This window comes from Taudactylus pleione, unplaced genomic scaffold (assembly GCF_031769625.1).
Source record: "Taudactylus pleione unplaced genomic scaffold, aTauple2 ptg001075l, whole genome shotgun sequence".
Lineage (NCBI taxonomy): Eukaryota > Metazoa > Chordata > Amphibia > Anura > Myobatrachidae > Taudactylus > Taudactylus pleione.
In genome coordinates, this window is record NW_028285476.1 from 776,322 (window position 1) to 1,064,679 (window position 288,358).

The following is a 288,358-nucleotide window of genomic DNA, read 5'->3' on the forward strand; positions in this document are numbered from 1 at the left end:
AATTCAAAATATCAATTTGCCAGATTACATAATTTAAATTAGACAAAGGAGAGAGAATAAATGTTTGCGAGATGCTCCCTGCTTTGTAGAAGGGCGCATAGCCTTATTTTCCATGTAAAAGACTTGATTTTTGGGGGAGATCAGATCGAGTAATTTTAATCTAATGGGTTGTATTTTGGATCTCTCAGTGAAACTTCTGCAGAAAAGCGCTTTCTAGGTGGACTTTGAAACAATGTAATAATAACCTTCAAACACATAAAAGTGACACATATAATAACGGAAATCCTAATGTTCCTCACTCTCAATGTTAATTGCAGATATAAATAAGGCTAAACTGAATAGTAGTCTAGAAAAAGAACAGAAGAGAGCACTGTCCTATTGTGTTACTATTAGGCTGTGATGTTTCTTTTTACCACCTTGTGCATTTCGGAATCGGTATAATATAGCGCCAGACCCATACCCGACGGTTGGAATCCCAACAGCGGCATCCCGGCAGAGGAGGAAATCCTGATCGTCCAAGGTAAGTATTCTCTATCCTACTTCTAACCACTAACCCTAATCCTCCCTTAGGGGTGCCTAACCCTAACATTCTCCCGCAGTGCCTAACCCTAATCCCCCCTCTAAGTGCCTAAACCTAACCCCCCCTTCCCCGCCGCCTAAACCTAAGTCCCCCAGGGGTTTGCCTAACCCTAAGTCCCCCCCGGGGTGCCTAATGCTAACCCCCCCTTCCACTAGTCTAAACCTAACCTCCCAGGAGGGTGCCTAGCCCTAAGTCCCCCCCCCGGGAACCCTAAACCTAGCCCTAACCCACCACCCCGTGGCTATCCGCACTCGGCATCCCTTCGATCGGGATGCCAGGCGTCAGGCTCCCAGCGTATGTGTAATAACAGGCGTCGGCATATCGACGCCTGTCTTTAGACCCTTGCCGGGATATGACAGTCGGGAAGCCGGCTGTCGGGATTAGGTCCGCCGGCTTCCCGACTGCATACCGTGCATTTCATGTGTATCACAAACCTGCAGAGCTAGGTCCAGGTGTATTTTTCAGGTGTAGCTCCATAGACCTGAATGTGGGAGTGCGCCTTGAAATGAGGTCGGCAGACAATGATTATCTATGCATAACAATCTATGTGAACACACAAGACTTGTTTGTTCACATAAACTACTATATGTAAATAATATTTATATTTACTATTTATATGACACAAACGGTACAAGTGTATGCAATACAGAGGAACAGAATATCATAATGTCGACACCACAATGTCAACAGTTATGATGTCGACAATGACTCGACAGACAATATGTCGACATCCTCAGAATGCCTACATGTTCACAATGTTTACATCTGAAATACCGACATGTGAAATCCTGACATTCTCAGAATGCCGACATTAGGGTTCAGTTGTGGGAGGGGAGGACAGGGTCAGGCACTAGGGGAGATTTGGCTCAGGCACCAGGGGAGGACAGGGTCAGGCACTAGGGGAGATTTGCTTGGCTAACCATTAGGAATATCGTGTTGTAGTTTCTATAGAAACAAGACAAGAAACAATGTTTATCAGTGGTCCTGCTCCAGAAGGTAACTGACCCTCTAATAGAGCAACAATATTCAACAAAGTGCAGTCTGGAACATGACACCTAGAGGAGGGGGCCTCCAGGCAGTGAGGCCCACTGGGGATTTCCCCTGTACCCCTGTGGTCCAGTCCAACCCTGTGTAAGGAATATGATAATTCTGCCTGATCACATAAATACAGAAAGCTAAAGCAATATATTTAGTATGTTTACTAATATGTATAATCCAGAAAAAGAAAAATGATCTAAATACAATTACAGTGGTAAATGGGAAGTAAATAGTGACGTTAAATCTTACATATCAGCCTTTGAGGATTGGGAGCTGCTATAATGATCTCTCTTATGGTGGGTGGTCCAATCCTCCTAGGCAAGGCTTAGCATGACAAGTATCAAATTAGTCAATATCAGTCAATATCAGTCATAACAACCCCCATCTAACACTAATTATTGCTGAGTCCAAGCAGCACACTGCTAAGATTGGAATCGGTATGTAATGCCGGCAGCTGTTTAGCCATTGCAACAAATATCAACATTGGCAGCTCAACAGGTCAAAATCCAGACTGCAGCAGGTAAGTACTCTAACCCTCTCCCTACCCTAACCCTCCCATTGTAGTGCCTAACCCTAACCTCTCCCTCTAGTGCCTAACCCCCCTCCCCGCACCCTAATCCTAAACCCCACCCGGCGGTGCCTAACCCTAACCCCCCCTTTCCCTACCCTAAACCTCCCGTGGGGGTGCCTAACCCTAAGTCCCCCCGGGGTTCCTAAAGCTAACCCCCCCCCCCCCACACGGCTACACGGTAAAACATCCGGTTTACCTTCATTCGGTATGCCGGATGACGGGATTTAGTAGTGGGGCTAATGATAGGCATGGGGATTTCGACGCCTATCTTTAGTCCCACGTTGGGATATCGGCGGGCGGGATAGTGCCGCCGGAATCCTGAACACATCCCTCTAAGATCTCCAGGTGAGAGTTCCCACATATGCCAATGATATATATATATATATATATATATATATCCTTAGAATAAATAAATGTACTGACATGTCAATAAGTTAGGCTTTTACTTTTCAAGCAGCATCCGTACTGCATGTCGCCCATTCTATAGGTTTAACTTAAGCACGCCTCCTTTCTTAGTAACGGACAATGAGAAAGAGGGTGGACCGAACAGTTACAATTAAATTGAGTGCACTTCTTACCTGTAGTGATGCCTTACTGGCTGGGAGGTGGCGCTAGACTGAAAGTCCAGTGTCACATTACCAGTCTAACACAAGCAAGGAAGAGCAACAGCGCTATTTGTTTCCGCTACTGTCTACCGCCCACCCCTCCCAAAAATAGCGAGGGTGACACAGCACACAAGGTGGTGTGGATTTCTAAAGGATTGGGTGATGAAGCCTTCAAATGGGCATGTGCTCACATTACTGGAACTCACATGGAAAGACTGGCTGCATCACTGATCGTACCCAAAAAGAGAAAGTCATGTTTATTTATAGCCCTGGTGGATCGGAACTGAGAAAGATGCAGTTTTAGGCACATAGGGCCTGATTCAGCGGTGTACACAATTGCAACTTCGAACGAAGTTCGACCGATTGTTGAGCACTGCACACGTCAGCCATCGCAGAGTGAGTGACAGGCCATGAGCATTTGGAGGTGGTGATGGGGGAGTGGTTGGAGAAACGCAGGTGTGTCTGTCCTTTTGAACACCATTGCATGGGCGTGCATAAATTAGCCACTACGACTGCATACGCAGCTTGAGTACTCACTGCGTGCGACTTGCAATTTTTGCGACTGGTCTGACCTGCTGTAATTGTGCGTAACGGGCCAATGTGCTTAGATGGTACCGATGTATGCGTAGGACTGCGAGGTATTACGGATGTGAGAAGGCAGTAGTGGGCATCTCTATGCTGGCTGAGCGGTGGCATACATTAGAATACATTAGCATATTTTCGCAGTTTCATTGCGTGCGATTACGCAGCTGCAATCACAATTGCGATCCATGCTCTATCAGGCCCATAATCCACATGTTCATGACATCGGACATCGGAACTCCACTAAATGCAAGCAACGCAGTATGACATGGGATATTTAGCAACTAGGTTCTGCAAACCTTTCACTTTTCTTTGGGAGGGGTGGGGGTGGTTAATTGGGGTGGATTGTTTGTGTACAGCAAAAGGGAATAATAAAACGCAGAATATGCTAAATTAATTTTGGGCTATGTTTAATTTTATTTAAATGTAAGTCAACAAAAATCCATTAACAGCTTTATTACTGTTTTCTGTACAATTACTAGATCAGACCAATGTCCAAAATTTGACAATGTGTCTATTTCACATTAAATAACATTGTAATCTATTGGTATATACAAGTGAAGATTGGGGTATAGATTAACTAAGCTTCCAAAAATGAAAAGTGAAGATTTTTCCCATATGGAATCGGTATGATTTACCGGTTGGAATCCCGACACCAGCATCCCGGCAGCAGTGGAAATCCCGATCGTCCTCAGGTAAGTACTAGCTAACCTAATTCTACCCCCTAATCCTCCCTTAGGGGTGCCTAACCCTAACCTAACCCCCAGTATCTAACCCTAATCCCCCCTCTAAGTGCCTAAACCTAACCCCCCCTTCCCCGCTTGCCTAAACCTAAGTCCCCCGGGGGGGGGTGCCTAACCCTAACCTCCCCCCCGGGGGTGCCTAACCCTAACCCCCCCTTCCCCTAGCCTAACCCTAAATCCACCCCCCGGGAGCCGTAAACCTAACCTCCCCCCGCGCGGCTATCTGCGCTCGGCGCCCGGCGTCTCTTCGATCGGCATGCCGGGCGTCGGTCTCCCGGCGTATGTCTAATGACAAGCATCGGCATACCGACGCCTGTCTTTAGACCCTTGCCAGGATATGACAGTCGGGAAGCCGGCTGTTGGGATTAGGTCCGCCGGCTTCCCGACTGCATACCTCCCATACAACCAATCAGATTCTAGCTATCATTTTAGAATGTAACAGATAAATAATAGCTTGAATCCAGGGGTATATTTAGAAAGGGTGCCCGGTGTGCGGTGCACATGGGCCCCTGGGTACAGGAAGGATCCACACCGCACACCTGTCAAAGCCAAATAATTGGCTGAGACATAATCTGTTTAAAATTAAATCTGCATGATGCCATTTTGCGAATGACCGCCTAGCGCCATTTTAGTGAATCTCACACATTATAAGTACATACGGCGAAAGTCCTCACCATATAAATAAAGACAGTTACTAAAATATATAGGGGTGTGCACCGGCCACTTTTCGTGTTTTGTGTTTTGGATTTGGATCTGGATCTTTCTTCGTGTTTTGGATCTGGATTGGTTTTGCCAAAACCACCCTTCCGTGTTTTGGGTTCTGGGTTTTGTGTTTTGGATCTGTATTTTTTTAAAAAAAAAGCATATAAACAGCTAAAATCACAGAATTTGTAGGTTTTTCTGCTTCTATGCTATTATTAACCTCAATAACCTTAATTTCCACTCATTTCCAGTCTATTCTGAACACCTCACACCTCACAATAGTGTTTTTATGTCCAAAAGGTTGCACCGAGGTAGCTGGATGACTATGCTAAGCGACACGAGTGGGCGGCACAAACACGTGACCCATCTAGGCGTGATACTGCAGTGGCAGACAGGATGGCAGTTTGAAAAACTAGGCCCCAAACTGTACATAATGCAAAGAAAAAAAAGAGGTGCAAGATGGAATTGTCCTTTGGCCCTCCCACGCACCCTTATGTTGTATAAACAGGACATGCACACTTTAACAAACCAATCATTTCAGTGCCAGGGTCTGCCACACAACTGTGGCTGAAATGATTGGTTCATTTGGGCCCCCACAAAACAAGCTGGCAATTAATGTGTCCCTGCACAAACTGGCTCTACGGAGGCAAGATGTCATCCTCATCCTCCTCATCCACCGATTCCTCACCCTCTTCAGTGTGTACATCCTCATCCTCACAAAGTATTAACTCGTCCCCACTTGAATCCACCACCACAGGTCCCTCTGTACGTTCTGGAGGCTGGTCTCCCTGGAAGAGCTGATAATTCATTTTGATGAACATCATCTTCTCCACATTCTGTGGAAGCAACCTCCTACACCTTTCGCTGACAAGGTTCCCGGCTGCACTAAACACTCTCTCGGAGTACACACTGGAGGGGGGGCAACTCAGGTAAAATAGAGCCAGTTTGTACAGGGGCCTCCAAATTGACTCTTTTTCCTGCCAGTACAGGTATGGACTGTCTGACATGCCTACTTGGATGCTGTCACCGATGTGTAATCCTCCACCATTCTGTCAATGGTGACAGTATCATATGCAGTGACAGTAGACATGTCAGAAATTGTTGCAAGGTCCTTCAGTCCGGACCAGATGTCCAAACTTGGTCCTGCCTGCCCTGAATCACCACCAGCGGGTTGCTTAGGATACCTAAGTTTTTTCCTGGTAGCCCCAGTTGCGGGAGAAAATGAAGAAGGAGATGTTGACGTGTCACGTTCCGCTTCAGCTGACAGTGTGTTCACCAGCAGGTCTTTGCACCTCTGCAGGCTTGTGTCGGCCGGAAAGAGAGACACCACATAGGCTTTAAACCTAGGAACGAGCACGGTGGCCAAAATGTAGTGGTCTGATTTCAACAGATTGACCACCCTGGAATCCTGGCAAAGCGAATGAAGGGCTTCATCCACAAGTCCCACATGCCGAGCGGAATCGCTCCGTCTTAGCTCCTCCTTCACTTTCTCCAGCTGCTTCTGCAAAAGCCTGATGAGGGGAATGACCTGACTCAAGCTGGCAGTGTCTGAACTGACTTCACGTGTGGCAAGTTCGAAGGGCTGGAGAACCTTGCACAACACGGAAATCATTCTCCACTGCGCTTGAGTCAGGTGCATACCCCCTCCTTTGCCTATGTCATAGGTGGATGTATAGGCTTGAATGGCCTTTTGCTGCTCCTCCATCCTCTGAAGCATATAGAGGGTTGAGTTCCACCGCGTCACAACCTCTTGCTTCAGGTGATGGCGGGGCAGGTTCAAGAGTGTTTGCTGGTGCTCCAGTCTTCGGCACGCAGTCGCTGAATGGCGAAAGTGGCCTGAAATTTTTCGGCCACCCAAAGCGTCTCCTGCACGCCCCTGTCGCTTTTCAGAAAATTCTGCACCACCAAGTTTATTGTGTGAGCAAAACATGGGATGTGCTGGAATTTGTCCAGATGTAATGCCCGCACAATATTAGTGGTGTTGTCAGATATCACAAATCCCCAGGAGAGTCTAAGTGGGGTAAGCCACTGGGCGATGATTTCCCTCAGTTTCTCTAAGAGGTTGTCGGCGGTGTGCCTCTTGCTGAAACCGGTGATACACAGCGTAGCCTGCCTTGGAACGAGCTAGCGTTTCTGAGATGCTGCGACTGGTGACGCTGCTGCTGTTGCTGCGTAAGGTGATACATCTACCCAGTGGGCTGTCACAGTCATATAGTCCTTAGTCTGCCCTGTTCCACTTGTCCACATGTCCGTGGTTAAGTGGACATTGGGTACAACGGCATTTTTCAGGACACTGAGGACACTTTTTCTGACGTTTCTGTACAGTCTCGGTATCGCCTGCCTAGTGAAGTGGAATCTAGACGGGATTTGGAACCGGGGACACACTACCTCCAGCAATTGTCTAAATCCCACTGCACTAATGGCGGATACCGGACGCACGTCTAACAACCAAAACATAGCAGTCAAGGCTTCAGTTATACGTTTTGCTTCAGGATGACTGCTGTCGTACTTCATCCTCCTCGCTAAGGACTGTTGGAGGGTCAATTGTTTAGTAAAAGTAGTGGTGTTCCTACTTCCTCTCTGGGATGATGAACGACTCCCAGCAGCAGCAACAGCAGCAGGAGGCATAGCAATGCAGGATCCTCCGGAGGAATCCGGGATAGGAGAGTCAGTCATGCCAGTGACATGGCCTGCAGGACTACTTCCGATCCTGACTAAGGAGGAAATTGATGAGGAGGGAGTTGACGGTGTGGTTTGCAGGCGCTTGGATACAACAGGACAACGGGATTTAGGTGTCCCTGGACTGCTTACGGTCTTAGCCAAAGTTTCTGAACTTGACAGTAACTTATTATGAACGCGCTGCAGGTGCCGTATAAGGGAGGATGTTCCTAGGTGGTTAACGTCCCTACCCCTACTTATTCCACCTTTACATAAGGTACATATGGCAAGACAGTTGTTGTCCGGATTTGGATAGAAATATTGCCAGACCAAAGAGGTGGAATGTTTGGTCTTCTGCCCAGGCATGACCGTGATGGGCTTTTTCATCCCACGGACAACAACTGTCTCCCCCGGAGCCTGATTTAAACAAACCACATCACCATCAGAATCCTCCTCGCCAACTTCCTCCTCAGCGCCAGCTACACCAGTATCCTCATCCTGTTGTACTTCAACAGTGACATCTTCAATTTGCATATCAGCAAGTGGACTGTGGGTGCTCCTTTCAGCACTTGCAGGGGACGTGCAAATGGTGGAAAGAGCCACCTCTTCCCGTCCAGTGCTGGGAAGGTCAGGCATCGCAACCACCACCACACTTTGACTCTCCTTGGGGATTTGTGATATCTTCTTAGAAAGCACAGTTCTTCGCTGTGCTTTTGCCAGCTTAACTGTTTTGATTTTTTTAGTGGGAGGAGGGCTTCCATCGTCATGTGAAGCTGAACCACTAGTCATGAACATACTAGGGATCGACCTTAGCCGTTCCTTGCCACTCCGTGTCGTAAATGGCATATTGGCAAGTTTACGTTTCTCTTCAGCTGATTTAAATGTTTTTTTCAAGGTCATTTTCATGAACTTTGTCATTTGGGATTGTATGTGCCCTCTATTATGACATTGGGCATCGGCCTTGGCAGACGACGTTGATGGCATGTTATCGTCTATGTCATGACTAGCGGCAGCAGCTTCAGCACTAGGAGGAAGTGGTTCTTGATCTTTCTCTATTTTATTTTTATCGGAGAAAGTTTGGTCCTCCATTTATGTTATATCGATTTGATATATACGTGCGGCTAAACACAGAAAATATTTCTTTATTTTTGCTGGAGAGTAGTGCACTTTGTGGGTTACACCAGCCTTTAAGAAATGAGCCAGCCGGCTCTTTACTTATGGACACAGGCGCACGCTTGGCGCTGCTCCTTTGTTGATGCACATGCAGCTACTGCGCACACAATTCACAAATACAGAAAATATATATTTTTTTGGTTTGGACTGGAGTTTACTTTGGGGGTTACAGCACCCTTTAACGGTCAAGCCAGCCGGCCCTTTACTTATGACACAGGCGCACGCTTGGCACTACTTTGTTGATGCACGTGCGGCTACTGCGCACACAATTCACAAACACACAAAAAATATTATTTTTTTGGTTTGAACTGGAGTGTACTTTGGGGGTTACAGCACCCTTTAACGGTCAAGCCAGCCGGCCCTTTACTTATGACACAGGCGCACGCTTGGCACTACTTTGTTGATGCACGTGCGGCTACTGCGCACACAATTCACAAACACAGAAAATATATATTTTTTGGTTTGGACTGGAGTGTACTTTGGGGGTTACAGCACCCTTTAACGGTCAAGCCAGCCGGCCCTTTACTTATGACACAGGCGCACGCTTGGCACTACTTTGTTGATGCACGTGCGGCTACTGCGCACACAATTCACAAACACAGAAAATATATATTTTTTTGGTTTGGACTGGAGTGTACTTTGGGGGTTACAGCACCCTTTAACGGTCAAGCCAGCCGGCCCTTTACTTATGACACAGGCGCACGCTTGGCACTACTTTGTTGATGCACGTGCGGCTACTGCACACACAATTCACAAACACACAAAAAATATTATTTTTTAGCACTTGGGAGGAGCACCCCTGATGGACAGAGCACCCCCTGGACAACACTACAGCACCCCTTTAGGACTGGGACACTGCACAGGACTTTGGAGTGGACACAGCCCCTATGGAGAACTGACTGCACAACACAGTCCAGCCAGCCCCTATGGACTTTGAAGTAGTGGACACAGCCCCTATTAACAACAGCAGCACAGCACAACACAGCCAGCCCCATGGACTTTGAAGTAGTGGACAACAGCAGCACAGCGCAGCACAGCACAGCACAACACTACTCTGCACTACACTACACTACACAGCCCAGCCAGCCCTAACTCCCACCCTCCCTCTTCACTGTCCACAGCCGAGTGAGAAAATGGTGCCGACGCGGGTACCTTATATAGATTCCAAAACCCGCGAGACTCGGAAGGCGGGATGATGACGTTTTGCCTCGATTTCATATCCGAGTCAGGTGGGAAAAGTCGAGCCTGACTCGGATCTGCCTCGGATCGGGGGGGCTCGGGGGGGTTCGGATTTCAGAAATCCGAACCCGCTCACCCCTAAAAATATATAATATGATCAACCCTGCAAAACACGATCCACGGTGTACTCCACAAACACATAGTCGCACAATGCTAACTAGCGGCTTTTCTCAATACCCCAATACTTACACACTGCACATTTACATAAAAAGGTTCCCCAGCATTAAGGTTAATATTTAAGGTTTCATTCATTATCAGTAATGTTGTGAAATACATGTTATTTGATATCTAAGGTTTAGTGCATGATAAGTAGACCGTGTTTTGGTGTCATTCTAAACCACTGTGTCTTTGCAGTTTTCCGGTTCCATCGGTGAAGAAATCGCAACATGTGTCTGCAAATTATGGATCATAGAGAGTTAGGCATTAAAATGTATCCTGTAATGAAGCCAGTCTAATTTGTTATGCAGCTGGAAAATGGACACAAAGCTGTTGGAGGCTGGAATGTGACCATACGAATTGACCTATGAACTGTACTGTAACAGAAGAACCATGAATTAGAACCAATGGAATCATGCCAACCTGTTCTATTGTATTGCCTATCTCTGTAAGAGTATATATGCAGACTCTCTGAAACTAGATGCCAGTCATCTTGCTTTGCTGCTGACGGAGGTTTCATCTTTGATGCTGGTACCTGGATCCAGAGCGCATGTGTATGTAACGACTGTACCTTGTGACTGTATAATTTGTTTGCACTGATTGTAATTTAGATCACAGCGTGTAACGGCAGACATGGAGAGAGGAGTGGGCCCCAGACAGGGAGTGCACACGGGCCCCCTCCTCGCTTAGTACACCTCTGCTTGAATCTGTTTGGCTGCAACTTGCAACAGCACCTCCCCATTTCTATTTGAGAAGATTTAACAAATCTACCCCAAATGTCACTTGCTTCTTGTACACAATAGAGCTTCCCTTTAGTAAAATATATTTATTTTATGTTCATATAAGAAAAAGACAGCCACTAATAGAAAACTAAAATCCATTTTCCATTCCCTTAGCATTATGAATACATAATATATAAGGTCTGACATAATTCTTGGTTCCAAATATCTGTGATGCTATTGCACATGGGTACAAACACTAAAAGTTATTGTCAGGGATTATAGGATTTGTATAGTAGATAGTGATACTTGTTTGGTGGATTAGAATGACAGAATAAATAGGTGTACTCTGTCTTTAAGAACATGAGCCTAGGGACTATAGCAAACTCTGGAAATAACAAGGGGTCGAGAAATACGTCCTTCGAAAGCCAGCAATCAAGAGTTAGAGAGGTAGTCCAGTGGCGTCACAAGGGGGTGCGGGCCGCACCCGGGTGTCACCCGCCGAGGGGTGACACCAAAGTGCCGACTGCCCCTCGGTGACAGGAGCACTCAGGTCCTGACACAGTGAGGGAGTCAGCACTGCAAATACACTCATCCCTGGGGGCAGTCTGCATCTCCGGGACCCCCCAAAAAGACTAAAACAGGGGGTTCAGTCCGCTTGGCCACACGCCCTACCTGCGAGGTCATGCCCCCTTGCCGCGAGGCCATGCCCTCTTTTTTACCGGCAAGTGACAAAGCCGCGCGCATTACTCTACTGACCGCACCAGATGTCACCCAGTGGTGGGACGCCACTGAGATAGTCATTCAAAAGCCATGGGTCAAAGCATTGGATAGCAGCCAGGAAGACATAGGATTCAGAATACTGGTTCAGAGACAAAGCTCAATAATTTGGCAATATTCTATTCACAGAAAAGCTGCGTAATAATTTGCCAATGTTTTTTTCACAGGAAAGCTGCTTACAGTATATAGGACTATACCTGTTAGTCTCGGGAGCTCTCAACTTATTAATAGCAGCAGCTATCAATCCTGACAGATAGCAATACAGATTAAATTAAAAAGATGCAGCAGGTTAACTGGGTCTGTGCCTCGCTGTGCAGAGGCTGCACTTCTGTACACCAGAATTTGAAGTCTGAAACCATCCATTTTGTCAGGTGACATGAAAAACTTTATGGCAGTGGAGCAGCCGCAACATATCAGAAAAGAGGCATTATTTCAACACTATTGTGAGTCTCTAAGGTCATATTAAAACTCGCAAAGCAGGGTGATTCATGGACTTTGGAAACAAAGGACCTAAGCAAAATTATGGTAGGGTGGATGTTGGGGGGCAAATATAAGGGGTTGCTATTTAGGAAATTTCAGGGTGACCATCATTGTGTTTTATTCCCACATTTTTGGGTGTGGTGGCAATTATGAATAATGGGGCTGCAATCCGATTATGAATGATACTATTTTTATTAAAATTTTCAGTTCTAATTCCATTTTTGTAATTCTTTTTCTTTTTTTCAAGAAAATTAGAAGACTTTTTAGAGTGAGTTGAGGATCAGATGGATGCCCGCTGCCACGACTATTATGTCTAGTTATATGATAGATTACCTCTGGAGTTATCAATTTATTAATGGATACAAGTAAAGACTAAACTGAACCTTTAATGTAATCTCATAACTAAGCTACCTAGGAACTACCCAGCAGTGAATGTGGAGGTGCCTGGTTGCTCCTGTATCTTCAGACACTGTGCTCCAATGGTCTGGCCAATCAGTTCCAGCCTACTTATTGGACTCTTGGTTTCTCACTGACACAAAGTTCCATTAATAACTTTCCTTAAGGCCCCCATACATCAGCAATTGATTACAGCAATTGTGCAATTTGCAATCTATTGTATATAAAAATCTTTCCCTTTTCAATCGATTGTGGCAATTCAGCAATCTGCACTCGATTGAAAAAGGGAAAGATTTTTATACACAATCGATTGCAAATTGCACGATTGCTGCAATCATTTACTGATGTATGGGGGCCTTTATAATAACAGGGTGGGCTACAATGTAGAAAGGCAATGAGCAGTAATACAACAGTTAAGGTTTCTATTTCAGTGAAAAATACAAAAAACATTTGCATTTTTTTGCATTTCATGCATACTTATGTTTATATAGCTTAGAGAGTTTTCAAGTATTTCTTTGTGGTGAGTTATTATTTATAAATGTACAGGTGTAATGGACTCAAGTTACGTTGATGTCATGTCAATATCTTAAGTCATGGCATAGTTTTCTGTGCACCTAGAAAAGACAGGCACAAAATGGCTCCAGCGAACACAAAATGGCTGCCTATATATGTGTGTGGACTAAGAAATCAATCTGCATATTAAGTTTCACCTGGTTTACTTATTCTTACATAATTGTTGGCCAAACTGCCACCTAGCCACATACAGGTTATTTCAGGCTATTGTAGCTAATAATTTCTAGAACAATAACCATTTTGTATTCCTTCACCATAGACCGTTATCCAGGCTCTACAAGTGTAGGTCCATTAGAGTCAATCCAACAGGTGCAGTTCCTGAGAGGCAAATGTTAAATATTACCGGTCACGTTATAAAGTGTTGTTTAGAGGTAATTATATCCATATCACACACAGTAAATAATAAATGTACTTTCCCTAACATTTTATTCATGTTCATTTTTAATATGGCAAACTTAGAAGTCATTTAATCTCTCAGCAAATTGAGCCGGTAGGGGGTTCTCTACATAGTGGATCGCAAGTTATTAATTCCAGTCAGCCCTGCTTGTACAATTAGTCACTGTTTGCAGCTGGAAATGTTTTATTAATTTTCCTCAGTTTTCTCAGTTTAAATTAAACAGTATGAAATGGTGTGTTTTTTTCCCCCTCAAACACATTTCCTTCCCAAAAAAATACATGCTTCTGGCTATGTCAATTTTCCTTCTTGATTAAAGTACCAGCGGGCAATTAATAACTTAATGCATTTTAAAGTACTTTTTTTTGGAGAAGTAATTTGAATAGTCAGACCTGTACACTGAAATTGATTGTGGAAGAAGATTTAAAGCACACTCCTGTAAATCACAGAACCATACAGAAAGAAGAAAAAAAACAGTTAAATAGGAAGAGACTGTGTTTGTTGGACTGTAGAGCATACCGTCTTGGCAAATAAACTAGAACTTATCTTTTGCCTCTGAGGACAGTTGCAATGTGGAAGAGCAGACACAGTAATGTCTTTATAGACAGGTCTGTTCCATCAAATGTATAGGAGCTTAAAATGGCTTATCTCTAAATAGTAATCCTGGGACAAGATGGCCTCTCTCTGCATTACAAAAGAAGCTCACTAATCAAGAATGAAATTTGTTGGAGTGTGTTAAGTTGTAGAGAAAGGTTGAATATCTGAATTCTGCAATTTATGCAATGTTTTTTTCTAGATGGCAGACATTTACAAAAAACAAGTGCTGGAAAAGTAATGTAGCCAGTACAGAAGGTTTTAAAGTCTGAGGTATGGGAACTTCTTTTCCTGTGAGTCTGTTTGTCTTGAAAAAAGTTGGCACAATATATGTAAATAAATAGTAGTAATGTGGTTCTTCAAAAATACCTATTTTACTGTAAATGTGATTCATATGGTATGTTATAGTACTGTTTTACATACTTCTATGCAGAGGACCAGTTAGACTTGTCAGCTACAAACTTTACAAGACAAGTTACAATTGTGAGATTGCTGTACGTCCCTTGGAGGGGGGTTCATCAAGGGTTAGTTGACAACTTTTGCCCTGAGGAGCTAGCAAACGCAAGTGGGCAAGTGTTTATTTATTTTTTACCAGCGCACAAAAATGTGAGTAACGGAAGCCATGTGAGCGTGAATTGTCTAATGTGGGTTTGGTATTGTACAGCCAATATATTTGAAAAATTGTTGTGCCAAAGCAGGTACAGATCTAGAACTTTATTATTTTATGGTTGGGGGAAAGCAGCTTAATGGAGTATACCTCCATTCCCAATATATATTGGTGTACAATTAAAAACAGACACCTCCTGTTTGGGGTGACTCAATTAATGACTTACCCTTCCTGACAACCCTTGCAGTTTGTAGGCATGCTGTATAGGGCATGTGCAGCCTCCTGCCAGGGCAAGTTTTGGACCATGTGGAGCCCTGGGGAAAAAAAAATTTTGGGAGCAGAGGGGGTAGGTAGGACCAGTAATATTTATAATTCAGTTTTCATGAAACATCCAACCTGGAATGGTTCACGCAAGAATGATATGGAGTAGATAAATACATAGGACCATTGGAGGCTCCAGAGGTGGGGCTATAGCACAATCCAGAATTCAAGTAATGGAACCACACCAACTGCCACTGAGTCCCGGCCAGAGATGTTTGTCAGTGTTTGGGGTGGCAGTTGTGCGGCTGCCCTATTTAAAATTTTGGACTGCACTGCAGCCCCACATCTGAAGCCGCCACTGCATAGGACTATAATCAATAATGAAAATGTGGTCCTCAAGTGTGCCCTTGGAGCTCAGTAGATTACCACAACAGAATATATAGATAAGGAATAGAAGGAGGCCTAGAAAAGAATCTTAAGTTGTTCCAAAACAAAGTGAGAAACACTATATAGAAAGGCAAGAAGGACACAGGCACCAGTGATGTGCGGTGAGGTGAGGCAGAGCCTTTCCTGTCATACTTAGGTATACTCCAGAGTTTTGACTATAAAAATTATGAGAAAAATGTAAAGAAAAATTATAAATATCTTCTTTGTATTATTATAATCATAGTCAAAACTCTGGAGTAAAAAGTGTATGGCAGGTGAGGCACTGCCTCCGTCTGCTTTTTCCACACATCCCTGATCAAAACACACCAAATTTCCAGCACTATAGACTGCTGCACCTTTGTATAATGCCCACATTAACCCTCGGGTGTATATATGTATGTGTAAATCTGATTCTGATACTAGCCAGTGCCTCCCCAGCCATTTACCTCACAGCACAAGCAGACACAGAGACGTCCAGGTGGAAAGCTTTAGGAGGAGAGGACGTTTACTGTAACTGTGAGGAAACCTGACAAACTTTCAGCCTTATAAGGACATTTCTATATTAGTTCCTCCAGTTTTAGGATGAAGAGGTCCACAATGTGGATGTTAAACTAGGGATGGGATACGATCATTCCTATGAGGCTATACACATTTCCACCTTTGGTTTAACTGCTCAAAGCTTGCCATACTTCAGTCCCAGGAGAAAAGCAATGGAGACACTGCATGATGGTGAATGCTGCTGCCCTTTCCAGATTATCCCGGGACTGATAAAACCCTGCAGCAGTTATCCCAGAAGATGAACGGCCTCTTACAGTCCACATAAAGTACAACTATGCTCAAACAAGTAAAGCACTTATTGTAAAAGGCATTTATTCATAAAGCATTTTTTTGTGTGTTTACATCAGTAGGCCCCATTTACTGATATCATAATTCGGTGAAACATTTGCAATAAGCTATAGCAACCAATCCGTTACATGAATTCATTATCTGTGTTTCCCTAGACATATAAAAGCTAACTGATGATTAGTTGTGATTCAGTGCAAATGCAACGTTATTAAATGAGGATGTGACTAAAGACGTGGGATGATCTTTTAAAGATATATAGCAACAAGCAGTAAGCAACTATAGAATTTTTTTTTTGTATTTTATTTAAACCATAGCGAAAATACAGTTATATATAATATACAACAAATGAAACTATTTAAACCTCTTATTTTAATAAAACATAAAGTTTACATATATAAAAAGGTCACGATTTGTCCAGTCCATCCAAAGGAGTAAGAGTCAAAGCATTTCCTTACTAAGATTTTTTTGTCACAAAGAGTGAGAATTTGCAAACAAGGTTTTCATGCTTAGGAGATGTTGCTGGGATTCTACATCATGACACTGAGCTAATATATCTTGACAGCCCTAATGTAGATATTGAAGCGACTGGCTTGTCCCAGGAGAAGCCAGCGGCCAGTGGTGTGGGCCGAGTATCACTGTCTGTTTCACACATCTAAGAGTGCGGTGTGTACACCAACTAGGCACCTCAATTCACTTAGTGCAAGATGAAATGGCAGCTGCATCGGCTAGATAAAACATGGAGTAATAGGATTAATGCTGACTATGACTGTGTAACAAAAAGGTCATTTTAACAAATGTCATTCCTTGGGGAAGCAGTAAAACAGAAGGTGCATTTCATTTGCATTTGTTATGAAACATTTTTTTTTTATCAAATATTTATTGTATTGCTTTTGATTATTTTATTAGATATTGTTCTGTTTTTAATGCACTTATAAATTTCATTTATTTATGCTTGTGTTTTCTGCTCATAAAGTGGACTAAAGAGACGGGAGTAAAGTTTCTGGGAGAGTGCATCCAGAACCGGAGACTATCTCATTGGGAGTTTCACTGGGCAGCTTTATTGACAATGCAGGCTGGCGGTTTACAAGAGGTATCCATGGTAACTGCACTATCGCTAAAGTACAAATAAACAAAAAAACATTTATGAAAAATGTATAAAAAAAAAGAAATCAATAAAAATACATTACAGAAAAAATGATAACATTTGAATTGTTTTTAAATACATTTCTACAACAAACACCATAAAATGAAAAAAAAAAAAATTCCTATTTTGCATGAATTAGTTCCAAACACAGGGCCTTATTCCAAGATGGACGGAATTGCAGAGCCGCCGACAAGCGCGTGTGCAATTCTGCCCATCTAAAATTCAGATGCAGCAGGAGGTGCCTGTAGGAAACAGACACCTTCTTGCTACATCTGCGATCCCAGCACTGCGATCAAGGTTGCAACCTGAGATCACCATCGCAACTGATGGTCTCGATGATTGTTCCTTTGGACAAGCTGCTGAAGCTTGCTGCAGCCTGGACGGGTCCTGGCAGTTGGGGGGGTCTGCGAAAGCGATTGCAGGAAGTGTTCTGCACATGTGCAGACCCTAAACCATCGGTGACGGTTAGCATACATCTCCGAATTGTTCTGAATTATGTAGACAGATACTGTCCCACTGCTAATTGTGTGTAGTTTATATTAAGGTATCCATTGCACTAAACTAAACACACATGAACTAAACAAATAAAAGATCTACAGTAGTATACCTATAAAAATTAGGGAAAGCAATACAGACTGCATACTGCCTGTGTCAAAATGCAAACAAACAACAGTCATCCTTCAATATATATTACCAATGAGAGGAGCTTGAAGAATTGAACTGGAAGATAAGACATTGAGTGATCTTGGTTTTATTAATCAGCTCCGTTTTAAAATCACTGGCATCCTCCTAATTAACATATTAATGAGGACACACAGACTATTTTACTATGTAGGCACTCATCCAGAATACTTTCAAGGCCTAATTGCTTGACACTATGATGTGCCGTACAACTGTTACTTTTGGACATGTTACAATATGAGTTAATTGCTGAATTTTCCAATATTCAAAAGGACTTTTAGGTTATTCACGCTACTTCATAGAACTCTATTTGATGTAAAGAAGTGTATAATAAAGTGGCACAATTGGTTACTACTGTATGGCATTGCTTCCTACCAAACTCCATATAATGACATGTACATTATATATATATATAGAGACAGAGAGAGAGAGAGAGAGAGAGAGAGAGAGAGAGAGAGAGAAAGAGAGAGAGAGTGTGTGAGTGAGATAGAAATATATATATTCATACTTGCCAACTCTCCCTCATTGTCAGGGAGACTCCCAGAAATAGGAGCAATCTCCCTGACTCCCTGAAGAGTCTACCAATCTCCCTGATTGCACCTTACCCTCATTATGTAGCTGTTTGTCAATAAAAAAATGAAAACAGAGATATATACATTCAAATTGGATCATTAGTATAATATCCCTGCATTGGTTATAAGGCACAATGATCCCAATGGTTACATGTACATTCTGAAAAGTATCAGTGTGATTTCATCAACAAATAGATCTTACTAACTGGTTTGGGGCTCATTTACCTTTGGATGTAAATCAGATATAGCAGTACATGCCCACTTTATCGCATGTTCATAGGTGTTGTTTTCACAATCTCCCTGAAATGCTTTTTCAAAAGTAGGCAAGTATGTATGTATAATTGTATATATGTTTTGCTAAATTAGTATTAATCCAAAATGTATAAAGTACAGTACCAACAATTTAAAAACTAGGGGCTGAGGTTGGATCTGCACAATGGGGAACAATTATGGTTATTTGTTTTAAATATTTAAATATTTTCCTTAGAGGCCGGGGGAGCCAGTGCATTTTCACATGATTAGTGGAGAGGGGTAAGTAAGGATGAGCAGTTGGTGAGTAAGCTTGGCAGCGCCATTCATTATTTAGTCTGTGAAGGAGAAGACTAACCAACCCAGAACTGCAGTAGTCAATCTGAGATATAACAAGTGCATTAACTTGGTAGATAAGTGTATTAGAAAGGGTTGTCTTATACTGTTTTTCCACTGGCCAAAATACCCAGGTTATTCCCGTGTCAACCCGGGTAGTGGCTCAGTGGAAAGTCTCCTAGGAAAAAATCCCGGGTCAATTCCTGGGTATCGAGCAGGGTTTTTAGCAGGTAAAACCCTTGTCAAGCTAGGTGTAAACGGGTTACCTGGGTCTTCTGACCCGAAACCTGTTTTCAGTATGAGATTGGGTGGTGTTCGGAAGCTGTCTGTGTGACAGCTGTCACTGGAGAGGGAGAGATTACAGCCTTCCCATATGGTCCGGACCGTTCCGGTTTTTACCCCATCCCCGCTTCATACAGAGAGACTGTAATCTCTCCCTGTCCATCTCCCCAGTGTCACAGCCACCCGAATGGACAACCCCCGACAAGGACCCCCTCCCCTGGTCTCCTGTCCGCTCCGGTTTGGCGTTCAGGGGAGAGCTGGAGTTTCCGGTGCCTAGTGATTACATCATCTCCAAGTGCCTGCACTGCACCCATGTGCAGTGTGAACGGTGTCGTCCCAGGATATTCCCGGATCGGCGCTCCAGTGGAAATGGGGTAAATCCCGGGTCTGACCCGGATTGGCACTGTACTCCAAATCCCGGGTCAGACACAGGATTTTGGTGGAAAAGGGGTATTATGTGAACATGGTCAGGAACTGTAGATGAAGATGGAGGGAGATAACAGAGTCAGGTATAATACACCGACAACGTGCATGGGAAGTAGGTGTGATGCACACTATACTTGGATACTCCCTCAGGAAACAACAGAATTTTGAGGACTCCTCCTGGGAGAGTAGACCATCATCCTGGAACCTGTGCAACTCCCTATTTAAGTGTACAGGGCTGTGATATAATCATGGCACCGATCCACTGTAAAGTGAAGCTACAAATGATGGCATTTTGTAGTGTGTGTGTGTGGGGGACAGGTTGGGCACCCTGAACTAGCTCATTGGACATCCCCTTTGGGAAACTACTGCCTCTCTACCTCGCAAAGTAATCAACGGACTGACTAACTAGATAGCACCCATCTGAACTGTTATGCTGGGCAGGTGCCGATGTACCAGGGATTTTCATCTTCATTTGTGTTTGTCTTTTACACATTTTTGAGAGAGAGAGAGAGCGAGACAAGAACAGGGACATAGTGGTAAAGCTATGAGCCTATGCACACTGTGTATTTAAGTACAATGCACCACTTTATAATAAATCTATTTGTGTATTAGTTTGGGATTCACTTTTCTGCCTAAATCCCAGCCTTTTCCGAATCTTCTCTCCAATCTCTGTGTGGTAAGCAGAAAAAGTTATATTTGCATGATGTGAAATGGTCGGGAAACCAGGAAAACCCAGGATAACATGAGCGGAAAGAGTGAATCATTTTGAGTAGTTAACTGTAAAGAGCCGGTACAGGTCCAGAAGGTTTAATAAGGAGTCATTTACCTTTTGGTGTGATGGATTGCAGGTCACTAAGACAAGTAATATGGTGAGAGTGACCATTTAGAATAGGGGTGATTAGAGCATATTGTGAGGAGCATGGAAATATGTCAATAATAGTAGAGAATAAATCACAAGGAACAAGGGTTAGGCAGACAGGTGGCTAAGTGGGAGCTAGAGAATAATTGGGGGAGTTCCTGAAGTGTAAGGGGGTAACCAAGTAGAAAGAAGTGAGGGAGGGATGTAAGAAAATTGATGTGGTGCTGGGAGGAAATCTCTCTTCTTAATCTTATTTCTTACTATGTTATAAGCGGCATACTGTAGATTTCCAGCTCTCATGCACTAAGCCTTGGAGAGTGAATAAATGGAGAGAGAAAAAGTACCATCCAATCAGCTCCCAAATGTCATTTTTCAAACACAGCCTGTAAACTGACAATTAGGAGCTGATTGGTTGGTACTTTATCACTCAACATTTTATCACTCTCCAAGGCTACCTGCATCTCCCCCTGCAGGGGGCTTTGCACTCATAAAAGACGTTTGACCAAAACTCTTTCATACTTTTGTCTGTTAAATGATTTTTTGCCCTTTTCTGCAACATTTCTGATCACATTTCATGGTATTCAGAATCTTATGTAATGTCCTTATCATATTGTTATGTACATTTGGAAATAACTTACTGTGAGCTTTTCTGGTTTAATACAGCGCCTTGAGCAGTAGTAAGTTAATTATCTCTCCTTTTGGTGTTATAAATGGCTGTTCAATGACACTGTCAGTAAGTGGAATGATCCAAATTACTTTAATTATGGAGTAATTGCACAAAGTGATGGTAATTAAATCTTGATCAGTTTAAGTAAGTGAGAGAATTAATTGCTCCAACTTAGAATGCAGAACACAACAGTTTAGTTCTTATCGGTGATATAATGCAGACAGTTAATGAGTTTTCTGTGTTGCTGTCACCTTAGAGGAAGGTAGGACAGAGAGCATGCTGGGAGAAGATTGCTTTTATAACAGGATGACATCAGACAAATCCTTTGTGTGCATTTAGCTGACTTAATTGTTGCAAACTTATCGCATTTGTGTGTATGAATATAAAATTACAGTTAACATGGATCACCAAGTACATTTTATAACATAGTCGCTCAGCCACTTCTGTTCCATCTTAAAGCAGAGTTCCCAAGATCTTAAAGAGAATGGAGACCCCTGGAGGAAACACAGTGGTCATAGCGATTGACTGGTAGATTGGGTAGGGTGTATCTGACGGCCGTGCGAGTATGGCCAGGTATGCTGTACACCTGCTGGCCAATGTTAATAAATAGTATGATCTCTAATAATAATAATGTAGCAGTGATGCACCAAACAGCTAATTGTAGGACACAATGTTGTGTTACATGTTATTTTATTTTTACAGATTGGGTAACAAGTGATAATGTGCTACATGATTGTCTTTCATTATAAAATACTATAGTATTATATATACAGGGTTGGATATGGGATGCCGGTGCTCGGGATCACGACAGGGTAACAATCCCAACAGAAGGAGGTAAGTATACCCTAACCCCTACCTCTTACCCTAACCCTGACTCCCATGCCGCCTAAACCTAACCCTCCCCCCTAGTGCCTAACCCTAAACTTCCCCCTATGGCCTAACCCCTAAAACTAACCATCCCCCTAACCCCAAAACTTACTGTTGGGATGTCGGCGCCGAGATTCTGACTTTTGTTGGGATTCCGGCACGGCATCCCGAATTATAACTACATCCCACATATACAGTATATGGTAAAACTGTTTACAGTAAGCCTACTGGAGGCAATTTACTGTATATAGTCCAAAAGTGGGTGAGATGTGGGTGTTTATGTTCCCTGTATGTCTTATATAAACCCAAAGTAGTTGAATGTGTCTGTGTTTGGAGAAAATTTCAATCTCAGGTGCAGTATATACTGTATACTCACATTCTATATACAGTATACATATTTTTAATGCTTTAGTAGGTACTATAGACTATTGCGACCTTCTGAAAGCATAAATAATGTGAACGAAAAGCTACATAATTCAAATTCTGAAGAAATGCCCGATACAAGCACAAATTAGTGATCAGTAGTGACTGAACTGCTGAATTCAAAAGTATTTTCTGGGTGGACTGAATCATTTATCAAATTAACCTGCAAGAGGTTCACTTATCCCTAATGGCAGGGCTCAGGTTCATGTAACAAATCATATGAGCCCATAACATTTCTTAAGCTGGCCATACACGCTACAATTATCGGGGTGATCCGCCTGATATCGGCGGATCGCCCTGATAATTGTAGCGTGTGGGGGGGGCGACCGAGGGTTAAATATTGCTCGGTCGGGCATGCCGGATTGTCCAGCATGCCCGTCCGATGCGATATTTCCCGGTAAACTGTCGGCCGCATTGGGCAATGTATGCCCAGCCGCGGCCGACAGACAGACATTTCCTGTGTTCCTTCCTACGGAAGGAACAGGGAAATGTCTCCTCCCCCGAGGGCGGAGCGCGGATGTCTGCCAAATACACTGTGAGAGAAATCTCACAGTGTATGCCGGCGACATCTGCGGCTGGCAGCCGAGCAGTGTATGTCCAGCATTAGTGTTAGTCCTCTGCTGATTTTGAAAATATTTTTATACATAAAAAAAAGAAAGCCAGGGAACCAAGCTGGACCAGTTGTAAGCTGGGCTAAATACATTTCTTTATTTAAGCATAATTAAAGATATTTATCATTGGAAGTGATGTCACCCACAGTCAGAAAGTCCGAAAACTTGAGCTGTTGAGAAACCTTGAGCTGTAAAGTAAGAAACCTCTAGATGTTTAGTTTAGTTTTACTATAATACTGGAGTGCAGGGGCAGAACTATGGCAGACAATGGGGGCACCTGCCACCGGGCGCCAGCCCTGAAGCTGCACCTCCTCCATTGCCCACAATATATTCACCCCACCTACGGCTGTAAATATGTACCCGCAGTGAACTGTCATTGTGGCCCAATACATGACACCTCTTCCCGGCACCTGAGAAGCTACCATAACCATATACTAGTGGAGGGCAGGGCCATAGGGAGGGCGGTGCGACTGGTGCCTCCCCACAGGGAGGAATTCTCTAGTGGCACCGGCCACAAACTGCCTGGCTCTGGAGGTCTGCCAGAAGAGACCTCCGGCAGTGCTGCGCGGCGCACCAGCAAAACCGACGAAGATCCCCGCCCTCCACCCACTTCCCAGATGAAAAGGTAAACGCTCAGGGGGAGGAGGAGGGCGGGGGGAGCAAGAGGGGGCGGGGGCAGTGAGAGTGGCGGCAGTGCAACACAGGGCGCACTGTCGTCCTGATACGGCGCTGGTGGAGGGCTCCACGTTAGACCATCAGCTGTCGCTTCCATCTATCTATAGCATGTCCCTGCTCATTGATGTAGCCAGGGGCGCCGAGAGGGGGGGGAGCAGGTACAAATTACCCGGGCCCAGGCTTGCTGGAGGGGCCCGGCGGGGGCCCTGGTCTGGCACCGCCCCCCCCCCTCCCTCCTACATCACAGCAGCCCAGCACACGCTGCTGTGTGCTGGGCTGCAGTGGGAGAATGCTCGCAGCAGCTGAAGCCGTCTCCTATGCCTATGGGGGGAGCGATCATGCTGATCGTGACCCCCATTGGCTGTGCGCCAGGCTGAGGGGCTCACAGTGCCCCCCTCCCAGTGAAGCAGTGCTGCTAAAATGTTTTTTTTTCCTAAGGGGACGTGGTCACGCCTCCCCTGATTAGGCCACGCCCCCTGTCACCTGGGCCCGCCGCGGCTCTTGGCGGCCCTGGATGTAGCTGCTCCTTAGCAGCTTCTCATACCAGTGTGACTCTGACCCCCCCCAACCCACAACTCCCCGTCCCACTTCCTGGTGACAGCTATAGCCGCGGACCTGTGCGGCAAGGCCCGAGCAAAAGCGTGGCTGCAGATCTTCCAGGAGCTGGATGTCAACAAGAATGCACCAGACCGAGCTGCAGGTAAGAGGGCATAGGAGGCAGGGAACTAGGGCACCAGCGACTGAGTCTGGGGGCAGATCTTTGCGGGAGCAACTTCCCAGCATGTCAGGCAGTCGGCAGTAGACTTGGCATTTTGTGATTTGTAGTTCCACTACAGAAGCAGTCTTTCAGTATCTTGACTCAAACTCAGTACTCAAAGCCCCCACACCAGATGGTTTTCCCCTCTATCTGGGGTATCAGGAGGGATCCCCACCCCACATCAGGTGGTTTTCGCCTCCATCAATAGGACTCAGAGCCTTATGCTAATTGCACTATACAGGTCACTATCTTAACTGTAACTAACGCATAGCTGTATATATACCCGAATAAGGGTGTTTTTGGGGGATATCCTGCAAATTTACTGTAGTAAATAGGTCTAATAGAAACAAATTCACATATTCTATATTACTGTTTTTGTGCGTATAGATAGTTTAGGCCATCATCACATGGGATGCATCACTGGCACTAGGTGGGAACTTCTCACCCAGAAATTTTGGGCCTGTATTAAACTGGTTGATCAAAGGCAGGAATTTGCATCAAAGTAATAAAGTAACAACCGCACCTGGAGAGGGCCAGACATAATGTGACACAATCCATACATTTTCATATTGCAGCTTCTTGTATCGAGACAGACTGTGAGGGAAGGGGGGTGGCTACTGCATCTGAAACATCTAGGTTGCACCTTACCCCGTCCCTACATTCACTCATTGCTGCACACATCACTTCTTTATCACTCCTATGCTATGAAGAGCAGCAGTGATTAGAACATACATAAGATGCTTGGTTGCTGACCAACCTCACTTGTGTGCCATCATAGAGCACCAAGATGTTGTCAGTCTTATGGAATGTGAAAAGACAATTATACTGCACTGAAGTACCTTTGTTGGGACATTAATTAACCACATATAAGTAAATGAGTTTTTATTTTAGCAATAAATAAAACAAAGCAAATATAAAATTAAAAAGCATAACAATGTTACAATATTCTAAAGGACATTCTCATTAGTACAAAAATACAAATACTTCTTTGAACAAATTGACTGAAAAAAAAAAGGAGCTGATCAGGCTCCTCTAGTAAATAGTTAAAGTGCAGATAGTGGTCTCAGGGCCTGATTCAGACTCGCTCACTAGATGCGTATGCAAATTCAGCAAGGCAGGTGATCGCACGGCAAGGCATTAGCACGCCCACTATGTCTTGGTGTGCGATCGCTCTGTGTATGCAGATGCCCACCAGCCTGTCTTAAGACGCCCACTTGCGCACTTCATCTCCAGGAAGTGTATGAAACCATCGGTAACATCGAGTACCATCAGATGCATACGCAGCGCTTGTGGTTGGCCATACCCTACCGCAAGCACTGCGAGCGCTTCAGTGTAAAATTCAACCAAGTGACGTGTACAATGACGCTGCCTGTTAATTATGCTGATCCACTCCCCCGTTTGTAGCGGCTTCTCCTGTCACTCATTCTTCTGGGCTGTCTATGCGCGGCGAGCAAACGCTTCCCGATCGCTCGCACTAGTTTGTGTACACCCACTGCGATGCACATGCATGCGCACAATACGAAATTCGGCATCCTGCGTGCGAATGCTTCCTAGCGAGTGGGTCTGAATCGAGCACTCAGTGCAAAAACAAATATTCAGCTGGAGTATTCTCAGTAAGCTGAAAGGACACACTGTTGTTAATTGTCCTGATTCCAGACTTTACTTTTGTTAGATACAAAATAGCTAGCATTTGTTGCAAATTATATGGAAAAAATAGTTCACTTGGGTTCTCTTCAACATGTGCACATGATATATAGATCTTTCAAATCAGCTCTGTTATATTTAGTATGAGATAGATGTATAGTCCGTCTCAATCGGCCCGCAAATCCGTTGCTAAATGTAACCAGCACACTGTATAATAATCTCATTTGTTAAAGGGCACCTGGTTACATCGTGATACAGTCAAAATGCAGATGGATGGGAAGCCATCTGACTAAGTCCCGGCATCTAAATACCAACGCGGGACTAAAGACTGGCATCGAAATCCTGAGATTTAGGGAGGGGGGGGTTAGGTTTAGGCACCTCCAGGGGGAGGTTAGGGTTAGGCACCACTGGGGGAAGGTTAGGGTTAGGCACCACTAAGGGAGGGATGGGGGGGGGAGAGGGGAGTGTTAGGGTACTTACCAGCCCCAGTCGGGATCTTCAGCGTTCAGGCTTGCAGTGCCGGGATTTAGTCAGATGGCTTTCCGGCCATCGGCACTTCATACCCAACCCATTACAGCACCTTAGTTCTTTCTCTGTATAGGACAGTATTTACACGATTGCAGTCCAGTGTCCAGTGGTCTCTATCACCGGCAGCTCTGAGTAGTGTAAGTCAAGCTGTCCAGACACAGCAACAGCATGACTGTTTGTGCAGTGTAATGTCGCGGCCATGCCGTCTCCGGTCCCTGTAGCTGTATAAGAATTTTAGCAGGCACGTCATGAACATCAGCGTGTAATTTGTAGCGGGTGGATGGAAAGGTGGAATCCCCAGTGACCTGTAGGAGAGCAGCTCCTCAGTCTTGTGGAATGTAGCAGATCTATCGCACACAGATATACAAGTGTCACATATGAAATTAATCAGTGCAGTCTCGTGAAGCTGGGTCATAATTTATTGCAACTAAGACACATTTTCAGGCAATAAGATGCTAAAAAGATGTTCAGAGCAAGCCGAGTTGCACGGGACCTAGCACGCTAAGATGGGCTGTTTGGCGCGCTGCAGCAATAGTGTATGAGGACGCACATGTATGTGGCATTTATGGTATCGCCAGACTAGAGGATATTTGTTCCCTGCCCCTTAAAGCTGCTTGCAAAAATCCACGAGTCTGAGGTGAGATTCGGCCACAAGGGGGGCATATTCAGCTGTTGTTACTGTCATTTCTATGACCCCCTCGCTGTTAATTGAATTGACCCATAAATGTTCATTTTTGGAGATCTGCTCAGTAGTTTGTATAATAAAGTCCCATAATTAAACAAGTACAGCCGATAGATTACTTCACAGAAAGGGTAGTGGATAAGAGAAATAGCCTCCCATCATAGGTGGTCGGGGCTAAGACAGTTGGGCACTCTATATATGCTTGGGATAGGCATGAGGATATCTCTACAAAGATTAAGGATCAAATTGGGTTACATCACACCATTAGTCTCCGACATACAAAATGCAGTGCATCGTGGGTCAGTGGAGAGGGGGCGGAGCTAAAAGGATGCGATTTGCATAATTTCAGCACCACCCCCTCCGTACGGACCTGCAATTCCCAGTATTATCTCCCCATCCTGCCCACTTCACTAGGAGGTAGGAGGGATGCAGAAGATTTAGCCACTTTATCAGTGGTGCGGGGGGCTACCCGAAAAAAATAGGATGCTCCAGCAACTTTTGGAAGAGTTGGTAAGTATGGTACAATCAGACTAACTGCAGCTCATTATTTGTAAAAGAGAAATTGCTAAATTGGAAACTTGGGCACTTTTTGATTAGTCACGAAGTTCCAGCTAATAATGAGAAAATCTTATACCCTATGCGGTTATGCTATGCAAATTATATCTTGAGGTTTTAGTGTAGTAAATAAAGCAAGTATATAAGGCAGAGAATAGAAGAACTGTAATGTTATTCATAACTTGCAACTGCCCATCCAGTGCTTGTATATAGTCTGGTCCACACCCCCTGACTATTGTACACAGCTCTCTGCCGCTTGTTGGAGAGGGTCATACTCTGGGAGGACAGGAACAATGTGAGTGCTCATCCGTTCCTAGGCACAAAGGCTCCTGTAATACAAGTCATATTGTGGCTCCTTGTTAAACATTGCATTCCTTTTTAGCAAAGAAAGTGTTGGAACTTAAGAACTAAGGGGTCTATATACTAAGCCTTGGACGAGGAGATAAAGTGAACTGAGATAAAGTACCAACCAACCAGCTCCTAACTGCCATGTTACAGGCTGTATTTGAAAAATAACAGTTAGGAGCTGAGTGGTTGGGACTTTATCACCATTCACTTTATCTCCATCCAAGGCTTAGTAAATAGACCCATGAGGTACCATGGACCACCAGAACCATTCATTTCAATCCTTTTACTATACTTTGGGTCTGATTTAGTGTTGCTTGCAAGTCAGCCAGAGATGCGGCAGCATTCAGTTCTCAAATATAAATGCAGATCTTCCCCCGTACTTAGAGTTGGCCAAATCTATGCGACTGCACCGCTCCTATACATATGCTTGTGAAAGTAGCTGCAATCACCATCAGCACGCATATACGCCAGCCCTACACACGGTGCAAGAGGTGCGTCTGAAATTAAATGAATCTCTGTGTACGCTCCACTCTGAATAGCTCACAATGGGCCTGATTCAAAGTTGTACACTAATGTCATTGCAACTATGAATTTGTACGCAGCTGCTATGCGAAAATATACAAATCTCGCAGCCACCAGGAGATGTATTGAGACGCCACCTGCAAGCATCTGCAAAATATATTGCAGTATCTGTGTACAAAGATGCAGCATCGGCCTCAGATCATTTGATTGTTGCAGTCCTGAGTGAGTCTATAGTCCCGCAGATTGACTGTGGGAATTGAGACGCCGGAGTCATATTCCTTGTGTATGGGATCGCAGTCGCAGGGTATGACATGCCCCCAAAATGATTGCAACACGCCTGCTCCGTTACCTCCGCCAAAAGCTTCCTAACTGCCAATCACACGGCAAGTAAGAAGTTACTGCGAGCGACTACAGGAATGTACCTTAATGCGACCTATATGTATGCACGGTTTACTGATAATCGCTCAATTCCGTAAACATGGGAATAGCGCAGGGGAAGTTTAAAAGAGGGGGATGAGGAGATGGCCTGTTTGCAACCTTGGTGCGGGCCCCCTCATCTCCGGAGACTTCCTGGAGACTTCTCTATTGTTCCTGGAGACTTCTTTATAGCTCATGAGCAGATCTTGGTGAAAATGGCGCAGCGGCTATTTACCCGGTGATTTCTGTCTGCGGCGTCAGCTGACTTGGGACTTCAGTGAGGTAAGTATAATATAATATGGGTACAGGGAGTGTGGTGTGCACCCCCCTGGATCCAGGCGCCTGTGTGCATCGTACACCCTGCACGCATTATAGATACACCAATGGAATAGAGTACAGCTCTGAATCAGGCTCAATTTCCTCTATGCGCCCACAGGACCCTAATCTTATGTGTGAACGCCCAGTTACCGCCCAATCAGCCACAAGTAAATATGTGGATGAGATGCTTAGAATTCCGAACTGCCCGTTGTTTCTCATAGTTGTCAAAGCTCAAGTACGCAGCATGCGCAGTGTGAAAAACAGAAAGATCTATCTGTAACACCAACTTGTGTGCAACTCTGTAACTCGGGCCTTTATTCTCATTATATGTACATTAGGCATATGTGTGATGAAAATGTTCACAAACTAATGTGATATCCACAGGGGCGTATTAATTCCTGAGGGGAGTCCATGTGCTGCGGACCCCCTCATCTAAGCAACGAGCTGCAGGCATCTTACTTTGCTCCGGCAAGCGGGTCCTCCTCTTCCGCGGAGCCATCTTCCCATGCGCACTAGAGAGCAAAGGCTCTGGCACGGTGCCATCTACCCAACGATGTCACTGAGAAGATGGCACCACGGAGGAGGAGGGAACCACTTGCTGTAGCAAAATAAGTATACTGTACTTAGGATGCTGGGCGTGTGGTGCGGGCCCCCCCTGAACCCAGGGGCCCATGTGCACCCTACAACCAGCACCTTTTATAAGTACGCCTATGGGTATCAATGACATTTTGTGTTTGGCTCCATGTTGCATTCCTTTTACATTTGGAAACCCTTATCTGAAATTCAGCACCTGCTCTAATGGTTTCTTTTGATAACCTGGCAGCGGCCCAGTTGCTGACCCCATTCTCACTATGTAACAAACTCTTAGCAAAATCTTCCCATAACATCTCAGCTCAGTTCCGTTCAAGACTACATTTGCATATATAGAGCTTATCCGTTATCATGCTCGCTCTCTCCCTCTCTCTCTCTCGCTCTGCTACTAGAGTGCAATAAATATTAGTCCATTTTAAGAGATTAAGTTCTGCTAAACTAAAACAGATTCAGTAGGCTCGTAACCCCTCTGATTTAACAACAAAAAGCTCACTTCGACCTGCAATGTGCTAATACACAGCCAGAAGGTCCCTTATCCTTTCCAATGTTAGGAGAAAAATCGCAGAATGGATTATATCTGTATTAATCTGACATTAGTATTAAAAGTAGTATTTAATGCATTATTCTCCATTAAGGGGACATTAGGTTGCAGAGCTTTTTTTAATAGTGAAGCATATGTTAAGTTTGCCTCTAGTACAAATGTAACAAAAATAAAATCTGTGTAGATAAAGAGATGGCAGATTACTGATGGCACCACTTTTTTTCATATTACATGTCGGAGTGAAGCTTTGACGGATATATGTGAACTGATTAGAAGGACGAGAGATTAAAGAAATGGACTGGGACAAGTGACAAACAGGCTTCACGATGACACTTTGATCTGATGGAGCACTGTAATGCATCTGTCACATCTGTGCAGCTAAAGGCGCAGCTTTGATATTTTAAAATAAGTATTATTTTATCCCTAATAGGCTAATTAATTGAATGAGGATATAACACCGTAGTTCCCGTGTAAAAAAACTATGATGTATATTTTATTACTCTTAGGGGCCCATTTATCAACAAATTTTATCATTTCCATAAGTACAGTACTAGAAGTGTCAAAACTCTTGTCCTTAGGGAAATGCACATCTGTTTTTATAAATAACTAAAATAAAAAAGGATCTAATTTGGGGCACACTGGGCTCAGGAGTCATTGATATCAGTCACAGTATTTTATCTCAAGGTCCTATTCTTAATTGTTCCAAATGGGATGCAGTCAGGAAGCCGACGGTCGAAATGCCGACCGCCAGCTTCCTGACTGTCTAATCCTGGCAGGGGTCTAATGATAGGCGTTGAAATCCCGACGCCTATCATTACCCTATGCCGGGAGCCCGATGCCCGGCATACCGTACGAAAGTAAGCCGGGTGGCGGGCGCGAACAGCCTCGCGGGGGGAGGAAGGTTGGGTTAAGGGTTTCCAGGAAGGACATAGGGTTAGGCCCCCCCGGGGGGGTTAGAGTTAGGCTAGGAGAAGGGGGGGATTAGGGTTAGGCACCCCGGGGGGGGGGTTAGGGTTAGGCATCCCCCCCTGCGAGACAGGTTTACGCTGCAGGAACGGGGGGGTTAGGTTTAGGCACCTGGGGGGGGGTTAGGGTTAGGCACTAGGGGGGAGGTTAGGGTTAGGCACCCCTAAGGGAGGGTTAGGGGGTAGGGTTAGTATTACTTACCAAATTCCCGTCAGGATCTTCACCCCTGCCGGGCTACCGGCGTCGGGTAATACATACTGATTCCTTTTAAATTTGCACTGTTTTTCCAATGTCTTAGACAGGTCCTTGGAGCTGTCCTATCCCCAGTGCCAGGGGAAAACTAATATTTAGTCATTAACGGTGAATGCCCAGAAGTGTAAGTTGGCCATTGATTCCTTAAGATTTTGTTTCGCAGGGGTTTGATTTCAGTGCATTACATAGCATGTTCCTCTAAAATGGCTACACTCCATGAAAGATGGTAAAGCTAGGTAAATTAGATGGTACATGGCTCTCCCGCAGCTGTTTTGTTTTAATTCATCAGTTGAACACATATTTAGTATCTCAGTATCTCAGATGTGGCTTGGAGAGCTGGGCTCTGGCCATGTGTGTTAGGGGCCTCAAACTTAGTTAACAGAGAAGGAATGTTAGTAAGGATTAATTATAGTGTCTACACGCAGGGGGTATAGAGCTCAGGACTATACCTGTGAGAGGCTCCTGGGTTATAACTCAGATTCCTTCCCTCCCTGAGCACAGGTAGGTCTGTTTGTTTTTGTCATGCTATAGTAATTAGGTTCCTATCTAAATTCCTATGTGGAAACCTGTGCATTGCTTATGAAGGAAAAGCAAGCATAGAAAATGTGTAACAAATGTGTAGTAAAGCAACATAATAATTAATGACATCAGAAAATCTTAATAAAACTGTTTATTTCGTTATATACCAGCTGCCACAGAAATGATGTGTATGGCTCTGTCACAGTAGTGGCATTAGCACATCAGAGTCAATAAAATGGTGACACTGGTCTTAGCTTCACCGCTGTACCGTAGCTTACATAGAGATGAAATGCTCTATAAGGCAAATGAGGAATTACATGTGGATTACCTCCTGTTAATGGTAGCACAATAGTCATTTCTCATTGGGCATTATAACATAGATTACAGACAATCCGCAATACAATTGGTTTAGTTCCTGTGAAACAAAGCGAGGAGTGGCCACTGCTGTGTCTGGCAGCGGTAAAGAAACCACGAGGTTGCCTCCAATTTTTACCATATCCGGGATAGGACTTCCGTTTTTAACATGGATTTAAATAAAGTTGTTTGAAGTTTTTAAATATAAAAGAAGGACCTAATACAAATACCAGCAACCTTGAAAAAGTGCGTCAGCATGAAACGTGTTAGTCAGCGTCAAGCGGGAACCGGAAGTTCGGAAACGCCGGACCAGAAGTGTACGCCTGAGTGCAAGGAGACCAGCCGAGAGGAGAAGTTTGAACATCGGAAGGTAGGAGTTAGGGACAGTTATAGCTAGCTCCCAACAGATGTCCATCTCCATCAGGCATAGAATTGGAATCCTGCATAAACAAGCACACAGGAACCGGATATATTCTATCAAAGGACTATAAACATTGAGTCTTGTTTTTATTTATTTTATGGCATTGCATTTCATTATTTATATACATTTAAACTTTTTTTACATACACATTTTAGTTTAATAGCACTCTGTTTATCATTTTAGATTTGTCCGACTGTTACGGAGCTGCTCCATTGTACATAAGCGCAGTGATTTTACTATATTTTTGGCCCCAGAGATAGCAAAGGTTTCTCTAATGAAGTGCCCCAACTACAGAAGACCTGGCTCTTGGGCAAAGCCACTAGATATCTAGCATGTCAGTTAGCATGCTACAATCCCATAAACTGTCCAGGGGGAAACTGAATCGGAGTTACAGGACCTGAGATTTCACATATTCCTGCAATTGTTATACACTTACATCAATAAAACATTCCTTCTAAATTAATCACTTCAAAATGCTGGGAACAAAAACTGATTGAATATACACTGGGGTAATTAATGTGATGTAAAGGTTGGGTGGAAGTGGGGTTTATATGGGATTAGTAAATAAATTAAAAGCAAAAAATTAGATTGATTGGATATTTTATTTATGCGCAAATGCAAAACTTGACAAGTCATTGGTGCAAAAGAGTAGGAAGTTCTGCTCGGCATCAGACAAAATATCTGTCTGAGAACAGCCACCCGTAGAGTATGCTCTGCCAATGGTACATAATGACAAATCCAAGTGACTTCCAATTCTTGTATTACTCTCTAGTCGTATAATGCTGACTTATTTCACAACGTTATTCCATCAGGCGGATAAAGTCAGCATATAATAACTATCTGTTGCCCGTAGCTTCGCCCACAATAAAATCGCTTCTGCCAACATTTTTTTATTTGAGGTGTTCTAGTTGTATTGCTTTGCATAGGGGACCTGGTGTGGTAGTAGCTCACGTGACCAGCAGCGCTATACAGACTGGTGGCAGCAGTGCCTTTAAATGTCACTGTGTACCCTGTGCACAGACTGCTATGTAGCCTATCTTATTCAAGTGAATGTGGGCCCAAAGCATCTCCCCCCACCCCCACCCCTTACCGGCCGCGCGCATGGTGCCACACCTATCTCTAACATTGATGATGTCAATAAATTTTGTTTTTGTTATTGCTCAGCTTTAACTTGACAGATCGAGATGAAACAAAGTGCAGATTATTTCTAGGAGTTTAATGGAACATACAGACACATTGTTCTTATAATATTAGTATTGATATAACAACATAAAAAATGGTGTTAACTAGATGATGTGTATGATGCAAAAGACACTGCTGTGTAATGCAGAGGACCAGAATCATATACCTGTATATCAGGGCCGGACTGGGACTAAAAAGAGTCCCTGGCATTTCAAGCGCACACAGGCCCACCTCGCGTTAGCATCTGGCTCCAGGCAAAGACTCCTCCCCTTATTATTCATTACCCCTCCCACCTCTTAGTCTATGCTCATACAAATATAATTAATATTAGAACATACAAGCAGTGGCGTAACAAGGGTATTTAGAGCCCAGGGCAAGTTTAAAAATGGAGACCCCCCCCCCTATGTTTCTAATTGAACATTGTTATTTTTTACTAACAAGATAACACTATTTAAATGAAAGAACTTCTTTGATATTCTTGATCAAATCACTACCATTGCCAACAGCAATGATCAGAAATTGCATGATAATAAGCGTCACTATTTTAAAATATATTTCTAAAAGAGACATTTCTCAATATATTTCTCTGCAATCCATTATTGCAAAAGTTAACATATAACTGCTTTATTTATAACTGAGGGCCTGATTTAAAGGTGGGCGCTAATTCATGTTTGGCTGCGTTTTCTTTTAGATTCGATGCTGCGGAAATGTGCAAATGCTAGTCTCAGCCTTGTGAGTGCCAGACAGTGCAAGCCCTGAGACGCCCACTTTCATTGTCTGTGGACAGTGCAAGCCCTGAGACGTCCACTTTCATTGTCTGTGGACAGTGCAAACCCTGAGACACCCACTTTCAATGTCTGTGGACAGAGCAAGCCCTGAGACATCCACTTTCAATGTCTGTGGACAGTGCAAGCCCTGAGACATCCACTTTCATTGTCTGTGGACAGTGCAAGCCCTGAGACATCCACTTTCATTGTCTGTGGACAGTGCAAGCCCTGCGACACCCATTTTCATTGTCTGTGGACAGTGCAAGCCCTGAGACACCCACTTTCATTGTCTGTGGACAGTGCAAGCCCTGAGACGTCCACTTTCATTGTCTGTGGACAGTGCAAACCCTGAGACATCCACTTTCATTGTCTGTGGACAGTGCAAGCCCTGAGATGTCCACTTTCATTGTCTGTGGACAGTGTAAGCCCTGAGACGTCCACTTTCATTGTCTGTGGACAGTGCAAGCCCTGAGACACCCATTTTCATTGTCTGTGGACAGTGCAAGCCCTGAGACGTCCACTTTCATTGTCTGTGGACAGTGCAAACCCTGAGACATCCACTTTCATTGTCTGTGGACAGTGCAAGTTATGAGATGTCCACTTTCATTGTTTGTGGACAGTGCAAGCCCCGAGACACCCATTTTCATTGTCTGTGGACAGTGCAAGCTCTGAGACACCCACTTTCATTGTCTGTGGACAGGGCAAGCTTGAGACACCCACTTTCATTGTCTGTGGACAGTGCAAATCCGCCAGTGTACTCAAACACTCCACCATCAGCGCACCATCATGATGACCATAAACACTTACAAAGCCCTACTCTTTCTAATCATGGCCTCCTTGGCTGCGGCTCTGCATTTGAGATCGCAGCCGCATTCACTAACACACCTGTGACACTCCCATAACATGCCCATGAGACAGTCTTTTATTGCATTCACTTAAGGCCACCTTCCAGTCACATCCCAGGACCGCACCATACGCAACATAGGTCTATGTGTACACTCAGTGGTATGCATGCGTTGTAGGGGTTTTCTCTGACTTTTTGTGCATGCGCAGTAGCAAACAATCGCTCAACTGCGCAAACATGGACATTGCGTCCCCCTCTGAATCAGGCCCTGAGTGAAGTTGATTTTCAGCATTAAAGGCCTGATTCAGCAAGGATCACTATTACGATCGCAGCTGCGATTACGCCAACAGTTCCACTGCGATAGTATGCTAATTCATTGCGGTCGCTATGCTTCCGCTGCACAACATAGGGATGCCCACTTTACCTTACACACATCCGTAATGTTTACCTAGACTGCTAAAACATCGGTACAATCGAGTACCATCGCAGCCCCACGCACACCTGCACAAGCTCTGACCTTACTCAGAAATTGCTAACTTCAGTGCATGCTATCAGGCCTCAGGCTGCGTACGGCATCACAGTGTGGATAATTTATGCACGCCCATGCAACGGCGTTGAAACACACTGGCACCCCTGCATTTTACCGCCCCCCCCAGTCACTACTCCCAAACGGCACTATCTATATACTCTACGATGGGTCTGTGTAGTCACTGCAAGTGAAGTCCCGGTTGCAGTGACCGATTCGGTCACGCGCACAGCGATGTATACGCATGCGCAGTTCACAACAATCAGCTGATTGCATTCATATTACCAACTGCGATCCTTGCTGAATCAGACCCTGAATTAGAGCATGACTTCTGCTACATGTTATTATGTACCCTAAATAAGTTCAATTTAAATAATCGAACTCTTTGCCCACCAAATATAGGGGATTATGTAAAAGGTCCCAAGATGAAGAAAGAACATAATTTTGGCTAATTTGCTGCTAAATTTAACAAAAGAACCAGTTATAAGGCTGGTTTTACTGAACTCTCACCGGTTCTTTCATCTCTGACCTATTACATAACCACCATAGTAATTTTATTAATCCTATTTTTTTTTTTTTTAGTGTCTAATGCATCTGCCTCTTCTGCCTAATCACTCCGCTACATAGATTGCAGGGACAAACAAGCTGCAGCTGGCAGATAGATACTAAGTGCTGCTCCCCTTCATTATTATTTGGAATGTCAATAAATAAATACAGTGACAAATGTTGTGTAAAGGGAAACTTCAAACTACCAAACAGACTTAGGGACAGCTGTAAATTTCAGATATTATCACAAAAGTATAAGGCTCATCAGGACATGCTCAAGTCGCATTGCAAATGTTATACCATATTATCTATACATCTATTCTTCCCTGTACCATACCCACTAGCCATCCATCTCTTCTTCTTCTCTGTACCATACCCACTTGCTATCCATCTCTTCTTCTTCTCTGTACCATACCCACTTGCTATCCATCTCTTCTTCTCTGTACCATACCCACTAGCTATCCATCTCTTCTCCTCTGTACCATACCCACTAGCTATACATCTCTTCTTCCCTGTACCATGCCCACTAGCTATACATATCTTCTTCTTTGTACCATACCCACTAGCTATATATCTCTTCTTCCCTGTACCATACCCACTAGCTATACATCTCTTCTTCCCTGTACCATACCCACTAGCTATACATCTCTTCTTCCCTGTACCATACCCACTAGTTATACATCTCTTCTTCCCTGTACCATACCCACTAGCTATACATCTCTTCTTCTCTGTACCATACCCACTAGCTATCCATCTCTTCTTCTCTGTACCATACCCACTAGATATACATCTCTTCTTCTCTGTACCATACCCACTAGCTGTACATCTCTTCTTCCCTGTACCATGCCCACTAGCTATACATCTCTTCTTCTCTGTACCATACCCACTAGCTATACATCTCTTCTTCTCTGTACCATACCCACTAGCTATACATCTCTTCTTCCCTGTACCATGCCCACTAGCTATACATCTCTTCTTCTCTGTACCATACCCACTAGCTATACATCTCTTCTTTGTACCATGCCCACTAGCTATACATCTCTTCTTCTTTGTACCATAGCCACTAACTATACATCTCTTCAACCCTGTACCATACCCACTAGCTATACATCTCTTCTTCTCTGTACCATACCCACTAGCTAAACATCTCTTCTTCTCTTTACCATACCCACTAGCTTTACATCTCTTCTTCCCTGTACCATACCCACTAGCTATACATCTCTTCTTCTCTGTACCATACCCACTAGCTATACATCCCTTCTTCTCTGTACCATACCCACTAGCTATACATCTCTTCTTCCCTGTACCATACCCACTAGCTATACATCTCTTCTTCTCTGTACCATACCCACTAGCTATACATCTCTTCATCCCTGTACCATGCCCACTAGTTATACATCTCTTCATCCCTGTACCATACCCACTAGCTATACATCTCTTCTTCCCTGTATCATGCCCACTAGCTATACATCTCTTCTTCTTTGTATCGTGCCCACCAGCTATACATCGCTTGTTCCCTGTACCATGTCCACTAGCTATACATTGCTTGTTCCCTGTACCATGCCCACTAGCTATACATTGCTTGTTCCCTGTACCATGTCCACTAATATACATTGCTTGTTCCCTGTACCATGCCCACTAGCTATACATTGCTTGTTCCCTGTACCATGTTCACTACCTATACATTGCTTGTTCCCTGTACCATGTTCACTAGCTATACATTGCTTGTTCCCTGTACCATGCTAGCTATTTCAACGAGGACAGTAAAGAAATAACAAATGTTGATGAGTAGGATTAGAATGATGAAACATCAGAACCATCTGGATGAGCCCTCAATGGTTGAATAAATGCATACTTGGAACCTCACCATCAATGGAAACACATCGAACATGGGAACAAACCATCAGTGGTTCTGATGTTTAATCATTCGATTTCTTACCCTAGTCTGAGGTAGAAATATTTAAGTCTGAAGTAGAAATATTTAGCATATAGGACTCACCATAAGAGACCTAACTGCAGTGCAGAGAACGTGACATAGGGGAACTGTACATACATTGTTTTCTCTCTATAAAATAAACACAGATCAACAATATTTCTTAAATATGGCTTCATATATAATAGCAAGTCTATATTAAATATTTTATTTGCACCCCTTGTATCGCATGTGCCCCCTTCAGCTGTATGTGCTCCTAACACTTGATGAGGCCCTTAGTTTTATTTTATTTTTTTAAACTGCGGACAAAACCCCAATATAAGATCACACCCCCCAAAAAGTAAAATTAAAATTAAAATATTAAATCTAATGCTCTTTGAAAATGAGCGTTGTTTCCCTTTATACATGTGATTAAACATGCATTTTGTATCCTTGCTGAGAAATGCCATGGTTATTGAATAATTTAATGTTTAAATAGTTCTGACATTATATTGTTCCTTTTTTCTCTTCTCTTTGATCAGTGGTACATTTTGCATAACAATCAATTTTAATGTATGGAATGTGTAAAGCTTAGCTCTCTCTCTTATATTGGCAAAGTTAAAGGATCTAAACGTATTTAAATGAATTAGTTACGTAACTGTGGTTGAAAAACCTCTCTTCCCCCCACATGGTAAATTTGTTCTTTTTTTGTATTATTCTTATCAATAAAGAAGCAAAAATAAAGTTTAACTAAAGCTTAGAGCTAATTGAACAGTATTTTCTCAGTCAGAATTGGTTCTGGTACATTGTTTTTATTTATTTACAATAACTGTGCTCATTCAAGTTTGTAATGACACTGCTACGGGTGAACAGAATTTGCTTTAAGTATTACTACCCAAATAAAGTCTCACAGGAGTAAATATGCGAAAAAGCATATTAAAAAAGCACTTCACTAATGACTAGGATTATAAAACTCAGTTTCTTTATGTTGTCAACCATATTGCTCATGAATTTATAGTTCATTTCTCTTTTTTTCTCTTAGACGAACACATTAAAATATGTGTGCTCATTATACAAATTTCCATCCAAATTTAAATGAATGTTAATTAAAAAAAATGTCTATTACAAAGCCGTGAACCCTTTAAAAGAAAAGGAAATACATTGTTTGACTGAAAATAAAAACAATTTCACAAGTATTTTAATATTTTACAGTTGCATAGGGAGAATCGTCCAGTGAATGAATAGTTATGGGTATTCTATTAATTAAGGGGATGGTAAACGTAGAAGATACAACAGAGAACAATGTTCAGACATGTACAATAATTAGTATACTTTTAAAATTTATTTTTGGTTTAAAGATTTTAGTAATAGTTAGAATTTTACAACCAAAAAACAGGAGAGGTGCAGAAATTACCAGTGGATGAATGCAGAAAGGGCCTGATTCAGCATGGGTCTCAAGGCTGCTTTCGATGTTTGCATTCTGCGTGTGCACGAACTAGCTGCTGCGATCGGGTAAGGGTTCGCAGTGAGTATGCAGACCCTTCCGATATCAAGTGACAGGAAGTGCTGTTTGTGGGTGGTGACGGGGGGGTGGTCGGGTGAACGCAGGCGTGCCTGTGCGTTGGGACGCCGTTACAGGGGCGTGCATAATTAAGCCCCTGCGACGGCTTACGCAGTTTGAGCAGTAGACACTGACAGGAAATTTAGCAGTTTCTGAGTGAAGTCATGGTCAACCACAACTGTGTATATGGGTCCGATGTTACTTAATGTTACCGATGTTTTCGCATACTTACGAAGGCATTGCGGATGTAAGTAAAGGGAAGTTGGCGGCTTGATCATATGGTGGGCGGCTTTGTATAGTGTTGCGATCGCATTGCCATTGCATTCAATTGAATAAATTTGCAGCGGCCAGGTGTGTGCGAACGCAGCCTTGCAATCCGTGCTGAATCAGGCCCAAAGCCAGCAAATGAACAGACAAGTCCAGAGAATTAATAATAATATGACTTACATTAATAAAACATAATCAACTGATCTAATCTAAGATTGGTGCTTTAAACCAGAAAATGTTCATTCACTGGCTGATTCACCCTAGCATCATATAGTTAAATGTAATGTAGCATGAAAAATGAATTTTAATTGTGCCTAGTACAGGGCAAAGTACCTTGGCATATCTACAATGAGTGCACGGAGTGTGTGCACATGGGCTCCTAGGTCTGAAAGGGCCCCACAGCGCACACCCTGCAGCCAAATTAATTACACTTACTTCTACCAGAGTCCCGCATCGGCTGGACTGGTGCAGCAGAAATCACCATTTTGACCGATATTTGCACATGCGCAGTAGAGAGGTCACTGGGAACATGCACGGGCGTCCTGTTCCCAGAGACCTGTGCATGTGCAGAAGACTTTAGCACAAATCCAGACTCTACTGTGCTGCCAGAGAGGAGGGGGCCTGCTGGAAGCCTGCCCCCAGGTACTCTCCTCTCTTAAACTGCCCCTGGTAAAGTATATGTAATACATTATAGCGAGACATTGGAGGGGATCTAGTCAGGAAGCCAACGGTCTAAATGCCGACTGCCGGCTTCCCGACTGTCTGATCCCGGCAAAGTACTAATGACAGGTGTCGAAATCCCGACTCCTGTCATTAGATCTACGCCGGGAGACCAACGCCCGGCATACCAAACAAGGGTAAGTCGGGCGCCGGACGCGGACAGCCACAGGGGGGGTTAGGTTTTAGGACTCCCGGGGGGACTTAGGGTTAGGCACCCTTACGGGAGGGTTAGGTTTAGGCTAGGGGAAGGGGGGGTTAGGTTTAGGCACCACCAGGGGGAAGGTTAGGGTTATGCACCCCCTGGGAGACTTAGGTTTAGGCTGCGGGGACGGGGGGTTAGGTTTAGGCACTTGGTTGGAGGTTAGGGTTAGGCACCCCTAAGGAAGGTTTAGGGTTAGGGGGGAAAATAGGGTTAGTATACTTTCCTTATTAGCGATCAGGATCTTCACCTCTGCCGGGCTTCTGCTGTCGGGATTTGAACCGCCGGCCATGCGGCTGACGGTATTACCTACTACACCCCATTGGAGATATGGACCTACTGTGCCATTAATAATTTGTGCTTGAATTCCTGGAGACCTCAGTTTTTACCATATACATCCACAAGAGATTGAAGGGGGTATTGCGCAATTTGCCTTTACACTTTCCCAGTTCAAAGTGAAGTTATCATTAGAATTATGCATGATTTAGACACTTGGGGCTAGACTTGTCATAGCTGGCAATGATCAGTGGCTTTGACCAATGGAATTAAAGCAGCAACAAAAAATATGCTGGTTTATCTGGTTTATTAAGTTTTTGGTTATGTTTGAAGTTTGTCAAGGCCATGGAGTTTTACATTCTGTCCACCAAGTAGGCCGTGGAGTCTCTGATTTTGATAAGCAAGTTCGCTCAGGATGTCTTCCAATGCCTAAAACTGCACTGATCTGAAGGCACAGGCTGATATGTACCAGTGGGGGACAGGAAGAGCTCCAACAGAACAGTGAGATGGAGGATCAACTGTCACACTGCACCTGCACTGACAGTTTCTAATTTCCTCCAAGCACATTTTCATATGCCATGGTCTCCAATGTTGGCCTGAAAGATTTCTGCTTGGCAATTATTTCTGCAAGATTGTACAGAATGTCTTCCGGTGCCTAAAACTGCACTGATCTGATGGCACAGGCTGATATGTACTAGTGATGTTTGGTGAGGTCAATGGCTGGGGAGGCACACATGAAGATGTATCTGAGTGCTGGGAACCTATATCACCTCCTACTCACTGTAACTCTCCCCTCACCACACTAAGCTTCAGTGTCCATTGATTCTCTTACCTGCATCACCGTGTCTTCTCTTGCTGCTGAGCTCCGATCTCTAAACACTGCAGTGCAGTTGCTAGTCACATGACACATCCAAGATGTCTAGCAGTGCTCAAGACATGCCCCCCATACTCAGAGGCATTCCTCTATAAGCTCTCTCTGTGCAGCTTACTGCCCATGGTGTGGCCCAACCCCCAGCTCTGCAAGCAGTGTCTGACTATACAGAAGTGAGGCTGAGCTGTTGCTGCCTCATCTCTCATCTCACTGCAATCCCAGGGAGCCTCAAAAAGCTAATTAGTGCTAACTATAAAAATTATTACAATAAACAAAGATGATATCTATAAGTCATAAATGTCTTCTTTATATTATTCTAGTTATTTTTATATCAAATGTCAGGAGTATGACAGGGGAGGCTCTGCCTTCCCTGCCTACCCTGACTGCACATCCCTGATATGTACCAGTTGGGGGCACACAGAGCTCCAACGGAACAACAATGAATCTGAGGATCAACTGTCTCACTGCACCTGCACTGAAAGTTACTAATTTCCTCCAAGGACATTTTCATATGCCATGGTCTCCAATGTTGGTCTGCAGAATATTCTGCTCACCATTGATTTCTCTTCTGCAGTGATTTTCGTTCTGCAGAGATATCTGAAACTGCAGTGATTTGGGGGTCTATTTACTAAGCCTCCACTTACCATGGAGAAAATGCTACCCCTGCTTTGCCAGGTTACACTGCGAAGCAAGAGGTGGCTACCATGATTGTTACGAAGACAGCTCATGACGAAGTGGGTTATTGGAAAGTAACCCTCTCAGCGGTGAGAAAACAGACACATAACGCTTTCTTTAAGGCTGACAGCGCATGTGTGAATTCTATCTACCAATCAAATGGGCCACAATGTAATTGGTGATCAGAATACAGTAGGAGCACGTGACCCGTCATTGCCCCGAGATCACAGAGGAATCCCATGCACAGCTTCTTCACAACTTTTTTTCAAGAACAAAGAACAACTTTATTGAACACAAACAACAACGCAGAGAAGGACGCAGCAACACAATATAAAGAGCAAGATATCGGCAGCAATATGAGGCAATGACGACGCTGGAGAAAACATCAGGCAGTAAATACACAAACACTTTAGTAACTACTGAAACACTTAGCGCACCCATAGTAGTCAATGACAGTGCTAAACAAAAATAGAAATTAATGCAGGCAACCAAACAGCAGTAAAAATCCTTTAATACATATTGAAGAGCGATATGTTCAAGGAGTTACATTGCTTTTTAGGTTTTTGCCCTTTTCTCCTTTTAGTAGATAGACCCTTTGGGAAGCTATACTGATCTCTGTCCTGTAAGTCACTCTGTTCTTCATAAACCCCATTCTAAACATCAGAGAATATACCTGCCTGCACTGTCATTTACTCCAAAAATGTACTCCAAAATTGCACTGTTATTTTCTCAAGAAATGACATAGTAAACAAAATCAATGAGACAATATTGCAGAAACTGCCAGGTGAATTTATCAATTATAGATCAATTGACATTGTCACTGAAGCAGACCAAGCTGTGCAGTGGCGGGCTGGGCCGGGGGGCAGGGTGCCATATGCCCCCCGAGCCGGTAGACTTTTGCCTCAGTGAGGGCCGGTATCACTAGTGCACAGGCATGACTGACGGCCGGGTGACAGGCAGAAAGTGCTCTCAGTCGCTCCGACTATAGCAGCATCAGAGTGGCTGGGTAGCATTCTCTGCCTGTTACCGGGCTGTCTGTCACCGTATGTAGCTTGTGGCTGCACACTGAGCAGCACTCCTTCCGAGGCCGCTCCGCTGCAGGGGCTGTGCACCTACCTCTCTGTGTCCTCTGTCCCTTCCCCGGGCTCCTTCCTCTCCCCGGCTAAGTCTCCGCCCCCTCTCCAGGAGGCCCCGCCCCCTCTATTAGCCCTTCTGACTATATTAATCTATCTCCTCCTGTCCCTGCTGAAGACCCCGCCCCCTCACCCCGAGTCCGCCCTTTCTTTAGTCTATCGCAGGGACCAGAGACAGAGCAGCCTTCCAGGCAGGTAAGTGCCAGTGGAGGACTACATGTTTACATGACATTTGAGAGGGAAGGGGGGGGGGGGGGTTGGAATTCTTATGCAATGGGAAGCTGTAGTGATTTTTATCTTTGGGGGGATGGGGTGTTTTAATACTGTCGGTGCTGGGGGTGATGTAATAATGTGTGTGAATGTGGGGGGGGTATTATTATTGTGTGTGAGGGCTACTGTATACTCAGAATACCTGTGTTATATGTGGGTCACTGATGATTTCTGCATAATCTGGTGATTACTGTGTTATCTGGCAGCCATTACAACGCTCCCTGATCAGGTGGTCACTGAGAACGTCCCTGCATTATATGGCAGTCACTGCGACGCTCCCTGATCTGATGGTCCTTGCGAACCTCTCTGCATTATATGGCAGTCACTGCGACACTCCCTGATCTGATGGTCCCCGCGAACCTCTCTGCATTATATGGCAGTCACTGCGATGCTCCCTAATCTGGCTGTCACTGCAAACCTCTCTACATTATTTAAAGCACACCCTCACCTAATTAGGCTATTATAATGTGTCTTTTCTCCATTGCAATGCGCTGGTGGAGAAATCGGGCCACTTACTTGTGTCTGCCCCCCAGGCCAAAAGTTGCCAGCCAGCCCCTGAAGCTGTGCATTATCCAACTGAATTTCTAAATTGTTAAGAACAGCATAACGGTGGGTTTCGTTCTGATCGAAATGAAATAGTAAACACGTGTGACCAATATGACTGAGTACAAATGAACACACTATATTTACAAGTAACAAACAAACAATAAACAAACAGCATACAAAGTATACAGTATACTCAACTTTTGTCTATGTATTCAGATGACACCGGTAAATCATCATCTCCAACATAAGATGTACTTCATCTTCTTCCTAACATGGGGTATGGTACCAGGGAGCCCTCATTTCTTCAACGCCTGATTCAGTCAATATACATTGGCAACACCCTACTGCAGTCTCAGGTATACCACGAGCCAAGAACCTTTGTGTACCTCTGATTTATATACCCTAGTCTTGGGTGTTGGCTATCCGGATATTAAGCCCATATTAATTACATACAGTGCTAGGTATCAAGCACTCATTGGTCCAGCATAGTATTGACCAAACTTATCTCTCTTGCACATGCTCTGTAAGGACTAAGATATACTCAAGGAGATACAGTAATGACGTATCCTAGTATCTCTGGAGATGAACTCTTTCAAAGCTCCTTTGTGTGTAGAGTATGGACATCACTAAGTTACCCATAATGCTTAGCATCTCTACACAGCTTATGATGGTCATCTCATTGGAATGTAGCTGCTACTGATAAGACATGTAAGGCATGAATAGCTCATTATACTTCTAGTTGCAGAAATGGCAGGTAGAGCTAGGCCCCTCAAATTATGGCTTATTTGACCCCAAAAGGTTATATCTAACCATTATGTCCATAGACTGCAACTATAGTACAATCTCTTTTTGCAAACCTCAAAGAGGCCTAGCAAGGGGTATATGTGTTTGTAACTTATATGGCTATGTAGAAATTAACTATTTAATCCACTGATTACAGGAACCATCAGGGAAGCCTCTGCACAAATTATTTTTGAAGGTAGGTGCTTAGAAACCTGGATGCTCCAAAGCTATGCAATGGTAGAAGACTTTGAATAAAAACGCTCTAGGCACATGTAATTGAAGCCACTATCTTAGCTGGATGTGGTACTGGAGAGGATGTGTTAATTCCTCACATCCCACTCATACCAACAGACATGTCATTTGAATTCAAGTGATTGCAATTTCCAATGCAGTTCTCCTTTGCAATGACCATCAATAAGGTCAATCTTTTAAGGTAGCAGGTGATGTGTTTTAATACTGTCTGTGGTGGAAGTGGTGTATTAATGTTGTTTGTATGTGTGTGGGGTATAATAATATTGTGTGTGTATGTGTGTGTTTGTGGTGTAATATCTTTGTTAAATGTGGGCCGTGGCGTAACTAGGGCAGGGCCGCCAGGGCTCGTGCCCTGGTCGCTGTGGGACAGGTGGCGCGCGTGGCGGGGACTCTCATTGGCTGCTGTTCCCACTGCCAGAGCCAGGCTGGAGCTCACTCATGAGCTCCGCCTTCCAGCTCCTGCAGTGGGTGATGGGAGAGACGTCATGACGTCTCTCCCACAGTACCGAGCAGGAGGACGGAAGAGTAGACAGCGACTGGTGCGGCAGGAGCGGGTATTCAGGTACGTTAGTGAGTGTTTTGTGTCTGTCTGTATGTTATGCACTACTGGCCGGGAGCACTATGGAAGGCACTGTTTAAGAGGCACAGCATAGGGGGATCACTACTGGGGGTACTGTATGAGGCACTACTGGGGGCCTTTATAAGGGAAACCACTACTGGGGGAAATGTATAAGGAGTACAGCACAGGGTGGATCACTTCTGGGGGCACTGTATAAGGGGCACTACTGGGGTCCTGTATAAGGGGGACCACTACTGGGGCCTGCATAAGGGGGACCACTGCTGGGGGTATTGTATAAGGGGCACTACTGGGGGCCTGTATAAGAGGGACCACTACTGGGGGCACTGCATACTGGGGGTACTGTATAAGGGGCACTACTGGGGGCCTGCATAAGGGGGACCACTACTGGTGGCACTGCATAGGGGGTGACTGTATAAGGGGCAGAATATAAGGGTGCACTGATGGGGGCACTATTACATGGACCACTGCTACTGGGGACATTGCATAAGGGGCGCTACTATAGTGGGCATTGCAAGAGAGGCACTACTACTTGAGGCATTAAGGTGTATATGTAATGGAAAGGAATGTTCCCAGAGTGACGAGAAAGGGGTGTGCAATGTTGACACACCCCATTTTTCAGTGTACACGCCCCTTTTGTGGCATGTGACCACGTCCAGTTTTCAGCACGCTCGTCTGTGTTGGGGGCACATGGGGGGGCTCCATTTTTTAGTTTGCCCTGGGCTCCATATACCCTAGTTACACTACTGAATGTGGCCCACTGTTTATGGTCTCTGCATTATATGGAGGTCATTGTATTGCTTTCTGCATTATATGGGGGTCACTGCAACATTATGCATTATATGGTGGGTACTGCAATGCTCTCTATATTATATGTTGGGCACTGAAACACACCCTGCACTATATGGTGGGCACTGATGGTCACTGTGTTATATGATGGGTGCTGTAAAGCTCTCTGCATTATATGGTGGTCACTGCCACATTCTCTGCATTATGTGGTGGTCACTGTGATGTTCTCTGCATTATATGGTGATCACTAAAATGCTTTCTGTATTGTCTGGTGGTCACTAAAATGCTTTCTGTGTTGTCTGGCAGTAGCTAAAATACTCTCTGTATTGTCTGGCAGTCACTAAAATGCTTTCAATATTGTCTGGTGGTCACTAAAATACTCAGTAATGTCTGGTGGTCACTAAAATGCTCTCCTATTGTCTGGCAGTCATTAAAATGCTCTCTGTATTGTCTGGTGGTCACTATAATGTTTTCTGTGTTGTCTGGTGGTTACTAAAATGCTCTCCTATTGTCTGGTTGTCACTAAAATGGTTTCTGTATTGTCTGGTGGTCACTATAATGTTCTCTGTATAGTCTGGTGGTTACTAAAATGCTCTCCTATTGTCTTGCAGTCACTAAAATGCTGTCTGTATTGTCTGGTGGTCACTAAACTGCTTTCTTTATTGTCTGGCAGTCACTAAAATGCTCTCTGTATTGCCTGGCAGTCACTGAAATGCTTTCTGTATTGTCCGGTGGTCACTAAAATGCTCTCCTATTGTCTGGCAGTCACTAAAATGCTCTCTGTATTGTCTAGTGGTCACTATAATATTCTCTGTGTTGTCTGGTGGTTACTAAAATGCTCTCCTATTGTCTGACAGTCACTAAAATGCTCTCTGTATTATCTGGTGGTCACTATAATGTTCTCTGTATAGTCTTATGGTTACTAAAATGCTCTCCTATTGTCTTGCAGTCACTAAAATGCTTTCTGTATTGTCTCACTAAAATGCTATCCTATTGTCTGGCAGACACTAAAATGTTCTCTGTATTGTCTGGCAGTCATAGAGATCTCATATTGGAGCGATTTGTACACTACTGTGTGGGCATCATTTTCTGAGATATCACTCTGTGCATAAGTCAAATTAGCAGTCCCCCAATGGGGGAACGTGAGCTGTAATAGGTTAGCGGGTAATGGGCTGTAACTGGATGGGGAGTACTGAGTCACATAATGCAACTTATTTTAGGGATGTCAAGGGCATGTTGTTTGTTTTATGAAGTTGAAAAGTCAGCATGAGGGGGTGACAACATCTGTCTTGCCTCCAGGCGACTAGGATAAAGTTACACTACTGGTCATACCAGTTCGCTGCCACAGTAACACACACGCTCTAGGATGATGTCACCTGCCGACTCCCTATTTAGGGCAATTAGCCAGAAGCCACAACACTTTGTTATTGCTGCAGCCCCAGGTGTTCCATTGCCTTGTTTCCTACGTCTTGTTCTGGAGTCTCCTGTGTAGTTTGCCAAATACTGCCTGGATATTTGACCTGCCTGTTGATTTCACTTCAACTATGTGTTGCTACTTTAGTCTAACTGCTTGTGTATTCTACCTGTTATTGGATTATCCTTTTGCTGTGCCACGTTTCCATACAGATTCTGTCTTGTCTGTGCTCTGACCCACTAAGGAGTTTCCTCTGGACTATACTCTGCAAACAGTAGTTCCACTTGTGCCTCTTTGAATTCCGCTAAACTCCATACATCTACTCCGCAGTTCTCAGCAGTGCCACCTGCTGCCAGCCCTCAGAGTCCACTTCCATATCACAAAGACAAAGGTACACTTACTTTACTTGTAACAGCTTTCATTAGATCACATTAGTTAACATGTTTACACTAAACTATTCAACTAAATTGCTGCGTTGTTGAAACTTCCTTGTTATATATTTTGACTCCTGAATGAAAGAGTGTAGGCATTCCTGCAGTATAGGGTGGGGGTCTGAGACAACAGGGCCCACTGGGGATTACCCTAGCACCCCGCTGGGCCAGTCCCTGGTAACAGACATAGGGCCTGATTATGTACCAATGCCGATATTTACACAGTTGAGCCTTTATCGGTCAACATCGCAGTCGCACTGCGCACGCATCAAGGTACTTATTTGATGGTGCTCGCAGTGAGGATTTACTCACAAAGTGATTGACACTTTCAAGGACAGTTTGAGGGCGGTTACAGGAAGTAGCGGTAATGTCATGAGCTTTTTGGGCCGTGTATCTGCCTACATCTGTGATCTCGTACACAGAAAATATGGCGCCAGCGTCTCAGTTTCCCCGGCCTTTCTGCGCGACTATAGGGCTACTCATATGGTCAATCATCAAAGGATCTGCGATTGCCGCTGTGTAACTATGCAGTTGCTTGGATCTCCAAAGCCGTCGGTGGGTGTCTCAATACATTTCCAGGCGGCTACAACATTAGCATATTTTCGCACAGCAACTGCATACAGGATCGCAGCTGCTATTACATTAGTGTCCACTTCTGAATCAGGCCCATAGTTTTATGTACAGAAGGACAAAGAGTTTGTGACTGCCTCAATTTGCTATTATATGTTTAGTCTAATGATGCTACAAATTGGATCAGGTCATTTCATTGCCTGTAGACTACACCCTCACCTAAGTTGTTGCATTGTGAAAGGATTATTAAAACTAGCTGGGATACCCGGCGTTGCCCGGGTTGAAGACATGAACCCTCAAGTATATCTGCAGCCTTTATTTGTGTACATTGTCCTCACCTATAACCCCATTCCATTGATTCTTAAAAGGACCCCACTGTTTGCTAAGGCAGCCGTGTGGCTGCTATGGTGCCTGAGCTGCCTCTGTGGCCCGCAGCTTCCCCTGCACCCAGTCACGCACACAAGGTGGGCTCGTCCAGTCAGGGCCGCCGAGGGGGCCCCGGGTGTCAGCAATGTTGATTTGGTGCTGGCCTGCAGGCAGACATGGAGCGACAGTGCCGCCGGTCGCGCAGCAATCAGAGCTTGCGGACTGGCAGCCAATTAGCAATGGCAGCTCCTGATTGGCTGATGACCAGTGCCAGATTCAAATTGCGCCAGCGCTGTCTGTCCATGTCTGCTGCTGGATGCCGATGTGCCAGCTGTAATTGGCTGGCAGCCAGGCACCAAATCCACATCTGCTGGCAGCTGATGGCACACATGGGGAGGCAAGAGGCTGCTGGAGGGGCATAATGTATAAAGGGCATTACTGTGTGGCATAATATTATAAGAGGCATTACTGTGTGGCATAATGTATAAGGGACACTACTATTGTGTGGAATAATCTGTAAAGCCCATTACTGTGTGGTGTAATGTGTATTGGACATTACTATGTAGTGTATGAAGCATTTCTGTGTGGCATCATGCCATTATGCATGGCATAATGGGTACTACTGTGTGGCATAACATGAATGGGCAAATGTATGGGGTTTTTTTTACCTCTGGGTGCGGCTTTTTCAGATCTTGCTATTTGGCCCACAAAGTTCTAGTTACACCTTGCATGCAAACACAGAGGGCTGATATATATGGTCACTTTAAAAAGGACTAACTCTGGATTTAAAATGAACTTGCATGAGCCATAAAGTTTGACACTTGCTCAGACTGTGAGCTTAAAATTATACTTTTGTAGCTTTCACACAGGTTTTTGACAGACTGCCAATTTCCACTTGATCTAGTCCCGGAACCTATGTAATTTAAGTGTCCCCATTTTTAGGGATTGTGTGACAGTGTATGGTTCTGACAAAGTTCAAACCTAGGCCAAAACCTAATCCTGGTCAAACTACACCACCCTGCCAAATTTGGTGGAGCTAGGTCCAAAACTCTGGCTGCGCATAAAGGACAGACAGACCGACATGCTTTCTTGCTCATTACATAGATAAGACTGATAGGAAGGCTTTAGGAGTATACAAGTGAATCATGGGTGCGAGACAAAAGCAATGGTCAATGGGGTCAATCCTATTAGGTGTGAATTGCGAGTAGCGAGTTTGTCTCTTGAAACTCGCACACTTCGCAGTGAAGCAGGGTCCCGATAATTCTCCAATCCAATTAAAAATGTCTATGCACACTACACAGCCCTGACAAAGCCCGCACTAATTTCAGCGGGTGAAACGCGTTGGAAACACCTTCTACAATCTGGAACTGCCGGATGGACCCCAGTAACCACCATACCGGCAGTGAGGTACAGTGTACACTCACCATCAGAGCGCCGCAAGCAGCAGCCGCCGCCACTTTCCAGGCAGGGGCAGCACCACGCACAGAGACCCGGCACACAGATGGTACAATGAGGCCTCCTTCACATCACGGCACACGTTTGTGCCACGCCAGCAGCAAACTACCAAACGGCACTACAGGATGAGGTAGCGGATGCATGCACCCATGTACAGACACTTGCAATACTGAACCATATGCAGCATCTAGTAGCCACATCTGTTAGTTTGGGTAGGTAAGGGAAAGGCCCCATTTCAGGCAGCAGACGGTTTATGCATACCGCTGGGACCACCTGGAAATAAATTGTAGTCCGTAGTAAGCACAATTTGTATGCAATAATTAGATTTTGTATTCTACAGATAAACAATGTGATAACAAAATTAAAGAAGAACCCCATTTTTAAAGGCAAAATCATTTTAAATCTTGTGGAACTAAACGTTGGAACATCAGCACTTTTGGCAACCCAGAGGCTAATACATTTACCCATGAGGTCAATTTGCTGTGATTTTCTTGTACCACGCGTGTGCTATATGTGATGTTCACCGGCCATCTCCCGATATCCATAATGGCCAGAAAACATGTTTAATAATTAATGTATGAAATATTAACTAAAATTCATGTTACAGAAATAAATATGCTAACTGTTTGGGACTTTTATATACTGTATATCTAATTGATATTTAGCTTTAGCTGCACAGAAGTAACCACAATGATTTAGAATGGTCAGGCTGTAACCTCCCCCGTTATACCACTAGAGTATGCTATAGTGTCACCAATCTGCCCTGCTTTCTTTGTATAATTAACTTCTGGGTAAGAATCCTAATCCTGGGCTCAAAAAGATCAAAGAATTTAAGGCTCCAAATATTTAAAGAAAATGCATTTAATCTGGTTCTAGACACAAGCCATTGTATTTAAAATATAATAGTGCATGTTTCAATTAACCTGGCGCAGCCCTCCATAGCAAGAGTACAATATAAGTGATAAGGATGTCAAAAGTTACTCAATAGCTTGTTTAATGTAATTACAAGGCATTGGTTTGCTCATTCTCGTATGCATACTAATACGACAACATTCTTCAGTTTTACTGCAGGTTTATTATAACGTCTCCAGATATCATTTAAATGTGAAAATTGTGTTTATCTGTAATTAGTTTTGAAGTCATCACACTTCTGGTTAACGATAATTAGCAGTTATTTATGGATGGATATTTAAATGACCCATTCATATGAGAGTATCAATGATCCATGGGTCACCTCTGTAATACCTGTTCACCACTAACAAGCTCTCCACGTCTTTATTTCTATTATAATATACTCTCTAATTTGGAACACATTATATTGACTGACTCTGTGACATTATTAGCAGCTAAACATCCAGATAAAGGCAAAGTTATTCAATGGCAGGAGTCATTTATTACTTGATTCATGAATGCTAGGGACAAAAAAAACATGCAAATGGAATCGGTATGATTCACCAGCGGCCGCATGGCAGCGGCAGCTCAACAGAGGAGGAAATCCTGATCGTCCCCAGGTAAGTATAAACTAACCTAATTTTACCCCCTAACCCTCCTATAGGGTGCCTAACCCTAACCTCCCCCCTGTGCCTAACCCTAATCCCCCCTCTAAGTGCCTAAACCTAACTCCCCCTTCCCCGCCGCCTAATCATAAGTCCTCCAGGGGGTGCCTAACCCTAACCTCCTCCCGGGAGTGCCTAACCCTAACCCTCCCTTCCCCTAGCCTAACCCTAACCTCCCAAGGGGGTGCCTAATCCTAATTCCCCCCCACCCCGGGAGCCCTAAACCTAACCCTCTCCCCCCGCGGCTGTCCGCGCCCGACATCCCTTTGATCGGGATGCCGGGCGCCGGTCTCCCGGCATCGGTAAAGGGTTAAATGACAGGTGAGGGTTAAATGACAGGCATCTAGATCTAGACGCCTGTCATTTAACCCTCCCAGGGATTAAGTAGTCTAGAAGGCGGCGGTCCGGATTCCGTCCGCCGGCTTCATAAACGTATACCCATGCACGGGCGTCCATAAATTATCCACTGCGATGCCCTATGCAGCCTGAGGCCTCATAGTGTGCAATGAAGTTAGCAATTTCTGAGTAAGTGTGCATGAGGCTGCGATGATACTCGATTGTACCGATGTTTTCTCAGTCTTGCTAAACATTACGGATGTGTGTAAGGTAAAGTTGGCGTCCTTATGTAGTGCTGCGGCAGCATAGCGATCGCAATGGATTAGCATAGTATCGCAGTTGAACTGTGTGCGTAATCGCAAGTGAGATCGCAATAGCGATCTTTGCTGAATCAGGCCCATAGAGCAGTCACAGACAGACATAGCTCTGAGAATGGGCGTCACTGATTGATGTACACTACAGGCATAATCATGATTCATGCATATCCTCAACAGGGTTGCTGACCAAGGCAAATCATAGATCTCTTATTTCATTATCCAAAAAGTTCCAAAGACCAGAAAGAAAATGAGTCAATATTTAGTGTTTTCATACATGCAGATATGAACACAAAATGCCTCACATGTAAATACATTGTGTGGTGCACTGCTAAACAACTGAATGGTATTTAACTTTTTCAGGTTAGTCAACATCATCTTAACCAGACAATGGTGCGCATATAATAGAATACAAATTTGTTCAGATTTTTTACCGATTGTGCAGCAAGATTTAAAGCAGTCATTTTTTTTCAAGGTAAAACCAAGCTGGTTTTGAGTTTAAAATATTGCCATGTAAATTCTCACGAAAAAAAAAACCCTTTCCGAAAAATGGACAAATTTGTATCCTATTACATTCCCCCATGCATTTAATATTGATTGCATCCAGTTACAGTAGTGTGTACTGCAAAGATGGTGATTACTGTATGGATTTCATTATTTTCAACCCAAAATCCCTGTTTTAGCCACTTTTGTCCTATTAACCAATTGCTGAGTTTTCCTATTTTATTAAGTTGCCCGTTTGCTTAAACAGAAACATAAATAGATCTCTTTGTAGGGGTGTACAATAGTTGGGATGGAGTGCATTTTTAGGAGCCTTGTATGCACCTAGGACATCAAATACGTTGAGTTTCCCGAAACAGGGGATGTCGGCGCTTAGAATACCGGGCCGGAATCCCGACACCTGTCAGAATCCCGGCACCGATATCCTGACCGCTGGCATCCCGAAGGTAAGTAGTGGGGTTGGGGGGGAGGGTTAGTGTGAGGCACTAGGGGGAGGGTTAGGCACTAGGGGGGAGGTTTAGGGTGCGGGGAGGTTATATTTAGGCACGGGGGGGAGGTTAGGCTCAGACACCAGAGAGGGAGCGTTAAGGTTAAGGTAGGGACAGGGGGAGGGTTAGGATACCTACCAACAGGTGTTGGTATCCTAACGCTGTTGGGATGCCGGCGTCTGGATTTTGACCGCTGGGATCCCGAGTGTCGGTATCCCGTACCCATCCCGTCTTAACCTATACTATACAAATACTGTATGCTGTATATGGTAACATTTGGATAGGTAATAATTTCAAAAACATTAAAAATATACTATTAGCTTGAGAATTGGTCATGTGTTGCTGGGGCTTGCAGAGTCATATATCTGCATTTAGAGCACCGGTTATACTCATCAATACCACATCCCCTGCAGATACAATTATTAGCAACAATGCAGGCATGTGGGCTGATAAACACAGACATGAAAAGAAATGGGCTTCCATAGGTTTTAAAAAGAAAACACCTCTTTAATAGAAGTCTAGTAAGTCAATAAAATAAATCTCATTGTGTTTCATAGACAGTAAAACAGTTACAAGAAACTATGCCCACTAAATCTGATCACTTAGATACATTAGTTTGAATTCTATAAATATATGCACTGAAGAATTAATATCTGTATATGAATCTAGTTAGGAAGCATGGACGTATATTAACAAGTACAAGACAAAAAAAAAGAAACAAAAGTATAAGTAAACTCAATCACTGTACGGTAATTAACACTGCAACGTCTAATTAGGAAACGTATGAACACAAACATGAGGCCATTAAGGCACAATTAGCACAAAGCTCTGTTGTCTTTCCCCCCCCCCCTAATCTACATATTCCCAAATTGTGGGCATTAATGAGCAGGGTGCAGAAGCTGCATTTGAATATAGAGGGGTTTTTTTTGTTTTATAGAGAATTTTTTTTTTTTTAACTTATGTACCATCTGGTTCCTAATGTTGTTTTAGTCTCTACAAAAGGACAATTCTTTCAAATCTAAACTGAGGAGGTGACACAAAGATATACAGTTGAAACAGCAGGACTTCTAGGTAGAAGACAAATGATTCAACCCCTCCCCCACATAGCTTATCCCACCCCCTACTTACCCAAGTGTTGCAACCTTATAAGTGAGGATATGGCAAACAAAGCTGGCTAGTATAGATGCTTATTGAGCCTTTCCCGGGAAGCAAGATTACCTCCTCAGCAGTGTACCTGCTTCCAGCTGTTCCTGATATGAAAGTCACAAGTACTTTTTATGCTACAATTTAGAATTCCTGGATATAGGATCTCTCAGTGAACTTAACTATGAGCACTTTAGAAAGTGCCATGCTGTGTGTGTGGTATTCTTTGTCCCAAATAAACACTAATAAAGTTATCTAAGAAACTTTCTGCAGAGTCTTGTATGAAATGACATAGTTCAGAGACGACGCCATAAATAGTATTATAATAATGAGGAGAATTTGTGAATTAAAATAAATCTAACTCATCTAACATTTATAAAGCCTCTGATGGGAAGAGGAATACTAATAGGAATTTACAAACACTTCTTTCTTTGGTTTCACAATTTATTGATTACAAATCTATGTAAAGAAGTATAATTTTATCTCCATAAAAACGATAATCGTTCATCGTTTGACTCAGAAAGTGAACGATTTTTTAAAACTGATTAATAGCCTTGCAATTAAAATAACTAGCTTTATAGGTCGTAGATAATTAATTATCCCATAACAAAATATAATATGTGCACGCGCATACAGCAAGGCATATATTCTGCTGATGTGTGTAATTAATAGCTATGATGCATGGAATGTGATTGTTTTACAGTGCACATATGGGGACCAGTGCCATACATTGCCACAGGACTGGCAGAGCCAATTGCGCCAGCAAGTTCAGAGCGACATAGAGAAATCCCAAGACTGTCCCAATAGGAAACATTTACTCTGATACTGAGCCACAGTCTAGAAATAATCATAATAATCAAATATGATTTTAGCACAGCACTCGATTTAATGAACATGTAACCCAGCTGTGAATTTCCCTATGATGTTAAGCTGCATACACACACAACGATTTTGTTACCAACGATTTTATGAACGATTTTCTGTCAGATTTTTTTTAAGTGTAATGAACGATTTTTTTTTAACTACAAACGATTTTTGCATATTCCCTTAGTGAAAATCGTTGAGTTGACAAGTCTGACTGAACTACAAACGTGAACGCGCATGAACGATAATCGTTCATCGTTTGACTCAGAAAGTGAACGATTTTTTCAAACGATTATTGTTAAATTATATCGTTTAACGATAATCATTCAAAAATCATTGTGTGTGTATGCAGTTTAAGACAGCACGCCACATGCATAATATATCTATATGAATCATGGTGGTAGAAGTCAGCATGTTACCCCTTCAATCATACAGGTTTCTCTGTGTATGAATGAAAGTAGGAAAGGAGGGGGGGTGGTTGCTTCTGTAGGAGATGGTTTGCAAAGGGTGGATATTTCATTGCAGTAAGGCCCTGATTCAAAGCCGGACGCTCTGACAGAGTGCTCGCTCTGAATCAGGGCCGTCCTTCTTCATTTGTAGAGCGGCCCCCTGGCCGCTCGTATAGCTGTGGGTGACCACCCACAGCTATAGCGAGTGGCCAGGAAGATGGTCGCGATGGTCAAGACCATCTGGCTTGCGACGAGACCCTTGTGGTAGAGTCTCGTTGCCGCAAGCCCTGGAGTGCTTTTGGCTCTATCAGAGCCGAAAGCGCTCCCACTGACATCACAAGTGTACCAACCCATGGGAACGCCTCCATCTGGCCAGCCATGCGCCCGGCATGCCCACCAAAGGGGGCGTGCTGTCACTCACCATCGATACCAGGCCCCTTTGTAGCGAGACCCATAGCGACGGCTTGCCCGTCGCTAACTGGGTCTCGCGCATGCGCACGACGGAGCCGGGTCCATCGTGCGCATGCGCACTGGGCCAACATCGACCCACTTACGAGCGCTCGGCGCTCGCGAGCTGGTCTGAATTAGTCCCTAAGTTTGCAATGGAGGGTTATTTCTCTGCAATGGTTATTTAGCAATAGGTGGTTTGGAATGGGGTGGACTTCTAGGCTATTAGTGTTTTGCAATGGGGGATACTTTTCGACAATAGGTGTTTTGCAGTGGCGAGGCATATCTATAATACGTAGTTTGAATTGAGGGAAATTTATTGGTAATTTGTGGTTTGCAATGGTGGAAACTTCTCTGCAATATGTGGATTACTGGGGGGGTAGTGACATCTTGGCAAGGGGCCTGATTAATAGTTGTACAGTATTACACAGCCGCTGCGTCTTTGTATGCAGCGGCTGCACAATACTGCACAGCTAATATGCTAAGAAGGAGTCTAAGGACAAAGGATGCCTCCTAAGTGCTGCATCTGATTACCATCGCAACCATCGGTCGCAGCCATCGGCCATCTGAGTAAGCTTACTCAGCCTGGCAACCGGAACTGCTCAGCCGGGGCCAGGAAATCAGCATCGGAATACGCAGGCCCTCACCTCGGCCTTTGTTTTGTAAAACGGACCAAGTCGAAGCCCCCTCCCCACCCCCAAATGGCTGCTGCATGTCAGTCAGTACTGACATCCTGCACATGCACTGATCATTAAACATCGGAGTTGTACGCAAACCATCAGGTTGTGTACAACTCTGAATCAGGCCCTATATATGTGGTTTGCAGGTATGGCGATGCAATACGTGGATGACAATTACTAAATATCCATGTGCAATATAAGCTGCCTGGTGGTGGAGACCTATTTGCATTATCTTATGTGCTGTATTTCTATTACAGGGGTTCCAAAATGGTGGATCATGGCCCACAGCATATTTTCCAGTGGTCCATAGAGACTACCCAATTCTTCCCCCTCCACCTCTCTGCTCTGCTTGCTCACCTCCTCTTTGCTCTGCCCGCTCCCTCCAACTCTGCTCTACCACCATCCCACAACCTCTCTGCTCGCACCCATGGCCTATCCCTTCTGAATCAGACTTCCGCCCATGCTGAACTGCAGTGACAGTTCTCTAGTGCCTTTGCATCTTCACAACAGCTGCAATCTTCTTGGCCATAAGGTAATTAACTGAAGCCAAAGGTAAGTGCCTGGGCAACATATGGCCTCGCAGTGCAGCATAGACTGGTATAAGACATGACATAGTCAGGGCCGAAACTAAGGGTGTGTAACCAGTGCCGCCGCACAGAGTGCAGAGCTCTGTGGGTGTCACCGTTTCCACCTCACGGCCCTTGTTTCTGGCCTACATCAGGGGGGGTCGCACGTGCCCTGGACGCTGTTTCAGATCCAGCATGGGGGGGGGGGGTACTCCGCTGTCCACATAAGTGTGGTTCAGTGTAGTGTACAAAAAGTCCATCGTGATCTACCGGTTGACCACGGACACGCGACCGGTCGATCACGGTGGACGTCCGTAAGCAGCCAGCAGCAGCCAATAAGAGTTCGACAGATTCTTATTGGCTGCTGCAACCTGGGCCAGCACCAGGCTGAGAGGCGCTGCCGCTGCCTACTCCATTTTTCGGGTGCCCGCTGAGATTTTGCTACCAGCGGGCACCCAACAGCTCCTTCCTTGCAGCCAGGGGCTGGAGCTCTCTCCTGAGCTCCGCCTTCCGGCCCCCAGTGATTAAGGGAGAGAAGTCATGATATCTCTCCCATAGTGCAGAGCGGGAGGAGCAGTAGGATGGCGGCGGGCGCAGGGATTAAGGTAAGTATAGTGTTGTGTGTGTTGTCTTTTATGTGTAACGGGCACTATTACTGGGGGCACTGTATAAGGGGTACTACATAATGGACACTACTACTGGGGACAATGCATAATGGGCACTACTAATTAGGGCACTATATAAGGGGAACTGCATAATGGGTACTACTACTGGGGGTACTACTACTGGGGACACTGCATAAGGGGCACTACTATAGGGTGCCTTGCATATGGGGCACTTCTACAATGGGCATTTCATAAGGGAAACTTCTACTAGGGGCACTGCATAAGGGGCATTACTACTGGTGGCATTGCATAAGGGGCATTACTACTGGGGGGCATTAAGGTGCATATGAAATGGAAAAGAATGCTCTCAGAGTAATGAGAAACGGTGTCGTGTCCTGTTGACACACCCCCATTTTTCAGTGACCATGCCAATTGTGGCATGTGGCCCATTTTTTTGGTACACACTTGGGGGGACACGCCATTTTTCATCGTGCCCTGGGCGCCAAAGACCCTAGTTATGGCACTGCCTACATCACAAAAGAAAGACTGAAAGATCTTAATATGTATAGTTTGGAGCTGGGGGACATGATAGAAACTTTCAAATATATGAAGTACTAGAACATGAGGACATGCACTGAGACTGGAGGGAGGTAGGTTCAAAGCAAATCTGAGGAAAAATTACTTCACGGAAAGGGCAGTAGATAAGTGGAATAGCCTCCCATCAGAGGTGGCAGAGGCTAAGACAGTAGAGCAATTTAAACATGCTTGGGTTAGGCACAAGAATATCCTTACAAAGAACTTAGGATCACAAAGGGGTTGAGGTTACCAAAAGGTACAAAAGGCTGACTAGATGGGCTAAGTGGTTCTTATCTGCCATCAAATTCTATATTTCTATGTGCTAGCAGTGGTTAGTTATACTGTATTATTGTGAGGTAATAGGGAGGTGGATATTCAACTGTTCTATTTTTTTATTTTTTATTTAGTAAATGTCGCCAATGTTTCACAAAATTATTCAAATGAGAAATATTGTTCCATTACAGTCTTTTAAATGTAACTAATGTGTGGTTGCTACTGACATTTTTATTTATATTTTCCAAAAGAATGCTCAGCTATGATCCCCACTAGGCTATAATATTCCAGACCAAAAGCCAGCCGGGCTACATGGCAAAATAGTTGGGAACCCCTGTACTATTCCATACATCAGTGATGGCAGCCTGATATTTCTAGGGCTGCACCTGTAATCTTCAAATGATACAAAGAAAAAAGAGCCATCTATCTGTAATAAAGAGAATGCTTGTATAAGTGGCAACAAAAATAGACAACTCTGCAGCATAAGGATGCACACGGTCAGTGCGGCAATTAGGCGTACCTAGGCGGTTTCCTAGAACGTGCCTAAAAACCCAGTGAATTACATAATGTCACTCCAGAGTTTTTAATGCCCCCACACAAACCACCAGCCGCTTAAACAAAGGAGAATCTTCAGGCAGGCTCTAATCTGTGACGCTGTTGGCGGCTGTTCCTCTATGTCATTGTCAAACTGGGAGTGTAGTGCTTCCATATCTAGTCGCAGCTGAAGAGGTTGCCCTCCCCATCCACCAAGGTAAGTGTGGCCGCTACTTCTAAGGGAAGACTGGAGGGGCACCACCAAGGTTTTCACTGGCTCTGCTGGTACATGGCAGGCACTACCTACAAATTCTTTACATTAGCTTAATGACTCAGCTCTTACCCACGATGGAAGGAGGGAAACCATGTAGTGCAGACAGCACGACTCTGCCCCAGCCATCTCAGGTGTGCTGCTGGCACTGTGTGCCTCATTCAGAGGTACAAATCCTGTTTCATATTCTGAGAAAATATACAAATGCCGCAGCCCCCAGGATTTGTACAGAGACGCCCACTGGCAGCGTTTCTGATGCATTGCTTGTGTAATCACACCATTGATCTTTTGCGCAACCCTATGGTTGCTCAGCATGTCCATCAGACCGCCAGAGCCATTGTAACACATACAGATGAAACGATCATGATAAGCCTGACCCGCCACCCCTCCATTACCTGCCACAAGCTCTCACTGACTGTCAATCACTCTGCATCCAAATCCTCACTGCGACTGCCGTTGGTAATCCATCGGGATGTATGTGCAGTGCAAAAATAATCGCTCAACCCTGCAAACAACGACATTGAATTCACCTCTGAATCAGGCCCTGTGTCACGAAGAGGTGGTCACGCCTTATGGCATCTACATGATCAATTTATATATTTTCACCAAAACAAAAAAATATATATGCTTTGTACAGTGTCAGTAGACATATTGATTGTTGCCAACTGTAGACATATGCCTTTAGTGAAGATGATCCATAAACTCTGCCCAGACTGCAAATAGTGTCTCTTTTTATGTTTACTTCTTTAAAAAATCCCTAGTAGTAGTATAACATTTAATCAAATAGTTTCATGGATACACAAGGCCACTTCATCAGAAGAATGTATCAAAAACCTATTGTAAAATAAATATAAGGATTGGAGGAATTTGGTCTGGGTACTTGAGTCTGTCTGGAGTCTGGGTACTTAATCACTTCCAGAGTACAAAGACAGTGTAATCTTCTGGTCTTAACTGAAACACCAATGAAGACAGAGATATCATACTGGTGTTTGCCTGCAGTAATTCGAGTCTATGGATCTACCACAGTGCCTCCCTAGTGTTGGAGCATGTTTGGTGTATAACCTTGGATATCAGGAACAGCCAATCAGCCAAAACATTAAAATCACCTGCATAATAATGTGTAGGTCCACCTTGTGCCCACAAAGCAGCTCTGATCCATCGAGACATGGACCTCTGAAGGTGTCCTTTGGTATCTGGCACCAAGACGTTAGCAACAGATCCTTTAAGTCCTGTAAGTTGCGAGGTGGAGCCTCCATGGCTAAGAATTGTTTTTCCAGCACATCCTATAGATACTCAAGCAGATTGTGATCTGGGGAATTTAGAGGCCAAGTCAACACCTTGAATTGTTTGTCATGTTCCTCAGACCCAATGTTTCCCAGCAGTACATTGCCCAGAGTATAACGTTGACTCCGCCGGTTTGTCTTCTTCCCCCAATGCAGAGGTTTTCAACCACTGTGCCGCGGGCAGTTTTGAAGTGTGCCGCAGAGCTGCCAGTCACATTAAAGAAGTGCGAACCGGGCAGCGCTGCTGCTGAGCTCCTCTGGGAGGCTCAGGCACGCTTGGACTGTGACCTGTCTAAATGCGGCGGCGTGACATCACAGGTCACGCACGCCGTGTTGCCTGGCCTGCACGCCTGCCCCAACAGAGACTCAACTAGCCCTTGCCTCCCGCCCGTGGCCTGCCAGTCACCCAGCCAGCCCTTCTCTGCCACCAGCCGGTGGCCAGCCAGTGCTTCCCTCCCACTGGCAGCTAGTTACCCAGCCAGCCATTCTCTTGCACCAGCCGGCGGCCAGCCAGTGCTTCCCTCCCGCTGGTAGCCAGTCACCCAGCCAGCCCTTCTCTCCCACCCGTCCGCGGCCAGCCACGCCTTCCCTCCCATCCGTGGCCAGTCACCAAGCCAGCCCACGGCCAGACAGCCACTGTAGACAGCTCTGCACTGTGGGAAGCCACAGCCGATGACTGATAGGTAGGCAGTATGATTTAATTTTGGGGGAAGCAATGTGTTGTTTTTTTTGTCTCTGTGGGGGCAATGTTATTTTTATTCTATGGGGGCCAACTGTTATTTTTTTTCTATGGGGGCCAATGTTATTTTTTTTCTGTGGGGGCCAATGTAGTGTGTTTTATTCCTGCGGAGGCCAATGAATATGTTTTTTTTATGTGGGAGCCAATATGTATGTGCTTTTATGGGTCGTGCACGCTGCATCGCCGGATGGTGTGCCTTGGCACTTAAAAAATTTTACGTAGTGTGCCTCGAGTTGAAAAAGGTTGTAAATCACTGCCCTAATGCATCCTGATGCCATCTCTTCCTCAAGTAAATGAAGCATAAGCATCAGGCCATCCACATGATTTAAAAGAAAAACGTAATTCATCAGACCAGGCCACCTGCTTCCATTGCTCCATGGTCCAGTCCTGACACTCATGTGCCCATTGTAGAAACGGGGCAGGGGTTAGCATGGACACTCTGACCGGTCTGTGACTATGCAGCAAGCTGCTATGCACTGTGTGTTCTGACACCTTTCTTTCACAGCCAGCATTAACTTTTTCATCAATGTGTGCTACAGTAACTCTTCTGTGGGATAGGACCAGACAGGCTAGCCTTTGCTCCCTCTTCGAGTTTAGGACGCCCACAACCCTGTCGCCGGTTCACTGTTTGTCCTTCCTTAGACCACTTTTGGTAGGTACACTACTAACCACTGCACACCGGAAACACCCCACAAGACCTGCCGTTTTGAAGATGCTCTGATCCAGTCGTCTAGCTATCACAATTTGGCACTTGTCAAAGTCGCTGAGATCCTTACACTTGTTAATTTTTCCTGCTTGCAACACATCAACTTCAAGAACTGATCGTTCACTTGCTACCTATATCCCACCCCTTAACAAGTGCCATTGTACCGAGATAATCAATGTTATTCACTTCATCTGTCAGTGGTTTTCATGTTATGGCTTATCATGTATTTTTTTTTTATACATGCTATTTTAAATAAACGCTCAGTGGGCACTTTATCAGATACACCTGTAGTCCTGCTGGTTAATGCAATACCTAATCAGACACTAATGTGGCAGCACCTCAATGTATACAATAATGCAGACATGGTTAAGAGGTTCAGTTGTCGTGCAGACCAAACACTACAATGGGGAAGAAAGTAATCTTAGTGAATTTGAATTTTGGACGATTCTTGTTACCAGAGCACCATTGTGATGCAGTGGAATGGTGCATCCACTGAATAAAGCCGACAAATCTGGTACAATTGTGTTATGCTATCATGACAACATGGACTGGAATCTCTAAGGAATTGTTACAAACCTTGTTGAAGCCTTGCCATTAAGAATGTAGGCTCTTCTCAGGGCAAATGGGGAAAGAAAGATGAGTATAAGATGGTCACTGAGGGTATATTTTTCATCATAGGGGTTAAAAGAAAAAAACAATTGGAAAAACAAATACTTTACACACATTTGGTAGAAATAGGAAAAAGTTACAGTATATCTTATGGGATAAATTTAATGTGTAAAACTCGAAATCTTTTTACATTTCTGATGATTTTTTGTAAAGCCCCAAAAAGAAGAAGATATTTACTCAACTAAGGGCCTGATTTAGAGTTGTACGGTATTGCACAGTAGCAGGTAAGCGGCAATGCAATACGGTACAATATGCTTCTGCCGCAGGATGCGTCTGAGGGGAAAAAACGCCTTCTGTTGGCATCACAGATCTGAGTGCTGCGTCTTATGACGCATCATCGGATCATCTGCGAGACCTTCGCCCATCTGAGTAACCCTAAGTTTACTCAGATTGGCCCTCGCAGCTCCGTAGCTGAGGCCATGAAGTCTGCGTCGGAAGAAAACGGGGGGGACATGCCCTCGTTTTCAGGAACGGAGGCTGGCACCTATCCCACCCTGTCCCCAAACAGCAGCAGCCTGTCAATCAGGCTGCGGCTCAAGGGGCACTGCGTGCGAGGGTGCAGGACCCATTCTGAATGGGTCCTGCACATGTACAGGCGTCCAACCAACTAAGTTGTACGCAACCCATCAGATTTGAGTACAACTCTAGAAGAAAGACAGATAAAGTAAACTTCACTTGGGTGGAGAGAAACAAATAAACAAGCAAATTATTTCTGATGGCAATGATACAGCCCCAACTCCTGAAAATGTGCCTGGCCTACAGAATGGGCACTTCAGCCCAAACCTCTGGTTGCCTAAATGTAGCCAGCTATGTTGTGTGCTTAACCAAAACCCATCTCACTAGGTGCTAGTGAAATAACTAAAGTGAGATGCAAAGACATGGCTATGCCTTACTTGTCTACTATTTATACCGAGATCCAAGTAAATACCCCTTTTCCACCAAAATTCCGGGTCTGACCCGGAGTTGGAACAGAGTTCCTATCCGGATCAGAACCGGAATTTAGCCGGCGCCGACTCGACATATTCCCGAGTCAGCGCCTCTCACACCGGAGTCGGGTCTGCCTAGACCCGGCTTTCCCGGCGTGAAAGTGGACGCTTGGAGATGACATCATCTCCAAGCGCCACTTAAGCCGGACCAATCGGCCGGCTAGCAGCGCACTCCAGGTCATCGTGACCCGGAGTGCGCTGTTCTCACAGCAGGGTTTCACGGGCTACACCTGTGTTAAACCCTATTTACCTGGGTTGGATTGCCGGGTCATTTGACCCGGCGATCCAACCCTCTACCTTTTTACACCAGGGAGCTGCCCGGGTTAACCCTGCAATAACCCGGGTTTTAGCTCCGGTGTAAAAGGGGTATTAGAGATGCGGCAGAGTGCTGATGCAATATGCCACAATCTATGCCATGATGGCGTGATTTGCTTCAAATCGCGACAGCAAGCCCTCGTTCACTTCATTGGGAAGTGAACGGTATCCGGGATGGTGGTCTACAGACATTAAGGGAGTGGAGCTTTTTTAATTATTCACTAATTTGACCCTGATCTATTCCCAATGTGTGCCCTGTCCACAGATATAAATACATTATGTAAATGTAGGAAGCACCTGTGCAAAGGAAATTCTGTAGCTCAGCAACCAATCAGATTAAGTCTTTTTTTCTTGTACAGTGTAGAAATGAAAACAGCCATCTGATTTGTTGCTATGGGATTCAATGCTCTTTTGCAAACTTACCATCAATTTTCAAAAGTGTTATCGAAATTCTGTCTCTGTATATTTAATTAGAATTTAGAACCAAGGTGTATTACTTTTGAATCTTCTCCACATTTTATAATACATAATGACCCCGCTTGAACATGCTATACATGTTTATAGTTGTATACACACCTGTGTTCTGTTACAATCAGGTGACAAATGGTCTTAATCATTACAAATAAATACAAATTACAGTGTCTACATTACTAGTTTGAAAGCTGCTAATTAGGTGGAGAAATTGATTTTACAATAGGATGTAGGGCCTGTTCCTCCGGGAAATCCCAGTCTGTTTTCTGTAGCTAGAAATAACATTCCTTAGGGAAGCAATATTGCAGTAATAAGCATAGGCAGGAAGTCAACATCAAACCACACCTGAGGCAAAGAGACAGGTACAGTGAATTCATTTCCAGCCACAAAAGTGACTAATGCAATAAATTAATTAAAGGAAACATTATGTGAGTAGTTGTACAAAAATATTCTATAATGTTTAAGAGTTTATAACACAAAGAGGACATTTCTATACGGAATGGGTATGAAATACCCATTCCCGTCAGCGGCAGCCCGACAGGAGCAGAGTGCGACGCAGCGGAAGCCCAACAGCGTTGGAAATCCCGATCGTGGATAGGTAAGTATCCACTAACCTAACCTAATCCCCCTAACCCTCCTTAGGAGTGCCTAACCCTAACTTCCCCCCCAAGTGCCTAACCCTAATCCCCCCTCTAAGTGCCTAACCCTAACCACCCCCTTCCCCGCTACCTAAACCTAAGTCCCCCGGGGGGGTACCTAACCCTAAGTCCCCCCCGGGAGCCCTAAACCTAACCCTCCCCCCCGTGGCTGTCCACTCGCAGCGCTTGGCATCACTACGATCGTGATGTCGGGCGCCGGTCTCCCGGCGTCAGGGAAATGCGTGCGTCTACATCTAAGCGCCCGGCATTTCACCCTTGCCGGGATAAGACAGTCGGGAAGCCGACTGTCGGTATATAGGCAGTCGGCTTCCCGATTGCTTCCCTTTCTATTAGGGGTGTGCACCGGCCACTTTTCGCGTTTTGTGTTTTGGTTTTGGATCTGGATCTTTCTTCGGGTTTTGGATCTGGATTGGTTTTGCCAAAACCACCCTTCCGTGTTTTGGGTTCTGGGTTTTGTGTTTTGGATCTGGATTTTTTCTTAAAAAATAAAAAAAAACGCTAAAATCACATAAAATGGGCCTTTTTTTGTTCCTACGCTATTAATAACCCCAATAACATTAATTTCCACTCATTTCCACTCTATTCTTAACACCTCACAATATTGTTTTTAGGGCAAAAGGTTGCACCGAGGTAGCTGGATGACTATGCTAAGCGACACAAGTGGGCGGCACAAACACGTGGCCCATCTAGGAGTGGCACTGCAGTGGCAGACAGGAAGCCAATCAGCGTTATGGTGCCCATTTGCATGTAGCACGAACCCGGGAGATCCGTGCTACATGCATCTGTGTGATTGGCACAGAGCAATGACAGGTCCGTGAGACCCGTCTGTGCTGCTGTGGTAAAAAAAAAAAAAAAAACCTGTGTAAAAAAAGAAAAAAATGGCGTGCACCCCCCCCAAAAAAGAGCAACCAGCCCCGGGCATTAGTAACCCAGTGCTGGGTGTGCTTAAATACAGGGGACAAACGACGTAGGGGTCCCCTGTACTTAAGCACAACCAGCACCGGGCTAGTCAGAACTAGCGCTGGTTGCCAAAATAAGGGGGACAAACGACGTAGGGGTCCCCCGTATTCTGCGCAACCAGCTCTGGGCTCTGATCCGGTCCTGGTTCTGGAAATACAGGGGAAAAAAATTAGTAGGGTTCCCCTGTATGTTCCAGAACCAGCACTGGACTTTTTCTAGCGGGGGGCTGATGCCACAGCCAGGGGAGCCCTTTCACCGGGCCCCCCAGCCACAGCATCAGCCCTGACCGCTAGTCAGCCCAGGCCGGGGATCCCTGGAGAGCTGGGGACCCCCCCAATAAAGGGGTCACCCTCTCCAGGGCACCCCAGGCCCAGGCTGATAGCCCGGGGCTATCCCCGCCACCCCTGATGGCGGTGGGTGGCGGGTTGATTGTGTGGTGTGGTGTAAATAAAGAATATCAAACATTATCTTTACAGATAGAACTGCAAGTCCCAGCAAGCCTGCCCCCCATGCTGGTACTTGGAGAACCACAAGTACCAGCATGCAGGGCATTAAGGGCCCACTAGTATCTGTAGTTCACCTGTAAAAAAAACACAGGACACACACACCGTGACAGTATAAGTTTATTAAACATACATACACACACACATGTACACATACTCACCTATGTAACCCTGTAGCATCGGTCCACTTGTCCGGTAAAGTATCCATAGGGGACCTGTGAAAAAAAACATACTCACCATCTCCTATGCGAGGTTCTGTCCTCTTCGTTCCAAAGTAGGCATCCCCGGACTTGGCAAAAAAACAAAACGAAAACGCGATCCACGAACTGCCTCGGGAGAGGGATCCGGGGCAGACAGGGAGATCCGAGCTTGGGCTCGGATCGCCCCGGATCCCCGAAATTCGGGTGGGTTCGGTTCTCAGGGAACCGAACCCGCTCATCCCTACTTTCTATACAACTGGAACGAGCCAAACAGGTTCTTAAAAATTGTTTTTAATGAATGTACATTAACTTTTATATCGTATTCTATTCAAAAGTCTTTTTTTTTTATTCATCTGCAATTATAAAAATTAAGTATTCGACCATTCATCAAGAAGGTAAAGCAGGAGATATCACAGATACAGTATCTCCTACTTACCTTCCTTTTGCGGAATGGCCCGCTGTCCCCATACAATAGTATAGGGACAGAATTCATCAAGCAACTGCGGTAGCATTCGCCATCTTCAGATGGCGAATGTTCCTGTCCCAGGCTCGCAACCCACTCCTTCCCTGTGGGAAGGAGGCCCGGTTGCTAAGAGGGATCCTTTCGGATCTCTCCGTCCGTCTGGACGTCAGGGCTCTTGTGCGCATGCGTGACCTGTAGGTCATGCATGCGCACTCCCGTCACTACTCCGAAAAGGAGCAGTGAAGCCACTTGCGGGGACAGCTGATTTCGCATCAGCTGTCAGGATTCCTCCGCAAGTTAGAATGTTAATCATCGTGGTCCGTTTGGCCCCCGATAATTAACATCTGGAATAGGACCCTTAATCTTCAGAAAGGATAATTTCCATTTTTTTCTTATGTGGAGTCCTGATGCCTTATTCATATAATGTTAAAGTGACAATTTATGGTGCTAATGAAACCAGACCGAGGCAGGGACGTGCAGTCAGGGTAAGGCATACTCTTGAGTTTTGATATAAAAATGATTAGAATAACACAAAGAAGATTTTTATAATTTATAAACATCCTGTTTGTTTACTGTAATCATTTTTATAGTTAACACTCAGCTTTGTGGAACTCCCTGGGACTGCAGGGACACGAGAGATAAGACAGCATCAGCTCAGCCTCACTTCTGTATAGGCAGACACTGCTTGCAGAGCTGGGGACGGGGCCACACCACGGTCAGTAAGCTGCACAGAAAAAGAGCTAATAGAGGCATGCCTCTGAGTATGGGGGGCATACCTTGAGCACTGATAGACACCTTGGATGTGTCATGTGACCAGGAAGTGCACTGCAGTGTTTAGAGATCACAGATTAGTCAGCAGCAGCAAGAGAAAACAGTGATGCAGGTAGGAGAATCAATGGACACTGAAGCTTAGTGTAGTGAGGGGAGAGTTACAGTGAGTAGAGGGTGAGACAGGCTCTCAGCACTCAGACCCATCTCCATGTGTGCCTCCCCAGCCATTGACCTCACTGCATGTCACTGCACCCAGTGGTATATTTACTAAGGTGCTGGTTTTTAGAAGTGGAGATGTTGACCCTAGCAACCAATTCAATTTTAGCTATTGTCTTCTAGAATGTGCTAGATAAATGTTAAGTAGAATCTGATCGGATGCTATGGGCAACATCTCCACTTCTATAAACCAGCACTTTAGTAAATATACCCCCACCCCTACTGATTTCTCTCCTTTAAGAGATGGAATTAGCGCTAAAACATTATGCAGTACAATGGAGGATGATACTAAAGACAATAAAACATTTCCATTCCTCTTTCGTAAAATAGCCTGCACACAAATAATACCTAGGAGCACAGACGTAGCAGAATAGACTGCAACCCTTTATATGCGGATAAAAAGAACATTCTATTATCAGTTACAATTCTTTATCAATACGTTATGGTCTGGAAAATGGTACACTGGCTCTGGTGTAAATGGGGTATAAGTAAGCTAATTAATTGGAAACCTCCAATTGCTTAATTGGTCATTAGGTTGTTGGGGTGTGTGTGTGTGTGTGTGTGTGGGGGGGGGGGGGTGCAGGGGACCCAGAGCAGCTCCCGACCATTTGTTCTAAAATGATGGATTTTAGGAAAAATTGCTCGCGCTCTGTAGGTGCGCAACAAGAAAGCCCCCGGCGCTCAAATTATGAAAAACCCTGGTGTGGGATTTTTTATATTCTCGCACCTAATTGACTACCACCCAAAGTCAGCAAGCCTGGGTAGATGTACTTAGCCTTGGAGAGAGAAAAAGTGGAGACAGATAAAGTACCAACCAATCAGCTCCTAGCTGTAATTTTTCAAACACAGCCTGTAAAGTGACAGGAGATGATTAGTTGGTACTTTTATCTCTCTCCACTTTACCTCTCTCCAAGGATTAGTACATATCCCCTATAATATTAATAAAAATAAGAAATATGGTAAGACCCTACCTTTGTTATCTCTATTTCTACGAAGTCCATAGGGATCCACATGGGGGGTATAGGCTGATGACCTCAGTCGTCGAGCACCTCAATAGTTAAAATTGTTCTCCCAGGATGCACCAGGTCCCTCTCCTATACCCCGCCCCCATGCCAAGGCACCTCTGTTTCGTTACAAGCCAATGGCCAGAGGAGGAGAAGAAAGAACTTCTGGAACACACAAGTATCACATTCTCACAAACAGAAGGAGACGGAAAAACTGGTGACCAGTATATAGCCCATCTGCAGCACAGCTGCGACAGGGTGTCCTGTGGATCCCTATGGACTTCGTAGAAATAGAGATAACAAAGGTAAGGTCTTATATCTCTTATTTTCTACTGCAGGGTCCATAGGGCTCCACAGGAGACCTTGGGGATGTCCCAAAGCAGTCTCCTTAAGGGTGGGGACGCTCCTGTGCAGAGAAGAGAATCCGCCGCCCGAAGGAGGCATCTTGAGAGGCAAAGGTATAGAATGCATAATACCTTAGGAATGTATGGAGAGTAGACCAAGAGGCTGCCTTACACAGCTGAACAGCTGAGGTGTCACGACGAGCTGCCCACAAGGGACCTACAGACCGAGTAGAGTGGGCTTTAACAGAGGACGGAACAGAAAGGCCCTCATGAATGTAAGCCTCTGATATTGCCAGATGAATCCAGCCTGCCAACGTCTGCTTAGTAGCAGGCCATCCTTTCTTTCGGAAACCAAAAAGGACAAACAATGAGTCCGACTTCCGAAATGAGTTGGTACGGTCCACATAGGTCTTTAGGGCCCGTACCACATCGAAGGAGGCCTAACCAGCTTTTTGGCAGCTGAAAGGTCTGGGGAGTTAAAGGCTGGCAATACAATTTCCTCATTAATGTGGAAGCTGGATACCACAGGCAGGAAACCAGGGCGAGTACGAAGAATCAACCTGTCCCTATGAAAAATCAGAAAGGGAAGACAACATGAAAGAGCCCCCAAATCTGAAACCCTTCTGCCCGAAGCAATGGCCATTAGAAATACAGTTTTAATAGTATGCCATTTTAAATCCACAGAGCCCAGTGGTTCAAATGGCGATCCTTGTAGAGCCCTAAGGACCACAGTCAAATCCCACGGAGCCACCGGTGGGATAAAAGGAGGTTGGATGCGAAGCACCCCTCGCATAAAGGTGTGTATATCCGGAAGGATAGCAGTCCTACAGTGAAACAGTACTGACAGGGCAGAAACCTGCACCTGCAGAGAAGCAAGGCGAAGACCATGATCTAAGCCCGCCTGCAGAAATGCTAAAATCTTGGAAAATCCAAATGTGTGAGGATTATAACCTCTGGGGTGATACCATTCAAAGAATGTGTGCTACGCTCTATGATAAATTATCGTCGAAGCAGGTGTCACGTCTGAGACTGAAATAGGAGACGTGGTGGGTCTAGGTTGTGGGAGGAAGCGGAGACGAGGGGCCTGGATATATGTTCTCCTCATCCACAGGTCTTGAGTGTTGGCGAGACCTGGGCAAAGGTGCTGAATCTAACCCACAGGATGGTGTTCGCCAGTGACCCCTCCAATTGGGATTTGGGCTTAGCTGCACCCCGTGAGCAGGTCGCGGTCCTTTGACCAGGTACCCAAGCCCTGCGGGAATAGAGACACAACACCCGTGGCCCAGAGAGGTTATGCCTGGATAGGCACTAAGCAATACCCTAACCGTACAGTAACTATACCTTGACACGTAGATCAAATATCAAGAAGAAATTCAAGTGGAGAGAGACTCACGGTTACTTGAGAAATCACCAGAGATAGAAGGCACACAGGTAGGGATGGTGTACACTGCTGCACGGATATTCACCAGAGACGGGAGGCATACAGGTAGAGATGGTATATACTGCTGCACGGATATTCACCAGAGACGGGAGGCACACAGGTAGAGATGGTATACACTGCTGCACAGATATTCACCAGAGACGGGAGGCACACAGGTAGAAATGGTAACACTGCTGCTGTAAGGAAGGTTAGGAACCTGGACCGGAAACTCACTAAGGCACGCTAGGAGACAACCGTTGTTCAGGCAACTTCCTGTAACCTGTGGAACAGTTATATACCCAGGGGAACCTTTTGATAGATGCACAGCGTCAGCTGATCACTCACCTATCCTGGGAAGAAGATACTGTCACATGGGCCGACTGTCATGGCGGCGCCCATGTCCGGAATTGCATTGCCAGACACCAGCCCACCAGGAAGCCACTGCATGTGGGGAGAATGCTCAGCTTCTTCCCCACTGCCGCGCCAGCTGCCCGACCATCCAGGATGACAGGGGAAGCCGGCGGTGCGGTAAGCGGGAGCCATTCCCCAGCTGAGCCCTGACAGCAGGCTTGTGAGCTCTGAGCATGGTGTTTACCACCGAGCTTTAAAAAACCCTGGAACTCAAAAGGGCAGCCTCAAGGGCCATGCCGTCAAAGACAGACAACTCAGGTCCGGGTAGAGGCAAGGACCTTGGAACACCAGGTCCGGATGCTGAGGCAACAGCATCGGGGTGTCTATGGACAGACCCTGAAGATCTGCGTACCAGTGATGTCTGGGCCAAGATCTGCGTACCTCTTTCCTGCTTGAACTTCCGAATCACCCGAGGCAGAAGGGAGAACGGAGGGAACAGGTAAGCAAACTGGAAGGTCCACTTGACCGCCAGAGCGTCTACCAACAGAGCCCCCATGTATCGGGTCCTTGAGCCGTACCTTGGCAACTTGTGGTTGTGCTGAGATGCCATCAGATCTACTTCGGGAAGGACCCATTTGTCCACCAGAAGCTCAAATACTTCCTCGTGAAGTGACCATTCCCCTGGATGTACGTTGTGACGGCTTAGGAAGTCCGCTTCTCAGTTCAGGACTCTCGGGATAAACACCGCCGATATGGTTGGGATATTTTCCTCCGCCCATGTCAGAATGTGGGACATTTCCCTTAGTGCCGCCTGACTTTGAGTGCCTCCTTGGCGGTTTATGTAGGCCACTGTGGTGGCGTTGTCTGACTGAACTTGCACGGGTTTTCCATGAAGTATGAGCCTTGTTTGCTGAAGAGCCCATAGAACCGCCCTGAGTTCCAATATGTTTATTGGAAGCACGGACTCCTCTATTGTCCACCTTCCTTGGAAGAGGTGTGAACCTATCACTGCACCCCAACCCTAGGGACAGGCGTCCGTTGTCAACAGGGCCCACTCCGGGATCCAAAAAGGGCGGCCCTTGGTGAGGTGACCTGTGTGTAGCCACCAAGTCAGAGACAGACGTATCTCTTGAGACAGTACCAATGTCTGGTTTCGTATCCGGCATGGAGATCTGTCCCATCTGGAAAGGATCAGTGTCTGTAGAGGCCGGGAATGAAACTGGCCATACTCCACCATGTCGAATGTCGACACCATGGAGCCCAGTAACTGCATTGCCGAGTGAATCGACACCTGGCGACTGTGTAAGCAGCTGCGAACCCGCTGCTGTAGTGTGGTTATCTTGTCCCTGGTTAAGAAAATCCTCTGTTGTTGAGAATCCAACAACGCCCCAAGATGTAGCATCCTCTGTGAGGGCGTAAGCGAGGACTTCTTCAAGTTGATCAACCAACCGTGGCTTTGTAGTACTGTTATCGTCAGCTGTAGATGCTGAAGAAGCAAATCCGGAGACCTTGCTAACAGCAGCAGGTCGTCCAGGTAGGGTAATAGACGGATCCGCTGCTGCCGCAGTTGGGCCGCCATTACTGCCATAAGTTTTGTGAATTCCCTGGGTGCCGTAGACAGTCCGAACGGCAAGGCCTGAAACTGGAAGTGTTGTTGTAACACTGCGAACCTGATGTACCTCTGGTGAGCTGAGGCTATCGGGACATGTAGGTATGCATCCTGAATGTCCAGAGACACCATAAAATCCCCGGGTTCCATAGCCAGTATAAGCAACCGCAGGGCTTCCATCTTGAACCGAGGCACTCGGAGAAACTTGTTCAGGGACTTCAGGTTTAGGATAGGCCTGTATGTACCATTCGGTTTTGGAACCAAAAAGAGAGTGGAATAATACCCCATTCCCCTCTGGGGAGTAGGTACCGGAACTATATCTCCCTGCAGGAGCATAGATCGTATAACTTTCTGCAGTTCCAATGCCTTTTCCTGATCCCTCTGAAGTCCCGTAGGGAAGAATTGATGAGGAGGTCTGTTCTGGAAGGAAAGGGCGTACCCTTGAGAGATCACTTCCCTTACCCAAGTATCTGTAGTGGTTTGACACCAACACTGGGCGAACTGAAGAAGTCGGCCACCCACCTAGGGGTCTCCCAAGGAGAGGCCCGCCCCATCAGGCTGCAGGTTTAGCGTCGGGCTTGGCAGCTGGGCGCCTGGCACTCCAAGCCTGTTTCTTGGGCTTCGTGGCCTTCTTAGTTCCTGATGGTCTGGGAAAGGATTGAACCTTGGCCTTACTCTGAGAACGGAAAGTCCGAAAGGACTGAGTTCCTGATCCCAACGGCATTGGGGCCGAGGGCAAGCAGGCTGACTTGGCGGCAGCCAAAGTGTCCATGATTTTGTCTAAATCTGGTCCAAATAAGACATGGCCATTAAAGGGTAAACCTTCTAATCCTTTCTTGGACTCAGCATCTACTCTCCAAGATCGCAACCAAAGAGAGCGTCTAGCTGATACTACAGCCGATGAAATGCGAGATGTCAGGAGACTAATGGTGGGTACACACTGGGCGATATTACTGAGCGACTGCATGATTACGACATCGTAATTGTGCAGTCGCTCAGTAATCATGCACAAATCGTGTACATTTATGTCGGAAACGACCAGCAATGCTCACTCCCGCTGGTCGTTTCCGACATTGTCCATCGCCTGAACATGCAGCACAATCTGACGATAACGACAGATTGGCATGTTCAGGAATGATGGACTGTGCCTGCACTGAACGACTGATCGTTCAGTGCAGACACTACAGGGGATCAGGAACGACAGTACGATTACGATGTCGTAATCGTACTGTCTTTCCTGATCGCCTAGTGTGTACGCACCTTTACATCCAAAGCAGCTTCATTCACATATGTAGCTGAGGGCCTGATTCAGAGCCGGACGCTATTTGCGCTCGCTCGTTCAGGAAAAAGGGGCTGGATATTTAAATAGAGCGCTCGCTCTTTGCTGTCTGTTGACGCCTCTATGTCTGAATGAGCGAACGAAACATGCGCTCGCTATTTTTTAAAAAACGTCCCCTGGCCGCTCGCATCCTGCGTCATCTCCGCTATTTATTAGATTAATCGAGTACATCGAAAGGCATATGAACTGCTCGCAGTGCTTGTGGTAGGATTTTCCTACCGCAATCATGCGAGCTGTTCAGGTTACAAGACAACCGTTTTGACCGTTTGGCACGCCTGCGTTCGGATCTCCACTCCCCGTTTTCAAGCACCTTCCCCTGTTACCACCCACAAACGCCTCATCCTGTCACTCAAAATAGCAGGCATTCGCTATTTTGCGAGCACACAATTTCCAACCGCAATGACTCGTTCGCGCATGCGTATTACAACCCATACACATGCGCAGTTGTGCGAACATCGCTCGGAGCGAACGAGCGGCCGCTTACGAGCGGCTCTGAATCAGGCCCTGAGTCTCTGAGGAAAACTACCAGTTCAATTTGTTCACTGGCAGCCTCTACAGGTAAGGATGCCTCCAAGGCATTAGCTCAACGTTCCATGGCCCTGGCCACCCAGCATATAGCCATAGCCGACCTAACGACCCCCCCCCCTCGAGAGGGAATAAATGGACTTTAGGCATACCTCCACTTTTCTGTCCGTAACATCATGATGACATGGACGGCATAGGAAATGTCGCACTTTTGACAAGACGCGTAATATGAGAATCCTCCTGAGGAGGAGTTACCCATTTAGAGAAATACTTTTCCTCAAACGGCTAAGTGGCCTCCAACAGTCTCTGTTGTTGAAATCTCCTGCTTGGAGTTTTCCAGGCTTCCTCCAGGTGCTCAACTAGCTGATCCGACAAAAGAAAAGCTGTCACTGAGCTTTTGACTTCCTTAAAGAAAGCATGCCTGGATTTGGCTGCTGGGGTATCCTCGTCCCCAATATACATTGCCACACGGACTGCACGAATGAGGCCATGTACATAAATTTTGGACTTTGGTTCCGCCTCTTTTTGAGGTGGCTCTGAATCAGATAAGTCCTGAATTTCCACATCATCAGTCGACACGTCATCATGATAGTGGACTAAGATGACAGTACCTCCTTCCCAGCGGTACGCTGGAAGGACTCCCCCTGTAACACCTCCGTCAGGTTTTGCACCGTATTGGAGAAAGTATTAACCCATACAGGTTCAGGTGATGCCTGGTAGGGAGAAGGTTGTAAAGGCATATTATGAGCCACAACCAACTGTCGGGGAATTCCCTGTGACATAGATGGCGTAGCAACCTGCGGAGTGTACCCCAATTGTGGGGCCACTTGAGGTGTAGCAAGCCGACCCATCAGGGTAGTTAGTGCTTTTGCAAAACAAGCCCAGGGTGGCTCTTGAGAAGAGCTGGGCCCAGCAAGTAATCCTGCATTTCTGGTACACAGGGTAGACAATCCTCCCACTATAATCTCTCCCTCCTTTATTCCAGCCAAACATCTGTTGCAGGACTGTGCGAGGGGAATATCAGCTTGTCCAGAATCACTGCCAGACATGATGAATGCATACCTCCCAACATTTGTTGGGAGGGAGACGGGACCTAGGCGCGCGTCCGAAAAGGGGCATGGCATAAACGTAAATGGGGCATGGTCTGATGACATGCCCCCATTTACATCACTAATGGGGCGTGCCAAGCATCTCAGAGATGCTGGGCAGCACCGGGCTTCCCCCCGTACTCCGAATAGATGCTGTAGCTCTGCATACACGCTGTTCTGCAGAGCAGCGTGTATGCTTCCCCCAACTTCCCCCCACCGCGGGACACTGCGGCCCGCGGGCGGGACAGCGGGAGAGTCCCAGAAAAATGGGACTGTCCCGCTAAATGCGGGACAGTTGTGTTGAAGCTGGAATCAGCATAAAAATTAGCGTGTGCGACGCCATCTTGCGAATGGCAGCTAGACTCCATTTTAGAAACAAGAATCTGCAAGACGCCATTTTGCGACCAGCGCCATTTTAAGTTACAACTCACGAGCTAAGTACAGATGGCAATGTTTTTTGATAATCTACCAAAAACAACTAGAAATACAGCCCCTGAGAAAAGTAAATAGAATAGACAATGCACCAGAATACTGTGAGTGTTTTACATGCAAATTGTGAATCCCTGTATGTAGACAAGTATAGTTGTAGCAATTGTAATATAACCCAGACATTGATCTACACAATTGAATTTGTCTGAATCCTAAACAAGTTTTAGTCCCACACCCAGACAGAATGGCCTCGGCTTCACAGCTGGGGGTAACACATTTGCATTGCAGTTTGAAACTGTGAGGAATGAGATCTGTGTGTGTATGTATGTATGTGTGTGTGTGTATATATATATATATACAGCCAGGTGCATAAATATTGGGACATTGACAGAATTTTCATATTTTGGCCTCTATTCACCACCACAATGGCTTTGAAATGAAACAAACAAGATGTGCTTTAACTGCAGACTTTCAGATTTAATTTGAGGGTAATTACATCCAAATCAGGTGAACGGTGTAGGAATTACAACGGTTTCTATATGTGCCTCCCACTTTTTAAGGGGCAAAAAGTAATGAGACTATCAACTCAAAAGCTATTTAATGGACAGGTGTGGACTATTCCCTCATTATTATTATTATTATTATTCCCTCAACAGCGAATGCTGTTTATTAGCCTCATGCGCACGCATCTGCCCCAAGTTAACTAGCGTCTTTCTATCAAACCCCACATACTTACACATTTACATGCAAGGTTCCATAAGCTTTAAAGTATAAGATTCAAGTTTGTTCATTTATTATAATTGCTGTGAAATAAAGGTTATTTAGTAGCTCAGGTTTAATACATGATAAGTATGCCGTGCTTGGTATTATACTGATCTGCACCCTCTCCACAGCTTCCCGGTATCATCGGTGGGGAGATCGCAACATGCACTCGCAACTTATGGGCCGCAGAGACTTCAAGCACCGAAATGTACATTATAAACCAACTGTTAGGATTTGCATGAGGCGGGAAACATAGGCAACCAGCTGTCGGAGGCTGGACTGTGTCTATTTGAATCAACCTGTTAAATCAACCTGTTAAATGCTCTGTAACAGATGCGTCCCCCTTGGGAACCAATGGCATCAGCAACAAGCCTTTCTATTGTGTTGTCTATTTCTGGGGGAGTATAAATATGTGTGCTCTGACCCTGGGTTGCTAGTCTTCTTGCTGATTGCTGATTGACGGAGGTTATCTTGCTGATGCCGGGATCTGGTCCAGAGCGCCTGCATATGTATAACTGTACTTGGGTCTGTATAATTTCTTTGTGCTAAATTGTACTTAGATCATAGCGTTTAACTGACTGTACTTTTACTTGAATAATACTTTGTGCTTCGGAACCACAGGTTCAAGGTCTGGAGTCTTTATTTACTGTATGACTGCGTACGCAAAATAGCGTCAGCCTTAGAGGTTTATAGGAAGGATATTAGAAGGTATAGGCAGGAGTGTATAGAGGTTAGAATCCAGAATCCTTAGTTGGGGGCTCACAGTGAAGTCACTTACCTGTTCACAACATAAAATACGGTTATCGATATCTCACCAAAGGGTGGATAGTGGCCACACGCAGTTTTCCCTGCAACCACTCTATGCTGAGAGATCGCTATCCGTTATCGTGTGAGTCAAGGTATGTTGACAAGAATCCAGGGACATGAAAGGAAAAAGTTTGTTTTCCTTTGTTGATAGTATTTTGCGTTTAAAAGGGGTGTCGCAGTATTGCGCACGCGGCTAAGTCGCATTTTTGCGCGCAATAAAGACGCACTTTTGCGTACGCAGCTAAGGGTAAGTCATACGGTTGTGTAGTAGTCGCATTATTGTGTATGCGACTGGTCGCACAATAGCGTATACGTATTTCCGGTTGTGCTGCCACATGTTTAAACAAAGCCGTTGAGGTTTACATTTTTCAATTGTTGCCAATAACTGAGTTAACGTGTATTTTTCTGCGCAGGAAAAAAGTGTGTAACTGTGTTTGTTTAGGGTGTAACACGGGACCTAAATGTTAAGGGTATCGTAGGACCCTTAAGTGCTAGGCGCAGGAAGGTGGCCTAGTGACTCGGTAGCAGCATACCGTTTTACACAGAGCAGGTGTATGGATTGTTATTTTTGTTAGGGTTCGGCCCCCAACGTGATTATAGCGTTCAGTAATCAATGTGTGTGATCTGTTAGGCTTATTTGAACACTGTAATTGAACTGCATAATCTTGGCTAGATTGTGATTGTGAGCTGGTGGGAGGGTGGACGAAATCAACTGGAACACAAAGGGTACTTTGCTGCCCCCTAGCAGTTGAAACGTAGTCAAAAAGGGATTTTATTGTATGGGAGCATCTTCCTTCCATAGGTGAGTGAAGGCATCTAGAGGTCCTTCATAGGGTTTGGTGGATACACCCTTTTTCAAAGGTGTCCGCAGGTAAGTGAAAGTATCTTGACTGTCTTTCACCAGTTTAAATCTTTATTGAAAAACGTAGGAGTTGTCTCAAGATGGGAGCCACGCAAACAACAGAGATGTACTGCTAATGGAGGCGCCGCTTGGATCGGCCCGTCGTATTATACATACTAAGTACGGTACTTATGCAATAAGGTATTGTGACGTATGGTTTAAAATAACGATGAAGAGTGTTAGACCGTTTCCCAGAATTGGTAGTTTTGATAAAGATGTATTGGATAATGTCCGGGACCACATCAGTCTGATGAGGTCTCGAGGTAAGAAGGTAAAATATTATGAATGTTTAAAATTGTGGCAGCATGAAGGGGATGCGTGGCTTAAAAATGTGCAAGCGACACAAACTAGCATTGCGAGCGCATAGCCAGCAAATACACCAGCGGCGCTGGATTGCAATGCGTGCGAGCCGCAAAATGGCATGCACGTGCGGCAAGGTAGCGTTGCGGCAGATATTGCCAGCAGTTCACGCGCACCACCGCCACCTTATGTGGATGGGGGTGCAAGTACAGTTATAAAAAAAAAAAAAAATGTAACAAGCAATTTGTACCCTCTCTTAAACAACAATAAAGAAAATGTTCATGATGTGGATGATGAGCCTATTGTAATGGAGTGGTGCCGCCATCTCCATCGGTAACAGCAAGGGAAGTGCTAACACCTTCTGCACCCGTAGAGGAAGTTGTTAATACCATACGTAGCAGCAACAGATTAAACCCCCAGCCAGGTAGCAAGGTCAAAGGTAGCAGCGCTGCCGGTCTGCATCCCATTCTGACAATAATTGTTCCGAATAGAAATGCAGATGCGAACGGTGTAGTGCCCACGAGGGAAGTGGTAATGCATTGTCCTTGGACAAGGGCAGAACTAAACTCCATCATAAATGATTTCCACGATCCCAAAAAGGAACTAGCCAAATGTCAAAGATTTTTGAGGAATTTGAGTAGTTCTCATGAGCCAACTAATAAAGATTGGCGAGTGGTGTTAAGGGCCTGTCTACCACGCAATATCGACGTGACAAAATTTATCATGGATTGTGTATTGGATGGTGACGTTCCCTTAACAGACCAAGTAAACCAAGGTAACATTTCCCGCATTGTAACTCAATTGGGTATATATTTTCCAGTAGTAGTTAACTGGAACAAAATTTTCACCATAAAGCAAAAGGAGAGTGAATCTGCAGAAGATTATTGCGACCGGGCTCTGCAGGCTATCACCCAGTACACTGGGTTAGAGAATATTAAAGATAGCATTCACCACAGGGGAATGATTGTCACCATACTCATGGATGGCCTTAAAGAGAACCTAAAAACACCCGGGTTCAGACCTCACAGCCTGGCTGGAGGGGAGTCACAATACATACCCTCATAGAATCTGCCATAGAACATGATAAAAACATCTCAAAGAAGAGAGAGACCCAGAGCGAAAAACTAATGGCTGTCAGTATCCAAGCTCTGGAAGGAATGACGGTAACATCACAGCCAACAGACACACTTGCACCCACACACACACTTTCACCTGAACAGTTATATGCCCTCACTAATCCTACACCACAGCAAACACAGCCTTATCCCACTTATCCTACACAACCACAAGTCCCATACTACCCACAAGCTCCATACCTCCCACAATATCCTTTTCCTCAATATCCTTACCCATACCCACCACCTTCCTCTCCTGCTCAACCCACAGAACAATCCTTCCCACGAAAGTGTTTTAATTGCAACCAGCTAGGACACATAAGTAAGAGCTGCATGGCAAAGAGGATAGGACCCCCAAACCAGGGAGTACCTGGATATCCCCATAAGGGTTATGCACAGAGACTAGCAAATGTCCAACAGGCACCAGCTCCAATTGTGACCGTTAATGCTTTATTGGAGAGTGAGAGCCAACGCTAGGAGTCGGGTCATACTTGTGGTCTGCAAATAGAAAGGTTGACGGTAAGTACTAGGAAAATACTGGTAATGGTAATTGATGTAACTGATACCCAATCTCTGTTCTGCTTTCTTCCCTGTGCCTAACACCCTGACTGTCAGTATTTTTCTTTTCCCACCTAGGGGGAGGTGTACACTACACATGGACACGAGTGACCCATGGGTTCATAGACAACCCCAGTATCTTAACACAGGCCTTATATGACTGTTTACAATCTTTTCAACCTGCCAATGGATCTGTTCTAATGTAAAATGTGGATGATTTATTGTTGTATTTAGGTCATGTTTAAATTATATTAAACTGTTGTGCTTTATCTCTCACACACAGGATACAAGGTCGCTAAGGACAAACGGCAGCCATACTAGGCTAAGGTCAAATACTCGGAATACTGTCCAACCCAGGGGCCCAGGCAATATTTACAGCAGTAGATATTTATAACAGAATTTAAATTGCAGGAATTTGTGTACAAATACAGTATCCTTAGAATATTTGAATATAGGAGGGATACTCATTTCACAAGTAATGTCTTTTATAACCTGTGTAAGGTGATGGGTATTAATATCAAGATCATCCCAGACCATCTGTCTACCTGTCCCCCTTTGAGATACTGTTTAACAGGCAGCCTCATGTGAAAATATGATAATGAGGTTACTGTGCAGTGTCTCATGAAGATGAGTAAGAACAACTGAAATTTAAAATTTTATTTTCCAACATATCTGATGCAAACTGTCATGATGTCAAACCTGGGGAATTTGTTATGATCCAAATTTTTTTTAGCTCAGGTAGTTTGACTGATCGGTGGAAAGGTCCATATCTGACGTTGTTGACAAAGTACCACATCCTCAAAGGGTGGCCGGGGAAGATACGTGGGTCCATTCCACTCACTATAGGGAGGTTAACCAACCGGTGGAGATACAAGGCGGAGACGAGGCCGATAACATGGACCTGTCGATTGCAAGCTTGTGACGGGAGGACTAAAAAGGTGGCAGTGAGAAACCTGAGCTAAAAGAAAACTGTAGATCAGTGTCGCAGCAAGGAATTGTTCTGCTGTGGTCATTTTTGTATTCTTCCAGAGTTTCCGTCATCTTGGTTTGTTTGAGGATACCCAGTTTCTGTGATGGAGGACCGATAGAGGAGATGGGAGCTGATGGCAGTGCTAATGGAGTGGAGCCAGGAGGAGTGCAATGCCAATCAGGGGAGTGTTTGACCAATCTTTGTACTGATATTGTTGAGAGCTATAATTCCGGATACTCTGGGACGATGTGGAGGTTTATCGTCTGAAGATTCCTGTATTTGTGAGCTTTGTGGGTCCTTAGTTGATGAGAACTGTATTCAACGGTGCCAGCCTAAATATAACCCGTACTGGGGTGGATATGCTTTAGAGTATTATCATAGCATGGTAGGCAAAGTGTTAAATCAAACTGATTGCTGGGTGTGTTCACATGTGTCACAGGGACAGCATAACGTAGGGTTGGTACAATTTCCGCTGATATCACGGAAATTTTAGAATTACAAAAAGGGAAAACATTGGATGGAAAATTCCACTCATCCAAACCACCTCATTTCAAACTCTATCAATTCCAAGTAGATAGGTCACTTTTGTGTTTAAACATAACCAACCCCAATAAACCCGGGAGTTGAGAAGTGACGGGGAATAATCAGACGATGACCTTCTCACAGAGAGCTGATAATGAGTCCATAAACCATGATCTGTTACGTTCAATTAAATCTAGTGGGAAACATTTTAGGTACTGGTACACATTGAGTTCCACCAAAGAAATTATTGGTAAGGTACCAGATGGTTATTGTGCAAAAATTAATACAACCAGAGACTTGCATGTGCCAGATGGAAGACCCTGAGATAGGATTGTTTGCAAGGGAAATGTTTTTAATGATAATGATGCATACTATTCCTTATGTTCTCCCCGATAATGTGTATTTTATATGTGGAAGAAAGGCGTATAAGTGGCTCTCCCCGAGTTCCGAAGGTTTGTGTTACCTGGGAAGAGTAGTCCCAGAAGTTATGACCCTCACACATGTTGAAATGCTCGGTATCCATAAAAACACACCATCACCATATCTTCACACGCAGTATGAACACAGAGGCAAACAAAATAAGATACCTGGTGACGTGCATAAAGCCACTCAGTTAATTAGTGAGACAACTGGCTTCCAAGTTTTAGTCGCACTGAATCCCACCAGAATCGCTTGGGGTACATTAAACTTTAGATATATTCAGGAACTTGCTAAATTGATAGATAATATCACCGAGATGTATGATGACTCATTCAGGTATACAGGGAGAGAATTGCAAGCATACAAGAAAGAACTGGTGCAACACAGACTAGTGTTAAATTATTTAACTGCTGTTACTGGAGGGTATTGCGTAACTTTGGCCACCCAATTTGGAGTGGTGTTGCACCTATATCACCAATGATACCAGCGACCCCAATGAGGTGATAGACCGGAAGATGGATGAAATTCTGCAGCTAAAATGGGAGTTTCGTAAGAACCATAACGCTTCAGTGGCTGAAGTAGGGGAGAAAATAGAAGGATGGGTCTCATGGTTGAACCCAGTGAAATGGTTCTCAGGCCTAGGGGAATGGGTCCAGGAAGTGATCGCCAGCATAGGCAAATTCTTGATCCTTATACTGATTGTCATCATAGTAATTGGCCTATGTGTCTGGTATGTTCCTATTGTGTTGAAGTGTGGAAAATTTAAAAATAGAGTAAGAAGAACGAAATTATGATGGTGGTCAGTAATGGCAATATGAATACTGAGGTAAATATAGAACTGCATTACAACCCTGAACTAGGAAATACCATCATCAAATGTATTATATTTAGATGTGCATAGAATGTATTATTGAAATGTTACTTTTGAAACACCTCAGATAATGTAAAGTCTCAATTTCCCTTCAAGACTGCCTTTATAGGACTGGTGCATCCCCACATCTTTCACATGATCTCCCAAGGTCCGCGGTGTGCATATAATGGTAGTTTTATGTCCCCTCCTAGAGATATATTATTGATGGATAAGAACCACCTTGTGCCATCCCCTAATAACATTAAGTAATATACGTATGTATGCCTAAAATTAATTTTAACATCAGGATGTGATAGCATGTTTTTTGCTATCAAAAGGTGGACTGTCGACGCTGGATTAGTGGCTGAGACGGAATCAGCGTAAAAATTAGCGTGCGCGACGCCATCTTGCGAATGGCAGCTAGACTCCATTTTAGAAACAAGAATCTGCACGATGCCATTTTGCGACCAGCGCCATTTTAAGTTACAGCTCATGAGCTAAGTACAGATGGCAATGTTTTTTGATAATCTACCAAAAACAACTAGAAATACAGCCCCTGAGAAAAGTAAATACAATAGACAATGCACCAGAATACTGTGAGTGTTTTACATACAAATTGGGAATCCCTGTATGTAGACAAGTATAGTTGTGGCAATTGTAATATAACCCAGACATTGATCTACACAATTGAATTTGTCTGAATCCTAAACAGGTTTTAGTCCCACACCCAGACAGAATGACCCTGGCTTCACAGCTGGGGGTAACACATTTGCATTGCAGTTTGAAACTGTGAGTGAGGAATGAGATGTGTGTGTGTGTATGTATGTATATATATATATATGTGTGTATGTACATGTATATATATATGTATATGTTAAGTCCATCATAGATGGAATCTCATGCATAAACACCGCACATTATGCACAATTGAGCTGCTAACATGACGCTCAGTAGCGAATGCACAATATCCTGCATGCAATGCTGTTTATTAGCCTCATGCGCACACATCTGCCCCAAGTTAACTAGCGTCTTTCTATCAAACCACACATACTTACACATTACATATGTACATACAAGGTTCCATAAGCTTTAAAGTATAAGATTCAAGTTTGTTCATTTATTATAATTGCTGTGAAATAAAGGTTATTTAGTAGCTCAGGTTTAATACATGATAAGTATGCCGTGCTTGGTATTATACTGATCTGCACCCTCTCCACAGCTTCCCGGTATCGTCGGTGGGGAGATCACAACATGTACTCGCAACTTATGGGCCGCAGAGACTTCAAGCACCGAAATGTACATTATAAAACCAACTGTTAGGATTTGCATGAGGCGGGAAACAGGCAACCAGCTGTCGGAGGCTGGACTGTGTCTATTTGAATCAACCTGTTAAATGCTCTGTAACAGATGCGTCCCCCTTGGGAACCAATGGCATCAGCAACAAGCCTATCTATTGTGTTGTCTATTTCTGGGGGGGTATAAATATGTGTGCTCTGACCCTGGGTTTCTAGTCTTCTTCCAATTGACGGAGGTTATCTTGCTGATGCCGGGATCTGGTCCAGAGCGCCTGCGTAGGTATAACTGTACTTGGGTCTGTATAATTTCTTTGCGCTAAATTGTACTTAGATCATAGCGTGTAACTGACTGTACTTTTACTTGAATAATACTTTGTGCTTTGGAACCACAGGTTCAAGGTCTGGAGTCTTTATTTACTGTATGACTGCGTACGCAAAATAGAGTCATCCTAAAGCTGGCCACACATCTAAAGATTATCTGTCCAACCAGCCAACTAGTTGGTTGGTTGGAATGAAAATCTGGTAAGGTATGAAAGCAAATGACAATGAGCAATTTGCTCCCAAACGCCGGAAAATGGACAAAAACTGTTGTTTGAACAAATTGTTTAGATCAAACATTTAACAAACTTGTCTGACCGACCATTTTCATCTGTTTTCTGGCATTAGGAGCAAATTGCTGATCATCATTTATTTCCATACGTTACCAGATTTTCATTCCAACCAATCAACTAGTTGGCTGGTTGGACAGATTATCTTTAGATGTGTGGCCAGCTTTAGAGGTTTATAGGAAGGATATTAGAAGGTATAGGCAGGAGTGTATAGAGGTTACAATCCAGAATCCTTAAGGTGCCCACACATATAGCGACATTTCGACGAATCGTGACGATGAATCGGGTAAAAAAAGTACAAATCGTGAGTTTATACTCACGAGCATGATGCCGATGCGCGTCCCCGCTCGTCGTACATCGCATGTTCTGATCTGCCGTGCTGCAGGACAGATTAGCCAATCTGGGATACAATGCATTGGCTGCAAGATAGAGCTTTAGTCAGATTGGACACTTTTAACTCCAAATCGTGATCACGACGGCAAGGGAGCTCCCGTGAAAGTTCATGAGGAAATTGGCCATAAAATCGTATCGTGAGGACATCGTTATGTGTGTGGGCACCTTTAGTTGGGAGGTATGTGAATGCATGTGTCAACTCCTCAGCTCAATAACAACTGAACTGTGAAGTAATTTGATCCCTCAGCAGCGCTGTCACCGCAAGGGCTAGTGAGATAGAAGTACAGGGATAGTTAAAATGGCTGACAGAGAAAAGAATACAGTCAGACAGCTCCAGCAACAGACACATACAATGCCAGGAAAAACCTGCACTATACTGTACTATCATCAACTAACTAGACCTTGTGTCTAGTAGGAATAGTGCTACATAAACTGACCTACGTGGAGGAGAGGTATGCAGGGGGAGCCAGGCTCCGCAGCTCCCGGTGAGACCAGCATTTCTAGCACATAAAATGGCCGCTGGAGGACTCACAGGGGGCGTGCCTGAGGGAGGAGAGCTGCCTGCAACCGCCAGACCGCAGTGGAAAGGTGCGCAGAGCAGCGGGGGAGGGGCCGGTTGTGCCTTACAGGGAAGGCCCGCTCCCCTGACATGCTGTTAACCCCAGGGATGCCACAGCATCCACACGCTGTGGCCCCCTTTCCCTGGTGGTCTAGTGTCAGAGCATGCGCTGTGCCTGTTGACACGCGCAGCCCAACCCAGGGACCCCCACCCTGGGAAGTAAATTGGAACTGTGTATCATTGGGCGCCCTCCGCGGACGCCCGCTGCTTACCTGAATGTTCCCTGTGCAGTCAGGCCACAGTTCTTGGCATCTGGGGGCTTTTGCTAGCCAAAACCCCCAGACACCCGCCGCGATCCCTGGCACCGTGCCAGCGTCTCGGTGCCGGCGGGGTGTCGGAGTAGCAGCATAGGCGTCCTCCGGACAGCCTATGCTGACAACTCTTGAAGAAAAAACTATTTTCAGAGGGTGTCCACGCAGCCCCTCTTGAAGTGACTCGACTACGTGCCGAGCACATATGAAACTGAGGTGCCTTGGCATGGAAGCGGGGTATAGGAGAGGGACCTGGTGCATCCTGGGAGCACAATTTTAACTATTGAGGTGCTCGACGAGTGACGTCATCAGCCTATACCCCCAAGGTCTCCTGTGGAGCCCTATGGACCCTGCAGTAGAAAATAAATGTAATACAAAGCTCAGCTATCTTGACATGAAAGAGACTGCAGTATACAAAAGTGTGGGTGATGTGCATAGATGAGCACTGGATACATTCTGGCAGATGTTAGGAATGTGAAATATTGTACTTTAAAACATGCGAGCCAGGCAACAATTCTTAGACATGGGCGCACAAAGTAATTACAAACCAGCCAGCACACTGATTACTGCCCATGGCCCACGTTAAGACCTTACATGTCAGCCTGTGCGCCACTGCTCAGATATTAATCATCAACTCGTGTGCCCACCACTTAGGCCTGACCTGCAACGAGTATGCGTGCTACCCAAGGCTTTACACCACCTCACATGCCACTACAGAAAAGCACATTACACAAGATTGGGTGTCCCTACGAAGGGAAAATGTCACCATCCTGTTCCCCATAAAATGCTTCCCTAGCCCTGTGTACTTGATTCTCAGCATGTTAGCACTTTCAGACATAGCATTGTCAGCCTTTGTTATTATCATTACTATGGACTAAGCCACTGTCACTCCCCTAAAACACCCAGACTGTCATACCAGATTTCTGACAAGACGCATCTGTGACTGCTAAATGCCAGAGCCATTAGCACTAGGAATTTAGCACTGATGCTGCGGAAATGGGGCTGCTGTTAGGAGTCTCCCTATAGTGTAAAGGGGCATGCAGAGAATGGGCACTTCCTCCAGCCACCAGGATGCCTTTCTTTACTTGCCAAGGTATCCGGGATTTGTCCAACCCTGTCTTAGACACCTGCTCAGCAACAAAGTGCCCTTAGAAATCATTTCAAAACTTTTGCTGTGAATAAGTCCTGAACAATGAATTCTATTTGTGAGAAGTTGTCATTATACAGTATATAAAGGAGCATTTTTACAGAGCTTCCATCAGACAACATATTTTACTACTTTCTGCTAAAAGTAGAAACTAGATGTGTACAGACTAAAAACTAAGCCAAAAAAACAACACATTCTAAAAGACACTATTGAAAAGGGTGCTAAGAAGTGCAACAAATGCTGGAAACTGATGTTTTTCCATTTTGTGACTTAATAGGAGCTGTAACACTTTATTGGCAACAGGAAAATTTACATAATTTAGATACAAATCATACGATGTTTATTTACTTGGGGCCTGATCCAGAGATGGATGGATTTGCAGAGCTGCACACAAGCTGCTGAGCAAATCCGTCCATCTCAGATGCAAATGCAGAAGGTATCAGATACCTCCTTGCTGCATTTGCGATCCCAGCACTACGACCGATATCGCAGGCAAACTACAAGTCCCAGCAAGCCCTGTCATACCCAATTTTAATGGTTGCCAGGCAGGGCCGCAGTGGGACTCAAAATAGGTCCTGGCATTTTAAGCAAACAAGCCCACCCATTTAATGGGTTGCCAGGCAGGGAACATTGAGAATGCATGTTCCATGCCTAGAAATCCATTCCCTCCCTCCATAGAGGACACAAGACTTGCTCCATCAGGTGCCGTGACACCATACTTACGGACATTTATGATCTACTCCGCGGGAGATGCCCGGAGAGCAGATACAGCTGGCCACTTTGGGAGGCGGGCCCGGGTTTTAAGGCATTAGGTCCGCTCTGTCACACTGTCATGAATAGTGGGGGCGGGTTGAAGGGGCATGGCTAAATTTGGCCCCACCCCCTCTATACAGAGCCACGATTCACTGCAATCATGCCATGGTTCCTGGCAATTATCTCCCCATCCCCTCAGTGGGCAGCACTAAGTTGTTCCCGGATACCTGTGCATGAGCGGTAAACACTGGCGCTGCCAAAGAGGAGGGGGCCCACACAGAGCCTGCACACGAGCCCCCTCCTCTCTTAGGCGGGCCATACACGGGGCAATTTGAAAACGTACGACACCTCGGTACGTTTTCAAATTCAGCCCGATGCATCGCATGCTGCTGTGAATGGTAAATGATGCATCTTACAAGAGGCTTTGTTTACCTATCTAACAGCATGATGGATCGTAGTATGGTTTTTCCATAAGATCTACGATGCCGATGTACGACGGCGGGGACGCGCATCACAGTCGTACAGCATGCCAAACCACACACGATATGCACGATTGATCAATCTAAATCGTGCACATCGTGTAAAAAATCTTACCGTGTATGGGCCGCATTAAACCTCCTCTGCAGGATGCTGCTGCAGTACTAAAAAAAAAAACACCTGTTTGTGGTGCATAAATAATAAACTTAAATAATTCATGGGGAGGGCGAATGTCAAGGGCGTTCCCTATCTTGGATAGGGATTCACAGATATTTTTAAGCAAACAAGCCCACCCATTTAATGGGTTGCCAGGCAGGGAACATTGAGAATGCATGTTCCATGCCTAGAAATCCATTCCCTCCCTCCATAGAGGACACAAGACTTGCTCCATCAGGTGCCGTGACACCATACTAACGGACATTTATGATCTACTCCGCGGAGATGCCCGGAGAGCAGATACAGCTGGCCACTTTGGGAGGCGGGCCTGGGTTTTAAGGCATTAGGTCCGCTCTGTCACACCGCCATGAATAGTGGGGGCGGGTTGAAGGGGCATGGCTAAATTTGGCCCCACCCCCTCTATACAGAGCCACGATTCACTGCAATCATGCCATGGTTCCTGGCAATTATCTCCCCATCCTGCCCACTTCACTAGGAAGTGGGTGGGATGCAGGAGATCCAGATACTCTTCCAGGGGCGCAGGGGGCTCCCTGAAAATTTGTGAGCCTCCCGCAACTTCCAGGGGAGTACGTAAGTATGCATGACACAATTGACAGGTTAAGCAGGACACTGTTTATAAATACATTGGCTTCGCTCTGACTGGTTAGAAGCAATGTCTTTCTTTTACATCCTGGCTCCAGTGTTAACCAGACATATTACTGCAGCTGTGTTACAAAGCAATGAGGCCTATCCACTAGGCGATATTAATGAGCGATTGTATGTACCTCTGTGGCTGTTCCGCACAGTTCATACTGGCCCACCCTCCTGGAACGGCAGGGAGGCTCCTGAAAATCTGGTGGTGTTTCCGGCCAGCCGGAAAGGTGGGCAAGTCTCCCAGGTTTGAGGCCACCAGCTGCGGGAACGGACGCCCACTTCTCCAGTTAAGTGGGTGGCACAGGAAGCCGATGACACGATTTGCGTTGAATCGCATCATTGTGGCTCTGCCTCCCACTTCACAAAGCCGGTAATCTCAGCATTGCATAGCGGGGGTTGGGGCTGCGATGATGCGATCTCCTCATCACACCCCCAGACCAGCCTACCTCCGCCCACCCAGATTCTCCTACCCCTGTTGAGCCCCACCCCTCAGTGGGCAGCACTAAGTTGTTCCCGGATACCTGTGCATGAGCGGTAAACACTGGCGCTGCCAAAGAGGAGGGGGCCCACACAGAGCCTGCACACGAGCCCCCTCCTCTTTTAGGCGGGCCATACATGGGGCAATTTGAAAACGTACGACACCTCGGTACGTTTTCAAATTCAGCCCGATGCATCGCATGCTGCTGTGAATGGTAAACGATACATCTTACAAGATGCTTCGTTTACCTATCTAACAGCATGATGGATCGCAGTATGGTTTTTCCATAAGATCTACGATGCCGAAGTACGACGGCGGGGACGCGCATCACAGTCGTACAGCATGCCAAACCACACACGATATGCACGATTGATCGATCTAAATCGTGCACATTGTGTAAAAAATCTTACCGTGTATGGGCCGCATTAAACCTCCTCTGCAGGATGCTGCTGCAGTACTAAAAAAAACCACACGTTTGTGGTGCATAAATAATAAACTTAAATAATTCATGGGGAGGGCGAATATTAAGGGCGTTCCCTATCTTGGATAGGGATTCACAGATATTTTTACTCCACAAAATCACATTTTTGCACCAGACCAGATCGGAGCAGGCGATAGAGACTAGTCCTCAGACGCTCAATCACAGCTATTCATTTTATCAATATCTAAAATGTTCAAGCTTAGCCCTCTCATCTAGCTGCAGGTAGAAGTTTGGTCCTCGCAGGACGCTATAGAAGTCGGAAGTATCTGCTAACCACATGGAGAAAAAGACGCTGCAACCCTGGCAACTGGTCACCTGACCGGAAAAGAAAAAGCCGCCCTGCCAGGTCCATATGCAGCATTGGAAAGGTATATTTCTCTACGGAAGGGGATCTAGCTGCTTCCATGCAGCATGTAACAGATCGCAGGCAGTCTCAGTGCGAGATGTAGGTGGGCAATGTATGCTAACCGCTGCCTGCAAGCTAAGGGCGTGCTGAGAGTTGTAGTTCTACCGCTTTACTTTTACAGATTGTTCTCAGTCGTAGACAATGTGTTTGTTTATGCCTTCCTTTTACAGTGACATGAGGAGGGTACCTGAGCTGCCTGCTTCCAGCTGAGTGACTAGGCACAGACCGGTAGTTGACTGCAGCCAGTGCAGTGGGGAAGATGAAGGTGGTGAAATCTGGAAGTACAGCTTTTGATAGACAGGGAGGGTGCTTTGATGGCACCTGCAGCCTGGCAGTGTTCGCCTGCGTGTTTGCAGTGTACATGAAAACCTTACACCCATCAGTCCCTGGAGGGGATTCAGGTACGGTCACCATGCTGGGTATATTAGTAACAGCAGTGTAACAATGCTGTGTATAGCAGAAGCTGTAGCTCATAAATAGCAAAGTAATTTAATGTTTTACCTGCTTGATGTTTTGTATCCCTAAGCAATAGGCTAGTACATGCATATATAATACATACTTTGCACATTCAATAAATTATTATTATTATTATTATCCTTTATTTATATGGCGCCACAAAGGTTCCGCAGCGCCTTACACAGTACATAAATGAGCACACAAGAAAAACAGTTAATAGTAATACAAAACAATGCAGGACAAGGACAAGGTTATAAACTCAGCTGCAAAACACAAGCAGCAGGACATGAGCAACCAGGTGGTAGGTGCCATTGTAGGGAGTTAGGAGTAAATTATACTATAAGTAGGGGGAGGAGAAGCACGTGAGGATGAGGGCCCTGCTCGTGAGAGCTTACATTCTAAAGGGGAAGGGCAGACAGACAGGGGCGACACAGAGGGGTAGATAGTGAAGAAGGAGCATGGAGCAGTGGGTTAGGATATGTGCTGCGGAATGTGTGTGTATAAGACGACCTGATGTTATGTAAAAATTAAGTCCTTCATACATCTATCTCTATGATAGAAAATAGATTGTTTGTGTTATTTACATGAGAGATGTACAAAGTAAAGTAGAAGCATTTTAATTTGTGTGTTACATTTTAGCATCTATATACAGCCTGACAAGAAATGCAGCTATTATGGGACTGTCCCGCCATCCTAATACAGTAGTGACTACTTTAGTTCCAGCTGCTGGGTGCTATGCCATGCTCCTGTGAGTGGGTGCATCTCACATGCTAGACCCACTCACAAATGGGTGCAGCCATACATGATGTGGTCCCACAGGATGTTGCAGTACCCGGGCCCAGAATTTCTCTTGGCAGCCCTGGAGGTGACAGACAGAACGAGGAGGGAATGGGGCTTAGTAGTGGGGTAACAAGACCATGGAGGGAGGTGGTTGAGAGTGGAGGTATAGGAGAAGTGGGGGAAAGAAGCAGAGGGTTGGAAGCAGACTGATGAGAGAAAAAAAGGAAGAACAGCAAGTGGAGGAAACAGGAGGGGGAAGAGAGGGACGGATAAAGTAGAGGATTATGTGGACATAGAATATGGGGGTTGTGTGAAGTAAGGGTGTTCATGCTGTGGACAAGGTAATAATTGAGATGTAAACTGGAGTGGAGGCTGTGAGATATAGAGTCAGTGTGATATAGAGACAGTGTAATGTGGAGGCTGTGTGATGTAGAGACAGTGAGATATAGAGTCAGTGTGGATTAAAGTTGTTAAATGTTCAAAAATACATGTAAAGAACAGTGCTGCTAATGTATGAGTGCAGCTCCAAAAGTGATATATAAAGGAGAGGTATGTGAGTAGTGGGTGCAGGAATTAGTTTATAAACAAATGATTAATGTGGATAGATGTGACACAATTGGAAAAGGCAATACAAAATGAATGTGGACAAATAAATAAATATTTAGTTATACATTCTTTTTTTTTTTTTATCTTAATACATGAGTATCTCGAATACATTTTCAGTGTCCTCTTCTTTCTTTCCTCATTTATCCTGCATATGTCTGTCTACTTGTTTTCTGCCGTCAAATTCTATGTTTCTATGTGAGTGGAAATTTATGAAAATATTGACCAACCTCACAGTAATAATAATAATAATATTAGCTTTTATAGTGTGAGTATAGTATGCATAAAATATTTTTATTTTCAACTACTTCAGTCAGTCCCTGCCCTAGTAGAGTGTCCAATTTCCCTACAATGTGCACAAAATAGCAATTATCTCCTTCCCATCTGCTCTATAACAGATCTACCACTGTTGTGTTGAGCCTAAGTGATTGGGTGTAGAGGCCTTCGCTTTGTATATTTAGCAGGGTTTTCTTTTTTTTTTTTTTTTGCTACCTCTGAGCTGCTGGGGCTTTCCTGAACCAGCCTGCAGTTCCAGAAGTGTGACCAGAGGGTATGGAGGTAATGGTAATAAAAATAGATTTGTAACACTTTTGTCTTTGGTGTACTACAAGTCCCAGCATGGCTGCCAGGGCAAGCTGTCACTTAGAGGACTGCAAGTGCCAGCTTTCCCTGGCACTAGGGCCAGCCAGGACATGTAGTTCAGCAAAGAAAATGTAAAGAAAGCCAAACGTAGCTTAAGAAATAAATACTTTAATAAATAGAGACACCGTTTAGTTATAAAACATCAATTATTGAGTACTTACCCAATCCAAAGGGCCTAGAGTAGTCCAAAGGAAAGTGGTGTACATAAAGGGATTATGGGATATTTTTGATAAAGTGACAAAATCCCTGGATCTGGTGAAAATGGATGTTTTAGAAATTCTCCCTATTTCTGAAGACCAGCAATATGCTATGGTCATCGCTGGGTATCACACGTGCTGCCATTGCATGGCTAGTGGGGAAGCAACTTCATATTTAAGAAGGTTGTCTATCATATGCAATCACCACAGGTTTCCAGGTGCAGTGCTTAGCCTCCACCAATGTGGGACACCTACACTATGGAATTGAAAGTGTAGGGTTATCGCCAACAACAATATCCTTTCTAGTGTCACTGATCTGTGGTTCATATTATAGCAGCCCTCATGTCCTGAGTGCAATCATGTGTGAAGCAAACTTAAGGATGGGAGATATTTGGTTGGTTAGACAATGAAGATGGCTTTGCAATGTGCAGAGGTTTGCTAATTCATTTTATAGGTTAGTATCTCCATTCCTAATCTAGGTGTATCACTCGCTGTTTCTTGATGAAGATATAGCTGTCTCCTTTCAATTACTTCTCTTATCACCTGGTGTATGGAGACCTATAATTAACAGTTATGGAAGGAAGGTGACTTTCTGGAATGAAGACTGGTAAGGTCACTAAAGGGTAACTTGACCAATGAAAAAAGATGTCAGCTAGTGCCGAGAGGTTGGGAAACAGGTGATATTTATCCGGGCCGGCCACCCTCCAACCCCTTCTTACCTGTCAGTGGTAGCAGCTTCTCTCCTCTGCCTACACTAAACTCTCTACCCGCCCGGATCTGCCCCTGTAATGAGGGGCAGCATTGTAGTTTTTTTTCATATTTTTTGTAGGGGGCCAGGACCAGGCCTCCAAAGTTAGGCAACACCCCCTACAGGCTTTCTCCAGCCCTCTTGATTAGCCTGCACTGATCGCTCAACCCCTCCTCCCCCGCCGTATAGGGAGAGTTCTAAGAAATGCAATCGGTGCAATATAACAAGATTAAAACAGACAGTACAAGGGCAAAATTTAAAGTGAGAAATAAAGACAACTAAAGGTGCCTACACACTTGGCGATGTGCTCACGATCCGACAGTGTGTCCGATTTCCCGCTAAACTCTCCCCAGCAGCTCCCCGACAGTCGTGGACACGATCTGGTGTTAAAAACTGTCCAATGTGACAAACGGTCTATCGTGCCTCCTATTTCAGTGCATCCTGACTGAGATTGTCAGATCTGCCCTACAGCACGGCAGATCTGAAGATGCGATGTGCGACCTGCGGGAACATGCATCATGATCGTGAGTGGACACTCACGAATTTGGGCATATTTTACACGATTTGTCATCACGATGTGTCGGAATCGGGCAAATCATGTAAAATATCGCTAAGTGTGTAGGCACCTTAAGTGCAACACTTAATAACAATAGCATTCAATTACCCAATTCCCTTGGAGGGCAGACTAAAAGGATTAAAATTGTACACTGTGATTGGGAGAACACTGAAGACAAGGACATTGCAAAGTGAAAACTTTCAAGATTCTACTGTCTACATGAGTGGGGGGTATAACTGAGAATTAGGGGCATATCCATTTAGCCCTGTAGTCGGCCTGATGACGGCACTTATCAGGGTTTTTTTGTTTTGGGACCTGATGTGTCCCGAAAAATAATCCACTATAAGTGCTGTTTTTTCGCCCAAAAAAGGTGAGAACACATAGGGCCGCTAGCTTATCACGCTCCTATGTGTTAACGGCGAATTATCCTATTATTTAGTCTAAATTAATAGGATAGGGCGTAGCAAAATATCGGCGAAAATCCCAGTTTTTTCCGCCAATCGTGGGGAACAAATAGTGGCCGAACAGTATTCGGGGCTAATTGGATATGGCCCTTAGAAAGAGATGGGAAAGGGCATGAGTTCAGAGTGTGGGTGAGCTGGTAGGCTGGAATGAACAGGTGAGTTTTCAGAGCATGTTTGAAAAGAATGCAGATTGGTGTACTGTAGAGGTTTTTTTAGGGTAGGGGTGTGAATGTCAGTGGAGGGAAGCAGCATGGGAAAAGCTTTGAATGCGGGAGTGGGAGGAAGTAACTAGCGGGCATTCCACGTGACAATTGGAGGAAAAGCAAAGCGATCGAGATGGAGTGTTCACTGAAATGGAGGAGAGGGCGGGGCAAGTGAGTGCTTTGAAAGTGAGCGTGAGGATCTTAAACTGTATTATCTATGGCAGTGGTTCTCAACCCCAGTCCTCAAGTTCTCCCAGCAGGCCATGTTATGTGGATTTCTTTAATCATGCACAGGTGAGTTAATCTATTTTGCTGGGTTAGTAATTATCCCACTTGCTTCCAAAGACAGAGATCCTTAAAACATGACCTGTTTTGAAACTTAAATGTTGAGGTTGAGAACCACTGCTGTAGGAGAAGGGGAGTCAGAAATTGTTGAGATGGGGTTGAGTATGAAATACCGGCACTTGAGTAGCCATCTATCAATAGACCGACAGCGGCATCCCAATGCTGACAATCCCGACAGGCGAACAGTAAGTACTGTAACCCTGCCCTGTTCACCCAATCCTCCTTTCTCCTTCATCCACCAGGGGACACTGGAGACCATAGACAGTGGGGATATAGACGATGCTAATTAGGAGCTGGCACTTTAAATTTTAAGAAGTGTGACTAGCTCCTCCCCCTCTATATCCACCTACAAGCCCAGTCTCTGTTCGTCCCTGAGGGGAGCTGGATATGTATGCACACTCCTCAGGGTTTTGTAATTAGTTAGAAAGCACTTTTGTGCTGAAGTTAGAATACATTGAGGACAGACAGACAGGCAGCTGCTGCACTTCCTGTCTGCAATCATGGGTGCTGCCAGGGGGACGCACGTCGCCTGGGATCCCCAACTGCTGAAACCACCTTCTCCATTACGGGTGGTTCCAAATGCCACAGCTTGCAGTGCACATACCAGCCCCCTTCAGTCACTACCGCCGCTGGCAGCACAGCAGCTTCTGTAAGTATTCCCTGGCTTCCCGAGTAGCGGGGTAGCCAGGTTATTATTAAAACAGGTGGTATAGCAGACAGCAGGCTGCTCCGACTAACGGAGCAGCAAAACGGCAGATAGCTGTGGCTCAACACATAGCTTTATTGTAAGAGGGTATAACAGTTAACCCCTTCCCCGCTGCAGGCCTGGTATTGCTGCTAATTCAGCCAGCCTCATACCCAGGCTCATTATTAACATTGCCACTTACTGCGCTTCTCTGGAGGCTGCTGGCGGCCATTACACGGAGGGACTCTGCCTGGTATGTGTGTGTATGTGTGTGTGTCTGTATATGTGTTTGTGTGTGTATTGCGGACACTTTTTGAAATTTTAATGTTTTTCAACTTCAAATGCTTATATGAATCATTGCACTGCATGAAGTGTAAGAGTTTTTATATCAAATGAAAGGAAATGTAATGCTGAATTCAACACAATAAACAGAGGTCAAATATTTGCATTACAAGGGAAGTTATGCAGTGAAATCAACACTTAGGGTGAATATCCCTGTGTACTTATGATGTTACTGTCCTATCAGTATTTTGTTGGGTATCCTTTATTTTTCAAGACAGCAGCACAGCGATGTGTCATTGAGCCAACCAATATTTGGAGCTCTTCCTTCTTTATTATGTGGTGCCATGAGACAATTATAGCCTCAATTAATTGAAAAACTGATACATCTGAGGCGTCCATCCAATAAAAGACAAACAGAACCACAAATGTTCTATGGGGTTCAGGTCTGGGCTGTTTCCTGGCCATCCCAGCACCTGTATGTCATTCTCCGTGAACCCCTTTTAGCATGTCTGTTGAGTGTGGCAGTGAGCTGAATCCTGCTGGAAAAAAATGGGGCATTATCTGGGACAAGATCCCTGATAGAAGGTAGAAGTTTTGGTTGTAGGATGGTGTCACTTTCTGCTGTTCAGTGTGCCATCTATAACATAAAGGCGGCCTACAGCATCTGCTGTCATACATGCCCAGATCATAACACTTGTAGGATTCTTTGTTGTCGCTTGAATAAAATCTGGATGTACCTCTTCCCCGATGCGACGTCTCACAAATGTTCTCCCATCACTACCAAATATCGATATCTTAGTTTCGTCACTCCATATCACTTATTTCCACTGACCTTCTATCCATGCAATGTGTTCTTTTGCCCACTGTATTCGTTTCTGCTGCTACTTTTTATTCAGCAATGGCTTTTTTCGGGGAATCCTACCTTTTTAGGCCAACCTCCGTTAGTCTTCTCCGTTCCGTTCTTGCACTGACAAAAACACCAGTTGCACTCAGTTTACTGCTAATGGCCACAGATGATATCCATCTGTCCCTGACGCAAATTCGTTTTATTCTCCTATCATCAACTGCTGTTGTGCACTTTTTCCAGCCTTTCCCTTCTTTGTTTTGTATAGATTGTGTTTCCTGATAGCGTAAACAAAACATTCGGACTCCTGATGTCACATTCCCAGCAATTTCTCTCGCAATTGCTGCATACAAAAGACCATTTTCACTTACCACCACAATCCTGGATCACGTTGCTGTGCTGCGGTCTTGAAAAATAAAGGATACACAACGAAATACTGATAGGACAGTAACATCATAACTACACAGGGATTTTCACTTTGTGTTGTTTTCACGGCATAACTTCCCTTGTAATGCAAACATTTGACCTCTGTTTATTGTGTTGAATTCAGCATTACATTTCCTTTCATTAGATATATGAATCATTGCACTGCGTGAAGTGAAACAGTTTTTATAAGCATTCGAAGTTGACAAACATTCAAATTTCAAAAAGTGTCCGCAATTTTGGCCACCTGTGTGTGTGTGTGTGTGTGTGTGTGTGTGTGTGTGTATATGTGTGTTCTCTCTATCTGCTGCTGCAGTGAAACTGGTAGGTTAAACGGAACTGTAAGTACACAGTGGGGTTTAGGCTGGTCAGGAGAGCATTTAAGTATCTGTGATTACTTCCTTCTATGCCTAGCGTTTTCTGGCACTGCTAGGAGCGCTATTAGGGCAGGTGTGGTTCTCTCCTGTCTCTCTGTATATCAGTTTCTTCTGTTGACCTTTTTCATTACACTTTAATGTTGTGTGTGTGGGGTCTGTATGTATCATGAGGCTCTAAGGCGTCTCCTACATACCTGCAAATATTGTGCAGATTAGTTTACACAGGACATCTAACGCGCTATTGTGTAGCGCAGATGGTGTGGCGGTTGGCGTTGCCGCGTCGCAGCACTGGGCTTCATTAACCCACTGCGGCTCTGGCTGTGTGGAGCTTGTGTGTTCTCCCTGTAAAGAGAAAAAAAAAAAATTGTATCCTAAACCATAAACTTCAGGGATGTCAGATTCGCCGTCTTGGATGGCGCAGGTTACACTAACAAAGCAAATGAGCTTTGGGTAATTGGCTGACGGGATAGGAAATAAACTGCCGTTAAGGAGCTTATTCCGTCAACATAATATACAATGAGCAATGGCTTCGCTTTGCTGAGCTGGAGGCTTCTCGGTAATAGGGGGGCTTCCAGGTCGGGGGTTCTAGAAGCATGACGGCCTCGGAATCTAAAAACCAGGGCTATTTCCCGTACCACTGATCAGTGTCAGATACCCTGGTATGCAGGGGTAATTACATTTCCTTTATATATAGGAGACTATATAGAATAAATTTATTTTCTGCAATCCGCCAGGTGTGGCAGATACAGGAGGAGGACACTAGTCCTGCTCCACAGTTTTCTTTCTAAAGAAATAACAGACATGCTATTGCATTTCCAGTTTCAATAAAGTTGGATTATGTTCTGTTGTCAGCTTTGGAACATCCGGATAAACAAATTTCAGATGTCCCGGCGGTTTTTTATCTTTCTCTGTTTTTTGTTAAGCATAGCAGTATATCTTGTGAGAATCCCACTACAGTAGATCATTGGTTTAGCGGCTGTTTAAGATCCTGGGGACATGTCTTTTAAAGACATCGGACAGGAGTTTGAAGTATACTCTCAAGTTCATTTGTACAGCTGCAAGTGTGATACTGCGTCCTGTCATTTGTAATTAATGTACATGAAGGTAAGTGCAGAATCGAAGAAAGCTGTGAAAACATTTCCATTCGTGGATAATGTTATTTTCCTTGCTGTGAATCTAGATGGGGGTAAATCCTCTTATATTCCGTCTGTGGCTCCTCCCCCTAGAAGCTCTTATACAGGACCATCGTTTCGGTCCTTTAGTGCTCTGGGTTGTTCACGGGACCATCAACTCCCCGTGGTTCCAGAGGTCGGGGTAGAGTCGCAATAACTCAACATGAGGTTAAGTCCACTACTGAGACTAGTGCAGGCGGTCCCCAGATTGGAAGCAAGTCTTCAGGACTTCAGAGTAGTATGGACGGAATCTTGTACGGACGTTTGGATCACGGATCTCATCACTGGAGGATACAGCTTGACTTTTTAGTCTCCTCCTCTACCTTGTATTTTTACCACAGGTTTGTCAGTTTCCAACGATAGGAGTATCATTTTACAGCAAACTATACACTAGCTTCTATCCACAAGAGTGATTGTCCAGGTTCCCGGACATCAGACCGGACAAGTTTTTTTTACTCCAGTCTTTTCGTGATTCTGAGGACTTACGGCTCGGTCAGACCAACTCTGAACTTGTAGAATCTCATTATATTCCAAAGGATTTTCAAGTTCAACATAGAGTCCCTTCAATTGGGGATTGCGTGACTAGAGAACGGCGAATCATGGTATCTCTGGATATCAAGGATGACTTTCTTCACATCCCTTTATGGTCGCCTCACCAGGCGTTTCTGAGAATCGTTTTTCAGAACTATCATTTCCACAGAGATCATGGCTATCATGACGACTTTCCTTCAGAAACAGGGGATCACTATTATCCCTTACCTAGACGATCTTCTGCTGAAGGCCCATTACAGGGTCCAATTACTGCAGAACGTCAGTGACTCTCAGCCGTCTCATAGTCAGGGGTGGTTTCTGTATTTTACCAAGTCTCATGCCTTCATCAGGAAAAAGCAACTTCCATTCTGGAGATGGTGAGGACGTTCCTTCGACATCGTCTGGTATGGTGCATGTTTGCCCTCGACTCCTGGATAAGATGGTCAAGGCATTAGAGGCCCTTTCCTTATGGGGGATTTCACTCCAGGATTTTTCAGCTAGTTCTTTTCTCTCAGTGAACAGGATCCTATCTTTTCCTTCACCAACGGGTAAAGTTAAGTCCCAGAACTCTGATACCCCTTCTCTGGTGGTTGAACTCGATTATTCCTACTGAAGGGAAGGAGATTTGGATTGGGTGATGGGACTCTTCTCACCACAGACGCGAGTCTGGGAGGATGTGAAGTGGTGTTTCAGGAACAGCACTTCCAAGGCTGCTGGGTATCACTGGAAGCGAGTCTATTGGTAAATATATTGGAATTGCAGGTAGTTTTCTACGCTATTCGGACAGCAGATCACCTGTTGAGGAGCCATGCAGACTGGGTCCAGACGGGGCCCGGAGAAAGACAGATAAGTGCCGTTCTATGCATTATTGTCAGGAATAGACATACCTACGGGGGCCCCATTATACTTTGACACTCTATTACTCTAGTGTCACACAAGCAAACGTAGAGTTAGAGGACTGTACTTATCACTAGCAGTGCACGGCATCCCATAATCACCTCTTACTGCACAACATACACTGCTGGACTGTGGACTGAGCTTTTTAATATTTATCACTCGGACAGAGCAAAGATAGATATATATATAGATATATATATATATATAATATAATATGTGTGTGTATATGTGATACTTGGTGTAATTAGCTTGGTAGACTAGTGTCAGTGGTGCAGAGTCAGACTCCACACATGGCATTCCAGTAAAACAAATGAACGTGGTGTAGTGTTCACTCTAGCTCCGGCGGCAGGCAGGGCAACCTTGTGCGCGCGCCCAAAAAGGAGGCGTGGTCATGAAAAGGGGGCGTGTCTATAAGTGGTGCTTTACTTCCAGCATAATCAGGAACAAACAGAAAATTGTAAACGCCTAGCCCTTTCTTAGGGCACTAGCTTGCTTCTTGGACCCTCTCTACAGAAGCTGCATGAAAGTCTCTCACAGTCTGAGATTGGTAATCCTTCCTGCCACATGCAGGACTGGACACTGGCCTCCTGCCCTGGTATAGCTTCCTTAGCTTGTTGGCTGCCGCCTCTCACAGTCTGGCCTGCTTCCTTGCAGGTACCATAGCTCAGTCCCAAAGTTTGATAGCCTTCCCTGTATCTCACAGGTCTAGGCTTAGGCCTCCTGGCCCTCACTGGCTCGCTAGCATAGCACAATGAGCTCTGTCTGACTGGTCTGCCTCAGTCCTCCCTGGACTGACTTCACTAGTGTCATATTTTCATTATTGTATATACGTGATCTATTAAACTGTAGTTAATATATGTGGCCAGCACTCATATTTATTCCTTTGTTAGGTTATCACTGGAAGCGAGTCTGCTGATAAACATATTGGAATTGTGGGCAGTTTTCTACGCTATTCAGACAGTAGATCACCTATTGAGGAGCCGTGCAGTCAGGGTCAAGTCGGACAATGCCATGACAGTGGTGTACATTAATCATGGTGGATCCAGATGTCCGGCGATATTAAAAGTCCAATTCTAACCTGGGCAGAAAAGTTTGCAATGGCAATCTTCATTCCAGGTGTAGCAAATTGAGAAACTGAATACCTCAGCCGGTAGGACGTGCATCCAGGGGAATGGGCACTACACTGGCAGGTTTTTTAATCAAGGGTGGGGCCTTCCTCAGGCCGACCTCATGACATCCAGAAAAATCATCAGCTGACTTTCTACTGCTCTAGGACGAGAGACCCGGAGGCAGTGACAGTGGATGCATTGTCAAAACCGTGGCAGTTCGAATTTGTTCCCTCCATTTCCTCTTCTCCCTCAGATTCTACAACACATCAAAAGGAAGAAGGCCAAGGTTCTCTTGGTAGCTCCGGATTGACCTTGCAGATCTTTGGTATTTCATCCTTCAACTTCTGCTGATCGACGATCCGTGGCCTATACCTCTGAGAGAAGTTTTCTTACTGCAGGTTCCTTTAGTCTATCCACACTTAAAACGTCTAAGTTTGATAGCATGGCTCTTAAAAGGGCCATTTTCAGAAGTACAGGAATGCCATCCAGGGTAAGCCCTACAATGCTTAGAGCTAGGAAGGAAGGTACTTCTAAACATTACCACCGTAATTTTAATTTGAAGACTTATGTTTCATGGTGTGAATGTGGAGGGGCCCCTCTTACAAAATTCAACCTAGCCAGATTTTTATTTTTTTTCTGCAAGCAAGTTTCTCGACCGGTCTGCGGTTGGGTTCACTGAAGGTTCAAATTTCAGCTCTGACGGTTTTCTTCCAGAAGAAGTGAGTCTCGAATACCAGAGGTTCAGACTTTTCTGCAGGGTGTGATTCGGTTGCATGCACCCTTTGTTCCTGCTGCGGCTACATGGGATTTGGATCTCGTACTTTATTTCTTACAGTCTCCTCTGTTCGACCTTTTTCAGTTGGTGGAGTTAAAATACCTTTCATGGAAGGTAACACTTCTTCTCACACTGGCATCAGCCAGGAGGGAGTCGAATCTGGCAACTCTATCCTGTCGTCCTCCATACTTGATATTTTATGAGGATAGAGCGGAACTCTGTACAAGCATGGATTTTCTATCAAAACTGGTTTCGGATTACCACATCAACCAACCTATTGTGGTACCGGTTCTTCCACGACACTCTCCTTCATCAGGATCCTTGGATGTTGGGGCTCTTCTTATTTATGTGGTAGGGACTGCAGCCATATGTAAAACAAACTCTATCTGTTTTGTATGATGCTGCTAGTCGTGGTTGGCCAGCTTCCAAACAGTCACTGGTCTTCTGGATTCGTCTGACTAACAGTCAGGCGTATATGGCTTCATCTAGGGAGCCTCCGTTGTCTATTACAGATCCACTCGCTCCGTAGGTTCCTGGTGGGCATCTGCTCGCGGGGTTTTTCCATGGAGTTACTTTGCCGAGCGACTACTTGGTCTGGCCGACATTTCTTTATTCTATATTTATAGATTTGACATGTTTGCATACTCTGCAGTGCAGTATGGCTGGCCTGTTTTGCAGGGTTCTCGTCCATAATAGGAGCTCTGGGATGTCCCCACTGTCTATGGTCTCCAGTGTCCCTAGTGGATGAAGGAGAAAACAGGATTTTGGTACTTCCCGATAAATCCCTTTCTCCGATTCCATAGAGAACACTGGATGCCCACCCTGCGCTGTTCCTTCCTGTCAGGGTTGGGGTCATTTTATGTTATGACTGTTAGACAACTGTTTTGATGTCTCTGGTTGTGTTAATATTTCAACCTTTTCCTAGTTTTTGTGTACTTGCTTCTCCTCCTCCTCTTCTGTTTGCTTTTTCTCAGCTCCCCTCGGGCACAGTTTTCTAAGACTGGGCTTGTAGGGGGAAATAGAGGGGGAGGAGTTAGTCACACTTCTTAAAATTTAAAGTGCCAGCTCCCACTTAGCACCATCTATATCCCCACTGTATATGGTCTGCAGTGTCCCCTATGGAATCGGAGAAAGGGATTTACCAAAATCCTGTTTTCCTGTATCCTAACACTAACCCTCCCTACCCCGCACCATAACACTCCCGGTTAGTGCCCAGCCTAACCCTCCCCCTTACTGCCTAGCCCTAACCTCCCCTGGTGGTGCCTAACCCTAACACCACCCTCCCCCCTCCCACAGCCTAACCCTAACTCCCCCCCCCATTGTGCCTAAACCTAACCCCCCCCCCCACGACTAACTGTTAACGCACCTTGCTATGCTTATGATAGGGATGCCGGCTGTCGGGATTTCGGTGTCTGCATCTCCACTTGTCGGGATTCTGGCACCGGCTTTCTGGCCGCAGTTCGGGAATTCGGCGCCGGGATTTCAGAAGCCGGCTGTAGGTTTATTAATTACATCATGTTGAGATGAGCAGCAGTATGGTTATAGATTTAAGATTAGGGAGGTGGGAAAAAAGACCAGTGTGTAGAAAGTTGCAGTAGTTTGGGCATGAACAAAACAGGAAGGGTCGAATTCTGGAAGTGTTGCTGAGATGTAATTGCTGGGTGAAGAGCGAACATAAATGTGGGGGGGTGGAGGAGTTGAGGATGATACCCAGACAATAGGCATGAGGGACAGGAGAGATGATAATGTTAGAAACTGGAAGCGTGTGGGAAAACAATAAGCTTAGTCTTAGACATGTTGAGTTTAAGGAAGCGCTGGGAGAATTGGGAAAAGTTGGAATGAAGAAATTAGGATATGCGAGAGAGAGTGAAGTAGGTGAGGTCAGGGGACGAGTGGTAGACTTGTATATCATTAGCATAAAAGTGGTCTTATAGACCAGAGGAGCTCACAAAGGAAGTAGGTGTAGAGAGAAAAGAAGGGGGACCAGGGACAGAGCCTGGGGTCACCAACTGGAAGGGCAAGAGTGGTTAAGAGTTGGAGGTAGAGACAGAGAGGGAACAGTTATAAAAGTAGGAAAGCCATGAGAGGGCAGTGTCACTCAGCCCAAGAGGATGTAGTGTTTGATGGAGGAGTTATGGTCAACTGTGTCAAAGGCAGCCAACAGGTACATGAGGTGGAGGAGGAGATTGCAAAAATTACCCTTTTGTTTTAGAGGTAAGGTCATTAGTAATCTTGGTGAGGGCAGTTTCCGTGGAATGTAACCCTTAAGCTGTATTTGCTCCTACCTAAATGGAGGTTCTTTGGTCTAGATATTTGTATGGCACAAACAAACTGTTCCTTTCCCTAAACTAATAATGTTAAAAGGGAAAAAAAAAACTTCTGGAAGAACAAAACTCCATTAAATGATTTCCTGCCTGTTTTGTGCTGTTTGATTTATTTAGAGGGAGCTTTTTATTGTTATTGGGGTAAATGTGCAACTGATTTACTGGGAATAATTGTAGATATAACAACCACTTTCTGCTATTGAAAAATATTATTGTATGTCAATATTCACAGTGTACAATACAGCAAGCCACTTTTGTGTGTTCAGCGGTAATGATTAACATTATGTTTATTTAAATAATGCATAATTACCATGGGTTAGAGAGATGTTACCTGCAAAGAGCCTTGCAGAAAATTGTTGCTAGTGTATTGTTTATGTACATTAAGTCTAGAGTTTCTTCATCCACTTCCCAGGCTGGCTGATAATTACTGCCTGCAGCACTATGCTGTCCTTACTACAAGTTCACCACAAGCTTTGTTTCCTTTTCAACGGATTGCATTGAGGTTATAGTACTGTATTCCTTTTTACAGAAAAGTTAAATGCAAAGTGTAATGTACAAGCTAAAGATTCAATCTGCCGAGATGGCTCCCTGCTCTTCTGAGACCCCACTTGCACCAATCAAATTAAATAGCTACTGTATGTTTGTTATAATTGCTATAATATTATTCTGTGCTCTCTTCTACCCCCTGCTTTCTTTAACATATTGTTTATCAGCCCCCTACCCATCAATGTTACCGGCTGGTGTTATTTTATAAAGAGCAGGTGCTTTGCGTTAAGAAAACTACTACTTAATAGTGGAGAGGGGGATGTGAATAAAACAGAGAATGCCTACTATAAGTATATTGTGTCCTTTATTAATACATTATTTTCATGTCGACCTTTTGACCCTGTCGACCATTTGTGTCTGTCGACCTTCTTACATGTCGACCTTTAGTGTGTCGACCTTTTGTACCTGTCGATCTATTGACTGTCTAACAACTGGGGTTGATCTAGACATTGTCTAACTAATTACTGTCTATCTACAGTCCGGCACCCGTTTGGGTTAGTCAACCACAGTAGAATAAATTGTTATACTAACAATCTCAACACCTCTCAACTAAAATAAACTGCATCCAATCAGACGCTTTCACAAACTTATCTTATAATCTTCACCAATACATGCATCTGTTGCATGTATTGGGCAGGGGTGAAAGTCTCCTCTGCCACAGGGAGGGAATCGAAGAGGAACTCCCAAATGCGTCTAGTTTGGAAATTGGTAGGTTAAGAATTGGCACACTTGGGTACTTATGCAGAGTGTAACAAATGCATGTGTATGGAGCATGTGTGACAGATTTTGGCACTGCTCTGGAACTAAGGGTTTGCAAGTTACAGGTGAGTAGGGGAACATGGTAAGGGTTGTTGAGTTATATCTGGAATTATTTATCTTTGTAGATAGTCTACCCTTTAGCTTTAGTATACCGTAAGGGTATAAAAATAACTTTCAGCAAGTAGTTCCTGTACAGATAGGAGACGGTGATGTGATTGCTGATACAGAAGGTATAGTCATTTCGATAATTGTTATCTGTTAAGGCAGGGCTCGACAAATTTTTGTAAAATCTAGCAGCCTATTTAAAAGATTAGGAGCCAGACCATCGTCCATTACCAAAATATAACAAAAGCTTGTAAAGACCACCACACCTGCCCTTTCAGTGCCCCTCAACCTAGTAGTAAGCCCCTTGTAAAAGTGCCCCCAGTAGTAAGCCCCTTAAATAGTGCCCCCTGTATTAGTGCACCCCTGTAGTAAGCCCCTCTAAGTGTGCCGCGCACACACACACAAATAAACAAAAAAAACCCAATACTTGCCTTGGCCAGGATCCTGCGTCCGCTGCCGTCTGCTGCTCCTCGGAACTATGGAAGAGACGTCATGACGTCTCTCCCATAATGCCTGTGGGGAGAGCTGTACATCGGAGCTCAGAAGTGCCATTGCGGGGAGTCGGGCGTCCGTCGGTAACATTTCAGCGGGCGCCCGGCATGAGCTTCCCTGCGGTGGAGGGAAGGGGCGGGGCTTGGAAATCCCAGTCGCCAGGACTAAAATCTTAGTCGCCATGGCGACCTGGCGCTCGGGTTGTCGAGCCCTGTGTTAAGGGGTCTGTGTAATAAAGCAAATATGGTGGAAGGTGTTGCTCGTTTCCACTATTTCCTCCAGTGCGATTGCAATGCTAACTCACACACGCGCACTGTGGTGCAGGTGTAGTACGCACCATAGGCCTATCTGTGTACGCAGTTGCGATCCGCAATGAATCGGGCTCATAAAGCCCTGTATCTGAATGTGATTGATTTTTATTTTTTTTTCTCGTTCATGGAAATTTGTGCAGGGTTGTTAGCTTTGTGCAACTCTTGTCTGTTACCTACCAGAGTTTGTAGACCTCAACAGGAGGCCCTACAGTATATAAAGTGACTTTGTCAGTGTACCCAAGCTCACAAGCCGCTGTAAGTGCAGTCTCCAGCATCTACTCCAGGAATTACCCAAAGCGGACATCCGTGCAAAGCGACAGAGAATGCAAATATGGAGGAAGGTAGTCTGCTGGTGCAGGCAAGCAGGAGTGCAATTAGCAGGGTTATGCATTGGGTCTCTGCTTCAGACAGTGATGATTCTGGTCCGGAGCACCTGCTCACCTCTTTGCCAAGACCCCCACATGGCATGCTGTTACTAGTGTCTGCATGGTCCTGCCTGGAGGGAAGGCCTGTAACTGGCTGCAGAAATTTAATATTAACAAGTAATAAAGGACGGGCGCTGCTTGAGTCTAGCTGTTCCAAAAAATAGGAGCTGTGGTTTACATAGGAGATAGTCAGTCAGTCAGTCAGTCAGTCAGTCTCCTTAACAAAGATATAAATATAAAACATGGGAAACAGCGCTATGGATACCTGTATACTCTATTAAAATGTAATAATCATGATATAACAGCTTTTAAAAACATATATAAAAAATATAATAGATAAATATGAAAAAATAATTGACCTCAGGTTAGTTGGTGAAAAATTGCACACAAATAAAATTCATATGTCCACAGGTTTTAAGTCAATGTCTAGCTATGCAGACTTGTTACCGGCTTTGTAAGACAGTTGAAAGGAGTTCTTTATTAGCGGGGGGTCCAAGTTGAATTACTTCCCAGCGCAAATGTACAGGCTCCCAGTCCTCGGTCCTCCAAGTCATATGCTGGTAATCTCCAATTTGGACAATAGCAAAGTTAATATGGCGAGGCTTCTCCAGTTACAATCCAGCGTCTGGGTCACAGAATCGAACGCATTTAGCTGCTATGTGGCAGCTTTTTCAATGGTGTCTAACATTCAGAATGGCCTTCATATAGGGGCCTTCATTATTCATAGCCCAATCAGCTGTTCACATCATTAATTGATCCCTGATCATAAGCATAATAATGTACAATAATATACAAATATATATAGGAGGCAAACGATATTCACATATTCCTAAAAATAAGAACCCAAATTTTTTTTATTATATATAAAACTTACTCTTAGAGCATATATACATCTCGAATCCCGATGTATGTGGGCACTTCCGTTAGTTACACTTATTAAATCTTAATGAGTATAATTTATCCATAGCACTGTAACTGGCTGCACTCTGCCTCAGTGGGAGTGTCCAGAATAGCGCTGATTATCAAAGCAGTATGGCGGTCCCTAAAAAACATTCACAAACAGGTGAGAGAGCCTAACTCGTTTCTCGGCCTCAAGTAAACTGGATGTTTACCTTTTGAGGAAACGGCTAGTTTACTTGAGGCTGAGAAACGCGTTAGCTCTCTCACCAGTTACTGCCTGTATTTTAGAACTGTTTATTGGCAACCAGCCCGCAACATTTAGTTGGACTTTTCAATTCCGGAGCACCACACGGTGACATACTGCATGAACAGTATTGACAGCAATACCACTGCAGTCGTGCCATACCCGGAGCTCATTAGAGCGAAATTAATTTTACAGCTATACACCTCTTTCCCGGCCAGGATCAATCTCCTAAGACACAGTATTGTGTTCTCAGCTACACCGCTCAAAAACACCGGCATCGAGTGGGTAAGCTAACAGGATCATTACGGATTCCCCCACAGAGGGGACACGTATAGATATACGGATACTGCAGTAAATATCTTTGTTGCAATAAGAACTCCAGCTCCATTACAATAACACATCTCTTAATGTAGAGACTTCAACTTATATAGTGTTCACTCTACGTCCGGCGGGAGGCAGGGCGCGCCGGACCCATAGATAGGGCACTATTGTGCGCGTGCGCCCGAAAAGGGGCTGTGGCCAATGAAAAGGGGGCGTGTGTGACGCGTTCCCTTTTTGTCACTCCTGGGGGCGTGCCCGGCACTAACGGACATGCCGGGCAGCCCCCAAGCGCTGCGGTCACTGTGAATGGATGCCGGGCACATGCGCCCGGCGTCCATTCACCGGCTGTGATCGCTGTGCCGCCGTTTTGACCACCCACGGGACACAGCGACCCGCGGGTGGAGGCAGAACCCGCAGGCTGTCTCAGCGGGCCGCCGCGCTGGAGGCCAGGGCACGTTCTGCACTTCAGAAATCGGGGAAGGGCGCGGCGCCCCGCTAAAACAGCCTAGCGGGAACACTATTATTTTCTGCGCTGTGGAATTTCCATTCTGTTTGTGGACATTGTAACACAGAAAAAGTATTTATTTATTTATTTATTTATTTATTTTTTCAATTCTTTTATATAGAAAGGAAAAAAAACGAAAACATGGAAAAAAAAAGTTTGATAAACATTACAAATGAGCCATCTTTTTAAATAAGAGAATTAGCAATAGGCATATGGGGGGGGGGGGTGTTGGTGTCAGTAGAGGGGATGGGAGGGTGTTTTTTACAGGACTACCAAGGGAAGCAAGATACTATAGAGAATATCAAATGCTAGACAAGAAGCATTATAAGGAACAAAGAAACGTGCCATTTGGAGAGCAGCAGAGGTGAGGATTCAGTTAGTTAGGGGGGTTTGTCACAGAGGAGTCGGTTTGGGTGGAGCAGACTCAGCCATCACGCATGGATCACATATGGATAGTGAGCGCGGGGAGTAGAGGTAGAGAAGTGCTGTCGTGTGAGAGCCACGGAGCCCAAACCTGAGAAAACATATGACCTCTATCATGAAGATAGTAGGTAATCTTTTCCATTTCCACTATTTGCCGGATTTGTGACTTTAGGGCAGAGAGGGTTAGTGGAAGAGGGTTTTTTCAGTTACGAGCAATCAAACTTCTAGCAGCAACTAAAATGTGGGACAACAATTTAACAGAGCGTTTGCTAAGATCAGGTGGGGGTTAACTTAAAAGGAAGGTCCATGGGTCTTTCGGAATCGGGTTTTCAAAGACCGTGTTCAGAAGAGCATGAAACGAGGTCCAGAAAGGTTCAAGAGTCGGGCAGGTCCACCAGATATGGGTGAGGGTACCTTGGAGGCCACAGTTTCTCCAACAGAGTGATGAAGCAGAAGGGAACATATGGGGGAGCCGTACTGGGGTATAGTTCCAACGGTAGTACAATTTGTAAGAGGTTTCTTTAAGGCGGGTAGAAATAGAGGTTTTAGCAATTGCAAGTCTTATGTCGTTCCAAGCCTCTTCGTTAGGTGGAGGGCCAAGGTCTATCTCCAAGGAGAATTCATGGGGATTATTAGTAGGCAGAGCAGCATCAATGAGAATGCTGTATATTTTGAGAGATCCTCCCTTTAGACATGGGGCAATATTTACAGATTTGTTCAAAACGAGTGAGGTCGCAAAGAAGTGGGGCCTGTGGCAAGGAGCCTAAAAAGTGTCGTATTTGGAAATATTCAAAGGGATTTAGGGATTTGATTGGACATTGCAGTTGTAGGTCTGAGCGAGAAAGCCAGTGAACTAATGAGCTAAAATCAGCAGGAAATATAAGGGACGCTGTTATCCATGACCGTATGCGGGCCGTATGCAAGCCTGGGGGGAAATTGTGATTACACCATATGGGGGTAAGAGGAGATATAGGAGTGGTAATGGCACATTTAAGTGAGTATAAAACCCATATGTGTAAGAGGAATTTAAGTGTTGGAGGAAGGTTAGAGGGAGGAGGACGGTGTTTCTTTTGTAGACCCCATAGGGAAGATAGGTCTGGGGAATTGATATAGCTGGATTCAATATCAAGCCAAGAGGACGTTCCGTGGGGGGAGTAGGAGGAGACCATTTGGCAATAGTGTGAAGCCAAATAGTAGAGCTTAAAATCCGGGAGACCTTTACCCCCCTTGGAAATAGGTTTTTTTTAAGGATGGTCGAAGATAGCCGAGGGGGTTTACCATTCCAAATAAAACGGTTGAAAAATTTTTGAAGGAGGGTAAGGGGAACCGCCACTGGGAGGGTTTAGAAAAGGTAGAGCAATTTAGGGAGAATATTAATTTTCACTGCGATGATTCTGCCCAGCCACGAGAGTATAAGCCGTTTCCAGGAAGTCAGATCCGCTAGTAGTTTCGTAAAAAGCTGGGGAATATATTCCTGATATGAAAGCTCATAACGGGATGTCAGAAAGACACCAAGGTATATGATTTTTCTATGTTGCCATTTAAAGCTGTAGGAGGATTTAAGGGCCTCAGCATCTTGGTGGGGGATATGGAGGAGCATGGCCTCAGATTTAGAAAAATGTATTTTATATACGGAGAGCAGACCAGAACGGTCTAATAAACTGTAAAGGTTGGGTAAAGATATCAGGGGTTGAGTAAGGGTAAGTAAAATGTCTTTGGCAAAAAGGGCGATTTTGGAAGACGAATTCCCAACCTGCACTCCATGAATGTTGGGGTTTTGTCGGACGAGGGAGGCCAGAGGTTCTATCAAGAGGGCGGAGATCAAAAGGGACAGAGGGCAGCCCTGCCTGGTGCCATTTGAGATAAGGAAACGGTTGGAAGGGACACCGTTGATAGAAACCGTAGCAGAGGGAGTGGAATAGACGGCCATGACACCAGTCAGGAAGTCTCCTTACATCCCAAATGATCGTAGGGTTGGGACATAAAGGTCCAGGAGATCCTTTTGAATGCTTTTTCAGCATCGAGAGAAAGAATAACAGCCGGGGACTTCTTAGAATTTATAATATGGATTAAATCTATTGTCCTATGGGTATTGTCCAGAGCTTGACGTCCCGGCACAAAGCCGACCTGATCATAATGGACCAAGGAGGACTTTAAGTCTATTGGCTAAAATTTTAGCATATATTTTATCATTAGGTTGAGGAGGGAGATAGGCCTCTGACTAGCACAATTGTGCGGATTCTTACTCTCTTTAGGCACCACGACTCTGGCTTCTAGCATATCTGTAGGGAAGGAGCCCCCCTGTAGAACATCATTAAAAAGGGATTGCAGTTGGGGAACCAGATGCCCCATACATTTTTTTTTTTATTTATAGTATGCAGCTGTAAAGCCGTCAGGTCCAGGGGACTTACCGGACTTCTGCTGTTTAATGGAAATTATGACTTCCTCCTCCGATATCTCCTCACACAAACCCTGGATCGCCTCATGAGATAACTGAGGAAGGTTGGCAGTAGAAACAAATTCTTGAATTGCTGTCTCAGTGGGTGGGACAGAAGTAGAGTGTGAGGCAGACTGCAGGTTGTACAAGTTACTGTAGAAGCTCTGAAATTCATAACGTATAGCTGCTGGGTCATGAAGAAGGTGATTTTTGGAATTTTTAATCATGAGGATATTTTTATGGGTTCGTTCTGCACAGAGCCTAGATGCCAAAATCTTACCAGCCTTATCTCCCTTTTCATAAAAGGTTTGGCGTAACCATTTTAAGACATTTAGCAGTGTGTTAGGGGAAAAGGACAGCAAGAGAATGTCGAACAGTGTGAAGTTCTTGTTGTAGGGAAAGGCTAGGGTACTGTTTATGTTGTGACTCCAGTTGTTGGAGCCGAATGGAAAGGGAGTTAGTACGAGATAGAAAGTCTTTTTTATTTTATTTTATTTATTTTTAGAGGCCATACTAATCTAATGCCCCCGTAGAACAGCTTTATGAGCCAACCAGAGGGTGGAGGGAGAGGTGTCTGGGAGAGCATTTAATTAAAAGCAATCTGTAAGAAGGGTGTTGAGATAGGTGTTCGCATCTTGAGAATGAAAAATAGTATACTTTAAACGCCATGTCATTGGACTAGGACGTTCAGTGATACAGGAGAGGTCAGCTGAAACAGGAGCATGGTCAGACCAGATCAAAAGATAGACCCTAACATCTAAGTCATAGGGCTAGGTCGTGGCTGAGCAGGATCATGTCTATATGGGAATAAGAGTTGTGCACAGAGGAGAAGAAGGTCCCGAGTGAGGGGCTCTCGAACCCACCAGGAATCATAGAGAAGCTGGGACTTCATGAGATTAAGAAGCGCCTTGGAATTACGGAGATCTGCCTCGTTGGAGTCAGTGGCCCCAGAGGTAGACCTATCCAATGAAGGGTTCAAAACTGCATTAAAATCAGCAGGTACAATAAGGGAGCCCTGTCGTTTACGAGAGAGAAGGGTATCTAGTCTAGTGAAAAAGGCAGGATGGGATTGGTTAGGGGCATATACGTTAACAATAGTACAGAGAGTATGGTCAAGGGTACCCACAAGGATAAGGAAGCAGCCCTCCTTATCTTCATAAGAGTCGATCAAATGTGAGGTGACGGGCACAGAGGATAGCAACGCCTCATTTTTTCTGCCTAGAGTCGCAGGCGTGGTGGGGTAGGCTTTAGAGCGAAGCTCTGGATTGAGATTTCGCAAAAAAATTGTTTCTTGGAGAAATACGAATTCTCCTTTTGTATAAATTTAAAGGTGGTAAAAAGCTTGCTATACTTTTGGGGGCTATTAAGGCCTTTCACATTAAAGGAGAGTACCCTAAGACCCATGCGCATTGGTCGAGAGGAAAGCCAGAAAAGAAAACAATTTAAGATGGGTAGGTAAGCAAAGGCAGCACGTCAGGTATATAGAATGGAGAGGATTGTACTGTTTGAGAAGGAAGGGGAGGTAGGTCGGACAAATGGCACAAGAGTCCAAGGCCATGGGTGCTGACAAAGGGGAGGGGAACTAAGCACTAAGAAAGCACATAGGTCAGCAAATGGGTACAAAACTCTGGAGGGGCGTGGCAAAGGCAAGCTGCATGTCCATAGTAATGTCATAGGGAAAAAGTAGGGCCCTCCCATAAGCCCTAAATTTAGTAAAAATACAATTATAACAAAAATGCAATATTATACAGGTGGAGTATAGGAAGAGAAATAAATGGATAAAAAAATGAAAATAAAAAGGGGAAGGAGAGCACAGAGGGTAGGAGAAGGTGGTTGATCTAAAATTATATAAATAATAATAAAAAACCCCATAAAGAACAATAAACAGCAAATGGCAATGAATCGAGGGTTAAATCATCCCAAACAAGACCTAGTTACAAACTGAGACAGGATCTGCACATATATGGACATATACACACAAACGGTTTAACATAGTCTCGATAAGGCATTAGCGAACAGTCAGGATATGCACAGATATAGATACATACTATTATCATTCTACCGTATCTTTACCAGGGTGTAACTGAATAAACCCCTGTAAATACATGAAAAATAAGCTAAAGGAAGTCCAAAAACAAGTAGTGAGACAACATTATAGATCATACATAGTGGGGGGTATCCTCACAAGTGGAGGGGCCCCACCATGAAACAATAAAAACAGTGCAACTGTAAGCCTTTAGAGGGTCTGAACAGACTTTTTGACATCTTTGAGTTCCTTGAACAAGATAAGGAAGTCTTTACGAGTAATAGGTCCTTTTCCTCTGATTCTGAGTTAGTGGTCAGGAGCCGAATCCAGCGCGACATCATTAGGGTCAGACAAATGCTTAGGTTTTGTGAGATATGGTGTGAGGTCACCTGCAGAAGATTTCTTCCCTCTAGGCATTATCGGAAAAGTGTGTGTGTATGTATATATGTGTGTGTGTGACTGTATATATACACAGTCAGGTCCATAAATATTGGGACATTGATAGAATTTTTAGATTTTGGCCTCTATTCACCACCACAATGGTTTTGAAATGAAACGAACAAGATGTGCTTTAACTGCAGACTTTCAGATTTAATTTGAGGGTAATCGGGTGAACGGTGTAGGAATTACAACAGTTTCAATATGTGCCTCCCACTTTTTAAGGGACCAAAAGTAATGGGACTATCAACTCAAAAGCTATTTCATGGACAGGTGTGAGCTATTCCCTCGTTATTTCATTATCAATTAAGCAGGTAAAAGGTCGAGTTGATTCTAGGTGTGACATTTGCATTTGGAATCAGTTGCTATCAACTCTCAATATGAGATCCAAAGAGCTGTCACTATCAGTGAAGCAAGCCATCATTAGGCTGAAAAATCAAAACAAACCCATCAGAGAGATAGCAAAAACATTAGGTGTGGCCAAATCAACTGTTTGGAACGTTCTTAAAAAGAAAGAACACACCGGAGAGCTCAGCAACACCAAAATACCCGGAAGACCACGGAAAACAACTGGGGTGGATGACAAAAGAATTATTTCCCTGGTGAAGAAAATCCCCTTCACAACAGTTGGCCAAATCAAGAACACTCTCCAGGAGGTAGGTGTATATGTGTCAAAGTCAACAATCAAGAGAAGACTTAACAAGAGTGAATATAGAGGGTTCACCACAAGATGCAAACCATTGGTGAGCCACAAAAACAGGAAGACCAGATTAGAGTTTGCCAAACAACATATAAAAAAGCCATTACAGTTCTGGAACAACATCCTATGGACAGATGAGACAAAGATCAACTTGTACCAGAGTGATGGGAAGAGAAGGAAAGGAACTGCTCATGATCCTCATCAGTGAAGCATGGTGATGGTAGTGTCATGGCGTGGGCATATATGGCTGCCAATGGAACTGGTTCCCTTGTATTTATTGATGATGTGACTGCTGACAAAAGCAGCAGAATGAATTCTGAAGTGTTTTGGCCAATATTATATGCTCATATTCAGTCAAATACTTCAGAACTCATTGGACGGCGCTTCACAGTGCAGATGGACAATGACCCGAAGCATACTGCATAAGCAACCAAGGAGTTTTTTAAGGCTAAAAAGTGGAATGTTATGCAATGGCCAAGTCAATCCCCTGACCTGAATCCGATTGAGCATGCATTTCACTTGATGAAGACAAAACTGAAGGGAAAATGCCCCAAGAACAAGCAGGAACTGAAGACATTTGCAGTAGAGGCCTGGCAGAGCATCACCAGGTATGAAACCCAGCGTCTGGTGATGTCTATGCGTTCCAGACTTCAGGCTGTAATTGCCTGCAAAGGATTTGAAACAAAGTATTAAAAAGTGAAAGTTAGATTTAGGATTGTTTAGTTTGTCCCGTTACTTTTGGCCCCTTAAAAAGTGGGAGGCACATATAGAAACCGTTGTAATTCCTACACCGTTCACCTGATTTGGATGTAATTACCCTCAAATTAAATCTGAAAGTCTGCAGTTAAATCACATCTTGTTTGTTTCATTTCAAAGCCATTGTGGTGGTGAATAGAGGCCAAAATTTGAAAATTCTGTCAATGTCCCAATATTTATGGACCTGACTGTATATATTATAAAAAACTCCACGTGTACTAATTAGGGGTGAGAGGGAGCGAGGTTTCAGTTAGTACATGTTATAGCCGTCAGAGTGGGAATGTAAGCTATATATCGGACTTCAGTAGGCGCCAAAATATGTATGGAAAGGTCCAGAGACTGGGCTGGTGACGAGAGCAGCAGAGAAATAGGGAAAAAGGTCCAGCCGTCCAGAGAGACACTCAGGAAATATAAATGCAGGTGCTGTGCTGGGGTCAGAGACCATTCCAGTGTAGGTTCAGGTAGGACTGACAGGGTGGAGTATACAGGGCAGGGGCACACAGTCAGCACAGGGAGAGGTAATAGAATTGTGGCACCATAAGTTCCAGGAGCAACTGGAGAGGGAGTGTGTATCAGGAACCGCACAAAGGAGCTCCCTAAGAAATTCTGCCATCAGAATTCAGTGGATGTTCCAAAGGCTGCAGGAGGGACTCCTGTTATAATTAAAGTCGCAGGGAAGTCAGGGACCCCAGCCGCCGGTGTTCTGCAGCAGTCCAAGGTGACCAGCACACAAGGGGAGAGGGCAGCAGGATAGACTGGGGCCCAGCAGGAGAGAAGAGGTGCCCGCATGCCTGTACACAATAGAACAGGTCAGCAGCTCATGAGGCAGCCAGCGGCAGAGGCAGAGGATCAGGTCTGGCAGGAGAGAGGTGGCCAGAGCAGACAGCAGAGGGCCCAACGCGTCAGAGTGCAGACGGGGCTCACAAGATGGCGACCTCCTGCGGCTCTGGTCGTGAGTGGGTCAGCGAGGGTGCGGAAGGGCAGGAGTGGAGAGAGGGTCCACCAGGACAGCGGGGCTCAGCTGAAACAGGGTATCCAGAGAGGTAGGTTCCGGAGCTGCAGGAAAAAGCGCCCACTCTGTTTGGCAGCCAGGCCACGCCCCCCAGAAAAAGTATCTTTCATGAACAAGTCATATGCTCCCAGCCTATTTGCATTTTACTCCATTTTTTTCAATGCTTATGCTTTTCTCCTATAATTGCTAATTTTTTTCTTTGCTCTGCTGTTCGTTTTTATGTGCATTTTATATATTGACATTTATACGATTATGAGTACTATATAAGTGGTTTACATCTTAAGATTCATTAAATTAAGGGTTAATATTTACCCTATTTTTACAATTCGATTCTGTATTTCCTATGTCTAATTAGTGCTCCCACATCTGTTTTTTTAGGTATATGTTTTAGGGGCAAGCCATTCCCCTCAGTGGTGAGCTGCTTTTAGATTCATTCATCAGTCACAGTTGTCTGTAGCGCCTAACTTTTGGTTTGTCTTTTCTGTGAATTTTTCTCTTTCGAGGTTGGGATGGGTCTGGGTATTATGGGCATGGGACTGATAAACTTTATTGGCACATGGCTTTAATGGTGGCTGCTAACCTGGGCACAACATAAGGCAGAGCTATAATGTAGGCATAGAACTGTGGATTTCATGTACTACAGGTATTGTTTTATATGTGTTACAGATTGCATTCTTTCCTTTTACTTTACTTACTCATGTAATTTGTTACTTTTACCACCTATTATTTCTACATCAGGGTCCATAGGGTATCCACAGGATACCTTGGGGTATAGGTGATGACGTCAGGCATCGGGCACCATAGAGTTAAGTTTTCAGCCTCCCAGGATGCACTAGGGTCCCCCTCCTATACCCCGCCCCAGAGCCAAGGCATCTGTTTCGTTGGTGCCCGGCTTGGAGTCGGAGCACCTGTTTAGAAGGGGGCTAAGGATAGCCCCTGAAGTATTCTTCAAGGCAGCTGTGGCTGCCCATCTGGAAGTACAGCATGGACAGTCACTACTGACGTCCATGCTGTCTTCCCTACACCCCCCCGCCGGTACCAGAACGCCGGTACTGATCCGGGGATGCTGGTAAGCATCTGGGGTCACAGCTAGCGGTGACCCCAGATGTTTGGGACCATGGCCGGATTGAAGGGGGCAGCAGGTAAGCAGCGGGGTCCCACGGTGGGTCCCCGCTGACACATGGTCCAGAGTACCCAGGCAGGGGGCTCCCTGGGGACTGGCTGCAGAGTGGTGCCAGGTTTCGGACCTGCGCTTCCACTACCCCCCTGGGACAGCGGACCGCAGCTGAGCGGTAGCGCTGCGGCATCCCAGGGGTTAATTGCATGCCAGGGGAGCGCGCCTTCCCTGTACACAGCCAGCGCCTCCCCCGCTCCACACAGCCCTCTCTGCACCTGCCGATTTGCCCTGTGGCAGCGCTCCTCCCCCAGGCCGGCCTCCTCTCTGCTCCTCGGTGGCCATTTTTATGGAAGCATGGTGAACGTTGCTGGAAGCTGCTGATCGGTGGCATCGTGGTCTGGGTCCCCCGGCATACCTCTCCTCCGTTGGAACAGGTCTGTGTATGCAGCGCTGTGTCCTACCAGGCCCTGTGTCTGCGTAGTTGAGGATCAGCGCTGATAGTGCAGGGATTGATTTCTTTGCATTGTATGTGACTGCTGCTAGCGTCTGCTGCCTGTACTTTCACTTTCTACTGTCAGCCATTTCACTCTCCCTGCTCCTCTTCTGCTAAAGCCCTTGCGGTGCGGTGATTGCAGGGTGGTTCTCCCACTATACTAAGAGTATCAGTGAGAGGGGTCACATACTTACCATCATGTCGGAGAGTGATTTTCCTCTCCAGCTTTTGTGTACTACGTGCAAGGTACCTATAGCGGAGGGGGAAGGTAACGCGGAGGGGTGTTTTTTATTGGCGCGACCAATTACTGTCACGGCTCCGGTACAGGAACCGCCCTGGGCCTGTTTCGCCAAAGCGCTTACAACCCTAGTGGGCCAGTTAGCTCCGCAACCTGCATTCTCACAGATGGGATTGTCCCAGCAGTCAGTGGTGTCGTCACCCATGCAGGGTTTCCCGAGACAACTCCACCGTCTCCCTATTTCCCCTCCTCAGGTCTCTCAGGAGCCTGCGTGGGTTAATTCACTAACAAGTTCTGTACAGCATTTGTCGGACATGTTACAAGGCGAGTCTGTGTTGTGGCCTCACAAGCGGCCGGTGGCGTCTCTGTCCTCTCCTTATGAGGATGACGACGTGACGTCTGATGATGGGGAGATTCTGGATCTTTCTGACCAAGAACCTCTCCGTACTAAAGAGTCGGACGCTAAGTCTAAGGTTTATATTCCTGGCCTTATTCGTGCAGTCCGCACAGCTTTAGTTATTGAGGATGATGATCCTCCGGTGTCAAAGTCCAAATATGCCTTTTTCAAGGATATTAAGGGTGACGCCACAGTGTTTCCTCTTTCGGGTCAGTTAGTAGACCATTTAGAGGAGGCATGGAAACATCCTGGTAAACTGTATCAGCCTCAAAGACGTTTAGCGGTGGCTTATCTGTTTGCGGACAATTATTTTTCGAAGTGGGAATCCCCTCCTCAGGTGGATTCTCATGTGACACGCCTAGTCCGAAGTGCCACATTGCCCATGTCCTCCTTGAAGGATGCCACGGACCGTAAGGTGTAAATCTGCCTGAAGTCCATTTATTCCCTCGCGGGGGGGGGGCATCGAGACCGGCTATGGCCGTATGTTGGGTAGCCAGAGCTATGGAGCGCTGGGCGGATAGTTTTGGAGGCGTCTTTGGATTCCGACTGTTCGGCTGAACAGTCCGAGTTGGTAGGCAACCTTCGAGATTCGGCCACTTACATCAATGAAGTGGCCTTGGATATTAGTACCCTCACATCTCGGATTTCTTCGGCAGCTATTGCTGCTCGTCGCATCTTTTGGTTGCGATCCTGGAAGGCGGACGCTGATTCCAAAAAGGGATTGGAAGCTTTGCCCTTTAATGGAGAGGTCCTCTTTGGTCCGGATCTGGACAAAATTGTGGCAACGCTGGCGGCAGCCAAGTCTGCATGTCTCCCGTCTGCTGCCGTCCCTTCCAGTTCAGGTACGTTGTCCTTTCGGCCTTATAGGGCTCAGGGTAGGCCTAAAGCACAGTCCTTCGCTCCGACAGGTTGGCCCCAAGAAATCGGCCAAGCCCAGGAAACAGGCCTGGAGTACCAGACGTCCGACCCCTAAGGCTGATGACAAGCCTGCGGCCTGACGGTCCGGGCCTCCCTTTGGGGGATCCCAAAGTGGGAGGCTGCCTACTGCAGTTCGCCCAGTATTGGTTGGCAACTACGACAGACACTTGGGTTCACTAGGTGGTTTCTCACGGGTATGCCCTCTCCTTTCGGCACAGGCCCCCATCCCGATTCTTCACCACGGGTCTTCCCTTAGACCAGAACAAAGCCATGGAACTGCGGAATGTTTTGCACACTATGCTCCAGGCTGGAGTTATAGTGCCTGTTCCATTCTCCCAGAGGGGCCAGGGTTTCTATTCCAATCTATATTTGGTGCAGAAACCCAATGGGTAGTACTGTCCGATTCTCAACCTCAAGGCACTCAAGTCCTTGCGGGTGCCGCGGTTTCGGATGGAAACCCTACGGTCCATCATTCTGGCGCTGGAACCTGGGGATTACATGGTGTCGTTGGACATACAGGACGCTTACCTGCATGACCCTATTCTTTTGCGTCACCAATAGTTCCTCAGGTTTGCAATCCGCAATGATCACTTTCAGTTCCGGGCGTTACCTTTTGGCCTGGCGACAGCACCACGGGTGTTCACCAAGGTTATAGCGGTCATGGCGGCGTTCCTGCAGCTGCAGGGAGTCCGCATGTTGCCGTACCTAGATGACCTTTTGTTGGTAGCAGGGTCTCCAGAGCTCCTTCTACTCCACTTGGATCTGACGATTGCAGTACTGCAACGGCACGGCTGGTTGATAAACTGTAAAAAGTCCACCCTGATCCCGTCACAGAGGATTCTGCACCTCGGAGCCTTATTGGTCTCCAGTCAGCAGCGGATGTTTGTGATGGGAGAAAAGATCTCTGCCTTGCAGTTGAGGGTGCGCAGTTGTCTGCAGAGTCGCCGTCTGTCTGTACACTCGGCGATGAGGTTACTGGGCTCCATGGTGTCAGTATTCGACATGGTGGAATATGCCCAGTTTCACTCCAGACCTCTACAGCAATTGATCCTGTCCAAATGGAATGGACTGCCTCAGAGTCTATAGTCCCAGACGATGGTGCTCACTCCGGAGGTTCGCCTGTCCCTTGCCTGGTGGTTGCAGACGACCCATCTCAACAAGGGTCGTCCGTTTTGGGCGGCGAACTGGGTCCTATTAACAACGGACGCCAGACTTCGGGGCTGGGGAGCGGTCATGGGTCCACACTTGTTCCAGGGCAGATGGACTCGGGCAAAAAAGGAGCTTCCGATAAACATCTTGGAACTCTGCACCTTTTTCAATGCTCTTCAGCAGGCACAGCGGGTTCTCCAAGGTCACCCCGTGCAGGTCCAGTCAGACAACGCCACCACCGTGGCTTACATAAATCGGCAAGGAGGAGCCCGAAGTCGGACGGCACTCGTAGAGGTGACCCGCATCCTGGTCTGGGCGGAGCCTTGCTTCTTTGAAGGTGCAGGTGTCTGCCCTGTCTGTCTGATTCCATCGTCTGATTGCTACAATCCCTGATGTGCGCACCTTTATGCAAGGTGTTCTTAGAATTCAGTCACCATTTGTTCCACCGGTGGCGCCTTGGGATTTAGCTGTGGTCCTGAGGGCTCTCCAGGGACCGCAGTTTGAACCACTGGGCTCAGTGGACCTTAACTGGCTGACAGCTAAAACAATTTTCCTTCTGGCCATCGCTTCGGCCAGACATGTTTCTGACTTAGGGGGTCTACAGGATAGAGCCCCTTTCTTGATTTTTCATGGGAACAGGGCAGTGCTGCGCACTCGTCCTGAATTTATTCCCAAAGTTGTTTCTCGTTTTCATATCAACGAGGAAATCGTTGTGCTGGCTTTTAACTCACCTGATCTTTCAGTGGATGAGGCCACTTTGGATGTTGTGCGGGCCTTAAAGATTTATGTTGACAGCATTTCTTCGTTTAGGAAGTCGGACGCCTTGTTTGTCCTCTATGGCTTCCGTAAAAAAGGTTGGCCTGCTTCAAAGCAGACTTTGGCAGCCTCGATCCGTATGGCTATTTCTGAAGCTTATCTTCATGAAGGCCTTCCGGTTCCTTCCTCTGTGAGGGCTCATTCCACTAGGTCTGTGGGTCCTTCGTGGGCAACTCGACGTGGTGCCTCGGCAGTCCAGATCTGCAAGGCTGCCACGTGGTCCTCTGTCCATACCTTTGTGAGGTATTATGGGTTTGACACCTTTGCCTCTCAGGATGCTTCCTTCGGGCGGCGGATTCTCCCTTCAGCACAGGAGTGTCCCCACCCTTGAAGGATACTGCTTTGGGACATCCCCAAGGTATCCTGTGGATACCCTATGGACCCTGATGTAGAAAATATGAGATATGGTAAGAACTTACCTTTGTTATCTCTATTTCTACGAAGTCCATAGGGGTCCACAGGACTCCCGCCCTGTCGCACCTGTGCTGCAGATGGGCTTTACTCTGGTCACCGGTTTTTCCATCTCCCTCTGGTGAGAATGTGATTCTTGTGTGTGTCCAGATCTTTTTTCTCTCTCTTCCTTCTCCTCCTCCGGCCTATGGCTTGGTACGTAACTGAGATGCCTTGGCTCGGGGGCGGGGTATAGGAGGGGGACCCTAGTGCATCCTGGGAGGCTGAAAACTTAACTCTATGGTGCCCGATGCCTGACGTTATCACCTATACCCCAAGGTATCCGGTGGAACCCTATGGACTTCGTAGAAATAGAGATAACAAAGGTAAGTTCTTACCATATCTCATATTATACATATATCATATTAAAGCTTCACTACCACCTACAGAATTTATTTAACTGATGTGCCCCTCCGGCGGACAGGGGATAGAGCAGCCGGACCACTCACAAGCTGCAACCTCTTGATGTGAGTTGCTGCTGCTGCAGATTTGACTCTGTGCATTGGTACATTAGAACTATGTTTTCTGTGGGTGGTAGTGCAGCTTTCATGTGCTTTTATAGACTTTAAACAGTAAATACATATAATAAAAATATACAATTAGCCTAATTTCTTAAACCGAATGAAAGTGTTTGGTTATTACATTTTATTAAACTGAAACAATAATAAAGCACGTACTATATTTATGAAATGCTTCTCCGTTTAAACTAAATCGAAAGTGGGAGGAATTTCTAAGAAAATTTCATGCTGCTAAATCTCTCTAGATTTATTTTTATCAAGTCAAATTAATGCAAAATCCCAGCGCAAGCCTTTGAATTTGGAAAACTTTGGAGGAGGGTCATTCCCTAATGGTAATTATTGGTTTTACATTTATTTTTTCACAGGGGAGCTCATCACAGCCGCATATGAGCTTGGAGTAAGTACTAATTTTATTGTTTAATCAATGCTCTCATTAACAGTTTTAGGAATTAGGGAAGTTTAATTAAGCATGGAGCAAAGTAGATTAATTTATTTTCAAACCACAGTTTTACTAACTTATAAGTACAGTATGTGACAATTTACTTTAAGTTTTAAATCCAATTAAACAAAATTATAAAGCAAAGCTTTTACTGTATACAGAGGCATGGCTTATTATCAACCCAAAATGTGTATAAGCTGGGGAGAATGAAATAAATCGGGTTAACAGTTTTAATAAGTTTTATTATTTAATAAACTTAATTATGGTGTCCTGATCCCTTTAGGTAAGACCCAAAGTCTGTTAAAGTGGCACTAATCTGGTGACAGTGTGGTCTTTACATTTACTAATCAATACTGGATTCGTGGAGGATGACCCCTTTCTAAAACAACAGAGGGTTCCAAGCTAATTTGACACGGGCATAAACAGCAGAGTTTTTTTGCTAATATTTTAACTTTATTCTTTATTTTGTGTTTTATAATTGAATCACTTAAGTAAATGGCAATTTATGCAAGTGACGCCATCCTAACGCCAGAGTAAGATAGATAAATAAAATGCTACAGTTGAAAATCTAAAAATGTAGTTTTGCCGCTACTCCATGTAGACCTGCATCAAAGCTTCTTGTCGATCCTTTTTATTTTTTGTAGAGACCTGTATTTGTGGTTTTAAATAATATTCAAAAGTCTGCAGACTATCATGTCACTGGGAATTAGTGATGATACTGGGGCACAAGTGTAGTGTGATTTCTAGGAGATATTTTGGTTAGGCAAAAAAAGTTTTTGAAAAGCAGTAGTGACCCAAAAATAGTGGAGTAAGAAATTAAGGATGTGAGAGGCACATAACCTATGACTCCTCATATCAGAATTCCATAGCAGTGTGGTTAGTTAAACCTAAATTAAGGTTCATTTGTATTTGGATGCAACTGACTTGTACCCTTTATGTCCATCAAAGAGGGCAAATTATTGGATCTACAAAAAAATATATAGTATTTCTGCTCAATATATACAATAAATTAGGCAATCAACAGTCCATAGAATGTCTATTTTAATCTTAAACTTCATTTACATGAAAGGACTTTGGTGGGATATTGATGTCTATAATATTTGGAATTGGGACAAGAGCCTCCGGTCTGCCAAAATCTTGGGGCTAAATCACACAAACATCAGTACTTTCAGCAACCCTGAAGCTATTACATTTGTCCCATTGTGTTCCTTAATTGTACTGTGATTTCTTACAATGACTATAATATTTTTTCACCCCATTAGTTTTCTTCACATTCTATTTTCATAAATCATGGAATTAAACTGTAATTATTAAGGAATTCTTAGACCTGATCTATACAAAAAGTAAACTAAAATAACAAAAACTCTAAAATTATTAATTACAAATCAGTTACTTGATTTTGATTACATAAGTGTCTACAATTCTGTTTAACTACTTGTTAGAAGCTCCTTTAGCTGCAATTACAGTTACACATTTTTCTTTGGGTCAGTCTCTAAATCAGGGATGGGGAACCTCGCCCCCGGAATCATTTGGTCTGGCCTTCTGAGCTTCTTTCTGCTAGCCTCATCTGGCTAGCAGGGTGCCTAGAATGACACCCTGCAGCCAGAATCTATGCAGCAATGCCACCTGGAGCATCCTTAGGATGCTTCAGACGGTCACACCGCTGCTCTTACAGCTCCCAGGAGCATCTTCAGGATGCTCCGGGCATTGCTGTAATCACCGATGATTGTGGCCCTGCCCCCATGTGACGTCACATGGAAGGGACGTGGCCTGCACCGGGCCTGCAAATAATGTTACTTATAGCAAAATGGCCCTCGGCAGAAAAAAGGTTCCCCACCCCTGCTCTAAATGTTACACCTTCTTTGCAGTATTGCTTGAGCTCTGTTAGGCTGGACCTGGACCGTTGGTGAAAAATAATTTTCAAATTATTTCACATATTCTTATGGTCAGGGCCTTGACTAAGCCACTTCAGATCAATTTTTTTTCTAGCCATTGAAGCCTCTTCAGCTGTGCTTTCCAGTACCTTTAACAAGTTTTCCGTCAGAGAAACATCCCCATAGCATTATACTTCAGAGTAGGGATTGTATTCTTATGATGATTCACAGTATTAAGCTTGTACCAAACATAGGGCATAGCGTTGAAGCAAAAAAGTTCAAGTTTGGTTTCATCAGACCTTACAATCTTAATCCAGTTTGTTTGTTGGTCTCTCACAAGATGCAATTTCTAGCCAGTTATGTTTTTTTATATCCCATTCTCCCATAAAACGCAGATTTGTAAAGTGCCCAGCCCAGCTATTGTTGTATCATGGGCAGTTTCTCGTGTCTGTCAGATTGGAGAGCACAAACTCTATCAATTAATATGAAAAATACTTCCTGAAGGGCAGATTAAGATATTTACGTAGTACACCTTTGATATGTGTTTATGTCCAATGATGGATTATGCTGATCTTCGCCTTTGTTCAAACTGCTATAAAACTTAGTAGCTATTTATGTATAAGCTAGTCTTGAAGTTGGAGTAACAAGCAAAAAATATGATGAGACTAAGGGTTACAGACCACTGTACTATTTGTATCTAAGTACGTCAGATGTATATGTGTTTTTTTAAGATTTTTTTTCTACTGGAGCCAGAATGAGCAAATACTAATTATAATGAAAATTGCATGGATTGACTGTTTACTTTGTCATTAACTAGTTTCTTTCATGTTTGTGTTAGGTTGCTCATCCTCCTGGATACCCCCTGTTTACTCTGCTTGCTAAACTAGCCTCAGTTGTTCTGCCAGTTGGCTCTGTTGCTTACCGCGTCAATCTCCTATGTGGGCTATTGGGAGCAGTTGCGGCCTCTCTGTTGTTTACTACAACATTCAGGTAACTGACTTTTTTTTTTTTTTTTATAGTTTTTTTTTTTTTTTTTTTTAGTTAATTGATTTAAATTAGGATTGACTTATGCTTTGTAACATCTTGATTTCATAAAAAAATGATGTACCTTATGTTTCTCTATACACACTATGTATGATGCTAATGCATGGCGTAATCCTACAATCCTGGGTATTTATTTATTTGGTTACAAAGTTGGGGAAACTTGTCATAAACAATTTTGCCATTCTGTGTTTTAGGATGGTATTTCTAAGGACAAATAGTCCTCAATAGGCACAATAAAGATGTGAACTTTTTATTAGTGCTATTGCAGAGACCCCCACAGTTAGTGAGATTAACTTTCAGTTTATTGTTGCTACAACATTAAAAATGATTAAGTGAAACTACATTATGATCTCACAAAACTTCAAGTTTAAATGGAAGCTAACACAAAATCTAAGAAATGTAAACTAGCCATCACATAAGGGAAGAAAGTATTTTGCAGCCCACTAGTACAAAATTTAAAACGTCTATAACTCTTTTAGAGGGTTATTAAGAAAATAGGGAGTGACATGGATGGATAATACCCCCTTTCTCACATCAATCCCATGACTGACCTGGAAACTTGAACTTGTGGGTTCAACCCACATTGCACCTAATCAGATCTTAACCTTTCACATTAGGGGCCGTATTCAATTAGAGGCGAAAAGCCATAACCTGCAAAAAATTTTGCCTATTGCCGCTTTTTGCCTGTTCAGAACTTATCTCCATATTCAATTCCAGACGGAATTCACCTAAGCGGAACTCCGTGCAATGTAATAGGCGAAAAAGTTTCTCCAAAGAATAGCAGGTGAAAAGAAGGGTAAAATCTTTACTTTGGGGTGCAAACGTGGGGAAATGACCCTGAACCTTTGGGACAGTCCTCCCAAAGTACAAAAGAATAAAATAAACCTAAGAACACCCCAAAAAAGTACTTTCATTTTTGGGGTGTAAAAGTGGTGGGGGGGTCAAGCCTAAAAACTAGCGAAATAGACTTCTTGGGGGTCTGCAAGGATGGGTCAGGTGTTTTAGGGTTTGCAGGTGAGTTTTTGACTTTTTTTTTTTTTAAAGTTAAGTTTAGAAACATTAAAATATGCTTGCACCCATTTTCAAGTACCCCAAATTTGACTGAACTACTTTATGCCATTCTTCACCACTTTTGCAAAGACGCTAATAAAAAGCAATTTAAACTACTTAAATACCCCAAACACTTTTATTAGGGCTAATAGTAGTACACAACTACATTGATTCCCTATGTTAGTGCATCTTTTTTTGGGGCACAGACTGCTTTCCCCACCTCTGACAGTACTTTCCGCCTGTTCCGCATTCGCCGCTTTCCGTTTTGCCTGTTTAGGAATTGAATAGGGTGAAAAGCGGGGACGCACACGAAATGTTTTCGCCTCTGATACAGGCGAAAGAGGCGGAAAGTCGGACAAGCGAAACTTCTCCAACTTTTCGCCTCTTATTGATTGGGGGCTTAGATCTGTGTCTGCCCTGCAGAACAGAGCCGCGAAGATGCTATGTCATCTGACGCCTGCCTGGGTCAGACCCAGGAATATCCAGTTTCATAAAGGGTAGCGGACCTATGTCTGATAACCTGTGTTGACCCATTCATACCAACATACAGGTTTTTCCTGGGTCATTGCCTTGGTTAGAAGGGATATTATTTACCATACTTTATCTTATTCTGCATGCATCATCACCTGCAACTACTACAGGCTATCCTCAGTTTGGTGAAACTGTAAAATTAAAAAGGTAGCATAGCTCATTCTACAGTGTCTGCTGGCCATAGATGGCTTGGAGTAGCAGCAGATGGACAAGGATTGCCGGCGAGGAACTATGCTCTTTAGTGTCTCAAGGTGGACATGAAATATAATTGTCCGAGGAATCCGCCGATGGGCTTGAGGCGGAGAAACGTGTAACAAAGTGCCCATTCGTGGAACAGGCTAAGGGTTTATGGGCTGCCGCTCCCTACGATTGTGGTTCCTTGCTATATCCGAAAGACACATGGCGACCGGTGATTTTAACTGCTGGCTTTGTTGCACCTGCCATGCAGCACCGTGACTGACATATTGGATACCATTGGGGTTAAACTTTGAGTGAGATAACCACTCACCACACATGCATGTTGTTCAAATCTGCCCCGGCAACCCATGTTGAAACTCCACAGCCTCACTATTAGTGATTTATTTACAGTCTTTTTTTCTCTTTTTTTTTTTTTTCATTTGGAAATTGGGATTGCTACATACAAGTAAAAAACAGGAGACTACATACATATCGATTCTTCTCCTGGGAACTGTGCCTCAAAAAAACCTCTTTTTTCACAAATACTGGGTTGTCGCAGAAAATTTACTGTCTCTTACATGTGTCATGATTATGTACTGCTTTATTAAATATACACTATTATTTGATTAGCGCCCTACGTACTTTTCTATTTGATATGACCTATAATTGTTCAATCCTTACTTTCATATATATTCACCGAAGGACTTCCCTCAGAAAGGCAATAGTTGTTTTTGTAATAAACCGCTTATTAATCACGACCACAGAAATGTTACCACAGCCGTTACAAAGGAAACACTCCATATTTGCCCTGCGGACCACTAGGTTGCACTAGTTTAGCCATGTTTGCTTTGAACACTACAGACAGCCAGTAACATCCATAAGATAAAAGTTATTTCTCTCCATTTTTAAAAACTGAATAGGTGGGGAATGCAAACAAAGTTTCTTTTCTTGCCAATAACTTAGAGGAAAGAAATTGCATTTTGCTTTCCTTGCGTATTAAAGAATGGGATATAGTCGGCATCCCGGTGCGCAGGATGCCGACTGTCAGAAGACCGGCACCAGTATCCCGACCCCATCACTATCACTAGGCCGGCTATGGCGCGGCCTGGGTGGCCTGCCATCAGGTGCTACCAGGGAACAACTGGCCTACATCTCCAATATTCAGGAAATGGCCTCTTATTTGGGAGAAGCTGCGTTGGATACTCCTTGCCTCTAAGGTATCTGCGACCTCTGTAGTCGCCTGCCAGGTCCTTTGGCTAGGGTCCTGGAAGGCGGACACGGGCTGCCCGGCATAGAGCTGGACAATATTGGCTACCGTGGCAGCTTCAAAATCTGCCTTTCTACCATCAACAGCTACTCCTAAGCCTAGGCCATCCTCTTCTCTGTCCTTTCGTCCCCAGGGTAAGGCAAATGGACAGTCTTTTTTTCCAGGCAGTCTAGCTCTCACAAGAAAAATAGAGAGATGTAGGAATCTACTGCGCACACAGGCGGCTGCAGTGGGGGAGTACTAGAAGAGCGTCACCCGCCTCCTGAAACAAGTGGTATCTTATTTCTCACAATACCACCAAGCCGCGATCCAAGTAGTCTTGGTCGGGCCAGACATCCAGCTTCCAAGTCTGACGACAAACACTCCGCCTGATGAGGCGGGCCTCCTCCTGGGGAACCCAGGGTGGGAGGCCAACTTCTTCAATTTTCCTACTCTTGGCGTCAAGCAACAACAGATGCCTGGATCCGAGAGGTAGTCTCTTAGGGGTACGCCCTGACCTTCCTGAGGCATCCTCCTCAGCAGTTTTTTTGTACAGGTCCCCCATCGGACCCCATCAAGGTCCTGGCCCTTCGGGAAGCCATTCACTCCCTGCTAAGTCTAGATGTGATAATACCGGTTCCTACGGCTTGGCAAGGAACTAGTTTTTATTCCACTCTCCTTTTGATTCAAAAGCTGCATGGGTCTCATCAGCCTATTCTGATCTCCAATCCCTCAACAAATTTATCTTAGTGCCCAAGTTCCGCATGGAAACTCTATGATCAATTGTCCTGGCTTTGGAGCCTGGGGATTTCATGGTTTCTCTGGACATTCATGATGGATGTCTACAGTATATGTGCCAATTACTCCAACCCACCAATGGTTCCTAAGGTTTTCTGTTCTGCAGCAACATTACTAGTTTTGGGCGCTATCCTTTGGTCTGTCAACAGCCCCTTGAGTCTTTACCAAAATAATAGCAGTTGTGGTGGCCTACCTCAGGCGCCAGGATGACCTCTTAATCTTGGCACATTCACCGGTTGTGTTACTACCCTATCTCCAGCTGACCGTGGACTGCCTGCAAACACACGGCTGGCTCATCAATTGGAATAAGTCCTCCCTATCTCTGACACAATGGATGGTTCATCTGGGGGCACTCCTGGTTCTCGAATACAAAGAATCATTCTGCCAGCAGACAAAAGTTTGGCACTACACTTGCGTGTGCGCAACTTGCTCCACAATCGGAAAGTATCCATTCACTCAGCATTGCAGGTCCTGGGGTCCATTGTATCCACCTTCAATATGGTGGAATACGCCCAGTTTCACTCCAGGCACCTTTAACAACTGAGTCTCCCGGTGGAATGGGCAGGATCATCTGATCCGGCCCCAGACTATTCTCCTCTGTCTGCAGGTTTGGCTTTCCCTCTCATGATGGCTACAGACGTCCCATCTGCACAAGGGTCGCTCCTTCTGGTTTCGAAATTGGGAACTTCTCAGTACAGATGCCAGCTTTCGTGGATGGGGTTCGGTAACCAGTCATCATACCTTTCAGGAACGGTGGACAAACCAGTAAAGTTGCATTCCCATAAACATTCTGGAGCTGCGAGCACTGTACAGAGCACTCACTCGGGCGCATGATCTTCTCTGGGGCAGGCCGATCCAAATCCAGTTTGATAACGCGACTGCGATAGCCTACCTCAACCACCAGGGAGGCATGCGAAGTTGGTCAGCCATGTAGGAAGTGGCAAACTTCCTGGTATGTGCCGATTGTCATCTCCCGGCAATCTCTGCCGTGTTCATACCCGGAGTCCTCAACTGGGAAGCGGACTTCCTAAGTCATCCGGACATACATTCCGGAGAGTGAGCTCTCCTCTTGGATTTCTTTTAACTCCTGGCGGACAAATGGGGCCTGCCAGACACAGACCTCATGGCCTCACGCCACAACCACAAGGTCCCCAGGTACGGGTCCAGGACCAGACACCCCACAGCCGCCTTTGTGGACGCTCTGGCAATGAGGTGGGACTTCGCTCTCGCATACCTCTTTCCTCCGATCCCCCTCCTCCCAAGGGTTATCAAAGATCAAGTAAAGGTGGAACGGTGATACGAATAGCACCAGTCTGGCCCAGGCGACATTGGTTCACTGACCTAGAGAGTCTCTCCATAGACACTCCTTTTCCACTTCCTCTACGGCAGGATCTACTAGCACAGGGTCCTTGCCTGCACCCGGACCTACCTCGTCTGTATTTGACAGCGTGGCTTTTGAGTCATCCCTCTTAAGTGCCAAGGGTTTCTCTCGCTCTGTGGTCCAGATGATGCTCAGGGCACGTAAGCCTTCCTCATCCCGCAGCTATTACAGAGTTTGGCACTCTTACTTTCAATGATGCTCCCCCAGAGTCTATGACCCTACAGTTTTTACGGTCTCCCGGGTGCTTGCCTTTCTCTAGGCCTGGCCTCCCTTAGAGTTCATGTTTTCTTCACTATCAGTTAGTAGGGTTAGGTACTAGGGGAAAGGGTTGGGCTGTGGTAGAGGACTGTTAGGGTTAGGCTGCGGAAAGGTTTAGTTATGATTAGTATACTCACTAAAATTAGTCAGCATTTTTACAGTCAGGATTCCGTTGCCGGTACTGTGACCATCGGGATTGTTACCGCTGTGATATCGTATCCAACCCCTTGGCAGCAATGGGACAACAGCTACAAGCAAGAGTTTAAATGTGTCTTTATTCAGTTTTGACAACTGCACAGGATCTCTGTATCATCAATGGAGCTACAAATGCATGCAAACCAGCATACCTCCCAATAGGGTAAATTTTGTTATTTTCCTAGTAAAATACATCTAAGCAGTGTCTGCGCTTAGCTTAAATGTCCCCCTTTATTAATATATTATATTGTGTAGAAATGCTATGATTGATATGCACGCGAGACTGTAGATATGTTTAAATCATGTATGTATTTATTAAAATGTTGAAGGAGTCACAGTGCTCATTGAATTGATCTTGCAGGTGAACTTGGATAAGTGCTTATCTCCTAATATTATAAGTACCAGTCCATAAACTATAACGTAATATGCGGTAATGTCACTGATGTACTAGACGAAGAAAAAAAAAAAAAAAAAATAGAATAATGAAACAAAGGGGGAGAAGAAAACAATGTATTGGAAAATCTAAAAATAATGTTGGGGTGTAACGCTCTGGACGGCCGGCGTCCTGTGCCCTCCAGTCCGTTAACTTACCCTGTTATACCTCCATGCGCTTGTCAGAAGTCTTTAGGTGGAGATAGCTGTCCTGTGCTGATGTCATTTGCTTGTCGTAGGGGAGTGGGTGCCTAGTTATACACTCCTAGATCTCTCTGTAGGTAATCCCCAGACGCTGCGGGACAGACTAGTTCACATGCTTTCTCCCAATCACGTGATCACTCGTTGGCTAACGCCGCAGCCGGTCACTCCATATGGTGAGATGTGTAAGTAGTATGCCTTGCCGTTGTTTGTAATTGCGAGTGTGTGCCTCGTTACACACTCTATGCTAGTGCTGGGCTGGTGTATGTGACTTCTGTCACTTCCGGGTATATCAGTATCGCGAGACGTCGCATCTTTACTTTTGCTGGCCGGTTAGAATCCAGCAGGTTGAATTTAGCGCCCAAAGTCAGTGCGTGAATAGATGGTATCTCCCCAATGGTTGATCATAAAGTTTGTGAGTCCAGATAATAATGAATGCGTCTGACGCGTAGCGGCCTGCACGGCCTACCTCAGGGACATAGAGTGATATTCATGATGAACACTATTAGTAGAGGAGGAATCCCCTACGTCACTCCCACTGGGAGGTGTGTCTGTAGTCATGGTGACATGACGTAAGTGGTAAGTAGTCTCAATATGTGGATAATAAAGTATCCATTAAGTGCTTTCCACACATTTAAATAAGTGGGGTGTAATTGTGTATACCGCTCACATGTATTGCTGCATATCGAGCTGCTTATATTATAAGCAGATCTGTGTTCTCATTGCTCGTAGTAAAATACATGCTTCAGGCTGAAAATAAAGGGGTACTTTTATCAGTAATCATATTTACAAGTGATTGTAACATGGAAAGTATGCGTCAGTCTCTTATTTCACAATGATAAAATTGCTTAGTCTCATACACCTTTTCCATTGTACTTAGGAAAAGAACACAGAAATGTGAAAGCAGCAGATATGTTAGTTTATTGCCACATTAGCCAATCTTACTAATTGGAACGATAGCTTTGATGGTGCTTTTAGTGAGCTGCCAAGACAGCCTTGCGAGCTGCCATAACTGCCAGTTTTGCTGTCTTTGTGATGTGCACGCTTATTGATCCATGAAAACTAGATCTTTCTGAACTTTTGTTTTCAACTTCGGCTGAACTTGACCACCCACTAAAGTAAGAATGTCTTCAATTGACACTTTCCGAAATGATGCCAAAACCACAGTGTACTTTAGGACTGCAAACATACATAGTTTATCGACCTCATCAAGAAATCTTTTCAGTAGACTACAACACACACAACAGTCTATTCCCCACATGTGGTTTTATAATTTTACCCTGTACATGGACTTTATGCAAAAATTCTAAAGTATATGTATGTATGTGTGGTGGCATGTAGATATGTGCATGTGTGTATAAAATAAATATATATATATATATATATATAATGTGGTGGTCACTCTGGGTCCGGCGGCACGCAGGGCATCGGACCTAGAGAAAGGGCACTTCTGCATGCGCGCATCAGAAAAAAGGGTCTGGACAATGTAAAGGAGGTGTCTTTATGACTCATCCCCTTTTTGTCACTCTTGGGGGGCGTGCCGGGCAGCCCCCAAGCGCTGTGGTCACTGAATAGATACCGGGCGCATGCGCCCAACATCCATTGACCAGCGGTGACCGCATGTCGGCATTCACCATCTCTGCACAGGTGACATGATAGAATGTCGACTTAACATCCCTGGTGGTACAGCAGTCACTTACCAGGTCCCTGCAGCAGTCGTGTCTCTAGAGACGTCTTCCTTGTTCAAGCTATCATGTGACAAGCAATTCTAGCGCAGACGTGTAATGAGTGATGTTCGGAGACCCAGAGACTACTCTTTATACCTATTTTTCGCAGAGCTCCTTTGTTGCCCTCACAGAGTTTGAGTTTTAAGGACCAGTCCAGTCCACAATCTCTTAAATGATATTCCTACTCCTAATGGTAACACACATTTGGGTGCTAAGGGTTACAGAACATAATGCATATTTCGCTGCTGGAAATTTTCTGATAAACTTTAGCATCATCGCAATGTATGATCCCTTCTTTGCATTGTCTTGTTTTTCTTATTGCAAAGCATTGTGCGTAATGTCAACAGGGGCTCTGCTTTGTTTTGCATACAAATGTATCCAGAAAGCAGCTTTGTGTCTATCCTACGGCATTGGTAAAATAAACAACTGTGACTGATGATATAAATACATTGCTTAAAGGCGTTGGAAAAAGCTAGAGTATTAACCCAATGTATTTAGTTGAAGAAGGACATGTCATTCATTTATTAGCCTGTGCATTTGAAAGTGTATTGCTTTAAAAAAAATGGAAAAATATATTTTACCATTTGACACAGAAAAAAAATGACTTATAGGCTATGTTAAATAGGTTTAGGTTAGCACTCTGTGAACATTACTTTCAGTACAACACTAGAGAAAAATAATAATCATCAGCCAAACCTTCTATTTTTAATAAGTATCCTATTTAGAGCTTCAAATGTGAAGGGGATATGATCTTCCTTGTGAATTAAAAAAAAAACTTTTTATATGCTAATTTTTTTTACATTTGTTAAATAGTTATAGTGTTCCCACGCTTTTTCTGTCTATTAACTTTATCTTTTTCAAATTAAATTGTTGGTGTTCTGTTTTAGAATATTTAGGAAGATTTTTCCCATTTTAAAATAATAAAAAAATTGGTACAACAATGTCAACTGAAGAATTATATTACATTTCCATTATTGAGTTTTCTTTTTCTTTTTTATAAATTGTACCCACCACTGAGACCCATCTGATGGGTTTTTAATACTGTAAATTGTTATTTTTTGAACATCTAACTCTTCCTGAAAGGAAAAACAATTTGAATCACATGATCCTGGGATTTTGTTAACCTTGCTTTGCTTTGATGTGGACATTTTTTAGACTTCTAACCTTAGTCTGACCCGTATTTGAGAGGATTATTGTGAAAGATACAAATATTTTCTAATTCCTTTATTCTGCACAAAGTAGGGCATAGATTATAAAAAAATGCCTACCATATAAATGTACTATCAGCTGGGTATTTATTTTTTACCCTTTATGCACCAGAAAAGCATTTTTGTATTGAATATATATTTTTAGAACTGTAGCAAAAAAGAAAAAAAATGTGAAAATATGTGTTTGGAATTGGAAAATGTGTTTTTTTGTTTTTTTTTGTAATTTTGAATCTGTTCAGTCTGTTCAATAACATTCCAAGAGTAATTTAGCGAGCTTCTTATATAATATGTTAGCCATATTTTTAAATTTAACCTGTATGAAGTTATTCTTTAGACTTTACCTTTTTTGTTATAAAAAAAATATTAAATATATAAATATATATATATATATATATATATATATATATATATATAAATATAATATTATGTATATGTATTTTTTTTTAAAGTAGTGGTAACTATTGATATGCTCCCCTGACAATATTTTAACATAATTTTTAGATAAAATGACTGTCTTTATTTCATGCATCTCTTATTTAAACATAAACCCAGCCTTACCACCAGCTTTTTTTGTTCTCTTCTGCAATGCATGTAAACTGGTCAGATAACTGGTGTTGTCTGAGACGCCACCTTTGTCAGACCTGACAACAATTGATAACGCTATGCCCCCTGCAGATTTAAATATGAAAATAGTTCTAGTATGCTGAATACAAATAATTGATGAAGTACATGTCCTTGGGGAACATCACAGTTCAAGTGGCAAATTTGTCTTGTCAAACAAAAGACAGCCCTCGGTAAAGAATAAACCATCTCTATGGTAATGGTGCTAACAACGCCCTATTGATTGAGTGGAGGAAGACATTATACAATGTCAGATGGGTTGTTACAATTTAATTTGTCTTGTGACCTGAACTTAACCTCTGGAACCTTTCTACTGTGAACATAAATTCACCAGCAGGGCCGTTTGCTATAGACATTACAGTGACGGATTAAAAAAAAAAAAAAAAAATGATTGTGTAATATCTGTACCTTCTAGCAACTATGTCTTTTGGGCATGAGACGTGCCATGACTCTAACCAGGTCAAGCAAGGTTATTTTAAGTTTTAACTAGGCAATATTTGGCCAGGCAGGATTGACGTTTCTTCTCCAAAGTCTTTGCTAAAACGGATTTCCTTTAAGTAGTGTATATTTTTAGCAGGTACAATTATCTATAATGCATTTGTGGGATATTCCTAGCATCTGTATATCGGTAATAAAGTGAAGATGCCCTGCAGATGTCTAGCAGGTTTTTAGTGTTGTGCAAGATATATAGGGTTTGCACTGCATTCAGAATTTAGTATTGTATAGTGTTTAGGCCAGCACATAAACATGCATCCTTGTGTAGATAGTTAAAGCTTGCACTTATTGTAGCTTTAGTTCATGGTATCAAAGTTTGAAATGTGTAATAAAATGCAGAGTAGCGAAGAACAGAAAGGTTTAAAGCAACCAGAACACCAATTAGAATCATGTAATGCACATATATAGCACAAATGGGACACTGTAAGGCATGTAACATGTTTCAAACAGTGCTGAACATGAAACATATAATGGACAGTGCTATTTTGCCATTAATTATGTCCATATGCTGTAGAAATATTTTTTTCCGTTTTGAAATATTAAAAATTGGAATTGGCTGTATTTTTGTTATTTAGTTTACTTTTTAATTTATATAATGCAGTAATATGATTATCTCATAATGCCAGTACAATGTACTAGGTGTTTTTTTTTTGTTTAATATGAGCGGCACAGTGATTAACATTGCTATCTCCTAGTTATGGGGCCCTAAATTCTAATCTGGCTAAGGCACAAACTTAATTAATATTGGTGTGTATGTATGGTAGAGAATTTAGATTGTTTGCTCCCACTGGGGCGATGTGAGTGATTAAATATTCCATGTAATGTGCTGCAGTAGAGGGAATGTGGTGATATATATATATATATATATATATATATATATATATTTTAATACTGTACATTTTAAAGTTTGCTGTGTGTGTATATATAGGGCAGCTCAATCCTATTTTTCTTTCACAAAGTTTACAGGTTTTTTATATATAAAATATATTTTAAAGATTCCGTATTGGGTGCATTGTAATATACTCAAGTAACTGATCAATATTTAGCATAGCACGATATAGAATGGATTGCAATTGAGTATTTATTTTTAACCACAAATTGTTGATAGCAGATGATGCAAATAAGAATCATTTGGGGTCAGACTAAAGGTGCGTATCCACTAGCAGATAGTGGAACGACAGTACGATTACAACATTGTAATCGTACAGTCGTTCCTCATTCCTGTAGTTCCTACACTGAACGATATGTCATTCAGTGCAGGCACCCTCTCTCATCCCCGAACATGCCCATTCTGTCGTTATTGCCAGATTGACCGGCATGTTCAGGCGATGATTGATGTCAAACAACCAGCGGGAGCACGCATCGCTGGTTGTTTTTGACATTTTCACGCCAGATTTTTGAACGATTAATGAGCGATTGAACGATAACGATGTCGTTATGTGGGATTTTATTGTTTTTTTTTATCGTGTACCTAGAAAATTATAGTAATATATTTGAATATAGTAATAAAGCATTTAAAATATATTATTTGTCGCAAAGAGAATGATACATTTAAAAGTAATCTTTATTTGAAAGAAGAATCTCTTTCATTTCCTGTAACTAATCCAGGCTGTTTTTGAGTACATTAAAAAGCTCAATTAATTTGCATAATATTCTAAAGTAGACTCCTTTTTGATGAATTGAAAAAAGTATACAAACTCTTTTTCAAAAATATTGAGTGTCTTCTGACAGCTAGTCAGCGTTAAAAATTAGTTCAAGAAAATGTTAATAACAGGCTGCCTAGCCTAATCCCTTTGATATCACCAGGTATCCTCCTGCTCACGGGTTAATTACTTTAAAAAGCAAAGGCAATATTCTGAACGGTGGGCTGCTTCACCTTTTCACAGCTGTTACCATTGAGTGACAACTAAATCCCATGTGTAAGATGAGGAAGAGCTCAATCTCCAATTGGGAGAAAATTTATGTAAACCGCAATCCCTTCAGAATGTGCGGAAGTCATAGACTTTCTTGATTTACTCTGCTTTTCCCGAAAAGCCCTTTTGTTCCCTTCCCTAAGTCCCATCAACCCTTTGTAGCAGAATATCACAGTGGCTGCAGATAGCTGAAATATATAAATGCTATCATAGCTGCGATTAATGGCACTGCTTATGAGTCAAGTCTGATAACAGCGCAGCTCTCCACTCAATTTCAGATACTGCTAATGGAATCTGTCTTCTCCAATTGTAATATGAGCAGGCCTAATTTGCTATGGAGCTTGGAGCTGTCATCAGTAGGGGATTGTGGGGTCAGCTGGGAGCTGCCAGGTTTTTGCCCCGCAGCTTGTATCTTTCTCTTTGAATAGCACAGCCCCCTGCCTGCCAGTTAGCTGATAGGCCGCCATGGGGCTTATGCCACTTCACACAATAGGACAGGGCTGCACAGGCTGACTTTATAATTGTGAAGTGATCTCATATTTCCACAGCCACTGTGCTGCATAATTTCTAATAAGTGGTTTTACGAAATGTCAGATTATGAAAAGTTTCCTCAATTACAAAAACTTATAAAACATTTAAATAGCTAAATCTGTTCCCTGCAGAGTTTTTTGCTGCTGGAACTGCATATTATTTATCGTGGTAATGGAGATAAATGCATACATTTGTGAAAGGTTTTTTTTTTTTTCTAATTACTAATATACAAATAAAATGAGACCTTGAGGCTAGCATGGAATTTTCTATGCCGAAACTGTTCTCAATCTGACATATGGGGGCTAGGAAACAAAATTAATTTGCATTTTTTATTGCAGTCTTTAATTTGTTCCCACTTAAGTGAACATTTCAATAAAGCTTTAAAATGAATGGCTAAAATGTGCTAAGGAGTATTCTTTCTGTGTAAGGCAAACCTCTATCTTCATGGGAGTTTTGTCTAAATGACAAGACATGTACCTAGGCTCTTTGGTGTAAGTAAATCTGTTTCACTGTGAGAAAGGAGATTTAAATAGGAAAAGTTTCCACCCCTGTAACGAGGCATGGTTTTTATAGATCTGTTTACTAATTTATTGTATTTATCTTTCTTTTCAATGTGGCTGTTGTCCTGTCAATAACTCCTAGAATGCCATTTATCTTTAAAGTAATGAGAAAATAGATTGATGCTGCGTGGTAGTTTAAAGCAAGAGTAATGCTGGGTACACACTAGACGATATGTCGTCCGATCCGGCTCCCCCGCCAGGTCCCGTCGCAGAAGATGTCAGGCACACTAAACATAGTCTAATTTGTACCCGGCTTAAAGAATGCACTTTATTTCTATGATGTCATAGGCCAAAGTAATGTTTCCCAGATCCCAGGGTCAAGCTCAAAATTTGTCCCTGGTTCTACTATTGTACACTTCCACAGAACTACTCGGGCGGATTTAGTGTTCGGATCCCCACTAGGCACTTTGATTGCCCCCAAACATTGGCTGCTGCCCCGCATAGCTCCACCTTCTTAGTTTTGGAGATTCCCAATCTCATCCTTCACCTCCTGCTTCATGTTTTGCCACCCGCGATTCCCTCCAAAAGTAGCAATATGGAATAAGGAATCGCCTGAGGCCCATTCAGCCTGCTGCACTGCCCTAGGCACATGCCTCCTGTGTCTAATGGAAAATCCACAACTGGTACTAGCTACTTCTTACACTCAGGGGAATATTCAATTAGGTGAGAAAAGTCCCGTACTTTTCGCATGCCGGACTTTTCGCAGTCATCGCTGGTTTTCCATGCGGAAAAGTATCGCGCACGTCGCTGCTTATTCCCATATTCAATTAGAAATCGGTGAAAATGGCACCCTGCGAAACGGAAACCGGCAAAATGTGCTGCCAGATTTGGGGAAATTAGCCTGACACCCCCCAAAAGATGCACTGACATTGGGGATCACTATAGATGCCCCCGAATAGGCCTGCTGAAGGTATTTCGGGTACTTGAATGCTCTCAATAGCTGCTTATTAGCGTCTTTGCAGAAGTGATGAAAAATAACATTTAGCAGTTTTTTTTTGCAGAAAATAAGTAGTCCCAGCAAATTTGGGGTACATGAAAATGGGTTCTAGCATATTTTAAAGTTGATAAAGTGAAGTTTTAAAATTTTTTTTAAAAAATCCACCTGCAAACTTAAAAACACCTGGGGCATACTTGGGGTCCCCCCTGGAGTCTATTTCGCTAGTTTTTTAATTTTGTCCCCCAACTTTGGACTTTTTCACCCTGAAAATGAAAGTACTTTTTTTGGGGTGATCTAAAGTATTTTTGAAACTTTTTTTTTTTTTAACACCGTTTACCTTTTGGGGGACTGTCCCAAAGGTGCAGGGGGGGTTTCCGAAGTTTGCACCCAAAAATCCCATTTCTGCACTTTTTTTCGACACCTATTCATAGGCGAAACTTTTTTGCCGATCCCATTGCATTGAGTTTCCGCATCGGCAAAAATTCTCCAATTGATTATAGAGGAAACTTTTCGCATGACGAAATTACGTCACACGAGAAACTTTATCGCCGAAAACGGCTTTTCGCACCTAATTGAATATGGCCCTCAGTGTCTATATAGTAACCATGAAGTCCTATGCAGCACTGATGACTCTTGTCTATTGCAGATTAGAAAATGGAGGTAATTTTACAAAGTGCAAAACAAACTTGCACACCAGCTTTGTACAAGTGCTCTTAGAGATACCAGTGGTCGAAGTGGGAATTCTGAAGTGGGGGTATGGAGGCAGCCTGTGCGCGCGCACAAAGAAAATGGGTGTGGCCATGCGTCACAAGCACATTGACACACAAAATGGGGTCGTCAACATTTTCATTAATGTCTCATGTCACCCCTGCTCCTCTTCCTCTTTCCCTTAAACTTTATACCTCTTTAACCTTGCACTCTTCCGGTGAGACACACGGGTGGAGGGGTACACAGAGGAGATGAGGGACACAGGGGTGATGGTGAACACATGGGAGGACAGTGAGGGAGGACAGTGCACACATGGGGACAGTGAGGGAAGACAGCACACACATGGGGACAGTGAGGGAAGACATCACACACATGGGGACAGTGAGGGAGGACAGCACACACATGGGGACAGTGAGGGAGGACAGCACACACATGGGGACAGTGAGGGAGGACAGCACACACATGGGGACAGTGAGGGAGGACAGCACACACATGGGGACAGTGAGGGAGGACAGCACACACATGGGGACAGTGAGGGAGGACAGCACACACATGGGGACAGTGAGGGAGGACAGCACACACATGGGGACAGGGAGGGAGGACAGCACACACATGGGGACAGGGAGGGAGGACAGCACACACATGGGGACAGGGAGGGAGGACAGCACACACATGGGGACGGGGAGGGAGGACAGCACACACATGGGGACGGGGAGGAAGGACAGCACACACATGGGGACGGGGAGGGAGGACAGCACACACATGGGGACGGGGAGGGAGGACAGCACACACATGGGGACAGGGAGGGAGGACAGCACACACATGGGGACAGGGAGGGAGGACAGCACACACATGGGGACAGGGAGGGAGGACAGCACACACATGGGGACAGGGAGGGAGGACAGCGCACACATGGGGACAGTGAGGGAGGACAGCGCACACATGGGGACAGGGATGGGGGAGAGCGCACACATGGGGACAGGCAGGGGGGGACAGCGCATACATGGGGACAGGCAGGGGGGAAAAGCACACACATGGGGGCAGGGAGGGGGGACAGTGCACACATGGGGAAGGAGGGAGGACAGTGCACACATGGGGACAGGGAGGGAGGACAGAACACACATGGGGACAGGCAGGGGGGACAGTGTGCACACATGGGGACAGGGAGGGGAGACAGCGCACATATAAGGAGACGGAATGGGGGACAGTACACATTGGGGGACAGGGAGGGAGGACTGTATATACCAGGGGCAAAAGGGAGTAAGAACAGTACAGTATGTGACATGTTTACAGTAAGCGATAGGCCCGGGATATACGTATATATCACTCGCCTTCTTTTTTCCTCCTGTTGTGGCTGCTCCCAGCCACTCTCCCGTGGCCCCGCTCCATCGTTCTGCTCCTCCTCGGAGTCCTTATGTGCTGCTCAGACGGGACCCACCTCCTGTTTCTCTGCACAGGATTAGTTCCTGTTCTCACCAGCCACACTTCGTGATCCTGAGTGGCTGAGCCCCCGAAGCTATGGCCTCTGTGGTTCCGCTGCCCGACAGTACCTGCCCGGTCGGCAGGCATTGAACACAATGTGGCGGCAGCAGCATGTGATGTCATACGTCACATGAGTGGAAGAGCTGTAGGGGGCAGAGCAGAGAACCGAATGGTTCCTAGCTATGTGCCAGCCAGGTGCCGTTGATCATGGCCTTGAGAAGCCACCTCATTCTTTAAGGCCGGCTGTGACTGACCAGCCAGCATACTATAATGAGTCCAACAGACTCATTATTAGTAGTGCTAATACCACAGGCTCCGTGGCTGCCTGTACTTTCATAACCGCACACTGCAGTCCCTGAAAACTTGTAAAAAAAAAAAGTTTAATGCTTGAAGTGCCGGTATGTTATACCGTTACATACTGGCACACTTCGAACACTGAGACATACACTAGCGTACGTGGGTAAGCAGAGCAAGGTGGTGGCAATTAAGGTGAAGTATAAGTTTTTACAGGAAGGGGAGGAGTTAGGGCATTAAATAATGTGTCTTGTATCATGGCTGGCATGGAATTGAGAGTAGTGTTTTTAAAAAACTGCAAGGATTAAGACATCTACCCATACAGATCACATAACGTTATATATTTACATCCACAATCCTCTGCAGATGACACTTCTGCACAGATCTAATTGGTTAGCAGTTTCATTATCAAGTAGGAGTCCCACAATTCTCTGCAGAAAAGTCATTCCGGCTTGAAAGTAAATATCACAATTGGAAGAAATGTGATCTAAGTGGTGTTGTTTGTGGAATGAATGTTTGGGTGGTTTAAATATCTCAGAAACTGCTGATATCATGGGATACCGGTTGCCAGGGTGACTAAAATTTTAGCGCAGCCCCAGCAGAGCGCGCTGGCATATATGGGCTGCCTCTCACTAGTACGAAGTTCCGCCGCCTGCAGCCTGACTCACTCACTGCTTCTGCCTGGCAGTTGAGCTTCAGCACTTGCTCCCAGAGCCGTAAGTTCTCACAGTGCAGGTCATTTATCAAACAGGAGTGTAGCTCCACCCCCACCAGTCTTAAGCTGGGCATCCACTATACAATTTCCTGTCAGATATCTGTCCAATCTGGCTGGTTGGAATGAAAACCTGGTAATGTATGGGAGCAAATGACAGTCGTCCATTTGCTCACAAACACTGGAAAATGGCCAAAAATGGTCGTTCAGACAAATTGGTTAAAACACACAAATTTAACCAATTTGAACAATTTTTTTTTATCCTATTTTCAGTGTTTAAAACCATATGATCGTCTGTCATTTGCTCCCATACATTACCAGGTCTTCATTCCAACCAGCCAGATTGGACAGATATCTGACAGAAAATTGTATAGTGGATGCCCAGCTTTATGTCCTCCAGCTGCCAATTCATGCTACAGCAGCTGCTCCTGACATCTCCCCTTGGCCCTGCAGTCATTTGGTTATCCTCTGTGAGACTCATGCTAGTAAAGGCCAGCCACACAGACAGTCAACACTTGCTTCTATATGTGCCCGGTGTTCTTTCTACTATATCTGCTATCCTCGATATGCCACCGCTTATTCTTGGTTATATGGTATAATTTTACAAACTTGATAAAAACATCAGTGATGGTTCATTTACATAGAGCTGTGCAGTGTACATCTGTATATGAATAATTGTACAGATTTTTATTGGCCACATGGACAACAATAAACTATAGAGCTGTCATAGGACACTAACACATTCTGCAGTACACATGGGTGATAATGTATGAATATATCTGCTAGGGTAACATTGTCAGCATTCTATTTGTCTATCAATGGTGCAACGTGTGTAGTAAAAACAGTCCGTTGTTCTCTAAAGGCTGTGTGGCATGCTACAAATTGGGGGCACTAATGTGTAGCACACTATAAATTGGGTGCCAGAGAGGGACATGTGGCTGGGTATGATGGGCATTGAAAGGGTATTTGCGGTGGTCTGGCTTGCGGGGAATAATGATGGGCATTAAAGTGGCATGTGTGGTGGACTGATGACACGTAGGGAAGATTGAAGGTCATTGAAGTGGCAATTGCGGTGCCTGCATGTAGGGGAGTCTGAGGGGAATTGAAGTGGCATGTGTAGTCAACTATATACGTTGTCATATAATTCAGTTGAGGACAATGGTCTGGCTCCTAGATTTTTTTTTTTCAAAGTGTTGTTGAGCCCTTCTCTACAAGTTACAGAGAATGAAGCTTAAAGCAAAAAGCATCTAGTGAGTGGCAGTTCTGTGGTGTAAAAGCCCTGTTAATGAGAGAGGTCAGAGAAGAATGGCGAGGCTGGTTCAAGCTGACAGGAAGTGGATGCATTACAACAGCAGTTCACACTGGGTTCAACTCCTGTCAGCTAAGAATAGGAAACAAAGTGGACAGATTGGAAGACACTACTGGTCTGACATACGCCACAACATGCAGGTGGTAGGGCCAAAATTGTATTGTAAACAACATCATTCTATGGATCCACCCTACCTTGTACCAATGGTTGAGGGTGGTGTTGTGTGTGTGTGTGTGTGTGTGTGTATGTATGTATGTATATGTATATATATATGTATATATGTGTGTGTGTGTGTGTGTGTGTGTGTATGTATATGTGTAATATATATATATATATATATATATATATATACATACACACACACACACACACACACACACACACACACACACACACAGTACCAGTCAAAAGTATGGACACACCTTCTCATCCAGTGGTTTTTGTTTATTTAAACTATTTTCAACATAGTAGACTAATACTGAAGACATTAAAAGTATGAAGGAACACATATGAAATTATGTTGTAAACAAAAGTGTTAAACAAATCAAAATGTTTTATATTTTAGATTCCTCAATGTAGCCCCCTTTTGCTTGGATGACAGCTTTGCACACTCTTGGCATTCTCTCAATCTGCTTCATGAGGTGTCTCCTGGAATGGTTTTCCAACACTCTTGAAGGAGTTCCCAGAGGTGCTGAGCACTTGTTGGCTGCTTTACTTTCACTCTGCGGTCCAACTCATCCCAAACCAGCTCATTTGGGTTTAGGTCGGGTGATTGTGGAGGCCAGGTCATCTGATGCAGCACTCCATCACTTTCCTTCTTGGTCAAGTAGCCCTTACATAACCTGGAGGTGTGTTTGGGGTCATTGTCTTGTTGAAAAACAAATGATGGTCCCAGTAAGCGCAAACCAGATGGGATGGCATGGTGCTGCAGAATGCTGTGGAAGCCATACTAGTTAAGTGTGCCCTGAATTTTGAAAAAATCACCAACAGTGTCACCAGCAAAGCACTCCCACACCATCACACCTCCTCCTCCATGCTTCACAGTGGGAACCAGACATGCAGAAACCATCCGCTCACCTTCTCTGGGTCTCACAAAGACACGGCGGTTGGAACCAAAAATCTCAAATTTGGACTCATAAGACTAAAGTACAGATTTCCAATGGTCTAATGTCCATTCCTTGTATTTCTTGGCCCAAACAATTCTCTTCTTCTTGTTGTTAATCCTCAGTAGTAGCTTCTTTGTAGCATTACGACCATAAAGGCCTGATTCACACAGTCTCCTCTGAACAGTTGTTGTTGAGATTTGTCTGTTACTTGAACTCTGTGAAGACTTTATGTGGTCTCTAATCTGAGGTGCTATTAAGTAGCAGTTTCTGAGGCTGGTAACTCTAATTAACTTGTCCTCTGCAGCAGAAGTAACTCTTGGTCTTCCTTTCCTGGTGCAGTCCTCGTGAGAGCCAGTTTCATCATAGCATTTGGTGGTTTTGCAACTGCACTTGAGGATACATTCAAAGTTCTTTAAATTTTCCGTATCGACTGACCTTCATGTCTTAAAGTAATGATGGACCTTCATTTCTCTTTACTGAGTTGAGTGGTTGGTGCCATAATATGGATTACAACAGTAGTCAAATAGTGGTATCCACTGTGTACTAACCCTACCTCTGCACAACACAACTGATGGTCTCAAACACATTAAGAAGGCAAGTAATTCAACAGATTGACTCTTGACAAGGCACACCTGTTAATTCAAAACCATTCCAGGAGACTACCTCATGAAGCTGATTGAGAGAATGCCAAGAGTGTGCAAAGCTGTCATCCAAGCAAAAGGGGGCTACATTGAGGAATCTAAAATATAAAACATATTTTGATTTGTTTAACACTTTTTTGTTTACAACATAATTCCAAATGTTTTTTCATAGTCTTGATGTCCTCAGTATTAATCTACTATGATAAAAAATATTTAATTTAAATAAACAAAAAACATTGAATGAGAAGGTGTGTCCAAACTCTTGACTGGTACACTATATATATATATATATATATATATATATATATATATATATATATATTATATAATATATTTTTTTTTTCTAAGGAACAACCGCACACACCTCAAAAGATAAACATAGCCAGGTGCTGCAATCCCATAAACATCAGTATAGCAGCAATTTGGTTTCCAGAGAAAACAATAGAACCAGCACACTATTTCATGCAAAAAAAAATCCGTATTGGGCCATTGATACTGCACAGCATATTGTCACCAGGCCACTGCATTTGATAAGTACAGGCTATTATGCCATTTTGTTACTGTTTGCATCTATTGCCTGGTTGCTGCCTTGATGCATGCTTCAATTTGACATGCATTGCTACGATCACTGAACATGGCTGTATATGTAAATATGGACTTTTTTTGCATGAAATACAGTGTGCTGGTCCTTTTGTTTTCTCTGGAAACCAAATTGCTATATATATATATATATATATATATATATATATTAGGGATGTGCAGGCTCGGATAGGTTCGAGTTTGCACGTGGAGTTCGGATTTTTCCCTCCAAAAAAACGGAACTCAGAACGAGGCAAAACGTCATCTTACATGGACGAACATCATCATTCCTGGACAAAAGACCAGGAATGATGATGTTCGTCCATGTAAGATGACGTTTTGCCTCGTTCTGAGTTCCGTTTTTTTGGAGGGAAAAATCCGAACTCCACGTGCAAACTCGAACCTATCCGAGCCTGCACATCCCTAATATATATATATATATATATATATATAATAGCGCTGAGATAATCTTACTATGTTGCTCTTGCTTTTTCCCGGCACCAAACTAAAGCGTATGCTGTGTGCATGAGGCCCAATTGAGATCAAATGGCTGATTGGTTGCTGTAGTTTTAGTGGAGATTTCCACCTATGTACAATGTTAGTAAATAGTCCCTCAGTGATAGAGCTCTGCTGTATTCAGATTGCCATTTGCAGCACTGTGTTCTATGGTGAGAACCATAGGCCGAAGATGATCAGCAGAGGAGGTATCTACCATACTGTATGCTAGTGCTGAAAAAATATTTAAATGTTTCCAAATAGGAGGGTGAAGTTTGGTGAATGGAAGGGTCTGTCCATAGACCAGAAACAATGGTTACAGTTCAAATCTATTTTGATCGTCCATTCATTGACCTTTGCCCTCCTATTTTGGAACATATCAACATTTGCATCAGATACCCAATTTAATCCACAATTCCTAGCTACTGTAACTGTAATGTGATATGCTTATTATCAAAGTGTTAATTTAATTAGAAACACATCAAGGTCTCTTTGAATAACACTGCAGTGACATTCTGAACCTGGCACCTCTATTTTGTTGCTACCCTGCTTACCATGTAACCATGGCATCCATTTATTACCAACACATGGCTCTATTGGGCCAAAGGTGCTGTCTGTCCATCAGGCATTTTTAGTGGGCTCCTAACCACAGGAAACCGGGACTCTACTGCATAGTGCAAGCTGCCTAAACAGCTATAGCTGATAGGTCCAGAGAAAATTTGGATCACCTATTTCAACCTCTATCTGTGTGTAAGGTGCTATTTACTACAACTTATTTTTTGGAGCAATAACATTGTATCTGACAGTTAATGTTCCTTGGAAGGGACTACTTGGCCCAACAGCTGCTTTGGAACTTTGTATTATTTCACTGACTCAGCACAGGACTTCATATATAACAACTGCTGTGGTTATTAATGGACTCTAGTCTGCTTAATTACGTTGGTTTATATGTTGTCCAAGTACCATTGAATATTTTAATTTTTATTTAAGTGTCATATCTAAATATGACTTCTGCACAGACCCGGCTCCTAAGCTGTGTGGGTATCTGTTTCCTGTTGTAGTACAGTATGACGTGACTGTACTCTCATATATTTAATGTCAGAGTCTGGTCCAGAATAAATTGTTACTGCAACATTTCTAAGACTTGGGTGGGAACCGAGTACCGGTGAGCACGTTTCATCAGTCTAATGTTATGGAAGCTACCAAAGGCAAAGGTCATGACTAGCCTGATAGGTTGGCTACGGGTTCCCGATGGTCACAATGCCGACTGTCAGAATCCCGACAGTGGCATCTCAAAGAATTTTGGTAAGTATTTTAACTCTTACCCTAAGTTACCCCTGCCGTAGCCTAACCCTAATTGTTCTGTTCCGCAGCCTAATCCTAACCCTCCCCCTAGTGCGTAAACCTAACGCTTACCTTGGGGAATGTGACAGTCGTTATGCCGCTGTTGGCATGACTGTTGGCATTCTGATGGTCGGGATCCTGACTACATCCCAGCCTAGTTCGTGATGTTTGACATCACATTAACATAAATTTGAATATCTTTTTTGCTTGAACCATTTTTTTTGCTGGCTCTAAATTGTACATAGCTTTTTCAGAGCTGTCAGCATAAAATCTGAATGTGTGACACCCTGCAAGCAAAACCCATTCATTGACTTTACAGTATACTGGAGCTGTATAAATTCTTAGAGCATTTAAATTGAAAGTTTTAGGAAAGTAGTATTGGGGATTTTAAAGCTGTAAGTACATTAAAATGACTTTTAACATCATGAAACTGAAGATGTAACAAACTTCTGCATTAAGCTTCCTTTATAATTTTATTTTCTGATATCCTATGACTATAATTGTATTGGTTGAACTTCATATAACAATGTAATTATTACATACCTAAAGAAGTCTGAATCCTTTTTTTTATGTGAAACTACAGTTTAGTTCATTAAAGGGGAGCTGTTGTATTTTAGAAGCTGAAATCCAGTTTTACTTTACTTTCATCTTTCTACTTCAGGGTCCATAGGGTATCCACAGGATACCTTGGGGTATAGGTGTGACGTCAGTCATCGGGCACCATAGAGTTAAGCTTTCAGCCTCCCAGGATGCACTAGGGTCCCCCTCCTATACCCCACCCCCGAGCCAAGGCACCTCAGTTTAGTTTGGTGCCCGGCCGGAGTCGGGTGCACCTGTTGGAGTGGGGGCTAAGAAGAGCCCCTGAAGCTTTTCTGCATGCAGCTGTGGCTGCACATCTGGATGTACAGCATGGACAGTCAGTCCTGACGTCCATGCTGTCTTCCCTACACCCCCGCCGGTACCAGAACGCCGGTACCGATCCGGGGATGCTGGTGAGCATCTGGGGTCACAGCTAGCGGTGACCCCAGATGTTCCGGAACATGGCCGGATTCAAGGGGGACAGCAAGGTAAGCAGTGGGGTCCTGCGGTGGGTCCCCGCTGTTACATGGTCCAGAGTCCCCAGGCAGGAGGCTCCCTGGGGACTGGCTGCAGCGTGGAGCCAGGTAAGAACCTGCGCTTCCACTACCCCCCTGGGACAGCGGACCGCAGCAGAGCGGTAGCGCTGCGGCGTCCCGGGGGTTAAATGCATGACAGGGGAGCGCGCCTTCCCTGTCTCACAGCCGGCGCCTCCCCCGCTGCACACAGCCCTCTCTGCACTCTGCCGACTGGCCCTGTGGCAGCGCTCCTCCCCCAGGCCAGCCTCCTCTCTGCTCCTCGGCGGCCATCTTCCTGAACGCATGGTGAACGCTGCTGGAAGCCTGGAAGGAAGCATCTTGGTCTTGGTCCCCCCGCATACCTCTCTTCCGCTGTGGTCAGGTCTGTGTATGCAGCGCTGTGTCCTACCAGACCCTGTGTCTGCGTAGTTGAGTGATCAGCGCTGGTTAGTGCAGGAATTGATTTTCTTTGCATTGTATGTGACTGTGCTAGCGCTGCTGCCTGTATCTTCTATTCTGACTGTCAGCTTTATTACTGTCCCTGTTCTTTCTGCTAAGCCCTAGCGGTGCGGTGCTGCAGGGTGGTCTCTCACCTCTTTAAAATACAATTGGTGAGAGGGGTCACATACTTAGTACCATCATGTCTGAAAGTGATTTTCCTCTCCGGCTACAGTGTACTACGTGTAAAGTACCTTTAGCGGAGGGGGAGGGTAGCGCGGAGGGCCTCTGCCGGCAGTGTTTGTCCATGGCGCGGCCTATTACGGTTATAGCACCAGTACAGGAGCCGCCCTGGGCTTGTTTCGCTCAGGCGCTTACAACCTTAGTGGGCCAGTTAGCTCCGCAGCCCGCGTTTACACAGATGGGTTTGTCCCAGCAGTCAGTGGTGTAGTCACCCATGCAGGGTTTCCCAAGACAACTGGTGGTACCCCGCAGTCTCCCTATTTCCCCTCTCCCGGTTTCTCAGGAGCTGGCGTGAGTTAACTCCCTGACGAGTTCTGTACAGCACTTGTCGGATGTGTTGCAGGGGGAGACTGTGATGCGGCCACATAAACGGCCGGTGGCGTTTGTCGGCTCCTTATGAGGATGATGAAGGGACGTCTGATGATGGGGAGATTCTGGATCCTTACGATCAGGAACCTCTCCATACTAAGGACGCTGACGCTAGGTCCAAGGTATATATTCCTGGACTTATTCGGGCAGTCTGCACAGCCTTGGTGATTGAGGACGAAGTTCCCCCAGCTGCTAAATCCAAGTATGCCTTTTTTAAGGATGTGAAGGGTGAGGCCAGTCTTTCCTCTTTCGGGTCAGTTAATGGACCATTTAGAGGAGGCGTGGAAACAGCCTGGCAAGCGATACCAGCCGCAGAAGCGCCTGGCAGTGGCTTATCCGTTCGCGGATAATTATTTTGCTAAGTAGGAATCCCCTCCACAGGTGGATTCTCATGTGACACGTCTTGTCCGTAGTGCCACATTGCCGATGCCATCCATGTCCTCCCTTAAGGATGCTACGGACCGCAAGGTGGAGATCTGCCTGAAGTCTGCTTATTCCCTTGCGGGGGGGGGCAGCGCGGCCGGCTATGGCCATTTGCTGGGTTGCCAGAGCGATGGAGCGCTGGGCGGATTCATTGGAGGCGTCCTTTGATTCCGACTGTCCGGCCGAACAAACGGAGTTGATTGGTAATCTCCGTGATTCGGCCACTTATATCAACGAGGCGGCCTTAGACATTAGTACACTGGTGTCTCGAATTTCTTCAGCAGCGGTGGCTGCTCCTTGTGGTTGCGATCCTGGAAGGCGGATGCTGACTCCAAAAAGGGTTTGGAGGCGTTGCCCTTTAATGGAGAAGTTCTCTTCGGTCCAGATCTGGACAAGATTGTGGCCACGCTGGCGGCAGCCAAAACGGCATGTCTCCCGTCGGCCGCGGCTCCTTCTGGTTCAGGACCATCGTCCTTTCGGTCTTATAGGGCCCAGGGCAGGCCCAAACCACAGTCTTTTCCCCGACAGGCTGGTCCCAATAAATCGGCCAAGCCCCGGAAGCAGGCATGGAGTACCAGATGTCCGGCCCCTAAGCCTGATGACAAGCCTGCGGCCTGACGGTCCGGGCCTCCTGTTGGGGGATCCCAAAGTGGGAGGCCGCCTGCTGCAGTTCGCCCGGTGTTGGTCGGTCACCACGACAGACACTTGGGTTCTCAAGGTGGTCTCCCACGGGTACGCCCTCTCTTTCCAGCACAGACCCCCAGCTCGATACTTCACCACGGGTCTACCATCAGACCGGAACAAGGCCACGGAGCTGAGGAAGGTCTTGCACACTGTGCTCCAGGCTGGAGTTATAGTGTCTGTTCCATTCTCCCAGAGGGGCCAGGGTTTCTATTCAAATCTTTTTTTGGTGCAGAAACCCAATGGGTCGTATCGTCCGATTCTCAACCTCAAAGCTCTCAACAAGTCTTTGCGGGTGCCGAAATTTCGGATGGAGACCCTACGGTCCATCATTCTGGCGCTGGAACCTGGGGACTACATGGTGTCATTGGACATACAGGACGCTTACCTGCATGTCCCTATTCTTTGGCGCCATCAACAGTTTCTCGGGTTTGCAATCCGCAGCGACCACTTTCAGTTTCGGGCGTTACCTTTTGGCCTGGCGACAGCACCGCGTGTGTTCACCAAGGTGATGGCGGTCATGGCGGCTTCTCTGCGGCTGCAGGGAGTCCGCATGTTGCCGTACTTGGACGACCTGTTATTAGTGGCAGGATCTCCAGAGCTCCTTCTACGCCACTTGGACCTGACCATTGCGCTGCTGCAACAGCACGGCTGGTTAATCAATCCCGGCACAACAACAAGTTGCCGGTGTACGGGTCTCGCACAAGAGACGAAGAGGCGTCTCTGGTGGATGCTTTGTCCGTCCGGTGGACGTTCCGGTTCGCATACCTGTTTCCTCCGGTCTCCCTTATTCCACGGGTAATCCGGAAATTCAAACAGGAAGGAGGGACGCTCCTGTTGATAGCTCCCGCGTGGCCCAGACGGCACTGGTTCTCAGACCTTCAGGGTCTGTCCGTGGACAGTCCTCTGCGGTTGCCGCTACAAAAGGAACTTCTGTTCAAGGGTCCTTGTCTTCACCCGGACCTAGCTCGGCTGTCTTTGACGGCGTGGCTGTTGAGACAGCCATGTTGAGGTCCAGGGGGTTTTCCAGCTCTGTGGTGCGTACCATGTTGCGAGCTCGGAAACCGTCGTCCGCGAGGATATACCATCGCGTGTGGCATACGTTCTTCCAATGGTGTCGACCGAGAGGTTATGCACCGCAGGAGTTTCGTCTGTCTAGGATACTTGCCTTCCTACAAGCGGGACTAGATCATGGGCTTCGCCTTGCTTCTTTGAAGGTACAGGTTTCGGCCCTGTCTGTCTGGTTTCATCGTAGGATTGCTACAATCCCGGATGTGCGCACCTTTATGCAAGGTGTTCTCCGCATTCAGCCACCCTTTGTTCCACCTGTGGCGCCTTGGGATTTGGCTGTGGTCCTGAGGGCTCTCCAGGGACCGCCGTTTGAACCACTGGGCTCAGTGGATCTTAAATGGCTAACAGCTAAGACTGTTTTCCTTATGGCCGTAGCTTCGGCCAGACGTGTTTCTGATTTAGGGGCTCTCTCTTGTAGACCCCCTTTCTTGATTTTTCATGGGAACAGGGCAGTGTTCCGCACTCGGCCTGAATTTCTTCCCAAAGTTGTTTCCCAGTTTCATGTTAACGAGGAAATAGTTGTTCCGGCCTTTAACTCACCTGGTCTTTCAGTGGGTGAGGCCACTTTGGATGTTGTGCGGGCCTTAAGGACTTATGTTGACCGCACTTCTTCGTTTAGGAAGTCGGACACCTTGTTTGTCCTCTATGGCTTCCGTAAAAAGGGTTGGCCTGCTTCAAAGCAAACTTTGGCAGCCTGGATCCGTATGGCTATTTCTGAAGCTTATCTTCATGAAGATCTGCCGGTTCCTCCTTCTTTGAAGGCTCATTCCACTAGGTCTGTGGGTCCTTCGTGGGCAACTCGACGTGGTGCCTCTGCAGTCCAGATCTGCAAGGCTGCTACGTGGTCCTCTGTCCATACCTTCGTGAGGTATTACAGGTTTGACACCTTTGCCTCTCAGGATGCTTCCTTCGGGCGGCGGATTCTCCTTTCAGCACAGGAGCGTCCCCACCCTTGAAGGATACTGCTTTGGGACATCCCCAAGGTATCCTGTAGATACCCTATGGACCCTGAAGTAGAAAATATGAGATATGGTAAGAACTTACCTTTGTTATCTCTATTTCTACGAAGTCCATAGGGTTCCACAGGACTCCCGCCCTGTCGCACCTGTGCTGCAGATGGGCTTTGGTCTGGTCACCGGTTTTCCCATCTCCCTATGGGAGAGTGTGATTCTTGTGTGTATCCAGATCTTCTTTCTCTCTCTTCCTTTTCCTCCTTCGGCCTATGGCTTGGTAACTAACTGAGATGCCTTTGCTCGGGGGCGGGGTATAGGAGGAGGACCCTAGTGCATCCTGGGAGGCTGAAAGCTTTACTCTATGGTGCCCGATGACTGACGTCACACCTATACCCCAAGGTATCCTGTGGAACCCTATGGACTTCGTAGAAATAGAGATAACAAAGGTAAGTTCTTACCATATCTCATATTTTTCCTTTCTTTGTAGCTACAGCATTTGTTTGGTTCTCTGGAGTTGCTTCCTTGCCCATTTACCTCAGATGGTTAGGAGTTGCAGTCCTCCTTTTGGAGGCTGATGATAGTCACTGCAACATTTAAAGTCATATTGCACCCATATAGGAGTCGCACTGCAATTATTATGTGAGCCGTTGTTATAAAATGTAGCTTTAAGAAGACGTTTATTTATCGAGATTGCATTATAAATATTAGTGAAAACCTTTACTGTAGATGCAGAGTCAATAAAATTTTTGCATTAGTCTAAAAATCTAGAATTGTCCTGCAGGGGTGTATCTACCCCTGGCCTGGATGGCACTCTCCGGGGGCGCCGGCCAAAGGTGGGCGCCGTCCGGTAGTGCCACCAGCAGCCAAGGGGCGGACTACCCCAGGGGCCGAACTAGCAGAGGTGCACCCACTGATAGTCCCCCGGGCCCCACAAGTGTAGGGCAGACCGCAGTGAGAGTAATCTGCCCTACACAGTTTACAAACAAACAGCTGCCAGCGGCGGCTGTGTGTTTGTTATAGCAGCCAGCCAATGAGAGTCAGACAGACTCTCATTGGCTGCTGCATCCACGGAGGAGCCGTCTGGAGCTCACTCATGAGCTCCGTCTTCCATCTTCCCCTGCAGCGAGTGATGGGAGAGACGTCCCCATAGTGCACTGCAGAGCAGGCCGGGAGGAGTGGACAGCGGCGGTCACGTCAGGAACGGGGATCAAGTAAGTTGTGTATTTATTTTTTCCTCTGTGTGCGTAAGCCTGGCATGGGAGGGTGCTACTGGGAGCACTTTATGGAGGGATGGCCGCTACTGGGGCACTGTATAGCTGGTGGCCACTACTGGGGGCTCTTTATGGGGGTGTGTGGCCACTACTGGGGGCACCAAATAATGGGGGCAGCGATGGGGTCACTCTATAGCTGGTGGCCGCTACTGGGGGCACTTTATGGGAGGGGGGGGGCACTACTGGGGGCACCAAATAGGGGAGACTACTACTGGTTGCAATGCAGCGTAAGGGGACTACTACTGGGGGTACTGTATAGGGGGACTACTACTGGGGGCAATGCAGCATAGGAGGGGACTACTACTGGGGGTACTGTATAGGGGACTACTACTGGGGGCAAGCAGCATAGGGGTGGACTACTACTGGGGGCAATGCATAGGAGGACTACTACTGGGGGCAATGCATAGGAGAACTACTATTGGGGGCAATGCAGCATAGGGGAGACTACTACTGGGTGCACTGTATACGGGTACTGTATGAGGGGGCGATACTGGGGGCACTGCATAGGGGGGTAGCTGAGGAATCATTTTAAGTACTTATTTAATGTATAGTATAATTATTCAGAAATTAAGGGGGGAGAGGGTGCGCCAGTCCATTAGTTTGCCAGGGGTGCACGGATAGCTAGATACACCCCTGTTCTCATGTCTAATATGGGACAATTGAATATTATCTTTTTGTTACATAAACTGTCTGTTGTGGTATCCCATGATAAATGAATTGTTTGATCCAGAACGGTATTTTCAAATATTATCCATTACAGAGATCGCGTTAATACCTGTGACAACACCGACACGCTCAGAACAGTCTCTGACCTATACTTCTACACATGAGATGGAGCACTCTGGCCGCCGATAACACGTACGTCTGTTAAACCGTTTCCTGTTTGCAGATCGGCTGAGGCTAGGTCACACGGATAACGGTGCTTTAGAGAGATACTGCAAGTGGCAGCCAATCACAGGGTGGATCATGTGACATGTGATCCCCGGGGGTACCTTATACTAAAACAACAGCATTAATATAAAATGAGACCAGCGGACCAAAGTGGGGATAGGAAGAGCGAGTGCCTTGGTTCTGTGGGCTCCAAAGCCTGGGGTCAGGAAGCCAAGGAAGCAGTGGAACAAGAACCCTCAAGCTGCAGGGCAGGAGGATGAGTGCAATATATAGGTTTGTTAATATTTTAAGTTGCAACTGCGTTCACATGGACATACACATGGAACTGATAATGATAGTGTTGACTAAGGTACAGAATTTTAACTTTTGCATTTACATGGGTATATGAGGGGTCAGGGGTCACTTCAGGCATTTCGTATTCCCTCATTAAAAAATGTTTTAGGCTGAGTTGCGAGCCACGAATGCACCGCTGTCTTCACCTCTTCATCAGACGTAAATCTTCGTCCTCTTAGGGCTTCTTTCGGGGGACCAAACAGGTGATAGTCCGATGGGGGAAGATGCTTAACACCTCAAAATTAAGTATTTGGAGACTTTCGACAGTATGAACAGAGGTGTGTTAGGACGTGCATTGTCATGCAAGAACACACCACCCTTGGATAGCAGTCCTCTGCGTTTTGATTGAATTTTAGGCTTCAGCTCTTCAGTGAGCATCTCACTGTAATGAGCACTGTTGACTGTTGAACCTTTTTCCTGATAATGGGCCTGATTCAGGGTCTGATTTAGCAAGGATCGTAATTGCAAAGCTGTGCAGCTTTGCAGTTGCGACCCTTGGAGACATGGTAATGCAGCAGGAAGCATCACGCCTCCTGTGCATTACTTATACGAGCTGCGCAGCATCGTATAATCTGCGTAGCATCGGCCGGCTGCGGTGACCCATGGGTTCCCGCAGCCAGCGCCGCAGTTTAGAGGAAGAGGCCAGGAAATCGCCGTCAGCCGTCAGAGATCCTAGCTTCTTCCCTTCCCCCGCAACGGTGGCGACATGCCTCCATTTCAGCACCCCCTCCCCGCCCACAAACGGCAGCAGACTGTCAATCGCTGCCAGTCTGTGAGCGAGTTTGCAGGACCCATTCTGCGCACTCGCAGAATGGGTCCTGCGTCTGCGCAGATTCCCAAACATTGGGAGCTGCTGAATCAGGCCCTCAGTACGGATCGCAATAGCGATTATGCATGCAGTATCACTGCGAAGATATGCTAATGTGTGCGATCGCTGTGTCATGAGCAGCCTAACATAAGGGTGCGCACCTTACCTTACACACATCCGTAATACTTAGAAAGACTGCGGAGTCAACTTTACACAATTGTTATCATAAAGAAAAAATTGATTAAGGCCAGCACCTTCCATATGAAGATTAGTCGTAGAACAACAATAATTGTTTAATAAAATATTAACATTTAACCACAAAGTAGGATGGTCAGAGACTGTGACTACTGTGCACTGTGGGCCTGATTCAGACCCGGTCGCAAGCGCTGAGCGCTCGCAACCGTGTCGATGGTGGCCCAGAGGGCACGACGTGCGCATGCGTGAGACCCGGATAGCGACGGGCAATCCGTCGCTCCGGGTCTGTCACCAAAGGGGGCGTGCTGTCGATGTTGAGTGACAGCATGAGAACGAGTGTTCCCATGAGAACGCCTACCGTTTGGGGGCGGCTCTCTGTTTGAGCCGAAAGCTCTCTGGGGCTTGCGGGCTCAAGACTCTACCACAAGGGTCTCGCCGCAAGCCCGATGGTCGCAATGGTCTTGACCATCGCGACCATCATCCTGGCAGCTCGCATTAGCTGTGGGTGGGAATCCACAGCAATGCGAGCAGCCAGGAGGCCGCTCCATAAAAAAAAAAAAAAAAAAGACGCCCTGATTCAGAGCGAGCGCTCTGTCAGAGTGTCCGGCTCTGAATCAGGGCCCATGTCCCGTTCAAGCTTGTGCAATAACTCTATGTGGATGTCTATTATGATAGGAGCGTTTTGTCCAATGGTAATGTGGACTACATATTGTTAAATAATCTGCTGGTTGCACAGCTTGGTCCAGCAGCTAGTTCAGTCCTGTGGTAGGCACACTAAAATACAGCTGCAGTCCATGGATGTTGTAGTGACTTATTTCTCTTACCACCTAATTGTTTAAGTGATACTGCTGCACTCTCAGATGTATTGGTAGGAATTTTTTTACTTTACATGAATGCATGGCCCGTGCTCAGTCATGCCTGAAGTCCTGTGCTGCTGTCTGGATCTCTGCATTGGAGGGGAGGTACTAATGTCTAGGAGTGCTGCTGTTCTCTCTGGGTCTGGCTCAGTCTACTTTGTTAATTCTGTGCCTAGATGTGTGTGTGTGTGTGTGTGTGTGTGTGGTCCACTGTGGGTTCCACTCCTGCTTGTACAAATGAGCATTTGTATCATTCACTTGATAAAGTGGTGTTCATCTAAGGTCTTGGGGACAGAACTTTGCAACTGATTCTCAGTTTAGGGGATATGTCCTCCACACAGCCACTTAAAAAATGTGTGATTATGTAGCATATGTGGATCAATTTGTTTCCTTGTGTTCCTCCGTATTGCATTTCTCTATTGTAAGAGCTGCCATGGAGTACTGAAGGAGAAAACCGTGATTTATGTTAGCTTATAATTGCTTTCCTTTGAAGTGCCAGCCCAGGTTTTCTACCTATGCTACCTATTTCTGTAATCAATACCCTTGGAAATATTTTTCGGATTAAATATTCTTAATCCAGTGTATTCTCCGTGTTCTTGTCGATTTCATGAGCCTGTGAGGTCAAAGCTACGTACCTATATGTAAGTGAGTGCACAATATTGAGATTTGAGGGGAGAAACGAACGACTCCCGTGAATTTCGTTGGTGGTGACAGTACCGTGTTAGAGTAACCGCACGTGCTGAGGTAACCATAAATCACTGGTGGCGATTCTCAGATTGAGGTATCTGGAGGATTGGCCGGCTGGCCTCTCTCCTTGTGCCTGTTCCCATCTTGCCCACCTCCTCAATCTCTCCTCTCATCTGACACTGTCCTTTCTACATTCAAACAGTTTCTTAGTCATAGAAACTCCGCTTTGTTTACATATGGTAATGAGGGATTCCGGACACCCCCTTGTTTCCCCTTAGCATTGTCATTACTGGCCGTCTGAGTCATCCAGATTATTGGATGATAAAACAGTCACTCTCAAGCCCAGCCTCCTGATTGGATGTAAGCAACGTAAAAGGCAGGAAGCCGGAGTCTGCACTGATGATCAGGTGACCAAGCCTTTCGGCGAAACGCGCGTCCTCGCTGCACAAGCAGCAACATCATTTTACACCACTCCAGCAGCCTCACGCACACGGACCTTGGCTAAGGTACTCCCCTTTCTCTCCCTCACAGTGCTCTCTCATCTGGGAGGAAGCCGGTGACTTCTCCTGCAATGCCCAGCGGTAACAGGAGTTAGACACGGCGGATTCCACAGACAGCAGAAGCACTTCTGTTGTTTCCTCCAGGGCCAGCGCCTCCCTCTCTCTCATCCACTGTTTGAATCCAAGATAGGGGAAAGCAGAATTGGCTAGACGCTTCTCTCATTTCCCTGGATCTGACTTCTTTCCGTCATTACATGACACGCATGTCTTATTCATTGTCCTCAATATAATTCACACTTTGCTCAATTATATAATCTCTCAGCGAATATAGGTCCATGTGTTTTTCATATGCTTTTTGGATCAATAACTCACTCTAAGTCTGATATTTTTCACCTCATCATATACTAGGGGACTACTTCTAGAACTACTTTTTCTTGGTTTATACCAACCTACTTTTGAAGCCCTTACACTAAGGGAAGTTTCTGTACCTAATAGCCATTATTGTTGTCATTATATCACCTATATATGTATAGAAATGGGGGCTGCATGATTTCATACTATATATCTATTCTGGAGTGGGTATTTATTCCTGAAGGGGAGATATACACATTATGTACAATATTCTCTACATGAATTTTGTTCTCTTACCTTCAGGGCTATTATCGATATAATTTTGCCATGCATGTCATTTTAGATGTATTATAATGTTACCTTAACGTACAGCAGGATATTCTTCATATTCACAAATGTCCTGTGATATTTATTGATTTATGTATACTTGTTGACCTTATATTTATCGATATCTATTTATTGATTTAATGTCATTTTAGATCTATTATAAGGTTACCTTAACGTACAGCAGGATATTCTTCATACTCACAAATGTCTTGTGATATTTATTGATTTATGTATATATGTTGACCTTATATTTATTGATATCTATTTATTGATTTATGTTTTCACCCTCAGATGAGAATTCCTTTTAATAAGCCAATTATTAAATGTTAAGTTTTATTTTCACTTCATTATTGCATAGATCACGATTCTATTTTCTGTATAAGAGTGCCCCCACAAAGGCATATTTGTCTTTTTTTCTTTTTTTGCTCCTTGCATCAAAAGAATTTGTATATGTGTTTAGCACAAATCTTGGGGAGGCACCACCAACCTAGAGTTATTTGAAATAATTTTGTTCCAATAATTCAACATGTTGGTATTTGAATTATATTATAAGTGATTCTGTCAAGAGTCGTTTGCATTGAATTACTAGTGCGGACTCACCCTCCTGTTTCCATAAAATGCATTCAAACATGCCCTTGTCTAGTGTTCACTCTAGCTCTGGCGGCAGGCAGGGCGCCGGAGCCAGATAGGGCACCATTGTTCGCGCGCACGAAAAGGGGCCGTGGCCATTAAAAGGGGGCATGTCTATAAGACACGTCCCCTTTTAGTTACTCTTGGGGGCGTGCTCGGCACTTACGGCCATGCCGGGCAGCCCCCAAGCGCTGCAGACATGGAGAATAGATGCCGGGCGCATACGCCCGGCGTCTATTCTACGGCGGTGACCGGGTCACCGCACACTTCCCCACCCATGGGACACTGCGACCCGCGGGTGAAGACTGCACCCGCAGGCTGTGAGGGCAGGGCATTTTTTGCCCTCCAGAAGGAAGGCAGGGCGCCGCGCCCCACTAAAACAGCCTAGCGGGAACGCTACTTGTCTCCCCCATTCTTAAAAAACCTACCCTTGATCCTAACACTCTCCAACCACCGTTCCATCTCTCTCCTCCCTTTTGCCTCCAAGCTCCTTGAGCGTATTGTCTACAACCACCTTACCACCTTTATTTCCTCTCACTCACTCCTTGATCCTGTTCAGTCTGGCTTCCGTTTTTTACACGCCACTGAAACTGCCCTCACAACAGTCAGCAATGACCTACTTGCTGCCAAATCCAAGGGCCACTACTCTCTGCTTATTCTCCTTGACCTCTCTGCTGCCTTCGACACTGTTGACCACCCACTCCTGCTGCAAATCCTTCACTCCCTTGGTCTACGTGACACTGCTCTCTCCTGGTTGTCCTCCTACCTCTCAGACTGGTTCTTCTCTGTCTCTTCTCATGACTCTCCTTACCCACCACAGCCTCTTACAGTAGGTGTTCACCAAGGTTCCGTTCTTGGACCTCTACTATTCTCCCTCAGTACGTCCTCTAGGTGAACTCATCGGCTCTTTTGACCTCCATTATCATCTCTATGCTGATGATACTCAGATCTACCTGTCCTCCCCTGACCTCTCCCCCTCTCTCCTCACTTGTATCTCCAACTGTCTCTCTGCTATTTCTTCCTGGATGTCCCAGCGATTTCTTAAACTTAATATGTCTAAGTCTGAGCTGATCATCTTCCCACCCTCCAAAATAACCTCACTTCCCACTATTTCTTTAACAATTGATGGCACAACTATCTCTTCTAGCCCCAAAGTGCGCTGTCTTGGAGTTATCCTGGACTCCACCCTCTCCTACAAACCATATATCCAGAGCCTGTCAGAGTCCTGTCATTTCCATCTCAAAATATTTCCAAGATTAGACCCTTTCTCACCCAGGATGCCACCAAAACCTTCATTCACTCACTTTTCATATCCAGATTTCACTACTGTAACCTTCTCCTATCTGGCCTCCCCAACACCCATCTTTCTCCTCTCCAGTCTGTCCTCAATGCTGCTGCTCGACTAATCTTCCTTTCCAAACGATCTACATCTGCCTCCCCTCTCCTACAACCCCTCCACTGGCTCCCCTTCCCTTTTAGAACCCAATTCAAGGTTCTCACACTTGCTTATAAAGCCCTCACCCTTTCCTCTCCCTTTTACATCTTTGACCACATCTCCCTCCACTCTCCTGTCCGCCCCCTTCGCTCAACTAATGCACACCGCCTCTCATTCCAACTGATTTCTTCCTCCCACTTTTGCCTACAAGATTTTGCCCGTGCTGCTCCCGACCTTTGGAACTCTCTCCCTCTTCCTGTCAGACTCTCCACCTCTTTACAATCCTTCAAATGGGCTCTCAAGACCCACTACTTCATCAAAGCCTTCCAGCTCCCATCCTAACTTGCTGCAACATGCTCCTTCCTCCCTGTTTACCCCATCTGTGTCACACTTGTTTGTCTGCCTTTGTAAGCTCTTTCGAACAGGGCCTCTACCCTCTTGTGCTTCACCTTACTTTACTTTCATCTACTTCTTACCCCCCACCAGGGCACCTTAAACTTGGTTGCTTATGCTCTGTTGCATATCTAGGTGTTATGGTCACTAATGTAGCAATGTATATTATCCATGTCCTTGTCCTATATTGTACTGTAAGTCACTTGTGAAATTATTTGCTTATGTATTTTGTAAGGCGCTGCGGAACACTTGTGGTGCCATATAAATAAAGGATAATAATAATATGCTATATCAGGTATGTTTTTTAATTGATAGTTTGGGAGGTTACTCAGTCTCAGGGAAAGAGTAAGAGCCGCCTTCTATACCATCCAGGGGAATGTGTTATGTGTAATTATACACACTGAAGTGCCAAAAATTATGGGATAGATGCCTAGTATCGTGTAGGACCCCCTCTAGCCTGGCGAAGTTCAGTAACTCGACGTAGTATCGATTCCACAAGTAGACAGAAGACTTCTGGAGGGATGTTCACCAATGCCATCTGGATAGCTTCCCACTACCCCCTGATATTTGTAGGTGCAGGATGTTGGGTGCGAATGGACCTCTCCACCACATCCCATAAATGCTAGATCGGGTACATGTTGGGAGTACATGGTGGCCATACTATTCATCTGAGCTCTCCAGAAAGCTCTTAGAACTAATTCTGGTATACTTGGGACCGATGACACTATTAATTAACCTATTGGAATGTTCCATCGTAGTAGGGGGTACATGAAGTGCCTGAAGGGCTGCAAGTGGTCATCAAGTATTGCAACGTAGCAGTTACCGTTCAATGACTTGTTCAGGCGGACCAGCGAACCCAACCCATGCCACGTGAACACACCCCACACCATTATGAAACCACCACCAGCCTGCACGGTGCCTTGTTGACATCTGAGCTTCATGGGATCCTAATCCTGAACCCTACCATCAGCCAGAAACCACTGTAACTTTGACTCACCGGACCACGCCACATGTTGCCAGTCCTCCAGGGTTCATTTTGTCACATCACTGGTCCAGATGAGGTACAAGTTTCACATTTCAAAGTAATCAGCACAGTCTCCTGGTGCATCCAAGTCGCATCACATTGCGACTTGGACACATTTACGGCAAACAAGACATCTGACGCCTGCAGAATCTCACAGGACCAGGCACGCCGAGAGGGCTGTTTAGTGCTACTGCAGCAAAGATAAGTGAGGATACATCTGTATATACCTGTCTCAAGTTAACTTAGAAGGTACATAAGACGTTGTAAAGGCTGCCATGGAGTACTTAGAATCAAATGAATGATCAGGCAGCTGGAGCAATCTGCCTGCAGAGGTCTAGTGATATTAATGATTAGAGTCTACCACTGATGTCAATTTTGCGTTTCCACTGCATTTCATAATAAACACAGCAGACTGTTTGAGATGCATTTTTGAAAGGCGTTTCAAAATGCTTTAAGAACATTACAAGCAAATCTGAGAGAACTTTATTGAAAAACGCCACTTGGGGGCAATAGATAAGATGAACTTGAAGTTTTTTTTTTTTTCTATCCTTCTAACATGGTACAGTTTATCATAAATAGAAAGAGATATCAGAAACTGTCCTTGAGACATCAATAGACCTCTCATTTCGCAGATCTGGGCAATTTTATAAAGCTTGAACAATATTGCAAAGTTGAATGAACAATAAATTGCCATATTTAATATTTTCAAAGCTGGTAGAGACTTATCCATATAAACTCACAGCTGTAAATTTAATTTGCAGTTTAAATTATTAGATCTTAATGGAGTTTTAAAGTGTTGTTATTTTTAATTTGACAGTACAGCATTTTGTGTTGACCAGTGATGTAAGAAATACCATTTAAAATAAAATGCGTAAGTGGTGAATACTTTTACCTACCTGTATGTGTTAACCCCACCAAATTTTGCAAAACTGCCACGTAATCTAATGGTTTGGAGACCTGATTAATCATTACAGTTTCTCCCTTAGATTGAGAGGTGGCATGTATATGAAGTCCAGTTTCTTACCAAGCTCTTTACAAAAGGCTCTCTAAGAAATGGATAGGAACCCTTCATCTGAAGCAATATGATGAGACAGGCCATGAAGTTGAAAGATCTCTCTTCCAAAGAGAGGCAGATGGTGTGGCTGTCCGAATAGAACTGTCACTGATTTTCCATATTGAATACATTCAAAGTCCATAGAGGAGTTCAGGGCCTATTGAGAAGAAAAAGGAAAGGGGCAAAAGGGGAAAGATGAAGGTTCTTGTTTTGGGTACTCGCTGGGCAAGCTGAGACATGATCATTCATGATTTATTTTATTTTTTGTAAACCAGGCCTCCAGTTTATTCTGGTGGTCAGTTGTGCAGTTTTCAGATTACCAGGATCACCAATGGACATCAGAGTTCTCTTTTGGGAACCCTCCTGTAAGGACTGCCGCTGTAATCACCACTGCTGCTTTTATCAATATAGCTAATCTGAGACTTTCAGTTTGGCTATTGATGTATGGACTCTGCATTACCATCAGGCAATTATTGCCTTTGCAACACACAATTTATGGAAGCTTTTGCGAACAGATTAAATGTTTGAGTGATGTGTTGCTAAGTCAAAACCATATATCAGAATCTGTCTAAATAATAGGGCACAGAGAACACTGTTAACAAAATGTTTAAACATCACTAAAGCATTACATAACCAGAATTTAATGATAACCTGTTTATCATAATCATTGCAAGTGTTGAAAGCAGTTTTCCATTTGTATCACTCCTTCATACAGCTATGATTATATATGCACCATGCCAGTAGACTTTCAGATAGATCTTTGCTTCTCTGATGCCGGCTCTGAATTCGAGGTTAATGGGGATCAGTGGCGTAACTAGAGCGGGGTGCGTGCCCTGGGCGCCATGGGACCGGTGGCGCCGATCACGTCTGGCCCGCCCTAGTTAGCCACCAGTGTAGCGCCGACCGCAGTAAGTGCGGTAAGCGCTACACATTTTCACAGGACCGGCGGTAGGCTTCCAGCGCCAGTCCTGTGCTGCACACCTGAGCCCGTTCCCTCCCACTGAGCGCTTGCCCAATAGCGCCAGGAGGCGGGCTCAGACTGTGCATAACACACGCATCGCCGCCATCGCTGGCAGCGATGCGTGTGTTAAGAGTCAGACTCTCATTGACTGCTGCAGCACCCACTGCAAGAGCCGGACTTCCGTCCGGCTCCTGCAGTGGGTAATGGGACAGACGTCATGACATCATGACGTCTCTCCCATAATGCTGAGCGCGCCAGCCCGGGAGGACTGGCGGGCGGCGGGAGCGGTGTCGCGGACCGGAGCAGCAGCGTGGATTCAGGTAAGTATATTTTTTTTAAAACCTGCCTGCACTACTGGGGGCACAACGGAGGGTGGCTACTACTGGGAGGACTTCTACTGGGGGTGGGGGCACAACGGGGGGGGGTGGCTACTACTGGGGGCACAATTATTGGGAGAACCTCTACTGGGGGCACCATTATTGGGAGGACCTCTACTGGGGGGGGCTGTTACTGGGGACACTTAATCGGGAGGGGGAACCTCAACTGGGGACCAAAACTTGAGGGGGGGGGGACTACTACTGGGGGCATTATAAAAGGGGCCTACTACTAGGGGCACTGCACTGGGGGGACCTCAACTTGGGGCAATAATAGGAAGGACCACTACAGGGACCACTGGATAGGGGGGATCACTACTGGGGGTCTGCATCAGGGGGATCACTACTGGGGGCCTGCATCAGGGGGACCACTACTGGGGGCACTGCATGGGAGGGGGGGTACTACTGCTGGGGGCACTATATAAGGGTCTTACTGCTAGGGGCACTGCACTGGGGGGACCACAACAGGGGGCACTAGATAGGGGGGGATCACTACTGGGTGCCTGCATAAGGGGGACCACTACTGGGAAAACTGCATGGGGGGGACTACTGCTGGGAGCACTATATAAAGGGCACTGCATGGGGGGGGACTGCTACTGGGGGCACTATATAAAGGGCACTGCATAAGGGGATACCACTACTGGGTGCACTGCATTGTGGCGACTGCTACTGGGGGCACTGCATAAGGGGGAACACTACATAGGGCACTGCATTTGGGGGGACCACTACTGGGGGCACTGAGTAAGGGGAACTAATTGGGGCCTGCATAAGAGGGACCACAACTGCATACTGGGGGTACTGTATAAAGGGGTACTACTGGGGTTAAGGTGCATATGGATAGGAATGTTCAGCGTGAAAATAAAGGGGTGTGTCATGTTGACACGCCCCATTTTTAAGTGACCACGCCCATTTTTTTTTCGGGTTACTTAAGGTGGGGGGGGGCTCCCTTTTCAAATTTGCCTTGGGCTCCAAATACCCTAGTTACGCCACTGCTTGTGGATCATGACTTTGGTGACAGGTGATATACACAATCCATAGAAGAAATTGAGCCTGGAATTTAATCAGCGGCTCAGTAAGGTGCAAAGTGAGATGACTTGGTTTTCAGCTTTGTACTTACATAAAGATGTCTGTGAAGCAGCAATATTTGGGTGCAAGAGCAGTTTGCTGGTCAGAGTTAGCCAAAGGATTAGGTTGTACAGATATGACCGATATAGCTTGATCACTAAGTGCAAAAACATTAATGTCCCAAGAAGAGACTTCTAAGGGTTCTACTTATGGGATTTAAAAGAGTAAAAATATTAAATGCAAAACCAAGAGTTTTGCAATTAATATTAGTGCCCTTTTAATATCTGCCATAGTAAATATGTCCCTTTGGTTATAATGACAGTATGATGTCAGTAACATTGTAATGTGGAAAACCTGCAGCATTTTCTAAGGTATGCAGTCGGGAAGCCGGCGAACCTAATACCGGCAGCCGGCTTCTCGACTGCTTTATCCCGACGAGGGTTAAATGACAGGTGTCTAAATCTAGTCGCCTGTCATTTTACTGACACCGGGAGACCGGCACCCGGCATCCCGATCGAAGGCACTTAGAGGGGGGATTAGGGCTAAGCACCCCTAAGGGAGGGTTAGGGGAGGGAATTAGGTTAGTTAGTACTTGCCTTTAGACGATCAGGATTTCCACTGCTGCCGGCCTCCTAGTGTCGGGATTCCAACCGCCGGACATGCGCCCGGCGGTAAATCATACCCATTCCCTTTCTAATGACCTAAATGGTAATGTATTCTTTTTGCAAGATTCTATTTTAGAACTTGAAAGCCACACAGGAGACTCAATGCTGGTCTATAAAAGCATTAAGGAGCCTGAAGATTTGGAACTTCGCACGGGACACTTATCAACAGTCTCTACAATTGGTGACTATGGGGGAGATGTATGAAGCCCAGAAGCGGTATCAGTGCACTTTATGTGTGCTGATACCGCTTCTCCCCGATGTATGATCGGGGGTCTGGGCGTTAAATGACAGGGGCGCTATGCGATTGCCTGGGCCATGTACGAACGGTCATACCGCCTGACTGTTTGGCCCGCTGTAGCTGTCGTTATCGACAGCTACAGCCTGGCGCTAGCCTATCCCCACAGCAGGGACAGCGCTGTCCCTGCTGCAGCGGCTGCCGGCTCCAGGCTGCACGCGAGGATCTCGCGATACTTGCGAGATCCCGCGCATGCTCAGTGGAGCTGGCCGGGACTGAGAGCGCATCAGCACTAGTCTGATGCGCTATGGTCTCTAGCGGGTAGCGCCGGAGGGGTGAGTTATCGCTCCCCCTCTCCGGCCGATGAGATGTTCTTACATCTCATCGGTAGTGCTTCCTGCTTCGCCTCGGTCAAGAGGCGAAGCGGAAGCGTTATAGCGGCACGTTAAGTGCCACTATCATACATCTACCCCTATATAACTTTGCATATATGGATATATTTACATGCCGGAAGTTCTTTTTGCATTATATTTGGAGACCGCTGTATTAATGCACAGGTTATAATCCAATACGATCAGACATACAGTATATGTCCCATATATATATATATATATATATATATATATATATATATAGATAGATATATAGATATATATATCTGGGACCTCAATTGTGCATAATATTGTATTATCTCCAGTCATATAATTATAGATGGCAATATTGTATACTGTTTATTAATGTGCTGTAAAGGGATGGACAGCAGTTCACATGTATGTTGAATAAATTATTCTAATTGTTTATATCCAACAGCCTTGGGTATCATTGTATAGTTATTGGCGCAGACACTTTCACTATTTCACAGTAGAGTTCTTGTATTGTGAGTTGTTTTTTTTACTTCATTAAAATGACGAGCAGTACACTGCACCAATCGGCTACAGAGCTATCGCCCTGGATCTCCAGTGCAAATTTACAAATTGCTTGGTTAGCTGACTTTAGAGGAATAGTCAGAAGACCAATTGAGCCTACTGGAATGGAGCTTCAGTCAAAAGTAGAAATGTACAGATGCTTCTTTGAAACATTTCCTGAAATTGAGATTGCTTAAAACTTTTTTATTATAATAAGCACTTGTTGAAAAGTGCAAGATTTCTGTTTTAAAAATGTCACCCCAGAATTTTATATCTGAAACAGTAATTATTTTTAATTGATATATTATTTTTGTTTTAATCATAGTTTGTATTGAGAGAAATATCAATATATGGGGTACAGAAAGAAAAGGGGAAGGGGAGGGCAGAGAAAAGGGAACATATAGGAATTCAAACATACCATTTTTTTAAACTAGAACAATCTAGAAAATTACAACAATTGTATTGTAACAAAAGGTAAAATTAAATAGAGACAACCAACAGTATATTAGGGGGAACTTATTTAATTCAAAACTAAATTGAAGTAGGTCGAACATAGATGTCTTGAACTGAGCGCCTTCATCACCTGTAACATATTCATGCCATGCAAATCGCTACATGATCGGAGATGAAGATGATTAGGGTACATAAGCTGTTTCCCTCTCAAAGTGGAAGTAAATCACAGGTTCAGGAGTGGTAGACAATGATATCCCCAACACTTTATGGATCAGAACAAAAGCCTCATCCCAAAAGGCAGGGAGCAGGGCACAAGCCCAAATAAACATGAAATATGACTGACCTTCCAATAGTTCCACCAAAAAAAAACTTAAATTGGGTTGGCCACGTAGTATGTAAAAGGTTAGGAGTGAGATACAGCCAATATAACAATTTAACATGCATTCAGTCATCTAGATATACAATAGGACATTGCATAAATAAACTCCTGTTGAGCATCAGATTTTGGGTTATATTTACTAAAGTGCAGGTTTATAGAAGTGGAGTTGTTGCCCATAGCAACCAATCAGATTCTACTTATTTTATCTAGCACCTTTTAGAAGATAAAAGCTAGAATCTGATTGGTTGCTATGTAGCCCATAGAGTGGCCTAAGTCTAATTCCTCTCTGATCTGGGAAGGCGATTTAACACATGGGCACAATTATAACATAACAATAACAATATCAGATGTCACCCGTACTATTGCCAGACGTGAGACGGGAAAACAATTCTCAAGGTGGCAGACATATTATCTCTGAAGGACGGGCAACACTCTTAACCAATAGCTAATATGATAGTACTTAAGGGGGAATAGGGTAACGATCTTGCAAACGTGAAAATAAAAAATTAAATAGACCACCTTAAGGTCACCCAACGATTTAATATCACGCAAATACAGGTAAATTGGGAATGATTATAGTGCAAAAATGGAGATATTAGCAGTAGGGAGAGAAGTTGACAAAATAACTTATCCCAAACCTGTAAGGAAGCTCCCATAGAGGAAAAGGTCAAAGACCTGGCAGTGCGCATGGACTTAGGTGACCACTGGAGATCCACTAAAGAATATTCCTTGCAAGCTGCAACCTCACGGGTCACCCAAGTCATGAATGCAACAGTTGGGTCCAGTTCCTAAGTTGCGCAAGAAGACATGCCTAATATCTACCGAAATCACGAAAATAGATATAAACGTGCAAAATAAATACATAAGCTTAGGGAGCAAAGACATGTTAAACACTGCCAGATGCTCCAGCCAAGAAATATCATTGGACATCCAAGACTTATAGTGAGAGATAGAAGAGAAGTGATATGCCAATTATGCTTAAACCTAGAACGGAGCATGGTCACAGTGATCTCATGGAGAGTATTAGGTAAAGGATCTGATTTATAAGTATTTAATTTGTAGTAGGAGACCCTACTGTAGCCATCTAATAAGTTATAGAGACAAGGCATGAGGTCAAAGACACTTGAGGAAAACATTGTCCACAAACAGAGCAAGCTTATTAGTAATGGTATCAACACGAACGCAAGTACATATTTTAGCAGTCAATGGTACAATGGACAAAACAAAAATAAGAGGGCATCTTTGATGGGTGCCATTAGTAGTGGGAAATGCATTGCTAAACACCTTACAGAAGGGGTAAAATAGAACAGTTTGGTCCTGGAAGCCAAACAGAGAGAGAACAGTATGTATATACAGTACTTGTAGAGCCAGATCAGTTTATCAAATGCTTTCTCTGCATTAAGGGACGGCCACAATAAACCAAACTCAAAAGTGGATACAGAGTCAATCAACTTAAAAACTCTATGGGTATCACCCAAGGCCTGCGTCTCTGACTCAACTCCCACCTGGTTAGTGTGGATTAATGAGCTAAGGCAATTAACTTTGTTTTATTTATTGTCTGAATTGTAACCATTGCTTAGGTTGTCACTCCAGAACCACCCAAGCTTTGGTGTTTCCTAGCTTCAGAGGAAACTGGCTTACAAAGTGGCAGTTTTAGCAACAATACTTGGAGAGATGAGTATGAGCTACTTGTATGGGCATGTTAGAGAATTGGTGCTACACTTTTTGAAAACAAAAATGCTGCATCTTCTGACAATACTCCCAGTCTTGAATATATATTGAGAAGCTAAAAGCTGCAGTAATAGAGGATTCTATTTCATGACGAGGCCCACGCTAGAGCTTCTCCGGAAAGAAGGAAAAATAATAAAGGCTACCCTGGCTCATTTGGAAGCCAAGCTTCCTGACTGCAGCTGGAATTGAAGTGAAGACAGGATTAGGAATCCCCTGTTCATTATAAATAGGTGGTGAGTTAATGTGAAGAGTAAATACAAGCTCTACTGGTGTATGTATCAACTGAATTGGCACGTCCCACTTTTTGTTAGAAGCAGTAGATACTTGAATAAAGTCAAAGCAGACAGACAGACATTGGAAAAACTGAATAATATAGCATTGCTTTGCCTACCACATTTTTAGAGATTGTAAAATTTCTGCACTATACAATTGAATGTCAGTATGGTTCATAACTTGGCCAAACGGTCACAAAATATTGATTTGAAACTAGCTACTCTGAGTTACAGAATGTAATGGGTCAAGGGGCAGGGTCGAGTCAGGTCAAAAACAGTAGAAACAATACAAAAACAAACACCACAGCACAAATTTTACCCTGTTGTAGGTTCTTTCCTACAGGAAGAAGAAGGCTACCAGTGAGTGTTCCTAAAGCAGGTCAAGACCAGTTAGCCCATTAGTACTACTGCCTTGAGTTCCTTTTAAACCTTTGGCTGTCCATATCACTCACAATGTGGGACTGTGTGAATGTGAGACTTGATAAATGGTAAAAGTGAGTGCTCAGCTTTTCATTACTTAGTGGTGCTATGGTTAAGTATCCAATTCACAGACAAATAGTGAGCATGATATTGATAACAGGCAACCTTGGCCTTATGTCACAGGGTGAATAAGTCATGCCTGAGTGAAATGGTTATGCCTCACCACCTTGTCTAGTCAACTAATAGTTACTCTGCAGTTTGGTAAGCATTACCACTCCACACTCATTCTCTGCTGATACATCTTCCTAGATAAAAGTGAGACCCCTGGAAATACTGTACCATGTTGCCCGTTACTGCTGTAAAGTTGGCAAAGGTTTGTGTGACTACGAATAGGCTAATTACACTAGATCAGTGGTTCTCAAACTCTGTCCTCAGGATCCCACACAGGTCACATTTTCCAGGTCACCCAGCAGGTGCACAGGTGCATTCATTACTCACTGACACATTTTAAAGATCCACAGGTGGAGCTAATTATTTCACTTGTGGTTATGTGAGGAGACCTGGAAAACATACATTGTTTGTTGTCCTGAGGACTGAGTTTGAGAACCTGTACACTAGATCATATCTAGAACCTTATTTCATGCTTTAAAAACATTGGTGTAGTTTTGGGTGTGTACAACAGGCCCACATAAAATACATGATGCTGTCGGCAAAGTGCTTTTTAGAATAAGATGTGCCTTATGCCTTATTATATATGTTTTCCTAATGAAAAGTAACTGGACCCAACAGCCAGAAGTCCCAATCATAACTCACTGTTAATACAGATGGGATTTACAGGAATTTATGCATATGTTAACATCTTGTATAGTATTAATCAACAAATGAGTTAAATAGATTTTATATTTATATATATATATATATATTTTTTGCATTAAATAATTTGTGTTGGCCTCGAATGTTAAGAACAAACCTGCTTGAAATCTCCCTACGACCGATAACCTTATTGTACACTCTAACTAATAGTCAAGGCTTTGTTTTCTTATACTGAATATTGCACACGGGTAGCCATAGAAAGTGCATATTGGCAAGGACCCAAATCTGAGATGTACAAGTAGTAATAGCTGAGCCCTCAAGAGGAGTCATAGTGCCACATTAAGCACTGAGTGGAGTGCTATAGGAGAAATTAACCCTCACTCACTCCATGGCTTTCAGACATGCACAATAGAAGCGTTAAGGAGAATAGCATCAGGCGGCCCATAACTATTATTGCTGTAGAGGGCTGGACATGTTGTATTTGATCAATCCTAGCTAAGATGTAAAAAAAAATGCATTTAACCTTCTTTTTTTTTTCCATTTATATTCTCACTATATATTAGAAACACTGTATTTTGAGTTTAATTTTGACACATTGGGTAAAAATGATTTTTGTTGCATTATTTTAATTGTATTTGAACTTTTTAGTATGTAGTATTTTGGTTTCAAACACGGATCAGTGGTATAAAAACATTTGTCTTAAGGTCCCTCAATTTAAGTCTATTAATGTACAGAATATTTTACAAAAACTATACATGCGCTTTTGAAAAGGCTCTTTCCTGTGTCCTTTGTATTCTGTTAATTGCACAAAGCTGTAGATGATGGTAGATCTGAGTAACTTGTATGCCAGCCATACACCGTGTAACCAGTGTATACCAGATCACCATCTATCTCTCAAAGGCAGTTGTAACTGTGTAATGTTCTGCAAGTGTCAAGACATTGATCAAATGGTCTGCACTATCAGCTAAGAGGTTTTTCATGTTTAGACATTTCTATGTTGATGTGTAAAGCAATCTTCCATAAGATATTTTTAGAAAGCAACTGAATATTTAAAATTGTATCCTAAACTACAAACCAGCAGCAATGTGCTGCAGGATTTTCTTTTTTCGTTGTTCTTAACAAATTGGACAGCGTTCCTGCTGAGCCAAAGTTTACAGCCATTGTTCATAGTACGGACATAATTAGGAGAGGAAACATTGATAGACATCTGTTATAACAGGAAACCAGATGGCGGTTTTTGTTGTATAGTTTGTCAACTACTGTTCTATATATGCAAATTATTTGTTTGTCATTTTTCTTTTGTTTCTGTAAAGCTCGATTTATACATAATAAGCAAAGTAGTATTTGTATTGTTTGCAAGTTTAGCGTTGAACTTCTCTGTGCATCTTTCGTAGATTTAAGTTGGGAGTGTCATGCACTCAGATTTTATAAACTGATCAAAGTCTTCTTCCCTGGTGTTAGATGTCCTCCAGGTTTGAGGGGCATCAAATCCATCAACTTTAGCAATTCTTTGAAGACTGGGTCCAGCAATGACTGCAGACTGCACTAAGTAACTTCCTGCACACTACATGTATGATAGCAGCCAAACTCTTCTAGCAAAACATTTGCAGGAACATTGAACAAACTAATTACCTCTGAGGAATCCGCCTAGCTCTATGTCCAATACCTTCATCATTCTAGCTAGTTACTTGCATTGGGCAACATGTGTTATCTATCGGTAATACAGTATCCAAAGTGACAATTCATTCTTTAGACCAGTGTTTTCCAACATTAATTGAGGTGTGAGCTACTTTAGAAAAATTAAACTTTCTGAAGAGCTAAAAAATGCATTTAATTATTACAGTGATATTGTTGTAGTTTGTAAATAAAATTTAAGCACAGGCACATTTCACTGTTAATTACCGGCTCCAAGGAGGTACGTGCAGTAGAGGAGCAAAATATATAGGCATGGCTGCTGTGTGATTTTCCGGCAGGGCTGGGTGGGAGTCACTCGCTCCGCCATAGCGTAGACCAGTGATTCCCAACCTCAGTCCTCAAGGCACATCAATAGTCCTGGTGTTAGTGATACCCATGCTTGAGCACAGATGGTTAAATCAAAGTAACTGAGGTACTAATTAAGTAACCCGTACTCAAGTATGGCTAGCCTTAAAACCTGGACTGTTAGTGTGCCTTGAGGACTGTGGTTGGGAACCGCTGGCGTAGACTGTGATTGCTGTAGCCTCTACATCAATTACCTGACGTGCTTCCCTGTGGCTTCACTCATGGCGTCGATGCTGCGAGAGAGCACATGTCAGAGGTCACTCCCTCCTAATTCACTCGGCAGTACTGCAGCTAGGTGAGCTACCAAAATTAAGACCGCGAGCTACAGGTTGGAGACCAGTGCTTTTAGACAGTTTTTATTTTAGATACCTACTCCTCTATACAGTCTTCTAAAGTACCTTTTCTAGGTTCAAAGAAATGCCTTGGATAAGGGCTAAGGGACCTATTAAATATTAGCTGGATATTCCCCAAAAACAGCTGTTTACAGTTCACAATTAAGTATCTCCTGATTGTACCATGGAGGGACCACAGCAGATATCTCTGATATTTCCCTCCATTCCCGGGAGCAGACACCGATTCCATAGGTTTCTATGGGGGCTGCTATGCTATTAGATTTACCTCTGGCACCGATAGGTAATGCCATCTCCAGATGTTGATATCTTAGATTAGCCTATGGGCTACATTGCGCAAAGATTGACGGGAGTTTACCGATATTTGCCCAACTACATAATTATTGGCGATAGCCGCACATGCGTGGTCAGTAGACCACACTGGCGCAGGAGTCCCTATAGAAGAGTGATGTGGTCACTTTACTCCAAAAACATTGCAGGCTTGGGCTCCTTTCAGATCCCCTGTCCTTGCTGGTGTATATTGATGCATTCGGTCAATATTTAATTTCTTACAGCGATAAGTATCTGGTCTGAAATCCAATAAATGATAACTATGCCACTAACTTAATTTTTGTCTAAGTACCTTAGGTCACAAAATAATACATAAGAAGATCGTTGCTCAAGTTTTCAAAATGGTCTATTTTAGCGTAATAGATTTCCACATTATTTACACTAGCTGCAGATTATTATATGTGGGATAATGCAGCCCCACTGTACATTATATGGCTATTAGAAATAACCAAGGACATGTAAATGTACATGACCTTATGCCAAATGCTTTTTAAACTGGTAATTTATACATGTATTGCCATTACTTGTGCATTATACAGCACCTTAGGATATATTTTGTTATGAGAAATTCAGGGCTTCCCAAACTGCCAAAAATATTATTTCGCCCTGCAGGGTATCAGAATGGGATGAGTGCAATGTTTCAGACCTTGAGGAAACACATTTATGGCAGTGTGCGATCATGAGCAACGCATGGTAAAATGTGAGAAGTGGGTTGACCTAGTGCTATTACACTTTCCCCAAGATCAATCCAACCTTGAAATACTTGCGTATCCTCAGTACTTGTTATCATATCCCTGTCTCCAAGGGCAAATCACTTATAAAGTACACCAGTAACCAAGAGACCATGTGTCTGCGCCAGTATAAACACTCAGGATTCCCAGTAGCTGATATTAATTGTCAATTTATTACATATAAAACTGAACTGCAGTTCAAAAATAAAATAAATTCAGTATCATATATAAAACACACATTTATGCATATATACTACAAAAATTGCCTCCATACATTGCAACATATGAATTTTATCAATGGTATGTGAATAGATCTTAAAAAGTTCACTGAAAGCTCCAAAACAGCACTTGGATTATGTATATCTCTATTAAACGATTAAATATATTACAGTGCCTTGCAAAAGTATTCACACCCCATTTGAATTGTTCATGTTTTGTTGCCTCACAACCTGGAATTAAAATGGATTGTTTGTAGGTGTGCATCATTTCATTCACAGAACATGCCTACCACTGTGAAGTTGTTTTTTTTTTGTTTTTTTTTTTATATATATATATTGTGAATCAAACAACATTTAGGACAACATAACAGAAAACTTCAGCGTGCATAACTGTTCACCCCCCCTAAAGTCAGTACTTTGTCGAGCCACCTTTTGCGGCAATTACAGCTGCACGTCGCTTTGGAGAAGTCTCTGAGCTTGCCACATCTTGCCCCTGAGATTTTTGCCCATTCCTCAAGGCAAAACTGCTCCAGCTCCTTCATGTTGGATGGTTTGTGCTTGTGAACAGCAATCTTCAAGTCTGACCACAGATTCTCAATTGGATTAAGATCTGGGCTTTGACTAGGCCATTCCAACACATTTAAATGTTTCCCCTTAAACCACTCGAGTGTTGCTTTAGCAGTATGCTTCGGGTCATTTTCCTGATGGAAGGTGAACCTCCGCCCCAGTCTCAAATCACAGTCAGAAACAGGTTTTGATCAAGAATATACCTGTATTTAACACAATCCATCTTTCCCTCGACTCGAACCAGTTTCCCAGTCCCTGCTGCTGAAAAACATCCCCACAGCATGATGCTGCCACCACCATGTTTCACTGTGGGGATGTTGTTCTTGGGGTGATTGGATGTGTTGGGTTTGCGCCAGACATAGCGTTTTCCTTGGTGGCCGAAAAGTTAAATTTTAGTCTCATCTGACCAGAGCACCTTCCTCCATACATTTAGGGAGTCGCCCACATGCCTTTTGGCAAACTCAAATCGTGTCTTCTTATTTTTATCACTAAGTAATGGCTTTTTTCTGGCCACTCTTCCAGAAAGCCCAGCTCTATGGAGTGTACGGCTTATTGTGGTCCCATGCACAGATACACCAGTCTCTGCTGTGGAACTCTGCAGCTCCTTCAGGGTTACCTTTGGTCTCTGTGCTGCCTCTCTGATTAATGCCCTCCTTGCCCGGTCTGTGAGTTTTGGTGGGCGGCCCTGTCTTGGCAGGTTTGTTGTGGTACCATGTTCTTTCCATTTGATGATGATGGATTTCATGGTGCTCCGGGGGATCATCAAAGATTTGGATATTTTTTTTTATAACCCAACCCAGAACTGTACTTCTCAACAACTTTGTCCCTGACTTGTTTGGAGAGCTCCTTGGTCTTCATGGTGTGATGCCTCTTGGTTAGTGGTGTTGCAGCCTCTGGGGCCTTTCAGAAAAGGTGTGTTTATAGGGACAGATCATGTGACACTTAGATTTCACACAGGTGGACTTCATTTCACTAATTATGTGACTTCTGAAGGAATTGGTTGCACCAGAACTTTTGAGGTGCTTCATAGCAAAGGGGGTGATTACATATGCACATGCCAATTTTCAGAATTTTATTTATAAAGATTCCTTTTTATTAGGGATGTGCAGGCTCGGATAGGTTCGAGTTTGCACGTGGAGTTCGGATTTTTCCCTCCAAAAAAACGGAACTCAGAACGAGGCAAAACGTCATCTTACATGGACGAACATCATCATTCCTGGTCTTTTGTCCAGGAATGATGATGTTCGTCCATGTAAGATGACGTTTTGCCTCGTTCTGAGTTCCGTTTTTTTGGAGGGAAAAATCCGAACTCCACGTGCAAACTCGAACCTATCCGAGCCTGCACATCCCTACTTTTTATATATATTTTTCTCATTTTACTTCACCAAATTAGACTATTTTGTGCAGATCCATCACATAAAATTCAGATTAAATAACAGGTTGTAATGTAACAAAAAAGGAACAAAGCCAAGGGGGTGAATACCTTTGCAAGCCACTATATATTCATCAATCCAGACACAGATGACAAAACTGTGTGAAATGTCTCTGCAAGAATAAGTACATGTGATCTCTAGTAAGTGGCACAGCCGCACAACTTGGAGCCACCTGACAGGTTAGCAGCTATAGAAACAGTTCCCAGCTAGTCCTGATAGTGAGGAGTATTAGAAGTGAGTATAGCAGCAGTGTGCACAATATGTGTTTGGTCCGGCTCTCACATCCCGCTAAGTGCGGTCCACTCAGTCCGGTTCTCACCTCCCACCAAGCACGGTGAGAACCAGACTGAGTGGACCGCACTTACATGGAAGGTCGACACATGTTTTTGTTCGGTTTAGGCACTTACCCCAACAGTTAAGGTTAGTAACCAGGTGGGAGAGTTAGGGTTAGGCACCTACCCCAATAGTTAGGCACCAGGAGGGAGGGTTTGGGTGAAGATTAGGGTTAGAAAAAAAGGTGTCTACCTTTTTTAATGTGTCGACCTTTTGTCTCTGTCGACCTATTGCCTGTCTAACATCTGAGGATATATTTCCTAAAGTGCGTGTTTTTAGAAGTGGAGATACTGCCGGTAGCAACCAATCAGATTTATACTTAACATTCATTTAGCACATTCTAGAAGATAATAGCTAGAATCTGATTGGTTGATGTGGGTAAAATCTCCACTCTAAAAACTCACACTTTAGTAAATATACCCTTGGGTGTCTATCTAGACATTGTTGACCATATGACTTTCTATCTTTTATACCACAACCGTTGGAGCTGGGCTACACATATACATGTTTCATGCTATGCTTTTTTTTTTTTTTTTTAACTAAGGATGTAAACAGATTTGGCTATTTGTCTGTATTTAAAATGTTGGGTTGATTTTGGCTCTTTATAATGCTTGTCTTCTAGAATAGACAGTGGGTGGGTGCATGATATTGCTATGAGGAGGAAATGTTAAACTGAACATATTTACAAGCAATTTTACAATTTAAAATAAAATATTTAAAGTAATAAGTGTAACTTTTGCAGAGTAATATATTTTGGGTGAGCTAGTGAAATAATAAAATATTGATCAGTGATATATGTAAGAAGCATTTATTGTGTTTTTTGTATGGTATACCTGTATATATATATTTTTAACATTTATTTCACTGAGAAATTTAATTGGTGCTCTTTATTAGACTTTATCACTTGCTTCTAAACCCGACCCATGACTTGCTGCAAGTGAAATACCTGCAAACAAAAATTTGGAGTGATTTTCTCATAACCATGTGCATTCATAGTTTTGCTTGCGAGTGTTAACATTGCACCACTTTTTTTTTTTTGTGATGTTGCTTGTTCCATTTAAAAACATGTGACTGTGCTTGATTTAGGTTGTTGATCTCTTATGGGAGCGCATTGTATACATATGCACTATGAGCTAACAGACTGGTTACCCAGCATTGTTCTGCATTTTTTCATTCGTGTCCATGTTTCTGTGGACTTGTGTGCTACATGTGGAATCCCCATTTAAATCATTTCCCCACATCAATGGTGATTCGCATAATTTTCTACCTATTTTCACCAGTGTTTAATATTTGCCAGCTTTATCCATTTATATCTGTGTGCTCACATCCAATGAGAGAATAAGTGCTTCCAGTGAATTGTACCAATGTAAACAGAAAGTAGCAACTGATAATTATCATTTTAACTTCTGTATCCAGTTTGCAACTACTTTGCCTGCACTAAACGCACAACATGTAAGTGTAAACAAGCCTTCAAAGAGAGCTAATGGGTCATCAGGATGAATGCAATAATTTATCTAAATAACTTACATTTATCTACCCTCCCCTCCCACAGTCTAACTCTTCCCCTAGTGCCTAACCCTTCCATTTGGTAGCCTAAATCAAACCCTTGCATCCCTCACCCTAACCTTAACCCTCCACTTTCTCAGCCTAGCCCTCCCCTTAGTGCCTACTCTAACCCTTCCATCCTGTAGCCTAACCCTCCCATCCCGCAGCCTAACCCTTCACTTTCTCAGCCTTACCCTCCCCCTAGTGCCTAACCCTAGGTCTCCCATCCCGCAGCCTAACCCTCTCCCTAGTGCCTAACCCTTCCATCCTGTAGCCTAACCCTCCCATCCCGCAGCCTAACCCTAACCCTTCACTTTCTCAGCCTTACCCTCCCCCTAGTGCCTAACCCTAGGTCTCCCATCCCGCAGCCTAACCCTCCCCCTAGTGCCTAACCCTAGGTCACTCATCCCGCAGCCTAACCCTCCCCCTAGTGCCTAACCCTTCCATCCTGTAACCTAACCCTCCGCTTAATACAGAAGGTCGGCATTGCAGATGTGAATATGTTGATATTCTGCAAGTGTTCTAAGTCAACATTCCGACGATGTCGACATGATGGTGTTGACATTTTGATTGTCGAAATAGTAACTGCATCCCCATGACGATCTGTGAACCTACATTACTGTTCATTACCCTTGAATGAAAGTAAATAATTAAAAGGCTCACAAGCTAAAGTAATTTTATCTTACTCCAAATATCAAAATTAGCTTGATCATATAACATTTATCTAGACCATTGCTGTAAGAATGTTAATTTGTGTCAGGGAAGTGCATTGTTGATGCTAATACACTACTTTTCACTCGGGGCATCTCAGGAGATGTCCAAGCCAAGACTTCCCCTTGACAGAAAGAAATCACATTAGTTGTTGCTCAGCTCTTTTAGGGACTTTATTGTACACCATTCCTGAAAGCGTAACCTAGGAATCAAGATTAATATAGATTTTGATCAGACCCACTAATAAAAAATATCCAGTAGTTAAATGGACTTGGGATGAAAACATAGATCACATACAGTACTGTATTCGTCTATAAAGGTGTAATAGGCAGGTGCCTCTTGCTCTCCCTTGCAGATGATAGTTATTGGGGTAAATCCTCCAAGCCTCCTTCCTAGGGTTCCTTGTCCAAAGAGAGAATATCTTTTCTCCATTCCACGCAGCAAGGCGTCAGTGATACCTGGAAGGAAGGTAAAATCATACAGTAGATACATGGTACATTTTTTTAAAATATAAAAGCTCTAATTTAATGGTGTAAAAATCCTATGCAGTTTGCTGTTGTGTAAAACAAAATGTGATGTTTTTTTGCTGATGGAAAGCCCACACCTAGCAGTTAGTACTGCACCCAACCAGGAAAAGAATTGCCAGTAGTATTTAAAATAGACCATTGGCTAGTAGGACTAGCGAGCTTAGAGTGAGTGATACTCCATGCTTGGAGATATGTTTTCAAATTTGCTAGACTACGGTTCTCCAAAAACTTGGAGGCCTCAAGTGTTCTAACAGGATTATCATGGAGCATTAGGGCTCCTAGGCTCTGTCAAATTTTGCAAGTGTCAGTATCCTAACCCTGTTGGGATGCCGGTGTCAGGATTCTGTCCGCCGAGATCCCAAGCATCGGCATCCCATACCCAACCCATTTATTCATAGTAAAATTAGAAAGATTAGCATGTATCTTCAAGATCCAGTAATTGAAGGATTACACTCACTTCAAAGGTCCCCAGCAAAAGAAATAGAATGTGAGCCAGTGTCCATGGAGGTCGTCAGAGATTGTCTGACGATATCTGCAGAATCACTGGTGGTTAAAGCGGAGAGAAATCCCACTTGGTGCATGCACCCATGTAACAGAAAAAGGAAAATATGGAGAAGTTAGTGAACAAAAGCAGCAATTGGCAAAGCAGTTATATGATTTAGCTGTTTTGTAAACAGATTGGTTTTATGTTTTCAAACTAAACCAGTCCCTTCAGTTTCACACCATTTGTATGTAAAATAAGTAGAAGATAAGTGAAACTAGTGTTATCCAGCGAGTGAAACCTTTGTTCTGAACCTAAGGTAAGTTGCTTTCATCCTTCTATTTATTTTGTTCTACTAATTACAGCATTTTGATTATATACTGGGTTCAGCTATTGTAGAACTGGCGTGCAAGCTGGTAGTGGTAGTTCCACAAGGACTGGAGGTCCACTGTCTTCCTACCCCCGCTGTGTAATATCTTCGCTAGAACAGCTACAGGATAAAGGCAATCATTCACTGATGCTTCTTTTTTCCATGTGTCATTGAATAGGCTTGTTCCCAATACATTACAATCTGTTCTTCTCTTCCTATTTATTTTAACATTACAGGCTTGCTGTGGCTGCTACTCTTGTTCACCCTGGCAAGGGTCTTGAAAGATTAAAACTTCCTATTGTACCTTAAGGGGCACGCCAGGGGTGCTAGGACATTATACAGATGCTCTCACTATTATTCTGCACCTCTTTCTTTATATTTTATTAATATCATGGTTTTGTGGAAATATTACATACTAAAATGATCACTTTTGGTAGCACAGAATGATTGTAGCTATAATATAAAATGCATAACAAACAGGGTTTGTTTTTTTTATAGCAAAAGCAGATTTCCTGTTATCTTTGTTTGCAGGCTTTCTGGCTCGTATGCAGCAGGAATCCTTGCTGCAGGGTTATATTCATTTTCACGTCTAACATGGCAGTGGTCCATTGCAGCAGAGGTTTTCAGCCTAAACAATCTGTTTGTGGCGATTCTTATGGCTCTTACAGTGGAGTTTGAGAAGGCAAAAACTGCAAGTGAGCGATCAAAGGTAACCTGTGTTTATTGGACAAATAATTCAAAGGAACTGAACAATTGTGTCACATATCAGAACCAAAAATAAAATACTCAATTGTTTACTTAATACACAAGATATAATGAAAATACAGCATAAAAAGCTGTCATTCATCGTTATTTTATTATCATTACACTTTTTCTTTGTTTGGATTTATATATATATATATATATATATATATATATATATATATATATATATATATATATATATATGTTTATATGCCTGGGCCACTAACTGTAAAATACATTTAAGTCAACAAAACATCCAATTTAACATTATTTGTTTTATCCATTTATTTTTTATAAAGCGAACAATTATATGTATGTAAAAAAAAATTCCCACGCATTGGCAGAACTTAAATTGTTGCCATTGTTTGTTTGTTGCTCTGCTGACATTAGCCATTGTCTATGCCCTGCAATTGTGTTAAAGAGAACAAATCTGTGCAAAGAATGAAATCTACCCGCTCCCTGATGACAACAATGAAAATGTGAAAAGTGCCTGAAACTTTTACCTTCATATATGTGAATGTCACTAGAAGCGCAGTTACGTACACCTCAATTGTTTTATTTTTAATCTTCGGTTTAGTGGCCTTTTAAAATTGATTTCTGGCTAAGATCTTTGTATTCATTAATCTATAACGTTTGTAATGGTGATGTGTTTAGTAAATTATCATTTCATACTAAAAGCATAGTGAGGTTCACGAATGTGTCGCCAATATCGGGACAGTGGGCTTGATTCAGCAAGGAACATAGTTGGTAATACTCACGCAATCCGCTGATTGTTGCGTACTGCGCTTGCGTAAGCATCGCAGTGCACGAACTAGCCATTGCTACGCACACCCATCGCAGAGTGATTGACAGGAGGTGCCATTTGTGGGTGGTAAAGGGGGGCGGAGGTGGGGTGGTCAGTCGAACGCAGGCGTGCCAGTGCGTTTGAACACCGTTGCAGGGGCATGCATAAATTATCCACTACTATGCCTGAGGCCTGATAGCGTGCGATGAGGTTAGCGATTTTTGAGTAAGGTCAGACTGGCTTGTGCAAGTGTGCGTGAGGCTGCGATGGTACTCTATTGTACCGAGGTTTTTCGCAATCTTGCTAAACATTACAGATGTGTGTAAGGTAAGGTGGGCGTCCTTATGTAGTGCTGTGGTGGCATTGCGATCACAATGAATTAGCTTACTATCGCAGTTGAATTGCGTGCGTAATCGCTATTGAATTTGCAATTGCTTTCCGCAGCGAATCAGGCTTAGTATGGAGAGTGAGGTCCATGAATGTGTCGCCAATATCAGGACAGTAGGGAGAGTGAGGTCCATGAATGTGTCGCCAATATCAGGACAGTAGGGAGAGTAAGGTCCATGAATGTGTCGCCAATATCAGGACAGTAGGGAGAGTAAGGTCCATGAATGTGTCGCCAATATCAGGACAGTAGGGAGAGTGAAGCGCACAAATGTCTCCCCAATCACAAATGTCTCCCCAATATCGGGACAGTAGGGAGAGTGAGGTCCACAAAAAGCTCACCTCCCCAGGACAGTAGGGAGGTGAGCTTTTTGTAAAGCCAGCACAACTTATATAAAACAGTGCATTATTAAAATGTCTACACTCTGGAGGGGCAATGACCTCATAAAAAGATGAATTTACTTTGATCTGTATCTTCCATTGTTTATTTAGATTTCAGGAATCCGCCATGTGAAATGCTTGTGGAACTCTGAAAACAAAACCAGCAGCTCAATACATTGTCAATGAGGGTACAGCTTTACAGTACATTGTTATGGGTTGTAAATCTACTCAAGCAGTGCTGCTCAAATCCAGTCCTCTGGACGTACTGACAGTACATGTTTTGAATATCTTCTTGCTGTAGCAAAGGTGTATCTATTATTGACTGATACATTTGAATTATTTCACTTGTGATTCTGTAAGGAGACCTGGAAAACATGCATTGTTAGCATGTCGCTAGGACTAAATAAATGAACTCTGAGATCTGCCCATTTTATAAATATATACTAGGAGTTGGCCTTTAAAATTGGCGGCTTTGTTTCACAGTGATAATCTTTGAAACGCCTAAAGAAAAGTGTCCTTACACCAAAGAGTATCCTAATGGGTTAGCTGTAGAGTGTGTAATTCATGCCACCTTCCTCGGTAGTATATCTTAGCGTAGTCCCAGCCAATGACTTTAATATACGCTACCAGCATTAATGCTGCTTACGATACATGCCAGTGTGTCCTAGCACATTAAACTATGATTGTGACCTCTAATGTATGTTATCCATCTGTACAGGATAAGAGGTCACTGATGAGTACTGTGGCCATATAAGGATCAAAACAAAGTATAAATCTGCAGTTAGAGTCTTTGTATATGTAAGAGAAAATACTCTTTAAAATCTTTATAATACAATTTTTTTTTTCTTTTTAGATTTCTCGATATGGGGCGTTTTTCTGTGGTCTTAGTCTGTGTAACCAGCATACTATAGTGCTGTATATTCTATGTATGGTATTGTGGGTTCTCGTACACCTGTCAAGGAACAAGGTTTGTGTTTCCTGTGTATCTACACAATTTTACGTTGTACAGTCTGGGACGTGCCTATAATGAGGCGCAAACACAGTCCATTGTACCACATTCATATGAAATAAATGCTAATTTATTCCTACAAAATGTACTTTTAAATGTATGCCTCTGTTCCTTTCTTAGATCTAATAATTAAGTGGATAAATTATAATATCTTTTTTACATAGTAAACACTAGGAAGGGTTTTGTGGTGATGTGTAAAGGAGTGAGAAGGGCCATCACTGACGTATCATGAAGCAGGTAGATTAGGCACACGGCTCCATTTTTCATTGCACCCATTGTCATTCTTGAGTAGAACTAAATCTAAAATTGAAATACTTAAGGTGCGCATCCACTACCCGACTATGGAAAGACAGTACGATTACGACATCATAATCATACAGTAGTTCCTGATCCCCCTGTAGTGCCTACACTGAACTATATGTCGTTCAGTGTAGGCACCCTCCCTCATCCCTGAACATGGTGAATCTGTTGTTATCAGGCAATGATTGATGTCGGAAACGACCAGCGTGAGTACGCATCGTTGGTTGTTTTCGACATTATAGTGCACGATTTATGCACGATTAATGAGCGATTGAACGATTACAATGTCGTAATCGTGCAATCGCTCATTAAAATCGCCTAATGGATACGCAGCTTTAGAATTAAACACACGTAATGCAAAATATGTATTTACATTCTGCCTATTCAAATAAATATTCAACATGTAGGTGACTAGTATAATGTCACTGCCATAGGATTTGTGGGGATGGTAATCTATCCCATGCTCAAACGCTTACTGTACAAATGCACGAGTTCAGTGATCACAAATTAGATCTCTCTGCCTCAAGCATTACAAAGCCGTCCAGTCACACATCTAATAACTGTCTAATAAGTCCCAAATCACTTCTCCTATGTGGCCAGATCTGTTATAGCAGTACTCACTTTTCCCTGCCGTGACATGCTAATGGGTGACATCCACAAATGTGACACACAATTTTAAAGATCTAAAAATAAATGTAAATGAACCTTATTGTATTCATAACACACACTCCAATCAGTTTTTACATACCAAACACACCCCAAGATGTTTTGAAAAACTGCAGCACAAGAAAATTGTATATATAGTTTTTGTGCATTTTTTTGCAGTCCATTTGAGTTGGTGAGCGAGATAATTATATGTACAATGTATGAAAGTACATTTTCATTTATTTTTTTTATCACACCTCTCTTTATCCTGCAGTCCTACAGTAGCATTAACCACATCGCCTTAGTATCTCCTTTGTCCTATTCTCTCCCATGGTTGTCATTTTTCTTTCTCCCTTGCTTTTTGCATGGCTTCCCCCTGCTAGCACTTCTTGGGCTCTCCCCTGCTAGCACTTCTTGGGCTCTCCCCTGCGCACCCTTTTTGGGTTGGCTCTCCCCTGCGTACCCTTTTCAGATTCTTTCCCCTGCTCGCCCTTTTTTCGTTTCTCTCTCACCTGTTCACTCTTTTTCAGTTCTCTCTCCACTGCTAACCCTTTTTTGGGTTCTCTCGCCCCTACTCACCCTTTTTGGGTTCTCTCACCCCTACTCACCCTTTTCGGGTTCTCTCTCCTCTGCTCACCTTTTTGGAACCTTTTCCTCCCTGATTATACTACTTGGGTTCTTTCTGGCCAGCTCGCCCTTCTTAGGTGCTCTCTCTCCCCTGCTCGTCCTTCTCGGGCGCTCTCTCTCCCCTGCTCATCCTTCTTGAGCGTTCTCTCTCCCCTGCTAGTCCTCCTTGGGTGCTCTCTCCCCTGCTTGCCCTTCTCGGGCGCTCTCTCTCTAACCTGCTCGCCCTTTTTGGGCTCTCTCTCCCCTGCTCGCCCTTCTTGGGTGCTCTCACTCCTCTGCTCGCTCTCTCCCCCCTGCTCGCCACTTTTTGGGCGCTCACTCTCGCTCTCCCCTGCTCGCCTTTTTTTGCTTCTTTCTGACCTGCTCACCTTCTTCGGTTCTTTCTGAATGGCTCGTCCTTCATGGGCTCTGTCACCTGCTCACCCTTCTTGGGCTATCTCTCCCTCATTGGTGCAAAAGAGACTGGAGGATTAATTTGTAACTTATGCAATCAGTCATAACATAGATCTTTATATGCACCTTGATCGTCTTATAACACACAGATGCTGAATCTTGTTTCAATTTTTTTGTTGAGTTCAGGATATTCTGTAAGATGCACTATAAGCCTCATTCTAATGATTTCAAGTGGGTTATCTCAAGCTCACAGTTCCTACCTATGAGTATCGTGAAAACGATTGCAGCGGAGGCAATGCAGGTTTTATGATACTTGGGAGTTTTCACTAATAATATTGGCTTCACTTCCAGTCTCACTCTGCCATGCAAAAGATCAGTTTAAAGCAATTTCTAAATAATCCCCAAAGTCATGAGATTTGACAGCATTCACAGGGGCTTGTTACAAATTGGGAAATCCTCTATGTGTAAAATATTATTTGATGTATTCCTGCCTCTACTAAAAAGTAACACACAATATTTCCTGTGCAGGAATTGTCCTCCAGTTATTTGCTGAAGTTAGGAGCAAGCTTCGCTACAGGGCTCTTACCGTACTCCTACCTAATTATTTCTTCATACTTGAATCAAGCACGGTGGACTTGGGGAGACCAGACAACCATTCAAGGGTTCCTAACTCATTTACTTCGAGAGGAGTATGGGACATTCAGTCTGGTAAAAAAAACAAAAACCTGTTTTCTCTCGTTTGAAGTTCAGTAGAATCTTAAATACAATATTATCAGAAATTCCTTTCATTTTCTTTTTCAAGTGTTTAATCTGTTGTTTAGCTGAGTGCATTGGCTGGAAATAAATCCCTACCTCTGATTATTAGTCAGTACTATTTTAAGGCCAGTTTTAGAAGTGCCTGTCTCTATTCTTGCACTGCTATTATAACCACCCCAGAAAGTTATCAGGATGGTGTAGTATAAGTATGTCAGAAAGCAGACTGTGTAGCCAATGAGATTCCGGAATTTCTGTTCTACTTGTCTCCCATTGGCTACACTGTGTTCTGCATTGACATTGGATACTGTCTTGTACGTTCTTTATGTAGCTTAAATATTATATATGATAACATTTTGATTTTAGTTTACTTTAGGTCACTTTTATTGGCATTTACCAGAATAAGTATTCAATTAGCACTAATGTGCGGCTATGCACATCACAGCTAGTACGATAAGCCAGGATCGCAGATTTTCCTGCACAGCTCGATGAGGTGCAAGAAAAAAAAATCTACAATGTTGGTGGCCGTGAGGTGCTTGTGTAATGGCCGGAACTCCAGCATATCGCAGTTAGCGCCAGTAGTTGAGTTAAGGATAATAATTTGCTATATAATTGTACTGTATTGATAATTTAATTCAACCATACAGTAAAGATTTCACACAGCATTTAACAATGTTACATACAGAGAGATGTATGCTATATTTGATAGGACACTAATACAGTGGTTCCAAAATGTTTTTGAATCAAAATGCTCTAGAGCAGCTTTTTCAACCGCTGTGCTGCGTCACCCTAGTGTACGCGCTCCCAAGTGTGCTGCGATCCTGGCTTACCGCAATATCGGACTTGGGCAGCGCTGGGATTTTCCGGGTGGTCAAGACTCGACCCGTCCCATAACCTATGACTCATAGGTCACGCATGTCACGTCTCCTTCCCACCCGCCCAGTGCTGCTCCTTGCCTTCCCACCTGCCCAGTGCTGCTCCTTGCCTTCCCACCTGCCCAGTGCTGCTCCTTGCCTTCCCACCTGCCCAGTGCTGCTCCTTGCCTTCCCACCTGCCCAGTGCTGCTCCTTGCCTTCTCACCTGCCCAGTGCTGCTCCTTGCCTTCTCACCTGCCCAGTGCTGCTCCTTGCCTTCTCACCTGCCCAGTGCTGCTCCTTGCCTTCCCACACACCCAGTGCTGCTCCTTGCCTTCTCACCTGCCCAGTGCTGCTCCTTGCCTTCCCACACACCCAGTGCTGCTCCTTGCCTTCTCACCTGCCCAGTGCTGCTCCTTGCCTTCCCACACACCCAGTGCTGCTCCTTGCCTTCCCACCTGCCCAGTGCTGCTCCTTGCCTTCTCACCTGCCCAGTGCTGCTCCTTGCCTTCTCACCTGCCCAGTGCTGCTCCTTGCCTTCCCACCTGCCCAGTGCTGCTCCTTGCCTTCCCACCTGCCCAGTGCTGCTCCTTGCCTTCTCACCTGCCCAGTGCTGCTCCTTGCCTTCTCACCTGCCCAGTGCTGCTCCTTGCCTTCTCACCTGCCCAGTGCTGCTCCTTGCCTTCTCACCTGCCCAGTGCTGCTCCTTGCCTTCCCACACACCCAGTGCTGCTCCTTGCCTTCTCACCTGCCCAGTGCTGCTCCTTGCCTTCCCACACACCCAGTGCTGCTCCTTGCCTTCTCACCTGCCCAGTGCTGCTCCTTGCCTTCCCACACACCCAGTGCTGCTCCTTGCCTTCCCACACACCCAGTGCTGCTCCTTGCCTTCCCACACACCCAGTGCTGCTCCTTGCCTTCCCACACACCCAGTGCTGCTCCTTGCCTTCCCACACACTCAGTGCTGCTCCTTGCCTTCTCACCTGCCCACTGCTGCTCCTTGCCTTCTCACCTGCCCACTGCTGCTCCTTGCCTTCCCACACACCCAGTGCTGCTCCTTGCCTTCCCACACACCCAGTGCTGCTCCTTGCCTTCTCACCTGCCCAGTGCTGCTCCTTGCCTTCTCACCTGCCCAGTGCTGCTCCTTGCCTTCCCACACACCCAGTGCTGCTCCTTGCCTTCCCACACACTCAGTGCTGCTCCTTGCTCCGTCCTCACTGCTCAATCTGCATAAATTCCCACCACCGAGGGAGAGGAAAACTGAGCTCCTTCAAAGTTTGGGCCAGTGTATTTTTATTTAATTTATTACTGTGTGGTACTATGTGTGTAATTAGTGTGGGGTAATGTGTGTATTTACTGTGGGGACCAATGTGTGTAATTCCTGTGGGGGACTATGTGTGTAATTACTGTAGGCTAATGTGTGTGTAATTACTGTGGAGGCTAATGTGTGTGTAATTACTGTACTGTGGGAGCCAATGTGTGTGTAATTACTGTGGTGGACAATTATTATTTTTTACAGCGGGGCCAATGTGTTTCATTACAGTGGGGGACATTTTTTTTATTACTGCGGGGGCGATTGTGTTTTATTTTTTTGCTGTTGAGGGAAATGTGTTTTTTTGTCTTTTTTCTGTGGGGGCCAATGTGAGTGTATTTTTTTTTCCCCCTCAGGGCCAATGTGTGTGTGTTTTTTCCCATGGTGGACAAAGCGTGTGTTGTTTTCAGGGCCGGATTAAGGGGGGGGTGACGGGGGCGGTTGTCCCTGGGCCCCCACACACAGAGGGGCCACCACACAGGGTCGATGTGACCATGCCGAGAACAGGTGCCAGCAGCACCTGTTCCCGGGAGGAGGTTCTGCAGCTGCGGCTATTCTACTGCATATGTCAGTTTTCTAAGGGGGGAGGGGGGACCAGCGGCTTCATACATTCCCTCCCTTACTGCCCACATTTGGGGCGGAGCCAATACATCAAGCCACGCCCCCGTGACTGTCCCGTGGTTATGGGTGGGGCTTGTATTGGCTCCACCCCCAATGCGGGCAGTGTAAGGGGGGTAATGAGTGTGTCGGAGGTCATGCCGAATAAATGGAGGAAGTGCCCGTGTCCTTTTGCAGTCTCTACCAGCAGCAACTGCTGCGTCAATGGTAAGAATGTATGTACTGCTTTAGTGTGTGCGTGTGCCCGTGTATATATGAATGTTTATATGTGTATACTGTGTATGTATGTGTTAGTGTGGGTATGCTGTTTATGTGTATGTATGAGTGTTTGCCCCTGTCTTCATGTGGCCAGGGGGGCCCTCCCTGTGGGGCTTTTGGGGGGGGACTGGGCTCGGCTCTGTGTGGCTTGAAGGGGGCCCCCACAATTTAGTTGCCCTGGGGCCCCCACAAGCCTTAATCTGACCGGCCCTGGTTGTTTTCCCTGTGGAGGACTGATGGTGTGCCTCAGCAATTTCAAAATCTTGTTTGGTGTGCTGCGAGTTGAAAAAGGTTGAAATTCACTGCCCTATAGTATCAGCACCCCGAGGCCAATAGTTTCTTCTTGAGAAATTAAGCAAAAATGATTAAATTCAGTAAATTATGCTGATCTGTCATCCTTAGGGTCAGTTATGTGGTGATGGACAGGGTTGTGCTTCTGTTTGTCCACATAGTTTATAATTGTCAGCCACCAGTACTAGATTTGCCCAACACATTGACCATGAATAATTTAATCTGGTCCTGGACCACTAACCCAGGCACCCCTGTGAGTGGCCAGTGTCACCCAGTTTGGGAACCACTGACCTCTAAAGGCTAACTACAAGAAGTTGTATCCCAGCATTTAATTCTACCATAATGTTATAGGTCCAAAAGCAGGGATTTATTCTTGAAGGTGAAGAAACCCTTTAATTTGTGTGGCTACTACAAGTAAAAAGCTTAAAAATAGCAAAGTAAATCCTGTGTATCCATTTTAAGGCCGGTTTTAGTTTTTATTTATAAATGTTATATAGTTACTAATTAGGCTTAGTTTTCATGACCGACATTCAGTAATTGTGTCATCTTTGTTTTCTACATGGGTAAAGGAACAACAGAGATGTTCAGCATTAACTACTGGTGTTTACACTTATTTCAGCTGACCATAGATTGTCACTAAGTGTTTTCTGTCTGCTTTTTCACTAGGCTAAATCTGAAATGGGATCTGGCATGAAAGACATTCTGATGTAAGAAAATAACTATCTTATTATATATGCTCTTGAAAGTGACTTATTTCTCTTTTTTTTTTCTCTTCAAGAATATCGTAACTTTATTAACTTCAAGCCATATATAAAAAGTAAAATGAAAAATACAAAATTCCTTTTTGGTTCAGTGAGACTTATACGTAAGATTAATAAGTAATTCATGTTGATGCATCAGTGGTTCCCTGGGCTGTAAGAAATAATTATTATGTATGTAAAGAAATTCTGGATAGTGTTTTTTTTGTATTATTTATAATAATTATATAATAAACCAAACACACACCTGTTCTATAACCCTTAAGATGGTGCATCTAAAGCATATGCAGTTATTGGTCATGAACTACCATATACATCATATCACACTTCCATATCGTAAGACTGGGGCTTTCGCACAAGCTTGCAAATGAACAATAAAAACTATAGGGCAAAAGCACAGGCTGAAATATAAAAAAAAAGTATGATGCAGTAGTACATTATCAACTATTCTGTAGGAAATCTTGCAAACATTGTATACATTACTAGAAGCGTTAAAACCTGTATCTGCTAGTATGTCTAGACATCCGATACAAAGAGCCTCGATGTAAACCTTAAATGATGTTTAATATGCAAAATGATTTATTTTGGAATGTGTTTTGTTGGTTGTCCGCTTGATGCGCTAAATGATCCCATATTCCAAACATTCCAGTCAATAGAGTCTAAACTAGTATCTATTCATCCAACCATCAGGGTTTTTTATTATTTGAAGTACCATGTCTTAAATAATAGTAAATGATATTTAAATGTAACCCCAGTACTTTCCTCTTACTGTATCTAGAATTCTTCTTCTCCCCATTGATTTGTAGAAAGTCAGTTTATAGGCATGTTAATTTGAATGAGGGGTGGCGCCAATGGGTGCCTAATCTCCTCAACCTAAGGAGAACTAGCGGGTTTCCCAACTTCACCCAAATAAAGTAGAAGTTGAAATCAGTAGAGTATCTCCTGCGCTAAGAAGGGAACTTTATAGATCAAAACTTCAGTGTGACACTTCTGCTATGCAAAACTAGACCCTTACACCCCATAAATGGGAGCTAAGCAATAGAGGACTGTTAAAGGTACTGTCAGCACTTAAGATATAAGTGGTCAAACACCCTCTTACCCAAACATGAAATCTGGCATGCATTTGGAAAACAATGGATGACCCAACAAAAAAATTATCAAAATTAAATGAATTATTAGCTAGGTTAATGGCATCCTAATACAATTCACTATTGTCATAGATAAACAAAAGGTAAAAATAACAAAATCGATTTCACTATTGTAGACAACAATGGTTAGAGGAATAATTAAATATACAAATAATTTAAAAAAATAAAATCGCAGTATCACAAATTAAAAATCAGGACTAAAAATAAAGCATAAAAGAAAAATGGAAATTCTCCCTTAAAACACGTTTCTATGCATCTGGCTGCTTCCTAAGGCAGAACTGAATGAATGGTTTATAGGTACAGTATATGGTACCTGTGTATATATACAGTACTGAGAGCGATGTGGTACTCCATGAGCGATATCGTATAGTGTACCTGGCATTGGTGTGCTCAAAGTCCTTAACGACATTAAGCAACACACAGTGAACGATATCAATCACGATATCGTTCAGTGCTGCCACCCACCCTCATCCCCGAACCTGCACAACCTGACGATATCGTCAGGCTGAACAACAGGTTCAGGCGATGGGTGACATCAACAACGACCAGCAGGAGTGAGCATCGCTGGTCGTTGACCGCATATCCGCTGGCCGATGTAATAAACAATATCGTTATCATTCATTATAGATACGCGGCTTAAGAATGCTTTCAAAAATAGAAGTGCTAATAGATTATTTTTTTCTACTGACAAAATGCAAATTGAATGAACAAAAGAGACCTCTAAATCAAATCAATATTTGGTGTGACCTCCCTTTGCCTTCAAAATGGCATCAATTCTTATAGGTACACTTACACAGTTTTTGAAGGAACTCTGCAGGGAGGTTGTTACAAACATCTTGGAGAACTGACCACAGATCTTCTGTGGATGTAGGCTTGCTGAAATTCTTTTGACTTTTCATGTAATACCAGACAGACTCGATGTTGAGGTCAGGGCTCTGTGGGGGCCGTATCATCACTTCCAGGACTCCTTGTTCTTCTTTACGCTGAAGATAGTTCTTAATCACATTGGCTGTATGTTTGGGGTCGTTGTCCTGCTGCAGAATAAATTTGGAGCCAATCAGATGCCTCCCTGATGGTATTGCATGATGGATAATTACCTGCCTGTATTTCTCAGCATTGAGGACATCATTAATCCTGACCAAATCCCCTACTCCATTTGCTGAAATGCAGCCCCAAACTTGCAAGGAACACTCATTATTGTACCATTTTTATAGCATTTTGACAGCATTCTTACTTTGCAACATTTTTTCCACACCTGCCTAAAACATTTGTGCAGTACTGTATATGTATGTACTGTATGCAGTTGTGTGCTCCTAATATTTGCTGGCTTTGTATACTATGTGGCTGGACTGCACTAGGTGTCTTTTTTTATTTTATTGTTGTTTTGTCATCATCTCTACAGGTTTCAGATCAATCACATGTGGGCAGAAGTTACTCCCCTGGCTCAAGGTTTAGCCCTTTTGGAGGTGATACTGTGTTGTATAAAGCGGTGAGTAAAATGAGTTGTTTTGTCATTGCTGAATTCTCCTTTTTATATTCTTATTGTTTTATTGTAATTTCCATACCCTAAATGACTGCTACCAGTTACTGTTAATAAACAACAACATCCAGCATGGTTGGTCTACCACTATTTTAAATAATAATGAACTATTGTGATCTTTACAGGGACTCAAATACTTCCACAGTTTGTCTATTTACTGCAATGCTGCTGTTATATTCTTTATTTTTCGCATGGCGAGCAAATTTAGATATCCATAAGCCTCTCTTCCTCGGTGTGGTAAGTTTATTATTTATTAAGTAAACATAAGTTATAAGTTAAATCTATGTATCATTTACACCTCCACTTACCCGTCCCACATCATTTACACCTCCCTGTACCTATCCCACATCATTTACACCTCCATATATCTGTCCCACATCATTTACACCTCCACGTACCTGTCCTACATCATTTACACCTCCACGTACCCATCCCACATCATTTACACCTCCACATACCTATCCCACATCATTTACACCTCCACATACCTGTCCTACATCATTTACACCTCCAAGTACCTGTCCCACATCATTTACACCTCCGCGTACCTGTCCCACATCATTTACACCTCCGCGTACCTGTCCCACATCATTTACACCTCCGCTTACCTGTCCTACATCATTTACACCTCCACGTACCCATCCCACATCATTTACACCTCCACACACCTGTCCTACATCATTTACACCTCCACATACCTGTCCCACATCATTTACGCCTCCACGTACCTGTCCCATATAATTTACACCTCCACGTACCTGTCCCACATAATTTACACCTCCATGTACCTGTCCCATATCATTTACACCTCCACGTACCTGTCCCACATCACTTACACCTCCACATACCTGTCCCACATCACTTACACCTCCACATACCTGTCCCACATCATTTACACCTCCACGTACCTGTCCCACATCATTTACACCTCCACGTACCTGTCCCACATCATTTACACCTCCACGTACCTGTCCCACATCATTTAACCCATCATTAAGCTTTTTATACAAATTCACCTGAAAGCTGACATGTGTTTATTGGCCAAATTAAGCTATTTAAAACCCTCCAAGTGCAGGATTATTCATAGGGAGGAGTGTACCAAAGCTTCTGCACTGTGGGCCTGATTCATTATGGATCGCAACAGTGTATGCAGTTGGCCGATTGTTGCGTACTGTGCATGCGCGAAGACTACACTGCGATTACACGTTTAAATGTGAGAGTCCTGCAGTGCCGTAATTGCTGTATACAGCCACAGTTACTTGTGCTGTGAGTAATTAGCACTTAATTGGCTCAAGGCCTTCATGTACTAAGCTGGGTATAACTACTATTAGCGTGTTATGTACTTGGGATTAATATGGCACATTAAAACTTATAGTTGCATGGAGCAGCTAAGTCGCAAAGTTCATGGTGCGCCAAACGGGGATTCATGGTATTTGACTTGATATGAGGATAGTTGTATGTAGAAATGTGTAGTAATTAAGAAAAATTGGCATTTTTAGAACAAATGATTATAGTGGATTACGGCTTGTTTGTTACTAAAGGTGGGTACACATGGTACGATTTAGGTAATTATCCAGTCTCAATGATGATTTCCCTCGCAGCTACAGGACACGATGTGTAGCAAAGGCTGCACGATGTACACAAGATCTGTCGTGCTTGATCTAATGATTTGCATATCTTCAGATCGTGCATGATAATAGACAGATGCTTACACGGATCCGTGATGCAAGCATCTGTCACAGATGCACACATGGATCAGTGCGATCCGTGCTACAAGCATCTTTGTAAAAAAAAAAAAATCAATAAGACACAGATGCAGGGACGGATCAGTGAGATCTGTCCGTGCATCTGTGAAAAAAAAATGAATGAAAGTGAAACCCCCACCCCCCTCAAACACAACCAGCCCCTGGCTTTGGAGACCCAGTACTGGTTGTGCTAAATACAGGGGACAAACAACATAGGAGTCCCCTGTATTAAGCACAACCAGCACCGGACTTTTCTGAGCCAGTTCTGGTTGCCAAAATACAGGGGATTAACGATGTAGGGGTCCTCTGTATTTAGTGTAACCAACACTGGGCTCTGAGCCGGCCCTGGTTGTGGAAATACAGTTGACAAAAAGCATTGAGGTCCCCTGTATTTTCCATAACCAGCTCCAAACTTTTTTAGCGGGGGAGTAATGCCATAGCCAGAGGCACCCTTTCACTGGGTCCCTCGGCCAAAGCATTACCCCTGACCGCTAGTCAACCCAGATTCCTGGGGAGGTGGGGACGCCCCCAATAAAGGAGTCCCCCTCTCCAAGGCACCCCAGACCTAGGCTGATAGCCCGGGGCTATCCCCAGCACTTATGGAGCGGTGGGTACCGGGTTATTAATGTAGTGTGGTGCAACTGAAAGAGTTAAAAAATATTATCGTTTGCAGTGGAACTATGTCTGCAGAGGAGCTTCCCCGACACCTCCGACCCAGACGCAGTTCCTTCAGAGGTTTTTGCGCGACTGGATCGCTCCTACCTGCCTCGTCTATATGAGACGCTCACAGACCACTAACTGGTGCGCGGCTGTAACTTTTGGTCTCATGAGGTTTTTGGGTCAGTCTCCTTGTATACCTCTCCCATGGGTCAGGTATATAGTGCTCTATATCCTACTAAGCATCGTGTTTTGAGTAGTTGATTCAGAGCCCATTGTAACTAAATTGCATATGCATTATATGTGACTGTTTGCTAGCTGCTGTGTTGATACAGCCTTTTATTTCTGATTGTCAGTTATAACTATATCTGTTTTTCTCATCCCTCTGTTGCAGGTGTGTGGGTTTTTTTCTTTATACTTCACATTTACTTGTTATTTGTGAAGGCTGTCACATTACATTACTTTGCATTGTTAACTTTATAATTGATATGTCAATAAGTAAATGGAATCAGGAGAGGGAGGCACCTGTGCTTGCTTCATGTAAATCCTGTTTGGCGGGTTTGTCCTCTCAGGACTTTATAGCGGATGGTTTGTGTGCTGTCTGTTATAAAGAGCCACCTCACCAGTCCAGTATACCAGTTCATGTACAGGAGCATTCGTGGGTGTCCTCCTTGTTTCTGGTAATGAAGCAGTTTGTTGATCGTATGGCTACTCCCACACTGCCTCCTATACATCCTTCCTTCCTCGATGCTCATGCCCACTCAAGTCAGAGTATGGCGCTGTTGCGAGCAGACCGATAGTCACTAAGGTGCCTAAACAGAAGTTATCTTTCTATTGGTCTGTTCAGCATATGGATTCAGACGCATCCTCAGTGGAGTCGGATGATGCACAGGGTTCTTCTTCTTTGAGGTCTACCTCGGGATAGGAGGACCAACCTTCTACAGTGGATGTTCCTTCTTTGGTAAGGGCGGTTAAATCAATCCTAGATATACAGGATGATGAACTAGCTCCTGGTAAGAAGGCTCCAGTGTTTAAACACTGGAAGGTGGTAAAAGCAGAGTTTCCTAAATCAGAGCAGCTCACTGAACTTATGTAAGAGGCATGGGGTAACCCGGATAAACTGTTTAATGTTGCTAAAATATTAGAATCATTGTATCCTTTCCAAACTTCTGAATGTACTAAGTGAGAAACTCCTCCTACTGTAGATGTTGATGTGACACACTTAGTCAGGAATGCTACGTTGCCTATTCTGTCAGCATCTTCTCTCAAAGATCCTACAGATCGGAAAATTGAAACATGTCTTAAGGCAATATTTTCATCATCTGGAGCTGTTACTCGTACTATACCAGGGGCTTGGGTAGCCATAGTGGTTGAAGAATGGATGGGGGCATTGGAGGAGTCTCTACCAGATGCTACCAGAAAACAGCTCACATATATCTCCCACATACGGGAAGCAGCCATCTTTTCGGGAGGAGCTGCAATAGCTTTTAAAGCATCAGCAGCCTCAGTGATGGCTCGTAGTGTCCTTTGGTTAAGGTCCTGGAAATCTGAGACAGGGTCAAAGAAGGCTCTGGAATCCTTACCTTTCTATGGATATATACTTTTTGGATCAGAGTTAGATAAGATAATAGCTACTCTGACCGCTTCAAAATCTGCAGATGTGCCATCTACAGCTACATTAAAGTCTAGGCAAATTTCTTTTCGGTCCTTTCATCCTCAGGGACGAGCAAAGGAACAGTCGTCTTCTTCCAGGCCGCCTAGTTTTCACAGGACAACCAGGTGATAAACTAAGAGGTCTGGGCCGGCCAGATATCCAGCTTCTAAGCCGGACAACAAACCCCCAGCCTGATCGGATGGGCCTCCTCCTGGGGGATCCCAGGGTGGGGGGGGGGGCCGATATCTTCAGTTTGCAGAGTACTGGCATCAAACAGATGCCTGGGTCTGAAAAGTGGTCTTTCAGGTGCATATGCCCTCACTTTTCGGTAGGGATGTGCAGGCTTGGATTAGTTCTGATTTTTCCCGCCAAAAATCGGGTCTCAAAGAGGCAAAACATCATCTTTCATGGACAAACATCATCATTCCCGGACAAAAGTCCATGAAAGATGACGTTTCCAAATTGGGTGCTTCTCAATACGGAGACTACCAGTCTCCGCGTATGGGAGGCAGTGACCGGTCATCACACCTTTCAGGGAAGATGGACAAATCAGGAAATTCATCTGCCCATAAACATTGTGGAGCTTCGAGAAGTATACAAAGCACTCATCGTGGCACAGGACCTGCTCCAGGGCAGGCCAGTCCAGATCCAGTCCGACAACGCGACCACAGTAGCCTTTCTCAATCATCAGGGAGGCACGCAAAGTCATGCAGCCATGATGAAGTGAAGAGTTCTGATTTGGGCAGAACGGCATCTTTCATCTATCTCGGCAATATTCAATCCGGGGGTTCTCAATTGGGAACCAGACTTCCTAAGTCATCAAGACATACACGCCGTAGAGTGGTCTATCCATCCAGGAGTTTTTCAACTCTTGGTGAACAAATGGGGACTACCAGACATAGACCTCATGGCATCTAGTCACAACCACAAGGTCCACAGGTACAGGTCCAAGTTCAAAGACCCATCAGCAGTCTTTGTGGATGCACTTGCAGTAAGATGGACTTCAAGCTAGCGTATCTCTTTCCTCCGATTTCCCCCCTCCCAAGGGTCCTCAGGAAATTCAAGCAGGAAGGTGGAACAGTAATGCTAGTGGCTCCTGCTTGGCCCAAATGTCATTGGTTTACGGCATATGGAATTTATCCATAGATAGTCCATATCCTCTTCCTCTATGGCCGGATCTGTTAGCGCAGGGTCTCTGCCTGCATCCAGACTTGCCTTGCCTGTCTTTGACGGCATGGCTCTTGATTCTTCCATCTTAAGAGCCAAGGGTTTCTCCAGCTCTGTGATTCAAATGATGCTTAGGGTACGAAAGCTTTTCTCTGCCCACATCTATTACAGAGTTTGGCATTCTTTTGGTTAATGGTGTTCCCACAGAAAATATGACCCTAAGGTGTTTAGGGTTTTCTGGCTTTTAGACCTTGGTCTCTGCCTGGCCACTTTGAGAGTTTAGGTTTCTGCACTGTCAGTCTGGTTCCAGAGAAAGATTGCTTCTTTACCAGGTGTTAGAATTTTTTTTCAAGGTGTTCTCCGAGTTCAGCCTCCTTTTGTCCCAACGGTAGCACTGTGGGATTTGTCTTTGGTTCTCAAGGGGCTACAAGCTCCACCATTTGAACCTCTGGACTCTGTAGTCTTGAAATGGTTAACAGCGAAGACACTTTTTTTCTTCTAGCTATTTCTTCTGCATGCAGAGTGTCTGACTTGGCAGCGTTCTCTTGCGCTCAGCATTTTTGATTTTTCACCAGGGTAGAGCTGTTCTTCGTACAAAGGAATGTTTCTAACTCTTTTAGAAAATCAGATACTCTTTTTGTGTTATATGATTTTCACAAATGAGAATGGGCCGTGAACAAACAGATTCTGGCTAGATGGTAACATATGACTATCTCTCAGGTATACATACAGGCTGATCTCCCTGTTCCAAACACTGTTACAGCACATTCTACTCGGTCTGTAGGGCCAACATGGGCGTTTATTCGTGGTTTTTATCTGTTGAGCAATTGTGCAAGGCAGCCACGTGGTTTTCTGTTAACACTTTTCTCAGGTTCTACGCCTTTGATACCATTGGCTCTCAGGATGCTTCCTTTGGGCGATGAGTACTCCTTTCTGCTCAGGAGCATCCAACCCTTATGGGAATGTCCTAAAGCAGTTCCCCTGGTTTCCCTGTGGATCCCTATGGAACCGGAAGAAGAAAATAAGAGTTATGGTAGACTTACTATTGATAACTCTTTTTTTCTTCGAGGTCCATAGGGTTCACAGGGCACCCATCCTGATGCACTTGGCTGCATTAGGTAATTTTTTTCTTTCAGTCACTGATTTCCTCATCTTGTATGAGAGTATTTCTGGTGCACGACTGTTCTTCCTTCTCCTCTTTCCTTCTCCTGCCTTGGCTTGTTTACAAAAGTAAATTCCTGTGGGCAGGGTATATGTGGAGGAAGACCGGAGGCATCCTGGGAGCTGACAGCTTTAACTGTTTGGTAACTGGATCACTCCAACCACATTATCCCCATGGTATCCCTGTGGTCACTATGGACCTCGAAGAAAAAGAGCTATCAATGGTAAGTCTACTGTAACTCTTATTTATTTTTCACGCGCCGCAAGGTTTTCAGCACTGAAAATCATGCGACCACTTTTTTTTAATTGGATACCGCAGGTATCGGGAGCGCGCATTCCTACGGTAATCTGAAATTGGGAGCGAGTGGCACTGGGTTTTTTACCTCGCTAAACCTCGCTCCCAATTAGATGTGCCCCTTAATAATACAGTACCTGCTATTTAGCATTTTGCACTAATTGCTTAATGTTTTGGAAAGCAATCTATTGCAGCATCTTAGTTATGTGTACTGTGTGAGAAACCCATGTGGTCATGTGATGGTAAAGGTTTACCGTATATACTCGAGTATAAGCCGAGTTTTTCAGCACAAAAAATGTGCTGAAAAAGTACCCCCTCGGCTTATACTCGAGTCAAGTGTAGCGCTGACCGGACGGAGTTCGGTCAGCGCTACACACTGCCAAACACACAGCCGCCGGAGCCGGCAGCTGCGTGTTTGGTGTAATCAGCAACCACTGAGAGTCTGTCAGACTCTCAGCGGCTGCTGCTGCTCCCACTGCGGGAGCCATCTTCCGGCTCCCGCAGTGGGTGATGGGAGACACGTCGTCATGACGACATCTCCCATGCAAAGCGGCCAGCGGCGGGAGCGGAGGAGCGGACAGCGGCGGGACCAGGAGCGGGAGTTTAAGATAAGTGTTGGGGACTACAGGGGGCACTACCAGGGGGCGATGACTACAGGGGGCTCTACCAGGGGGCATTATCAGGGGGCACTCCAAGGGGCATTATCAGGGGGCGATTACTACAGGGGGCACTAAAAGGGGGGATTACCACTGGGGGAACTACAAGGGGGGAATTACTACAGGGGGCACTACCAGGGGGGGATTACTACAGGGGGCACTAAAAGGGGGGATTACTACAGGGGGCACTAAAAGGGGGGAACTACCAGGGGAGGATTACTACAGGGGGCACTACCAGTGGGGGATTACTACAGGGGGCACTAAAAGGGGGGATTACTACTGGGGGTACTACCAGGGGGGGATTACTACTGGAGGCACTGAAAGGGGGGATTACCACTGGGGGCACTACCAGGAGGGATTACTACTGGGGGCACAACCAGGGGGAATTACTACTGGGGGCACTACCAGCTGCTGCCATTTCCCACACTAGGCTTATACTCAAGTCAGTAAGTTTTCCCAGTTTTTTTGGGTAAAAGTAGGTACCTCGGCTTATATTCGGGTCGACTTATACTCGAGTATATACGGTACTTTACAGTCCACAAGCAGACTGAGCTCATAAGGGTGTTTTCCAATACCTCTCTGCTCAGTGCATCATGTAACTGTGGTTGCCATGGTAGTCACTTAACACAGTTCTGCAGATCTATAAATCATTTAAAGCCAGCCAGATAAAACAAACAGAAAGGAAAAATGTTTATTACCAAGTTTCTTCTTATAGCCTGCAACAGATATTTATGTTAGAAAATAAAATACAATCCATATTTTACATGGGATCAAGAAAACTGAATTGTACTGACTATCACAGTAAATTGGCCTAAAGCAATGCATCATTAATTACACCTTCTGACTATTTCTTTGTCTTGCATGAGTAAAGCATTCCATTGATGTGGCTCTCTGTTCCATAGGTTGAGAGGTTTTGGATGCAGAGCAATATTGTGATTTGTGTTCTGGCAGGGCTTGGCCTGGCTTCATCGCTGCGCAGTGTCCCAGCAAAAATGGCCAGCAAAGATTTACTACTCTACATTGAATGGATTTTTACTGTAGTGGTCATTGCTCGTCAATTAAGTTTTAACTACAGGTACCTCTATCTTGCATGTATTTTGTATATACTTAGCAATACTAGCTGAAGTGAACCATTCATTATCATATCACAACTAATTTTTTTATTTTTTTTAGGATTTGTGACCAAAGCAGCAATTACGTGGTAGATAAATTTGCAAGGAATGTTTTGTTGTCCATGCCCAAAAACGCTATAATCTTGCTGAGAGGTGATCTGCCCGGCAACTCCTTACGTTATCTTCATTATTGTGAGGGATTTCGTCCTGATGTATCCTTAGTGGATCAAGAGGTGGGTGGAGATCACTGTCATTTAAATATAATTTGTATGAAAAATCCAATAAAAATAGCTACATTGATTTCACGGTACTGTATGATATGGGAGAGGCAGCTTCATACCATCTTTTCCCCAGATGGCAGTGTGGCTTTATGGGAATATTTAGCATTAGTATTTATGGGAATTCTGTAGATCCGTATATAGAAATTGGATTGGTAATGACAATTCTGGCTACTTTATCTGTGCGAAACTAAACCATGTGAGCCATGACTACTAAAAAATCATCCCCTTCCTCCTCTCCCCTAGGCTTGCTTAGAGCTTGTGAGTCTGTGTCTGTGTATCCAACAGCCATACTTTGTAACTTCCAGAGAGGTTTTGAAAAAGAGATATTGATTTGTAGAAGGATAGCTAAAATGTATACTTAAAGGTACTCAAATTGCTTTTATAAAGAAAAGAAAACCATAAATAAACATGTGAGATTCCTGCTTTACAATATACAACTTTCTAATGTGAAACAAAGCAAGTTGTTTGTGTGAGGTGATCCCCATATTGTTTGTTGTTTTCCCTTCCCTTCACTGAACGGCATGCGTGGAAGAGTGTGACTTTGTCTGGGATAGTATTTGGTTACACTTCTAATCCTAGTGAGTGGCTTTATAGCTTTGCAGAAATCCCTTTGTCAAACGTGGTTAAATATTGCAGCCCTCTCTCTGCTGGACCTCAACCATTATACTTGCCCCAGTTGTCGTATGGCTATGATGTTTATTTCCAGAATATCTTGTAATAAGGAAATGAACCAGGTCCTGACACTGTCAATGCCATATACCACTATCAAACATAAGTGTTTCTTGGGGTAAAAGTTATTAAAGGGAAACACAAGTAAATACGGGTTCCTGTCAGATTTGGAGTTTTGATTATTTAGGATATTGTATGTCTAAACTACACAGACAATTTTGTTTTGTGATTAAACCTTATAAATCTAATCTCTGTGCTACTCTATGCCACTTTGCACAAATAATGGCCTGGTTTTTATCACACTGAAATTGCCTTTCTCAGGTCATGTTAGTCTTTCCTACCCTGCATGTCTTAATATAAAAAATGACATGAATAAACAATAGCTAATTGCATTATAGACAATAGATCCTATAAATCAGTAGTTCTCCGCCCCAGTCCTCAGGTACCGCCAGAGCTGTAACAGGGCACAGTTAAGCTCTGTGCCTGCGTGTGACGTCATGAAGTCAGGCAGAAGAGGCGTGACCGGCAGCATCGGTAAGTGCAGCGCTGACTGGGCGTCCTCAGGGAGCCCGATTGGCTGCATATATTGTGGAGGCTGCCCGTCTGGAGCGTCCACAGGACGCTCTGCAGGTGCTGCAGGAGCAATCCTGGCTGCATGATGCCATTCTAGGGGGGAGACGTTGCTGCGAACAGAGCCTCTCTGCAACAGTGTTATTCCACCTATTTCCACAGATGGAAATCCTCAAAATAGTAGAATTTACCATAAGAATTTTTTGCTCTACGCAAACTGCCACTTTCTAGAAGACATCATTAAATTGTTTTTTTGTTTACAGGGTCACAATTTATTATTTTTTTTATGAGCATTTTGTTGCCTACCCAATATTTTTAGGGTGATTATTAAAAGTTAAATATTATAACTATATCTTATAATCATTTAATCTATTAGATGTAGTCAGCGCTCTTGATTTATGTGCCCACGATGAAAGTGGTTTGTTTCACAGATTACATCATAGCGGTATGGTTTGTAGTGGCATGGTTTGTAGTGGCTCATATTGGAATGGTTTGTAGTGACTCATATTGGCATGGTTTATATTGGCTTATAGTGGCATAGTTTATAATGGCAAGTGTGTAGTGGCTCATAGTGGCATGGTTTGTAGTGGCTCATAGTGGCATGGTTTGTAGTGGCACATAGTAATATGATTCGCATTGGCTCATATTGGCATGGTTTGTAATGGCTCATATTGGCATGGTTTGTACTGGCTCATACTGGCATGGTTTGCAGTGGCTCATATTGCCATGCTTCGCAGTGGCATATAGTGGTATGGTTTGTTGTAGCTCATAGTGGCATGGCTGGTAGTGGCTCATAGTCACATGGCTGGTAGTGGCTCATATTGGCATGGTTTGTAGTGGCTCATATTGGCATGGTTTGTAGTGGCTCATAGTCACATGGTTTGTTGTGGCTCATATTGGCATGGTTTGTAGTGGCTCGTATTGGCATGGTTTGTAGTGGCTCATAGTGGCATGGCTTGAGTAAGGGTGTGCTCAGGTGAATTATGCCCTCCTTCCATTTTGATTGAGGGATGTCACAAAGTTGGCAAAGTTTTCAGTATCTACTCTTCTTAGTAATGTCTGTGGGATGTGATCAATGCAAAATGGGTACAACCTTACTTGCCTATGACAGAGGATATTCAAGCCTTGATAATATTTGTGAGTATTAGACTGCAAATTTAATTGGTAATATTCACGATCAAGAATTTAGTCAAAAATGATAAAACACCACCTATTAGTGCACATTTCCATACCATGCACATATGGAACTTGATACTGTAGATGTACATTTAAAATTATTACAGTGTTAGACATCAGTTTCTGTAGCTTTTAATGGCATTTCTTCCGGTGTGCTAATATTGTGCAGATGATGACATATGAATGGTATTTACCAAAGACTGCAAAACACTTAGGAAGCATCAATTTTCCTGGGAACAGATGGAATCCGCTACAAACAAAACTTCCGGATGGAACAGTCACATTTAACCTTCAGCATTTTCTCAAAGTAAATGAATAGTAAGCATTCAGTGTTCTCACCCACTTTTCCCGAGTGAGTATCTTGTGTTACATTTGTTACAAACGTCAAAGCTAATTCCACTGTTTGGTTACCAGTCAAACAGATTACAGTATTTCTTGAAATAATAATTCGTTTATCTATATAAATAACTGAGCCTTTAAAATACACATGTGTTCGGTACAAAAAAAGAGGTTCTGTAACAGAATTCATGATCTAATCCTTAGTTGAGTTCTAAATGTTTGTTTGCATCTGTGTTTTTCTGTCTGCAGTAAGGAAACATTTGTGTGCATAGGACTGAATGAAGGAGATCCGACATGGAAGAAAACCCATTCTCTGTGGCCGTGGGGGGCATGTGAGAAACTTGTCCCTAAAAATAAAATTTTTAATGCCGAGGAATGGATTACTCTTACCAGTAATCTGTATAACTGGACAGAGGAGTATGGAAAGTATGTGCAATATCATGCAATACAGGTCACTTTTGTGTTTTTATACAGCTTTGGTTTTGTTTAGATTTGAATAACAATTTTGATTCTGAATTGCACACGTGCAGAAATTCGCCAGCTTACTTAGGGATCTATGGGCTCGATTCAGACCGCACGCTAGATGCGTACGCTCGTACCCAGCGTATGCAAATCTGGCACACACCCAGCAAGGCAGGCGATCGCATGGCAAGGTATAAGCACCCCCACTATGTCTTGGCGTGCGATCGCTTTGTGTATGCAGACGCCCACTTGCGCACTTCATCTAAAGGAAGTGTATGCAACCATTGGTACATAGTGTACCATCGGAAGCGAATGCAGTACTTGAGGTTGACTATACCCTACCGCAAGCACTGCAATCACTTCAGTGTGAAATACAACCAGGTGACATGTACTGTGACGCTGCCTGTTAATTATGCACACCTCTAAAACGGAGTTAGGACGCTCATGCATGCCTGCGTACGCACCTCCACTCCCCCGTCACCACCCACAAATGGCTTCTCCTGTCACTCACTCTGACGGGCTGTCTATGTGCAGTGAGCGAACGCTTCCCGATCTCACACACTGCAATGCGTACACATGCGCAGAAAGCGAAAATCTGCCTCCTAGTGAGCGGGTCTGAATCAGGTCCTATGTACTCCTTGGAGGGAGATAAAGTGGACAGAGAGTGATTTAAATGGAGAGAGAGAGAAAGTATCAACCACCCAGCTCCTAACTGTCATTTTTCAAACACAGCCTGCGACATGGCAGTTAGGAGCTGATTAGTTAGTACTTTATCCCTGTCCACTATATCGCTCTCCAAGGCTTAGTACATAGCACCTCCCTAATGCAAATGTGAGAATCCACCTGGCGGCGGATCAGGGGCGGGCCCCGTCCCCCCTCCTCGCGGCTGCTGGCCGCCCGTACACACATGCCGATGGTCAGATATGTCTGCAGACATATCTGTCCATCGGCTATGCAGCACAGCCAATGCGATATGTCGGTGAACGACGACGTTCACGACATATCGCGGGTACACACTGGCCGACGTGCAGCAGATATATTGGCCGATCAATTGATCGGCCTATGTATCTGTCAGTGTTGTACCCACCATAAGGAGCCATTTTGTAGGCTAAACATCTGTTCAAGAGAATGTATCCATTAAATTGATTAGGCTATTGTCCCTTAATATCAGCCCAAGATACCTGTTTCTAATTTATTAGTAATATATGGCTGTCCTAATAAACTGTTAATATTCAATATTAAATGTTTCTTTCCATCCAGGTTTGAGAGTTCATCCTGGGAAGCAGTTGCTAATGAGGAGATGTGGGAAGCAAGGTACATTTTATGTCTTTCTGCAAATATCATTCCCTTTTGTGAAACATGCATTTGCCTTAGCTTCTGTTTATATACCTTATGTGCGCTCATAGTCCATCAGACACCATGATTTTTTATTTATTTTTGGAAACTTTATTTTAACAGATCGGGTACCATGTTTAACTACTTGTATAAAATGGGGAAAAATTTGCAGCTAAATGATCTACTTACAGTATTATGGCGTATAACAAAAGCAATCGCTGGTTTGTCAGTTAATGAAGCAGCCATATTGATTGTGATTTGTCAGTGTTTCCTGAAATTCTAGTAAATCTAATTTGCTGTCCAACACCTGTACAGTGAGGGCTCTGTTGTAGAAGAAAAAAAATATGAATTTTTAACAATGTAAGGTATTTCAAAAGAGTGTGATCATAGGTCAGGATTTGTGCATTCATACTATTCATGGCATTGAAGGATACTGCAAGTTGCAAATTAAATATTTGTTGGTCCCCTCTGATACATATTCTAGCTGGGATACCTGATGTTGCCCAGGTTGAAGACTGAACGCTTAAGTACACCTGCAGCCTTCATTTTTTTTTTTTTAGATTATCCTTGCCCATAACTTGGATAACTATGCAAATTAGGAGTAAATGACAGTGCAGGCAGGCATATTCTCATACCATTTGGAATGGGGTATATCTGGAGCAGAATGACTTACAGAACAGAAGTCAATATAGCTTACAAAATCAGAAATCACTGCAGAACAGCTAAATCACCCCCTGAAATCACTCTGCAGACCAACATTTATGGCCATGTGTAGCAGGGCTGCCATCGGTGGGAATTCCGGGCTGGAGTCCTGTTCCCTGACAGAATGGGACTCGCCCGCGGTGGCACACTGTGGCTGTGATTAATCTCCACTGTAATCTCTGTATGCTAACCTTTGCCAGGATCAAAGATTGTGGATTGATTATGCTGTCTGCTACAGTCTGAATGTATCGAGTGGAATGCATCAAGTACTGAGCAGCTCATGAGCCTACCAGAGTGTGACAGTGTGTGTATGAAGCCAGCCCCTCAGCCCTAGAACCTGTAATTTAAGACTGTCCCTCTTTTATGGGATTGTGTGACAGTGTGTGGCCCTGACGAATTCCAAAACTAGGCAAAAAACCTAGTCCTGTTCAAACTACACCACCATACCAAATTCGGTGGAGCTAGGTACAAAACACACACACACACATTCTCGCTTATTATATAGATAAAGGTAATCTATTGCATAGCATTTTATAATCCAAGAATAGGCCCAGAATTCAATTTATTTTGACCACTTTCTTTCTAATGGTTTTCAAAATGGTATTTGTGTTCTCACTTACAATTTTTTCCAGGAACTTTATTTTACTTTAAAATTGTTTTAATTAGTTAAGTACACACTGATTTGAATATATTGCTTCTGCAGCCTAACATCCGTACTTGTTCCAGCCACAAAGAGGTAGGTTTATTGTTGTAGAAAAATAGACTATAACTATACTCCATGCTGTGACAAAGGTGTCTCTACAGTATGAACATTTACACATCTGCCATTTCACCATTTTCTTTCAACATATGCTGTTTTGCAGAGTAAAAACCTCTTTCTTTATCTTTGATCTGGCCGAGTCCACTCATTTGTCCACAGCAGTCAGAAATCAACTGTACCTGTATTCTCACAAGGTAAAATACCTTTGTTTTAGCTGTTTACTCACCAGGGCTGTATGATTCAAGGGAAGGGCCCACACTGCCCCAAACATTGCCCCACAGGCCAGCATCTGGCAACGTCACAATATATTACATTACATCGGCTGCACAGAGCTGGTTCCCGGCACTGCTGGAAGCATCGCAGACATGATGCACTATGCTGCAATGCTGCCGGTAAGGGGTATGGCGGTGGAGGGTGTGTGTGTGGGGAGTCATTTCTGGCAGCGTTGAGGACATGATGTACTGTGCTGGAATGCTGCCGGGAAGGGGTATAGCGGCGTCGGTAGCGGCAGGTGTCATGGCGGAAGGTCAATTTAATCGGTTGAGTCCCCCGCAATTTAGTTACCCCAGGGCCCCCACATGCCTTAATTCGCTCATGTCACTCATTGGGCGGTATTCAATCGTTTTCGCGGTCCGGATCTCACGTCTAAAGTGATGGGATATCGCAGGGCGCTATTCAATTGTTACTGCTTTTCGCGCTGATCACGCCCAAAGTGGTCGGTTCAGCCGTGTAAATCGGCTCCCCCCGACCAAAGTGATGGGCGCGATCGCGAAAAGTGCCGTTTGGGCACCCAAACAGGTCACTTTTCACCCATTTCAGCTCGCTCCTCCCTGTGGCTGCGAGCTGAAATGGAGCACTGGCAGCTGATGGCGCCCGACAAGAGCAACAATTGAATATCTCTGTTGGGCGCGAAGGGGTCTGGAAACAATTGAGTTCCGCACATTGGAGCTCATTCAGGCCCGCTCTCAAGATGCGATTGCTCGCTGGCAAAAAGGGGCCAGATATTTAAATTAAGCGCTCGCACTGCATCGCTTAAGGATGCCCGCTATGTTTTAGCGAGCTATGGCAAAGTGCGTCTGCAAATGTCTGAAGACTCTGCCTTGCCACTCACAACACACGTCATCTCCGGGAAATGAAGGATTAATCGAGACCATCGTGAGCCATCGGAGCTGCTCGCAGCCCTTGGGGTTGCCTTAGCTTGCCGCAAGCACAGCGATCAGCGCTGGCTGAAATACATGCAGGTGACGTGTACAATGACGCTACTATGCTAATTATGTACGCCCTTTAAACAGCGTTTTGGCGGCCAGACACGCCTGCATTTGCACATCCACTCCCCCGTTTACAATCACCTTCCCCTGTTACCACCCACAAACGGCACTATCTGTCACTCAAAGCAGCGACCTGATAGTGGCTTACGAGCAACCAAAATCAGATAGCAACGAATGGATTGCGCACGTGCACTGCGAAATATACGCATGCGCAGATTGGCGAAAATCGCTCAGAGCGACCGATCACGCCTTAGCTGGCGGGTCTGAATCAGGTCCTTTGTGTTTACGCCAAAGGTTACGGTTTCTCATTTTGCCAAATATTGTGCAGTCATGTAGGCCCATCATACCTGGGTGCACAATTATTCCATTGTTGGACATCCCAGAATGCTTTCCACAGTTTTAGCATACCCTAATAGCAAAACTGTGGCATGCTGGGATGTGTAGTTCCACAGCAGCTGGAGGGCCTCATGTTGAATACCCCTGGAATACAATGTTCCATAATACATGTAATGCCTTTAAAATTATTTTACTAATTTGTACCTTTAAACAACGAGACCTCATAGATGTTTTGAAAGCTCCTTGCACACCATGGCTATCCCATTAGGATACAACTAGGAATGGCTGATCTGTTCTTTGAGACAATCTCATTTTCATTGTGGTCAGGTGTATGATAATTCCCTTTTGAGCAAGGTTCTGAATGTGATTGTTTAAGACTGCACTATTCTGCAGCCTCACTATGAAAAGGTGTGCACGCTCATGTATTCAGGGCATTGTAAGTTAGCTAAACATCTTCTGTTTTTTGCCACTTGCATTTTGTTGTTTGCAGGGTCACATAAAAGGTGGAAAAAAGTATGACCTGTTTTATATTGACTTCAGGCTGTACACAGGGGCATATCTATAATGTGTGCAGAGGTGTACGGTGCACACGGACCCCTGGGTCCAGTAGGACTAACACCGCACAACCTGCACCCATTTATTAAATATTTACCTATCCGGAGTCCCGTGTCGGCGGTAGCAACGATGTACAAATCACCGGTAAAATGGCGCAATGGGAAACGGCCGCCGCACCATTTCCTCGGTGACCTGCACATGCGCAGTAGGAAAATTGTCTGGGGAAAAAAGCTGCCGCACCATTTCACTAGGGACCTGCACATGCTCAGTAGACTCTGGCACAGTGCTAGAGACTACTAGTGACCAAAGTCTACTGCCCGGCTCAGGGGAGAGAGGAGGGGGCCCCGGACGGAGACTGCACACGTGACTCCTCCTCTCTTAATACGCCCCTGGCTGTACATCACAACAACCTGCAGTTTCAATAAGGATATGTAGACTTTTTATATCCACTCTACAAGACATACAACAATAACAAAGACAGTAACTCTTTTATAGACGATAGAAGTTTAGCTTTAGGAATAAAGGTATGAGGCTGTTTTATATGTTTTCCAGTGTTAGGAATAATCTACATACTCTAGAATGTAAAATGTGGATAGTTTTGAAGTTCTATAGGTTCGGTTCAGTGATGCCGAAATGGGAAAGTGGGTATGGATTACCCAGGCCTCTACGCAAATAGTGAACAAAGGGGCGTAGCTGTGCCACCTCCTATGGCCAACCACCCTCCGTTCCCCTGAGCTCCCAGGTCCCCCCGGGGGTCTCGGCTGCCCTAGTTAGCATAACCAAACAGGAGAGCAGGTATAGAAGGACAGAAGAACATTCTTTAATAAAGGAATATATCAGCTCTCAAGTCATGTGTTTTTTCTCTTATTTTGTAGTTGTATAAAGAGGTCATTAACAAACAAGATAATCACCCCGTCAACTGGCACAAAAACTACGCCATTGCCTGTGAGCGAATGCTACGTCAACAGAGACCAGACATGGATCCACAAATGTTTCTAAATGATGCCATCAAGCACTTTTCTGCTTATGTTAGCAAAGCAAAGGATGACAGCCAGAGAGAAGCCATAATGCATGCAATAGACTACTTCAAAGATGAAGCCCTGAGATTAAAGAAAGCAAAGGAGCATCTTAAAGGAAATTCATGACCTCTCATCGTCGTGTGGTTGGAGTTCGATGCACAGAAATAGCAAAGTGCACCTATGACTACACAAAATGTAGGCATCCATTTTGTGACCTGCACCATGATTAATGATTATCTGCCTGTCCATTCATTGGGAGCCGCTGACCACTTGGAGACTCTGGATGGAGCAGCAGTGTGGTGTTCTACAACAACTTGTAACAACTTCTCTTCCTATGATAAAAGCAGAAATGTTTTGTGGTTACCTTTTAATTTCTCTCCACAAGTTGATGGCTGACTTCTCTGTTTTTAAGAGATATAAGACATTAGAATATTTGATGAATCTGTGTTCTTGGAAGAAAACAGATTTAACATGTAAGCATTTCTGGTATATAAATAGCGTGATGTACAGGTATTTTTTTCTAATCGCTTTACTTTGAAGTGACGGGTCAGCTGTAATCTATGAATTAATGTTTCACTATAATATTTCTCAGGTATGTGGACGTCTTATTATTTAGTACCAACCCTAAAGTATAAATTGATTTATATATTAAATTTTGTTTTTTGATATTCACAAATATATATGTAAAAGATATTATACATTGGTTGGATTGAAGATACAGTATGATACTGTATAGCTATTATAAGATACTGCAAGCTATTCTACTATGTTGTCAGCCAATTCAGTCTCCGGTATTTGTCTTTCTGACAAGTCTGGTGTGCATTGGAATTATACCTTCTCCCTAAAAATCATATACATATCGTATGTTAGATGTAGAATGTTTCTGGGTGGTTATATAATATATTATATATTTGTATATAAGGCAAACTTTTATTATACTGTACAGACTAATTACTCTTTATCAATAAACTTGAAATAGAAATTTTTTTGTCTTTATTTTTCCAAAACATTGCCATTTAAACAAATAAACTATTTAGAGGGGTTAAGCATTGTGTTGCCTTATTTGTTATGAAACTGATAAAGTTCTGCTTATGGCAGTGTAATGATTATTACCACTGTCTCTAGGAGTTATTCTCCTGTGGTACCCAACACCCAAAGCTGATTTTGTGTTTGTCCTTCTCGATTGCCCCAACTCGTAAACTGGATCCTATTTTTACATTTGTTAATTACTTTCATATTTATACTTCCTCCTATTTGTACTCCTGTTGATCTAGTCCTAATAATTAGCCGGCTCCCGCTGTCGCTGTGTAAAAGGAGACTTCTGAGGCTCCTTTTCTAAATGGATGTCGGTTTCAGGCATCTTTTATACATTTTACTAAAGAGACCATACAAGAGAAAATGCTAATAATTGTTCTTTATTTTATTATGACAGTTAATTAATAGCAACCTGTTTTAATGAATAAAGTCACTCTGAGTCTTTCTACGTTTCCTAAGTAGAAGGCAGAATCTGTAGGGATTCTTTTTCTCCCAATTGTATAGCTTGTAGACTCCGAGCACTGTATAGACCCCTGTATAGAAATGCTCGCTAATGAAGAGGGAGGGCTAGAAGCTTGTCTACATTCATAGATCAGTAGTGAGTCATTCGGCAAGAAAGGGCCCCCTTACCAGGCATAGTCACAGTTCCGTGGCATTGTACTAGCAAAAAGGCCCGATCAAAGGTCTCCTGCGGAGCTTGCATGGTTCCCTTTCATACTACGACCATAATTAAAACCACTAATTCTCTTTTAAAATGCTGCTGGATGCCATGTAGGCATCTGTCTGGAGTGTCCTTTGTGATGTCATAAGCTGTTAAGGACCAGTGCCGAGGGCTTTTGAGCGAAATGCCAGTCATGAAGGTGATTCAAGACAAGGGTGCGTCTAAAGGCTTTGACTGCACAATTCGATCTGAATTTGCCCCTTGTCAGCTGCCAGTAAATAAATCTCAAAGAGGAGAAAGCTGAAGTTTCATTACCTGATCCACAGCCCTTTGTTTGATTTGGCATCACACAGGGGAAGCTCTTGCTTTGGCTTTCTCTAAATTTGAAGATGTCCAATGGAGCCTGCAGAGTCTGGACAGGGTTCAGAGCCGAACCTTTTGATGAGTGTCAATAGTTGTAACAGTTCAGCTGTTCGGAAGACAAATAAATGGAGGAGCTCATTAATTCCCCTCTTGGCTTTCGGTGGCTTTTGCCCTTTTATCACCAAATTATTAGGCTCCTACTCATCTTAAAGAAATAAAAATGGATAGAAGTTGTCGAGCGCTAATTGGTAGAGACTTTCAAGTTAGTTTAAAGTCCACAGCCCTTCAATGCAAGTAACTTCCCTGCAGGGGAGAAGGAAAAATGTGCTTCCTGCTAAAACAAAAGCATTGGTGGTCAGGTGGTGTGTGTGTGAGTTTGTGTATGTATGTACGTCCCTTTGTCAAGGTATGTATGTGTATATATATATATAGAAGAAAAATAGGGGTACACTCACCAGTCTTCTCAAAAGTATTCTTTATCCCATAGGTAAAAAATGACAACAGTAACATGTCGTAATTTTTTACCTGTGGAATAAAGAATACTTTTGAGAAGACTGGTGAGAGCACCCTTATTTTTCTTCTTTATGTATAAGGACCTGATTGGTTCCTTATGGGTTGGTCACCCCAGCAAATTGTGCTGAAAAGCGTGAGTGTGGACACATCTCTACTATACTATACTATACTATAATATATATATATATATATATAAACCCCAAGCGTGCGGCACTCAGACTCCACAATAACTACCAGAACCATGGTGAAATAAATATCTATCTATATCTATTTATCTATATATATATATATATATATATATATATATATATATTAATATTATACTCTAACCAGTGTTCTCCCCAAAAAATTTTTCCAGCCGGGTGGCATCCAAAAGTACCCGGGTTGGGGCCTTCGCAATTATGCGCGCGCCGGGAAAAGTGGTATCTCCCTTACCAATCGAGCCCGACAGGTCTCAGGCTGCTCCCCCACTGACTCTCAGTCAAAAGTGCCCATTATACAGTGCCCTCTGTAGTTTTCCCCTTTATGCATTGCTCCCTGTAGTATAACTTTGCCCTTATGCATTGCCCCCTGGCTGAAGTAGTGCTCCCAGACTGGTCCCTTATGTAGTGCCCCCAGGCTTAATGTTGCCCCCAGACTGGCCCCTTATGCAGTGCCCCCAGGCTTAAATAGTGTCCCTTATGCAGTGCCCCCAGGCTGGCCCCTTATGCAGTGCCCCCAGGTTTAATCGTGTCCCTTATGCAGTGCCCCCCAGGCTGGCCCCTTATGCAGTGCCCCCAGGTTTAATAGTGTCCCTTATGCAGTGCCCCCAGGTTTAATAGTGTCCCTTATGCAGTGCCCCCAGGTTTAATAGTGTCCCTTATGCAGTGTCCCCAGGCTGGCCCCTTATGCAGTGCCCCCAGGTTTCATAGTGTCCCTTATGCAGTGCCCCCAGACTTAAATTGTGCCTCCAGACTTGTCCTGAACCCAGCCCAGCACTTACATTTACTTGCTGGCCGCTCCCGCTGCCTTGCGCTGATGACTGGATCTAACTAGATCCAGCAGGCACGCTGGGCAGGCTCCTCACATCGCGTGTGACTTCATCCGCGCAGTGTATCACTGGGAACGCTGACCTCTGAGGCGATCGGAGGCTTCTTTAGCCTCCGGTCACTTCAGAGGCCAGCGTTCCACAGTGGGGGTCGGCGGGGCAAAGTGCCGGGCGGCAGGCTGTTTCTGCCGGGCGATGCGCCCGCAGAAAACAGCCTGGGGATAACACTGCTAATGGTCAAATGTTTGGGGTCACTTAGAAAGATCCTTATTTTTGAAAGAAAAGCACTTTTTTCAATGAAGATAACATTAAATTAATCAGAAATACACTCTCTACATTGTTAATGTGGTAATGACTATACTAGCTGCAAGCGTCTGGTTTTTAAAGGAATATATATATAGGTGTATAGAGGCCCATTTCCAGCAACCATCACTCCAGTGTTCTAATGGCACATTGTGTTTGCTAAGCGTGTTAGAAGACTAATGGATGATTAGAAAACCCTTGTGCAATTATGTTAGCACAGCTGAAAACGGGTTTGCTTGTTAGAGAAACTATAAATCTGGCCTTCCTTTGAGCTAGTTGATCTGGAGCATCACATTTGGGGTTTGATTATACTCTTCAAATGGCCAGAAAAAGAGAACTTTCATGTGAAACTCGACAGTTTATTCTTGTTCTTAGAAATGAAGGCTATTCCATGTGAGAAAAAAGTGTTATGGACAGACGAATCAAAGTTTGAGGTGTTTGGCTCACACAGAAGAACATTTGTGAGACGCAGAACAAGTGAAAAGATGCTGGAAGAGTGCATGACTCCATCTGTCTAGCATGTTGGAGGTAATGTGATGGTCTGGGGCTGCCTGGTGCTGGTAAAGTGGGAGATTTATACAAGGTAAAATGGATTTTGAATAAGGAAGGCTATCACTCCATTTTGCAACGCCTTGCCATACCCTGTGGACAGCGCTTGATTGGAGCCAATTTCCTCCTCCAACAGGACAATGACCGAAAGCACACCTCCAAATTATGCAAGAACTATTTAGGGAAGAAGCAGGCAGCTGGTATTCAGTCTGTAATGGAGTGGCCAGCCCAGTCATCAGATCTCAACCCCATTGAGCTGTTGTGGGAGCAGCTTGACTGTATGGTACGCAAGAAGTGCCCATCAATCCAACTTGTGGGAGGTGCTTCCGGAAGCGTGGGGTGAAATTTCTTCAGATTACCTCAACAAATTAACAGCTAGAATGCCAAAGGTCTGCAATGCTGTAAGTGCTGCGAAAGGAGCATACTTTAATGAAAGCAAAGTTTGAAGGACAAAATTATTATTTCAAATAAAAATCATTATTTCTAACCTTGCCAATGTCATGACTATATGTTCTATTAATTTTGCAACTCATTTGATAAGTCAGTTTTTATGTAAAACTAAATTGGGTGACACCAAACTTTTGAACGGTAATGTGTATACACACACACACACACACACACACACACACACACACCTACACATATAATTTTTTTTATTTGAAAAATAAAAATTTCCATTTATGAACAGGCCTGCATTAAATACACAACTCCTCTGGTATGTTATGGGAGACTGCAGAAAATAAAATTCTTGGTTGGGAAACGGAGGTTCCTGCTGACAGGTTGTTGTGTATGTTATACGGAAGCTGAGAACCAGCTGCTACCTGAGCTCGGAGACCATTGTAAATTTAATTATTTCCTATCCTTTTCTTTGGGCCTGTTTAAATGTAACCACGTGACTAAAATATACTGTATAAATACAACTATTTGGCATAAACAGACAGAGCTACCAGGGTTTATTGATTTTCATCTTGTAGTTGAAAGAAGATAGATATATATATATATATGCACCAGCAATGGCTTACTCACATCACCATACATAAAGCTCCCATGTATTCAGCAGTGTAGCAAGCTGAGGGTGTTTTTTTATCCATTTACTTTGACAATCATGCTCCAGCACCTGAGCAAGCTCGGAGGTGCCGCACATGTTGTTTTACCCTACCGGTTCTTTCATTGTAAGACTTCTATCCTTTCAGCACTGAGGATAAGGATCACTCATTTATTATTGCTATAGATCGTAGAGATATTGAAAATCAATGGGAAATCGGAGACTATTTTTCAACCTTTATCTAGCATCTGCATTATGTAAAACAGTGCTGTACAATCAGAACTGAATTTCATTCAGACACATCAGTCCTTACCCTCGTTTAGCTCGCACCATAATTCCTATATCCTAAGCATAACCTGGAGTCTGTGTTTAATGAAACCTCATGATGCCTGGTTAAATACGATCACTACCAAAAGTGATCCGGTGGTTTCGGGTGTGAAGCCAAATTGTTGAAGTTAATGTGTTTAATGTGTTTAAGTGTATGTAATATAAGCAGCATATGGAACCTATTGTGCTCTATTTGCATGTGGATAGAAGCTTTAGTGTAAGCAAGCACTGGAGGCTATAAATGCAGGGACAGAGATCTAAGGTGCGTTCACACTAGGCGATCAGGAAAGACATCGTAATTGTACCGTCATTCCTGATCCCCTGTAGTGTCTGCACTGAACGATCAGTCGTTCAATGCAGGCACTGTCCATCATTCCTGAACATGCCAATATGTCATTATCGTCAGATTGTGCTGCATGTTCAGGCGATGGACAATGTCGGAAATGACCAGCGGGAGTGCACATCGCTGGTCATTTCTGACATAAAAGTGCACGATCTGTGCTCGATTACTGAGCGACTGCACAATTACAATGTCGTAATCGTGCAGTTGCTCAGTAATATCACCCAGTGTGTACTGAAGATATATTTCTTTAGATGATGGTCGTTCATACACACTGAACGACCATCATCTATGCAGCTGCGGATGTGTGTGTACGGGCGATCGGCACGACATATCGTTCACAGACATATCATCTGTACACACTGGCCAACGTGCAGCCGATCAATTGATCAGCCAATATATCGGCCAGTGTGTACCCAGCATAAGAGAGAAAGAGATGAGATTTGCAGGCAGAAGCAGCATATACTATCGGCCCTATACTGCTACACGTAGGCTCCCAGCTACACACATATATAAAGTCATTGAATCAAACTATGCTTACATTTTTGCTGTGCATAATATAATAGATGTTAAAAGGTTTTTTGAATCCTGTACGTGACGATGCAGGGTTGAACGCAAGATGGACTTGATTTTTTGCTGCATATGACGGGTTGCACTAATTTCTGCGGCTGGACCACCCCTTTCCATACGTTTGGTTTCATAGCCACCATCATATTCGGTCCTTACTGGCATTAGCCCCATCTTTGGTGCCAAAGATGTGTCTGAAGTCGGACGTTTTTATGCTGATGCACAACTCTGCAAAGCCGATTTAGAGCTTTCCCTACATGAGAACGTCCCATCACAGCCCAGTTACGTCCCATCCAGTTGTAAATGGAGATGCTCCTGAGATACATACAACTCTGTATCACCCTTAGGTGAGTACCCATGTTCTGGAGCATGCACAGAGTGATAACACGCAAGATACTCCCCACAACTGCTTCATATTATTTGTTATTGCAGCAAGCTAGTTAAAAGTGGGTCATTGCTTGTCAGGAGAAATGGCTCTTCTTGTAGGTAAAAGACAATACCTGCACCTGCAATGTATTGTACAAAAAAGTTCCAAGTCCGTACACACACTGCTCCTTTTCCTACTGTATTGCCCTAATCATGCAGGTTAACACAATACAGGACTTGTTCAACTTGGAACAATACTTCAATCCATAGTGTATAGCAGTCGAGAGATACCATCTGTGTGTGTGTGTACGTATATATATATATATATATATATATATATAATTATTTTTTTTTTTATATATATATATATTAATATTATGAACCGGGGCTCTCCTATCGGGAATCGTTGCGCTCCTGTGCCCTCTGGAATACATTTTTAGATCAGCAGTATAAACAAACAGCGGCACTCAGAGACTTGTGATGAAAAAATTTCTGTATTCACATATAGTGAAAAAGCAGTACCAACATTTTGGGGCACCACCGCCCCTTTGTCAAGGTGTAATAAACTAAACAAACACTAACATACCTTATACAGGAGAAAAAGCCTGCCAGTGAAACCTGTACCGAGACTCGGGGAGTCCGTCTCCGACTTCCGCCTGTCTCCAAAGAGTGACGTTGTGGCACCGGCCACATCCAGGGACCATAGCAACCAACACGTTGGCCGGATCACCACGAGTACATTGAGTGATAGAGAAAAAACAATGTAAAGTGGAAAAAGTAAATCCAACTCCGCACCTAGTGAATATAGTGAAAAATGAGTGAAGCACCTAAAGAATCACCTTAAGAAAAGGGTATACACTATTGAAAATAGTAATATGAGACAGAATTTCACAAAGACAAAATATACTAACATTATGTTGGTCATAATAAAGAGTATCCAAAATAAAGGTAAATTGTAATAGACACTATGGTCTCAGGACACATGCAATATTCATATACCACAGACTACTGATAAACATCTAAACACTTTACGATCCATGTCTAAAATATTAAAATGTTAAAAGCTATCCTGTGTATAGTTTGATATAGTGCACGGTTTATAATCAAAGTGTAAATTAACAAAACTGAATTATGTGACCTTGGTGTCATCACAGTGGCTATATAGATACGTGACTAAAGAAACATGACTGACCACATTGGGGGGAATTCAGTTGTTTTACCTCTGTGTTTTTACCCGTGATAAACGTGTTTAGGTGTGATAAAATTTAGTCGCTATTCAATTGTAAATTTTTTGATGGTGATAATTGTGATTTATCACGTCTAAATTTCAGCCTGTAACATGGCCAGGGCTATTCAATTGTTGTAAATTAGGCGTGATAAAAAATATTGGTCGACCTATTTTTCACTTTACCCACCCCTAGAGGGTGTGAGTTTTCTATAAAAAGTATTTTAATATTAGAATTGTATTAATAATTAACTGGTATGCTATTTTTAAGGGTGAATATAATTGATTTAGTCAAATATTTCAATAGAATTACTTTTGGTAGGGACAAAGTGCAGGGAAAAAATAAGCTGTGTGTGGGAAGGTGATCAGGATGTAGTCGATGGGTTGGGTATGAAATACTGGCTGTCGGGATGCCGCTGGTCAGAATACCGACAGCAGCATCCCGGCACCCATAAGGAATCAAGGTAAGTCTAACCCTAACCCTCCCTCCCCGGTGCTTAACGCTAACCCTTCCCCTAATGCCTAACCTCCCCATAACACACCGATACCTTCAGGATGCCGGCGGTCGGGATACGGGTGCCGGGAGCCCGACCAGTGCCCCTAGTAGTGGTCTTCCCTATGCAGTGGCCTCTTATACAGTTCCCCCAGTAGTGCCTCTTATACAGTGCCCCCAGTAGTGGTCCCCCTTATAGTGTTCCCCCAGTAGTGGTCCCCCCTATGCAGTTCTCATTATACAATGCCAACTTATACAGTGCCCCTTATAGAGTGTCCCCAGTATTATTCCCCCTATGCAGTGTTCCCTTATACAGTTCCCCTAGGTAGTGGTCCCCCCTATGCAGTACCCCTTATGGCCCAGTAATGGTCTCCCCATGCAATGCCCATTAGAGGTCCTCCCTATGCAGTGCCCCATATAGAGTGCTTCCAGTAGTGTTCCCCCCTATTCAATGCCCCCAGTTTAGGTCATCCCTATAAGTGCCCCCAGTAGTGCCCAGAGTGCCCCCCAGAAGCGGTCCGCCATGCCCATTACAAATACACAGACAAATACATACTTCCTTTAATCCTCGCTCCTTCTCCCACAGCTGCTGTGCGCACCTCTGTCCTCCCACTTTGGGAGCCGGAAGGCTGAGCTCGGGAGTGAGCTCCAGCCCGGCTCTGGCCTTGGGTGCTTGGCTCCTAAAACGCATTTGGATTGTGTTTGTTTTAGCAGCCAAACACCCACACCTGGAGCCGGGCTGGAGCTCCGATTCCGACGTGGGAGGACAGAGGTGCGCATGACAGCGGCGGGAGCAGGAGCGAGGATTAAGGTAAGAATGTATTTGTAAGCGGCATGGGGGACCACTTCTGGGGGCACTCTAAGCGGCAATACATAGCATGGGACACTACTGGGGGCACTCTGGGCACTACACTCCAGATACCGTGACCGTGGGACCCCGCCCCCTGCTGCCCTATTTCCCCCTAATTAAGCTTAGTTACACCCCTTAATTAAGCCTAGTTACCCCCGCCCACCCTCAAGTAAGAAGATCTTACCTGGGTTCAGTGCAGCAGCCCAGTCTGGAATGCAGCTTGAGTCAGCTGGAGGGACACTGGGCGTGCAGAAAAGCTCATCGCCGCCCATATGTTTTACATGCCCACACGAAAGGGAAACAATTGAATTGTGACCTAACCAGCAGGCTGGCTAGTCGTGATGTAGGCGAAAAAACAGGGCAGTGAAATAGCACGCCCTCCAAAAAAAACTATTGCATTCCCCCCATTGTATCTAATCTGTGTATAAAAATGAATGCTGTAAAAATGCACATAAACCAAATGTTCTGTGTGTTCAACGAGCCGTGTACTGACATTATTAGTCAGCTAAATAAAAACCTCACCTGTGTGTGCTATAAAAGCACTGCAAAAATTTAGTTACGTATACCTGACTAGTGCGGACCCTATGTGTATATAAAAATGTCCAATGCACATTAAAAAAATTAGCATGGACATGACCGTTTAACTGTTATGACAATGTACAATGATGTAATAATATTGATGTGAAAAAAATTGATGTAAAAATTTAAGATAAATATCATTTGAAAACATTCCACTGGATTTTCTCATTAACACCATGAGGATTAATGGTGTTTAGTTCAAATATCCAACGGGCTTCCATTTGTAGTAATCTTCTCGCACGATCCCCCCCTCTAAAGTTTTCTGGGAATGTGGTCAATGATTTGGTGTTTAAGTTCCCCCAGCTTGTGTCCTTCTCCGCAAAGTGCCTTGCCATTGGTTGCTCTGATGGTTTTCCTTGTAGAGCAGATTTTATGGCTGACCTGTGTAAGGCCATCCTTTCTCTTTCAGTCCGAATAGATTTTCCTATGTAGGCAAATCCACAGGGGCACGTGATCAGATAGATGATATGTGTTGATGTACACGTTAGTACATGTTTGATCTTATAAACCCTTTTGGAAGTTGGATGATGAAATGTTGTGCCAGTAACCATGTTGTTGCAGGTGGTGCATTTTAGACATTTATAACAACCATGACCTCTGCTTAAATAAGGGGTTGTTTTGGAGGATACGGAGGAGAGAGCATGTCCTTCTGAGTCAAAATCAGTAATATCCTTGTGCACCACTATGTCCTTAATGTTTCTCCCTCTTGTGTGACGAATTAAAGGTAATTTATTTTTAAAACAAGGTAACTTTCTATCAGTAGAGACAATTGGCCATAAGGCATTTGTTGCTCTCGGAATCACAGGACTTGATGTACTGTACCGATTGACAAATGGTATAACTGGATCTTGTTTTTTGTCATTGGGCCTCAACAGTATCTCTCTCTGTATATTCAATATCTCCTTTTTATGACTTGCCAGTAATTTGGGATCATATCCCATTTCCTGGAATTTAGAGATCACTCCGTCCAGAGCTGGTCCAAGTTTGGACCAATCACTAGTAATCTTTGCAACGCTTATTAATTTATGATCTATGTAACCCTCTTTTGAGGGCCCTTGGGTGATGACTGTTAGCCCTTAATAATGTGTTTTTAGCTGTAGGTTTGGAATGTATCCCGGTGTGGATTTTATTGCCATCTAAAGTCACTTGTACATCCAAGTAAGTAATAGAAACGCTACTCATTTGGAAGGTCACTATTATGGGGGAGTGGATCAAGCTATTAAACGTCTCCATTCCTCCAGTCCATAGCATGAATGTGTCGTCTGTGTAGCTTGAATACTCTAAAATGTGTTTAGACATTTCAGGATCGGAGAAGAACATGGTTACAGAAGAGGCTGGACCGGAACTTAAGATTACTAGAGATAAAAATCAATCAACTGGAGATGGACCACAAGACAATTTTACAACATGATTCCAGAGTGGAATGGATAAATAAATGACACAAACAATGTGAAAATTACAGTAAGGACTTGGTTAAATTCAAACGCAATAAACACCAAATTGTCAAAGAGGACTACTATTCAAATAAAGTCTATAGGTGACTCATGAGAGGAGAGCCAGTAATCATAAACCTTACAATGATAGGTCTAAGCACAGCTGACCTCCAATAGCGACAGTAAGTTTGCTTTTTTATACTCGGAGGGCTCACTAGATACATCAAGCATCTCTTTAGGGACAATGACAGAGACCCCAAAGGAAATAAGAGGAAGAGGATGCCCGCCTGCAGGGGCGGGCAAAACATGAGGAACCAGAGAAAGGAAACTCTACTTTTAAACTTATCAGAGAGAACTTACTGATGTTGAATTAAGAGTACTCAGTTCCATCAAACATATTCAAAGAATTAACTTGGCAAATAGATTTACATCGCTTTGCACATAAATTACGGCTCCAAGAATATTTCCAGACTCAAGAACATAATACATCATTCAATCCACATCAAGTTTTTTTCAATTCAAGACATACATCGAATTTTGACCCTCAATCCTCCAACCCTTCCATTAAGTTGTTTGTGCGCCTCCTGGATGAGTCAGTAATTAAATACTCGGGAGCCTCTACCGACAGAAACTACAATTTGTCCAGATCCGAATGGAAAGCGCTGAAACAACTGGGCTCATATCAAGATATTGTAATCCGCCCTGCCGACAAGGGGAGCGGTATTGCAATATTAAATCTTAAAGATTACAAATTTTAAATTTATATACAATTGTCCGACAGTAATACATATCAACGTCTACCATCAGATCCATCGGTGGAGTACAGAAAGGAACTGGGCATAGTGTTAGATGAGGCTTGTGAAATGGACATTTGTCTAAGAAGGTTTGTCAAGCTCTAAAGCAGGAATTTCCATTAGTATCTGTCCTGTTCACAGTCCCCAAACTACATAAGAATGTTGTAAAACCTCCAGGCAGACCGATCATTTCGGCCCGCAATTACATTTTCCAGCCAGTATCCATATTTTTAGATAATATTATTCAACCACTGATTATTAAACAAGAGGGTTTCATCAAAAACACAACAAGTTCTTTGAACCGCATTACTGACATCAATACAGTACCTGATGGCACTATGTGTGTTCTTGACATATGCAGTCTATACACAAGCATCCCCCACCAATAGGCAATGGGAGCCATGAGGGAGTTCCTAGTTAAAAAAACGTATGGACATTCTGGATTTAAAATTGTTCCTTTTAAACTTCTGGAACTCACCTTGATTAGAAACTTCTTATTTGATGGCAAATTTTATCGCCAAACCAGTGGATGTGCGATGGGCAGCAATGTCTCGCCTTCTTTTGCTAATGTGTTCATGTTCAGAGAAAAACAGATCATGTTCTTCTCCAATCCTGAAATTCACGCTACATAGACGACATATTCATGCTGTGGACTGGAGGGATGGAGAAGTTGAATAGCTTGATCCACAATATAAATGAAAGGGACTCTCCCATAACAGGGACCTTCCAAATGAGTAGCGTTTCTATTAATTACTTGGGTGTACAAGTGACTTAAGATGGAGATAAAATCCACATCGGGATTTATTCCAAACCTACGGATAAAAACACATTTTTACGGGCTAACAGTCATCACCCAAGGGCCCTCAAAAGAGGGTTGCCTACATTACAGTTAATAAGAGTTGCAAGGATTACTAGTGATTGGTCCAAACTTGAACCAGCTCTGAACGGAGTGATTTCTAAATTCCGGGAAAGGGGATATGATCCCAAATTACTGGCAAGTCATAAAAAGGAGATATTGAATATACAGAGAGAGATACTGTTGAGACCCAATGACAAAAAACAAGATCCAGTGATACCATTTGTCAGTCCAGTACAGTACATCAAGTCCTGTGATTCCGAGAGCAACAAATGCCTTTGGGCCAAATGTCTCCACTGGTAAAAAGTTACATTGTTTTACAAATAAACAACCTTTAATTTGCCACACAAGAGGTAGAAACATTAAGGGCATAGTGGTGCACAAGGATATTACTGATTTTGACTCAGAAGGACAAGCTCTCTCCTCCATATCCTCCAAAACAACCCCTTTTTTAAGCAGAGGTCCTGGTTGTTATAAATGCCTAAAATGCACCACCTGCAACAATATGGTTACTGGCACAACATTTCATCATCCAACTTCCAAAAGGGTTTATAAGATCAAACATGTACTAACGTGTACATCAAAAACATATCATCTATCTGATCACGTGCCCCTGTGGACTTGCCTACATAGGAAAATCTATTAGGACGGCAAGAGAAAGGATGGCCTTACACAGGTCAGCCATCAAATCTGCTCTACAAGGAAAACCATCAGAACAACCAATGGCAAGGCACTGCGGAGAAAGGACACAAGCTGGGGGAACTTAAACACCAAATCATTGACCACGTTCCCAAAGATCTTAGAGGGGGGATCGTGCAGGAAGATTACTACAAATGGAAGCCCGTTGGATCTTTGTAATAAACACCATTAATTCTCATGGTCTTAATGAAAAAATCCAGTGGAATGTTTTCAAGTGATATTCAACTTACATTTTTACATACATTTTTTTATATCATTGTACATTGTCATAACAGTTAAACGGTCATGTCCATGCTCATTTTTTTTTAATGTGCATTGGACATTTTTATATACACATAAGGTCCGCACCAACCAGGTACACGTAACAAAATTTTTGCAGTGCTGTTGTAGCACACACACGTGAGGTTTTAATTTAGCCGACTAATAACATCACTACACAGCTCGTTGAACACACAGAACATTTGGTTTATGTGCATTTTTACAGCATTCATTTTTATACACAGATTAGACACAATGTGGTCAGTTATAATGTTTTCTTTCGTCATGGATCTATATATTTATTACCAGTTATTTGTATAGCGCACACATATTCTGCAGCGCTTTACAGAGAATATTTGGCCATTCACATCAGTCCCTGCCCCAGTGGAGTTTACAATCTATGGCCCTGATTCAGAGCCGGACGCTCTGACCAGAGCGCTCGCTCTGAATCAGGGCCCACCTCCATAAATATGGAGCGTCCTCCTGGATGCTCGTATAGCTGTAGGTCACCACCCACAGCCTATACGAGCGTGCAGGATGATGGTCGCGATGGTCTTGACCATCGCGACCATCGCCAGTGCGACCAGAAGCCTGCGGTTGAGTTTCTCAACCGCAAGGCCAGGAGTGATTTTGGCTCTATCAGAGCCAAAATCACTCCCACTGACATCACTAGTGATGTCAGTGGGGCCGGCTTCTGACGGTAGGCGTTCCCTTGGGAACGCCTCCGTCCGGCTGGCACGCCCCCGGCACGCCCACCAAAGGGGACGTGCTGTCAATCAACATCGACAGCACGCCCCCTTTGATCAGACACAACGAGCGAAGGAAAGTCCTTCGCTCGTCGCGTCTCGCGCATGCGCACGACGGAGCTACCTCCGTTGTGCGCATGCGCAGTGCACACTATCGACCCACTTGCGAGCGGACAGCCGGTCGCGAGTGGGTCTGAATGAGGCCCTATGTTCCTTACCACATGCTCACACACATACACACTAGGGTTCATTTTTGTGGGATCCAATAAGCCTGACAGTATATTTTTGGAGTGTGGGAGGAAACCGGAGTACCTGGAAGAAACCCACGCAAGCATAGGAAGAATATACAAACTCCACACAGGTAGGGCCGTGGTGGGAATCAAACCCACAACCTTACTGCTGCTGTGAGGCAGTAATGCTAACCATTACACTGTCTGTGCTGCCCTATATAGACACTGTGATGACACCAAGGTCACATAATTTCAGTTTTGTTAATTTACACTTTGATTATAAGCAGTGCACTATATCGAACTATACACAGGATAGTTTTTTTTTACATCTTAATAATTTCAACATTTTAGACATGGGCCATTTTATATATTTATATACACAAGTGTTTAGATCTTTCTCAGTAGTCTGTTGTATATGAATAAGTATCACTATATTGCATGTGTTCTGAGATCATAGTGTCATTACTATTTACCTTCATTTTTGATAATTATTATTGTGAACAACATAATGTTAGTATATTTTGTCTTTGTCATTCTGTCTTATATTACTATTTTGGATAGTGTATACCCTTTTCTTAAGGTGGTTCTTTAGGTGCTTCACTCATTTTTCACTATATTCACTAGGTGCGGAGTTGGATTTACTTTTTTCACTTTACATTGTTTTTCCTCTATCACTCAGTGTACTCGCGGTGATCCAGCCAGCGTCTTGGTTGCTATGGTTCCCGGATGCGGACGGGGCCGCAACGTCACTCTTTGGAGACGGGCGGAAGTCTGAGGCGGACTGCCCGAGTCTCAGTGCAGGTTTCACTGGCGGGCTTCTTCATTTATATAAGATATGTTAGTGTTTGTTTAGTTTATTACACCTTGACAAAGGGGTGGTGGTGCCCCGAAACGTTGGTACTGTTTTTTCACTATATGGGAGTTATACGTTACCGGTTGGCCGCACAAGTACGATCAACATAATCCATAGGTGGTGCAGCACTCCTGGATTTCAATAAATACTCTTTCACAACGTGGTACTGTCAATCTACGTTTCAGTGCCTGCATTTAATGTGGCACTTTCATCAGGTGGTTCCCCCTCCCCCACTGTGGTGTAGGTAGTTTGTACTGTTTTGAGGCCAATCCAATGTGATGGTCTATCAAAGCTAGGCTAGCACAAGAACAGAATGGAAATACATACCTTAAATATTGAACCATATCACCGCCTGTGAACACATATTCCGAAATATAAATATAATGTACTTGCAGTGTTCGGCACTCCCCGTCATATAGTCACGGCTTACCGGGTGCCCTCCATAAGAAGTAAAATAAACCCAGCAATTGGCGACACTCACGGTTTTGAAATAGAGGACAACAGTCCAATCTTGAAAAAGATTGGACTGTTGTTCTCATTATTTCAAAACCGTGAGTACCGCCAATTGCTGGGTTTATTATATATATAATATATATATATACACACTGTGTAAAAGTAGTAGCGAGTAGGTCACAGTGAAACAATCCACAGCAGATCTTTGCAAACAGAGGGCCTGATTCAGAGCCAGACGCTCTGACAAGAGCGCTCGCTCTGAATCACGGCCCTCCTACCTAAAATTGGAGCGGCCTCCTGGCCGCTCACATAGCTGTGGGTGACCACCCACAGCTTATGCGAGCGGCCAAAAAGATGGTCGCGATGGTCAAGACCATTGCGACCATCGGGCTTTGCGACGAGACCCTTGTGGTAGGGTCTCGCTGCCGCAAGCCCAGGAGTGCTTTGGCTCTATCAGAGCCAAAAGCACTCCCACTGACCTCACCGAAGGGGGCGCGCTGTCACTCACCATCGACAGCACGCCCCCTTTGGTGCGAGACCCATAGCGACGGCTTGGCCGTCGCTTTTCGGGTCTCGCGCATGCGCACGACGGAGCTCCCTCCGTCGTGCATATGCGCACTAGGGCACCATCGACCCGCTTGCGAGCGGGTCTGAATCAGGCCCAGAGATATAAGTTCTCCAGCGAACACTTGAGTTCCAGGCCTCCTAACAGTAGCCGCCCCATGGCCTATCACCTGGGCGACTAGTACACAGTCAAGAGCCCTGTGCCTTCTGGTGACACCTTTTTAAAATAAGCTGCCAGGTGTAAGCAAGCATACCGGCTGCTTCTAAGACTTGACCAAACAGAAGACCTGGACTGGATTCTTTCCAGCCACAACCCTGCTGTTTTATATCCATGCCATGTATGTTCATGCTGTCATTGTCACACTCTCCCTCCTTAGCTTCAACCATCCTAGTGAAGCTACCAGTACTTCAGGTGAAGACACTACCTTGCCTATCTTTATTTCTGCTACCCGTCTGGGAAGACGCCTCTTCTCATCTTTTCAGAGTTTCTTCTCATTACCTTTATATCCTTCTCTAGCTTCACCATAGGGTTGACTTGAGGATCGGAATTCATTAATTTCCTTGAGAGGGCATCTGCATTGAGTTGGAGTTTCTCAGGGCAATGTTGCTCCTCAAATTTGAATGGCTATAGGGCCAAAAACCAGCGGCTCACACAAGCATTCACCTCTTTGTTTGTATGCATCAACTGTAAGGGTGCATGGTCCGTAATTAGCCGGAACTCTCCCTAACAAATAATATCTTAGGGACTCTACTGCCCACTTAATTGCCAAGCACTCTTGTTCTACAGTTGAGTACCTGCGCTCCCTGGGTAATAACTTCCAGCTTAAATATAAGATGGACTTTTCTGCCCCATCTACCTCTTGTGAAATGACTGCATCCAACCATGTTCCAGAAGCATCAGTCTGCAACACAAACTGTTTCCGAAAGTCAGGAGCTTGCAAAACAGGCTCTGCACATAAAGCTTGCCTTAAATCTCGCCAGGTAGGTTGGGGTTTAATCTGCCCCCTACCTAAAACATACCCCAAGTACTTTGCCTCCACCAGTCCGATAGTACCTGTGCACCCGTAGAGATTGCAGAACTGCCTCTACTTTCGAAAGGTGAGTCTTCCAATCTGAGCTGAAGATGATGTCATTGAGGTAAGCCATTGCATACTCCCGATAAGGCCAAAGCAATTTGTTCATGGCTCTCTGAAAGGTTGTAGGTGCTCCATGTAAACCAAAGGGCAGCATTTTATACTGGAATAGTCACTCTGGGATAGATCAGGCTGTTTTTGCTTTGGCAGCATCAATTAAGGGTATCTGTCAGTACCGTTTTTGTCAAGTCAAGAGTGGTTAAGTATTGGCTTTTCGACAAATTCTCTACCAGTTCGTCAACCCGAGGCATGGGGTGGACCCCAAACTGTGAGACCTTATTCAGTTTCCTAAAGTCATTGCAAAACCTTATAGCTCCCAAAGGCTTGGGTACCATCACAATTGGATTATTCCACTCATTGTTTGACTCCTCTATAACCCCTAGGCGCAGCATCTCCTCTACTTCTCGTTTTACCGCAGCCCGTGTAGCTTCGCAAATGCGATAAGGCCTTTGTTTTATCACTACCCATGGCAGAGTAACAATATTTTCCCAGGTATAGCACAGAAAACATCCTGGTTTCGTGCTACAAGGCCTATAACTTCTTGCTTTTGGCTGAAACTCAATGAGGCTTCAATGGGCACCTGACACTCAGGAATTTCTAGTTAAAGCCTTCCAAGGCTTTAACAAGTTAGTATGGTAAATCTGTACCTCTTTCCTTCTACCCTCCTGGTGCACTTTGTAATTAACAGGTCCCACTGCCTCTATGATCTCATAAGGACCCTGCCAATGGGCATACAATTTGCTTTCAGGGGTGGGAACCAAAACCAATACCTTGTCACCTGGCTTAAAAGAACGGTTAACTGCCATAACATCGTAATTACGCTTTTGACGTTGTTAAGCCAAGTTCATATGATCTTTTACAAGAGGGTCAATTTGTCTTAAGCGGCCATAAAGTTGAGACACAAATTCAACAATGTTAGGCTATTGGGACAGTTGATGCTCCCACCTTTTAAGGTATCTAAGATTCCTCTAGGTTGTTTACCATAAAGGAGTTCAACGGGACTAAACCCCGTAGACGATTGGGGTGCCTCCCGAACCACACACATTAGATAGGGTAAGAGCAGGCCCTAGTCTCTCTTATCCTAGGATACTGCCTTCCTTACCATCTGCTTAAGGATTAGATTAAAAGTTCTACTAATCTGTCTGTTTGTGGATGATACACTGAGGTGTTAATTCTTTCAACCCTCAACAGACGGCACGGATCTTTCATTAACTTAGACATAAAAGGTGTCCCCTGGTCAGTCAAGACCTCTTTTGGGAGTCCCAAATGCGTATATAGCATCACCAGTTCCCATGTGATAGTGCTAGATTTAATATTTCATAGCGGTACCACCTCAGGGTACCTGCTATTGTAGTCGACCACCACTAAAATATATTGATGCCCACGAGCAGATTTATCCACCGGACCTACCGGGTCCATACCAATCCACTCGAAAGGTATGGAAATGAAAGGTAAGGGATCCCAAGGGTCTTTTGGCACACTGGGCATTCCTAGCAATACTTTTTTACTGCAACATGGATGCCCAGCCAAAAGAACCTTAACTGAATTTGTTGGAGTTTTCTCCTCTCCTAAATGATCACCTCACAAATGCCTATGAGCCACGCCAGCTCCAACTGCTCGTGTTTTCTTGGGACCAGCAACTGGTCTATTTTTTTTTTCTTGCAAATAAGCAACCCGGTACAACAGATCATTCTTGAACACAAAATATGGTGTGCCTACAGGGGGCAAGGCAGTTTCTATTTTACCATTTACCATTACAAAATTCTCAAACGCATTTATGAGATTTTGATCTTGAGCAAAGTCCTGTAAGGAAACCTTTTTATCAGTGGGTGACCAGTTAGCTTAATATATATAGGTATATACTGGTGCTAATTGATGTTGCTAGGTTTTACAATAAAAAAAGGGGTATCTATAATTATGTGCTGAAATGGATGTATAAAACAATATCACATTTATTACAAAACTAATAATAAGACCAGCATTAAATAGTATAGGTTGAGGTATAAAAGGAAAATAATGGCAATAGATAAAAAATAGTAAAAATCACTGCAATAGAACCGCTAATGGGGGGATCCAAAGTCCATAACGGGCACTAGCTGAATGGGTCACATGTATAGTTCCAATGGAGCACAGCAAATATTTACCAAGTGGATAGAGGATGTATCTCAGTCCTATAGGCGAAGTTCACAAGAGGATTGACTGGATTGGTGTCCACTTGTAGCTGTAGCTTTAGATGGATGTTGGATGTACCGTAGATTCCCAGGCAGCAAATTGATGTGTCCAATAGTGTCCAATAAAGATGGTACGATGACAGGTCACCCCCAAAAAATTGTAGCGGTATGGAGGAGGCTTGGTGACCAGTTAGCCACTAAATCACTTTCTTCTTGCTGATCACCAGCCAAGGAGGGTTTTACAGATACAGTACTTTGGCTCATCACAGTTTCCGTTTTTATGGGAACCTCAACCTCTGGGTCTCTTCTGCTGTTGTGCCAAGTAATCGCCTCCTGTAATAGCGGAAGATCACGGCCCAAAATAAAAGGATAGGGAGACCTAGGAGTTACCGCAGCTACTATCTACTCACCCCAGTTTGGGCAGTCTCGGCATACATGACCAGGCTCACCGCAGTCAAAACACACAGTCGGTGACTATGCGTTTTAACAACCGGGACCTGAGTCCTGGGTTTAGGAACTGGTAGTAACCCTTGATTAGTTTTCTTACATTTTTCAAGGGTCAGGAACCATTCAGTAATTACTGCTAACTCCTCAAATGTTTGCGGGTTAGCCTGAAGAGCCCACTGTTGTACACCAAGATCTAACTCCCGTATAGCATAGTCTAAGGCAACAACTTCCACTGTACGCTTAGGGTTGTTTTATCCAGCTATAACCAAGCTCTACTTAGACTAGCTAGTTCCACCAGTTGGACCCTCAGGGTCTCAGAGGGGTTCAGTCGCCAGTCATGAAATTTTTTGAGCTTTGCTGGGGCCTGTCACCCCAACCCAGGCGAGAATAGCTTCTTTCAGGTGAGGATAGGAGTCTGCTTCTGACACCGGTAAATCCACATAGGCCCTCTGGGTTTCCGCTGTAGGACAGGGAGCTAATCTTATGGCCCATTTTAGTCTGGTAGCAATGCGTTCAAAGATGCATAAAAACTCTTCTATGTCTGACGGTGCCAGCTTCTGCAGCACCTCCCACTCCCGTCCATTTTTCTTTATCTCCACTAATCTCATGCAGTAACTGGATCTGGGTTTTCTGGCCCTGTATTAGGATTTGCTAGCCTGTAGCCATCTCAAAAAACATCTTCCAAACCTCCTTTTACACACAGTGATTCCACTTTGTGGATAAACTTAGCAGGCTTGACCAAATCTCTCTGGTAAGCCAGTTTTAACAGCTAATTAATACAAAAAAAATAAAAAACAGCTTTGTGTGTGTTTCACTCCTACGGGCTGCGTTGCCATAAATAAACACACTATACAGCATTCCCTGGCCTCTATGCCACATACACAGGAATCATGTTAACTTTGAACAATTTCCATTTAATGTCTGGCTGGCTGGCCCGACTCGCCCAGCTGCTAGTGCGGCTCAGACTTACTAAGTCGCGGTGAAATGGGTAGTGTCCTACAAAATGTCTTGTTGCTGCTGTGGGTAAATCCAGTCACCTTATTATGGACTCTTTTCCGCATAGTTGTGTCCAGCAAAAGAGATTCTGGGCCTGATTCAGACCCGGTCGCAAGTGCTGAGCGCTCGCAACCGGGTCGATGGTGGTCCAGAGCGCATGCGCACGACTGAGCAATCCGTCGCTCCGGGTCTCGCACCAACGGGGGCATGCTGTTAATGTTGAGTGACAGCATGCCCCCTTTGGTGGGCGGGCCCGGGGGTTGGCTGCCCAGACGGAGGCGTTCCCATGAGAACACCTACCATTTGGGGGCGACAAGTGATGTCAGTTGGAGAGCTTTCGGCTCTGATAGAGCCAAAAGCTCTCTGGGGCTTGCGGCCACAAGGCCCTACCACAAGGGTCTCGTTGTAAACCCGATGGTCTTGACCATCGCGACCATCATCCTGGCCGCTCGCATTAGCTGTGGGTGGCAACCCACAGCAATGCGAGCGGCCAGGGGGCCGCTCCATATAAAAAAAAAAAATAGAGGCCCTGATTCAGAGCGAGCGCTCTGTCAGAGCGTCCGGCTCTGAATCAGGGCCTCTGTGCGGGAGAAAAATGTGACAAGGATCACATACACTGGGTAAAAGTTCCAAGCAAAAGGTTTATTTTTCCACAGCTTTCCCACAGACTGGCAGTTCACAGATGAATGTCAGTAGTAACAGTGAAACAATTCACAGCAGATCTTTGCAAAAGAGATATAAGTTCTCCAGCATACACTGAGGTTCAGACCCTCTAACAGAAGCCACCCCCTGGCCTTACACCTGGGTGACTAGTACACCGTCGGGAACCCTGCTTCTTATGTCTGACACCTGGCAGGTATCTGCAATCATACTGGCTGTTTCTTAGACTTGACCAAATGGAAGAGCTGGCCTGGATTATTTCCAGCCACAACCCTGCTGTTTTATATCCATGCCAGGTATGTTCATGCTGACACACACACACACACACACACACACACACACATATATATGTATATATATATATATATATATATATATGTATAATATGAAGCATGACAATAAAAGGCATGAAGTGACAGAAAAAAACAAAAAATACGTAAAAATAAGAAAATACAATGATCAAGATGAAAAAATGTTTAGATTCGACATGGTGCAAATGGCAAAAGTTGTACGAGTCATAACGCAAGTTATAAAAGAGACCACAAAAACTATGATATAAGCTCTTTTTTTCAGCTCTTTATTTTGAACAGCAGATAGGATAGACATTGTAATTAACAATCAAAATGACTGACAAGTGATAAATGGCAAAAATGGGTACAGAGAAACACAGTCAAGAATAAAAGTGAAACCCAGTGATTCGGGGTACCAGGCGGAAAGTTTGGGAAAGTTACGCAATTAGTCATTATGATATATAATGAGCTAAAATCTGCTAGGATTTTTTGATTTGTGGAAATCAGCAAAGTAGGAAGGGGAAAAGAAGGGAGGGAAGAAGAGAGGGTGGTATATGCCATGACAACAAGTAGAGAGGAGCAATATGGATTCTAAAGATAAACTGAATTAAAAAACTGAAAAAGACAGGTATGTATTTTATAAACAATTGTGACGCATATGCAGCTAAAACACCTCTTCCAGGGTGAGTTTACAGTATGTCGCCATCCCTCGGAGTCCAGACTCCATGAAATGAAGGCACTAAGTCTAGAACATCATTCCAAAAGGTTGATAGAGCCGGGCAATCCCACCATTGTGGAAGTAAGAACTTACTTGGTCACAATTTCTCCAACATATATAAGAAGTTTAATGGTAGATGTAGTACAACCTATCTTAAAAGTGTTTTCCCTGATAGCAGTATTAATAGATGCCTTGGCGAGTCTAGAGTTAATGAGTGACCACCCCTCTTGGTCCACAGGAGCCCTTAAATATCTCTCCCAAGCCAATTCAAAAGGTTCAAGGGATTGTGAGGAGGGAGAAACCGCAATGACGTAAAGTAGGGAGATAGCACCTTTAACACCTGGGTTAAAATGTATTACTGCACGAAACGATTGAAGTCCATAATACCGCTTTTATACCTAAATTCCGAGTCTGACCCAGAGGTTGGAACAGGGTTCCAAACCAGATCAAACCCGGAATTTAGCCGGCGCCGACCCAGGATATTCCCGAGTCGGCGCTGTTCACACCGAAGCCAGGTTTGCAGTGACCCAGCTCTTCTGGCATGGAAGTGGACGCTTGGAGATGACGTCATCTCCAAGCACCACTGAAGCCAGCCAATCGGCCGCCATGCGGCGTGTTCCATGTCATCGTGACCAGGATCGTGTCGTTTACACTGCAGGGTTTCACGGGTCATTCCTGTGTTAAACCCTGCAAGTTACCTAGGTTGGATTGCTGGATCACTCTACCCGGGAATCCAACCCTGTCCCCTTTTACACCATGGAGCTATCTGGGTTAACCCTGCAATAACCCAGGTTTTAGCTCTGGTGTAAAAGGGGTATAAGTTTGCATGATTGGCATTGGGGTTGAAAAAAACATAAAATATGCAAAGTTCAGGTGTATAGATATTTGTATCTGTCGCATATCTCCGCAAAGGAGCGTCGTGGAAAAACACCTGAAATATGCTTAAAATTAAACACTCCCACTGACATTCATAGTTGCATATAGGTAGAAACACAGCCCAACAGAAATTGTGTATGTCTCCATAATGGGGTCAGTAAGGAGAAAAATATAATTGTTCGATTTGTCCCAGATTTCTAGAGTACATCGAACATGAAGAAACAAAGTGGCTAAGGCTGAACTCAAGGCTAGAGGATTGTGTTGTGATCCTTAACCAAGGTATTTTCAATGTCCACCCATTTCTTACAATCTGAATTCCGGTTCCAGGATAAGACCTGGCTAAGTTGAGTAGCGTGGTAGTATTTTTCAAAATTTGGAAGGCATAAATCCCCCTTTGGAAGATGGGTTAGTGAGACAAGCTCTGCTACATCTGGGTATCATACCTCTCCAAACAAAATTACTGTAAAGTGACTGTACATATCTAAGGTAAGAGGTGGAAACTTTCACTGGGACAGTCTGGAATACAGTAGGTACAGCATACTGGGCTAGACATTTTTAATTAATTAATTCTGCCAATCCAGGAGGTACAGAGACAAGGTCCCAATTACGCAGATCTGTTTTTATCACCTGAAGTAAGAGAGTGTAATTGGCATGAAAGAGCTGATTGTAACATTTAGTAATCAGTACTCATAAGTCCCGCATTGCTAGGGGTTTCCATGTGTGTAGGGAGAAGGAAAGCCAAAGCTTCCAATTTAGAGTTGTTGAATATATAGCTGGATTGTATACCAAATGTACTGTATCCAATTCAGACATGAGATTAAGGAAAGAAGTTTCAGCGGAGGAAAGAGTCAAGAAGACATCATCTGTGAACAACAATATTTTATACTGTTTGTGGTATATAGGGATCCCAGTGATGTTTGGGTTAAGCCAGATTCTAGCTGCCAGTGATTCAATGTTCAAAGCATAAATTAACGGGGGCAAAGCGCATCCCTGCCTAATTCCATTTCTCATGCCAAACACAAAAGATCATAGACCATTTGTAAACACTGAGGATGAAGGGTTAATAAAACACTGCTTCAATGACTCGTAAGAACCTACCATGGAAGCTATAGGTCTTAAGGGTTTGAAACATGAAGGACCAGGAGAGTCTAAAGCCTTCTTGACATCAAAAGCCAATTCTACAGAAGGGAGTTTTTTATAATTAATTTGTAATATTAAATCTATTGTGCATCTGGTGTTATCCAGAGCCTGTCTAGATGTAACAGGCCCAACCTGGTCCACATCAATCAGTTGGGGCAGATATGTATTAAGTATTAGAATTCACAGGATGTACTGCATTGCACAGGCAGGGCCGAAACTAGTGTTTTTGTCACCCGGGGCAAGACAGTAATTTGGCTCCCCCCTCCCCCTGGTAATTCCCCCGCAGCAGTGCCCCCATAGTAATGCCCTTTCAGTAGTGCACCTATAGTAATGCCGCTGAGGTAATGCCCCTGTATTAGTGGCCATATGGTAATGCCCCCATAGTAATGCCCCTGTAATGTCCCCTGTAGTAATACCCCTAGTAATGCCCCTGTAGTGCCCCCTAGTAATGCCCCTGTAGAGCCTCCTGGTAATGCCCCTGTAGTGCCCATGTAGTAATACCCCTAGTTATGCCCCTGAAGTGCCCATTTAGTAATGCCCCTGTAGTGCCCATGTACAGCCCCCTGCTAATGCCCCTGTAGTGCCCCCTGGTAATGCCCTGTAGAGCCTCCTGGTAATGCCCACGTAGTGCCCCCTGGTAATGCCCCCGTAGTGCCCCCTGATAATGCCCCTGTAGTGCTCCCTGGAAATGTTTCTGTAGTTCCCCTGGTAATGCCCCCGTAGTGCCGCTTACACACACACAAAAAAAAAAAGAAATACTTACCTTAAACCCTGCTCCTGTGACCGCTGCCGTTGGGTCCGCCCGGCTGCTTCTCGGAACTACGGGAGAGACGTCATTACGTCTCTCCCATAGTGCCTGTGGGGAGAGCCGGAAATAGGAGTTCAGGAGAGAACTCCAGCCTCCGGCTAGCATGGCGCTGCAGAGAAGAGCCGGGCGCCCACTGAATAAAATCTCAGCGGGCGCCCGGCTTAGAGTCTCCATGCGGCGCCGGGCTGGAAGTCACTGACGCCGGGTGCAGCGGCGCACCCAGTGCACGTGTACCTCCAACCCCCCCCTTAGTTGCGGCCCTGGCACAGGACAGTGCGGCCCAAGCTTAGTCAGGCAATTCTCATCTGCAGTTCTCTATGCATTGCATTTCAGTTGTGCAGTGTATTCAGTTACCGTGAACTTCTGCCATGAGCGTCGCCATTTTGAAGCACACTATGTGTGTAGCTGATCATGTGAGTCACGGGAGTGAGCCAGGTGATTCAATAAAGAACTTTATAGCCTGGCCTCCCTAATCTCCCAGTGCTGGTGATAGTCTGACTCACCCTTCTCAGTACCTTCAGCTCACAGCATCCTTGCAGTATTTCCAAGGTGGCTCAGATCCTGCTCACTGTATCTGCAGTCAGTGTATCCAAAGTGCCTCTGATCTGGCTGGTAAATGGATTGCCTCAACTGCAGCCATATACGTCAGGTAAGCGGATTTCCACTTCTGCAGCCACAGTCTTCTGCTGGTAAATGGATTGTCTCACCTCCAGCAACATACCCCTGCTGGTAAAACAGGTTGCCTTATCTTCAGTCATAAATCTCTGTTGATAAACAGACTGCCTTACCTTCTACCTGTCGCTTACCACTTGTGGTCTTACGAGCCTGTGACAGTATATGATTTATGCTTCCTGCAGCTGCAACTTGGTGAGCCATTGTTTATTTTTATGTTACTTTTATTCTAGTGTGTCCTGTCCATTAAATAAACCGAGAACCTACTGTACATTAATATGGTTGCATTGTTGGTTCCTCAACCTGAAAGATGAGTACTGTTATACCTTATCTTGGAGTTCTGCAATCTGTGTTAAACCCAGCTTGAACATTAACTTTATTAACAAGGATTTTAGCAAAAAGTCAGTGTTCAGCAGGAAAATGACCCTATAACTAGTTCAGTTGGTAGGGTCCTTGTTAGGTTTGGGAATGACCACTATGGTGAAACATGTCAATTCAGCATGAAACTTTTTCTCCCTGTAGGATACAGTTAATGGTGGAAACCATGTGAGAAATAAGGACAGAAGCAAAAGACATATAATAGGATACAGGGAAGCTGTCTAGCCTGTGGGCCTTGGATGACTTCTGTGATACCAATGCCTCTGACAATTCTTTTGTAATGGCTGTTTAAGCAGGGAGTTACGGTCAAGTTGTGGGAGGTTGCATGTATCTAAGTATTGTTTAATGACAGATGGGCTGGGAGAGGGTACTACACCATGACCATGGCGGTTATATATGGAATTGTAGTAGTGACAATAGGATTTATAAATTTGTACAGGACCATAACTTAATTCACCATGTTCATCCCTTACAGCTGTGATCACTTGTGCAGCAAGCTTAGCTCTGATCTTGGCCACCAACAGGGCATCAGGTTTTTGATAATTACCACCTTTCTTTCCTCCCGCTCCCTCCTTGACTCATTTCAATCTGGCTTCCGTTCTCTCCACTCCGCTGAAACTACCCTCACAAAAGTATGCAATGACCTCCTTGCTGCCAAATCCAAGGGCCACTACTCCCTGCTTATTCTCCTTGACCTCTCTGCTGCATTTGACACTGTAGACCACCCTCTCCTGCAAATCCTTCACTCTCTTGGTCTATGTGGCACTGTCCTCTCCTGGCTGTCCTCCTATCTCTCTGATTGTTCCTTCTCTGTCTCCTCTCATGACTCCTCTTCCGCCCCCCCCACTTCAACTAACAGTGTGAGTTCCCCAAGGTTCTGTTCTTGGTTCACTCCTATTCTCCCTATATGCGTCTTCTTTAGGTGAACTCATCAACTCTTTTGACCTCCAATATCATCTTTATGCTGATGATACTCAAATCTACCTTTCCACCGCTGACCTCTCTCCCTCTCTCCTCACCCGTATCTCCACTGTCTCTCTGCGCTATCTTCCTGGATGTCCCAGCGCTTTTTTAAACTTAACATGTCAAAAGTGGGACATACACGATGCGATATGCACCATGTATGACGACGGCCGATCCGAAGCCCGACATATCACCCCCCCTACCTCACCCGTATAGCGCAACATGGGGTCGTACATCACATCCCCTGATCTAGTGAATTTTCCATAAGATCTGGGGATGTGATGTGCAACCCCATGGGAGCGTGCACGGGATGATATCATGCCCATACACGGTACAATATAGCAGCTATATCATGCCAATCCATCGGATTGGCTACTATATCGCACCGTGTATGGCCGGCTTTAGACTGAGCTGATCATCTTCCTTCCCTCTTCCAATACCTCACTACCCACAATTTCATTATCTATTTATGGCACAACTATCTCCTCTAGCTCCAAAGTGCGCTGCCTTGGAGTTATCCTAGACTCCTCCCTCTCCTAAACCACACATTCAGCACCTCTCACAGTCCTGCCATTTCCATCTCAAATATATTTCCAAGATTAGACCCTTCCTCACTCTGGATGCCACTAAAACCCTCATCCACTTGCTGGTCACTCCAGATTGGACTACTGTAACATTCTCCTAGCTGGCCTCCCAGTCTCCCACCTCTATCCACTACAATCAGTCCTCAGTGCTGCTGCTCGGCTCATCAACCTCTCCAAATGATCTACATCTGCTTCCCCTTTCCTTCAAGCCCTACACTGGCTCCCCTTCTCCTTCAGATGCCAAGTCAAGGTTCTTACACTCGCATAGAACGCCCTCACCCAATCCTCTCCCACTTACATCTCTGACCTCATCTCCCTTCACACTACCGCCCACCCACTTCTCTCAGCAAATGCATGCCGCCTCTATTGCCAACTGATTACTTCCTCCCACTCCCGCCTTCAAGATTTTGCCCGTGCTGCTCCCTACCTTTGGAACTCTCTCCCTCTCTCTATCAGACTCTCCACCTATCTACAAATCTTCAAACGGGCTCTCAAGACCCACTACTTCATCAAGGCATTCCAGCTCTCATCCTAACCCAATTCATGCTCTTTCCTCCCTATCTACCCCTTCTGTGTCACGACTGTCTGTCTGCCTCTCCCTTTAGAATGTAAGCTCTCACAAGCAAGGCCCTCTTCCCTCATGTGCTTCTGCTTACACTTTCTTCTACTCCTTACTCCCCACAAGGGCACCTAACACTTGACTGCTAACTCCCTGCTGCTTATTGTGTTTTAATCGCTATTGCAGCAGAAAACCATGTCCTTGTCTTGAACTGTAATGTACTACAAGTTACTCATTTCTTGTTCACTTATAGTTTATGTACTCTGTAAGGCGCTGCGGAACACGTGTGGTACCATATAAATAAAGGATAATAATAATCAACTTGCATTCTGAGATAAACTTTGGGATATGCCATGCTTTTCCTCATGCTAGCCTCCTCAGGAAAGCTGACCTGCCTGGACAGCACAATGGCATAGCGCAATCTGCAGCTTGATGCTTAAATCTAAGCCGAACACTACGCATACAGATTTTGCTATATTTCAAGTGCTGCCGCTTGGATGCAGAGGAGTAAACCATTTTTTAACACTAATTTACAATTGACTATGTAATTAAAAAAAAATCTCACCATGGTAACAGATTCTCTTTTAAATTCAACACTAACATGCAAAAATTAGGATCTCCAAATCACATATAAACCTCAATGTTCCTTAACTTACCCCACTTGTAGCAAAATGTGTAACCTGATGTTTACATTGAAAATCTTAATAAAGAGCAAGATCTCCCCTGATATTACTGTGAAGAATAATCACGCTAAGTAGAACTTAATGAAATCTCCGGAGGCCATGTACCTTGCAGAAAGTGCATGCTGCTTTAGCCAACACCTGCGACCTTGGGAGGCCCAAGCCTATTCACAAGTGGGGTATTTCAGTCCGTGCAACCAAGCCGCACCTGACTTCAGTCTAAGTTGTCTGAATGAAACATTTCCTTTTTTACCCAGCACTATGTCGATTTCTTTTATAAACTTTTGCTCTATCCAGCAGTACATTTTTGTGGTTATTTTTTTAATCAGACCATGCCTTGTTCAAACCACTGAGGAATTGCTGCTTCATTAGCATCTGTGCAGTAAAAATACATTTAAAGTGGTATTATGCTAAGTAATTACTCCTACAGGATGAAAAATTAAAAATTCTTGCACAGCATGGAATTATTCTTGGCAAGCATGGAGTTTGGTAGCAGATTTTCAATAGAACCACTTAACAAGTATGCATGGCAAGAAAGCCATTACCAAAGGCAAATCCTCAGAGCATTATATACTATTTGGCTGAATGAAATATTAAACCTGCTACAACAATTTTCATGCTTTGCATTCCTAAAGCAGATGTAGTGCAATGATGCCAGCTTTTAATAGGAAATAATCTAACTTGCCTTGTATACTCGACCCAGCAGAGGGCATAACAGATATTTAAGTGATGTGTGTGTTTTGGTCTTATGAGACGCTGATAAGGGTTATTTGTAAAAATATGTAGACACAATGCATTGGGTCCTTATGCACATCTTAAGATGTGGCCTTAATTGTGGTTCAGGATTTTAACCTTTTTATTTTGTAGTGTTTAAAAGTTTTCCTTTTGATAAATACAATGTTGTTTCATTTGCAAAGTTTAATTACTATTAGCGTACTGACTTTTATTATTGAGATTTTTTGTTGATGCCACTGGAAGACTGTTTTGTAATAAATTTAAACCGAAACATTTAGACAAATGCTCATTCTATAAGAAATTAATTCGAATTTCTCTAAACACAGGTGATGGTCATTCTAGATCATCAGTTATCTTACGTAATCTCCTAGTTTGCTCTATATAACTAAATCTCTAGGATGAAAGTTAGGGGTAAATTTATTAAAGTCAGAGTTTTTAGAAATGGAGATGTTGCCCATAGCAACCGATGAGATTCTAGCTATTATCTTCTAGAAGGTGCTAGTTAAATGTTAAGTAGAATCTGATTGGTTGCTATGAGCAACATTTCCATTTCTAAAAACTCTCACTTTAGTAAATTTACCCCCTTAGAGTCTATTTTTTCATATAATTAACAAATGCAAGAAAATATGATACTATATTATTTCTTTTAAAGTTTTTAGCATTTGGGAATGTAAGCTCTGACGAGCAGGGACCTGTTCCCTCACGTGCTTCTACTTTCCACACTCATACGATCGTCTACTCCTAACTCCCCACAAGGGCACCTAATACTTGGTTACTGACGCCCTGCTGCTTATATGAGTTGTATGATTACTATTGCAGCAATGTTTATAAACTATGTCCTTGTCCTGCGTTGTATTGTACTGTATGTTGCTGTTTTCTTGTATGTTCATGTGTTTATGTATGTTCATGTGTTTATGTATGTTGTAAGGTGTTGCGGAACCCTTGTGGCGCCATATAAATAAAGGATGATAATAATTATATGAATTACAAAAACAGGAATAATGTTCTATCTTAACTTTTTTGGCAATCAGATCTGTAATTCCCAAGTAAACACTCCCAAACCTTCAGGATTGCTTAGCAAATGAATCAACCATATTGCCACTTTGATCACAATCATTTACTTCCCAAAATATAATCACAGTACCCTTGTGAGTCTCCTTCTCTGTATCATTCTTCATACCTTATAGCAACAATACCCTCCCCTTCCCCTCCACCCCATGGTCACACCTGCTCCACTCTTGCTTATTAGGCTGGAGACTGGTGTGTAATTTTATTCCTGCTGTAAAGTGTATTGATTATTAGCAGTGGGAAGAGAAGCTTTTTGTGTTCTCCCTATGCAACATATCAGGTTTGCAAAACTAGCACCTGTTTAGGTGACATCGGTAGCGTTTTAATTTACATTGTGCTGTTTGTTTTTTTTTCCCCACTTCATATGCATTTACATTGTACTTTAATCTTCATGTGACTGGCATTACCTAACTCTGTAATGTAGGTCGTGAGCCAGCACTGTGTAATGTTGTCTGCAGTGATTTTCAGTCTTGAAACAAAAGGATTCTCTGGCACTTGAGATTTCTGATCATTTTGTACAACAATTCACTCATCGATCCCAAATGTCATCAATATATTTTACATGTTTAACCCTAGATATAATTGAACTGTGCTTTTACCTGCAACTAGTAGTTACCAAAAACCTAAATATTAAAGAGAAGGTGTGGAATAAATAACAGCCTTGTTACATTTCTAATTACAGTATTTCACCAAATCATGCTCATAGACTTGTATACTGTACATGAAGAACCCTATACTAGTTTGGATGGGTACTACCAAGTAGCCTGTATAGACAATTGTTCATATTACAGGTTAGCTAATGATTGTGCTCAACAGAGAATATAACCACCATGCTACATAACATACAAAAGTGATGAATTTCCAGTTAGGTAAGTGCCTAGGGACGCCACATGTTGGGCGTGTATACAGGCATCTGGGCTTGCCAATCAGCTAGTGGGCTCGGCAAGTGCCTGCCCATTTATCAGAGGCATCTCTCTGACTGCATTACAGGTGGGGTGGGATATATAACCCAGATTGTCCTATTACTGTCAGTGACATAACATCACAGTGCAATACCTGGGTAAAGGAGGAGGAGCGGGCATTTTGGTGTCACCCCCTCGGAGGTTGACACTCAGGGCCTGATTCAGCAAAGACCGCAATTACAAAGCTGCACTCAGGCAATCCTTGCAATTATGGTGATGCAGCAGGAGGTGTCATGCCTCCTGCTGCATTACGTATCCGAGCTGTGTTGACGAACGCAGCATTGTTTACTCTGCGGACCATCGGCCAGGTGCATGGCCCATGGGGTCCCGCATACGGCTGCCACAGATTAGAGTAAGAGGCCAGGAAATCTCCATCAGCCGACGGAGATCCTGGCTTCTTCCTTCCCCCGCAATGGCATCACTTCCCCGCCCCCAAATGGCAGCAGACTGTCAATCACTGACAGTCTGCTGCCAGTCTCTGTGCGGGCTCGCAGTCCCCTTCTGCACATGCGCAGAACGGATCTGGTACCTGCACAGTTCCCGAACATCGGGAATCTGCGTTCAGCAGTGCACTGCTGAATTAGACCCTCAGTGCAGTTCACTCCCCTACTGACTCCACTGGGGTGGGGTGCATTAATGTTGTGTTTGACTCCTAAATTCATCACAAGGATGGGGGAGGCTTTAAAAGAGACTATGGGCTCTATTTATTAACATTATTTTTACTAAAATAAAGTGAAAAAGGTGTTATCACACCCTTTTCACATTATTTTAGTATCACCTATAGTTATTACAGGGCAATTGGAGTAGAATTTGTAAAATTCTACTCCAACCCCTAAGTATCACTTATTTTTAGTAATCAGATCGCAATTCCCATAATTGTAATGGGAAATGTGATCCGATTAAAGTTACTAAAAATAAATTGTGAAAAATTACCGGGGAAAGCCCTGTGATAATAATGCCACCTTGAGGTGGCGTTATCCTGGGTCTTCCCCGGTTACCGGGCTCCTACTGTGCTCTAAAAGGCAGAGCAGAGCTCGGAGCCGGTCCCAGTGATCAGCTGTGTGATCTAAACAGACCGCAAGCTGATACACTGCAAAAAAAAAAAGAAAAGATTGTCAAAAAAAATTCACTTACCTGACTCCAGGAACCGGTGGTCGGGGCTCCGGTGATGACTCCCCTCCGTTCAGCTGGGCGCCCATGCTGCACTGCGGCCCGGTCATCAGGTGATCGGGTCCCAATGCAGTATGGGATATCAGCTGACCGGAGGCATGGAAGACATCACCGGAGCACCGATGACTGCAGGTAAGTGCTATTAAGGGAGGGGGGGACCGCGATTGCGGGGGCGGGGCTTAGTGTCGGTGCTTAGCGCCGGGGGGGTAGCAGCGGCGGTCGGCGCATGCGCGGTGCACTAGTCACGGTATTTTTTTGGGAAAATATCGTGACTACAGTATGGAGGGGATTCGCAGGGACAGAGCTTTCTCGCAAGCTCTGTCCCTGCAAGGGATTTGTAGTAAATCCATGTGATATTGCCTGAATAATATAACACTACAATCTGCATTACAAATGCGGATTGTAATAAATAGAGCCCTATGAGTTATATTTACTACACAGCGGGTTTTCAAAGCTGCCAGTTCTGAGGTTTTGACAGCTGGATTTAAAAGGGCAATAGCAATATATGCAAAACAATTTAGCATTTATTAACATTGCCATTTTAAACTCAGCAGTCAAAACCACTAAAAATTGTCTGCTTTGAAAACCTGCTGTGTAGTAAATATACCCCCTTATTAACACTGAGTAATAACAGACAAAGGGCCTGATTCACTACTGATCGAACTGTGATTGCAATAGTGATTACGCACCCTGTCTCACTGCGATAGTAGGCTAATCCATTTCGATCGCTGTGCCATCGCAGCACAACGTAAGGACGCCCACTTTACCTTACACACATCCGTAATGTTTAGCAAGACTGTGAAACCATCGGTACAATCGAGTACCATCGCAGCCTCACGCACACTTGCACAAGCTCTAACCTTACTCAGGAATTGCTAACTTCGCACACTATGAGTACTCATGCTGTGTATGGCATCGCAGTGGATAATTTATGCACACCCATGAAACGGCGTTCAAACACAATGGCACACCTGCATTTCGCCGACCACCCCCCCGTCACCACCCACAAACGGCACTTCCTGTCTGTCACTCTGCGATGGGTCTGCGTACTCACTGTGATCGCAGTGGCCGGTTCGCACACTGCGATGCATGCACAGAAAGCAACAATCGGCCGATTGTGTAATTGCAGTTGCAATCGGTAGTGAATAGAGATGAGTGGTTCGGGTTCTGTGGAATCCGAAACGCTCCGAACATTGGGGATCCGAGTCCACCCGAACCCTGTTCGGGTGTTCACCGCCTGACTCGGATCCCCGTTCGGGGCCGAACGGCGGCCGCCTGATGTCGGATTCTCACTAGAGAATCCGACATCAGGGCTCCTATTGTGTAGGGCAGAGCGCTGTGATAGCGCTCTGCCCTACACAGACACAAACACACAGCCGCCAGCTGGAGCTCACACATGAGCTCCGTCTTCCGGCTCCCTCCTTAGCGTGTGACAGCAGAGCGGACGGCGCGGGAGCGGGGAGTCAGGTAAGTTTTTATTTTAATTTTTTTTACTTGTGCAAGGGCCGGGGGCGCTACTGGGGGGGGGGTCTGCTACTGGGGGGGTCTGCTACTGGGGGTGCGAGGGGGCCATACTACTGGGGGGGCCTGCTACTGGGGGGGGTCTGCTACTGGGGGTCCATACTACTGAGGGGCCTGCTACTGGGGGGGGCTATACTACTGGGGCGGGTCTGCTACTGGGGGGGCCATACTACTGGGGGGGCCATACTACTGGTGGGGGGGCATACTACTGGTGGGGGGCATACTACTGGGGGGGCTTACTACTACTGGGGGGGCCATACTACTGGGGGGGGCTTACTACTACTGGGGGGGCCATACTACAGGGGGGGCTACTACTGGGGGGGGCCTGCTACTGGGGCAGCCTACTACTTGGGGGGCCATACTACTGGAGGGGCTGCTAATGGGCATACTACTGGGGGGGCCTGTTAATGGGGGCATACTACTGGGTGGCATGCTAATGGGGGCATACTACTGGGGGGGCCTGCTAATGGGGGGCATACTACTGGGGGGCATTCTACTGGGGGCACTGCATAGGGGACCCTACTACTAAGGGGACTGCATAGGGGGCACCACTGCTGGGGGCATTGTGTAAGGGACACCGCTACTGTGGGCATTGTGTAAAAGGTGCACTACTGTGGGCATTGTGTAAAAGGGTCACTACTGTGGGCATTGTGTAAAAGGGGCACTACTGTGTGTCGTAACAAATAAGAGACACTACTTTATGGTGTAATGTGAATCAGGCCCTATGTGCGGTGTAATGTGAATAAGATTGTGCACTGTGACTCCTTGGGCCATAGCCCACTATGTAAACAAGTACTGTGATTCTGCTGGCTGTACCCCACTGGGTGGGTGCACTACTTTTCATTTCTGCCACTGCTGTGAGGCAATATGTCATAGATGTGCTTTATACTGTGGTGTCTGTGTCATTGTGCCACTGCTTTGTAGCTTAGTAACCAGTCAGCTCACTGCAACCTTTGGCCAATAATGTTGAAAACAATATTATAAGCTGTGATATGGTCTAAATTGACTGGAAATTAATGTTATTGAGGTTAATAATACTCTAGGAAGAAAAAAAAGACCAATTTATGTGATTTTAGCCTTTTTTGTAAATTTTTGTAAAAAAATCCAAATCCAAATCCAAAGCCAGTCACCGCAGTTTGGCAAATCCAAATCCAAATCCAAAGCCGGACGACGAATTAGAACCAAATCCAAATCCGGCAAAAATGGTCCGGCGCACATCCCTAGTAGTGAATCAGGCCCAAAGTAAGAAAGCCCTGCTTGCAAGGTTACAATCTATAGTATTGCACCCCCTAAATCTCCACTATGCTGACTTTTTACTACAATGAGAGTACCCTCTCCTTTCATTCTGCAGTGATTATTTACAAATGCAGAACATTTAAAAAAAAATCGAAAATATTTACATAAAGATCAAAATATATGAAATCATACAAAACCCAACAGGTGCATACAAGGATCTGCAGGCGTCTGAAAATATAGCACATGTTAAAGTCCATGACTGTACCATAAGGAAAAGTTTGATCAAGTATGGCTTTGATGGGAGAGTAACCAGATGGACCATTCTCTCAGAAAAATAAAAACATTGTAGGCTCGAAGAGTTGCACCTCAACGAAAGAAACAAAAGTCATACATGTGTAGTCTTAATGCAAAGTGATAACACAGGTCTGCGAAATTTAAGGTATTAAAAGCTTTTTTAACAATACTTTTATATTCTTAAATATACTCCTGTGTACATCAAGAAATAATATATTTAAAAAAATTACCACATCACATTTACCTATAAGGGGGTTACATAAATTTTTAAGAAAAAACAAGAAGTTTAATTGTTTTTGACATATTTATTGTGAAATACGAAGAAATGTAGAAGATATCACTGTGTTTTTGTCTTTATAACATAATAAAATAACAATAAAATCAAACAATAATAGAAACAAAACCATAATTATTGAAACATTGTTAATATCTTGTTTTTTTGTCTTCAAACTTCGGTTTGTCGCTTTTTGCTTATAAGCTTTTTCTGTGTCATCTCTCTGTATCATCCAGCAGTAGTCAGCCATCATGCTGATGTCCCAACGACATCGGTATCTCCTTTCTACATCTTTAATGTCTTAGTGGAACCGTTCACCCTGTTCTTCACTGTAGTCTCCGAGATTATTTGGGAAATGCTCAATATGGGAATCCAAAAAATGCACCTTTAAACTAGGGGTGTGCACCGGCCACTTTTCGTGTTTTGGTTTTGGATCTGGATCTTTCTTTGTGTTTTGGATCTGGATTGGTTTTGCCAAAACCAGCCTTCCGTGTTTTGGGTTCTGGGTTTTGTGTTTTGGATCTGTATTTTTTTTTAAAAAAAGCATAAAAACAGCTAAAATCACAGAATGTGTGTGTTTTTCTGCTCCTATGCTATTATTAACCTCAATAACCTTAATTTCCACTCATTTCCAGTCTATTCTGAACACCTCACACCTCACAATAGTGTTTTTATATCCAAAAGGTTTCACCGAGGTAGCTGGATGACTATGCTAAGAGATACGAGTGGGCGGCACAAACACGTGGTCCATCTAGGAGTGACACTGCAGTGGCATACAGGATGGCAGTTTGAAAAACTAGGCCCCAAACAGTACATAATTCAAAGAAAAAAAAGAGGTGCAAGATGGAATTGTCCTTGGGCCCTCCCATCCACCCTTATGTTGTATAAACAGGACATGCACACTTTAACAAACCAATCATTTCAGCGCCAGGGTCTGCCACACGACTGTGGCTGAAATGATTGGTTCGTTTGGGCCCCCACAAAACATGCTGGCAATTAATCTGTCCCTGCACAAACTGGCTCTACGGAGGCAAGATGTCGTCCTCATCCTCCTCATCCACCGATTCCTCACCCTCTTCAGTGTTGTGTACATCCTCATCCTCACAGAGTATTAATTCATCCCTGCTGGAATCCACAACCACAGGTCCCTCTGTACGTTCTGGAGGCTGGTCTTCCTGGAAGAGTTGATAATTCAATTTATGAACATCATCTTCTCCACATTTTGTGGAAGCAACCTCCTACGCCTTTCGCTGACAAGGTTCCCGGCTGAACTAAACACTCTTTCGGAGTACACACTGGAGGGGGGGCAACTCAGATAAAATAGAGCCAGTTTGTACAGGGACCTCCAAATTGCTTCTTTTTCCTGCCAGTACAGGTACGGACTGTCTGACATGCCTACTTGGATGCTGTCACCGATGTAATCCTTTAACAGACAGACGCACGCTTGTCGCTGCTGCTTTAAGGATGCAGGTGCGGCTACAGCCCACACATTTCACAAAGACAGAAAAAAAAAGAAGAATTTTTTTATTGTTTGTGGAGCGCACTTTGAGGGTTACACCACCCTTTAACTGACAGACGCACACTTGTCGCTGCTGCTTTGAGGACAGTATCATATGCAGTGACAGTAGACTTGTCAGAAATTGTTGGCACGTCCTTCAGTCCGGACCAGATGTCCAAACCGGCCCTTGACTTATGACACAGGCGCACGCTTGGCACTACTTTGTTGATGCATGTGCGGCTACTGCGCACACAATTCACAAACACAGAAAATATTTTTTTATTTGGTTTGGACTGGAGTGTACTTTGGGGGTTACAGCACCCTTTAATGGTCAAGCCAGCCGGCCCTTTACTTATGACACAGGCGCACGCTTGGCACTACTTTGTTGATTCACGTGCGGCTACTGCGCACACAATTCACAAACACAGCAAATATTTTGTTATTTGGTTTGGAGTGTACTTTGGGGGTTACAGCACCCTTTAACGGTCAAGCCAGCCGGCCCTTTACTTATGACACAGGCGCACGCTTGGCACTACTTTGTTGATGCACGTGCGGCTACTGCGCACACAATTCACAAACACAGAAAATATTTTTTTATTTGGTTTGGACTGGAGTGTACTTTGGGGGTTACAGCACCCTTTAACGGTCAAGCCAGCCGGCCCTTTACTTATGACACAGGCGCACGCTTGGCACTACTTTGTTGATGCACGTGCGGCTACTGCGCACACAATTCACAAACACAGAAAATATTTTTTTATTTGGTTTGGAGTGTACTTTGGGGGTTGCAGCACCCTTTAACGGTCAAGCCAGCCGGCCCTTTACTTATGACACAGGCACACGCTTGGCACTACTTTGTTGATGCACGTGCGGCTACTGCGCACACAATTCACAAACACAGAAAAAATATTTTTTTTTTAGGACTTAGGGGGAGCACCCCTGACGGACAGAGCACCCCCTGGACAACACTACAGCACCCCTTTAGGACTGGGACACTGCACAGGAGTTTGGAGTGGACACAGCCCCTATGGACAACTGACTGCACAACACAGTCCAGCCAGCCCCTATGGACTTTGAAGTAGTGGACACAGCCCCTATTAACAACAGCAGCACAGCACAACACAGCCAGCCCCTATGGACTTTGAAGTAGTGGACACAGCCCCTATGGACAACAGCAGCACAGCACAGCACAACACTACTCTGCACTACACTACACTACACAGCCCAGCCAGCCCTAACTCCCACCCTCCCTCTTCACTGTCCACAGCCGAGTGAGAAAATGGCGCCGACGCGGGTACCTTATATTGGATCCAAAACCCACGAGACTCGGAAGGCGGGATGATGACGTTTTGCCTCGATTTCAGAATCCGAGTCAGGCGGGAAAAGTCGAGCCTGACTCGGATCTGCCTCGGATCGGGGGGGCTCGGGGGGTTCGGATTTCAGAAATCCGAACCCGCTCACCCCTACTTTAAACTCATATTGCAGCCAACATTTCTGTAACTATTAAGCATTTCCCTGACAATTTCTTTGTAGTTTGGATCCTTGACATTGCCTAAAAATTTTGTAATCACTTGTTTGAACAAAGTCCACGCCAAAAGTTACACACCCAAAATGTTTATCTTTTAACTTTCTAATGTCAGGGCCTGTAAAAATGCCTTCCTTCAGTTTAGCATCGTATAGGTTAGGGCAGTGGTTCCCAAACTGCGCCGTGGCACCCTGGGGTGCCTCAGGACACTTGCAGGGGTGCCTCAGGTTGGTGGTCCAGCACCAAATCAAATTATTTATGGTCAATGTAATGTAAATATGTGGACAAACAAAAGTGCAAACCTGTCCACCACCACATAACTAAACCTAAGGATGATAGTTAAGCACAATCTACTTCACTTTACTACGTTACTTAATTTTTTCTGAATTTCTCAATAACAGACTTAAAATTAGGGGTGCCATGAAAACATTTCTAATACTCTAGGGCGCCATGATTCAAAAAAGTTTGGGAACTTCTGGGTTAGGGAATTTGGTGCAAAGATATTTGAAAGTTTCTCCATCTTTAGGCCTTGCTTTTACAAATTGTTTCATCAGTCCTAATTTTATATGTAGAGGTGAAAGTAAAACTTTATTTGGATCTACTAAACTGGATTTGATAACATTATTTTTTGCAATTTCTAAACTTTTTTAGGCAGGGGTTAAAATGAGCCGGCATGTTGCAAAACTGTGTTGCATCTGTTGTATTTGGTTCCACCTTCACCACCTCACCTTGTAGATGTAGTTGTTGTGTGTGTGCAATGTTCCTTTAGACAGTATGGGGTTTAGGCCCTTTGTAAATTTCAGCTCCAGGCCCATGTGGACCTTAATCTGACACTGGGCGGGGGGACGTTTTATAATGAGGACTGAATTGCAACGGTCTATACAACCAACTGAAGTAATTTAAGGCAATGTTTTATAATAGATGTAGGCAGAATACATTTATTACTTTAAAGAATATGAAAAAAATTACTTATTCATAAATATACTTTTTGCAGAAAAACGTGATGTGATATGCAAAATCGAGAGTCATTTTCGTGTTCAGAAGCCAAAAATCTATAAGTATCACATAAATTCGTTAAAAAAGCTTTTTCATAGCAGACGTGTAATTACCACAAGAACCTCACACCGATTGTCAAGGACAATAATTTACAATCATGCAACAGGACAATGATCCCCTGCACACTGCACACCAGCAAATCTTTAAATGTATCGAAGAAGCAAAGAAAGAAAACAAAAATTAAGGTTTTGGAATTGCTGAGTAAACACCAGATTTCAACCCCATTGAGATAATGACGAGGAAAATTTAGGTCACAATTTCTCAAATATGATGTAAGATAGATAAACTAATTCAGAAAACTCTTACAAATTATCCGACTAAAGGTACTTTTACAGGCTAATAGTTCATGGGGTGTACATACTTTTTCCATATAGGGGGGTTTCAGCGAGGGCTTTTTCCTTGTGAGCCTCACTTAAAGGCTCTGGGGCTTTAATACATAACACATTTGCATCCAAAACCCCAGTGTAATATGTGCTCAAACAAAAGATTGTGTATATTCAGCCACATGTATCTCAAGGTATGTGCGACTCAGCATAATATGTTAAACGACAGTTACCGGATTGAGAATGATGTCTGCTGTTTTAATGTAGCATTAAAATATAATAAATAAAATAAATGAGACTCTCCCCTTCTCCCACAATTATAGCCTGGGCTACTTGCAGCAGTTTTGGTGGGTGACGTTCAATATGACCTCGCCCAAATTCCCCTTCTCCAAATGCCACAATCAGCACATCAATCTCATCTCAACATTTGTGTTTGATTTTTCACACTGCAAACGTCTGTGAATATCTCCTGATATTAGGATTCACAAGACTAATATGAATCCAAATGTGCATATGGACGTATGTGTATACTTTTTTGTGTGCAGTATGAAAATTTGTTTTTCTGTATTTAACACACTGCACACTATACAAATACGTCCATAAAAACAACATCCATCCTCCTCAGCTTCACACACTCTTTCTGTGGAATTTCTTGGCGATCGTTCACCCATGTAAGTTATTGTTCATCAAAGCCATAACATCTATAGATTGTCAGTGTCACAGCTACAAAGGTTAGGTATAGAAGGTCCATACCTCTTCTGCATCTGAACATTCCAAGGAAAGTTTGATGCATTCTAGTGATCTTAGACCATTCCCTAGATTTGGACCTCTCTAGTATCATACCTCTGACATGAAAGGGCACTTATGCTGGGTACACAATCATTAGACGATCCTGGATCGGGGCCGATGGGATGACCGATGTAACAATACATTGGTCACCCGTACACACAGAACAAAATAGCAAGCGACCATGCGATATATTGTACAGTGGCCACATCGGCCGCTGGATCGTCACATCTACTGTGCAGTACAGCAGATGAGACAACTTTGCTGATGACCCGCGGGAGCGTGCAATTGCAAGTACACATTAGACGATGTGCCTAATATATCGTTCAATGGTCGTATCCAGTAGCATGCTGTCGGCTGCTGGATTGTCACATCTGCTGTACAGGACAGCAGTTATGATGACCCATGGGAGCATGCAATTGTGGGTACACATTAGATGAAGCGCCCAATATATATCGGACGATATATTGTTTAATGTGCTTAAGGTTTATCATTACATATTTACGAACAACCCACCCCGACTTCGCACGGGAGCAATTTAATTTCATAGCAACCTACGCCATGTCACCACAGTACCCTGCATCTCACAACAGGCTCCTGCTTCTCACTCCTGCTTCTTACCACAGCCCCCTGCATCAAACCACAGGCCTCTGCATCTCACCACAGACCTCTTCATCTCACCACAACCCCCTGCTTCTCACTCCTGACCTCTGCATCTCTCCAGTGTCACCACAATCCCCACTGCTGTAGCTGGCTGGGGTCCGGCCACTGGGATGTACTGGAAAGGGCAGAAATATCATGGATGAGAGATTTGTATTGCAGCTTCCGTAAGCATTATCAGCTTCATGGGTATGTTAAGCCGGCTGTCGGGGTGCCTCCTGTCACAATACCGACAGCGGCATCCCGATGGTTAGTATCCCGACAGGGGACAGGTAACTATACTTATCCGCTCCCCTTCTCACCCTAACCCTCCCTTCTTGTAGCCTAGAACCCTCCCCACCCTGCACCGTAACCCTCCCTGTCAGTTCCTAAACCTAACTCTCCCCCCTTAGTGCCTAACCCCCCCCCTTAGTGCCTAAACCTAACCCCCCAGTGGTGCCTGACCCTAACCCTCCCCCCTAGGGGTGCTGAACTCTAACCTTCCCCCCCACAAAACAACGCTATCCCCACTAACTGACCTAAACCTAACTCTCCCAAATCCCCCCCCCCTCCCGTGGCTATCAGCTAAGGACGCTCCGGCTTACCTTCATTCAGGTACGCGTCCCCCTGGATTCCAGTGTCGGGATTAAGATAAGCGTCAGTATTTCAATGCCTATCTTAACTCCCTTGTTGGGATACCAATGTCGGCATAGAGACTGCTGGACTCGCTGCCGCAGGTCTCTTAACTACATCCCTTATCAGCAGCATATTGTTCCGATGGCTGTTTGTTTTTATTAAATTCCTGGTAGTTATACCTCCCCTGACTCCGTCCTGGCTACTGTGACTGCATCAGGGCATCTTCATGGGTACGTTGGAGGCTGTCTTGCACTTTCTGGGCCTGATTCAGATTTGGGAATACAGTAAGATAGAGCAAGTAACTCTGGGCCTGATTCAGAGCCGCTCGTAAGCGACCGCTCGTTCGCTCTGAGCGTTGTTCGCTCAACTGCGCATGCATATGGGTCGTAATGCGCATGCGCAAACCAGCCATTGCTGTTGGAAATCGTGCGCTCGTAAAACAAAGAGGGCATGCTAATTTGATTGACAGAATGTACCGTTTGTGGGTGGTAACAGGGGAAGGTGCTTGAAAACGGGGAGTGGAGATCCGAACGCAGGCGTGCCTAACGGTCAAAAGGGCATTTAATGGGAGTGCATAATTATTAAAGGAGCGTCATCGACCACGTCACTTGGTTGTCTTTTAGCCTGAACTGCTCGCAGTGATAGCGGTAAGAAAAAGCTACCACAAGCACTGCAAACAGTTCTGATGCCTTTCGATGTTCCCGATTAATCTAATAAATACCGGAGATGACGTGTGATGTGAACGGCAAAGGGGCGTCTTTACAAAATAGCGAGCGCATTTTTCGTTTGCTCGCTCCGACATAGAGGCCTCAACAAACCGCAATGAGCGAGCGCTCAATTTAAATAGCCGGCCCCTTTTTAGGAACAACCGTCCACAAATAGCGTTCGGCTCTGAATCAGGCCCACTGTACCTGGACAAACCATGCTGCAATGAAAGGAGTGCAAATTCATACTTTTTTTTGCATGTGGGGTAAACACTGACTTCCTTTGCATGTAGCCTGCCAATGCTGGACAGCTTTATTTTTAAACTGCAATTAAGATTCAGTTTGGACACCCCCATCCCAAATCTAAATTTCTCTGCACATTTTAAATCTGCCCACGTGCAGTGCAGCAAGGTTTTACCAAAATGCACAGTTACAGATGTGTCTTCTTACATTGTTGCTCAAGTTGCGCCATACAGGCTTCTAATTAGCGGCAAGAAAAAAAGCGCGCTGAGGCACAGTGAGACTTGACAGTATCCATGGCATGCAATACACAGCTTCACCGCTGGGTGGCCAGTGTTCCAGTGATTAAAACTACAGTGCTGAATAATACAGCAGTTGATGGATATGGCACTACAGAATACAATAGTACAGTAAGCCCTGACAGGAGGGCCAATCTAGTACAGTACTACACAGTGTAAAGAGTGTCTTAAATACAGTATACAGTACTGTAGTAATACTGCACAGTGGGCTAGTTTATGAAAGACTGCCTGTGCGATTACTTGTGCCGTGCAGATTGTTTTGCAAGCGCCTAGCGGCAATTTCGGCAGTGATGTGTGGCACACACAGTGATGGAATGCCTTAGAATTGAGCAGTGGGGGTTGAAGGGCACTGTATAAAATCTTCACTGAACTACAAGCCTCAGCCCAGAAAGAGTTGTCTTTGGATTACACACTGACTGTGCATCTTCCACAGCAAACTTGCAGCACTTTTGACTGTCAATTAACAGCCATGAGGGTCACAGCCAATCAGCGGCCGCTAACTGTAGAGTGGCCTCTGATTGGCTGGCAGGCCCAGCTAATGACAGAAACTCCTCCTGTGGAGGAGGAGTCTGAGGATGGGGCAGCAGGGCCTGACAACTCTCCCCAGCCAAGTAAGTACTGGCTCCTCTACTCCCTATATCTCCAACCTCATCTCCTTACACAATCCCTCATACCCTCTATGGTTGGCCAATGACTGGCGCCTCACTTCTGCTCAAATGTTTACTGAAAACCCACATGTTCATGAAAGTGTACCGTTTTATAACATAATCTTGTCACCAGGTCGCTCGCCCTCCCCTGCTACCTCGGCCATCTCTGCTTTGCTCTCTTCCTGCCATCAGGCCCACACACACCGAACATTGGCCCATACTGTAGTCTCTCCCGCAACACAAGTCACTTGCCGCAAGTTTGCAGCAGAAGACGCACAGTCAGCATGTAATCCAAGGACCTCTTTCTGGACTGAGACTTGTAGTTGAGTGATGGTTTCATACATTGCTGCTCAAACCCCACTACTAATGTCTAAGGCATGCCATGACTGTGAACACTGCAAACCACTGTCTACAGTGCTGCAGTGACTGGCACTTCATAATGTATACCGATTTGCGACATGTCTGACAAACTCCCAGCGGTATAGGCCAAATTGCTGCAGGTTTGCAGCAGAAGACGTACATTCAGCGTGTAATCCAAAGACACCTCTTTCTGGGCTGAGACTTGTAGTTGAGTGATGGTTTTATACAGTGCCGCACATCACTGCAGAACAATGTCGCAGGGACTGGCACTGACTTTTCTAAAATGAGGTATTATCTTACTGATACTTGTATCTAGCATAATATACTGTAATAATGATGGCAGAACACAAATATAAATTGTTTTTCAAAAGTGTACTCAGGATTTGCACATCGAATGATTTAATCCTTTATTACACACTCAATTACAGCTCTCGATCCATGACAAACATGCTGTTCTATAGCGTATCGAATGACATGTTCAGTCAGCCAATCAACGGGCGGTGCTACAGACAGTGCATTGTCTTTTTTTTTTTATGCATTTGCAGTACAGTTAAGGAAAAGTGACATCTGGTGGACAGAAAGTTGTATTACACTCTCTGGCTTTTACAGGATCTGAGTGCGTTAGATGCAGCTCAATACGCCATGGGACAGTGCGACTAGCAGGGCATGCTACATGGCATATGGAGCAAAGATATAGGAGGACACGTGTACTTACTCTTTCTTACTCTATTCCCAAATCTGAATCAGGCCTTCTGTCTGCCTCAGGCGTGATCCTGCTCCTGTCCCTGACTCTCTCCCCTCTCTAGGCTGCTGGCTCTCACTTTGGTGTTTCAGCACTATGGGCAGCTACACTACATCAACTTGGTGTAAGATTAGATTTTTTTCTGTGGCTGCTTCAGTAAAGTCGTCACTGCTCTACTCCCTTTTGTCTTAGAAGAATGGTTTATGCACCTACACTTTTCTTGACCAATGCTGTATAGAATAGTGAAATCCCTATCAAAATCTGTCCAGTCATTCAAGAGATTACCCCGAACTAACAGATTCCAGAACAAGAAACTTTATTTTTTAGAGAGATTTTGGAAAGTCTCACAGATGGGTATTTATTTATCTTTATAAAACAATAAGTAATTGTGTGACTTTTTGCGCAATGTATTGCATCTTTGCCTGTAACAACTCTGCCCCTGATATTATGGTAAGCACACCCTTCTACCAGATTCAGGCTTCTGTAAGACAGAAATAAAGAACAGCAAAAAAAGGGCAGTACATTAATGTAACTCCACTACAGTGGGCGCAGCCGTGATTTATATCTCTCCATTAGTCATTGAGAGTGTGGGATGCCTATGCACTCTGTGCACATAGCATACCTACTCAACAGTATGCTCATTATGAGTCTGCTTCTCAGTTGCACAAATCTCTTTTCACACACAGAAGCAACTTTATGTATCATCCTGCCTTGGTCTGAAGACCCTCAAAGGTACACAGGCATTCTGCTGTATGTGTTTATGTGTAAATAAATCATTTTTGAATTACACTATGGTATATTCCTGCTTATGATTGTTTTGGAGGAATTATCGATCTACATAGAACTCTTACTCAGAAGGCCATTATCAGAAGGGGGTAAAGAGCAGACGGACATCTATAATTTAGATGTAAGTAAGAATATTATAATTTATTCTACTCATTGACATCCATTGATTGGTTGATTCCTTCTTTCTTTTGAGGAACGAATTAAGGAGGATTTGTGTTGAGAAGAAGATTTCTCTATGGACATATTATATGAAGTCACCTATGGACATTTGCATATGAAAGATTTAATTGACATGGATATCCTAAAATGTAATTTACGCTTGGTTTATATCTTAATTCTTTTACGCATCATTGCCTATGTCATTCCTATTCTGAGTCATACGCAACTTGGCCTGATCTTTTTTTCTGTAAAATAGGGTGTTTTGAGGTGTGAACTGGGCTGCGGCAAAGCAATAGCATGGAACCGCCCTGACGTTGTGGGAGTGTCTTGGGCGTGTATCTAAAGCTGTGTGCATATCGAGAGGGAAGCCTTTTACTGACGGTACTCTTGCACCAAGCATGGGGCTTATGCAAGTGCTGATACTAATGATGACGTTGTGGAGGCTGGTGTGAATGCAATGTGCGGCACTGGCCTCTGCTTGCACACGCACAAACCCTATGCATTAGATGAATGGATACTTGCATTAGCATAAAGTAGTAAACAGGCTTCCGCAGCTACAGCCACTTTGTTAGCAATTTGAAATCAGCCCCTATGTTGCTATGGGATGTAGTTCAAATCCCGGTGGTCGGGATGCCGGCGCCGTAATCCCGACACCAGTCACCATCCCGACCGCTGACATCCAGATGGTAAGAGGAAGGGTTAGGGTTAGGCACTAGTGGAAGGGTTAGGCTGCAGTAGGAAGGTTAGATTTAGGCCACGGGGTGTGTGGGGGGGGGTTAGGTTTAAGATGCGGGGAGGGAGGGGTAGAGTTAGAGTATTTATCGGCAGGTGTTGGTATGAGGGAGGGGTAGGGTTAGAGTATCTACCGGCAGGTGTCGGTATTCTAACCCTGTTGGGGTGCCAGCGTCGGGATTCTCACTGTTGGGATCCTGAGCGCTTGCATCCCGTACCCAGCCCGTGCTATTTTTCATTTTGAAGCTGTAATGGCTCCAGGGATGGAAATTGGGGAGATCTCCTTTTGCACACAGCCATTGAATATCATTTAAGACCTTTAAATCTGCATGATGTCATAAGGAGGCTCTGAATATAGTATCTCTAAAATCAGCTTGTGCAAAACCAACACGATTCAGACGTGTAAAAACCAGGATAATGGCTTGGTCAGTAGAGTGCGGGTGGGGGTAGAAATCTGCTGGAAATAGGATTTTCATTGTATTTTTCAGTAAGCAGATCAAAGGAAATATCCAGTTGCATGGCTCTCCAAATATGGGTTAATGACTTTCCTCCAGTGTTCCAGGTTTGCATTTGCAAGCCGTAAACAATGATTACTTGTATACAGATTATTCCTGCTTGTGCCTAGAAAAATTATGTATACACAGGTCACAGTGTTATATCTATATCTTTCCCATCTGAACTTTTCTTTGTGACCCTGTCTTTGGCAGGAGGACATTCTGTCTTATTGCCAGCTCCAAATTGTGGCCAACTGGCACTGATCCTTGAACATACTTGACTTGCTCCTCTTAATAAACATGCCGCCTCGGCAGCAAGGACCTGCTTTTGAACCCACTGCCGGTAAAGCAACTCATGGATCCCTAGCCGGGGGGGGGAACTACAAGTCCATGGATGCCCTGCATGTTTGGCTGACATGTTGTACAATGTCCGGAGATAGGCAGACGGCCTGCAGAAAAGCATTAGGCTCAAATTGGATCCACAGCAATGAGTCATTGTCCTCTCAAAGCCTTACCATTTGCTCAGGCATACGCTTGAAGTGTGTGTTAGATTTCGTGCTGGTATGTTGCCCAAGTTAATTGGAAATCTGGTAAATCTGCTAAAACATTTAGTGGTTTAAATTTTTTTTCCTGTTCTGCAAGTAACAAAAGTGCCGGTTTATCGTGCGTCTTTCAACAAGTTTAATTTAATTTGTAGATTAGTATTGGAAGTTGCATTTCCACTCTGTTGCATACTGGTCATTATGGATACAAAACATCCATTGTGTGAGGCTCGAGTCTGAAGCATTGAGAGCTGCAGGTTGAATTCTTTAGCACCTGACATTGTGGCACTAAGGTCCCTTGCTTTGTAGGCAAAGCTCATGTTAGGTGTCCTGGATAATGTTCTTGCAGGTGGGTCTGACAAATTTTGCTGAAATGCAGGTGGGTTTTATTTAAAATGGAGAAAAAAGCACTTTTCTGTTCTCATGGTTTACGGAAATAAACTGATTTTAAAAATATTGCCCAGTTCTCAGTGAACAAAGAGAATTGGTAAATACAGAATATTTTATGCCTAATTCTGCTTATATACTTATCGGACAGATGCAGCACTCGTGGACTTGTGAGAAGCTTTAATCAAATTGCATAAGCAATCAGTAACGTGTCAGTGCCTTTGTCACAGAGGCACTGTCTTCAGGCTAACATTAAAACAAAACAACATACCTTATTTACAGACACCCGTGTTACACGTGGACACCACCCGATGAGTACAACTCTGCAAATATGCACATTTAGTTTTGATCAGGCAATGCGGGAGCAATTACATCTTTTTATTCAACTCTATATCAGACCCAATATGTCAGGACCTAGCAGTAATAAAAACAAACCCCACTGAAATTACAATTATGTTCCAGTGATAATTCGCAGCAGTCTCATGATAGGCATGATGAAACTGAGCGATGGTGAGGATGAGAATGAGTTTCCAGAAAAAGTAAAAAATTTACCAACATGATAGGAAACTGAAATCCGGTGTAGGCAAATAAAAAGTAAAAATGTATTCAAACAACCCCAAATTGCTAAATACACTGTACAAGAAAAAAAAAGGCAATGCTAGTGCCAGTGGTAATGAAGCAAAAAAGCACTGATGTTCTATAAAAGTGTAATGGCAGTCAAAGATTTTATATTAGTTGTATGCTTATTTTATTTCATATTTTATTTTGATTTTAATAATTGAATTTGATTATTTAAAAATATAATGTGCGTGTGTGTGTCGAATATTACCTTAGATATTAAGGTTTGAGACGTCACAACTATATTTTGTGACTATACAATACTGTGCACTTGTACACACTTATTCCACATATCTATAATATATAGCAGGGGACATTTCTACACAATATACGATGTGTGACCCAGCTAAAGATGCGTTCTAACAATGCATCACGCATGATGTGCACACTGCAATATCCGCTGTATGACGGCGCAATGTGGCGTTACATGCTGTATGTAACAGCACCACGCCGTTCATTGCATCATCCCATCTGCTGTTCTGCACAGCAGATGGGACGATGCCATGTATAACCATCTTGAATGACAGATCAGACGTACACACTATACGATGTTTATGATATATCATTCCGTTTCATGTCTGAACGATGCATCATATGATATATCGTGTACTGTATGCCCAGCTTCAGAGGTATTTTTGTTGTTGAATGTTTTAGATAATAAACTGTAAGTAATAGCCCTTTCACACTGCCATCAAATAACCCGGGTTACTGTACATGAATGATCTGAGCAGCAACCCGGGTTACTGCGCATTGTGAAAGGGGCAAGTTGAAATAATACGGGTCGAGTGACCCGGCATGTTAATTCGGGTAGCGAGCAGGGTTGAACACGAGTTCAACCTGGCTCGCATTGCGGTGTGAACAGGTAACCCGGGTTGAGGCGACAAGGCCTTAGCTAGGGTAGTGAGGCCGGTGCCATCGCACAGGGCACCACAGGTCAGGGGGCGCTGTTTGGGCCTGTCAAATTTCTGTTTATTATCATTCTTGCTTGTAGCTTCCTCTTATTTCATCCCCAGCATCTCCTAGCTTCTCCTATATCTTCCCTGGACCTTCCCCATGAAGCCATGGCCCTTTTTTGGGTGCATTATGTACCTTTGAAAAATGAGGGTGCGCCAATGCTCTTTCTGGCACAGGGCACCAAAATGTTTAGTTACGGCTCTGCGAGGCGACTTGGGTTCCATTCACTGCATAGGGAGAAACGAAGCTTGGAGAGGAGATCATCTCCAAGTGCCGGCTAAGCAGCGATGGTGGTGACGTAATCGACCCAGCATTAGTGCCGTTTTGGGCCGCCATTCTGAAAGGGGTCTCAGGTGGGTCACACCCGGGATTCGATGCGTGCACAAATCCCGGGTGTGACCCGCCAGTAGCGATCTGAAAGGGGTATAATTGAGTGAGGGTAACTCCACTGTTTAATCTGTCATAAAAACCATGTATCATTTTTAGTAGTTAGAGTTAGTGATTTACAGTCATTATTTGTGTTATTTGTTACTGTACCTGCAGTGGAGCCACAATCCTGGGTAGCATTCAGTATTTTATTTATTATATGGTGGTCACTGTGATGTTCTCTGCATTATATGGTGTTCACTATGATGTTGTCTGCATAATATGGCGGTCACTGTAATGTACTCTGCATTATATGACAGTCACTATGATGTTCTTTGCTTTATCTGGTGGTCACTCTGATGTTCTCTGCATTATATGGAAGTCCTTCTGATATCCTCTGCAATATAAAGTTGTCATTGTGATGTTTTCCTTATATGGTAGTCACTGTGATGTGTATTAATTTATATGGTGATCACTGCAATATTCTCTGTATTACTGTATATGTAGAGACTGTGGGCTCAATTCAGACCCGGACGCTAAGCCACGGACGCATGCTATAGGCGATTGTCGCCCGTCTGCGCATGTGTATACATCGCAGTGCGTGAACCAGTCATTGCGATCGGGAATCGAGCGCTCTTAACACAAAGACTGAGCGCTACTTTGAGTGACTAATAGTGCCGTTTGTGGGTGGTTACAGGGGAAGGTGCTTGTGATGCTGCGAATGCAGGTGTGTCTGGGTGTCAAAACTGAGTTTTATGGGTGGGCATAATTAGCATTGAAGCGTCATTATACACGTCATTTGGTTGTATTTCAGCTTGCAATGTTTGCGGTGGGGTAGGGTCGACCTCAAGGGTTGCAAGCAGCTCCGATGGTTCTCGATGGTTCTTATTAATCTTACACTTCCTGGAGATGACGTATGCTAAGAAAGAAAAGTGGGCATCTTTATACCGGCGTGCGTTCACTCTGCCGTCGCTCTCTATAACATAGAGGGTGTCCTTACACCAGACAGTGCGATTGCGGAATTTGCATACCTGGGCCCTTTTGACAGCAAGAGAGCGCAGCTTACCGTCAGGGTCTGAATCGACCCCAGTGTAACTTGGACCTGTTTTTGTTCCAGCAGTATTATTAATATCAATATTTTTCATTTCCAGTAAATTTTTGCCAATATTGGCACCTGGAATCACAAGGGAGAGACTTATGTGGAAGGCTGTGCTGGGATCACGTGTTTGATCCCAGCATCAGCCGACGTGCAGGGGCAGGCAGAAGGGATGTGTCCTCTGCGGGACACATCCGTTGCCGGCGCTGGGACAGTAATGTCCCTAGCGTCGGTGCAGACACCGCGGGCACCTGGTGAAGGGACCGCCTGGTCCCTTTCACCAGTGCCGGTGGTACTGTGGCGCCGGGAGAAGCTTGGCTCCGGGCGCAAGCTCAGCGGAGCTTGGCGCCCGGCAGCCAAGAAGCGGCGGGTAGCCGGCGCTGGGAGAGAGTACTTGCTCCCAGCGCCGGTCAGGCGTTGGGCTCGGCGGGCGTTTGGCTCTGGCCGCGAGCCAAACCTGGCTCGTGGGCCAGCAGCCAATCAGAGGCGGACGCGACGAGCCAATCGCGGCTCGCCACGTCATAGCCCCGCCCACTAGCGCCGTCTTGTATTAGACAGCGCCGAGCGGGAAAGGGCAGTTCGGCGGCGGAGAGGGAGGAGAGAAGACCTCCCGAAGAGTGGAAGATCGGTGCGGCAACAGGGGCGGCGGCCGTCAAGAGAGAAGACAGGCGGCGCCGGCTGGAGGAAGGGAAGAAGAGGCGGCGCCGCTGGCCAGGACGGGCCAGCGGCAGAAGAATGCGGCTGAGGACCGGAGAGGACTGCGGGGGAGGGAAGTAAAAGAGCGTCACGAAGCTCCCCCCCGCAGCCTCTTCCAACGTAGCAGGTAGGCCCTCCGTGAGGCCCACCATATACCCCCCTCCCTAGACCGCCAGGGTTGTCGGGCGCCAGGCCCGTGTAGCATTGTCGGGCACTAGGCCCGTGGGTAATTAGGCGGGCACAAGGCCCGGGGCACTATAGCGGGCATTAGGCCCCATGAAAGGATTGCCCCATTAGTAGGTGTAAGTGGCCTGGGTACTAGGCCCAGGTCACTATATAATAAAGTAGGCGGGCAACTGCCCGAGCCACCCACCATATAAGGTGGTCTGGGCATTAGGCCCAGACCGCTAGGCGAGCCCCACAGATAGGCAGGCAAATAGGCCTGAGCCCCATAATAAGTGATCTGGCCATTAGGCCTAGACCACTACCTACCACCGTTTGGCAGGCACCTAGGCCTGAGCCGCATGTAAGACCCTGGGCATTAGGTCCAGGGCCCTGAGCCCATTAGGTGTGCCCCTCATATAGAAAGGTAGCCCCCGCATAGATGATTAGAGGTGTGAGCAGTGGTGGAGAGCTGTACGGCTTCCACCCATGAGGTAGTGGTTTCCCCAGTCACAGAGAAGAGGAGCTGGCCAGCTCTGGATAGGTAGCAGACATTTAAAGGGACAGCACTGTGTTTTGCTCTTGTGTATTTAGTCTGTGTTTGGTGTTCCGTGCAGGGCAAATGTTTAGTTTTTGTTATATCTGTCGCACTACACACACTGTAGGTTGAGGGTGATGCCGTTTTAGTATGTGTAGTTGCTTGACATAGGTTTAGGCCCTGCACGGCTGTGTTGTGTATCTCCTTACAGGGACCTGTAGGCGAGTGAGCGGACGAAGAGCAAGAGTGGACACAGTGAGGAATATCTGTGTGTACTGTCTCTCCCTGTTTGTCACTATCTATCTCCTTCCTTCTGGGCGGACGGTGAACCTTGCAACCCGGTGCAAGGACGGATCTTCACCTGGTGCGTGAGTACCGATAGGTGAAAATTCGGGATCTGAGGCCAAAAGTGCCAATGATGATCTTCACTTAAAACCTGAATTTATTCCCCGGTTCGGTAGGGCGCGTCGGTCGACGTGAGGAAGGACGGTACTCACCTCGTCTCCTTCCCCCTAGGTCATCGTGTCCGTGTTCTATTCGGAGGTTCCAGGACCGTCTGCTCAACACACGGCCTGAAGGTGAGAGGGTGCGACGCAAGGTAAGTAACAGACGTACACCTGCACGGCAGCAGGCATTGCACCGCACCCGCCTCTCACACTTACATGCAATCAAAAACATGTGAGATCCGGTTTTTAGATCCAACTTATGGGAAGACCCAAGCCCGAGGCTCAGTTCTTCTCAGAGCCCCAAAGTTCGGGGGTGTTTGGTTTTCAGCAAAACCGAACCACTCATCTAATTATATGACAGTCGTTGCAAAGGCCTGTGGCTGTTAAGGTAATGTAGTACATGCACCAATATTTATCTTTGAGTCTTGAGATAGTGGAACCTGCATGCTCCTTTTAAAAATACACCCTAGCACTAATGAATAGATGCAGCAGGCACTGTCACCTTAATGTAATGGTGCTAATTGTTGACATCTGTATTCCTTCAAGTCGGCTGGTGCCCTGCTGAATCTTTGCCCCCGGAGACAAAAAGCCTAGCTTTACCCCTGCTCTGCTGTGCTATGCTGCGATTTCTGGACAGGAAGATGTGCGTTGCATTATCATAGCTCTGCCCATGTCACTAGGGAACTGAGAGTGGCCCACTCTCCCGGGAATCTGAGAGAACTCCCCCAAATTTGGGACACTCCCATTCATTCTGGCAGAGTATTTAAGTATGTCTGGAACATTAAGGTTTCAAAATGCAATCCCTTTTAATTTATAAGTATAGACTAACAGCATTTCCACTATTCTTGATGGGATGCTGTGGGGGAATTTATACACAGGGTATTAACCAAACCTCCACGTGACTTTGTGCCAGCTACTGCAAGCATGCCCTTTATTATGTAGTTCTAATCTTTTCTTTATATGCGTGAGAAATGCTGAATGATTATTTTGAATTTAAAAGAAGATATCATTATATCATTGTTCCACTTTATTTAGTGGGGAATCAGAACCATTAAATGCATTAGGCATTTGATTGTCCGGATATTGTTACAGACGTAGAACTGTTTGTTTGTGTTTCAGATTGCTGCTGTAGGTGATTCGTACATTAGTCATGTGTTTCATAAGCAGGTGGCTCTTAGGTCTCTGATGGAAACTCTACACATTGCGCTCAGTCCTGGTCACCTGTATTTTTACCAACTAGTAGATAGTAACTGCATAGCTCAGCCCTTTTAGTCATAAATTGCAACTGTCCATTGCCAGACTGGTACTAATATGCTGAGAACACTTTTATTTAGGTTGCTGCAAATTCTACTCTATATGCCCTGTTATCAACTATCAAGATTCATTTGTAACAACCTGCAACTAATCATTTTGCACACATGCACCTATTTGACTCCTGTGTGCATACAGATATAATATTTTGTAGGCTCCCTTCGTGCCTACAAAACAGCTCTGACCCATCGAGGCATGACTCCACAAGACCTCTGAAGGTGTCCTATGATATCTGGCACCAAGACGTTAGCAGCAGTTCCTTTATGTCCTGTAAGTTGTGAGGTGGGGCCTCCATTGCTCAGACTTATTATAGCACATCCCACAGGTGCTCGGATCGAGATCTGGGGGATTTGGAGGCCAAATCAACACCTTGAGCTCTTATTTTCTTTTCTTCAAGCCATTCCTAAACCATGTTTGCAGTGTGGCCGGGCGCATTATCCTGCTGAAAGAAGTCACTGCCATCAGGGAATACCGTTGCCATGTAGAGGTATACTTGGTCTACAACAATGTTTAGGTAGGTGGTACTGTACGTGTGAGAGTAACATCCACATGAATGGCAGGACCCAAGGTTTCTCTCCAGAACATTGCCCAGAGCAGCACACTTTCTCCTCCAGCTTCCCTTCTTCCCATAGTGCATTCTGGTGCCATCTCTTTCCCAGGTAAATGACGCACACGCATCTGGCCATCCACATGATGTAAAAGAAAATGTGATTCATTAGACCAGGCCCCCTTCTTCCATTCCTGAATGGTCCAGTTCTGACGCTCACGTGTCTATTGTAGGCACTTTTGGCTGTGGACAGGGGTCAGCATGGGCACTCTGACCGGTTTGTGGCTATGCAGCCCCATATGCACCAAGCTGCGATGCACTGTGTGTTCTGACACCTTTCTATCATAGCCGGCATTAACTTTTATCAGTAATTTGTTCTACTGTAGCTCTCCTGTGGAATTGTACAAGACGGGCTAGCCTTCGCTCCCGAGGCGCATCAATAAGCTTTGGGCGCCCATGATCATGTCGCCTGTTCACCGGTTTTCCTTCATTGGACTACTTTTGGTAGGTACTAACAACCGCATACTGGAAACACCCCACATGACCTGCCATTTTGGAGATGCCGTCTTTTAATCTAGTAGCAGTTAGCACATTAAAGTCTTTCAAACTTGTATTTTGATCATGTTGCTAAGCAGCATCATCAGTGCGATTCTGTTATCCTAATAATTGCTCAATGATCTGGTCATTCGGCAGAATTTTCTATAAACCCAGAACTTCATGTGTATGAGAAACGTAACTTATATTCTTGTTTAAAATTTGTTGTGATATGAGAATTCCCTTTGAACACAATCAGTATAATCTACAGTTCGTGCAAAATAAATTGATGACCTCATAGTCTTATGCAATTAAGACCTAATTACATGGAGGCATGACCTCAGATAGCATCTGTTTATTGCTGCACATTGATTCTGTGTGGAATGTCCTTGTGGCCTCAAATGAGTCCTTTCTCTGAAGCTGCGGCTCACTCGCTGCGCTGCTAGATGATTCCCCACTGAGACACACACATTTAATTTATATTTATGTTATTCATTACCTTTTTCTCCCAATAATGTCATCTTTTTAAGTTTTTCTTTTGCAGGTTACGGCATAAATGATTTACTCTCAGTAAAACGAAACCGATAACCCATAATAAGAGTATGAAATACTGCTATTATAACATAGCCGCAGAGTTGAACCCAATATCCACTAACTCTTTCAGTGCCAAAGGAATGTGAGGAAAGTAGTAGTGGAAAATATTATAGATTGTTTTCAATGAGTTGGCCAGATCCTTGGGAAACCAGGATAATGGATGGATGCTAATGATCAATATCAGGCAAAAATATAATCAGGCAACTATATAAATTAAAAGGGCAGCAAGTAATTTATTACCAACACTACACAAATATTGTTCATACACAAGTATTCAGTCTTCTTAAATATAACTCACTTTACAACAGAGGGCCGTATTTAATTAGTTTTGCACCCGCTGAAAAGTTCCGCCTGCCGGACTTTTCACCGAAATCGCGTGTTTTGGACGCAGAAACTTATCGTGCACGTCCTCGCTTTCCGCCATATTTCAATTCCAAAACAGACGAAAACGGCAAGCGGCGAATGCAGATCAGGCGGAAAGTACTGTCAGAATAGGGAAATCAGTCTTACCCCTTCAAAAAAGATGCCCTAACATTGGGGATCAATATAGAAGTGTTCCAATAGTCCTAATAAAACTATCTGGGGTACTGAAGTTGTTTAAAATCCTTGTTAATAGCGTCCTTGCCAAAGTGGTGAAGAATGGCATTAAGCAGTATTTTTTGGTGAAAATAAGTAGTCCCATCAAATTTGGGGTGTTAAGAAATAGGTACTAGCATATTTTTATGTCTCGAGTCTAAAGTGAAGTTTTAGAAAAGTGAAATTCCTCCGTCATAGAATCACCTGCAATCCCAAAAACACTTGCCCCTTCTTAGAGCACCCCCAGAAGCTAATTTCGCTAGTTTTTGAAGTTGTCCCTCACTTTTGTCATTTTCGTCCCCAATTTAAAAGGAGTTTTTTCAGGGGATCCTGGAATTTTTTATTTCTTTTGTTGGGTTAATTGTCCTTTGAGGGGGGCGGGGGTGTACCAAGGGTTTTGAGTGGTTTCCCAACATCTGTACCCCAAAATATAGATTTTACACCACTGTTTTTCACCTGCTATTGTGTGGAGAAAAAGTATTTCAGTGCCTTGACTTTCTGCATAGGAGAAAATGGAATGGAATTGAATACGGAGTAAAAAAACCTGTGAAATTATCGCAAAAAACAAAACGAAAACGGCTTTTCACTTCTAATTGAATATGGCCCAGAGTCCACAAAAGTAACTTTTTATGTGTAGTGAATGCCATATACAACGTTGTATCTTCTCTTTTACAGTTTCCCGGCTACTCCTAGTACCTTATGCTGCTTATTATTAAATAAATAGATAGAGATTCTGCAGACCATAGGTCTGGGAATCTGCGATGCTGCAACTGATGGTGCGTCTTAATACGCTCAACGGCGGATTAGCACTGCAGATGGTGGGAATCTCTGTATGAATACCATCGGCTGCAGCATTAGCGTAAAGACGTAGTCATGGCTGCAATACAATAGCATGCACCGCTGAGTGATGCCCATTAACGCTATATTAACACATTCACCACATCACCGCTGTAGTAACACATCCCCATCACCTTTGTAGTAACACATTATCTCTTAGTAACACATTATTCATATCATCTCTTAGTAGCACATTACCCACATTATCTCTGTAGGAACACATTCTCCATGTCACCAATGTAGTTATACATCCTTCCATCACCTCTGTAGTAACACATCACCTCTGTAGAAACACATTCCCCATGTCACCAATGTAGTTATACATACTCCCATCACCTCTGTAGTAACACATTCCCCATGTTACCAATGTATTTATATATCCTCCTATTACCTCTGTAGTAACACATCACCTCTGTAGTATGTAACACATTCCCGAAGTCACCAATGTAGTTATACATCCTTCCATCACCTCTGTAGTAACACATTCACGCTGTTACCAATGTATTTATACATCCTCCTATTACATCTGTAGTAACACATCATCTCTGTAGTACGTAACACATTCCCCATGTCACCAATGTAGTTATACATCTTCCCATCCTGTGTTGTAACTAGGGTCTTTGGAGCCCCCCCACCCCCGGCGTGCAGCAAAAAAATGGGCGTGGTCACATATAGAAGCGGTGTGATCACTGAAAATGGGGTGTGCCAACATTACTCGCCATCTATTTCTCATCACTCTGGGAACATTCCTTTCCATTCTATATGCACATTACCTATACTGTAGTTTCTCACAATGTGGAACCTCTGAAGAAATGTATCCTCCCTGGGAAGACAACATCTTCAGTCGGTATTCACTATTCATGTAGGTCACAACATCCGGAAGATTGCTGTTTGTGTAGGAACAGTAAGAAGGTCATCATCATACAACAGTGGTTCAACCAGACTTGTTTCCCCTGTGTAACTTTTTTCCCCTTGTGTCTCTCAGTCACACAATTTCCCCCTGCGTCATCTCTCAGCACACCATCACCTCCCCCCTGTGTCATCTCTTGGCACACTATCATCTCACCCCCTGCCTCGTCTCTCAGCACACCACCACCTCCCCCCTGCGTCGTCTCTCAGCCACACCATTGCCTCCCCCCTGTGTCATCTCTTAGCCACACCATTGTCTCCCACCCTGCATCATCTCCCAGCCACACCATTGCCTCCCCCCATGTGTCATCTCTCAGCCACACTATCGCCTCTCCTCCTGCATCCTCTCTCAGCACACCATCACCTCCCCCCCTGAAGAGTCTCTCAGCACACCGTAGGCAAACTAAGCAAATGCCTAGGGCATTAGGAATGCCTAGGGGCATCCAAGACCACCTAGGGCCAGCAGTGGTTTCAGGCAGGTATGGCCAGGGCACCTGCTGCTGGTTGAGCAGAGACTATGGCAGCTGCTACTGCCACTGGACAGTGTCCACAATTGAAGCTCAGCTGACAGCTCTGAACAAGCCCAGCAGCAGCAAACAGGGAGCAGAACAGACAGTGGTGGAACAGCTGGTGGCAGTTTGCAGGGGTGGGGCACATGGACGGCGGCTAGTGGTTAGCGCTGGGCCAGCTCTGACGTGGCATGCTCCAGTATGGTGGCCAATACTGTGATCAAAATGAGCTTCTGCACATGGGCAGAGGCTCATTCAGAACTATAAGAAATGGCTGTGGGAGGGCTGCTGCACCCACAGCAGTTCCTCCCATGGGACTTTGCGATGCTCGAAGTACTGAGTCATATCTGATGGCTCCAGGCTCTGCTTCCAGCAATCATCACACACAGCTATGGCCTACCAGTCTGAGCAGGGAAAATCGGGTCTGCCACCCGCAGCTTGCTGTACCTCGAGTCGAGTGGCTCTGCAGGCTGCACTCAAGTAAAATAAGACTGTAGCTGGGAGAGGGCCAGGGTGCTGTGGAGCTCACTGCTGGGAGAGAGATGCTCTGCAGGGATTGAAGTGCTGGGTGAGGATGTGTGCTGACACTGCTGTGCTAGGAGAGGGGGGTGCTGTGCGGGTTGAGGGCCGGGGTGTTGTGTTGAGGACCGGGGTGTTGTGCTGGGTGAGAGGGGTGCTGGGTCAGGGAAGGGGTGCCACAGTGCTGTACTGGGAAAGGGGGGTGCTGTGTTGGGTGAGGGCCGGGGTTCTGGGCGATGGGTGCTGTGCTGGGAGAGGGGTGATGAGTGCTGTGATTTGTGCTGTGCTGGGAGAGGGGTGATGTGCTGTGATCTGTGCTGAGGGGTGCTGTGCTGGGTGAGGGGTGCTGGGAGAGGGCTGATGGGTGTTGTGATCTGTGCTGGGTGAGGGGTGCTGTGCCATGATGATCTGTGATGGGTGCTGTGATCTCTGCTGTGCTGGAAGAGGGGTGCTGTGCTGGGAGGAGTGCTGGCTGCTGTGCCTTGTTCTGTGGTGGCTGAGGGGTGCTGTGCTGTGATCTGTGCTGGGAGAGTGGTGCTGTACTGTGATCTGTGCTGGGTAAAGGGTGCTGTGCTGGGAGAGGGGTGCTGGGTGCTGTACCGTGATCTATGCTGGGTGAGGGGTGCTGTGATCTGTGCTGTTCTGGGAGAGGAGTGCTGGCAGAAGGGTGCTGTCCTAAGAGAGGGTTGCTAGGTGCTGTGCCGTGATCTGTGCTGGGAGAGGTGTGCTGTGCCATGATTTGTGCTGCGAGAGGGGTGTTGGGTGCTGTGCCATGATCTGTGCTGGGTGAGGGGTGCTGTGCTATGTGCTATGCTGGGAGAGGTGTGCTGTGCTGGGTGATGGATGCTGGGAGCACAGCACAATAGGGGTAGGGGCCACAACACAGTGAATCCAGGCCCCTTACATCAGGCCACACCCCTTTTCAGGATCTCATGGGGGGGCACCACCCAAAATCTTACCTAGGGCACTAATTTGGCTAGGGCCGGCTCTGCTTTGCTGCCTGCTGTCATCGGGATACCGCACACTACTGAGGCAGCTCTCGGCAAGTACAAGTCAAGACTTGGGTGTGAGCATGTGACAAATGGGGAGAGCAGGAGATTATACTTGACTAATGGGGGTACAAATTAACATTCTTAAAATTGGTAAATATGTAGATTACTATAGTTAGACCATATATCCCAATATTGCTAAAGTTCTGTGTGCATAAAAGCATTTTCCCCAAGGAGTCAGACGAGGAAGTGTGGCCATGTCATGTAGGGCATATGGTCAGATCAAACATGGGGCATATTATGCTCCTCCCCTTTAGTGAATTAGGGGGTCTATTCACTAAGCCTTGAATAGAGATAAAATTGAGAAAGATAAGTCCCAGCCAATCAGCTCCTAACTGATTGTCAGCTTACAGGCTGTGTCACAGCCAATCAGCAGCCGCTACATGAAAAGCGGCCTCTGATTGGCTGGCAGCCTGTGGGAATTTCAGATGACTAGCGTCCGGTTTGGAATGGGTATTAGTTTTTTTTGTTTTGCAAAGTACCGTGGATGCTATGGAGACCTGCGCAAAGATTAAGGTGAGTATTGGATTTTTTTCCAGGTACTCCTACTGGAATTCTACTGGAGAAGTGGACAGATCAACTGGTAGCAGGTAAGTACTGTATGTGTGAGGTAGGTAGTTGTATTTAATAAAGTTGTACATTAGACGGTGTGTGTACTGTGTTTTTTTAACTATTTTATAGTGGGGGTACGGGTGCCGGCTGCCTGCTGGCACTTGCAGTACCACAAGTGCCAAAAGGCAGGCATGCTGGCACCTGTAGTTCCACTGTATAATACAATAGTTTCTCTATTTTTACACTACTATTACCTCCGTACCCACAACCCAGGGGTTTGGGGAAGAGCCCTGGGCTTCAGACTAAGCCTGGGGTGTTCAGGAGAGGGGGGACTCCTTTATTGGGGAGGGCCCCACCTCCCCTGAGATCCCCGGCTCGGGCTGACCGGCTTGGGGTGTTAATGCTTTTTAACACTTTAATTACACTAACACACACACACAAGCAGCCTGCACATATTTCACTGATATGTGCAGGCTGCTTGTTCGGGAGGGAAACTTGGGCAGTAAACTCGGGGCTTTAAGATGGACAGGATCGATAAAATACACCATCGGACAACACTATCCTGACCAACACGGGAGCTCGATAAATTCATGATTTTTTTTGTAAAAAAATTTCAGTTTTTGATTGATCCTATCCGTGTTTAAAAACAGATCAAATCAGGACCAACATGAATCTTAGTAAATTTACCCCATACTGTGCATACTGCACACATGCATACTGCAAAGATATCCACTGCACACACACATACTGCACAGATATCCACTGCACACATACTGCACACATGCATACTGCACAGATATCCACTGCACACACACATACTGCACAGATATCCACTGCACACACACATACTGAACACATGCATACTGCACAGATATCCACTGCACACACACATACTGCACACATGCATACTGCACAGATATCCACTGCGCACACACATACTGAACACATGCATACTGCACAGATATCCACTGCACACACACATACTGCACACATGCATACTGCACAGATATCCACTGCGCACACACATACTGCACACATGCATACTGCACAGATATCCACTGCGCACACACATACTGCACACATGCATACTGCACAGATATCCACTGCGCACACACATACTGCACACATGCATACTGCACAGATATCCACTGCGCACACACATACTGAACACATGCATACTGCACAGATATCCACTGCGCACACACATACTGAACACATGCATACTGCACAGATATCCACTGCGCACACACATACTGAACACATGCATACTGCACAGATATCCACTGCGCACACACATACTGCACACATGCATACTGCACAGATATCCACTGCACACACACATACTGCACACATGCCCACTGCAGACATACATATTGCGCACACACCCACTGTTCACATACATACTGCACAGATGCCCACTGCACATATACTGCTATCTACCCTTACCCTCTCCCTACCCCCAGCACTGCCTGTCCCAGGCCTCCTTCTTGCCCCCCAGCACTCACAACTGCTGTCTGAACTTACCCCCTGCCTACCCCCAGCACTTACTCCCCTCTACCGCAAGCTCTACCGCAACTTCTCCCTGCCTTTAGCCCAGCTCTCCCCCAACTGCTGCTTGCCCTTAATCCCCTCTGCCCCAACTGTTACCTGTCCCCAGCACTGTCCCATCTGCTGCCTGCCCTCACCTTCATAATATGTGATGGGACCCAGAAACAGTGGAATAGTACCCCAATTTTTTCACTCTGCGCAGTCACTGAGACTAGACATGTAGATACTTTTTCTTTTGTTTTGAGGATATTAAGATCCATCCATCACACAAATATCCTTTTGAATGGACTTCAAATTGATGTCTGTACAAGATATTTGAACCTTCCAGACAAAAGTGTGCTGGGCTGGATTTTTGTTTTGAAATGTCATACACTATGCCAACTCCACCATTACAGTCCAGGTTTTAATGATATCCAGGCTTGAGTCCAGATGGTTAAATCGAATTAACTGGGGTACGAATTAATTAGTTCACCTGTGCTCAAGTATGGATATCCTTAAAACCTGGACTGTAATGGCAGAGTTTGGGAACCTCTGCACTATGCTGTTCTGTTTGGGGCCCGATTCAGTGCTCCGTTAGAGGTCTGCGCCGGAAGTGGAAGGAAGCTGCGTTGGAGCTGCTGCAGCTATTTGGTCCAGATAAGTGACAGCTGGGGCACTAGGAATACTAGGTCGACATTCTATAATGTCATCCGCGTAGACATGATGAATGACGAGATGGTCACTGTTGACATGCTAAGAATGTCAACATGTCACCCAAGTTGACATTCTCATGTCGACATGATGCCTGTCGGACTTAGCATACCATGCCCCCCGTTAGAGTAGAAAAATGTTTAGTATCCAAAACTATTGATTTGAGATTTATGTGAAGGCAATATCTTTGGTTACATTTCAGAAGCAAATGTAAGATCTGTTTTATTTCTGAGGCATAAAAATCCATGTTTATTTGGTCATGGGTACTGTAGGTCTGGATACAGCACAAACGAGTTTGGCTATTAAATAACAAAACTAATGCTATTTTTGTTTAATTATATTACGAACATTTTACCTCTGTTCCCCTTCTATGTACTCCCTTCTGCATCTACCCTGCTGCATTCTTATTGTCCATTGGTCAAAGTCGTGCTGTAGCTCATTATCTGTCAGCTGTCTCTAAAGCTTCGCCGTTTTCTTCTTTACCTCAGTAACTGTTGCAAATCAGGTTCCCTCGAGTCAGATTTGACTTTAGGAAAAAGAAAGAAGTCACACAGGAAGCAATCGCACGGCTGGTCAGTCGCAACCAAAGTGACGCCCATACATGAACAAAGCACCTCCTCTAGCTAGCGAGTGATAGCAGTTAGCGATCGAGTCAATCGTTGTCAGTCGCTGTATGTTAATTTTCTTCTGATGGTTGCGGCCGCTTGTGTTGTGTGCAAATTACCCCAAAAATTAACAAAAAAACGCTTAGAATAAGCCATCCCAATGAAATTTATTTATTATTATTATTCGCTAATGCAAACGCAACTGAGTCGATTACAAGCCAATTAGCAGTGTTATTGGCTATAACAAATGATTATTAGCTGCTTGCATTGTGTGGCTCAAAATAGAAACATCAATCCTAACATCAGAAACTAGGGGTGAGCGGGTTCGGATTTCTGAAATCCGAACCCCCCCGAGCCCCCCCGATCCGAGGCAGATCCGAGTCAGGCTCGACTTTTCCCGCCTGACTCGGATCTGAAATCGAGGCAAAACGTCATCATCCCGCCTTCCGAGTCTCGCGGGTTTTGGATCCTATATAAGGTACCCACGTCGGCGCCATTTTCTCACTCGGCTGTGGACAGCGCTCTTCACTGAGGGTGGGAGTTAGGGCTGGCTGGGCTGTGTAGTGTAGTGTAGTGTAGTGCAGAGTAGTGTTGTGCAGTGCTGTGCTGCTGTTGTCCACTACTTCAAAGTCCATAGGGGCTGGCTGTGTTGTGCTGTGCTGCTGTTGTTAATAGGGGCTGTGTCCACTACTTCAAAGTCCATAGGGGCTGGCTGGACTGTGTTGTGCAGTCAGTTCTCCATAGGGGCTGTGTCCACTCCAAAGTCCTGTGCAGTGTCCCAGTCCTAAAGGGGTGCTGTACTGTTGTCCAGGGGGTGCTCTGTCCATCAGGGGTGCTCCCCCCAAGTGCTAAAAACATAATATTTTTTGTGTGTTTGTGAATTGTGTGCGCAGTAGCTGCACGTGCATCAACAAAGTAGTGCCAAGCGTGCGCCTGTGTCATAAGTAAAGGGCCGGCTGGCTTGACCGTTAAAGGGTGCTGTAACTCCCAAAGTACACTCCAGTCCAAACCAAAAAAAATTATTTTCTGTGTTTGTGAATTGTGTGCGCAGTAGCCGCACGTGCATCAACAAAGTAGTGCCAAGCGTGCGCCTGTGTCATAAGTAAAGGGCCGGCTGGCTTGACCGTTAAAGGGTGCTGTAACCCCCAAAGTACACTCCAGTCCAAACCAAAAAAAAAATTATTTTCTGTGTTTGTGAATTGTGTGCGCAGTAGCCGCACGTGCATCAACAAAGTAGTGCCAAGCGTGCACCTGTGTCATAAGTAAAGGGCCGGCTGGCTTGACCGTTAAAGGGTGCTGTAACCCCCAAAGTACACTCCAGTCCAAACCAAAAAAAAAAATATTTTCTGTGTTTGTGACTTGTGTGCACTGTGGCTGCACGTGCATCAACAAAGGAGCAGCACCAAGCGTGCGCCTGTGTCCCATAAGTAAAGAGCCGGCTGGCTCATTTCTTAAAGGGTGGTGTAACCCACAAAGTGCACTACTCTCCAGCAAAAACAAAAAAATATTTTCTGTGTTTGTGTGCGCTTTAGCCGCACGTATATATCAATATAACATAAATGGAGGACCAAACTTTCTCCGATAAAAATAAAATAGGGAAAGATCAAGAACCACTTCCTCCTAGTGCTATTGCTGCTGCTGGGAGTTGTTCATCATCCCAGAGAGGAAGTAGGAACATCACTACTTTTACTAAACAAGTGACCCTCCAACAGTCCCTAGCGATGAGGATGAAGTACGACAGCAGTCATCCTGAAGCAAAACGTATAACTGAGGCCTTGACTGCTATGTTGGTGTTAGACGTGCATCCGGTATCCGCCATTAGTGCAGTGGGATTTAGACAATTGATGGAGGTAGTGTGTCCCCGGTTCCAAATCCCGTCTAGATTCCACCTGCATCCTCAAAGCAGCAGCGACAAGCGTGCGTCTGTCTGTTAAAGGGTGGTGACACCCTCAAAGTGTGCTACACAAACAATAAAAATATTGTTCTTTTTTTTTCTGTCTTTGTGAAATGTGTGGGCTGTAGCCGCACTTGCATCCTCAAAGCAGCAGCGACAAGCGTGCGTCTGTCTGTTAAAGGGTGGTGTAACCCTCAAAGTGCTCCAAAAAATAAAAAACTATTTTTTTAATGTGTTTGTGACTTGTGTGCGATGTAGCCGCACGTGCATCAACATAGTAGCAGCGCCAAGCGTGCGCCTGTGTCATAAGTCAAGGGCTGGTTTGGACATCTGGTCCGGACTGAAGGACGTGCCAACAATTTCTGACAAGTCTACTGTCACTGCATATGATACTGTCCTCAAAGCAGCAGCGACAAGCGTGCGTCTGTCTGTTAAAGGGTGGTGACACCCTCAAAGTGTGCTACACAAACAATAAAAATATTCTTCTTCTTTTTTCTGTCTTTGTGAATTGTGTGGGCTGTAGCCGCACTTGCATCCTCAAAGCAGCAGCGACAAGCGTGCGTCTGTCTGTTAAAGGGTGGTGTAACCCTCAAAGTGCGCTCCACAAACAATAAAAATATTCTTCTTTTTTTTCTGTCTTTGTGAATTGTGTGGGCTGTAGCCGCATCCTAAAAGCAGCAGCGACAAGCGTGCGTCTGTCTGTTAAAGGATTACATCGGTGACAGCATCCAAGTAGGCATGTCAGACAGTCCGTACCTGTTCTGGCAGAAAAAAGAAGCAATTTGGAGGTCCCTGTACAAACTGGCTCTTTTTTACCTGAGTTGCCCCCCCTACAGTGTGTACTCCGAAAGAGTGTTTAGTGCAGCCGGGAACCTTGTCAGCGAAAGGCGTAGGAGGTTGCTTCCACAACATATGGAGAAGATGATGTTCATAAAATGAATTATCAACTCTTCCAGGGAGACCAGCCTCCAGAACGTACAGAGGGACCTGTGGTTGTGGATTCCAGCGGGGACAAATTAATACTCTGTGAGGGTGAGGATGTACACACTGAAGAGGGTGAGGAATCGGTGGATGAGGAGGATGAGGATGACATCTTGCCTCCGTAGAGCCAGTTTGTGCAGGGACAGATTAATTGCCAGCTTTTTTTGTGGGGGCCCAAACGAACCAATCATTTCAGCCACAGTTGTGTGGCAGACCCTGGCGCTGAAATGATTGGTTTGTTAAAGTGTGCATGTCCTGTTTATACAACATAAGGGTGGGTGGGATGGCCCAAGGACAATTCCATCTTGCACCTCTTTTTTTTCTTTGCATTATGTACAGTTTGGGGCCTAGTTTTTCAAACTGCCATCCTGTCTGCCACTGCAGTTTCACGCCTAGATGGGTCACGTGTTTGTGCCGCCCACTCGTGTCGCTTAGCATAGTCATCCAGCTACCTCGGTGCAACCTTTTGGACATAAAAACACTATTGTGAGGTGTGAAATGTTCAAAATAGACTGGAAATGAGTGAAAATTAAGGTTATTGAGGTTAATAATAGCATAGGAGCAGAAAAACTTACAAATTCTGTGATTTTAGCTGTTTTTATGCTTTTTTTCAAAAAAATACAGATCCAAAACACAAAACCCAGAACCCAAAACACGGAAGGGTGGTTTTGGCAAAACCAATCCTGATCCAAAACTCGAAGAAAGATCCAAAACCAAAACACAAAACACGAAAAGTGGCCGGTGCACACCCCTATCAGAAACATTCGATAGTATCGATTGTACTCTGGGGCTTGCGAGAGCAAGTACCCAACCTCAAGCTGAACGAACAGCCAGGCCTCGAACCTGCTCGCAGAGTGACGTTTTACTACTTCCGGCCTTCTATGTCGGTCGTAGCAGGTAATTTATGTACGCCCCTAAAACGCCCTGAAAACGGTGAGGAACGCCTGCGTTTTTAGACCACCACCCCTGTCAACACCCACAAACGGCCTTTCATGTTAATCAACTCTCGGAAGCCACTTCCTGCTCGTAAGCAATACGATCGACAGCATTTTGGATCGCAAGGTCTCGTACGCACATGCGTGGTTTGGAAACATCGGATGCGTACGACCGAGCGGCCGCTTACGACCGACTCTGAATGAGGTCCACAGTGCTAGGTCTGGCGAGTATGGAGGGTGTTCTAGCACTGCAATTTGTTTCTTGGTCAAAAACTGCTCCACAGAGAGAGCTGTGTGGGCTGGCGCGTTATCCTGATAGAGGATGAAACCATATTTCATCCTCTGGTCTCTTTCTTCTGATTCTTTGATGCAAAGTTACTAGAACATTTTTGTAGTAATCTTGATTCACTGTTGCACCTTCTGGTACCCAGTCTTCCAAAATAACACCTTTTGACATCAAAGAAAACAATTAACATGGCCTAAGAATTTGGATTTGCTTTGATGTGCTTTCTTCATTCTTGGTGATGGTGTTTTCCAGTGCATGGATTGGCATTTTGTCTCAGAATTTCAACAAAGGTAATAACTTTATCTAAAAAAATGCTAATCCGCTTGTATTTGTTCCAGAATGTCTGTACAAATTTGTTTTTTCAATTTTCTGCTCGGCAGTGATCCATCTTAGGGCCTGATTTAGCATTGATCGCAGTTGCTTATACGCACGCAGTCGGCTGATTGTTGCATACTGCGCGTGCGTATGCATCGCAGTGCACATGTGCGAACCAGTCATTGCGATCGGGATTGCGATAACAGTGGTGACGCAGACCCATTGCAGAGTGATTGACGGGAAGTATAGTTTGTGGATGGTGATGGGGGGGATATGTGGTCGGCGAACACAGGTGTGCCAGTGCATTTGAATGGCGTTGCATGGGCATGCATTAATTTGACACTGCGATACCAGATACCATAAGCAGCCTGAGGCCTCATACCGTGCACTGAAGTAAGCAATTCCTGAGTGAAGTCTGACCTGCCTTAATTGTGCGTATGGGTCCGATGGTACTCGATTGTACCGATGATTTCGCAGTCGTGCTGACCATTACGGATGTGCGTGTCAGGTAAAGTGGGCATCCTTATGTAGTGCTGCCGCGGCATTATGATCGTAATAGATAAGCTTCCAATTGCACTGAACTGCGTG

General features: G+C 44.4%; 1 protein-coding gene across 3 annotated transcripts; it reads left to right on the plus strand.

Moving 5' to 3' along the window:
- Window positions 1-93,759: 93,759 nt before the first annotated feature.
- On the plus strand, window positions 93,760-218,669 carry TMEM260 (transmembrane protein 260). 3 transcript variants are annotated; one of them, XM_088461595.1, is made up of 17 exons: window positions 93,760-93,800; window positions 94,009-94,239; window positions 127,113-127,144; window positions 129,899-130,050; window positions 187,504-187,681; window positions 190,119-190,232; window positions 192,768-192,947; window positions 196,989-197,029; window positions 199,631-199,717; window positions 199,894-200,005; window positions 208,006-208,178; window positions 208,277-208,448; window positions 211,081-211,229; window positions 211,500-211,676; window positions 212,973-213,026; window positions 214,613-214,703; window positions 217,544-218,669. In XM_088461595.1, exons 2-17 carry the CDS (start codon window positions 94,098-94,100, stop codon window positions 217,811-217,813), a joined length of 2,124 nt encoding a protein of 707 aa, XP_088317721.1. In that variant the 5' UTR covers window positions 93,760-93,800; window positions 94,009-94,097; the 3' UTR covers window positions 217,814-218,669. The 3 variants fall into 3 exon arrangements, with proteins under 3 accessions (XP_088317721.1, XP_088317720.1, XP_088317722.1); XM_088461594.1 differs by lacking the exon at window positions 93,760-93,800 and adding an exon at window positions 93,803-93,881; XM_088461596.1 differs by lacking the exon at window positions 93,760-93,800 and adding an exon at window positions 93,805-93,877.
- The last annotated feature ends 69,689 nt before the right edge of the window (window positions 218,670-288,358 follow it).

Coding starts and splice junctions, on each gene's coding strand:
- TMEM260 (XM_088461595.1), top strand. CDS start 94,098: ATGAAGGTGGTGAAATCTGGAAGTACAGCTTTTGATAGACAGGGAGGG. Junction 187,682..190,118: donor CTGCAAGTGAGCGATCAAAG/GTAACCTGTGTT, acceptor TTTTCTTTTTAG/ATTTCTCGATATGGGGCGTT. Junction 200,006..208,005: donor AGCCTCTCTTCCTCGGTGTG/GTAAGTTTATTA, acceptor TCTGTTCCATAG/GTTGAGAGGTTTTGGATGCA.